We start from the raw sequence: 221,461 nt of genomic DNA on the forward strand, positions 1-221,461 counted from the left end.
ATGATGTATGATGTATGATGATATGATATGATGTATAATGATTCTAGTGTTCACATTTCATACAAGAAATACACACCTTATCTGTCCTGCCGATTCCAGACTCAAGCGGCCAGGCCCTTCGATGGTCAGCCGTTGACTGAAGATATATCCTTTACTTAACGGGTCAGCCGATAACGCTGCCGTTCTGCGACAGTTGGATGATGAAAAATTTTGCTCGTATCTTTCAAATGTGTGTTAAAATACACTCGAAGTGTTAAGAAGCTTCGTTCTTTCTCTTCCTATCACCTTTTTAGGTCTTTAAATCATTACGCAGCGTTAAATACTATCTCATATACGAAGCATCCGTTTCATCTCGTTCAAAATTAGCGCATCCGTGATGTATTACAGTTACTCTGAATTTTTTTCCATCCGAATACTTTTCGAAAAACAATTTTGCTTCTCTACCCAACGTAGATACTTCACTCTCGACTAGCTAGAACAGCGTTTTGGTTATATGCCTACGAAAATTCAAGATCGAGAGAGCAAATGAAAAGTTGTTGAAATAATTAGGAATACTAATGTTATGGAATACATCGAGCGCGCGTCGAATAGAATCATGTGATGTCCACGCTGTGTGATTGAAGGCATGCCTGCTTGCTTGAGAGGGCATGTGATCGTTTGCTTATATGCTACTCCTACTTAGAACTGAGTCAATGCTCAGATGTTCTGCTGCGTCAAGGAGAACAGTTTTCTTCTCCAATTTCTCTGATTTGTTTAATTCTGATTGGAAGCATCACGTAAGCAGGCAATCGCATGCACTCTTTCGTTAGAAGGCATGCGTTTAGACACATATTCTCGACATTGCAGCGTATGAATCAAAAGTCCGTATCGACGTCATTGCGAGCCAGAAAATAATCGTGCTGAACCTCAAGCGAATGAAAAGATGCAGAAATCAAATGTCAGAATGCTTCATATTCTGTTGTGAAGTTCCTTCAAGTGTAAGTTCCACGATGACTTAGATGTCGTATCTGAATGTCTGATGGTCGATGCGGATTGAAAATCTCCATGTAAATAAATTTCGGGACGATTGGAGAAGTAAATGTTTTTAAAGAAGATAATCCATTTTTATGTTTTGTCAAACTCATTTATTCATCTTCATGAGTACAGAAAGGTGTGCATGTGCATAATCTTATAGTGAGAAATCTATCCCAGTCAATGTACTTGTAACGATACTAGTTATTTTATCATTGGAATCTTCTTTTTTCACCACACCTCGTTGAACAGCATCTTCAAATATCAATTTCTTTAGTTATCACTCAACCTTGATCGAAGTACATCCTCCGGCATGCTTGTTAATTGTTTTATGCATCCAAAGCGCAGAACAAATAAAGTAGCTCCTGCTTCTACAAAAATCAAAAAATCTTGTAAAAGCATCATCAATTTTAGTTCAAACCCTATTCTGTAATTTGTAAATTCTAAATAAAAACATACGAAGTAAAGAGAAAGGGGAAAGCAGCCGAGAGTGAGGGAAAAAATAAATAAAAAATTAGAAAAACAAAGAAGAGGGAAAAGAAACGAGTAAAACAACGAAAGAAGAAAAATTTCTAGCAATAACTCGCGTATCGCTTAATAGCCGTCAAGGTTAACCCTGCGAAACGAAGGCCGCACGCGAAAAGCTCGACAACCTTCGTCATCGTCTACGCAATCGTTGAGCCATTCCTCAACGTCGACACAACTCGATACCGCATTGTTTTTAATTCTTACCAGACAGATCGATTCTCACCTAAAAGTATTTTGTTTGAATTGAAATCGTTTGTCGAGCCTTTCTTGATATTAAAAGTTTTCATTCAATCAATTTTCCCCAATCTTTCTATAATAGTTTGATCAATTTTTTTGTTCACAGCTGTGATCAGTGAAAAAAAGAATTTTGCGATTCTAGTACGCACGAAATATTAAAACACCTCGTAAACTCTCAGTTCTATCTAAATCTAGTAAACTGAAATGTGAAACAATTAAAAGAGGAATAAGGAGGAAGAAAAAGTTGTAAGAACAGCGTAAGCGCACTTTTTTTGTATTGCAAGAAGGAAAACGAAGAAACAAATTATTTCGTGTATACATTGACGTAGAGAGGCTGGTGATAATTGGAATGTAAATTAATGTATAAGTTCGAATGAATATCATTAAGCGGGCTTAATTCCGAGCCGACCCCTTCTTTTTCACCCCTCAGCTCCCTTCTATTCTCCTCACCTTTCCTCAACGACTGCGCAGAACTTAATAGCTGGGAGCTCGACAATTAACGGTTGGGCTAAACGGTTGAGTGTATACGTATTGCGTGTATACTCCGAGACCTGTTGTGTACAAGCGTATATATATGCGAGGCATGCTGGTGAGTAAGGGTGGATACGAGCGAGCTTTACTTCGGGCTCGTTACTAATTCCTGTGGGGGAGAAGCGGCGGTATAGCGGCGATTTAAATTAACAGAAACTGCCGGAAAGCTACACCGTTTCGTACTCTATTCGAACGTGTTATCGTAAAAAAAGTACCCAAGAATCACGTTCGGCTAATTTCACTTCAGCATCAGTATCAGTGTCGATGTTTATTAAGGCCCATGGCAATATTGGACGACTTTGAATTGTCTGTCTCGAAAAAGTTCAACAAATACGAAGACAAAAGTCTTAAACAGGAGAAATTCAATACTTATAGCAAGAGAAACAGAGAAACAATAAACGCAAGTACAGCGATAAAAAAGAATAATAATAATAATAATAAGTACGGAACAGCGACGAGGCGGAAAGCATGGTAAAAGTATGGAGACGTAGGTCAGGTTACATAAAATATTAAAACTGAAAATAAAATGAAAAGTAAAATAAATAAAACTACCTAACTAAAAATTCAAATTAAAGTCATGAATAATTTCATGACATATGTATATATTGTAAAATTAATGCTTAAAACTGCGTTCCGGTGCAAACATATTAATATTTACCGAGAGTGAGAATAAAATAACGACAAGCTTACTCCTAATCACTTCAGCCACTTTGGAAAATAGATTTTAGACACCTCGGTTCTGCAAAAATAAACATTTAATCTTCCTGAAAGGATATTTACGACTGTTTCGTTGAATCGATCTCCTCGTTTGATCCTGTTTATGATTGGCCTGCCTTTCAAACCACATTCTGCCCTCCTTCTTCACACTCAAATATTCAATTTCGATGATCACTTTTCGGTCCCAAAGCTGGCCATTTTCAAAGCCATGGCCAAACAGCTGCAATTTTAATTCCTGGTAAATCTTGAACGAAATCACGCCCCAGGTTTATCAAATTTACACAATCTAACCTCCGGTTCTCCACTGCGACTGTGCCTCGAATCCTTGAATCGCCTCTGAAATTGTGAATTCCGAAAATCATCTGATAAACTGTCATTCTACTTCCCCATCAACTCCAGACGGTTTGCCATCCAAGTTTTACAAATTTACACAGTCTAGCAAGCGGTTTTGCAACTGCAGCTCGTCACATCGCGCTTGCAGAAATGCAGCGTTAATGGATGCTCCATTAGCTGGGAATTGCAAAACAGTGACTTAAGATTAAGCTCACCATTCCCTCACTCACCTCGGCAATAACGCGCGCGGGTGTCTACCAACCAACGTTCATTTGTGCATCAATTAAACCTCGGAGAGCAAGAGGAAGAAGATCGGTGTTGTCGTTGCCGGGGCGTTTTACGCGGTGTATAATGCCTGCAGCTTGTTGTAACCCGATGTAATTATTCCATCGAAGTGGCATCCACTTGTATAAATTAACCCTGTATATATACACACAATCTCAAGAGCTAACTGATACAGATTGAGAGACTGGGAACTCCGGCGCTACTTCCGCTTCCTCTTCTGCTTCTGCTTATTCCGCTCTGCAGCAGGTTGACTTGCTAACAGTATTTGCCGTTCGCCTTATTCACATTCTCCCACCCTCCTGTCCTTCCTGTAACGCGACACTGACCCAACCAACTGCGAAAAACCCTCAACCTTTTAACCCCTCGTTCTATTTCCATTGATCGACTTCTTTTTTTACTCCGCTCGCTTCTATTTTATTCCCCGCCGCGGTTTTCACCCTCCGAAATCTGTACCTGTCTCCTCTCTCTGTTCGGACTCTTGTTATTTTTATACATTCATTCCTTTTCACTGGTTGGTGGAATTCGTTCCACGGATTGATCCGGCCAGTCCGGACGCTTTGATCCTGTGGTAAAAAATCAAAATATTCCAAGATTATTCTTACAATATTCTCGGTTCAAACGCGGAGCTTCGAGCATGACAGCCTTTTGAAATCGAGGCGAAATTACAACCTCGACTTCTTCCCTGATGCCGAAGAATAAAACATTTTCGAACGACGATATAATATCAATCTCTGCAGAGAACCTTCCGCTCGAAGAGTGAAAGAGGGAAAGAGACGCGTTGCATGTCGGGCAGGAGTCGCGAAAGGGAGGCTGATGCAAGTCAACGAAGACGGTGCAAAATTCCCTCGATTGTATGTTAATGCAACCTCCAGCTCGTTGTGCATAAATATGCAGCGGTGACTGCCGGCAGCAAGCTGAAATGGAATAAGAGAAGGGAGGATTCCCTCCATTAGAGATTCTCGGTATTATTCTTCTTTTTATTCCGCTTTCTATTCTTCTCTCGAGCAATATTCCAAATCATTATATTACGGATAATAAGCGCTGGGTAATCGAACGCCATCGAGATCTTGTGCAGCTTCTGCTGCAGACCGACGAACCACCTGCAGATCAGCTTCCGTACGGTTACGTTTCTTGTAATTATAATTGCAGGTAGATTGCTTTCGCTTTGTGCCGTTTTCACGTAACAAGAATAAGAGACTCCGTTAAAACTAAAGGATAGAAAGTAACGGTGCGATATAATTCTACCCAAGCTTGCGGCTAGTGTCAATTTATTAACGGACCATGATTCCATAATATCCTGTGAAAATTGGTTTGAGGAATTAGTTTATTTGAAGGAAAATTTTCATTCGCACTATTCCTCCTCAAGAGTAAAAATCTAAATAATATCTTCGAAATTATTAACCGAAATTTTTTATAAAAACCGCAAATTTATACAGAAATTAATTGGTGGATCTTATTCGTAAATGAATCAAGTTTTTAAAGAATATATTTAAACAAAAAGGTTGGAGTCAGATCTACATGAGTCAGACCACCCACCACATGTTTTCTATTCGTGCTAGGCGCAAAAACTGCAATCTCAGTATTTTAACTAATTCTACGATCATTTTGACAGGTCAATCTACAATTCTGTGACAGAAAACAGTATACGGCTTATCCAAATTTCTTCATAAAAAATTCCTATCTCCAGCATTTGGCTCCACTTAATTTTTGTAGAATTTGAACAGAGTTCGATCAGTGTATTAATCGAGAACAATTTTTTTTTTTCTGCTTTTTTTAAACTGCATTTGTGGATATAATTTGTTCGCTGTTTGTGAACTCGAGACAGACAGTATTCGAAATGTAGCGAGCGAATTGAAGGGTGTAAAATTCCACCACGCTATTTCGTTTCGACACTATAATTTGGGGTGTTCCCCTATCTCCCCTCACGCTTTTTACTCGCGTGGTTTTTTTGTTTCTATAATTTCTCTCGCACGCGAGACGTTTGCGGTGGATTCAACGAAGTACAATGGAAAATACTGCGGTTTGACGTACAGGTAGACGAAAGTATAAGGGGCGCGGGGATGAAGCGGTCGTACGACGGTGGCCGTTTGGGGTGCCATTTGCCCGATCATTTTCAGCTCGGAAAGCACTTTGCCCTGAACGTGACGAATGCAGATTTTACCCCTCCTCCGACCTTCGCACCAAGCCCGTCGCCGCGGGTTTGCACGAATCGTCGTAATTGCGCTTGAGAGCTCAGGCGTCATTACGATAACTCTCCATGTGTTTCCAGATTGCGGAAAGATCCAGATCGCGCTCGCAGCGTGGGCTATTCAATTTGAACGACTCGCTGCGGTCGCTTGATTCGTTGGCTGAAGAATATAACCACGGGTGTACGACTGAGAAAATTTTCCCTACGAGCCGGTATACTCGTATTCTTCAGTGAACGTGGTAAGTCAACGTTTCACGCATCGGACGACTGAAATATCGACGCAAAATATTTCCTGCACGAACTTGTTGTTGACATGAATTGAAAATTTATTTACAATTTTTTCAATACTTTTTTCATATCAACACCGGCTTGGAAATTTTTAATTTCAAGGCCAGTGGAGCCTGCGAAAGTCGTCTCATTTCCTAACAGTGCGGTAAAACGACTTTGGCGCAGGCGCGCAAATGGAATTCTTGATTTCACGCACTAGGAATTTTTTTTGCGGATGCGCACGACTCGAATGCTCGATTTCACACGCTGGGGATTTTTTTAACGCGTGCGCACGATAGAATTACTCAATTTTACCCACCGCGTTATCAAGCGGACGTTACCTAGCCTCAATTTCAGGAGCTGTCAGTGGCACGTTCCATGATTACCAAGTCAAACTTCCATTCACAGATGCGGATGGGCAACTCATGGCGCAAGCTGCACACTTATCGGAAATTGCCCACTTACCGCACTAACACTGTATACTCTTAATACCCCATTTTTACTAGAAAAACTATATTTGTAAGTACAGTAATATGAGTTTACTTGTTATTTCTTTTGAAACGCAGACGTTTTATTCACATCGACTTATTCTCTAATGCGCTTTCTGAATTTCATCAATTTCTTTACCGATTACCGAAGTTTTTTCTTTGTTCCGAACTGCAGCGTGCTTGGGTATTGATCACGCAATCAATCACAAGGCTCGTATAACTTATGTCCGTGACTGAAGTGGAGCCAGCTCAAGAACGTGACAAAAATTACCAATAACCGACGGTCTGGATATTTTTTCGGAACTAAAAACAAAACGTATTCATCTTAGAGTTTTTGTGCAAAGAATTATACGAAAACTTTCAGAAATGAAGGTAAACTAAGTTTTTATACAGATAAATTGAAAGCCCGAAGTCAATCAGGCTGAATTTCGTGTAAAGATTAATATCGGATTCTTCTAAAACTGTCAGCAACTGAACTCTTTTCATCCGAATTTGTCGTTTATAATTTGATTTTATGCCAGTCACAGTTTCTTTAAAAAACAGGCCACTCAATTGAATTTAATTTCGCTACTTAGCAGTTTTGACTAACTGATTTTTTCGTCGTGCTCGTATAATTTTTTGCACGTATAAGCGATCGTATGCGTGATTGAAAAACTGTGTTTCACCATAAGTAACATCCTCGAATCGAGCTGTGCAAATCGAATTATTTGTGCGGATGGATTCCTGCTGTAGATTGTAAACTGCACCGCGCCACAACCCGACTTGCAAATTCCTCAGAATTAGCGATACGCCTGGAGGAAGCCTGCCTCGCGGAATAATTCGTTGCCGTTCTGGGAAAATAGGATGGATAGAAACAGGAACAGGTAAAGAGACGGAGACGGAGACTCGGTTCAACGTTACCGCCAAATTTATGCAAACTTTGTAACAGCGCACCTTGCTGCCGGTGCAACTACTCTAACGAGATTTCTACCGCAACGTACGTTTCTATCTAAACACTCAAAATGTCTCGACGTTTCACGATATTGATAACTGTGGTATTTGTCGTTCGTTGTAAACTTTAGTCAATAACTTCCCTTTCTCGTTCTTAGTTTTATTTCGCATAATCTTGACAGATATTTTCCGGTTTCAACAAATTTCTCACATTTTTACAAACGACGGAAAAACGTTGAAATAAAAAAATCAAAAACGGTGAAAGAGGATCTGACGCTGGTTACGTTCGCATGGAATTCCCCATTATTTGCGTCCTGGACGACGACGAGGATCGGCGGCTGTACGTTGTTCGGCTGATCGAGGAGGTGGTTCAGGAGGCCCATCATGCACTGGGTTTCGCAACTACAGCAACGTAATAAACCGTCGGCAATAACCAGCCTGAGCTTCGAGCGAGTGCAGCGGCGTCAATCGCATGCCGACAATCGCAATCGCTGCGTTCGATATTCGGTCTGCACTAGCATTCAGGCTCTAGCTGAAACAGCTCGCGTGTAGAGCGTGCCTAATCGCTTCCTATGCAGGCCGGTCACTTCTGATACAGTAGAATTAATTAGCTGGCCCGGTAGCAACCGATATATCTCCTTTGCTCCCTACGAAAATCCCCTCCCAGTTATAACAACCCTCGTTCAGACGGATTTAGGGGATGCATATAACGGCTGCAATTAGCCGCTCTGTTATAAATTACTTATTCTTAAATACAATATATTCTACATACCTGTTATGCTCATATGCTGTTTAGCCGCGTTTTACGTGGGAGATGAAAGTTTGCCCCACATAAGCGGATAAATTGATGAACAATATATATTATATCTTATATGAATAAAATAATATGTAATAAATATATAACTAAAATTGTTCCGTGCAAAATAGTTATTCAATTTTCAAAAGATTGATTGAATTTGAAATCAAGTAACGCGTCTTATATTATTATAAAGACAAATTTGTGTTTGTATAATCTGTATCTATATTTATTCATTCATTTTGTTTATTTACAATATATAATAGTTTGTTGATTTTGTTATTTATTATTGTTATTATTATTATCATCATTATTTCTTGTATCCGTGATATTTTCCGTTTCTTCGATTTTTTCTTTTTTGTTTTTTTTTTTTTTCTTTTTTTCTTTCACTTTCGTCATTTTCGTTTCTCTTTGTACAAAAATTTCTCTCACTCGTCTATGTATAGTTGTATAATAATAACAATATATGTATCGTATGTATTACGTAAATATATAGCAATAATTGTATAAACGGTCAAGTAGTATATGGGGATTTTTTTTTAAATTCTTTATTCTTTATTCGGGCGTGTGAAAAGGAACGGAAGCAAATTCCTATTTTTCATACACATTTTTCTTCTCTAAATTATGTTTTTGATTTTTATGGATTCTGCGTTTTTAATATTTTTTTCTCTTCGCAAACCGCGTCGTCATTGAGACGAAATATTTTTGTTCTACGTTGAACGAATATTATTAATCAATTTACATAGTATACCTGTGCTTAATAAGAGTCGAATCGAATTTCGATGGTCGTACCCCTAAAATTGGTTCAAAATAATTCAATACAAATTTTTACATTTCCATCATTTTGAACCAATTTGAGGGGTGCGACCATCGAAATTCGATTTCACTCTTATCAAGGACAGGTCTAATGTACATGCGTATAGAGATACTTCCGTGCCTCCTGTAGTTCTTAACTAGGTAGGTACATACCCTTAGTATTTTACTGATAACGTTGGCAATGATGGTTAGATTAATAATAACAACAATAATATTGATAAGATTAAAAAATCGTGTGCAGCGAAATTGAGAGGGAAGAACTAAAAAACAGGTAAAAACAAATACGTCTGATAGAATGATGAATACTGACGACAACAATAATAATATTAATGTAATAATGATAATAACTTTTCAACGAACAACTTTCATTTATGATAATTTTGTATACATATATACTTATAGTGAAAAATACATGCAAACTATACTTTAATATGTATTTATGTATACGTACGGGAAGATATCATGTATTTTTAATTTTACATTTTCTTGCTCGTTACAGAGTGTCCGTATATTATGCAACACGTTCTTTTCTTTTTTTTTATTATACATAACTTTTCATTTCTATAAACAAGTTTTCAAAATTCGTTTCGAATTGCATCGATAAATCCCGAAATAAGAATAACGGCTACGTTAAGTAATTATTCATTCGCATAGTCATTTTATATAATATGAAATTTCAAACTTCAACGCGCCGCTCAAAAACTATAAATATATATATATATATATATATATATTTTTCATGTATTACATAACATATAACGGTGAAGATGGTGATGTACTGCACTTCACTGTTAAAAAATAACCGAATTATTGCATATCGTTTGTTAAAATTGAAAGAAAAAAATAAAAATGTTAACTAATTTTTTTACTTTTATTCAAAAGTCTGTCTCGTCGATTGATCGAGATATTTATTCTCACGTAGGTGACTCTCATTTTCCACCTCGTATTGATACCACTTTTCGTTGATCGTCCTTATATACAACTTTCCTGTATTCTATTCGATCTGGTAACCACTTCCGGTTGATGAAATTTCGCGTGGGCGGATATCGAGGACGACACCGGCCGTTGGGGAAGCCCCGCAACACCCTTGTTTGATCTCTGCAGGCTGTAGTATACCTGCAGCGCAAAACTAAAATATAGAAGCCAATAGCGTCGACCTCGGTTGTTATCAACAAATCCCCTGCATGCTCGAAAAGCTCCGAGAAATTGCGAGACAGAGAGAGAAAATTGCGGGGAAACAACTTCGCCGAACTCCGAAGCGACGAGCTGCCGCAAATTCTACTCCACCGAACTAGAAAGCTTCGGTGAAAATTTGAATTTCGATATTCCGATCAAGTTCGCATCGCTGTAAGATAATCTTGGTTTCTGGTTCGACGGAACACGGGATGTGTTCCTCATTTTTTTCCTTTCTCCTTTTGCTTCGTTATTACAGAGATTCGAAATTATACAACGACGAGAGAAACGGGGAAAAATATTTTTTACATTAATTAACACTGTCGCAGATTAATTACGAAAATTCGGGGCAATGATTTCGATGAAATTGAACGTAGGAAGTTTCTGACGGGCTCTACAACTTTTTTCATCAATCATACAGCTTCTTTTACACCGAAACTTATTTCTGATCAGAAATAAAACGTGTATTCGGCAATGAAATCGAACATGCGGCAAAATTTGATGTCACGATTTTCTTGATACGATGGAAAGTATTCACAAAGTTTAAAAATAAGTAACTGATTTGTTTTTTTTTTTATCCTTTATATTTTCTACTGAAGTTAATTTCGCAAGACATATTTCCGAGGTATTTCAGAGGTATAGAAATTTAGAAAAACATGAAAGAAACATCAAATTTCAGCGACGATTGTTGAAAGAAACGAAACCTGTCTCGATATCTAGTTGAACCGATTGAATAAAGTTTGAAAGATACTTACGTTTTGATTGTTTCGCTGATTGTAGGCGTCCATCGCCATCTGTTTGAAGTCAGCCATCGTCGGTGGCTGGGTGTAAGTGTTCTGATGATGAAGAGTGTGATGATGATTCTGAAGAAAATTCGAATCAATCTCGGCGAGTCGTGGATCAGGCTGAAGGTCCACCTTCCGTTGTACGGTAGGTTTTTCATCCGGCAGAACGTCACCCAAACGTAAATCCTTTCTTCTACGCTGCGGTGGAGTTTTGTAGATAGGCGTATACGTCAAGGGTCTCCTCTCTGCGAAATTGACAACAGGCAAGAAGAAGGAGAAGAAGAAGAAGAAGAAGAAGAAGAAAAGGAAAGAAAAGAATAAAAAAAGGATTGCAGGATGAATAAGCGAAATAAAAACCGCTAGATATCGAAAAAAGTGGGAATAGTAGTAGAATTTTAATTTATCACTAAATTTCAGTATTGGAAAAAAAAAAAAAAAATGTATTTCAGTTGTTTTGAAAGAGAATTGATACGGTTTTGTTCTTTCATCGTTTATGGTTTATCGCACATATAGCAAAGAAATGATCTCAAGATTTAATATTCAAGAGAAAACGTGATTTCAAAATCTATAGGAATAAAAGATAAGCGTAAAAATATCGTGCAATAATGATGTAGCATTTCGATTCCAACAAATTTTCACCGCAATCAAGCAGACATATCCAAAGAGCAAGACTTTCCCCAAATACTAATAATTGAATCTAAATACCTACGCAGAACCGAAACGAACACCAAAAACAAACCGATCGGTCGATTCTTATTACAAAAACAGTTAAAATTTGAAAAGTCAAACTATACTTCTCGAGAAAAAGTTATAATTAATCGATGAATAATCCTTTTGGCAAGTTGGAAATACGAGCATGAAAAACCGTGCGGCAAAAAAAAAAATAAAAATAAAGAAACAAAATTCGCGTATCGCGCGTGCAATAAATTGTTAAGGCAGGAAATTGGTGAAAGTCAATTGGCGCAATGCCTCGGGTAATAAATCATTCGCCGGATTCTGACTCACCGTACTCGTTGGGGATGATGTCGGGGTCCATGTCGTCCGGCGTCTGCTTGCTTCCGGGGTGCATCGGAGTCGTGACCCCGGCCTGGGTCGGCTCCCTGGCGATCGGGGCATGCTTCGGACTCTGCCCTCCGCCCCTTCCGGTTGTGTGCTTCCTGTAGAGAGCTGCCAGGACCCCCGCCACCGCCAGGGCGAGGAGCGTCGCCGTCGCCGCCAAGCCAAGGAGGACCGGACTCAGGATCGAGGCGTCCGCGTTCCCTAGGATCGGAAAGAGGGGAATCGGGGTGAAAAAAGTCGGAGGACACGCGAGGTGAAGAAACGTGAACGGTATACTATTTTCAAAAACAGAAAGGTGGACGAAAGATTTGTCATATGTTTTTTTTTTTCGACGGGATGTCATGGAAATTTTTTCCGGAAAAATAACTTGTACCCGGGATAATTGTTTTCTCAAGATACTTTTCGTCTGTCGATCTTTCCGATAAACTTCCACGATGATCTCGAAAACGGCCGAATAAAAAATTTTAAACCGGTCGGCCTTGGCAGCCAAATGAAAAAGTTTTGAAAGAAAGAAATGGGAAAAGAAATGGGAAAATACAAACGCTTACTTAGAAAAAGCAATGAAGAGAAGAAAGTAAAGGTTTGTCAATAAAATATTGAAAATCGATTGATTTCGCGATAGAACCGAAAGTTGAAATTAAACGGGACATGAAAATTTTTGAGCTTTTTCATCCAGCTGTTTCCGAGATTTTTCTAAGACCCTGTTTTCACAGATTCTAGAGGTTCGAAAGCATGAAGATTCCTTGAAATCAGAAAAAGTGATTTGCGATCGTAATCCATACTTTTTACACATCACCAAAGGTGATGAGAAGTAAAGAGTGATATACATGAATATTTTTGAATGATGAAGCAATGGACAATTTTTTGAAATGAGATCTAATTAAGGTAGAAAAAGCAGGATTCCTACACTTCAAAATCGTTACACTAATTCGACTCCGCGTATATTACGTATACCACGATTTAGCCGGCGTATAAACGATCTCCGTCGATAATGAACAATTTGGGTATATGGCAAAGAGGAGGGCGAGGATCCTGCGCGTGCTGCAGTTCAGCGCTCGGCTCTTAATTGAGCATTATTGCTTCGGGTCGGGGGTTATATTCGAGTGAATTTCGCAGTGCCGGTAATTGAATGGCTGACAAAAGAGAGAGAGAGAGAGAGAGAGAGAGAGAAATAGGATAATGACACATTTCGCAGCTGGTGCCATGCAACCATATTTATATATATTAACCCTTCTTCGTCAGCTGCAGGCGCAATTTTTTCCACCCCCGACACATCTTGCAAAAATTTTTCTAGCGTACAACGGTCAAAGTTCGAACCTAGGTGATTTCTTTTTCACAATTTAATTGTTTCTCGGGATTGAATTCTTTTGCTATCCTCCTTCTTTCTCAATAATATTCATTTTTTTTGAACTTTTGCATCGATACTTTAACTTCAAATTTGAAAACACAAACAAAGAGAAAAAAAACAGTGTTTAGAAAAGAGTTATTGAGACTTGTTAAGTTCCGTATCTACCAATTTAATCACTCATTTGAAAAGTTTGTGAATGATTATGTAATGTAATGATTCATTTCTTTATTTTTCATCCGCTTTTGCTTCACCGGTGGGTGTTTCAGCCTCTCGGAAAGTGTCCTTTTCAACCGCAGGAAGAAAAGCGATGTATACATGTATACGTATACCGTATAAACCATCAAAATGAGGAATACAGCATCAACGTAGCGCGTGCAAAAGTTACGAGTCAATTCCCGTCCCAAATTCAAGGGAATAAATTTGCAAACGCCGAGAGTTCCGCGGACCTAAAAGCCAGTCGAAACTCTCACCCCACTTTATATTTCTCTCTCTCTCTCTCTCTCTCTCTTTCTATACATATATATATATATATATACAATATGTATGTATTCTTCTTCTCTCTCTTGGCCATTATTTGCGTTGCATAAAAATGTAACGAGCTATTATCGTGCGCCTAACGTTACACGAAAGGAGAAGGAAGTCGCGGTTAAAGAGCAGAGTGCTAATGCCTGGAAAAATCAAGACGATGGTGTGGCCGTGACTCGAGTTGACTTCGAGCAAATGAGAGTAGCGAAAATAAAAAAAAAAATGCAGAAGAAATAAGAATGAATCAATTAATGAATTGTTCCTCTTTTCACGGTTTCTTCGTTCGTTTAATCTGTTTACTTTTCATTCCTTTTCTTTTTTTGTCATTTCGTATTTCATTCCTTCACCCCGCTGATCCCCCCTTTTTTTGTTTTTGCAATATTTCCACCCTTCGCCTCTCGGTGCGTGACATAATGCGAATATATACTATACATGTACAATATAAGCCGTGTCGTCGCAAGGTGCTTTGATGTTGTATTGTTCGAAAGGAATTTCATTTAAACATCTCGGCAGCAACGAACAAACGAGAACAGAGACACAAAGTATCGCGCTCGGTTCTGCATATTTATTTATATACTGTATATATACATACATGTATAAGTTGTGTAAAGTATATTTACGATACATGTACCGAAATACGAAACTCTTTTTTTCACCCCCCAATCCGTGCCGCCTACCTTCGGCACGTTGAAGTCTAAAAATTTTTCTTTTGTGTCGTTGTTGATATTTATAACAATTTTTTTGCCTTTCATCTCGAATATTTTCACCTTCACATTGCGCTGCTTTTCTTCATTGGTTTTCGTACGCATGTGAAATTTAGAAATTTTCGGGTTATATTGTAAACGTTTTTCGTCACAAAGACGAAGTAATTTTACGTTGCAACGGAGAAAAAAAAAAAAAAATTTAAATGATCGTACGCTCACCCTTTTAATTTATGGAAAATTGCATTTTCGTGATTCATTAAATTTCACGCCCGCTCAATTTTTGTTAATTAAAATACTCAATCACTGAGATATGGTGATCTTAGAATTCTGTAAATTCAATTTGCGGTTCATTGAAATATGTAAAATAACAATTCCGAATTTAAGAATGCAGTAAACAATTCATATCAGACAACGAATAAACCATTCGAGAGAAAGAAATGATCAGAATATAAAATAAAAAACGCAGTAAAAAATTTTAATCAGAATCGCCAGTCTCGATCAGCGTTTTCAGGTGAAATCTTGAAGCTCCGATATTTGAAATGGAACGAAAACATGGTTAAATGATAGGCTAAAAAAACGTAGAAAGAAAAACTTTCGCTTGACATTCGACACTCGGTATTTGCTGTTGCTGCTGTTGTTTCTGCTTCCGCTTTTTATGGGATACAGCATCGGCCTGTCCGTGCTTTTTGTTTATTCTTTTCTTTCACATTCCACTGCGCAGTATTCGCTTTTCTTCAAATATATTATCATCAAGACTCGTCAGCTGATGCGAATAATTACTTAATAAATGTGACGTGGTTGAATTAAGTAGCGAAACTTTTATACTTTCATTAGCTCGTGCATACATCGACATTGATCGTGTAAATAAAATATAAAACGACGAATTAAAGGCTCTCCGCTAATTTTCCGTTCAATACGAGAATGAATAAACACCCACGTATAATAATATTGATGTACACATGTGATATGAGAAAATTAATTCCTCCTCTAATTGGATGTATTGAATTTTTTCACGTCTTTGTTTCTCCTCACTCGTTCAGCTTTCATCTGTAATTTATAACTCCTTCCCTTTTCCTCGCTCTACAGTTTCATTCGTTTCGTTTTCATTTTCTCTTTTATTCTCTTTCTTTTCCCTCTTTCCAGATGGTCTGTGACTACAATTGCCAGTGTAATAAATAATTAGCCGGCACGCGTTCTCAGTTGGAACTAGACAACATTAGTCGATACGCATCGCGCTTTCTTCACCCGCTTGATTTGCGTCTCGTGTGTATGTGTGTAATAATAATAATTAAAAACGCTTATTTAATGATACATTAAAGTTCGCTGTGAATTGCGCTTTCCAAGAATCTACATCACTGTTATTAATATCCCGTTTATCACTAGGCTCGTCGTTGCGTCCCTCCCTTTTATAAGTATTATCCACTCGCCAGCAGGCTAATTGCACGCATTAAATCATATTAATATACGAACACGTAGCTTTCTGCTTACACGCGTAATAATTTTCCACATGCACACTCTAATGAAATAAAACGCAATTCAATTTTTCTCCCATTCGGGAAGAAAAAATTATCCAATTGGTTTTCATTCCACACAGTCATTCTGTTTCTCATTTAAATCAATTACCGTTTTTTACTCCAAGCTTATTACTTTCCTTCGTCAGCTTTATTTGTAATTTCAATATCCCACTGTTCGACTAGCTGCGAATAAATTATCACATCAGTAATAACCTTTGTTGTCGCTCTGTAGGACTTTTGCTTTTGCTTAATAGAAAAATAACTTGCCAATTAACCTGAGTAGTGCGATTCGTGTTCCGCGAAACCCGGTGGGTAATTAGCTTTATAATATAGATACGAATAAAGTATAACGCCTCTGCGATAAAAATTCAACGATCATTTTATACGCCTCGTTAGAAGAGAAAAAAGGAGAAAAAAAAAAAATGTAACATGAAAAGGAAAAGAAAAAAAAATCGCACGGCTAATGGCAGGTATTACAGTTTGATCCCTGATTTGAATCGATCAGGTCTAACGGTAACGACATATGATACAGCTGAAAATGTCTAATGATCCGTAACGAATATTCCATGATCCACGAGTGACTCATCGGGGTTGTGATATTTTTTTTTTTTTTTTTTCAGCAAACAATAAGCTCGCCTTATTTATTTGCATATGTACGGAAGTTTTATTACAATAGAAGAGAAGTAATTTTTAAATCAAGTGTTCGTTTCGAATTGATTGGTGTTCATTCGTAACCCGCATGAGAGAGTTCAGTCCCTGGAAAAACGGTGAAACAAAAATAAAAACGACAGCGCCAATTATTTGCAAAGATAGATTACCGTTGTTAAATATTTTGCACGGTTAAAGTGCGTGATTTATTTCACAACATTGAGTGATCGGTTCCTCAATTACGTGAACGAAAAACTTATATCGTCTATGAAATTGATTAATCAGATTCAATTACGCGTCATTTGTTAATTAACCGAATCGATTAAGCGTTGTATGCGTACAAGATTATAATCAACTTTGGATATAAATGAATAGAATATAATTGAGTTTTATGAGAAACATCGCTCGCCAGAAATGAAGATAGATTTTTTCTTTTAAATGTAACACTACGGTGGCGGGCGGGGGGGGGGGGGGGGAATAGAGTAAAAAATGATTGAATTCCCGAATGAATTTGGATCCCCTTTCATGAAATTTGACAAGCACATATCGTTGAGAAATATTCCACGTCAGTGACGCGGTAAATAATGTATACACACGGTTTTAATTGCGTTTGGTTCAGAGGCGTAGACGGTTTGTCAAACAATGCCCAGCGTAAATGTTACGCAGATAAATAATGATAGATATCGACAGCTGATAAGTAGAAATATTTATGAAAATAAATAAACAATGGACATGTCATCTTGTCTCCTTGTGTTTGTTTATTTCACTTCCGTTTCCTGTGTTTACACGAAAAATCACGGGAGATTTGGTTGTTTGAAAATACGCCGAGTCGTCAAATTTCATAATAGTTAGATGGTCTATACGTTTGAATAATTGAAAGAACTTTAAAAGTTTACTTTTCTTGGAGCATGGATTTTTTTTCCTTTGCTTTTTCTTCTTTAATCCGTACCAGTGTTGGGATTAAATTCATTTATCTTAATAACGAAAATTGAATTGTCACACCTGTACGTACATTATAAATATAGATATACCTACAGCGGGAATTTTAATATCCGATAAATTACTTTCGTCCAAGTGATATTTAATTAACTTTATCAAAGTTTCAGATAATTTAAATACGTACCTCCTGTAGTTTACACGTGCATCTCTACTTATTCTCAACGTGTATCGCGTGTTATATACTTATGTGCGAATCTCATCATCATTTCTAAGAAGTTGTCTAAAAATTATTGATCTGAAACTTTGCCGCGTCGAGACAACGAAAAGAGAAAGACAAAGAAAAGAAAATAAAACGAAATAAAATGAACGAAGAGTAAAGAATCGATAATCAGTCAGAAGAAGAAGCGATTCACGAGGATAAAAGAGAAGAGCATAAATCCTTTTGACTCGTGAATAAGAAAAAATCGAAACTTTTATTGAGGATAGAATATCTTCCCTGCACTTTTCACTTTTTCTTCACAATGGTCTGAGCAAACAATATCGTCCAGGGCGTCACCAATACCAATAAATTGATAGATGAACAAGTATATTATACACACACACACACCTTCGAAGCTCGGTAGCATCGCCCTTTCAGCTCGCGAAGGTAGTTAAGCTAATTAATACGCGGAAAAGCAAAATTGACGTTCAGTGTACGGGCGACAGGCGCAAAACGACACCCGATAATTAATCGTAAGGCGCGTATTATTACTTGCCGCGTCGCTTTTCCACCCCTGCTACTCGTTTCGCGCCAACCATTTTGCTTCGACGACACCACCTGGTTGACAAATTAAAACGGGCACAGCATCGAGTCGCCATACTTCGGTACCTCGGTACAAGGTGTAAGGTACCAATCCCCTCTTAAATATTAATTTCCCATCCAAAGTATTATAATGGTAATTACACACCGCATGCAATATTGTTTCCATCAAATTTATTCGTCTCAAATAAATGCCCAAGTTTTATGGATTCTTAATGCGGAAGAAGAAGAAAATTTCTCTAATCGTTAATTATAAATATCGATGTAATACCGTTGCTTTCGTAAACGGGAGAAAAAATTATTCGCGATTAAGACAATCCCAGTTTTATTCGATAAAATCCAATACCGCTCGATAAGTTCCCACCGTCGGGGCTGTAACGCAAGCCGGTCCAAAGCATCCGCTTCCAACGATATTGCAACTATTCCCGGGCTCGTGTGTGAATGGCTTTAGGATGCAATTCTCACAAAATTGACTTCTGCTTTCCAAGAAATTGAATCAATTTACAGAGGGAAATACGAAACCCGATCTAAGGATTCCGTACCAGCTGTTTTCGGAAACCTGTTTCGCGAGTCTGTGCCTTCGACGTTCGGGAAGCTTTAAAACGAATTGAAACAAGCAGGAAAAATCAACCGGCTTGAACGATTTCAATATTCGCGAAAAACTCGGAAATGTTTCGACAGATTTTTATCCAAATTTACTCAGTTTTGAGTTCGATGAAGCCTAACCAACGTGCTAAATACAAGTTGATACTTTTTTAAGTTGGTGCCGAGAGGAGGAAAAAAAAAAATGCACATTGGTGCAAATAACTCAAGAATGCCTTGACCAATGTCTCTCAAAATTTGATAAACTCTGAGTCAAGAAAGACTGTTTTGATCGACATGAAAAAAATCAGAATCTGTTGATTCGTTCTCGAGAAGTGCAGATCGCACGAAAATTGATTAACCCACTTCGACGAGGTTATATTCTCTGGAGTTCAAAGTTTTTCCTTTTTTCCTGAGTAGAATCCGAAGCACAGGAATGCACATTCTTGCGCCACAGACTGGTAAATAGTTTCGACTGAGTCAATATTGCAATTAGTCGATTAACCGCGAGACAGAGAGAGAGAGGGGGAGAGGGAGAGGGAGAGAGGAAAACGGGGGCTGAGTCAGAGTTTGTTGGTCGATACCGAAGGGTCTGCAACTCGGCAGAACCGCACCAGCTGCAGTAACAGCAGAAACCAGCTGCACCACTAACGGCACAATCAACGAAACAAATTACTGTCAATCAGCAAAAAGTTTCTCCCGTGCAGAATGTGGGTGTGGGTCGGAACTGTGCACACGGAGTCGTTACAGGAACACCGTGTTCCTAGAATTGGTTGGTAATCAACGCGCGCGTGGCGTGACTCCGAATCTCTGTGCAGCAAAATCGCCGATCAATTAACCCCTTCGCTTTAAATTATCGTGTAACTCGCTGCTACGATCGAGGGATAATATTTGCACAAAGCTTTTTCAAACGTCGAAAAACTTGTTTCGACTTCGTAGCGCTTTGGGGATCGTAAGATTATTCGTTTCACGTGTTGTAAAAAAAAAACAATTGACGTATAAGTTAAGTAACTAGATTAACACACGTCACTAAATTTTAAGTGATTTCTTCAAAAACACAGAGAAAATACTTTCAAGGACTGTACGAGACTTCGAGTCACTCAGAAGAACTTCAAGCCTGTCCGGTGAAAGAAGAAACAAACGACCCGAAGAAAGTTTGTATCACCCATCTATGTACTACTTTGCGTCAGAAGACCAAAACATTAGAATCTTTACAACTGTACAGCGAATCCGTCTATTTAAGTTTAAAATTTCCAAAAATATACAAGCAACGTGATTATTATTGACCTCGCCTTGAGAATCAAATCGTTGCCTCTACTTTTTCCTCTTTCATCCAAAGTGACAATATCGGAGCTGGCATATCGAGAAAAGCTGGGTTTACCGAGTCCAGTGGTCTTATACGAATTTGCCGGTGACTGGGAAAACGAAGAAGCGAATCAAGGGATCAAGTTCGGCAGCTTGGTCAGGATATCCGGTTCCGGATACGCGGCTAGAACGGCTGGTCAAGGGAGAAGGAAGAAGGGAGGGAGGGAGGGATTCGACGTAATGGACTCCCGCATCCCTAACTGTGTAATGGAAAGTCATTGGTAACATACGGTCGTCGGGTCAACACTGGGTTAATTCAGTTTACCCTCGATTTCGCAAGCGACGAGAGCTGCTGCCACTGCAGCCCTAGCAGGTATGGCTGCCGTCTGATGCCCACCCACCCCGAAAACAAACCGACTGCAAATATCGATTCCCGCAGTCGAACTGCATCCATATTGAAATTTAGTGGAGGCACCTCGAGCTGATTGTGAGTTAGAGATTGGCCCTCAGACTCGGGATTTCTCGGAAATATATCTGATGGTTCTTTTGCCCTTCGTTATACATCGGTGAAAAAGTAAAGGCAGCACAGTTTTTCGGCAAGATATTTGGTACATGGGCTGATTTTGATTTAAGGATGTGTATTGGCTGTACATTCTCAACCAAAAACTAGTCTCGTTGATAATATTGTATACTTTGTTAACGGATAAGAATCGAAAAAAAATTAACCTGCAATAAAGACGATGAGAAAATTAAATTTGAGTAATAACGATGCTCAAAAGTTATCAACAAATTGTTTAAATAAAACACTGTTTAACAAATTTTCAGGGAACGTTTCTTTTTTTGTTATGTGAAATGAATTTCTTGATTTTATTTTATTTGTTTAAAAAATTTATTGATGATTTTTGTAACATTATTATTATTCAAATTTAATTTTCATGTCTTCTTTATTCCGGTGGATTTTTTCCGATTTTTATCTTATCTCAAAGTATTCAATATTGTCATTGAGGCATTGTATATTTTCGTTGAGAATGTATAGCCAGTACATCCTTAAGGCAATAAGGCAGTTTCGTCCCTTTAGCCAGGTTTGTAGAATATCTTGCTTGTTTTCGGTTGTGCTATGAGTTTATTTAATCACTAAATTAGTCAGAGAGTATTAAAGTGAGTTCCCCAGCACTCAATTATTCGCAAAGCACTTTAGTACACTTTGATCACGCGGTCATTTACGTGTAACGCACGTGGCCACAAATGTCCACTACTTCAAAGTACCATTTTCATGTTCTCAGAAACATAAAACTACATTTTCCGTGACTCAATTAACTTTAAAACGACTGAAGATGGAGATTTGATACTTTAAGAATGTACTCGGTTTACGTTAAGAATAAGAACTTCTCATCCTTGGTCTGATTCAACTTCCAAGATCTCCAAAAAATCATGCCGAATATTTCTTTCGCTTAACAACCAGATGAATCAAAGTTCTAGGAAAGTATGATTACCATCTTATAGTTTTCTAACGACTTGATAACGTTACCAAATTTCAGCACCTAAACTGGTTAAGAAAATAGTAAAACTGACCAAGCTTTGATAGGAAATCCAACGCATTTTACTTACCATCATTGTTATCAAGATCGAGACGAAAACCGGATTTTTCGGTCTTACGGATCGTCGCAACAGATGCATCGATTCCCACGAATGTTTTTCATATAAAATTAAACATGACTCACCAGTGGTGTACATGGCGACCCCCTTCAATGTAACGGGTTCCAAAATCGTGGCCTCGCTTCTGCCCTTGGCGTTGACCGCGTAGAGAAAGATGCGGTAGCTTCGTCCAGCGGTGAGTCCCGCGACCTCGAAAATGGGCCCGTGGGGCCCAGCCGGCACGGTTTTGTTCCTCACTATCCACGCGTCGTCTTCTTCCCCGACAACGTCGATTTGGTACGCCTGGATGGGAAGACCTCCGTCGTAACCTTCGGTACACTTAACTGCCAGACCGGAACCCGACTTTGGTCCCAGATCCTCAAACTCCAGATGCGCTGATAATTCGTTGGCCGTGCAATTGTGCAAAGGATACGGCCGCCCTGCTGCTATCACCTGAAATATTCAGAAAAATCACTCACGTGGATGTCGCAAATCGTTTGAAAGAAACACAAGATTCGGAAAAATCGGCCAAGTGAATAAGACGTCAGACTGAAACTGAAACCTTGGTTTCCATTCTTTCAATTGATGAACAACAAAAATGATATTTCCAGAACCCGGTGCACAATGAAACTTCATTCTTTTTTCAATATCTCTATTATCACTGTAGAAAATTTTTAATAAAGCTCAAAAAGAATTATACAATAATATGACCATTACACATTTTCATGAAACATCGTCGCCTCTTGATATTCGACGTACCTGAAACCGGCAGGGAGTGCGCTGCTTTCCGACCTGATTGCTAGCCCAGCAAGCGAGCATCCCATAGTCGAGTTCGGTTGACGGAGTGTAGTTAAGACGGGGTCCGTGAAAGCGTTGATACTCCCTGAGGCTCTCAGCTATCGATGGAGTCCCCGGAGATTGGACGTTGACGTGTTTGGGCTGAGCAACCTCGACGAGTTCGCCAGAGTTATTGAAAGTCCAGTGGAAGGTCAACGGTGGCGGTCGACTCTCGACGTTGCAGACCAGCGATACTGTCTCCTGCTTCAAAGCACCCACGACGTTTTCGGCCTTACCTTCTTTGCATACGGGGGCAACTGAGAACAGACCAAATAAGAAAAAAAATGTTTGAAAATTTTTTCAGGAGATCTTTTGAGCCGGATCGAGGAGTGGATCGGTTTCAAAGAGACCTTGTGTTGTACCCTGAGTTCCAAGTATTCAAAGACGTTACGGGATCTCGGAGAGTCTTTTACAAGACTAGATTTGATACGTGTAAATCGTTCCGGGACCATGATCCTCGTGGGATTTTGCGGACAGCAATGGACTCGATACGATCTAAATGGTTTCACCTCGTCACCTGGACTCGAAGAGCGATTAACCCGAGGATTGTGAATTGTATTTCGTTAGAACATTGTTCCGTGGAACGCGAGATGCGGGGTGAACGATAAAGGAGAAACTGGTAGTCCAAGGATGTGGAAAAAGAATTCTCGTGTCTTGGGTGATATTCAAATTCTACACTCGACCGATCCGGTGTGTCGGAGAAAAGTCTTTGCAGTGTTCAGGGAGCAGGAGCGTCTCCCCCCTTTCAAGACTTGAACCAGCTCGTGGACCTCAGGCGTAGCCCATAACAGTATAAATAAGAGAAAGAACAATAAACACAAAGGGGGAAAAAGCGGAAAGAGGAGAGAGAAAAGAAGGGAGCAAGACTCAGAGGAAAAGGTATGAATATATTTTCTCTTTCTTTCAAGGAAACTGAGATGCGATTATGGTCGGTCTCCCGAGGCATTTCTATGTCTCGTTTACTCGACGGCTGTACGTCGACGGCAACGTCGGCGAAGAATTCGAGTCTCCCAGAACGACGACGACGACGACGACGAGGTTTTTTTGGATCTGTACAAAGCGTCAACAACCTCGTGGGGAAATCGAACCGACAATAAAAATGCAAAATGAATAACCGAGTGGCACGGTAGCTAGAACGCGATGGTTTTTTTTTTCACCCAGACATGCACGATTGGTAAAGTTTTCAATATTCCCAAAGTTCAAAACAGCCCATCAAAACTCTGATCGAAATAGATCCGGTCGTTCTAATGCAATCGAGAAAACAAAACGCACTGTGCATCAAATATAGCTGGAAAATGGAGATGAAACCCGGTCCAGAAAGCGAATGAATAATGATGATCAAACGGTGAAATTCGACTGCCAGAACCGCTTCCAGAATCTAATGGGATATTGTAATTAACAAGCTGCAGATCGACTAACAAACAGTTTTGGGCTCGTACCTCTGGATGATAACCATGCACACTGATTCAACGTACAACGTGTAACTACAAACTGAAAGCAAATGGTTCGGTAACGCTGTAATTCATTACTGGAAAGCAACATTGGTAGAGGAATTGCAGTAGCTTTGGCCAGCCGGTATACGGCAAAGCTTGGCTCATGATTTGCTGTACTGTCATGCAGAGAGGCGGTGGAAAATAACGAATTACGTGGGTAAATCGGAGGCTTTTGCTGCTTACGCATCATCGCAGGTTAATGCTGGGATTTGAACCAACGCTAGTGGCCGTAGGTACCCGTCGATGATTACGTATTGAATAACCGTAGAGTAGCCTCCGTTCATCCATTCGTTTGTTCGTTAAATCATTCAACAACATGTCATTCGATCTCGGAGTTTCATATTCGCAGTTTAGTAAGCGCGTACAAATTAGTGCTCAAATCAATGCTCTTAAAAAATCAGTGGAAACAGAATATCAGAAATCACCGGTGAATTTCTCTGGCCATGAGTCGAAATTTAAAATGGCCAGAGTCTGGACTTGATACTGTACCAAGTCTCAACGGCTTAAAGAGTCTTCGGACACTGTGTAGCTTAAATTATCCAATGGTCAATATTCTGGACTCCTCTTATTAGGGTGTGAAACAAGAAAATTCAATCGCGAAAACACGACGGACAATTCTGCGTTTCGACCCATGGAAACGATTGGACTCAACGAATTGTGAGTCAATTTAAATGTCTAGGGTTCGGAGCTTCAACCTTTTCCCTTTTTTCTAACTACTGCTAACTAGAATCCAGCAAATGACAACACAGGTCAGCAGTGAAAAAAAAAAAAAAATTTTCATCTAAACGGATCGTTTTTGGCAAATCTTTCATTTTCGATTGTTCTGAATCCAAAAGCGATTTCCATTTCCCTCCATCACGTACAGTATTCTTACAAAATACAAGACGTTTGCATAAAAAAAGCATATCGATAGTGATAAAACCCCCATTTTATTACACTTGAGGAAAAAAACTTGACCCGATGGAACTTTTTGAGTACTTTTCCCGATTTTAGCGAGTGAAAATCTATAAGAAATAGTATAAAAAAATTTACAGTCATTTCATTGCAGACCCGTGCAATCGTTCCCTACTTTCCGCACGGCGTTTTCCAGTCGTTGGTGAAAAATGAGGGGCAATGGATGGCACGCGTTGCCGATTTGACAGATAAACCCTGCATGGCGTCAGTTTCCACCTGCATTTCCAGGTACAATGTAGGCAGGGTTGTCTTATTCGAGGTGAGCTGACCCACCACCCTCACCTGCAAGCTCTGCGTCCTCGGGCATGAATATTCAGTCTGCGCTTTACATACGCTGAATATGTATCCTCCAGGGTCCTTCCTCCCTCCCTCTTAGGTTATTTACAAGATGCAGATATACGCCGAGCGGAGCGACGGGCACATTGCGGAACAGCCGCATCCTAAGCGACGCGCTGTGTAACGCCGTGCGTTCCCAGGTGGAACAACCCGAAGCCACAAGCCTCTCGAATTGCGTCATCTACCAAAATCCGTCGCGAGACGGTGAGACGATATTTTCCAATTTCGATCGCGTTTTTTTTACGCACAAAGTCACAGTTGTCTAAACTCCGGAGACGATGTCTTTATTTCGAGACGCTTTTTGACTAGGGTTTCAGGTCGAGACTTTTCGAAACGAGAATTCTTGGGAAATCTTGCCTTACATGAGACGAGAAAAAAGTGTCGAGAAGTCGAGAAATCGCGTCTTGATTGTACGCGACTGTAGATACTGTATCACGACCGAATAAATAATAACTGTTGATGACTATTAACAAGGTTAAATTTATTTTGCACTTTATTAACAGATTTGTGATTTTTTTTTCATAAGTTTTAGAAGTTTATCGAAAATTTGAGAATTCCCGGTAATTCCTGGTCGACAATTCTCGAGTCCCGAGAAAAAAAATGAATCGAGAAATTCGGAACCTTATCTTTGACATTGCAAACGAGTTTGAATAATTTGTGACGTATCGTCAGGAGAAAAATTCACATATTTATCAGTCGTTTTGAGTGATTTGCCAACAATGTTTAAAGTCCTTTGACAAATGATGAGTTATTTATCACAACCAGTGACAAACATGTTCGGTACACGTCTAAAGTGAATTTCAGATACGTCGAGTCACGCTTTTGACATTTGAAAGGTGCTTTTTAGCGACTTTTGAGTCGTTTCAAGAATTATTGGTTTTCTTAAGAACCATTTCGTGTCAGTTGGAGTGATTTTAAGTCACGTTTCAGCCATTCAACGCCGTCTGTAACCAGTGTAACCTTTCACCAAAAAATTGTAACCAAAAAATTCCTCTCCGCTTTTCCTCTCCTTCATTTTCTCGATACGAGTGTGAATATACCGAGTAAGCAGCTTCTGTCGCTACTCGTCACGTGGTTCGCCACCTTCGCGTTTTTCCGGGTCGAGCAGAGGATGAGTGACACGAGGGACAAGATAAAAAGTAAAACCTAGAGGGAACACTTTTCGCCCGGAGCTTTTTCGCGAAGCCTGAATCGCAACGAAGAGAGATAGCCGGGCGTAGGCGACGTGTTACAGGCACATCATTTTTTATTTACTCACACATTATCTGAAGAGGTACAGAGTTGCTCGCAGTCTTTCCCTCGCTGTTCGCTGCCAGGCAGGTGTACTCGCCTGCGGAACTCCGTGTAAGCCCTTGAAGCACCAGAGAGTAGTCGCTAAGAACTACGCCGGCCGTCGCGTTATTCTTCAGCTCCTTACCCTGCCGAGAACAGAACGAATTGCGATGAATAAATTGAAGGAAAAAGGACCAGGCCAATTATCCGCTCATGCGGTATTTCATTTTGCAATTAAATTCTACGAGGGTTTTAAACGTTCACTGACCAAAGCACCGAAAGTCGTTCGAATACGTTTAAAGTTAATTTATACGAATTGGAATTATCTTGACTCATCTGATGATTGTATGTAACTTGATTTTATTCGTCACGGTAAGCTAGTCTAAGTTGTCAGTAAAGTCAATTCGAGTGATTTCATATCTTCGAGACATTTAAAATTCATCCGGAAGTATGGATTAAGTCGGTGTTAGTGACGGTAATTCATTTGATTTTACTTCCAATTTACTGGAGTTCCTGTGAAGTCACTTGAAGTTAGTTTAAATCAAGTGGAAATACCTTTACTCACTTGATTCCTGAACTTGGTTACACAAATCAACCTAAATTCGCGAAGTTGTGAGGGAAGTCAATTCGAACGGTTTCAAGTTTTGAAGTTATTTAAATTTCCCCGAAAATCAGGTCACTCAAAATTACTTCAAATTATGTTCATTTATCTCAAGTCACTCGAGGACTGCACTTCATTATCGGACTAAACCTGAACATTGATATAAAGATACTAAAAATCAGTCTGGTCGACAATATTGGATACTTTACGATAAGATTAAAATCAGGAACAAGTCAACCAGAATAAAGGCGATAAGAAAATAGAATTTGAATAATAATAATGCCCGAACGTTGTCAGCAAATTGTTTAAATTAAACGTTGTTTAACAAATTTTCTTTTGTCATGTGAAATGTAAAAAACATTTCTCAAATTTCAATTAATGAGAAAATTCTTTAAAAATTCATGTGTATTCGTAAACATTAACGAATTCATTTCACATGAAAAAAAAAAAACACATTCCCGAAAAATTCGTTAAACTTTTGACAACTTTTGAGAATTATTATTATCAAAGTTTAACTTTGCCATCGTCTTTATTGTGGTTGATTTATTTCAAATTTTCATCTCATCACAAAATATTAGTCATTCAAAATTCCCTAAAAGTAAAGATCGAGTAGCTTGAAGTACCTAAAACTTGTACGATTTAGCTGAAAATCTAGGAAATCCGTGAAGTGATTCGAACGCATGTAAATTATTCCTCAGTTCGGGACTTGGCGCTTGATCAAGTCTTAATAAGCTCGATGATTGATACTCACGTCCTTGAACCAGGCGAGCTTGTACTCCTTCGGATTCGCCCTGACCTTGCACTCGAAGTAGACGTCGGCACCCTCCTTGATGTCGTCAGGATTCAGAGTTGATCCCATGCGCAGAGTTACTACGGGCTGATACTGAACATCGAGGCGCCATTTGTCCTCTTTCACGCTATCCGGTATCACCGGATTCTCCGCTCGACATGTCAGGTATTTACCGTCGTCGTCGATCATCGGAACGAAACTCAGTATGCTCAGACTCTGGTTATTCTCCGTCGAATACTGAGCAGAAGGAAAAGGAATCAGTCGTCCGGGTAGCGGGTTCAAATATACGAGTCAATTTTTTTTAACAACGAACGAGGGTGAAGAAAAAGTGATCGCAGCGTCGAGTCGACGTCAAATTAATTCGAGTATTCCCACCAGCGCTGCAGCGGATAAAAATTTCTACGATTGTTGTTGAAATTCTGCTGCTAAGCTACTCGAAGTAATGTGTCAGATACTCAAATTTTTTCATACATATATCGAAGTATTCCACCTCAAACAGACTTACGTCTGACGTTCACCATTTTTTAATCAGTTTTAGATTTTTTGGACAATGGGTTTGATTTTCACCGCTCCCAAAAACACAAAAATCCAATTTTCAAAATTTTTCTTTCACATATATTTCAAAAAAGAAAATCTTCGATCTTATCTTCTTTTCACTCACATTTTTCGCCTTCTTTATCTGCCTGTTTGCGATCCACCACGTGATCACAGCCATCGGTCTGGATCCAGTGCTTCTGCACTCGACGTCGTACTTCTTGTCCGCCGATAAGCGCGGCTCCTTAGTCAGTATCTGAACCACCAATGGTTTGACTGAAACAGGTTAGCAAAGAAAAGGAAAAAATAAGAAATTGATACAAAAGACAAAATACTTCTCATTCGACTCTTGTCGCAATTTATAACTATCTTATTCGAGCATTTATCCATTGAACCATACATACGATTACACTTTTATTCAAGCAAAAATTGGACTAGTGCACATATACGTACAAAAATGTAACTCAAAATTTCAATTTATAAATCAATTTCTTCTTCCCCTTCGTTTTTTTTTTTTTTTTTTTTGTTGTTTCTTCTTTTTTTAGAATTTGAAGCCTTACTGCACGTTACCTACTTCTGTGCTTATAAATCATATTGATTATTGAAAATATAAAAGCACAAAATCACCAATAATTTTAAAAAATTTTTTTTCACATTTACATTCGTCGGGTTATTTTCTTACACAAAAAAAAAAAATAAAAAAAAAAAGAAAAAAAAACAAAACACATCGTACAACGTTAAAATTTTATTTTTATTTCAAATTTTCGTCACGCACGATTGGGCAAGCTCACCTTTACGTGCACAGGGTGTTGAAAAAAGGGGTGAGAGAGAGCCGAGGGGGAGGGGGGTTTTATTCTGTGCTCTTAGTCGTAGATTCCGAGTGGCAGATATCAGCAACGCCTCTTGGGGTCCCGCAAGACGGATCAGTGGATCGCGTGGATCGCGTGTCTGGACGAAAGGCATGCGTTCGAATTCCGTGTTTCAGTCCCCACCCTTCCCTCTTTTTACTTTTCCCTTTCACCCCCTTTCCACGGCACTCCGGATCAAACGGGGCGAAACGTGGATGCTCGAGAAAACGCGGAGGTGTAAAGGTAACGTTACACATACATAATATACAAGTGTGCAAGCCGGGGTAAAAAACGAGAAAGAGGGAAGCCGAACGAACTATTCGAATCGACGATAAGACTAATGCAAACACGAGTAAGAACATTACGGGTGCGTATTATTCAGGGGTGGCTTGTAGATTTTATGATATATATGTAGCGTGATATAGACGTTTTAAGTCTACTAAAGTCTACAAGTGATAATATCCAAAATTGAACACAGATTTTTTGGTAATTTTTTGAGAATTTTCGATATGTTGGAATATGGTGTTCAAAAAGAAAGTGCAAAAACCAAAAAAAAAAAAAAAAAATGTAAGAGAAAAATTCGTGTGTCAGAATAAGAGATGAAAAATAAGATATTTGAGATTTTTAAAAAAGAGTAATTTTTAGATGGGTTTGAATAATGATAAATAATTAACGGATGGAGGGAAAAATCTGAAGTAAATTCAGTAGTGATTTTTTGAGACCCGCAAAATCGTACAAAAATGCGTGAAGCGAATGAAAACTGGTAAGGATTTTTTATTGGTCGACTTGACACGGAAATCCCCGTATGTGTGTGTACGTGTGTTTTTTTTTCTCTCTTTTTTTTCAAAGCATGCAACTACCGCTGAAAAATGGGTGAAAAAAATCTCGCTGTACACTGCTGGAAAAATTGAACTAAACATAACGTCACAGCAGGTCCACTTTGTTTGTTGCGTTATTTGTTGAATGTCGGTTAGTGAATATGACAAACAATTTTGTGATTTTAACATTTCAATTGTCGTATCAACGTTTAATTTTTAATTTTCTGGGTTTTTTTTTTCACTTAGTAATACGTTAAAAAATTATTAAATCAACCCGAAAATTTTAGCAGACCTGCTGGAATATTTCTTTTTCGAACCTTGTACGAGTATACTCGGAAAAAATGTAACTCCACTTTCAAACATTGAAATAAATTATTTATAGGCACGTGCAACGACATACGTGGAACGTTATATTTTTTTTTTTCTTCTACTCTTGTTTTTCATTTCCGAGGCAATGTTTTTTCGAGGGTGGATACAACTCAAACAGAACGCTTAACCCTGACCACCGTTACGTATGGAAACAAGTTTTTCGAGTCGTTTTGTAATCGTATATCAACTGGCGAATTGTTTTTTTTCTATGAATTTTTCGTTGAATAAACTTACTCTGGGAATTCTTCGTCAGATCATAACGATGATCTGAAACTGTTATTTCCGAAAGTTTAATAGGTGAATCTTTTTTTCTTGTAGTTTTTCGAACGATTCAGAAATCTTGATCTTCTTGTTATTATTATTATTATTATTATTATTTTTTTTTTATGAAAATAATATTCAGGCTATAAATCAGTCTGAAAATATCATTATTTTTCTCTTCTCATTTAAAATTTTTTATTCCGAATTAGAACTTGATTGTTAAATAATACAAGTTAATTAAAACACGCTTCGATTTACACAGAAACGGTTGGAAATAAAGTTCCGTTTCTGAAATTTCATTGAAAATAAATCGAACTCGACAAAATAAAATTTTGTCAAAAGTTATGTAAATCAAAATAAAAGATTGCGAAATATATAATCCATACGTTCTTTCTTCCGAGTAGAGAATACAACGACGTAAAAGAGGATGAATATTATAGATATTGGTCAGGGTTCAATGAAACTCGAGTAGGCATGGAATGCTTGAAAAATGTGAGAAAAGGTGTAAAGGAAATGAAAAACGGAGTCAGTCACGGCGTGTCTTGGGTTTTGCTTCTTTTTCCTTCCGCTTCCGTCACATTTTGTACTTATCTTTCGTTATTGTGTAATTAACTAACGGAAACCTGAATATCTTTACATCGCCTTAAAAAAATTTGATAAATTTTGTCATCCATTATTCCCACAAAAAATAAAAGGGAATAGAAGGATGTGAAAAGAAAGGAAACTAAAAGCTAAAAATTAACTCACCACTTACGAAATACGCGTAGGTATTACACGTGATTCTAATTAACCACGTAACTAATTACAGAGGCACGGAGTGGAGGAGAAGAAAGTCGTAATTACATTCTGGAATAACGGGAGGCTAACAAGCCTTGAAACTTGGTGTAAAACGGTCGGCAAATATTTCGAAACTTCTCAAAATTCTGTGCATCGATTAAAAATCACATAAAATGTTTGAAAATATGTCGCAGTTTTCCAGAAATACTCGAAATCGTGTAAATTCTGTATAGAAATTTGTATAAAAATTATTCTGAAATCAACTGAGAATTTTTGCAATTTTGTATAATCATTATCGATTTTCTCGCAACTATTTAAAATCATTAGAAATCCAAGGAATTCTTTTCTTTTCTTGTAATTTCACAGAATACATAATAATTTTATAAACATATCGTGTAAATTCATTTAAAATCTTGTAAAATTTTCGTAACTTACAACGCAATAAATATTCAACGTTATCGTGCGAAGCTTTTTAAAATCTTTTCAAGTTATTATTCTCAATTTCCGAAATGACGTAAAATTTCGATGCTCAGCAAAGCCCTTGAAATATTACAAGTTTCGTGATGTTATATAATAAAGCTCCTTTTCCATTCAGTTTCGCTGGCTTTTTTGTACGGCTTTTGGTTAATTAACTGTTGATTAATTTTTCATCGGGCCAAGGTTGGCATATTTCGTTCGAATTTTCACAGAGCTGTTAAAAGTAGCCAACAGCAAAAGGCTTCCGCGATATCGTTCACTCTAAATTGGCATAAAACGCTTGAGAAAAGATGTTAATACCGAGTGTTGCTTTTCCTTTTTCCATTTTGATGTTCTTGTTATTTTTTTTTTTTTCTCTCTAGTGATATTCCGTACTTTCCTCTCAATCACTCGCAAGGTGAAATGCAAACCAAATGTGTATAATATAAGAACAACGAATCTTCGTTGAACTCTAAAAACTTCTTTGGAGCGTGAAGCCCTTTAAGCTTTGTAGAAAGCTCAAGTTTAAATTAACTGCACTTCAAACTAGAAGAAATTCAATTCACCGAATAAATTTATCTGCGCTTATACGTGTGTGTTCAATTTAGTATGTATTTATGTATTAAGAATATAAAAAAAGGAATAATAAGTATGTATTTATACACCTACTAAATATTGGTATGAAGGTAAGTAAGGATTTTTTTTCAAAGGAATCCTAACGATATCCCGTGGCATAAAAAAAAACAAAAAAATATAAGATGAAGAAAGAATATAATTTGTTATCTGTCCCCCAATTTCTTTGCCGCAGTTTCGTTCGCGAAACGGAGGAACGAAAAACTTAATTATGCTCATAAAAATGAACTGAAAGATCTTTTCTCAATAAAATTTTCTCATTCGACTTCTTTTCTTTCTTGTCTAAGGCTTCCTTCTTATTAACTTCTTTCCAAACGTCGATATTGAATAAAATCGTACGTTTAACTCAGCCTTAATTCAATCATTCGCTTCGTTCGTTAATGCAACTGTTCCTGAAACTGTTCAATATTTCATTCGTTCACCAATTACGTAAATTCGTCCTAAATTCGTTTATTCGTTCAATTGCCGAATTTCTATACAATATTTGCAAATCTGTGTGAAAAATAACTCATCGTAGGAAAATAAATGTTCTCAAGGGACTAGAAACGATTGGAAACTCGAACTCCCAAGAAAATCGCATTTCCAAAGCGGAAACATTTCACAACTCTTTGAAGGAATGAGCAAAAGTCACAGGGTAAAAATTTTCAAACAGTTTTCTTATAAATTTCATTCTCCTCTCAGCATTATATCCGTGTTTTCTGTTTCTATTTTTGTTTTTGTAACATCATTATTCCTTACTGTAAATGTACGACTATTGTTTCAAAAGAAAACAGAGAAACGAAATTCAAACACAGAGCGAAACTCACAATGCAAGGTCGAAAAAATGTCGCAAAGTTGCGAAAATGTAAAAAAAAAAAACAAACGAAAGAGAAGAACAAGGTTGAAACCGTAACGATTATTGTAAATTACATTCTCTTCGCAGCATTATCGTTTCACTTAGCCGTCGTCCATGATTTATCGTTTAATATATTTAGGCTACTTACGGTTGACGTTGAGTATCAGAAGCTTCGACTGGGGCTGAACGAGGTTTGTGTTGCTCGCCTGGCAAATGAGCCGCGCCTTGAGGTGCTGCCTGCCAACTTTGGGGTATGACAAGTGGTTGACGGTAACCCCGGTGTCGGTTTTGTAGTGGTAAGACTCATCTATCACCGTGTTTTCGAGGAACCAAGTCAGCCTTGGCGGGGGTTTGCCGCCCCTCGTTTCGCAGATGAGGTTCACGTCGTCGCCCTCGTTGTACGGCTCCTCGATCCTCGATATATCCCTCGTTGTTCCATCGAGTATGATTGGCCTCTCCGGCGCGACTGTTGATCACCGAAATAAATCCCGTGCGGTAAAGAAGAATTTCTTCATTCATAAAAATGATAAGACGAGCTCGGATATTGAAAAATTTTTCTACTTTGTTTTTTTTTTTTTAATCGGATTACGAGCTTTTCCAATTTGCGCGACAAATTTTCGAAAATTAAATCGTCTCGTCAAGAAAATTCTTTCCCTGCCGGAGAGTTTAAAAGTTTTCGAATGAAAAATTAATTTGGGGCGGTATAAAATATCAGAAAACTCGCATCGATCGATAGAAAATTAAAACCAATCGCCCTTTTGTTAGAAGCTGTTATAAATGTTCTTTATTATCCAAAATTAGGATGCAACTTTTTTTTTATATCAAAATCGAAAAATACAATTTTGGATAAAAAATAAAGTTCAGTTTTGAAAATTCCAGTACTTCTTACAATCCTTTTCGACTTTGTCACTCGGGTAACAGTTTCTTTCAATTGTTATAATAATTTTGATGCCGATGCAACAGTAAAAAAATTGAATACCGCAGTAACTAGACAATATAGAAGTATAATCAATCCAGTTACTTGTATCACATTTTTCTACAATCTCAACAATGTTACGAAACATTTCTGTTACGCCTAAGATAACCATCTAACTGGAATTTTCTAGTAACCGTGACAAAAGAAATTATTTCCGAGTGTACCGTGAGCTTAAATTACTTGGACAATTTTTACCAGAAACAAAAAATGAATTCCTCTTACGATAATTATTTCATTAGCTTGATTTCTTTGCGAAACGTTTACGCGGAAAAAGGGGCCAGAACTTATCAAACCTATGGAATTAGTTCTCTGCAGAGCAATACCATTTACGTGATTCAAATTCGTTGTACACTTTGCTAGATTGAAATGAACTGCGTTGTTCGGTTGTTCGGAGTGTAATCAATTCATTTCCATTGATCATTCGAGTCTCGATAGGCTTTAATTAGTAATGCATTTTATTCGATTGAAGCGATACCATTAGTTGATGACTATAACGAAAACATTTAATCTCTGTTTGGACACCGATTCGATGTTAAATGGTTTAAGTAAAAGATTAAATTACTATCAGAAATCTTACTTTCGTATTTTTCTAATCGTCGTAATTAATTAGAAACTGTCCACAAAATTTTTTAGTTGAAAAACAAACACGAGAGGATGAAAATAAAGTTGGCAGAAAAAAAAAACCCTCTATAAACCGGTCGAATATTTTTTTGTCAAAGACAATCGAAAATTAATTGCTCAAACAATTCAACTAATTTCAACTGAGTTGTTTATAATCTCTAATTATCGATAGGATAATTAATAATTTTCAAGAAATCTTTTGCTTTTTAAAATTTTAAACTTTTCTATCGCCATATTTGTTGGTATGGAAATAAAAAATGCGCTCACCAATCACGGTTAAATTCATTTTCTGGTTTCTGGTCGGTGAATTTTTGAAGTCGACTCTGCACCGGTAGATTCCTTCGTCTTTAACCTCGAGCCTGTCGATGCTGAGGTGGGCCGGATTAGAAGCGGTGACAAAAAAGGCCCTGGGTCCCAAAGCGGTCGGCGAAGACCACAACGATGGGGAATAAAACTGGCGATCTCGCACATCGAAGCTAAAAAAACAAAATTCGCAATCACACAAATCGATATCGCAAATTAAGGTGACCTCAAAAATAGGTGAAAGAAGCGTCAGAAATTTCAACAAGTTTTACAGGATTCTTGAAAATCGATTTCAGAACTGGACGAATCCCGGAAATGAAATTTTTCAAATTTGTGCAGATTGTGGCGATTTTTTTTTTCTTCGTTTTCATATCATTAAAAAAAGTACACGCTGAATGAAAACTAAAAACCGCAACTTTTACAATTCCACGTTTTTACAATTTCGTCAAATCTTTCGGGAACAAATTTTGTTGAATTTTGAATTAAAATTTTCACAATTCCTGTAAGAGAAGTGTTTTTTTTCTTTTTCTTTTTTTTCTCTCACTCTTTTTCGTTATATAAGAACTGGTCAAATTATAGGGTTAAATTGAGATCTTGACACAATTACATCGCAAAGAGGCTGTGCTGAATTATAATAAATATCTGCAAATTAACATTTTGTAAAACTGAGTAATAATTTACAGTGTAACGAAAGGAGACGAAAATTGAGTTCTCGCAGCGCTGAGACGATTTATGGTATAAATTTTGGGCAATCCTTGAGGTGGGATGATTTTTGCTCGGTTTAATTCGAGCACCGGGATGGAAAGAAGAAGGGGGTCGTAGTCACCTGGGGAGTAATCCCCGTACGTGATTGCATATTAGGCATCCAGGAGTGAACTCTGGCCTCTCGACACCGACTAAAAGTTAAATTACGTTCGGCAACTGCGCGGCGAGGCGACGAGAGAAGAGGAGAGGAGAGAAGAGAACTGAGTTTCTGCGAATCTCTCTTCTGCCTGCCCTGTGACTGACTGAGATCACTCACTCACTCGCTCACTCACTCACGGAGCGGGAATAACGAGGTCGATGTATAAACAGAAAAGGAGAGAGAGAAAGAGAGGCGAGAGTTCGCGAATTTCTTTTTTTTCTCTCTCTGTCTTCCCTTTTTTCGTTTCTCTTTTGAATAGAGGATTTATTCGGCTCGTACGTATCGTTCGTACAGAAACAAGGGTTCAAAGCAGTAACTAAATTGTCAAGCCAATTGAAATTTAAATTGAAACGATTCCTTTTTGATGCGTAACACAAGCGTTTGAAATATATAAATTTAATCGAATTAATACGCTGGTTCGTTATTCGTGAAAAAATTTATTAATCACTGGTTAAAACATATTTCAGTGACGAAAAAAATTCTTATACATAGAAAAATAAAAAAAAAAAGAAGGGAATTCGCGACGACAGGCAAAATTAATTTTTTACGCTATTTAATTGATGTTTATAAAAAAAAGTTTAAGCCTCCTGATTCTATTTTTTCCTTCATTTCTTCTTCGAATGGTTATTACATCGCTTCAGAGTAAATATCTTTCAAAGATGGGAAATTAAGAATCCTTCCAGCCAAAATTCTACGGAATAAAAAGTAAATAAACTCGTTGTACCTTACTCGCGTGTAATCTCGATTTTTCCCGATGTATCTTTATGATCGTAAAACGGGGATTTTTGAGAGCAGAGACGGGTGGATGATGATGGGGATAAGATCGAGATCCGAAGAGAAAGAGAGAGACTGGAAGAAAAAAAAATAAATAAATATAAAATAAGAAAAAGCAGAAGAGTAATAACACTGCAGAAAAGAAGAAAAGAAAGACGATTTTGCGAGCGGTCGAAATAGGTATAACGTGAGAAATAAAATTGGAACATATTTTACGAGAGCTGAAGGGGAAGAAGAGCAAGAGAAACGGGGGATGGTTTCACCCTCTCGGTTCTTCAGTGCCTGTAGCCGCGAGTTTGTACGAGCTACCATTCGTATTTAAGGAGTTGGGGGTGGATGAGCAAGAAGAGGAGGAGAGAAAAAAGAGGAAGAGAAAAAGAGAGAGAGAGAGAGTGGAAAGGGAAATTCGGTGGACCATAATTTTTTTCCTTTCCTCTGAGGCGCTCCATTTTTTCCGTTTTTTTTTTTTCGCTTTTGTCCCTTGGCCCCCCTTTTTCTTCCTTCCCTCTTTACCGGGGAACCGGCGAATCAAATCTCCGAGGGATCCGCGCACCGTAAATCCGTCTCTTTCTTTCTCCCATTTCGTTTCACCCCCCATCACGGCTTGGGCTCGTTATTCTTCTTATCTAAACTCCCGGCCCATGGCTCCTACCTGTATATCGGCTCCATTCCGTCCCCCTTGAACCACAACACCATGAATATTGCGTCGTCCGGATCTGTCGGCTGCACGTCGCACGGTAACTGCACCTTGTCACCCGCGACACCAACCACGTCGATCACCGGTACTGAAAACGAAAAAGGGGGAGATGTTAGACATCGAATGATCATGATTCAGGGGTATTTGCCGCATTGCAGCATTCATTCGTTCGTTCGTTCGTTCATTCATTCATTCATTCGTCGATTCAATATTTAGTTCATCTATTCATTGGTCAATTCAATAATTAATTCATCTTTTCATTCACCTATTCATTCGTGAATTCAATAATCGAACAATTTATTTATTCATTCATCAATTTAATAATTGAATAAGTAATTCATTCGTTCACTCATTCATCCCTTCATTGATTCATTCGTTCATTCCTTCATTCCCTTCGTTCCCTTCTTGGTCTATTTACGCTCGAAGAAACATTCCTGTGCTCACATTCGTACAATTATCCACTTATTCAATCTGTCACCGAAGCGGTTTTTTTATTAATTCTCGCAATGAATTGTCCATTTTTTTTAGGCATTATTCATTACAGGTACACCTATTCATAGATTCATCATGCTATTCATTTATTAAGTCACTCGTTTTCTAACTCACTCGTCAATTCACCCACTCATCCGATCTACTCAACCGTAATTCATCAATTTTGTGTCTATTCTCGATGTAATTATTTAATTCGTTCACGCATTGATCCAACGTTCACTCGATCGTTCAAGTAATTCAATTCACTTGTTCAACAATTTTCAATATTCACGCGTTGTCTTCCATAAATTTTATAACTCAATGTATTCAATATTTCAAAACCGTATAAAAAAAAAATCGACAGCGAACCTCTGCAGCTGATTCAATCTCAAGTGCTAAAAAAAAGGATCCAAAATATGCAATTGACTTATTGATTCGCTATCTGAAAATCTCGAGTGAATAAATCAACCTTCCCTACTTCATCAACAGTCCTCACTTTACGTGCTGTAAATGCAATTATACAAGCAGAGCAAAGTGAATACAAAATATTTATCCACTTTTCCACGTAAGGTAGTTCGGCCGTTGCGCGAAGCGCAGTAATTTATTAAAAATTGACTCGACAACCGCGGTAGGTTGGTTTTACCGCCGGTAATCACTCGACGTTCGTTCGTTCTTTCATTGGCTCGTTTCGGAACTCCTTCGAGGAAACCAAGAGGATAAAACTCCCCGTAGATTTTGCGAACGTTGCCTGGGAGCACCGATGTTATATAACTACAGTCGAGCTTGCCGCCCATACAAATAGCAATAATCATCCTCATAATGGAACCCGTGTACCATGATTGGCACCGAACACGCCACGTTCTCATCACGGCCATGGGTTGTGGGTTAGTTGTTCCGTCCGCAAACGCGACGATTCTTCAAAGAAAAGTGGCCAACTTGCTTCGCTCCTTTCCACCCCAATTCACCCAACTCCCACTTTTCTCCCGACCAACCTCTCGATCGACGCACACAATTTTTTCTCCTTCCAACAGCTTTCTTGTGTACATACAGGATGTATATGTATATATTCTTGGCATGCAGATTTAACCACCGAAATAAGAACGTAGCAAATTTTTTCAAAACTATTTTTCCCCCGTATTCCGTACACGGTATAACGATATAACACGGTATAACACGAATTTCTTCAACCATGTTGTATAATTCACTGCGTTCCGAACGTTTCTACAAAACGCCGAAATAACGATAACTCCGAAACGTAATCATAGACCCCCCGTAACAATCACCCTGGACAAAGTACACGCAACTTGATCTGTGGGTAAGTTTGCAACAGTTGTTTTGCGATCGAAGGAACAAGAGAGCACGAGCGTAACTCCAAGGTTTAAGTACCCAGATGTATCCCAAACCTAATCCAGGTTGAACAGAGTATAACACGGGGAATAACGCAAAGCAACGTAACGTAACGCAACGCGGCCCAAAAGCCAAGCGACCAAAGTTGAGTTAACCCCCTGGTTAAAATTGCGGGTGATGTTTCAGGGCATGCCGCATTATCCCTAGCAGGATAGGTAAGGTGGATCAGAAGGTGGCGGAGGCGTCGAGTCACAGAGTGCCTTATCTCGGGGCGATTAGATTTACATGTAGATGGAGTTATCACAATTTAACGAACTCCGTCGCGTCGTATCCCTCCCTTCAACTCCGCGAGCGAACCAAACTCCCCTCCTTTATACGTAACTACGCAGGGGTGTAGCACCTCGTGTATATATATATATATAAATTTACACACACACACGCACACACACACACATATATGTATATAGGAAATGACACCTAAACCGTCGCCGCATAAGCCGCCTTTGTCTCAACACACCTCACTTCAGGTCTTAACTCCTTCTAAGAAGTTCCTTGCTCGTGTGTAATAGTTTATATTATGGGCATGGTAAGACGGATATTGTACAAACCGAGGAATGGGGGAAAACTGTTTAGGAATTCGTTTATAAGCAGCTGCTGCAGGTGCCGTAATACGATGTGTTGGTGTTACGATATATTCAAATGAAAGATACCAATGATGTAGATAAAAATTCGATATTCAATTTGCATTTGGACTGCGATTTCGAACATGGTTTAGATACAGTATCAGACATTTTTTCATTTCTTCGGGTTTTCAATCAGGCTCTCATTTTTTTTTTCTTTTTTGGGTGTTTTTTAGACAGCGATTAAATGCCAATTTGAATCTATTAGCTTCGAGCTTAAACTTTTGGTAATGTTCGTTTCGTTGTGTTAGATTTTTATTTTTCATCCATCACTTGAATCCAGCCATTAAAATTTTCCCCAGTAATTCATACCTTGAATCCTCAAGATCATACTTTGTTTCTTAGCGCGCAATTTGAAAAGAAGAAAAACCCATAAAAACCATTGTTCGAAGAAAGAATTCCGAGCACAGACTCGGGAGAATCATCAATTTCGTAGAACACATCATTCCAACGCCCCCTACATCAGGAAGTTAAGCAGCGTTCGATGCAAACGTGTAAATTGTAAAGCATAATTTTTCCAAGCAGTCGATTCAAAAGCATTGAGCAGGTTTCAGAAAAGGGAGCAACAATTCATCCGAGTGTACCAAAGAGCGACGTATTTCCGCTCGCGATTTTTCCATTCAAGAAAACTGTCGACGAAAGCCCGAGTCACCCGCGAGCTTTGGAAGTTGGGGCGCGATTTTTGTTGAACCGTTTGCCAGGTTGGGGGTGTAATTTATCGGATAATGTGGAACGGCGGCAGCAGCGGTAAAAGTGGAGGGGGATGCGGAAGGTTCGCCGCATCGGCTGGAATTGCCTCGCTGCGCGAATGCCGCGGTTCGTCAGGAGTGGGGGAAGATGGACGGAGGAACGGCGGAACTGTGGAACACGGGAACCGGCGTACAGCGCCCTCTTTCCCTTCCCCCCCCACCACGTCACCCGAGCGGCCGGATTATAAGTTCGCATAAAGTTCGGGCCTCGGGTAGGCGGGCTTCTCCCTCATCCTTCTCGGGGCGAGGAACCCGCGGAACAATTTCATTTATCACGAGAAAAATAGCGGTTAAACTCCGTAAGCGAGTGTACTATAAACTTTCCCTCGAGAAGCGGAGAACGCGTCGCGTCGCGACGCTACGCGACGCGGACGCCCCGAGGAAGAGGGATGAGGGGGGGGGGTAACGGGAATAATAAGGAATAAGGTGGAGGACGAGCGATGGGAATTCGGAATTCCGTGCGCGAGAACCAGTCGGTAGAAAAGGCTACTCGGAATCCCGAGGGAATTGCGTCGCGCCCTTTTCAACCAAATCGAGTAAATTAGAGCGCGTTTTGCCTGCGGGACACTTTTCGCACCTTATGCTTTATGCACAATTGAACTTAAATTGCGCCGTTTTTGGTTCAGGCAGAAGCACGAGTACTTAAAACTGTAACTTTAACTCTTTTCTATCAGAAATCGAACCGCTTGACCCTTTCATGCGTACATTATTCTTTACATGCGATTCACTTGAAATTTGGCATTCGCGGGATTTTGGGCTCACTGATTACGAATCCGAACTCGAAATTCGAAAATTCAATATGGTAGACAAATATGATCAAGAAGTAAAATTTTGAAAGAATTCTGTACAATTTTTTGGTGTGTATTAAATTTTTGTAAAAACAGGTATTCGGATTTTTATGGTTGATTAGCAGAAAAAGTACGAATTTTGACCATTTGTTTACATGTGCTATTTTTTCAATAGATAAATAAATAAATCTTACATTGTTGTTTGGACTTTCAAATATTTCAGGGGCCATGTAGAACGAAAAAACTCGGCGATTGTTATCAAAACAGTAGTTTAATAAATGAAAAGGCGGAAGGTTGAGCATCTCAGCGTGAATTAAAGGAAAAACCGATGAATTCGACAAAAATTTCGTGAATGCTCGACTCAGAATCCAATTCAATATCTTCGGTACAATTGGATTAATCGGAAAATGGTTGGCATAGTGTAAAAAAAAAAAAATATCGAGCACCAAAATTCTTTCAAAACCGTTATACCAGTATTTACAACCGGAGCAGCAGATCAATGCGGAAGTCAAGCCCAATGCGAAACAGCTTTGCAGCTTTTTGCGAAAGCGCTGGACGTTTGCGACCAGTTTTTCGTTCACTGTTTCTCCCTCGTTCAGCTTTATCCCTTTGCTCGAAAGAGGGAAAAATCGTATCGTAAAAAAGTATGTTGATGCAAGAGATGGCGATGTAAAAAAAAAAAATCCACGAGGGACGTCACTAACGGTTCGAATCGCTGAAAGAAATATACGGATTCTGAACGAATGCATGCATTGGTAAATCCACGTATACGCGAAGGTATTCAGATATAATCCATACGTGAGTTACACGTTTTATTTTTTTTTAAATACGGTGTGTCATCGTATGTCATATAACTATATTTTTCGATCGTGATAAAAAATGAAAATAGTTAAGGACTGAGCGGTAACCGGAACTAAAAATTTCTCTCAGTGTATTCAGTTATTGAAATATTTCAGGGCTTAAGACAAACTGCAAAAGTTATTAGAAGTAAGAGAATTAAATGTAACTGTCATGACAGATTAAATAATATAAGCACAATACGTACTACTTCGTAGGATTGATATTTGAAATCCGACGTATATGTATGCAAAAAAAAAAAAAAAAAATGATATCACTACTCGCACGTCGATCGATCCAAATATCGAAATAAAATTCAAGTATCGATCTCAATATCCAATGACTAAAATTGTACATTCTACGGTAAAGAACCTACAGAAGCCTCGAAGATATAAAGGCTATGGAAGACCTGTAAAGGTTTCAAAAATCTCCTACTCCGAATCAAAACGTGGAAGAAACAAAATTATCGGCCAAATTTAGATCTAGAATAGGTTCTCTTTTCGGTACAAAGATAGTCCTACCACGTCCTGCGAAACGCAGGACTTGCAGGCGTACACGAGGGTCGACGAAACTTCGACTCGGGGCTGCAGCATGAATAGCCTTTTCACTGGCCGCGCCGTATCCAGTGGACACAAATCAACACCGTCTATACAGCGAGACGTTTTTTCTTTTTTTCTTCGTTTTTTTTTTTCACCAGGCTCCATGGGGATGAAAGTTTTCTCTTTATTTCGACTTTTTTTTCGTCTTTCGCTTTTAGCGTAGCTGCTTTTTCCTCGCTTCCTACCCCCAATTCTATTTTATATCATTTCCTGCTTTTTTTTTCTTCGTATTTTATGTTTCTCTCTCTCTCTCTCTCTCCGGTTTTTTTCATCGGATGTAACGTGTATAATGTCCCTTCATTCTGGACCCGACGTTCAGACTTCGTTTTCCACCTGGCACACTCGGCCAGCAAGTCCATTCCATTCATCGTCTGCAGTGGGCGGAGAAATTTCTTTTTTTCGTATCTTTTTTTTTTCTTTTTGGGTGTTTTTTTTCTTTACCATCGGCCATTTTTCTCCGGATTTCCGTATTTTTTTTCTTTCTTTTCATCTCTTCTTCTCACTTTATTTTCTGCTTCAATGATGAATAAACAAAACTGAGATGAAAATATCAACACTCGAAGTGGTGGATTCCTATCTTCATATTCGAATATTATAAATAATGGATCCAACATAACGGACATCGGTATAAAAAATTTCGAAGATTTCGTTGTAATATGAAAATCTGTAGATACAAGGACGACGTCCAAAGTGTGAAATTGAAATTAAGATATCGATAAAAAAAAATTCAACGAAATGAAATCAAGCAATTCGTTAGTCAGAATCAAAATCTTTTGTATCGTGTAGCGTCTTGAGAGTTTTTCACTTTTACTGTAACTAATGAAACGAAATTTTCATTCAATTTTTCTATTTCGTGGGATATAACTCGTCTCGAATTTTGTTAAACTAACACCAATCCATGAGGTTTTTAACCGGAGTACGAATTACAGAGTGCGAATTACGGGTACGGTTTTATGGTTATTACAGAGAACAGCTCGGTGCAGTTTCCCTGTTAAAAAATCAGACTAAATTCCGCTTTGCAAGTAAAAGCAGTAAAGCGAGTAAGTGAGTCAGTAAGTAGGTAGCGATAATCGGGTCGCGTTACTGATTAGCTACAGAGTCGAATTGCGCCAGTAAAGTCGAGCTGTACGAGTCCATTGGTTACGAAAATTGACTGACTTCTTCATTACACTTTTTTTAAACCGACCCCTGATCGTCAGATGAGTTCATTTCGATACATGGACATGCCACGAACAGACTGGCATAAAATGTGACGCGGTGATCTGTAAATATCGGAAAAATTCCAGAATCCCTTTCAGTCAATTTTTTGTCATAGAAAAAAAAAAAAAAGCTAATAACGTTCACTGAGAATAGAGTTTATATTCAATGTTAAGAAACACGTGTATTTGGTTATGGTGAAATAAATGTTTCGTTGTTATTATCGAATTTTTGAAAAAACTATTAACACGTTTCGATCGATCATTGTTTAGTTCATCCAAAATTTGATAATAATAACGAAATATTGACATCGCCATATCCAAATATACGTTTCTTAACACTAAATGAACTCGTTTCTCAGTGTTGAAGAAAAATCTTGAGTTCTTGTGTTCATTCCGTATTTCGTTATATTTTTATGATACGTATGTAAATATTTTTTTATAACAACTTTAATCATGTAACGAAATGAATTTGTGCAATTTTAATTAACTCGTGCATGTTCGTGCGAATAAATTCATCTTGTAATTCCGTAAAAATTTAAAACAGAATTTTTAATATACAAGCCGTATGGCAAAGAAAATATTAGAAAAACAAAAAAAAAAAAAAAAAAAACAGAGTCAACCCTTGCACGATCATTAATTCTGCATGAATGTAATTACGACGCGTGTATTTTTTTTCTCCTTTTTTTCTTTTTCATTCCACCGCGTTACTGCCGTTATCGTACCGTTATTTCACACATATATATAACTATAATATACGCAGATGCTTTTGAAAGTTACACCCAGGCATATCTGTATCTGTTGGTTTGTAGGTGTAATTAATATATCAGGATCATCATTCGACGGTATAAATCGGGTTTAATTATGTATAATATATCGCGGCGTTAGATAATACAGAATTTACACGCGTGTCGGAGTGCATGTAGAGGGAATTTTCGGCCATGGAAAGGGGTCGAGTGAAATGGTGCAGGTGGATGGGAAACGAATTAATTATGGCGAAACAGCAATTATAGCTTTCTGCCCAACGGAGGCGAAAACCGAACACGCGAGAAATTTAATTCCACCAAAACTCACCTCTATAATTCCTTTATCCCTGTCATAAGTTGTTCCACTTTATCGGTTAATTCGATTCCAATTCTATTCTCACGAAAATGGGTAATAATATAAACAATTTATTGCGTAAGTGTGTCTATTTTTTTATTTGACATTAAAAAAAAAAAAAAAAAAACATAAAACGAAAGAGTAAAATACGAGTGCCAACGACAAACGAAAATTTGTAATCGGAAGACGAAGTAGCGTGAACGAGGAGATAAATTAAATGTCGCGAAAAGCTCAGACTGTAACTTCCTTTTCTCCTTCGACAAAAACTGAGGGTGAAAAAAAAAAAGAAGCCAAAACGGATGCAAAGGAAAAAAGTTTTCAACAAAACTGAATAAAACGGAGACGAAAAAAATAAAAAAAAAAAAAAAAAAAAACAAATAAAATGTATAACTGCAAATGTTATCTACGTACATCTATCTGGCGGGCAGAAGCGGCGCGCGTAGCTCTGGTTGCGTATACGAGTATACGTGAATATATATCTATATACACAGATTGAACGGGAAGGGGGAATTTGGATGGTGGTGTAGGTTTTTTTTTTTGGGTGGGGGGGGGGGGGGGGGGGGGTGAAAGATCGAGGACGATTCCGAGCCATTTTGCCGAGGAAATTTATGGCTGAAATAATGTGGAAATAGTGGAATTCTGAGAGAGTTGGCGGGGGGTGGTGTTGGAGGGTGAGGGGGGACGATATGAAAGACGAAAAGAGACGAGGAGGAGGAGGAGGAGGGTGTATTACGAGGATGCGGGCGAAGCCCGGCGCCTTTCACTATATATACCTATACATATCCATCCGCCTCGCTGTATATACAACGGGGAAAAAGATGATTCAGGCGAAACAAGGGTTTGTCTCTCTATAGGGCAGGGGAAAAGGAGGGAAAGGCTGGGAGAGTAAAGGTAAAGAAGAGGGAAGCGGCCGAGGCATCGGTTCTTATCTCTCTCGCGTCGAAGAAAGTGCGGAGAGTAATGTACAAGAGCGGCGTGAGAGCATGAGAATTACGCGAATGACGGAGATTAACCGAGAGAGTGTAAAAGGGTGAGGAGAAAAGCGGCAAACCCCGGCGAAACGTCGTCGGGTCAAACGATCCGCAGACTCGATTTCTTCTTTCTTGTATCGTCGGGGATAAAGTTGAACGTTTTTCAGCGACCCGCAGATCATACGACGAACAAACGCCGAAGATATATATCGCTTATGCGACGATCGATTCTATCTTTTCATACTTCTTACTTCGCCTCGATTTGGGAATAATGCAATTTATTCTAGGATCTGTGCTTTTTGTCGACACTGTTGAAAATTATTGTCAATTTACTCGCACGTTCATCCTGCAAAAGATTCGTCAATTTACGATATCAGATTGGAAATTTACAAAAACGTTACAGCGACGTAAATTCGTTTACTATGCATTTGTCTTAGATTTACAATTCATATTTTTAAATTTACTAAAATTGATAAGGAATAAGAAAAAAAACTCATTTGGATTCAGTTAATTGTGTGGTAAAATTTGTTGCGTTTGTTAATCGAATAAACAGTTGATTTTTTGTGTCCGTTGATATGAAGTCACACTGAAAATCGGTGCTGAATATTTAGATCAACCGTTGTTTTCGAAAGTCTATTTGTAAGTAATAACTTTGGCGACACTTTTCAGAAAACTTGTGTTCCGGAAAAAAATTGCCGTCAAATTATACGAATACGTTAGAATTCAAGGGTGGTCTGTATAAGAATACTGGTCAAATAATAATACTAGATAAAAAAATCGGTATATCTAAGTTTATAAAAATTTATATATATATATAATACACCTACTCGTGAATTCAAGAATTATGATGTTCGATGTCCAAAAATCTAAATTAAAATCGGTATCAAACTTTATCACTTATTCAAAAATCCAACAACTTCTATTCACTAACTAAAAATGAAACCAAATAACCGAATTAAAAATCGCTATCAAACTTTATTACAAATTATTTAAGAATTAAAAAATTAGTGTCCGCTAACTAAAAACCAAACCAAAAATCGGTATCAACCAATTTCCGCGTGTTAGGCGATCTGATTAAAATCAGTGACAATGAAACGAGTATCTTGACAGTCCGATTCATTGATAACCGGTCTTTGAGAGATTTACGTGTATATCGGCAGGCTCTGAAAGGGGTGTAAAAATCAATCCCTCCCCCCATTCTTCCGGCGAAAGGTGCAGAGGCAGCGGTTAGAAATTATTTAGCGTACGTGCGTGCGTGCGTGAGGTTGAAAAGAGGGGGTGTGACAAGAGGGTGGGTGGGAGTTATAACTCTCGGCGGGTACCGCACGGTAGATATATATATATATATATATATATATATGAATATATATATGTGTGTGTGTATACACGGGGCGAAAGCGATAGCCGGGGGTTTTTGCCTTGTGCAGGGAGTCGCGAGGGGAGGAGGAGAGCCGGGAATACACGGGATGAAATATCCCCCGTCGGGCAGCATCCTCGAGGATTTGTCGGCCAGGAATTGATTTAGGTATAACGGGTAGGACTTAATCCCTACGGGGTCCGCTCTCCCGGATCCGTCTCACTGTTCCCTTCTTCTTCCTTTGCGCCTCGGATCTGGCAGGAAAAAAAAAAAGGAGAGGAAACAAGAACAAAGAAAATAAAAATAAAATAATAATAATAAAACAAAGAATACCGCCGTTAACGCCCTTGGCTGTTAATATTGTATCACATAACGCAATACGCGTGTAACGTGATTCGATCCAAGCTTAAACAACATCCGGAATAATGATTTTCACGAATAAAATGCATAGTTAAAGGTGGAAATAGATTTTAGGACTACGTTTTTAGTGATTTTCATGAATTGTTTTTTTTTTTTTACAACTTTTTTTGCAATAAAAAAATACTTCAAGCAATGATATTGCTCCAAATTTAGGTTCACATAGAAGAAAGACATGTTCTTAAAGTAAATTTGAAACCCTATTGATTTCAGATGAAAATTGTGGCCTCCAGAATTTACACATTCTGACGGTGACCTCCGATGGATGGCGACTGATATCATCCATATTTTCCGAGAAAACACATAAAAAAAATCACGATATTTATTTGAATATACGTATGAAATGTTGTCAAAGTTTCAATAAATTATATACTTGCCTCTCTTGCCAAAAAATTCATGAAAATCATTTAAAAAGCATAGTCCTGAACCTATTCCTTCCCTTAAGCTAGATGATAAATTTTCACGATCAAACTTGCGAAATGTCATCAGTTAAGGAATAAATCTGAAAAAAAAAATTCTACAATCAATAGTATCTCATCGAATAGTTATATTTCACACCAATGATAATTCGTAAGAAAATTTACAGGATTTTTCATACACCTTGAAATGTTTTTCAATCGATACTTCGACAGTGAATACAAATAATTTTCGTTGCAAACACAGCAAGAAATGTAGAATATCATAATAATGATCTCGGTACGAATCAACTGGATTTTATAACGAGGAATTGAACCTGTCATTAATCGGTGTGACGAGGTCAATAATATTGATAATAACGATAATAAAAACATTGAAATCGTAATTCAAACGCGATACTCAAATATGTATAATGTAAACTGATTTTATATGCAATAACACGGAATAAAATGTCTTAAAATGTTTTATTTTTACCTGAACACGTCGAGAGAGCCGAGTTGGTGAATTTACGAGGACGTTGGTCAAGAGTCTTAATGGACCCAAAAAAAAAAAAAAAAGAAAGTAGAAGAAGAAGGAAGAGAACAAGAGGTTGTTACATACAGAGTATAAAAGGCGAGACTGTGGAAACAGGCAAAAGTTAAGAATGTTACATCCCCCTTTAAACGTGGCTTAATGGCCCGGTTTATAAGATATTGATTCAGTTCCCGTAAAGCTTTACCCTGTGACATAAATAATGCACCGCTGAGCCTATATAATTATTGGATATATATATATATATAAATATAAATCTTGTACGTGATACGCGATAATGCGTGCTCGATACACCGTGATTATTATTACCCAGTATAAGAAACATTTTTGTCCTTGATTAAATATTTATTCGAATCGACAAGTTTGCTCGTATTTTTCTCGTCGATTTTTATTTTATTTTTTATTCTTTGTAACCGAAGAATGTTTGACAAGCTGCTCGCGTATGAACGAATTGATCGACGAATTATATTAAAATATCTTATCGATCCGTTTTATGTTGAAACAAAGGATAAAAAAAAAAAAAAACAAAAAAAATTGATGGTTGAGATCATTTGGATGGGTAAAAAATTCAATTTCTTTTTCCAAGTTTTACGACGAAACTCTCCTTTCGTTGGGAGATTTCTTGTAGTTTGCGATCACCGCGTTGGTATAAACGTTGTGCTTCGTCAGTTTCTGAGACGGGTAATCTCATCATCATCCTCCCGTTAACGGGATTCATTGTTTAATATGTCCAATATTCACCTCGTTAGTGCTTCGAAAGTATGCATTACTCGGATACGTTCAGGGTGCTAATATCGCCCACCCAAATTAACCTGACCGTACAATAACTCGCGTTAGGTTGGGTCAGGATGGGCTACACTTGAAGGTAGATTCGGTGATAATGTCGAGGAATTTGGTGAAAGATTAAATATAAATTAATCGTAAGATTCATGGAATGATGATCCGAATTATCAAGTCGAGATTTTTCTTTTCTACAGAAGCATAAATGAAGTTGAAACAAGCAAATTTTTGTTTTCACACGTTTGTAAAGTGTCCAATTCGTCAGGTAAAAAATTTACGAGTATCACGTTCAATTTAAATATTAAATGGGATAAAAAATGTCATGATCAAAAACGTCTGGAGCATTGATGATAAAAATATATCTTACGCTCTGTAAAATTTTTTGCATTCAAATACCGCGATACATTGGTTAGTCAATTGCCCGAGGAAGGGATTGAAACCGGAAGCGACAGCCTCAGAATTAAATTATGATTGAAAACATGAATTATATCATCCGGTCCGTTCTCATTCCGCCAAGATATCGCATTTTCCGTATCTTGAGGAGCAAAAATCACAAAGTGTTCAAGCATAACTTGACACTACCTAGAATCAGATATTTTTTGGTAATATCACGTTTGCAAGGTACACTAATTACCATCACCGTTAAACGGTTTAAAGAAAACGGTTAGCCCGAGACAAGAATATGATAAACGTTCAGAGAGCGTACAATTATGATAAGAACTACGATAAAAACAGGAATAGAATCATTTCGGTGACACAAGAATAAATATATACTCGCAGCGAGGAACCTTAATTACTTTCCATCGCCGGCAGTCGCGAGTATATAAGAGTAGTTTTTTTCATTGTTCATCAAGCAGGTGACTGCTGGACGAATTAGTAGTGGTCTACGCGTCGAGAGTCGGACGATAAAAATGAAGGCTCGCAACGTCTTCTGGGTAATCGTATGTAAAAAAATAATTACCGAACTGTCGGATAAAAAGCGTGTAGACGAAAGAAAAAACACTTCGGTCACAGTTTTTGTGTTCAAAAGGAGAGGATAAAAACCCAATGAAACTCGAGGAGAAACCTCGGGACTGAAAGGACTTCGTTTGCCTTGGCGACTTTGAAATGATTTCACGCGTGTAACTTTCGCCCAAGATTTCGTCACTTTTACCCTCAATTACCGTTCTAATTATTTCATTCTCACCCAGTGTTCAACGTGATCGAAAACAGCGTGGAAAGCCCTTGGAACGTAATGATGGACGTTTTCATCGGCTTCGACGAGCTAAATAATACCGTTGAGTTCAATCTTTATACGACTTTGAACCCGAAGACGCCCGAGAAATTGTACTTCAACAACGATTTAGCTCTGTCAGAAAGCCATTTCGACGCCAGCAGACCGATACGATTACTGATCCGCGGGTGGCGAGACGATCGCGAATCAGAAATGTGTGTATTGATCCGAGATGGTGAGTACGCGAACGTTGAAAGAAAAGAGGTTGCGAAAATAGTGAGTGGAAAAAACAAAAAAAAAAACAAAAAACTTGAGATCCGAGATCACTTTTTTTTCTTTTTTTTTTTTTTTTAAAAAAAAAACTTAATTTTCGGATTCTAGAGTTTCGAAAACCGCAAAGGTTCGTTGAAATTCGAAAAATTGATTCCTCGTATCGCGAAGGGTGATAAAAAGTAGAATAAAAAAAGAAAAGAAAAAAAAAACACACCGATCATAACATCGCTCTCCATTATCCAAGGATTCTACACCAACGGCGTGACCTTAACGACCCCGCATCAGCGAGGCAAAGTAATCCAGGCCAACCCCCGCCCCCCGAGGTAAAACAGCATCAAGAGACAAGGGCGAGGGCCTCGGGTTGTTCTACGGACCGCAGAGCCTCCCTTAACACCCAGATGCGCTCTCCTCTCCGCCCCCTGCCTTGTAATTAAACAGCTGCGGTATCCTCCACCTTATTCTACGAACAATCGACATCAGCACGAAGAGGAAACACACGAGGGCTGCTAGCAGCAGTTCCTCTCCTTCAGCACTTGCTCGACAGCCGTGGTGCGAGCTTTTATGGTTTGCCGGACCTCCATAAAGGACACATTACCCCATTAGGCCCGCCCTCGGAGTCCCATTTATACACGTATATACATGTACATATTATATATAGGCTTGTAAGGACCGTTACTATGATCCCCGCGCCTCCCTCTCACCCTCTGCGGAACAAGAATGCTGACGCAATTTCGTCCCTTAGGTCCAGTTTCACCCGGGATGCATCGTCTCGGAATTTTTCAGCCTTTGAGATTTATTGAATAAATTTTTATTTTATTTTTTTTCTTTTTTTCCACCCCGAGCTAAAGCAGTGTTTTAAAATCTGCCGGAGAGACGACTTTGAGAAAGTTTGTTCACCGGAAATCTGTACGTTGAGTTACCTGTTGTTTAATTCTCACGATCGTTATTGGTACGAAGATATTTTTAAAAATACAATCAATGTACAAAACTGTTTGGATATCGGTATCGAATCGCTGGAAAATTGTTGAAAATTCACTTTATTACGCGATGATTCATTTTATCCAAAATACAGTTTTCTACGAATTGTCTCAGAGATTTTCATTTTTCCGTCATGTTAGCATTGTTGAATATTTGATTTAACAATATTTCACTGATGTTAACTGTGATCGACAAATGGCAATATTGAATTTACCTTTGGAAAAAAATAAATAAATAAACCTGTTCCGGTAGAATCTGTAGAAAATGATCTTCTGAATAAAATGAACCATCGTCAAAGAAAATCGAGCGAATTTTTGAGTATTTTCAAAAAAAATTTTTTAGTCAAGTAAATTTAAAAAAATACTGAAAATTGCACAAGCATCATGTACTAAAATTTTTCCACTACGATTAAACTTTTCAAAATCATACGAAATTCGCTCGGTTATCACAAAATTTGCAAACGTTTGAACGCGCGATGTTTTGTCACCAATTTACAATTGTTTAATTACGTAAACAAAGTCTCGGTCAAATTGCGAGGCAAACAACGAAATTGAAATTCTTTTCTACGAGTGTTTTTAGTCCTTCATTTTTGATATTGGTGTTTTCTTGTATTTGTTTTTTTTTCCAAGTCTTTTTTTCTTCTTATCTCGTTTCATTTCCAGAAGGAAAGAGTAGCCGCCGGTAGCAGCCTGCGGATACTCTATTAATTAATTCGAAGCGTGGCCGTTATTGGAGCACCGACCGCTCGGAAGCGGAGAGGAAAACCGATTTCAAATCGAAATGCCGCGTATCTCTAGCGTACTTTCGTTTCCCAAATTTCCGCGCGTACCGCAGGAAATCAAACTGCGATATATATTTCGGTTAGCCAGAGGTATTATTATAGATATGCGATAGATATTGTCTCTGCGAGAGACAGACGTGGACGCAGCTATCCATATGAAACATGGACAGTAGCCGAGGAATATTAATTCTGGATGAGGTTTTTTTTATACGGGAGGATTCCAATATCGTTGAATTTGTGATTCTGCGGGTGGATATTCCTGAAAAACTTTGACTCTTTAGGACTTTAACTGTGCAGATGTTTATTATTGTATGAAACTCTTTGATTCGTCAGATTTTTGATTTTTTGTAACTTTGGTTCTATAGAATTTTTATCTGATTGCACTTTTATTTTACGTAACTTGGAATTCTCCGGAACGTTCTTGAAAATTTTCATTAGCTAGAACTTTGATTTCGTATGGAACGTTACTCCATCTGTAGAATTGTTACTTTATAAAAATTGAATCGTGCGAAATTTTTATCGTTGCTTATAATATCGATTTCATTTCAGTTTTAATTTTTTAAAACCGTAATTCTAGACAATTTGTTATTGCACCGATCATTAATTCTCTGGCAAATTGAATTCCGAAGTAGTTTCATTCTTTACAACTTTCATAATGTAGAATTTAAATTCTCTGAAACTTGAATTCTGTAAAAATTTAATTAACTAAGACTAATTCTGCGAAACTTTACTTCCCTAAAAGTTAAATTCTGCAAAAGTTCTACTCTGCGAAAGTATATAATTCTGTAGAACTTTAAGACGACAGAACTTGAATTCTCGAAGCTCTCGATCATGTGGAACTTAAATTCCGTACAACTTTAATCCTACATAGATAACATCAACGAGGTTTTAACAGTTAACTGTTTGAAGGATATATTTCTCCTTGCAGTCAAATTAGTACGAGCGATTTGGCTAAATTTTTATATTTTGAGTCCAGCATATTGGATCAGTTATTTTGAATTTTCAAATTTTGTCCTTGGATCCTATTCTATTTCTATCAACCCCAAAAACCCAACATTACCGAGTACCACTTTTCTAGTCCCCATAAGCGTTTCCAAAAACAACATTTATTCCGTATAAACAGGCATTTTCAACACTTTGTTTATTTATAGCGCTCACTATATTCACGGAATCGTAACAATCGTTCCTAAAACATGAAAAATTGAAATCTTAGAATTCAAATCATGCAGAAAAAACGTGACAGCGATATTTCAAAAATTTTAAATAAATCTTGAATAACCGATTCAAATAAGGTGCCTCACATACGAAACGCTGTGTCGCAAAGGGTTAAATTCCGCAATCCTACCTCGCGTGATAATTTTGTCGCACTTGAACCGTAGTTACTGTAGAATCGATGCCCTCTGTAATAAACAGCCACAGGACGAAGGGCAGGCGCGAGGGTGTAATCGCGAATTATCGCCCGAGAGCACCGAGGAGGCAGGCAGCGGCGGCAAAAGCCTTCGGGGCAATTCATCATCCTGACGGACAGGTTTCCTCCGTAGGTTCCGCGTCTCTGTACTTTACACGGACACAAATTTCTGGGATAGATAGAGTCGCGGTTGCGCGAGTGAGAGTCTGGATCTGAACCGAAAACGTCGTCGTACATCCGTGGCTCGTTAAGGCGCAAGGAGCGAAAGGACCTTCAGGATCCCCTGCTAATATTTATCTTTCCGAAACCGGGACGTTCTGTCCGCAGGAGTCGTTGTCCCGGAATTCGGTATTCTTGCCTATTTTCGGCAAACAGGATAGATAGGATACACGTCGCGCTTCGCGGTCCCTGCCCTTGATCTTTGGGGTCAGGATCGAAAATTATCACAGCGCAATTTTCCACCGATGTATAATACATAAGACGAATTTTGGTAAAGTTTCCTGTCGGCGTTTCTGTTGAATTTGCATCGTTATGACTCGAGCTTGTTAGCGCGAGGTTTACTCGAAAGGAAAAGACAAATTTACTCAAAACTAGAGTCAAAGTTTTCGTAGTAGAAAAAAATCAAACAAATCTTTCATCTAAATTGTAAACATTAATTCGTTCTCTTACGGAAAAGCAATCAGCTGAACTTACAAAACAACTTTTTAATCAAACTATTTATTTTGATGAAAATTCAACGGAATTAAAGGATTTCGTATTTACACGTTATTAAAAGGTTTTCGTAACACTGAATAAAATTTGATAAGAAAAAAAATAGTAATAACAACAATAATTACTTTTTGATATTTCTTTGACGTAAAATTTTTCAAAATTTATATATATATGTACGTATAAATACTTGAATACAGAAATTGAAAAGAATCCTGTCTAAAATAACACGAGTTTGAGTCTCTTTCGTCGGATGTTATACGAGAGAAGAATTTTGATCCTTCAAAAAAAAAAAAAGAAAAAAAAAGTGGAACAAATTTCCCTGACAAGGAAACGAGGCGTACAGAGTATATACACAACGAATAATTGTCGAGGTGAAGTTTCGCGTTTCAAATAATTGGAAAAAGGGTGGTGAGGGGAATTTTCACGGTGATCGTTTGCCACGCCACGGGTTATGTACGTGTATATAAATATATATATACATACATATGTGTTTTGTACTGCGAATAGGATTTGACGACTGAGCCGGGGTAATCGAACTTTATTAAGCGTGTACAAAACAAAACGAGTTAGTTGAAACAATTGTTCACCCTCGCAATTCACCCTGTGTTTGTATACAGTTAGAGGGGCATCCATGCGTGTATGTATGTATGTAAATGCGTATACCTGCACGTAGGATACATACTGCAATAACCCCCGGAGTCATTCATTCCCTGATCTAATTTTATTTCACCCCTTTTGGATGGATCGGCAAGCGTTGTGTCGAGGCTTATCGACCAAAACGTCGCCATCACTTATGGTTTGTTTGTTTTCTTTTTTTGTTCACTTTTGTTTTTCGTTCCTAGTTTCACAAACTTTAATTTCGCAATTTTTTTCTAGCCCGTAGGATTGGATTTTCTATACTCGAATAATTTATTCAGGCTTAATTTTGGTTTTTGTCGTTTCAATTTAGCTGATTACCAACACGAAAGAGACTTGGTTGAAAAAACAATCAGGAAATAATGAAGAGCACGAAAGAAGGAAGTCCACGGTTACAGATCGTAAGTCATGAGGTCATCTAGTACGCCTACTTTTACCGACCTAGCAAACTCATCCTTTTCCTTCCTGTGTTAAATAAACAAACTAACTGCAAGGGTTCAAATTTTTACGGTGCATCGCCCGTTTGTAGCAGAATTCCCAAAAGTTACTCATATCCTGAAAGTCGTCAAAAAAAATGTATAGTAGAAAAAAAAAAGAGTGAGTTTGCTCGGTCGATAAGGGTAGGGGATTACTTCCTGACTATACATAATACAGAAACGTATTTCTTTCGGAGATTTTTGCGACATAAAAAATTCCCACATTTTTCGTAAACGGTAAACCACCACGGAATCAAATGAGCAACGTATACTGGAATGACATAAATTTTGATTCTCAATAAAATAATAGTTATTGGAAACGTATGACGATGTTTTCTTATTACATCTTTTTTCCGTTTCCTCTTATCCCTCGTCTTTTATCATTATTTTTTTTTTACCCTGACACGTTTCTTGGAATTTCACATTACGTTCTACGTGTCTATCTGCAATGTTATACGTTTGTTTTTCCCTTTGCTTTCCTTACATTCGCCTTCCAGTAGCAGCAGCAGCAGCTCTTTTCGCGCGGTTTTTTTCCGCCCCACGAAGCGGACATCTTGGGAAAACGTGGAGGACGATGTGTTTCCATCGCGATACACACGCGTGTGTTTTATGTGTATTTATATATGTATGTGTGTGTGCGTGTGTGTGTGTATCTTGTCGCCTCGCCAACTCGCGGTTCCCGAATGATTCACGATCCCGAAGGCGTACGTGCCCTCTGGCGTCTTTTCCGCTACCAGGTCTGGAACCTGAAAAATCTTACAGTAGCAATTTTTTACAGTTTTTTTTATTCTTTTCCCCTTCTCTCTCTCTCTCTCTTTTCCCCCACACTTCTTATCACCCGGGTCTTCACCTCTCTATCTTCGATAATGCGGCTTGTCATCACGGTCGTTAATCACGTCCCGAAGATCGTGAACCCCTTACTTCCCACACTCGCTGGGAAGCTACGATATAAAATATATCTAATTTTGATTTTCCGTTTTTGGTAAAAAAAAAAAAATTCTCCCCTCCTCACTTCGTAATTTCTAACAAGAAATCAGCAAAGAAGATAAAATTTACAAACATGAAACGAATAGTGTAATAATTCAACGAAGACCATGAATTGAGAGAAGAATTTTGGTACGCCAAGATTGTTCAAAATCGTTAAAACACGTGTCTTTTATTTTCGAGAATTTTCAAAGCTGCCTAAATGATTAACCGTATAAAGTGAGTACAGTTGTTTAAAAAAATTTCCAACGATTTCTCAGAATTGCGTTATAAATTTTATAATTGTTTCAAACAACGTTCCAAAAAATTTTCTCATTTCAGTTATATTTCGGAAAGTTTCAAACGAACAAAAAAAAAAATATGTATCAAATTTATTTTTCTCACACTTCGGTTGATCATACCAAAGGGAGGAAGAAATAATCGTCAACGACGTCACCGCGCATCGCTCGGAAAGATTGATCGATGCGTTCGGGTAAAATCGACGCTTTTGGAAAGCGTTGAACCCCCTTTTCGACACGGCGGCGTAACGGAAGGGACCTTATCTTCAACTTGCTCGTCGTTATTCCCGAGTTCCGTGTTCATCGCTCGTTAATTACCCTCAGAGCCGGTCGGGCGAACCCCGGGACGCAAGGTCCGAGTCAATTCCTGCAAACCGGAATAAGTAAACTGTCCCCAAAACCAGCCCTCAAAATCCCTTTAAGTAATTAGAGGCCTCGCGGATTACACACTCGTTCTAATGTCGCGGTCAACGGATTCATAACTGACCTTATTCAACCTTCGCAAAGGCTTTGACATGAAAAATGACACGCGATCCGGTTCATTTTCATTAAATAGAACGAAGATTCCCGAAATATCATGTTTTCATTCCGAAATATACAACGATGTAATTTTTTATTTGAAAATTTTTTCGTACCAATCAAGTATCGGTGACGATTTATAAAATCTTTGCGGAAAATCGATTTTTTACCCCGAGTTATTCGACTTTCCAATAAATATTTAACGTCATCCGTTACGTTGTTGTTGTTTTTTTTTTTTTTTTTTTGCAGATCAAATAGATTTTGAAAAAAACAAGCTTGGAAATTGATGATCCTGAATGAGACACACAGCAAAGCGTGTACAATACGCAAACAATTTTTAATTGGCAATCATTTTTTACCTCAAAACCAATATTTGTAATTGAGTAATTAATATGAAAAAGTAGGATGGAGTTTTTTTTTTTTTTTTTCTCCTCCTTCTACGTAAAATATATCGGACAGGTTTTAAAAAGCTGATTTATATTCTCTCTTTCGTTCAGCCGTGAAGAAAGTTAACCGGTCAATTCTTCGTAAATGATCAAAGAAAGAGAAGGAAAGAGAAGAAAAATAAAAAAAAAATAAAAATAAAAATTGTGGCCATCTCCGAATTTTTTTGTCATTTATCATTTCTTTTCACAGTAAGATCGTACAGATTCTTTTGCAAAAATTATTCCGACAGCTCGAGTCTAAATGAAAGGCTGCGCCGTAATAATCGTCAAAAAGTTTTCTCCCAATTCTCTCACCCTCACATTATGGGTAATAAATTATCATATGTAATATGGCGAAGGAGGAAAAAAAGAGAAATGTAAAAAAAAAAATAAATTAAATAAATAAATAAATGCATAAATCGTGCTGCGAAAAACATTAAAAAAAAAAAAAAATATGAATATCGAAGGGATGAAATTTGATTAATCGAGACGATTCGTCCGTTGCAGCTGGGGGATCGAGATTATCCGCGTTTCGGTAGAAAATTATTCCAATTGGAGGTTGCTAACGGGGGCGACGATTACACCGAGTATTCCGATCGTTTCCAGAGGGTGTTTCTCTCTCGGCCTCCTTAATTCCTCGGCAATTCAACTTTTCCCCAAAGTTGGATTTTAGCCCGACGCGACGTCGTCATTTCACACCGGGTTACCACCCTGTCGCATCGGCTCGCTCCTTCCTGTACAGCTCTTGATTAATCCCCGAAGGATTAGAAGAATATATTCCTGTCACCCCCCCCCCCCCCCCCCCCCCACCGCCCCTCCTTCAAACGATTACACGACCCCTCAACGACTTTTATACTCGTTCTACCAAGGCCATGACTAATCGGGATTCGAACCAACGATGAATCAAAATTGCGGATGACCCGATGACAAGATTACGAATTTGTAAGAATCGAAGAAAGGAAAGTTATTGCGATAAAAGATCAGTTTTCTCAGAGTTTAATTATATAATGTCAGATTTCGTGAGAGTAATTTTTACTTTTATCACAGGGTTTAATCACTGCTGTGATTTATATCATTTTTTTGATCTTTGAAATACTCCGTAATCGCTTCGTACTCGTCGTGTGTTTCTTTGTATTCACTCTTGAAATCCTTATCAACTTTGCAATCACTTGTAACATTTGTAATTACTTGGTAATCTTTTTTATCTTTTTTGCAATCTTTGCAATCCAAGCAATTTTATTTTTCCACATATTGTAATATTTTTGTAATCTTTGTAATCGTGTAACGAAAATCTCGGCAACCTTATTCTTGCAGCTCTTGCAGTCATTGTAAAATTTTTGTACTCTTTGTAATCGTGTAACCATCTCGGCAATTTAGTTTTTCAAAATTATCTTGCAATCTGGGTAACATTTTTATAATATCTTTGTACCCTCTGTAATCAAGTTTTGAATCTTCGCAATCGTCATCGTGAAATCAGTGTAGGCGATTTTTACCCAACAATTGACTCCTCACAATCACCGTTTTTTTAAGAAAATAAGAAAATCAGTTTCTTTCTTACCGCGTAAAAATGATCGTATGGATTACGCACGAAAATTATCATGATTGAGGCTACTTTTTTCAACAGCTTGTGTGAAAGACTGACAAATATGGAGGGTCCTCGGTCGACGGGGGCTGCACCCAATAAATCCAGCCCTGCGATTTGAAAGCAGCTGAGAATGAGGGCCGGAATAATTTCGCCTGACGCACCTGAGTCCGCCGCACGGTTGAGGCTCTGATTATATCGCTGGAAACTCGTCGACTACCCCGATCAATTTTTTTTTTTTTTTTTTTTCTTTCTTACAAGGGATGAGGAGGGCCGCGCCTCGCTTATCTGCAAATGGAAAATCGCTAAGAGTCGAGCCGCAGGCGTGCGGGACGCGACACGACACTGGGACGGCCTTTGTGCTCCTCCTGTTCCTCTTCCTCTTCCGCCTCGTTCTTGGTGCGATCACCAGACTGACGAGTCAGATATCCTGGTGCAGCCCCTCGCTTTAGGGGGTGTTTTCTAAGCCGCCGTTGCCTCAGGCCTGTGACTCGCTTCTTTTCCATCTTTTTATAAAGCTGATTTAATGCTCGAAGCAATGTTCGAGATTTCAATTTATATGTATGTTGATCGTGGTTTGAGTTCTACGTTAGAACCGTAATCATGTGGGCTTATTTTTTGAAAATAACTATTTTGTCAGTCACTATATTGCGAAATTCAAGAGGCGAGAATAAATATGATGACGATGATAAAGAAGCGAAATGAGTAAAAATTCGATTTTAATTACTAGTAAAAAACAATTTATGGATGCACAAAAACTGATTTCAGTCATAAAAACTACTCAAATCAGACAGTGAATTTAAGATAGACAAAGAAGCACGAACACCATGAAGAAGTAGACAGGTCTGAAAACTCCCTGAAAAACAATCGATAGTCACGACAGAACGAGTAACGATATTTCTTCAAACTGGTTCAAGTTTTTGAAAAACGGTTTCAACTTTCTTTGTGATTCGATTCTCCATCATCTTAAGATCATTGGATATCCATAAATCATCTGAATCATGTTGTCTCAATGTCAGTTCAGCTTGAAACTATTTTGACGTTACGAAGTCCGAGTAACGATACTTTCTTGAAATGGTTCAAGGTTTTGAAAAGCGGTTTCAACTTGCTGTACTTCGATTCTCTATCATTTCAAGGTCGTTAAATTTCCATAAATCATCCAAATCACATTGTCTGAACGTCAGTCAGGCTTGAAACAATTTTGAAACGTTTAAATCCTTCGACCGGACCACCACTTCCAATGCACTTAATCTTCCACTGCTACCTGGGATCGTTTCTCGCCCGTCCTAACTATCCTGTGAAAAACCAGTATTCGTCGTAAAAATAGTTGAAATTAGACCAGTTCAGGTCACCTGGTTAGCAACCAACCGTTGTGTCTGTTCAACCCGAGTGATCTGAATACGGTGTGTACCGTGTACACTAGATCCGAACACTTTTCATACCCAATTCGAACATCAGCTCTTTTCAATACCAGCAGCGGTGCCATCAGTGGACCAATTAACACACCCGGAGTTTTGAATGACGTTGCATCAGTGAAGTATGCCGTTGGGTACCCGAAGATCGGAGAGTCCCAAAGCAAACGTTACATCGGCCCGACTTCACATTTGTGCTCTCCAAACCGGGACCAACACGGTGCTGCTAACGCAATGAAGCCTCTATTCAAACATGATCTCTTCACCGCGAGAGTCTCTCTCTCTCTCTCTCTCTCTCGCTCTGCAGCTGCAGGCCACTCAAATCCACGGCAAAACTGTAGGCGCACAACTACAGAATCGCTCCCGGTTCCTGCGGGAGTTACTTGAACGGGCAAAGATTATTATACGAATCGAGCTTTACAAACTCTCTACCCACCGATTCGGTACTCACTGACTTTTACCAAGACAGACACCTGCTGCCTTCTCATTCCATCCCTGAAGCGCACCACAGCTGAATAAACTACTAATGATCATAATCCTCCTAAACTCCTCGGCAAATGTGACTTCTTTACCTTTTTTTTTTCTTTTTTATTGCCTCATTATGATTTTTCCTCGTTAATTCATTAGTGTCCTTCTTCCAGAACTTCTTCCATAACTCATAATTTTCTTTCGGTTATCAAACTTGGTCTGGTCCGAGTCACTTTAACCGTCCGCGTTCGATGCTTGATCGAAAATATTCACCGTGATAAAATTTTCAATCGTTTATACGATTGCGTTATTTTTACAGTTATAAAATTACTATTCCATTCCACCCAAATTTTTAATTACCATTTTGTAAGTCGACGCTTAATTATCTTGCAATACTTTTTCGTTCAACATTCGAATTCTACGATCTGTCGTTGACCGTACGATCGATTGAATATTATCGAGCATAGAAGATCGATAGGTCGATTCAACGGAAACCGAATTCTCGGTAACGTAACATGAATATCCGTATCAACGAGGTTCGAATCTCCCATCGGTTGAATAACCAATCAGCGTGTAACTTATTGCGTAGATTCCGGTCTATGGATCGATTTATTTGATAATAGCAAGTGTGCGGACAGCGAGATAAGAGTGTAAGAAGAGAAAAAAGAGAAGGAAAAAAAGTTGTACAAATGAAAAGGTATTGATTTTCAATTTGTGTCTTGAACTATGATGGGCCGATGATCGACGGCGCGTATCGAAGTTCATCGGCAATTCGTTCCCTGCGCACCTGTTTCCACAAAGTGTAATTAATTAAACGAATAATGAGGGTCAGCCCTGACTGTGAAAAATTTCATCATCGCTGTTCGACGAATCGGTGATGAAATTTTGACGTGAAATTACTTCCTTTAACGTCGACAGCGTTCTTTCATACATCTCTGAATCTGTGTTTGTGTGTATGAGAAGAAAATGTTCAACGAAACTCGCTGCGAGTTTCGTATTTCCATGGCACGTCGGTAGAAGCTTCGAATTCTCGTTTTTACGACCCTCACTTTATAATTTCTCTGGCACAGATCATCCCACTCCGTGCTGTATATATTAGCGGAAGACTTTTATTATTTACCGCATGGTTTATGAATACACTGAATTCCGGCCCGCTCGCAAAGCACAATTTTCGAAATTTAAGGATGCACTGGCTATAAATTTTCAACCAAAAGTGAGTCTCAACGACAATATTCAACACTTTTTAAGACGAAAATCGGAAACAAAATCAACCACAACAAAGACGATAAGAAAATTAAATTTGAATAACAATAATACCTGAAAGTTATCAATGAATTCGGTTCATTTTTCCCGATTTTCAACTCATCATAAAGTATTTAATATTATTGACGAGACCTACTTTTGGTTGAGAATGTATAGCCAGTTCATCTTTAAGTCATATTCGCCCGACTTAAGAGCGGCGGAAAAAATTTAGAGGGTTCAAAAAATAGAAGTGTAACAATGTAGAAGTTTCAGGAACGCGGAAACAAACTTCATCCTCTCTAAATTTGAATCAGTCAAAATTTATGACCACTAAAAAAAAAAAAAAAAAAAATCAATGAAATGTCAGTGTACGTGTGCAATTTTTTTCTATTGGTCACTTATGACAGTGAGTACGTTCGCTAATTTAACAAGTAAAATTACAAAATGTAGAATGTCCAAATTCAGAAAGGTCAAATATATATTACATTTCGAGATACGTGCTATCGAACGGATCGTCGCTTTCTTCGAAAATTCCTTATAACTCATCCGTTCTATCTAGCGATTTTTCTAAATTTCCCCCCTTGCAACCGGACACTTTCATACTTGAACTTTCCACATTTTCAATTTCCTACATTTTGCCTAATTTAATTTTGTGCGTTCTCATTCCACGTTGTATCGCGATAAAATTCAATATTGTGCGACCGGATTTTTCACTCCCAACCGGCGTCTGTATTTGAATTCGAAAAACAGAGTGTAAAAAAATACTGCGAATCCAAACAGCGGCGTAGAATCTAAATCGGTAAGGAAAACGTCTCCCTTTCCTCGTCTCGCGGCGTAGAAAAGAAAGGTCTGAGGATGAAATCCTTGAGGAGTGGTTTTCGACAGGCGTTCGCTTGTCCCCAGGTTCTCCCTGAATTCTTCAACGTAGTCCATCACCCGAAACTCGTCGACGACACGAGCAACGTCACGACGGTTTTCGCCGTTCCATGCAGGCGTGACGATTCTCGGCATCGGAAGCACCAGGATCATCCTCGCTCTTAGCTGAGATGTTTCTTTCCGCCGTCTCCGAGGGCCCGTAATTCATTTATCCTCAACTAAGAGGGGCGGACGACGTCGAGGTTCACGAGGGAAAACGAGTTCTTCAGGTGTTGTCGCTTAGCGGGCGTCAACAGCGCAAAGTGCATCACCTTCCTCCGATCCGTTTACTGATTTTCATGTTTCGAGGATAGGAGGAAGAGGGAGGGAGAACGGAATAAAAGCGGGGAAGAGGCTGAGGGGAATAATTCCAAAGATGACGAAGAAGAAGGAAAAGAAGAAAATGCTCGAGAAAAATTTAACTATTACAACGAAAATCGGGAGGAGGAAGAAGAAGAAGAAGAAGAAGCTGAGGAATGACGACAAAGGGTGATAAATTATGGCGATAATAATGCGAGAGAAGAATAAAATGTGGTTGAAGTGTCAAATTCAAGGAATTATGAAGTTCATAAATAATTACGCGGACTAGAAGCGTGAACAAGAATAAAATGTCGATGATCGACGAGAGTGAATATTACAAATGAACGTTCAAGAAGTGAGTGAAAAAGTGAAAGAAAACAAGATGAATCAAAAGATCTGTGATATTCAAATTCTGAATTCCCAAGGAATTTGGAAAATTTGATGAACACTCTAAGACAAACAAAACAAAAGAAACATAACGTGGACAAAAATCTATCCAAATTGCCAAGAATTTGACAGATGAATGTTTTCTCTTAGGAATAAGAAAATGACAATAAAATGCGGTGGAATACCAATTCAATCCATGCTGAACGAAACAAAAAGAAAAGGGACAAAAAAAAAACAAGCTAGGAGAAAAAAAGAAAATAACGTGCAAGCAAAGAAGAATGAAAGCCTGCCGTGGTTTTCGCGACGGGGTCTCCGGACGTATACACAGAAGAGAACCTGCATCATCATCAGGGTTTCTGAGTTGTAGTGGCGAAGCGAAGGGGCGAAAGTTGGCACGCGTCCGGCATATATTTACAATACAACCGTACTTTTCGTGTTAAAAAGCTGGGAAACGACAGCATGGCGGAAAACACAGGCAGACTCACAAAAGAGACGCCAAATGTTACCAGCTGTCGGGCTGCTTTCCTTTCCTTCGTCTTCTTCTTCTTCTTCTTGTACGCACAACGAATACGCGATAGCGTCACGTGGCTTGAGCTTCACAAGGTTTCAGACTCGGCTCGTAGTTGGATGACACGAAAAACACGAGAGTGAAAAACCTTCGATCTGAGGATAATCGAAAAATTACTTTCTTTGGAGATTTTCTAATTGACAATGAGTGCGCAAAGTAGTACATTTTTACACTAGTGCGGGAATCGAACGAAAATATTTAGTCGTATTACAGGAAAAGATATTTCGATGTGCGCGTTAAGTGCGCAAAACTCGTTTTTCCGTACCGAAATGATTGTGCAAAATAGTACATTTACGCACTGGTGCGGAAATCGAATATCTATTTACTCTACAGAAAACGATATTTCCATTCCATTCCCGCACCAATGAGTGAACGCACTATTTTTCGCACTCGGTTAAGAAAAAAAAGCACGCGCGACACGTGCCAAGCATTGAAATACGCGTATGTATCTTCATTTCCAATTATCGTTTTGCAGCCTTCGCGTCGCGATAAAGAACTGAGAAAAAAACGGAAAAAGAGTAATGAAAAAAAAAAAAGAAGAAAAAGCGAGACGAGGATACGTAGCAGAGGAGAGAACATAAAAATAAAAGAAAGAACGGAAGGAAAAGAAAAAACTGAACACTCGAGTGGCAGCAGGGGCCGTAATTACTATAAATCGTATATTTAATTGCCGGTACAATTAGCGTCGGGGAAAAATACACAAAGTAGAAGATAGGGCGAAGAAGAACGACCGCTGGGGGTGCCGGACGATCGTAAATATAAGTGTCTACTCCGAGTACCGCAGTGTGTAAAACTTGCTTCCGGTCTTACTCGTTACTTCTACATCATGCGGTATTTTGTCCCGAGCATCATTCACCGTGAATAATCCCATGCTTTTCCCGGAATCCGGTTTTCTCGCTTCGGAACGTCTCGAATCGGACAAGAAATCGACTTTCTTGTCATAAAACTTCGCGTTCTCTGACATTCACAGAAATGAATCGAAAAATATATTGACAATTCTGTATTTTTCTGCAATTACAAAAATAGTGACGCTACATTTCTTCGGCTCAATTTGAATTTCGCGTAATCAATCGATTCTAAATCGTTTCTTTTAGAAATCTATAAGTAATAATTCTCGACTGTATCGAACGATTATTGCATTTGTATTTTGGAAGTTTCTATAAAACGTTGTCGGAAAAGAAAATTTATGAAATTGGGGGTACGGAAATTATGGTTGGTAAAATAGACTGAAGCAAAAATCATTTCTCAAACTAAAGTAAGAAAATAGTAGAAAAATTATTTACTACTAATTTGTTCAAGAAATCGGTGTGAAATTTAAAAATCATCGATCCTGAATATGTGCTGAAGATTTTTTTTAACCAAAGAAAAAAAAAATAACATAAAATCGTGTGGCTATCGTGCAGATTTTTTCCACGCGATGAGGATGCGAAGGGTGGAAACGACGTGCGATAAAAATGATCGTCGAATCGTTGGTTAGGGCTTCGAGTATGAAGCAATCGAGTCGTTATCGTTGAACACGCATCCGTTATATTCGATCCCCATCACAGATACAGAGATATACGTGTTAGGCAGGTTTTCGCGCAGCCAGTTATCGTTCAATTTTATTTTTCCCACACGATTTTTGCAAAACAATGATGGGATTTTCTCCTCCTTGTATTTCACCCCCCCACCCACCCAATCCCAACGAACGACTTTCGAAAGAAAAAGAAAAGAGGTTTCTCATTCTCAACGTCTCTGAGAACTCTGAATACTGAATACCAAACGCGTGAATATCGATCTGTCTTCGCAATTATCTCGCAAATCTTCTTTTCTCTCTTTTCTTTTTCCTATTTCGTCTCGTGTATCGGTAGAGAAAAACACTATCGAGTTTTGAAGTCGAAGGAGCACGAAGAAATCAGAAGGAGAATCGCTGTTCAAAAAAAAAAAAAAAAAAAGAAAACAAAAAGAATTGAAAGAGAGAGTGAAAAGAAAGTAAAGAAAATACGGCAAGAAAAGCGAAGTTGGGACACCGAATTTCCCGCTTATTTTCTGCTCAACTTTTGTTCGTTGTATATTTTTAGAAAGTTGCCTCTCGGGTAATTTGAGGACAAGCAAACTTGCAAACGTATATAAGCAACTTTTTGAAATCGTGTTATTCTTGCTTTCTTTCTGTCTTCTTCTTTTTTTTTTTCTCATTTTTAAATCAGAATTATTCCATCCTTCGTACAGTTTTCACAATCCTTCACACTCAAAGTTCTTACTCAACATTTAACATGCTTTTCAACTATCTTATTTACCTACAATTTCAATTTTCGTTATTTTCTTTTTAGTGACTTTTTGTGTTTAATTAGTTTTTTCCGCTTAGACTTTCGTAATTCAATTTACCTCTCATGAGACTTCAAGTGGTTAATTTCCATTTTTCAATTCCCCACCGTCACTGACATCATTATTAACCCTTACGCTGAACACCACCGTCAAAATTGCTATTTCATCGTAAATTTCCTGTTAAAAATTTCCAAAATAACCAGATACGATCCAACATAAATAATGAAATATCGTAAAAATCGTTGGTTTATTTTTTTTTTTTACGAAAATTCAACATTAATCACTCAAATAAATAGCTTTTTCTCATCGTGCAGATAATCCTCGCTTTTCTTTTCTCTTGTTTTCTCAAATATCCGTGTCTTCAGAATTACTCAGTCAATTTTCACCTCAAAATATATAAAATTCAATGAATTATAATTCTTTTAATATCAATGCTCCAATTTGGGGTACTTCATTCTTTTCTGATTTATTTTTATTCGCGTTTAAAATTTAATTTTGCCAAAGATAATCAATTATCTTCAAAATATCACAGTTGAAGAGTGTTCCGGAATTTCTTTCAACTTCATGTGAATAAATTTCTCCGTTTCTACGCAAATAATTTTCGACCCCGTCTAACTTTTCGTTTTTATTTCATTATTACCGCAAGGACACGGCAAGGATTCAACGACGCCGCAACGTCTCGCGGGACCCGGCTGAATCTTTTGACGCGTAAAGTAATGAAGGCTAATGGTTAATTAGGCGCGTTGGCTAGCCGCGATAAGGTTTCACACCTTCGGTCCACCAAGACTAGTCCCTTGAACCCCGTTAAGCGACAAACTTCTCCATTAGCGGTGCAGTAATAAACAGTCAGACCACCTTGAAACTTCCCCCCCTCCCCCTACTCTGACCCGAAATTTTCCCTAATCCAAGAATCTTCAGCTGTACGTGATGCATGCTGAGAGAAATTTTTAGTTTCGGTTACCGCTCAGTCCTTAACTATTTTCATTTTTTACCACGATCGAAAAACATAGTTCCAGGTAGAAAATGAAAATTAGTTTCGTAGCTGTTACCGGAAAGTCTAGTATCCGTTGCTATTCTTTCTCATTACGATCACTGTTACTAGATTTTCTTGCAACTGTTGCGAAAATTTAATGCTTGCGCAAGAATAAATTGACGTTAAATCCTTGTTTAGCTAAAAAAGTAGAGTAAACCTCACAAACTGATTTTGCGTTGCAATAACCAAAAAAGGATCGACGATAGCGCAAAATGTTTACGCGTACCTCGTTTTTCGTAATTCCAACAATATTAAAACAGTTTTTTTTTTAACGATACCTGTTTTGCCGAATTTTTCTAGTTACAGTAACAAATGAAATTTTTCTCAGTGCAAAGTCCGGTAAAATCAGGAGATAGAAAACAAAAAATGACAAACAACAGGATCTTCTGTAAGATACGTCATTAAATTTTTGTGTATTGATGGTCAATATTAAGTTATTAATTCATTAATTATACATGCGACCGTATCAATCGCATTGATCGATTTTGTTAAAGCGAACTTGGGGATGATAAAACAAAGAGAGAAAAAAAACACAACAACATTGAAGCATCTGCGAATGAATTCGGAGACATTAAATAGAAAGGAAAAAATTTTCCCATCCATAAATCCGTAAAGTCTTTCTCTTGTCGAATAACGTCCTGATAAGGGTTGAATTTTACGTTTCAAACATGCGCCCAAGATTTTCAAACCCGATAAAGCCGAAACGAGGGAAAGAATACAAAAAAAAAAAAAAAAAATGAAGTAAAGAAGCGAACTAAACGTAGAATAATAATAATAGTAATAAAAATAATAACGAAGATATGAAATGGCGGTTGGATTTATTATTATATATAATTTACTCACTTGTTAAATAACGGTGCGAGTATACGAAACGTATGTATAGTAAAAGGGGGATAATTAGCCCGTTTTGCAGAGGGGCGTTTAACGTGTACGTAGCAGCCGGGCAGGCGGGGGTTTCGGCTGCGGTATAACGAGATTACAAACTTTAATTATAATTTATATTCATTACGATCATTAATTGGCCCCTTACACATTATTATACGTGCGAGCATAATATACACACCGCAGTTTGCGTGTAAGTCTAACAAACTGATACAACAAGTGCATTACAAAGTGAAGTATAGTCTACTCGTCTGTAATGTAAATGTATATAAACTGACTCGACTGACGAAAAATTTCAAATTTAATGTACAAGTGGATACAATGTGTAAAAATTTTTGTTATAAAAAAAATTATTCTCCTAGTAGATTCTCTTTCGGGTAAAATTTATCATCTTCTTTAATTATTTCGCCGTTTCTCGCATACTTTTCATATTAACGACTGATGAAAAATTTGATTGATATTAAACGCGATCATCACCTAAAACAATGTATTATTAATTGTATTCCTGAGACCTGTAATCGAGTCTAAAATTTGCGTTACGAAATAAAAATGCATGTTTTTTGCCGACTGAAAATATTTTCTTATTCAAATTCTGACGAATTGTTTTGCAAAATTCAACTTATTTCGCTTATTCGACCAGCCTTGTTTCTATTTTATTCCAATTACCTATTCAAATTCAGAATGGCATTTTCTTTCAGCTACTTAACTCGATATTTCTTCTCGTTGGCATTCTGACGGTGCAGCTATTTTCTGTAGTATCGAACGATACTCTCTGTCTTCCAGCGCCTCCGGCGCTTCGAGCCAGTTTTGTTGGGTTTTGGCGCAGAGAAAAAGTGAGAAAGATAGAAAAAGACGGAGATAGAAAAAGGCGGCGTGACGGGATTATTTTCTTTATTTGTATTCACGTCTCGCGTCTAGCCAAAGGCTGCGCAACGAGGGGTTGGAAAAGGGGGCGCGAATCAGGCGAGCAAATAATTGCAATACGAAAACGAGAACATCGATACTGCTTCTATGCGCACGTCTGTCTACGTATCTATATACAAATGTACGAACGGCGGTAAGAATGAAGAAACAAACGAAATTTTCCACCCCGGATTCAACGTTCGTATGAAAATAAAATAAATATGGTTATAACATGTATGCATGAAATCCGGAAATAATAATTCATTATGTGTTTACAAGAAAAAGGTAAGAAGAAACGATAAAATAAGACCCAAGTACGTGAGCTGAAGCGAGTGTTTATGAATTGAAAATCGAAGGGAAAAAGAAATTGAATCATGAAAAACTTACAAAAGTAGAGAGAAATAAAATATATATTTGGTTCAATGGGGAAGTTTCGTAGAAAAAAAAGGCCTTGACGTCAAATTTCAGAGACTTTGAGATTTTGTGTTTAGAATTAAGATAGATCGTTCGTACTTTCGAGAAAATTCTTATATTTATTTGTTTGGAACAAATTTGATGTTCCTCCTCTGTCGAATTTCGAAAACAACACAGTGTTGAAAATTTCGTTTCATTCGTACACGGAACAGTGAATTCACCATAAATTTACCGTTCCTTAAATTCACAAATACGTTAAATTTACTACGCAATTTAGTAAATTCAAATTACTTGTTTTTTTTTTTCTGTTTTCCCTAGAAATTTTAGTAAAATGAAGAATTTTGATTGTAAATTCAAGAAGATTATACACTAGTAAGTAACTGACGCCACCGCTCCTGATTTATAAATTTTCAACCCGATTTTCGTAAATGGAAAACAATATTTTATCAAATACCGAACTCGTAGTAAATTCACAATAATTTTTTGACATTGCGCGTTACGTCGAGCTTTGCGGTATCGTACAAATATTTACGAATGAAAATACGGTGGCCGTTAATATTCATCAAAGTTGAAAAAAATACGAGCGGTAGAGCCTAAGGGGAATAAATAGACACTAAAAATACTAATCCAATAACGGGGAACTCGCATAGCATGGCATGGCGGAGCAAGCAATAGCGGGTGAGCGAGTGATTGATAGAACCCACCCTCCCACCACCCCCTGCGCAATACGCGAATATACCACCCCGGGGAAAAAGTTTGACTCACTCAAACGTCGGTGGTCCAGGGGTCCGACCGCCACCTAATGGCCCTGGTACATCAATCAGGCCGATCCCACGCCCCGGCCAAACCGTAGGTATGTACCTTACACCTACCCAACCTACTGCCAATTTTTCGCCAACCCACCACGATTCTCGTTTCATTGAACATACACTGAGAGAAATTTTCAGTTCCGGTTACCGCTCGGTCCTTAAATATTATCATTTTTTACCACGATCGAAAAAGATGGTTCTAGGTAGAAAATGAAAATTAGTTTTCTAGCTGTTACCGGAAAGTCTAGTATCCGTTACTATTCTTTGTCATTACGATCACTGTTGCTAGATTTTCTTGCAACTGTTGCGAAAATTTGATGCTCGTGCAAAAATAAATTGACGTTAAAGCCTCGTTTAACTAAAAAAGTAGATTAAACCTCACAAACTGATTTTGCGTTGCAATTACCAAAAAAGAATCGAAAATAGCTCAAAATGTTTACGCGTGCCTCGTTTTTCGTCATTCCAACAATATTCGAACAGTTTTTTTAACCATACCTGTTTTACTCAATTTTTCTACTTACAGTAACAAATGAAATTTTTCTCGTTTCGTGGAATCCTGGATTCGAACTGTTTTGGAAATTTTTTTGTCACACGCATTATTACGTACAGAAATTTCAACTTTATACGTTAGAATATTATCGATTGTTTCTTTTTTTTATATCTTGCTTCTTTTTTTTTTTTGCTATCGGTGAACCAAATAAAATATAAAAAAATTATTCGATTACCTGACATGTTCCCGTTAAAATAGCAAAATCCTGGATGATTTTCAGCCGGTTAAATTCGCACCGAATTCACACCACGGTGGATTATTTCCGCCAACGGAATGACATTCGCGATTTTCTTTTTTTTTTTTTCATTTTATTTAATTTTTTTTCTATCGTCATTCTACTTTTTGTACTTCCATCTTGATTCCTCTCTATCTCTCTCTCATGTGTATATAATACATAATATATTTATATACACACACGTATACGTACGTATGTATTCTATTCGGCTATTTCGTTCGTTTATTTTTTATTCCGTTACGAATTATTTTTTTTACCTCTGGCCCCTGTGTCGAGGGTTAAATAAATTGAAATTCTTTTTGGTCCTCTCGCATTCTCTCTCTCTCTCTCTCTCTCTTTTTCCCCAACGCATCTTTTCATCCGACGTCCGCTCGTTTTCAATTGTATTTTCAATTGTTTTACGGTCGTTTGATGACGCGATGGTTATACGCGTTTCACCCGATTAAACCTACGTGTAGGTACGCGGGGAATTCGATGAAAAAAAAAGAAAAAAAAAAAAACGTTGACAAAAAAACTGTCTTGCTTTAACCTCAGCTTCCCGTTTTCACTCCGCGTCTGATACCTTGGCGGAAAATTCAGCCCTAGAAAACCAGTGTTTTTTTTTTTTTTTATCTCTTGTCTTTTTCTTTTTCTTCTTACGATTAGATATCAACGAACATACGGATCTGCACAAAAATTCGAGAACTGAATATAAATACAGAAATAACTGTGCTGAAGCTGTGTCAAAAGAATTCTGAATGGAAAATCATGAATCTTGCAGAATTCTAATGCAAGAATCGTCTTTATATCATTTTACGATCAGGTTTTTTTATCATTTGATAAAAATCGATTTTAAACAATGACGTTATTTCAGAGTTGTAATAATTCTCAGTACACTTAGTCACTGTGATTATTTTCATTTTTCGAATTCAGTTTCATTTTCAAAAAGGAAAGAGTTCGAGCGGTATGAAATTCTCGCGTATTATAAAATCGCGTCAAAAATTTCTGAAAAAATATATTTTTGACGTTCGATTCGCTAATAATATTGAAATGGAATAATACGTATTAATATACGATTCATGTACGAAAGTAAACTTCATAATCGATTCTTCAAAACGGCAAGAATTTAATTTCTGAAGAAACCTAAAAATCAACCCTGATTCAAATGACTTCCTAAAACGAAAAAAAAAAGGAAAATTATTACGAACAAACGAAAGTTTGCGAATATCTTGTAAAAGACAAAAAAAAAAAAAACTTTCCCCATTAAAGTATACACGAAGTATAATAAGAATCAGCTTACGAGTAAGAAGAAGTAAAAGAAGAGAGAGAGAAAAAAACACAGACACGCACAGACGGTGCAAAAATTCAATTTCCTCGGATTTAAAAAAATTCGATTAAACGAATCTCGAGCTTTTCGAATAACGTATGTTCAAAATTATACATCCGCACTGCAGTGTGAGTATATTATGTTCTTATAAATTGTATTCGCGAAATGCGACACGCGCGCACACACAAACGCTCACAGATAAATTCCCGTTCCTTTATCAACTTTTTTCCGCGAAACGATATCCGGGAACACAGATATACAAGGTACGTAGCACGTAACCGGATGGATGGGTGGACGGATGGATGAAGCGATCGGCTCGGATCGAATCGAATCGAATCGAATCAATGGCGGAGAAATGAACTTTCTACTCCTTATAGAAGTGTGTGTGTGTGTGTGTGTGTGTGTGGTATTTTTTTTTTCTTTTCTTTTTTTCTCTCCTTGCTTCCGTTTGTTTTTTTTTCCGCTTCCTCGTCTCGCGGAGAAACGGAAGGACGAAGGAAAAGTTTCTTCTTCTTGTTTATTTCCAGATCAAGATCGAGAGATGTACTCCCACGTCAAAGACACGTGTGTTGGTGGTACGCGACTCGATCCTCGCGAGTCCAGAAAACGCGATTTGGGACTTCGGAGAGGCTAAGCGGCTCCCACGATTTTCACTCCCATTCACAGCCGCATCCTTTTTGCACACACACACACACACGCACATCAGTTCCCCTTTCAGCTATCCTCGCATCCATCTTCTATCGGATGCCGTGTCAACCGAATTTTACCGATTAAATACGCTTCGAGAAAATTAACTGTTTTTTTTTTTTTCATCGCATTTTGTTTATTTGCTATCTTTTTTTTTTCATCCCTACCCGTGATGAAAATACAGAAAGATCAAAGCATCCAATGGTCACGGTATCGAATTTTTAACACTTTCACTCATAGCTACAAGTATTCTTACCAATTATTTTACATCCATTTTTTTGATACTCGGAGAACTTTGAAAACATATTTCTTTGGACTTTTTTTTCTTATTTCTGACAGTATACCAATAGATTTTCAATGCTCCAATGTAAATCATTGCGATGTGATGTAAATTATTATATTATAGTTATGAAAAAAAGAATTCATTTCCGAGAAATTTACCCCTCTGGACACATTCATGGTTTACATAAATTATAAATTTTTGGGGTCACCGATTTACGAATCTGAAATAGGATTTTAAAAATTGAAGATAGCGGATCCAGACCATAATTTGCATCATTTCTTCTTCATTTTTTTTTTCTCTCTTTTTCTCTTCTTCTTCTTCTCAGTAAGAATAACTTTTCAAAGAGGTAAAAACCCGTTCTGTCATAAAGATTTCTTCCGGTCAGTTTCGTTTGAAGAAAAACGACGAAGCCTTGACGAATATACGATTGACGAATTTTCCCCCCACGATCATCGCTATCACAATTTTTTCATCCTTCTCTTTCCGTATTCCCGAAGCCGCGGATCATTACGCGGCATCATTCTAATTACTTGGGTCCATTCCCAGCCCCGGTGAGGGGTGAGGGGGAGGAGTCAGTGATATACGACACTATAAATGCTATCTTCGTAAATAAAAATGAGCGAGACGGAGAGTCGAGAGAGAGAGAGAGAGAGAGAGAGAGAGGTGGGTGAAAAAAAAAGGAACGAGAACCTGCGGATGAAAAAGTGACTAAAAAATGTTGGAAATAAAATACTAGGCGATTAACGACGCTCCTTATTGGCCGTTTAATAACCGGGCAGCATGCGCGGCAGGAAGACGATCTATTCGGACATTTGTAATGGTAAAGATGGAAAAATTCCCAACGTGAAAGCAGCGCGAAGCCGGCGTGAAATAACGTAAAGAAGAGAGGGATACTCGGTGATATAAGTCGATACGAAACTACCAGACTACCTGGATAGGTGCGTTTTACCAAAGCGACATCTCGAGTGCACGTATAATGGATTTAATTTACGTCTCGGGGGCCAATTTCGACGGGTAGGTATATTTTTAAATCGTAACTCAAGCGCTCGTTTCACAATACCGAACGAGAAATGTGAAGAACGACGAGGATGAAGTTGGTCACGTTACTGTAAGCGACGCATGTTTGAGAAAAATCGCCGACATTTGACAAACCATTAATAAAGAAAAGATACTTTTATTTTTAAAAGCCAACTACTTTGATAAACATTTTTTAAATTATCCAATAATGATATATGTATATATATATATCAGCTGACGGAGTGAATGATTTTTTTCTCCTTTTTACAAATCATTTCACAATCGTCGTAAAGTTTTTCCCGAGTATCTAACTAACCTTAGAATTTGTGGTACACACGATATTCGTAATTTTTATCAAAATACCAAGTTTCCGGTTTTTGTTCTCCTTGTTCAAGCCAGAATTTTTATCAAGGATTTGCAAATTTTTTCTTCCACAAATCATCGTGATTTTTTTTTTAACACGAAGTTAAAATTTTCACACGCTATGAATTATCCATTTTTGCAAAGAAATCAAAGTTTTTGTCAAATCTCGTCTGAAAGTTTCAACAATACCGATTATCGAATAATTCTAACACTTCTGTCTACAAGTTTTTAGCAATTTGCTATCGAAAATCTGTTTTTTTTTTTTTTTTATTTTTTCCACACACCCAAACAATGTTTCAGAATTTTCTTGAATAAGTATAATTGAATCGTTCAAGAATATTGAGGTAAAAATTATCCACGATCTTCCTACAAAAAGCAATTTCTCTGTGCTACGACAATCGGTTTCAGATTATTTATTTTTTCTTCTTACGATGTAAAAATAATACACAGAGAAAAATGTTTACTCGTTTGGTAGAAAAACAAAAAGAAATTCTTGACGTAGTTTGTTAGAATCAAGTTGACTGAGTGCGAATCTGCACAAATTGTAAATACAAGTAACGTTAAACAATTTGGAGCCTAAAATTGTCAACTGGAAACCGAACAAGAACGTTGATTTAAATTTGAGAAAATCCAGAGAAATTAAAAGATCAAAACTGAATAAATTCTTCTCTTTGATAGATAGATTTTTGAATTTCACCAAAGGGTTCGATGTTCTTCCCTTATTTACTTTCTCGGTATGCATTTTTTATAATTTTATTATTCTTTTTCCGCTAATTTGTCGAGTGAGTTATTAAAAGTATAAAATCCCATCGGCGTTGATGAACTCGAGAAGTGAAGGAAGTGAGGTGAGGGGTTGAAGTATAAAGGGGAGCCGAAACATGGATCTCGAGGCTACAATTAGCAGCTACATCGTTCCCTCGTTGTTAATTCCGTAAAATGTTGATATTTTGTTTTATCTCTACTCTTTCCATCTTTCTCATACCTGCTTCAAGCCAGAAGGCCATAAGCAACAAGTATAACTGATGAATATAATTAGTCGTGGAGGAGAAAAATCACCGTATAGTGCATTTTGTGTGATATGATAAAAACAAAACAGTTAAAAAATATACCTAACAGTATGACGCATTAGAATGGAAGAAAAATATGGGGAATTCCATGGAGATTCTGACCCTCGTCATTTCTGATTTTACTTTAAAAAATTTCTGCAATTTTCCCAACTCTGAAACACAGCCTGAAACTTTTCAAATTTTCAATTCAACGGCTTAATTATTTATTCATATTCAGAGTGATTTTGAAAAGGATATTTTGTAGAATTCTCAAAAAATTCAGAAACTGTATTTTCTTGTATTTTCTATTCCAAACATCCCACGACCAGGTCATTTTTTAAAAATTTTTTTCACAGTCATTTGAATTTGCTGGTCAACTAAAACGTTGTTTGAACGATCTGAAAATTTACGAAAAATTCTCAAACCTTCTATTTTTCACTCCTTAGAATATTTCTAGATCGATTCCATTATACACCGATTTTTGTCTATTTTTAGGCACATTCGACTTTATTTTATCAACTTCGTAATGAAAAATAAAAGTTTTTAAAATGATTTGAAAGCTTTCAGACCGTTCAAACAATGTTTTAGTCGATCAAAAAAATTAGAAGCATTGTAAAGAAAAGAACGAAAAAAAAAAAAAAAATAGCAAAAATAATCGACCCATCTTGGCTCCGATCTTGAAATGTTTGTAAAAGAAAATACAGTTTTTGAGAGTTTCAAAAAAAGATCCTTTTCACAATCACTCTCAATATTTATATATATATATATATAACAATCAACCAGTTGAATAAATAAAATCTGAAAAAAATTCAGGGTACTGTTTAATAGTCGGGACAATTGCAGAAAAAATTTTCAACAATATTAAAAAAAAGGTAAGTTGAGTTTCCCACGGAATTAAAAATTGTTGCTGCTTCCGTATTCAAACAATTTTCCAAGCGTGTCATTTCTTTTCTTTTTTCTTCTCGTTCCCTCAAACCTCTAATAATTCTCCTCTTGGTTTCTGCCGGCTCGATTTCGTGTTCGGAAAAGAGCAGAGAACCAATAAAAAAAAAAAAAATTAAAGGAGAGTATAGATACAAGATACGCACACTTGCATACCTAGGCTCGATATAACGAGTATCATTGTTTTTTCGTCACGGTACGTAATCACTCGAGTGACTGGCACCTTGTCCTTCAAGTGAATGCAATGCGGCCGGATCGGTTACTGAGGTCGAGTTATATGCATATATACGTATATACGTATATAATATATATATATATATATATATATATACACATACGTATAATATACGTCCACATCTTATACGTTGTACCTACGTTACAAATCAGAATCTTATTATACACGCGAATGAATGTTGATGTGAAACGAGTGCAATGCAACGGTTGGTCGTTGTTACGGTACAAGCAATTTGTATAATATCCGGGACATTCCACGCCAATTCAGTAACGCGGTCGTCAAATCGTTTTATACAATTTGTGACACAGTTTTTTTTTTTTTTTGTTATTTTCTTACCTGTGCGAAATATAATATTATCATTATTATTATTATTATTATTATTATTATTCATAGGTACGTAACGCGTCTACGATTTAGTCACCGATTTTTTATTTTATTCAAAATTTTATCCTCCAACGCTGTTTTGAGTTATGATTTTCTTCCGCTTGAAGTGCAAAGAATGATACGAAAAATAGAAAATGAGAAAACTTCTTTCCTTTCACGTTGATAAAAATCAATTTGGATCGTGTGTTTGAGATGGGTCTTACTAACGTAGGAAAAATCCTTCAATAAAATTAAAAAATATCATAGCGAACAGTTTACTAAGTTAACTTGGAATGCCTCATACACTCGTATCTGGTAAAAGATTTTTGCAAATTGCATTTCACATGTATATATAATTACCATATATTGAAAAAAAGCACAAATTCACGTTTAACGTCTGTTTTTTTCGATAAAAAAATTCATATAATTTTATTCTCAACATTTCATCAGTACGTAGCTTTGTTTTTTTTTTTCACAAACCGTACACTCAGATCTAATCGTTTTAAAATATCACATAGATTTTCCCCGTACAATCTGTTAATCGAAGTGTGAGATTGAAGTTGCAATTAGATTTCGTTACATTGAAATAAGATACCTGAAACTTTGTGTTCGTACGTTGTAAGATGTAATACAAGTGTAATGAAAGTAGAAGAAGGAAAAAAAAACCATTAAAATCGTTTAAAATAAAAAAAAAAGTGAAACGAATACTTAGTAAGATGAAAAATAAGACGAAACGGAGGAGGGGGGAAAAAACGGTAAAAACGAGAGGAAGTTGAGTTAAGAAGAGAGAGAGAGAGAGGATTACGAAGGCACCTGCAGGGTCACTTTGTCGGCGGCGGAATTCGGTGCGCGACTTGGGATTAACGGCTAATGCAAGGTAAGTGGATTTTCGGACAGTGTGCCTGATACCTTCCGTGTCTCTGTACACAGAGAGGTAAATGTAAACGTAAACGTAAACGTAAACGTAAACGCGGAGTTTGAGTTTAAGTTTAAGGCCTTCCTGCCTCCTCCCCCTCCTCCTCATCTCACTCACCCTGCATATCATATTGCTCAAGTATTACTTATACTTTGCGGAGTTTGGCTTTCGTGTATTCGTATAACTATAATCTTATACGTATACATACGTATGAGGTATTCCGTGCCAACTGAGAGGACATTTTCCCTGACCCCCGCCAATTTGCTTCATTATTTTTTATACGATTCTAGAACCTAAAAAAAGCACTCGCCATTTTTTTCAGATTTTTCGTCCCAAACCATTATTTTTTAAAAAATGTTACAAACATAACATGTGTTTTGTATACGTACAAAATAAGAAAACTTATTCCTATAAAATAATATTTAAAAAATACAAAAAAACAATTCTCCACCCTGATCTATGGCTCAAAATGTTTGTTTCGGGACCCAGAAATTATGTGAATTTTTGGAAAAAATAAAAAATGGCGTTTTTTTTTTAGGACCGTAAAAGAAATTGTAAGATTTTTTAAAAAAGAATGGTTGGGAGGAAAAATCTAAAAAAAATGATTAGAGCTTTCTTTAGGTTGTAGAATCGTATAAAAAATAATGAAGCAAATTGGCGGTGGGACGGGAAAATGCCCTCTCAGTTGGCATGGAATACCTTATATATTGAGGCGCGGATCGTGTATTACATTAATATATGCTCACTGCATTCCTTTACGTATTAATTTGTAGATTCAGGTATTATACTTACTAGAGTAATTAGCCGTCGGGCATATGCCTCGCCTTATTATTATACATATATATTATATGTACCATCCTCTTACAGCACATAATTCCTGCGTATGACGGTATTTATTTATTCATTTATTTTATTTTTTTTTGCCATTTTTTCAATTTTATTTTTTTTTTCTTCTCGTACTTCATCTCCTAAAGTTTTTCGATGATTTTACTCGGACCCGACGTAGGAAAATTTTTTACATCGATTTACAATCGAAACGATTGAAATACGTGGAGACAGTTAGTCGGAAAATGAAAATGAAACGCGTTTACCGATTTCCAAAGACTTTGTTTTGCTTCGAACTGGAATATCGAGCTTTTCATTTCGCGTTTGAAAGTATGAAAACTCTTTCTATTCGTTGTTGAGATTCACGCTTTTGAAAAACAGGTTATAAAAAAAGTTGCTGAGAAACTGGAAAACAATTAATATCTGACGGTATCAATAAAATTGCTACAAATAATATTATACATTGATTAAAATTGGAAATAAGCTTTTTTTTTTTGTTTTTTTACCAAATTTTTCGATTTCTCTGTTATATCTTTTTTCCTTCTTCCTCTGGTTACAATTTTCTTATACAACGGCAATTTTATTCCGCACTTTGACCTCCATAATTATTATATCACGAGTCAATTAATGAACCGGGGGGCCCGATTGAAGTATGAGAAACAAATTGGACAAGAGAGAGAGAGAGAGAAAGAGAGAGAGAGAGAGAGAGAGAGAAGAGAGAGAGAGAGAGAGAGAGAGAGAGAGAGAGAGAGAGAGAGAGAGAGAGAGAAAGAGAGAGAGAGAGAGAGAGAGAGAAATATCGAAAAAATAAAATAAAATAATGAAAACGGAAGAAGGAAAGCAGCAGCGACAAGGCAAATTACGTAATTGGTTGGCGCTGCTTCAGGCTGATACTGGTTTTCATTTTCCCTTCATTTTATTATTATTATTATTATTATTTTTTATTTTTTTTGCTTTCCTTCTACCTCTCCACGCCTGACAATATACAATATTTACGTAAAATTGAAATGTATAACAAATACTGAGTTGATACGTAAGGAGAAAAAAATAAATAAATAAAAATGTAGCGAATGTAATACGTAAAAAGGAAAGGCAACAAAACTGTGAAAAAAAAAAATAAGTAGATAAATAAACGAATGAATACGTTGCCCGGTAAAACGGAGACACGGATCGTGATTCGGTGGTTTTTTTTTTCATCCTCCATTCATTTTGCACCCTATTATAAAATAACCCAACGTACGAATAAAGGTTAATACGATACTCTTTCAATATCGTGCAGTATCGTTGAAATTTATTTTCATCGTCGTCTTCTGTCTTGAACGAGTATAAAAGAAAAAACAAAAAACCCCCAGGCTACAAACTGACAATGAGTGATAAATGAAGTACATGCTTTTTTTATCGCTGAAATTTAAAATAAGTAAAATATTATGAAATATATATTGAATTTTTTTCGAAACATAGGGAAAATGTTGATTGGGAAAAGAAACGAATCGCGATTAAATTTTATACAAGCAAAGACGCGTAGATTTGTAATAATGTTTGAAATCGTCGTTCTAAATGCGAGAAAAACATCAATTTCTCGTTCTCAAACCTCGGCCTTAATCTCGCATTAAAAAATTTTTTATCGCTTATTTATATATTCTCATCTCGCGAAGATACGCGATCGCTGCTGCGATCCGGTTTCAAAGAACTCGTTCTTCGTTAATTATCCCGCCGCGACGAACGAGAATCGCAAAAATATTTAACGAGTATACGACATGATAAATAACAATGAGAAGATGGAAAAAAATATATACATATACGTATATTTGCTCAAATTAACACGAAGGTTTATAATTAGATATCGACTTAAATCGTAAAAATATATTCTCTCGTTATATAAAATTTAAAATCTAATCAAAATTTTGAACACATTTCAGTCCATAAGTTATCGATAATTTTATACTTAGATTTTTTTTTGTTTTTTCTCACCCTCAAATCAACGATCAAAATAATTTTATAAATTCCGTGGAAACGAGCAAACTTTTTTTCATCCATATGATGATAGTTCAATTATTCAACGATAAAACTACTCGCTGACCGCGCATCTTGAATGAAACAGGATTAATAAAAGAGAGAGGTATAAGAAAAAAAGAAGGGAAAGGAAAACGAATTTCTTAGCCAGAAGACGACGCGACGTCTCGGCAAACGAACAGGTGATTTTTTTCTCAGACTTTCTGCCTCCGAATTTTTCCGACCCTCGACTGCAAGTTGATTAACTTTTTGCGTGCTTTCGCATGTGTCGGATTATACAGAGGATCGGTATCACCAGCCTCGGCTTTGACTCGAATTCGACAAAAGGATCTGCTTTCGTGTATCTCGTGGATAAACGAAAATGGAGCTTTTAAATCCCCTTCTCCTTCCTCTCCGTTGTTTTCATACAATTCCGATAAAACATTGCTCCCAAATTTCAATTTATCTTACGTATTAAACAAGCGATTTGAAAATAGAAAAAAATAAATAAAATAAAAAAATCGTAATCTGCAATTTTCGAAATATTAGAACGCAACGTTTTATTACAGTTTAATAAATTTTGGACAATACTGAAATTTCGAAAAGATCATTTTTCCTGAATGTACCTTCAAACCTGTTTTCGTTTTTTTTCGCTTCTCTTATATACATATATATCTGTATACAAAAAAGTTGATTTAAATGGAACAAAAGAGATAAAAGTGAAAGGTATCAAATTTTCAGCTAGGAATGAAAACTAAATTCGTCAAGTGCGGAAAACCATTTCTTCATTTCAAAGTCATTTCTTTCGAAAATCGTATTTTTATTATACGACGATATTTGCATACATCGTGCAAAAAAAAAAAAACAAAAAAACAACTAGAAAAGAGTTCTATTACTTCTATATTTCAAAACGGTTGATAAACTCGTTTAACTAACAGATACTTCGAAATTTTTTTTAAAATCCGTCAACGTAAAAGCAAAGAATCAGGATTGACTTTGACGACATTTATTTATTTTTTTTTCCTCTCCTGACATCGACAAAATTTACAAACTGTTCACGAGAGAGAAAAAATCTTTGTCTGCTTTCTTTTGGATTTGAAACAACAACGTCGAACGGAGAGAATTGAGGGAGAGGAGATGGTAGAAACGTGTCGTAGCTTAAAGTGGGAATAACGAGATAAAAATGTACGGCGTAACGTATAAATAAATATATATATTATATATATATATATATATATATATATATATATATAAATGGAATAAAAGATAACGTTTTTTACGAAATCGAAACACGTTTCTAATAACGGTCCGCGAAAGTAAACGCGCGGCGATCACCTTTTTCCTTTTTATCCTTCTTCCCGCTTTTCATTCTCTGCATTCCGTCTTATTCTATTGTCTTTCTGATTCGTCTTCCTTTCTTTATTCTACTTTAGCCGGCGGGGTTAGAGAAAATAAACCGCGTGACAACGGGTCATGGTTCTGTCCTCTATCCAAAACCGTCTTAAGACGAAACTCACTGCCCTTTGTAAACTTGTCCGCAAAAAAGTACAAATAAAAATGAGTACAGGGAAAGTTATTTTTCCCGAAGAAAAGCATCTGAGCAGTTTAAACCTATAAGTGATTTTGGCAACGAGAAAAGCTGATGCCAAAAGATAGAGAGAGAGAGAGAGAGGGGGGGAGGGGGTTGAAACGACATGAATCAACCCTCCATCTTCATGTCAAAAATATTTCCTCAGTTCACGAGGTCGCCAGTGCTTTTACAAATGGGCGAAAAAATTTCGCTAAATTATTGGTATTATTTTTGACCGAAACAAACCAAAAAAGTAAAAAATAAGAAATCCATTGGTCATCAGAATCCCAGAGGATCAGGCTGATGATTTGAACCGTTGGTTTGACATGGAATGCCTCATATACGTATGAATATCATACACATCCTATCTGCGTACGTTTTTTTGTATGTAATATACGATTCGTTGATCGTTCGTTTCTTCAATTTGTACAATAATAATTACTCACAACTCGAGATCCTCTCGAAAACAGCTGTTCTTGATCGTTCGAGTTTTGCAATAAGAAAAGTGAAATGAAGAGTAGATAAAGAAAAATAACTAAATAAAAGAAAACATTGGAACAAATTGTTATATTACGAAACAAGAACATATATAAGTATATATGTACGGACACATGCATGATTTAAACTTCTTAGATAAATCTTGATCAGCAATACGCGCTGCGCAGCAATTAAACCGACAGTCGATGATACATCGTTCGATCTATCTATCGATCGATCGATCGTTTGCAGTTCGTATATTCATAGTTTTAATATTTTTTTGTTATAAAATCGGTTTGACATTTGAATAAAGAGAAACAAACGATTAACCACGATGAAAGTAATTCGCAAAATTTTATTTCTACAAAAATTACAACAACATTATTTGATTGTTGAAATTTTTTATACCACTGTGTACAATTTTCCATATATTTTGCTTCAAAACGCAAGGTTAAAAAATCAAGCTGCGTAATATGAATAAAAGCGCCTTCGCTTATGGTCGGATCGTTTGAAGTGCGTTAGGAGAGAAGAGTGAAGATTGGGAAAAAGAATAGAGAGTAGGGAAAAAAAAAAGAAGTATACACGTACTTACTACAACGGACCGGAAAGACAAAGAAGAACGATAAAAATCTAAAGGGTCTTTATGTAACAGCATTTAACGTTTACCCAAACTCGTTCAAACTTTCTCTGTCTCTCTCTCTCTCTCTCTCTCTCTCTCTCTCTCTCTCTCTCTCTCTCTCTCTCTCTCTCTCTCTCTCTCTCTCTCTCTCTCTCTCTCTCTCTCTCTCTCTCTCTCTCTCTCTCTCTCTCTCTCTCTCTCTTGTGAGTTCCTACTGCTGAAGTAGCAAAGGAGCCCCGAGTGTCTCCATTAAACTCCTGCCTGCATTCAAGATGGATGAATCTCGCCTTTTTCTCTTCTCTTTTCCCTTTTTTTCTTTAATCAACAAAATGAGATGGAAAATAAAAGGGCGGAAGGAGAGAAAAAAAAAATTCACAAAACTTATGATTACATACGGATGAGTAAAAATAAAAGTAAGGTAAGAAAATTACCGAGTAAAAGAAGAGGAAAAATAATAATAATAATTTCAAAATAAAACAATAAATAAATGGAAAGATGATTCAAATGAGATTGATGATATTTTCTTAACTCTTACTATTTATTTATTTGTTTCTTTCTCTCTCTCTCTCTCTCTCTCCTCTCTCTCTCTCTCTCTCTCTCTCTCTCTCTCTCTCTCTCTCTCTCTCTCTCTCTCTCTCTCTCTCTCTCTCTCTCTCTCTCTCTCTCTCTCACTCTCTCTTGCTCTTCTTACGTTATAAAAATGCCTGCCGCGATAAAAGATTCAGGATCACGTAATTTCTGATTTGTTGAAACGTTTGTACATGTACGTATAGACAATATGATATACATACATACATATATATTCTTTGCATTACGTATTTTATGAACATTAAAATATGATAACCGAACAGCTTTCATTATTCTTCGTCATTGTCGTTTTCGGGTTTTTGTAGATCGTGCTCCGAATTTATTATTTCTCAACGTTGAGGAACAAGAAGAGAAATGAAAAATAAAAAATTTCGTCACGGAATCACGTACGAGACGAATAATAACATCTCTTTCTTGTACGATACGGCTGAAGCAGTTTTGATGAAAAATTTAACGAGAATATCGAATAACCGTAAGAAAAGACAAAAAGTTGATAAATAGACTATCTGGTATATTATCTTGTTTGATTTTTCCTTACGTATTAAATTCATCAATAATTTAATTAAAATCCATGCGATTCAATTCAATGAGAAATAGAATTTGCGAATTCTGAAAAATTCGATGGCTTCTTACGTGTACAAAAAGAAAAAAAAAACAGTGTTTTGCGAATTACATGATTAAAATTTATCTAGAATCTAGAATCAATCAGTCTAATTTTCATCCTTCTTCAATTTTGAAATTCAATTATTGAGACCGATTTTCTTGGTTGCTTTGTTTACAGTTTTAAAAATTTTCAAACATGTAAACAAAGGAATGACTAAAACAGTCATTGTGTCGATTCTATGAATGTTTGTAATTTCGTATTGAGTGAGAATAAGTAGAAAATGAAGCGAAATCATACAAGGATCAAGCATTGCATGTAATTTTTGGTCCTCTCCCATCCGGCGCAGACGCGTTAACGAGCAATTAATAGTCGACTTCCTCCAACGCGTTGTCGTCTGTAAAGGGGTGGGTTTCAGGGCTGGCGAAGGTGGCTGCGAACGTGATCAATGAGGGTTGGGATCGGAGGAAAAGGTTCAAGAGTAATCGTAAATTTCTTCCGGAGGTACGCACCCGCAGCCTTTCAGCTTGTCGACGCGACATTTTGGAGCTCCTCGGTCATAATGCCGCATGAGAAAAGAGCCTCGATATTAAACTCGAAAAATGTAACACGCGTGTGCATTAAAAACCAGGTATCAGGTTGAGCCCACGCAACCGGATGATCACAATCGGGATAAAAAAAAAGTGAAGCGATGCAGTTTCTTTTTTCTTTTTTTTTTTTTGATTGTGATCATTTAGTTCTATCAGCTTAATAGACGTTTCCAAATCCTGACCAAAGAAATCGGTACATCGCGACGAGTTGTTTCAATTATTTCCCGAAAGAATCCGAGGAGTGGAAGCTTAACGAGAGAGAATAATAAAATTCGGTATGGAAAGCGAAAAATCACGCAAGGCAGAGAAATATGGAAAATTTGATGGCAGAGGTGGAAATATTCCAATGACATATGAAAAACTTGCGATATAAGGAACGAGGAAATTAATAAGCGAGAGCAGAAGTTTATCGAGAGAGTTTTGAAAACATGGAGTACGTAAGAATTGAAAGAGAGGAAGAAGAAATAAAAATAAAGAAAAATAGTGACGATCGGAGACTGGAAAATGTATTGAAAAATTCAATTTGAAAATGTCGTCCAACAACATTTTAGCTAGAGATGATATTTATCGAGAGAGTTTTGAAAACATAGAGTACGTAAGAATTGAAAGAGAGGAAGTAAAAATAAAAATAAAGAAAAATAGTGACGATCGCAAACTGGAAAAATATACTGAAAAATTCAATTTGAAAATGTCGTATTACAAGATTTTGTCACGACTTGTCAAAGATTTGAAAGCTAGGGTTAATTTCGTGGCATTACGCGTGCGAGGTTATGCACGATAACGGCGAGGCAATTAACTCGTTGTACATTAAGTTAAACGTCACGTACGTAGCGCGAAGCTAGGCAGGGGTAAGATGTATGTATTATATACATACATATATATATACATATATACATATATATATATATATATATATACAGATGTGTATTGTGAATAAATTGTTATATACCAGAGTCTGCGATAAGGGGTAAAAATTGAGTGGGTAGGTAGACTAGGTACCAACATGAGCAGCTCTGCATGCATGCGGCAACGTTCAGGGAGCAGCATGGCTTGCAAGTAGTAACGGCTCGACACAAGGAGGAGCAAAGCTTACGCTGGAGGCAATTATACCGCTGCACACTGCACCTCTTGGCGAACACGTATGTTATTATACTTCAGCGAATAAGGTGTTATACGGGGCAATTATCACCGACACGTGTGTGTGTGTGTGTGTGTGGTTGAACACAGTTGTTCATTCCTCCAGCTCTCGTGCTCGAGTCGCATTTGTGACCAGGATAGCTAGTTATCCGAGAATTATCCCGGTTCCATTACGTTTCACTAATGTGTGAAAAAAATGTCTGTTCGTATTTTCGAAAAAGTCGAAACTTGAAAAATTATTTCTAGTAAGCTGCACAGCATCTTCGAATCGATGCGGATTTCTCAACGATTTCAGTTTTCACGGTGTGATATATGTATACATATATCGGGATAAGCTAATTCACACGGGGTTTGAATAATTTTCTGGGGGATTCGAGCAATGATTCGGACAAATTCGATTAATTCAGATATATACATTCGGTGGTATTTCATCGTATTGAAGAAAATTTTCGTCGAGGCTAAGTCATATTTGAAATAAATTCGGTCAAATATTAATACGAGGTGGTCGTATTTGTTCGTATTGCGTTAAAATTCGGTCAAGGTTCGGTCGTATTTAAACAAGATTCGGTTGAATATTATCACTATGATTCGCTGTCAGGAGTATTTTAATTAAAATTCGGTCGAGGTTCGGTCGTATTTAAACAAAATTCAGTCGAATATTATTATCACGATTCATTCGTTGTCAATCGTATTTTATTATATTCGAGCGAAATTGGATCGAGGCTGCGTTGCATTCAAATGAAATTTGATAAAATGTGTTTGTAATTCAGTCAAATATCCTCCAAATATATTTAAAAAGTATAATCTGATCGAGTATCGATTGAATTCTAACGTATTAGAATATACGGTTAAACTTAATAAAGTCTCGTCGAATCCTCCGTGGAATCTCGTTTGAATACAATTTAGATTTAGTCGATATCATAAATTCTCAGTAAATATTTCTGAAAATCACGTTCAACGGCTTGAAAAGTATGACAAAAAAATCATTCAAGGTACATCAAGTTTCGAAAAAAAAAAAAAATCATTCGAATGACGAGTGAATGTGAAAACAAATCAAAAAAAATCTACTTTCCACAATGGCGGACCGTTTTTACTCCCGTTAACGTAGGTATACCGCAGACGGATGACATTCTCGAAGTTTCCATTAATCAATCTCACCTCGAGGGCATGAATCACGATTGCAATAGTCTGTAGCCGTCGTAACGACAATACGCCGTCGAATCCGAATCCAAAGATTTTCACCCAGTCACCGCAAGTGGGACGCGAATAGTTTCCTCTCGTACATTTGTAAACGAACTCGAACGAACATTCACGGACAGATCGACCCGTGCCCGCATAAGCGAGATAATAATCACCATAATATACAACTTACTCGGCTTATCCAGATCCGACAATATATCATCAAGCTGGGGGTAAACCTCGGTAGATCTTAACACCAGGATAATCGTCGTACCGATTACGCACCACCACATTTTCCCTCCTTTGTTATTAGCTGCTCCTAATTTTCGTATCCTTGTTGTTGTTTTATTGATTTATTTATTTTTTTAATTTTCAAATTTTCTCTTCACTCATTTGCTTCAATCTATTCTCGTTATTCTCGTCGAGCCCCGTTCAACACCGACCCTACGTCACTCAACCACCACCCGCACCCATCACTATTCGTTCACCTTCACCCCCTGCAGCAGCACTCGGCTAATCAGCGATCGTCATAACCGCCCGCCTTGTCTAATCAACCATTACTCCCGCAATTTCTACCCCCGCACTATCGTCGTCGTTTTTCGCTCGCGCACCTGTTGGTCGAATTCGTTCGCAATTCACCAATTGCCCATCTCTCATCCCTTGCTGCCGCCGCAGATTCGCTCCGCTCCTGCACCCCGCCACTGTACGCGATATATTCGCACATCCAACTCCCCGCAGCGCTGCTCGATGTTTCAAAACTTTCCTACCTTCCGTCCCCGGTATGCCATTTTGTTTCTGTCTGGTATTTACCCTCTTATCGGAAAAATATATACGGGCTTTTCAAGTTGCGTCTTTTCTCTCGGGTTTCCGGAGCCTTTCAAACTTCCTGACTCACAGTTTTTTTACTTCAAGGAGTATCCAAAATTCACGCCCTTGTTAATGGGTTCAATTATATTTTTTATCGTTGTTTCGTTTTCAAATATTTTTTTTTTTCGCTTCAAATATATTATGTATTTTTTACACTTGACGGTTGGTACGTTAAAAATTGTTTCGGTCAGTGAATTATTTTATCAAGTATACGAAGAATAATTATCTCGTTCACCGAATGAGATTTTTTCGAAAAAAACTGAAAACGATATTCTTTCACACATTGCGTGTAAAGTCGAAAAAAAATTACACTGCACACTGGATACCGATTATATATATTCACCCGTTTTAGTTTAAAGTCAATGAAACATTTTATAAAGATTATTTACTATATTTATATTATCTATGGAGAAACGGAGGGTCAAATCTTCTTCAATTATTGACAATTTTTAACAGGTATAAAAATATACGTTCAACACATCTTGCGTAACTTGACCGAAAATTTATTAAAATGTTCGTTCACTTGTGTAAGGTTCATGACAGTTAGTTAATTGATTGATCAATAATTAGCGTTAATTATCATTGATTAATAATACGATCGATAATTTCCACCGATTCTACGTATCTGTTGTTTATTTATTATAACAATCATTATCACACACACGGAATATTAATTTTCAACGCCAAAAGAATTGGCGAAATTTAAGAAAAAAACATTAAAATTTTTGCAGTAGAATTATATTTTTTTATTTGCTTGTATTGGTATTTGAAAAAATTCTGGTAATTTGTTAACAAACAATATTGAACGAAATGTGTACCGTCGATTTGAAAATTGCGCAATAATTTTCCGGGCAAACGTTCCGGCGCATATCACGCACGACGAGCGACGCAGCGGTTGGATGAGAGGAGGAGGAGGATATACGTCCACGTCGAGTCCTGACCCGGCACGGCTCGGTACTGAAGCCATTGAAATCCGCGGCGACGGTTCGCGCCGTGTTGCGCCTTCCGACGCCCGACGCCCGCCGTCGCGGCGGCGGCGGCGGCAGTCTCTCTAGTAAACGCCGCCGCGTCGGCCAACCTCGGCAATCATCGCACGCCCCTCGCCGATGCTGGCTGGACCCCCCCAGGGCGTATTTTCCTTACCTACGATTTACTAGCCTCTACGGTTAATCATCCGCCGCGTCCCTCCTCTCAGGTAACCGGCCAGCGTGCGATCTGCAGCCGATCGTCCTTCGATCGCCTCTTTCTTGAATACGCTTCGGTCGATCTGAAGTTTGATCGGATTCCGAGCCTGTCTGCAGTCTAACGTGTCGATTGAATACCCGCATGATAGGTAAAATATCCTGGGGATAGGTTTTTGGATCTGGTGAAATGGTTTTTGAAAACCAACATTTTGCAATTGTTGACCAAAATTTGCCCGATTCCGAGCCTACTTGCAGTTTAGCGTGTCGATTGATTACCCACATGATAGGTAAAATATCCTGAGGATAGATTTTTGGATCTGGTGAAATGGTTTTTGAAAACCAACATTTTTCAATTGTTGTCCGAAATTTACCGGATTCCGAACCTGCTTGCAGTCTAGCGTGTCGATTGAACATCCACATGATAGGTGAAATACCTTGGGAATAGATTTTTGGATCCAGTGTCACCGTTTTTGAAAAACTAAATTTTTAGATTACAGGATATATCATATTCCGTTGTCGTTGTCATCGTTATTTAAAAGTGATGTGATCGAATAGTATTGAAAAAGGAACGAACGGAAAAAGAATTGAAAAACGAGCATTTGACCCTGTTCAACCAGTGAATCCTAATAATACATTTTTTTTTTAAATTGTCCACATCGTATTACTGTATTACGTTGATAAAAATAAGCGTTACGGTTTCACAATAACCACAAACGCGCTGATAAGTACAAAAGAAAGAGAAAAAATGAAGCAAATAAGAGAGAGAGGGAACTGGACATCAGCGAGGAAACGTTGATGGGGGAAGCTTAAGGATTAAGCCAGGAAGTCAGACATCGATCCCTAAAGATCTTCAGGTTTGATAATACGCCAGGGTTCATGACTCCTGGAAGTTTCGGGTTCCGTTTAGGATAAATTTTCGGACCGTGGTTTGGCACGGTGTAACTGAAGAGAGAGAGAGAGAGAGAGAGAGAGAGAGAGCGAGGATATCGGGGAAGGAACTCGCCGCTTTGCAGCCTTGTCCGTCTTCCGGTTATCAAACCTGCGGATCTTTGCCTCGACCGAAAATTCTCAGGCATCGGAGATTATACAAGTTACAAGACGCGATCAAAATCGCGTTTCTGGAAATTCGGTAACAGGGTATCAAAAATGATTGAAAATAAAGTAGACTTTATTGTTGAAGCAAGAAGATGAGAGAAAGCAAACTGGTTCGATATACTCGGACATAGGTTTGAAATTTTAACGAATTGCACACGTTACGTTCGAATTCAATGTTTTCGATTCCAAGGAATTTTTCTAAAACGTCGCTGTTCATCATTTTACATCTCTTTCGCTTGACATGATTTCTGTGAAATTGTACGAAATAAGTGAACATAACCTAGAATTGATACGGTAGGCAAAATTCGGTATTCCGTCCAATTAGGATACAAGAAAATGAGAACATGAGTGAAGAAAAAAAGGCGAAAAAGAAAAAAATTTGAAAAACGTTTGATCCGTCATTATTTCCACCCTTTGAAGAAGGAAGGGCAACAGCGAAATGAACAGAGGGACACGTGTGTACAGTTTCAATAAAACCATTGGAATTTTCCAATTAGTCTCCACCTCTGTATTTGTGCAGACGGATGACGGAACTGAGACAAAGATTGTCAAATTGGTACTCGAAATTGAACCGTCCCCAGTGTACAGTAATAGATAGCGAGCGATTGCAATATCCTCATTTCTATTTTACCCGTTTACGCTTTGACGATTAGTAACCTGCGGTCCGTCGATCTTCAAAGCGAACGGTTTTCATCTGCAGGTAAGGTATAAATGGCAGAAACACTGCGGTGGTGGCATTACAGGCGCACTCGCAAATTGGAAGATTAAACGAGAACCCGTTATTGAAAAATAGCAACTATTATAATTATCGAGCAAATTGTTGTACGACTTGTGCAAAAGATTTCGAATAACACGTTGTATCCGTTTTTAATGAGACACGAAACGCGTTTCTCCCTGTTCTCAATTTTTTTTTTCTCAACGAATTGCGACGTACAATCTTTTAATAAACAAATTTTTATTCTTCTGTAACTGGCTCTCGCTATAAGTCCGCTCGTTGTAAGGCTGTTCAAACTATTCAGCATGAACCGCATCGTTCTTTCAGCAAATGCGAATATACGCTCTCAGGATATATGATTTTCTATTCAACCATTGTTATCTCTTGTTATAAGTCCGCTCGTTGTAAGGCCACTCAAGCTATTCGACTTTTGACGCATAATTCCTACAACTTTTTTGCTTCCTAAGCAAATAAAAGTATCGTATCCTTTCTCAATAACACGTTCGGACCGTTGACAGACGTCTCTCGATATATTGCCGCTCGTTATAAGGCCGTTCCAACCGTTCAGCACTTGATAAAAAATTCTGCATTAGAACCAAAATGTAAACCTTTTCAATAAATATATTTTCTCTGCAATTGCAGCCATCTCTCGTTATATTTCCGCTCGTTATAAGTCCGCTCGTTATTAGGCGACTCGAATTATTCGTGATCTCGTAACGAGGAAACCGTAATGGGTGTGGATGCGGAAGGAGATCCTGTAATCCTGAACCTTCCCTCTCCTCTCACCAGTTTCGTAAGCCTCTTAAGTTTTCCCGGCGGTTCTCCGCACATATCCAGAGATATTTCCGCAGGCCGCAGTGCAAGCGGGAACATCTCCCGTCCCTCCGGCACTCCCGTTTCATTTTCAATAAGGATTTTCAGGTAGCTTTCCTCCCCTCCTTCACCATCTCGACGCCGCCTTCCCCATTCGGAGATTATACGACATTCCAATCAAATTACACCGGCTTATATAACCCACCATCCACTTTTCCCTACGCGCCGAACAGCTCGGCGATGGAAGCTTTCGGACTTTTCTTTACCCCTCCGTACATGTAACCTTGCCGTTTCGCTTTTTCATTTTCTTCATCCCTTTTACGATAACGGGGTCTCATATGTTGCATGTGATAAATATTGTTTAATACAGGCTCGCATCGATCATAACCTTTGTGCTTTCATCCCCTCGCCCTTATGTCTTCAGACCTCCATTTTCTAATATCTGCATCGAATGTCTCTCGATATTTATATACGACATACACATTTTTTATCATCTAATAAATATCAAGACCTGTGTTATCTGATCATCAACTGATATCTGTAGGTATATATCTACAGATGAGGTGAACCGTAAAAGAGTTTGCCTGACCTGAGCTTACTCAGAGCTGCTCAACCTGATCACGGCCTGCTGGGTCATCAGGCTGGCCTGATAAAATTTCAGCAAGAGATGGATGCCCGGATCATGGTGGCGGAATTTCTGGGGATCAATCCGAGCAGCGTGTCTTCTTTTTTCGGAAAAAGAGAAGTCGGGAAATTTACATACAACCGCCAATCCATCCATCGTCGATACTGCATCCGTATTGTACCCGGAGTTAGTCGGCCACGCAAAAAAGCTCGGAAAGTAGAACAGAGTAAGTAAGCGCCGAAAGGGAAAAAGGGAAGAATAAGTTCGAATAAAAACGAACAACGAAGGGGGGTGAAAAAAAAAAAATAAAATGAAATAAAAATAAGCACAAACAAACTTGGAAAAGAACAGCTCTTCGAAAACAGTCGATTCTCTTTCGCTTCGGTGAACTTTATTAGGTTTTGTACATACATAAACCTCGTGCAAAGCTTTTGTACGCCACACGAACTGTTGCTGCCAACCGGCCGCACGATTCCAAACGTGGCTTTATGCCGTGTAATTCGCGTTGTATAGAGGGTGAGACGTTCTCAAATGGCTCTCATCGATTTTGACGCAATTTTTTTTTTTAATATTTCACCCTTGGAGGAGGAAAATCCGCCCTGATATTGGACTACAATTTTGTACAGGAGTGGAAATACGATATTTAATTGTTTTGATAATTAATGTTCTTCCAGTGTCACGGAATTTAAATACCTAGTAGAATCTAATCGTAAGCAAAGTTGATAAAGCGATTTCTTTTTACTATTTTTAACGTGCGCGTAAAATGTCAAAACGTGCTGCTCAATAATACGTCAATTTCTGTTTTTATTCGAAAATGTTTTTCTTTTATTCTGACCGTCTTTTTCAACATTCGACAGAGAATTAGAAGTAACAGTAAACTTAACCCCTGGACAAAAAAGAATTGACTGAAAAAAACCGTGCAGACAAAAAACAGTGATAATATACTGGATAACGAATTACGCGAAATTCAGTGCGGCATTAAAAAAGAGAAAAAAAAAAAATTGTAATAAACTAAAAAAACAGCTTCAACGTCTATCAGTGGATATAAATTGATTATATATGTATATACGCGTTTATGTATATAATACATGTGCAGAGAGAGATAGAGAGATAGAGAGAGAGAGAGAACGTTGTGCTTGCGTTGGCGTTATTTCGGTCTGATGAATTTTTGGTTAATATCCACAATTCAATCTGAAAATGGGAAAAGCCTGGAAAAACGGGGAGTTTCGAGTTTCAGGCAGCCACAGCAGCTCGATCCCTCTCCATTTTATCACCCGTGGGGGCGTTTTGCTACCCAATAGAGAAATTTATAGCTCGTACATGATTTCCTGACTTATGCCCGTGTATGTTATGTACGTATGCATATATACATGTGCCCACGTGTATGTTTATATAGATTATACCCATCTACTTTGTACGTATCGGCGAAGTCGCGTGCTGAATAAAATTACGGTCAACTTTTCGTTACAGGCTTAAATTGAAGAGGATAATTAAAAAAGGCTGTAAGTCTTCTTTTTTGTCAACGAAAATCTTATTTATTTTGTCTTTTTTCCACAAAGTATGAAGGTGCCGATAATGTTATTTGAATAAAAGAACATTTTTTTTTTTTCAACAACGGCACTTAAAGCCTTTTTTAATTCTCATTTGCAATTATGATTTTATCTATATTGAAAAAAATTTTTTGCAAATATTTCGCAAACTTATTATGCGATCTGCTGCAATGTAATCGACGAGTTACGACAAAAGTTTTTACGTGATAAATACTTTTCAAACTAAATTGTTCGTTTCTTATTTTATTTTATTTTTTATTCCTCTCTCGACTATCACGAACGGTTTTTAAAGTCATTTAATCCTGCTCCATCAGCCTCTTTGGAAGACTAAAAATTAAATATCATGTATCACAGATTGTTGCACACCTTTACATTTATTTACAAAGTACCTTTACCTTTATCACCATTTGAAAATTCGATATATTCACTTATTGGTCAATAAAGTGATTCGACAATAACGATTAATAAAAATATACATAACGAAGCTCAGTTCAGTTGATTTTTAGTTTCAATTTTCAATTTTCAAACTTCTTTTCTTTTCCAGTCTGTCAGAGATTCGGCAAATGCTCAACGTCGGCTACGTCGATGCAATGATTTATTATTATTATTGTTGTTGTTACCATTATTATCCCTGCGTTATTTCACACAGATTATACGTACGTATAGATTTATATACCTATAAATAAATATGTTTCGACCTCCCGGTTGATGCGGCATCTCCGTCACGTTTTACAATTTATCTCTCTTTACCGTCGACCCTTGACGCGTGAGCCCTTTAATTATGCATGCCTACGCGGTTTTCTGTACATGTGCGCGAGTGTGCGGTGCATTAGTATGAGGCATGTAAATTTCTAACTTATATACATACATGCCGGTTACGTATGGATAACAACATCATGCGTGATTCAGCTCACGGGATTGCTCATCAAATGTCGAATTTCTGACCCACGTTTCGATAATTTATCGATTAAATAACCGGAGAATAGTATTAGTAGTAGTAGTAGTAGTAATAATAGTGGTAAAGTGTATCAAAGTGTTACAAGATGATGTTTAATTTTTTTTTTTTCCAATCATCGAAAGAAAAAATGAAAAGAAAAACGTCTACAGACGAAAGAACGATAGATGAACGAGGAGAAATCGAACGGCGGTTACAAAAGTTGAAAAAAAAATATCGAGTAAAGCTGATTTAAATTATTAAAAAGATGGAGCAGAGAAACAAGAAAGAGGGAGGCAATAATAGCTCAATAATTTGAATAAACGAAAAATCAGAACGCTAGAATATTATATAAAACAGATAAAACCTGGTCATCTTAACGCAATCAATATATTATAACGTTTCATGGCGTACATACGTATATATATATATGTATAATATATATATATGTATATATATTTTTTCTTGGGCAATTTGGTGGGGCATCGATCGATTGATTGCTCAAAATCGTGCGTGAAAACTTAATTGCGTCTCGAGCCTGCAGCTTTGGGTGAAACTCAGTTATCGAATGTACGTAACGTATACATATACATACATGTCCGCACACTTATATATATATATATATATATATATATATATATATTGTAAACATATGTATGCAATATGTATGTATTTATATCACGAATTTCATTCACCGTGTCCAATTGCTAATATTAGTACACACGCAAGTGTATTCATATATAAATATATACATATACGTTATACTAACTCAATGTCGTGAAATTATATTTGAAAGATCTTGCATGCAATATTGGGTCATATGCCTTTACACATCGTGATTTTACGCAGCATACGTTATTATCATTATCATTGTTATCGTTATTATTATTAATATTATTGTTATTATTATTATTATTGTAGTAATAATCCGTTTGACAAGTCTCTCGCGATATTTTCTTTTGATTCGGATCTATTTTTTTTCCTTTCTTTTTCTCACTAACTGAACGTTAAAGTACGAATCTATTTGGATGATCCGCGAAAATACAACGTAGTTTCGATGTTTAATTTTTGGAGACCAAAATTTATGTAACTCAATCAACGTACAATTTTCTGTCATAAATGTTGTGCAATTAAAAATTGTTATATATATATATATATATGTATATATATATATATATATATATATATATATATATATATATATATATGTATATATATATATATATATATATATATATATATATATATATATATATATAGTAGATAACTTGATGACTCTGAATTTCATAACAATTTGTAATTGCACAACATGTATGATAGAAAATTGATCGTTGATTGAGTTACATAAATTTTGCTCTCCAAAAATTCAACATCGAAATATATATATATATATATATATATATTTCGTTGAAAAAATGTATCCGTAGAAATATTAATTTTATTATAATAATCACGATTTCGAACGTTTTTCATTTTCTAAAAATCAGAACTGATCATCCATCTTCTCACGAATGCCTGGCGGTGAAAATTACTTGTGAATTGTTGATAAATATCGAATATCGGGAAAAAGAAAAGAATATGAAAAAGATTAAAAGAATGAAATAAGGGTGGTTCGATTTACATTTGAGGCGCTTCGTCTTTCGTTTAATTACATTTTTTTTTTCTTCTTTCTTCATTCCTTCTTTCTCGAATCGAATTACTCGAGTGTCTCTACGTAGCTACTTTGCGTCGTACAGTTTCACGATCGGATCGTACTTTCTTTTATGGGTGAAATTCACCTCTCATACTTTGAAAACATCGTCCGTTGCTACTCTCGCCCCCCCCCAAAGTCCAAGTCTTTGATGACGGACGTACAGAGAGGCTGTAAATATACGCGTGTATACGTATACTGCTTTTTTATTATCCCATGTATTATACGGTGGATTTGTATAATTTAAGGAGCCCGATCTGCCTACCGACGATTATAAATTTTCTTAATACTCTGCTCGCCCCGCTCGACACAAATATAATATACACCCATCCTCGTTACATCTGGATGCACGCCTCGAGATATACAAGATCATCGGTTTCGGATTCTCACGACGTGCGGAAGACGATGGAATGTTTTATTTAATTTGCGTTTGTTACGAGAGGAAAAAAAAAATTGCACGTTTCGTGAAAATGCACTGAGGAGAATTTTATTTGTTACAGTAACTAGAAAAATTCAGTAAAACAGGTATCGTTAAAAAAAACTATTTGAATATTGTTGGGATTACGAAAAACGAGGTACGCCTAACCATTTTGCGCTATTGTCGATCCTTTTTTTGGTTATTGCAACGCAAAATCAGTTTCTGAGGTTTACTCTACTTTTTTAATTAAACAAGGTTTCAACGTCAATTTATTCTTGCACAAGCATTAAATTTTCGCAACAGTTGCAAGAAAATATAGCAACAATGATCGTAATGAGAAAGAATAGTAACGAATACTAGACTTTCCGTTAACAGCTATAAAACTAATTTTCATTTTCTACCTAAAACTTATATTTTTATATATATATTTTATATATATATATATATATATATATATATATATATATATATATATATATATATAATATTTTTCGATCGTGGTAAAAAATAAAAATAATTAAGGAGCGGTAACCGGAAATAAAAATTTTTAAAATATGATACATTTTCCTTATAAAATCTAAATTTCCAGAATACGATTAAATCCTTTACTTCGTCCTCTTCTCGGTGAGGCAAATTTACTTCCCAAATTTTTCCTGACCCCCCCCCCCCCCCCCTCCCGTTTTTTTTAAACTTCATTAAATCAACCAAATAAACTTCGCAGCAGAGCCTTTGCGACAAGTTCGTTATATATAAATTAATAATACAGTTAGAGTTGTGACATGATTTCGTTCGCGGTAATTCGATCGCCTTCGTTATATTACATCGGAGATCAAAGAGTCGAGAATTGTGGAACAGCTATATCTTGTGTTAACAGATCGCGCAATATTTCCTAGTCATTTCCCAATAATCATTCGGCGTATAATTATCACGATCCTTCGATGAAAAGTACAAGTTGCGGGCCGATAAACCGCAAAACCGCAGTTAAACTTTACGAAACTGCAGAATCATATCAAGTCTTGCGATCTCTCGAGATGCTTGCAGAAACCACCTTGTCATATTCTTTCCTCTTTTTTCCTTATCCTTATCCTTATTATTCGCAGGATTTTCCGTATCATTATCCATATGATTTGTACAATTTCCGTGTCCTTATTCGTATTATTTTTGTTCAATTTTCTTTATTCTTATCCTCATCACGCGTACGTTTTAATAGTCGAAAACTCTTACAAAATTAAAATGAGCTTACACAACGGATAACATTTTCATCAGAAATTGAAGATTTTCATAAATTTGTTTTTCATATGTGGGCCACGACAAGGCAAAAAAAAAATTTCAAGCTGGATGCATCAATTTCAAGAAAAAGAACAAAGGTTCAATGGAAAATAGAATTCATTCCAAAGTATACCTAACCGCATTTTCCGAAACTTTTTTTCTGAAATTTACTGATTTAAATTTCGTCAATTTTGTTTTTTCATCTGCTGTAAAATTAATTTCATCAAGCAAATTTCAAATTCAAATTCACAATAATCATTGAGAATCTTTTCTCTTTTTATCCTACATTTCAGATGTAAATTCAACTGTTTCTTTCACTCTTGAACCGAAATTCGAATACCAGCTCAACTATAAATACATATATATGTATACTATATACAGGTATAATAACGGAAGTCGAACAAACTTTCGTCCTTAAAATTCTACTACATCCTATTAACTATCGGGATTGTCGCTATTAACCGACCAATATATAATAAAGCTCGTTGATTAACAAGATGATAAAAAATTTATACCGGCCCAGAGCGGTTAACTCTACCGCATCCGTGTGTGCGACGATAATAATCAGATAATTAGAAAGCGGAATTAGGGTTCGAATCCTTTCGCGGTGTGCGTTCATCCATGTACATTGTACAACTACGTGTATAATATACACGAATATGTATATTTTATATACCCCTAAATTGATTGAAATGTACAAATTGACTAACCGATTGAAAATTCTCTTGATTAAAAATCGTTGTACTTCGGTGAGTTCGTTGAACTTTTTTTCTCGGGAGAGTCGAATTAGATTTTCGCTAATTGTAGAGTATTTTTTCATCAACTGGGAAGTAGACAAGAAAATACGACTTTGTTAATTTTTAAAGAATTCATTTATGATCAAAACGAGCCTTGGTTCATTAAAATCGTTTAAGCGATGCTATTTTTTCATTATATTTATGATTTGCTCCCCAGATTTCAGCAATCAACGATAATTCTGCTTTGACAGTACTTAAAATTTACGGTTTCTTGACATTTTTTCCGTTCGAAAGGAACACTGTTTAAATTAAACTCGACCCAATGAACTTCGGTTGCATTTTCGAACTTTCGTTGTATATTTTTATCTACTTAATTCTTATACTGGACTGTACGTTCGGTATATTCTTAAATTCCCTTCTGTCACCTTCCTTCTTTGACTTTCTCTCTCTTTCTCTCTTGATACCCGTTAACGCGAATGGGATGTTTATACACGTATCAGTGTTCGGCAGCTGGTTCCAACCGGCGAACGAGGCAACGCTGCGATTCTAATCTTGGATTCACGAAATAATAAGTACGAAGCATATATGTATGGGGAATTCCATGCGAACCGAACCAACGCCCGACCCTCACAATTTTTCAGTTTGTTCAAAATTGTTTCTGCAATTGTTCCAACTCCGAAACAACCCCCTGAATTTTTTCGAAAAAAAAAAAACAGCTCGTGTGAATTTAACTACACAAGTCACGTGGCACATGAGGATGAGTTTGTATTTAAAAAACGTGTCTGTCAGGCAGTTTTGTCATAGTTTTGAAAGTAGGCGTTAGGATTGATCGGTATTTATAGACGTAACAGAATAAGCGTAGCAATAAGTGCAGTGAGCAGTGGGTGGTTCACTCGGTTTTCAAACTGGTTGAAGTTTAGACAGGCTGAACGTTAATACCTCCTCTAATCTTATTGCCTTCTCTGCGTATCTCTACGGTTGCGTTGTCGCATCTGTATGTATATATATGTATATATATATATATATTGGAGGTATAAAGCAGCAGGCTGATCGTGAATATCGTTGCAGGATTTATACGTATATAATGTAGGGCTTGATATCTGATTGTTGTTATGGGCCAAGTTTGGTGAAGGAAGAAGCTGAAGGGGGGGGGGGGAGGGGGAAGAATAGTGCATCGGATTATATACATATATACATTGTATAAATGTAAATGTATACGTGTATACGAATATGAGGGGAGGGGGGCGGATTCATCGTATGATCTACAGCTATAAACGGATGATCGTAATTTTTACTTTCAACGGTGTTATAAGTTCGAAAATATACTATTCATATTTATTACCACCTTGTTTGTATAATAAATATATTATACGAAGCCTTATATGTACGTATGTATATATATATATATACGTAATTCATTAATTTTGTTGCCAGATAATAATTCTCGAGTAATAATATACAATAAAGTTTTAAGCTACGAGTATTTTTCGGACAAGAGCTGAAGCGCGGTATGGGGAAAATATTTTTAGAAATTTTGTATTGATAACACTTTCAGTTTTTTTTTTTTTTTTTTTTATCATCCTTATCGATTAAATCATTCGTCAAAATCGTCGGAAAACATCGTTTCTAAAAATTACGGCAGATTTATGGAAAAAAACTGTTCAATATTTGTTCACACTGGAAATTCAATCTGGTTAATTTATTCACGTTCTCTGCGGAAATTCGAGACAATTCACGAGCTAAGAATTCGTTCTGAGGTAAAGAAGTTTCGTACTGGAAAAAAGAGAAAAAAAAATTTAAAAAAAATTTACAGAACCAGTTGAAAATAAGAAATAAATATAAAATAATCTGCAGCTGGTTTAAACGTTTATACAATCAAGTGAGCGTGGAGTGTATTTTTTTTCTTTTTTTCTTTCAGTTAATTCAATGTCCGTACCCACGTCCTAAGCACCTTTTCTCTTCAATTCTCAACAAATCGAGGCAACGAATACCTGAAATACCTGAGCGTGCGAAGCACCGCGTTTGTCAACGAGAGTATTGAAAGAAAAAAAAAAAAAGAAAAATTTGTCACGTTTTTCGACGATAATTTTTACCCGAATGAGTAGGAAAAGAAAAATAATATACACGTAGAAATATACATATATATATATACATGTATGCATACATGTACGTAAGAAAAGGATGGGATATAATTTGGTGGTGCAAGTTGTCGCGCAGCTGCAATAATTCATCGGATCTCCGCGGTTTGTGGGTCGCATTACCAACCGTATATACCGTATATGTGTAATATATAAATTTTAAATTTGCATTAGACGTGAGAAACCTTTTTAACGCTTCGGTATATTACCGTATAACTAATACATGCAAGTGTTTGATACGGGTGTGCACATTTCTCCGATTATAGTCGTAACGCCTATACGTAGAGTTTGCCGCTGGTGAATTAATATTTTTCTAACCGATCCTAATGCCATTAACATGTTTACCTTCCTCCATTATCCCCACCGTATTTTATACACGCTGACATGCCGCAATGCTACTGCTGATCCTGCCGGCCCGAGTCGAACAAGAATAAGAAGAAGAAGAAGAAGAAGAAAGAGAAGGTTGGAGAAGAAGATGACGTCGTAAATATGATAATCACATTACGAGTTTAAGTATGTAACAAGTACATACGTACACGGGTATGTAAACAGGTATTTATTTAGTGTGTGTGTTTAATTATTTATGTATATATATAAACATATATAAACATATATATATATATATATATATATATATACATATGTGCGAGGCAGGTGTTTGACTGAAACACCTTCGTCTTCTACATCTTCCGTTTTTTTCGAAATTCTCACACTCTCTAATTCTCGTATATGTGATTCCTGATTCTCTCTAACTCCCTGCTGTGAGAACTGTGTCCGTGCAACTAGATATATTTGTCTGTAATTTATTCTAACCCAAGACCCCGAGTATAACTGTATGTTTTATTTTTATTTTTATTTTTGTAAGTTTTGAATTATTTGAGGCACGCAGAGTTGTCAATTTCTGATAAATTAATTTGTGAATAATAGGTTTTAACAACTGCGACTTTTATACGTTTTTCGATTTTTTTTTTCCCATGTCTTCTGGTTTTTTTAGTCATTCTCTTCATTGCCTAGTTTCGTTTTTACTTTTCATTATCCAAAGTTGATGTATATTTAAGGAAAATATTCGTTTCGGTAGAAGATCACTTTTTTTTAATTTTTCTAAATCTTGACGCTTTCGAATCTCTCGATTCCGAAAAATACAGGTTTTTCGAAAAATGTCGGTGTAACGGCTTGTCTAAAAAAAATTCTCGCGATGATCTCCGAAACGGCTAGATGAAAAAATTTGAAATGTACTAGATTTTACAATCGAATGACAATGGAACGTTGAATAGAAATAAAAATATGAGAAGAAATGAAAAAAACAAACAGACAAAAAACACATCTTTTCTACTGTATTTTTTATATTTTTATTTTGAGAATTCTATTCAATATTCGGATAATAATAAACGAATTTCTTCGATCTACTCAATTTCTTACATTCACGAGTTGAAATAATTAACCTTCCCGTATTAAATTGTTCAATCTTTCTTCCGGTAAATCTATTAATAATTGACCCTGAATAACAAACAGCAAATAAATAAACAGCCGTCGAAAATATGTAATCAAGCATTCTGCCGTTTCCGTTTCTCTTTCTAATCGATAAAAATATACAAACCAGAGATGCAAAAGCGAGATCAAATCAACGACTCAGTTTACACGTATTCTCCCCTATTCAAATACCTACATCCGTGGTTAAACATAAAGGCGTTCGAGATTTCTCTGAAAGATTGCTTTCCGCCACCCGGGAAGGTGATTAATTTCGTATATCTTAAGCCGTACGTATAAGCGTCAAGCAGCAGCAGCAGCAGCAGCAACAGAAGATCAATTAGTTGTGCATAGAATGGGAATTGAGTCGGCACGCTGTAAGATTAAATCACTGTATAAGGTAAATGTATAAACTCACTTTACGACAGTCGTCTTATATCCTCTCTTCGAAATCATCGTTTAATCAAGACTTTGCCGTAAGGTTGTATTATATATGGCTCATTCTACGCCAATTCGGTAAACTGTTCACCGTAAAATTTTTCAACTCTGCCAAGCATTTTTTTCTGCCTTAGTACGACTCCAGAAAAGCTTGCAAAAAAATTTCTACATTTTTTCAAACTCTCGTCTTTGTCCTATGAATTTTTAAAACCCATCTCGAAAAAAGAAACGAAACATTTTCACGCAATATTCAGAGTTCGGGGCCACGTTTTTTCTATTTTCTTTTTTTTTAACCTCTTTTTCTATTTTCATACCTGTTAGAAATCTATTACAACACATGACGCATTTCCGATTTGATGGCTGAATTTTTTTTTTTATCTCTTCTCTGGTTCTGAAATACACTCGCAATTTTTGTTCAAAATTTTATAACAAATGTTTAACAGGTATGAAAACAGAAAAAACCGATTTAAGCAATTAGATAAACATGATTTAAAAAAATAGAAAAAAACAAAAACGAGGCCCTCAGTCTTAATCTTGCGTGAAAATGTTTCGTTTCGGAAACCAAACGTTTGTGTTTCAAGTTTCATAAAAATGGATTCGGCTGTTTTTGATACGGGTGTAAAAAAAAAAAAAATCGTAGGGTAAATACGAGTGATGAAATTTTTTATTTTTTTTTGGAACCTTTTCAAAGGTCGTACCAACGTAGAAAAAATCCTTGGTGATATTAACAAATTTGAAAATTTAATTAAAAAATTATGAACATAGATTTTTTGTATAAATTTCGATTTAGTCTCCATTGATACGGCTCGTCTCATTTACGTCTGGAGATATTTGTTTACTTTTTTTTTTATTCGTTTGTTTGTTTGTTTGTTTGAAACGCAACGATGAAAAACACCAGCTCTCAGAGCGTATCGTTGCAATCACGTCGGCATACAGCGACCTTAATTATTCAGTCCCAGGAACCCGCAGCTCACGGTTCAAAACCACCTTCCCTTCCTTCCCTCGGTATTTATAATTGCCCACCTTGATTAGCCCCCATGAATTTACCTCGAGCCATTCCGTCGCGTCGCGACTTGAATTTTTTCAGGTGAACACGTATATTCTATACATATATACACGTGTGTGTGTGTATATATATGTTACAGAAAACACAAACGCGTCAACGAACTGGTTTTTTTGAGCCCGACCTTCTCCTTCTTTTTCTTCTTCCTCTTTTTTTTTTGCTTCTTCTCCTCCTCACGATTACATTACCACAATTTTTATCTTCCTTATATATATATATATATATATGATTCCTTATATATACATTGTTTTTTTTGTTATTTTTCTTCTTCTCCTCCGACATTAAAAATCTTTGAATTCCTTTATTCTTCGACAATTTAACATAATAAAAAAAAAAAAAATTAACAAGATCGTCAAGTTTTTACGGCATCAAAGTTCCCATTAATTTCTACTCGCGTAGCCCCGAAATCGGGAACTTGTGAAGCGTCTATCGTACGTCGCACGGAAGATAAACGTATCATTGTAACCGTGTAATGTGTGTGTGTGTGTGTGTGTATACCTGACGTGAGGTGTGATAATAAATGCGATACCGTGTGTAGTGTAACGAGATCGCGGTGGAATTGAACTGTTCATCTCTGTGCCGAAGTCTAACCTTAAACCCGTCACATTTACATGGAAACTGGGCTTAATCTTATTTAATTACATTCACCCATATTCTCGGCATCAACGGAAACGCCGCCACTGTGTATATATATATATATATATATACATATGCATGTATGCACGTATATAACATATGTATACGTATGTAACGAGGCAAAAAGTATACCTTGGACTTATATACACCTGATCTTGAGTATCAAACGATGGGAAGCCACGGATGATAATTTCAAACCGTGCAAGTAACGAATATTGAAACACGAGACGACGATAATAAAAAAAAAAAAAATGATAATAATAGACATTCAAACAAATAAGGTGAAGTAAGAAAAAACAAAAAAAAAAGAAAAATACACTAGTCAAATTTTATCTGAAAAAGCGATAATCTTAAGCAGAGTAGCTATCGAATTTCTTCTGTTGTTGGATAGAACGACGTGAATCGGGAACAGAGTTAAAAAAAAAAAAAACACATCATTTAATGTTTGTTCCTATTTCGGCTGTGAAAAATTTTTTATTTTGCATTTTACAGATCAATCAAGGTTACAAATGCTTGTATAAATTTGTCGAAATCAGTCTAACGGAAAAATCAAAATTCAAGATAAAAGAAAAAAACGACAAACACATCAAATGAACGGGAATTATGAATGAAAGATGAAACTACTAAAGTAATAAAATTCCGTGGTAAAAAAAAAAATAAATAAATAAATAAATAGAAAAGGATGAAGAAAACGAGAACTAAAGAAGTCTGTAAGTATTATTTTTTTTTGTATCGAAATAAAATGGCACTGTTACAGCATTTTTTCAATACTGTTCCTAAATTTTTAATATTTAATTCGTCAATCACGTGACACGATTCGTGCCTTCCGATGAAACGCGTACATGAATTCACGTCGTGATAGGAGCTGGGTTATGGCGTGTGTATTATATAGGTGGATATTTATTACACGTTCATATGGGGCTGCAAGTATCGATTGCAATCGGCGAGGTTGCCTCGCGTAATTCACACTCGGTTCTTCTCGAATATAATTACTCCGCACACCTTACTTATATGTCTGCCGGTTCACACACGATACTTTCGATTAATAAAACCCGGCTCGATTATACAGGGTGTCTCTGAAGTAAGTGACCGAATCGATGGGGGTTAATGGAAGGATGTAGCGACGGCGAGTAAGCTTGAAATGATCGATCGATCGATTATGTCATATTATTTTTAAACTCTGCATATGGAACCAAAATTTCGTAAATTGCAGTACTTAGTCTTAATGGCGGAAAAGTATTTTTGATAATTTACAGTTTCATTCAAGATATTTTTCAATTCCAGGCGAAAATATTCGTTTAACTTTCACGTGTTATATTAAATAGGTACTTACAATTAGTAAGTAAGACAATGATAATAATTGACACTCTAATCACATGAACTGATATTGCATTGCAAAAAACAAAAATCGATTGGAAGTAAAAATAATCGAGTCGTTCGATCGATCGAGTTTGAAAAATAATCGATGATTTTCGTTCATTCTTAAGAGAAGGTTGGCTGAGTAAATTAAAACTTAAAGAAGACTTGATAGCCGAAATCGCGTTCGTCAGATACGATTGGTTAAAAAAACGTTCTGTGACGACTGATTTTTTTTAATAATATTCGATATTGTAAATCATTTCTTTTGAAATTCTTAAATTTCATTTGATTCGTCTTGTTGATAAGCGCGCTCGATCGCTGATGCGAAACATAAAGCTTTAAAATTTGAGAATCGCAAATAAAAGTATTTCCAATATCAAAATTTTATTGCTCAAACCAGTCGTTACAAGACGATTTTTTAACTGGTCATATTTAAGTTAATTTACTCAGCTCAACTGCTTCTATTACCTTTCTGAATCTGGTCACTTAGTTCTGGGACACCCTGTACGTTTCAAAAACTAACGACATTATGTATATGTATATATATATATATATATATATATATATACACATATGAGATATGTGTGCAATTTATATCCACTTTCATTCCATACTGTATATACTGCCAGATGCTGCAACACTCTGTGTAACAGAAACGAGTAACAAAAAAAAGATGAAAAAATCCGGTATCCAAAGGTATGTGTAACGTATATCGCATATAAAATACACCGGGTATAACTTTATGAATATTTTCAATGAAAAACAGAGATAAATAAATAAACAAACAAGGCACACCAATTTTGAATTGCAAGAGAAACGCAACTGCCTGTGAATTGGTTTCGTTTAGTTCGATCGGTATTCAAAAATGAGAAGATTTCATTCGAGTTTCTTTCTCATACGTGTCGTTAGGAGAACGGACACCCGGTATAAAACACTTACGGTACACATCTTACCTAATAGAGAAACTATCAATGATCTATACACGTGATATTAAGGTATTTATCTAACAGCGAGGAATGCCTTCGTGATGCTGCATGGGAAAAAAATTAGACCGTCCTCTGACCTCGTGTATCACTTCGATCCCACCGCTGCCACAAAACGATATTTGTTTAACAAACATTCGCGAATATCGTTAGTTGCGCGTTAAGCTATTTCGAAAAAAAAAAAAAAATAGATAAAAAATTTGCTCCTCTTCCAAACAGGTTCAAAAGTTCAAGTACAAAAATACGCGTGTTGAAATTTGAGCTCTTAATATTAACGTGAGGAGATTGTACTTTTCTATTTCCCGTAAGATTAACACGGGAAAAATGGTTTTTGCTTCTTCTGATTTTTATAACCAGCTAACAATGCGTCGTACAGAATATTCGCAGAAATTTTTTGTTGTAGAGAATTGAACGATCTTGCGCTTATTTTTTCGACAATTGTTGGTTAAAAAAAAAAAATATAAAGATTTCAAATGAAAAAACAGTTTCCATAGCAAGATAAAGAATGTTGTGTCGAAATTTGAGACGGATAGTTTGGAAATCGTTCCTTTGAAAGAGTGTCCACCGTTTTGAAAAATCACTTACCGAGAAAACCGTTGATAAAAAATGTATAACAAATAAAAATACAACGTTTAAAAGAATCATTTTTCAGTCTTCCCGAGTGCTTCGATTCGACGTAAAAAAAATTTGACCAATCAGCGTATTTTGACCATCAGAAAAACATAGTTCGCAAAAATCAGTTATTTTTGTGATTCCTTAATATTTCACCGAACTTCGAAGGAAGAAATTCTTCGATTTTCTCCAAATCGGAGATCGAAATTTATTCGTCGACCAAATTGTCCGCCGCCATGTCTCCGCGTCCTGATATCTCGATATTCCGAACCCTTATCGGGATCTGTATCTCCGAGTACGAGGATCTAAACACCTGCCTTTACGGGCGTGGCGTCGAAGTCTCAACGCCTCTAATCGGTAGGCATTACACGTGCTTACGATTCTTGTACCTACCCGGTGAGGAAATATCTCGATGTTGTTGGTAACGCTGCCGAGGTGAGAGGATCGGTTAAATGTACCGAAGAAGTATCGAGTAAATAATTGGTAAGACGCGAAAGAGGAGAGAAGCAAAGCGTGGTTGTGAAGTGGAAGAAGAAGAAGAAGAGAAAAAAAAATAAAAAAATAAATAAGAAAATCGTAAATATTGAGGAAGAATTTCAAAAAATGATCAAATAAATGTATGAATGAACGAACGAACGAATGAATGAATGAATGAGACTCGGAGTAAGCTCTGTGACTCATTATAGAAACGCAGCTGATGGTGTTTGCTCAGCGCGAGGCTTCCTCGAGATATTATCGTTAAATCAAACATCGAACGTATGTGTGTCGAAGTGGCGAAACGAACCTAACGAGAAGAAGAGAAAAAGAGAGAGAAAGAGAGAAAAAAAAAAATGTGAATAAGAATAATAAAAAATTCATAAGCAATTTGACGGAACTCAGTTCTTGTTTTTTTTTTTTTTGTTCTTTTATTTAAAGCTATTTCCGTAAAGTTTCCGATTTGTAATTTGTAAGATCGAACAGCGTCGAAGAAAATTCTTCTGTCTTTTATTTTACTTCGAAATTGACGGAGAAGATAAATTTTTACAAGTTACACGTTTGAGATAAGGAATTAAATCTCCGATGAAATGAAGATGGTACGTAAAATGCATAATACATTCGTAGATCGTAATTGAGATGCGGGAAATATATTTATTTTTTCTTTTTCGTTCTTTCTTGTCCTGTCTTTCTTTTCTTTCCGATCATGAATAAATACATAGATACATGCATATTAATATACGTGTATATGCGTAACCTTGAATGCGATACGGGGAATAAAATTACGGAGAACTTGTGAGAGAGCGATGCACGATGTTGAAAAAAAAAAGAAAAAAAAAAAAAACAAGAAAAAACAAGAAATAGAAACAAGAATCAAAAAATAATTAATCGAGTAAGTTTCAAATTATTCCGTTGTATATATCATGGTTATGCACGCTTCTACCCTAATTCTTTATAATAACCATATACAGAGACTGCTTGCACTTGGTGCATTTCGATTCGCCGGAGGCTCACCGCAGGAGTCAACGAATTAATGATGATTACACGTTGAAACCAATTACCCAAATCGTACCCTCATCCTTTTGATCCTTTCAAAGTCTCCGATTTTATACCTAATACCGGTGTTTTTTTTTTTTTTCTAATCTCATTCTTCAATTCATGCAATTTAGTTTTTTCAAATTTTAAATTCCTACACGTCCCCCCCCCCCCTCCCCACTATACAAAAAAAAAAAAAAAAAAACCAACAAAGTAGTCAGCAAGAGTATTTCACGTACCTGATAGATAACAAGTCGGACAAAAATCAATTTTATATTCCATTTCTGTTCGAAATTAATCACACATCAATTTTCTCATTTTTCGATAATTCTTACTATCAGAAATTTTATTTCTCTTTCCGATATCACGATACGTGTCAGGAAAATTGAAAATCTCTCTAACCTCCGGCAATAATTATTGTGCGGTAAGTTTCTACATTTTATTATGTACATAAGAAAGTAAATGTCTATGCAGTGTACTGAAGAGAATTGCAAAATGGCAATAAATCTGGTACGAATGAAAAAACTAAATAGACCAAAGAAATGAAAATAAAAATAAACTAACACACGTACGACTGAACGATCGAGAGAGCATTAATCATTTTTTTTACAAGCTTCGCTTACACGAAATAGTGGTAACATTTTTTTTTTTTCTTATCGACCAATTTGCAGGCTATATTTAGTTTGGACGCCGTGTTGAATATTCGGTCAGGAAAAATTGATAATATCGCGAGTAAAAGTATTTTAAATTCCAAATTTATTCGTCTATCGTTTGATTTGTTTGTTTTCTTGTTTTTTTTTTTCTCTTCTTTCCGCAAATCGTTACAAAATTCAAAAAGATGAAAGTTTGAAAACGAATAAAACCTTATTCTGTAATCATAATAAATAATAAAAAAAAAAACAAAAAAAACTTACCGGCACCCTTTAATAATAAGACAGAGCATTGAAACTTTGAGGATCTTCTTTTTACAAGGTTAACTTGAGATTTTTCAACTTGGAGAATAAACATCTTTTTCAACGATCAGTCTAAGGTACACGCATATATATATATATATACGTAGATGTAGGCCTGCGTGTGTATACCTATACATGTATACGTATAAATTGGATACGAACACCCATCGAAACGGTGAATAAATAAACAATGGGGGATTTTATCGGGCCATTAGCCGGGCGGAGCTTCGCGTCTATTTCGAATTTCCTCGGTGGATCGATTCATGCATCTTGATGCACCAGAAGAGGAGAAAGATAAGACGCAACACGAATCGGCAATTCTGTTCGTGAGAGGAGGAATTCTCATCTCTCTTCTCGATTCTCCTTCCAGTATCTGCTACTCAACGATTCGCGGTACGGCGCCACTTTCGACTCGTTAATTATATCAAACCGTTACTCGAGGGGCGGAAGTGAAATTTCGAATTTAAAAAGTTTCGAAAGCGCCAAATTCCGATTTTTTTTTCGTGGCGAAAGTTGAAGCGAAGAAATCAAAATCTGACGAAACGTCTGAGTTTCGAATCGTTCCGAAAGTTTAAGTTACGATTGAACAAAGTTCCTAAAAACAAAATGAAAGTAATCTTCAAACTTATAATATGCGTGGGGGAATTTTACGATTTGATAAAAAGTAATCAGGTCTATCATAAATTCATCGGTCGAAACGAAAGTAAATTGATTTCGTATCGCGATTTTTACTGAACGAACGAATGTTGCAAAAATATAATGATAAATTTCTATTTTTCTTGTTGTTATTATTACATCTTCTTTTTTGGTTTTTCTATTTTCAAATTTGGGCAGCTGTATTTCGATTCGAACATAACATTGCCTGTAAAGAAGAAACGAGTTTCTTCAAATTCGATCTTTCAGAACCTCGTGCATATCTGCAAATTCAATTTTAATCACTGATTTCAGAGTAGAAATAAAATTTCAATAATTGGAAAAAAAAAAAAAACATCGCCGTATAAAATAATGCTTATAGAACAAAATTTTATACATCGAGAGGTAAAATCTTTACACCAAAAGCTTGTAAATAATGTCCCAAAATAACATTTCTCACAATTTCGGTCAAATTTTACCGGCGTTATTAAGCTTTTTCTTTATCTATTTGTTTGTCTTGTCTTGTTTTTTTTTTTTTTTTTTTGTTTCCGTGTTTATTTTTTCCATGCAAGCGAATTCGCGCACGTGGAAGCGACGATATCACGGATCGCTTGCGCTTCTCGTACCTTCCATAAAAATCCACGACCCCATATACGGCTGCACGCGTCGTTTCCGCGTCGCCTCGAGGCGCCGGTTTCACCGCAATCATGACGCCGATTATCACGCGTTCGCGCCCAAAATATTCACTCCGGAATATCTCTGGTGTTGAATCCCTATCGCGTCCGACGTCAAGGAGGAACCGGATTTTCCCGATCCCTTCTGGCTACGCGCGGTCCTCGGTAATCGCCCCTGTTTTTTTTTTTCTTATTTTTTTTTTTTTTTTGCTCTCCGCTAACTACGTCGAGCCTCGCGGTCAGTCGACGATGAAGAGACGACGACGTTCAGGTGAAGCGGTTTTGTTTTGCCTCTCGTAACGAGGATCCAGATTGTCGGGAATTCCGTTTTTTAAAATGTAGTTTTCCTTGACATTTTCCCAGTTCCATTAAGTTACTAAAACCTAGATCGTTCAGCTTGTCAACTCTATATTCGGTTCAAATTCAATTCTAATTGACGAAAAATATAACGTACAACAAAATTGAGTACAAGCCAATTTGTTTTTTTGACGAAAAAAAAGGATATTCCGTTACCTCAAATAATCACTTCTAATTCCCAAGATATAAAATTGATATTTCCAGTTGTTCCACGACCAAATTAAAAATCCCCTGACATTTCCGAGTTTTCCAATCTTTGCAGGCGTTGTAGCCTTCACCCTGTACAAAATGATGGTTGCGATACTAAGAATTCGAAAAATTTTCCAATCAAATTGTCGCAACTTTTTATTTCCTTTTCGGTCCTGGGGAGAGGGGGGGGGGGAGGGGGTTATTTCAACCAACGACGTACAGAAGCAAAGCAGAAGGTGCGAAAAACAAGAAGCAGGGCTTCCTGAATTCCCTGAAACGCGTTGAGCCGAAAAAGAGAGCGAGGATGGCTCGCTTCGCTTCCTCGCCTCACCCTTTCCTCCCTTTCCCCCTTACGCCTGTCTGCCAAGCTCCGTTCTCTCACCCATTAAATCTCAATTGATCGAATGATACGATGCCTAGCCGGCTAGCAACCCTCGCTGAACGTTCGTCGTCTGCTGGATCGGAAAATGGTAATTGTGGGGATGAGAATATGAGAATGTGAAAACTCTTCCATTCTAACCCCCCCTCCCCCCTCAGCACGATTTCGGCCACGGTGCGACGAAATTACCAACGAAATTTCAAGGGACTTTATTGCCAATTTATTGTCTTCACCCTTACCTTACATATAATTATCATCGACGAATTGAAAACCGTTTGATAAAACTATTGTCATTGTTTCTTTTTTTTTTTTCTCTTGTCTTCATTCAATCGACACAAGTCTCGAGGCTATGAAAAAGAATTTTTTCAGCAAAATATGAGGTCGGGTGGTGGTATTTTTTATTTTTTTTTCAAATCCTTTTTTTTGTGAAAATTTAAGAACTTGGGAAGAATTGGAAATCTGGGACGGAAAAAAAAATAAATAATAATCAACAGCAAATACCGGGCCAATATAATCTTAGTTACGAATTGAAATAAATGAAAATTTTCCAATGTTTGATAGATTTTTTTTCACAATGGAATAATTATAACGTTTTCGTTAAATCAAAATTAGACTAGAACAAAAACAGAGATTTGCGATGGAAATTTGAGTAAATTCTAAAGTTATCTTGATGATCAATTCTTTCACTATTTTAACTATTTTTGTTAGTAAATAAAATTTAGCTATCCTCAAATATCTGCCTGGAAATGTTTCAGTCTTCGAATTTTCTCGCTTCAAAGACTAACTAGAGAATTTGCAATACTTGGTATATGAGGCATTGCACGGCGACTGTACCAATGTTGAATATCAGACTTTTTTGTATCATGCACTACAATAAATTTGCAAGTCGTCAGTCATGCGACCGTCTACGGCTCACTTCTTCCTCAAATCAGTATATTATATCCCGAAAGAGGAATATACCTAGTCTGTCGACTTGCATCCTCCCGTTGGCAATTTTAAAAAATTTACACTCAAGAGCTGAAGTGTCTACGAAGTACGTCGAGTGTGAAAGAACAAATAGAAATAAAAAAAGAAAGTTACGGTGAAATAAATACAACAGCTAGCGGCAACAGCAGTGGAAAAACAAAACAAAAAAAAAAAATCCCCAGCACGTTATGCTAGTTGCCCCGAAGCTGTTCGAGGCTGGCTTCAGAAATGCAGGTTTACCCTTTTCTCGGACGAGTAAAGGAGGTGCAAAAATAAATATACCAAGAGAATAAAAATGCAGAGTACGAAATAGAAGGAAACAAAAAAAAAAAAAAACAAAGAATTTGCAAAAACGAAGGAGAAATGGGACAGCACGAGACAAGGGAGAGAGAGAGAGAGAGAGAGAAAGGGTGACTGCTGCACGCGTGCAGCGGCAACGCCTCGAGGTCTCCGTGTCGTTTTCTCCTTCTTTCCTTCTCTCGCATTCAAAGAACCCGAGCCGTGCTTCGAATAACGTTATGCCCCTTACTTCAGAGCGCGCATTCGCAGGTATGTATAAGGTTTATACCTAGATGCGAGAGCGACGAGACGCTTGTTCCCTGTTCTACGGTTCAATTTTTCCACCTTTTTATGTCGTAGTTTTGTTTTTTTTGTTACTATTTTCTCACTCTTGCTCTCTCTCTTTCTCTTTCAGCTCGCGGCTTTTCCATAAACAATTCCCACCGTGAATTCTCACCGGATTGCACTCTCTTATATCATATACATGTGATGTATATGTGCGGATGTACAGCATCAACGTGGCGAGTTGCATCGCATCGTCGTCAAACTTCTGGCTGTCACGATTTTGTACATACATATATGTATAAGGTGATTCGTTTCACATTTCTTATTCGCAATTATATTTACCATTCTTCTTCTTTGGCATCTTGTAGAGGGACAAAAGATACTCGGGATAAAATTGCGATATGTAGTAGTTGTTAGTTTTCACAATTTTTATCAGGTATAAAAAAGTGACGGTTGAAGTGGGAGGAAAGGGAGAAAATTATGACAGACATTCAACTGATCTATGAACGTAAAAATAAATCGAAAGTTTCCGCACGATGATCAGCGGGTGGCTGAAACGGTTATTCAGAAAGAGGCTGAATAATCAGCGACGAAAGGTTTGCTATATTCTGACAAATTTTTAAAATCAATCGATGATAAAATTGCGGACTAAATCACATAAACCAGAGTTTCGGTTCAGCGCCAATTTATACCGAGAATTCTTGTTTAGTTTGAAAGCATAGTCAACTTCGGAAAAATTTTACACGCATGGTAGGTAGAGTGACCGATGCGTAGCCGCCTACCATGCTATTAAAATTTTTACGACGTTGGCTACGCCTATAAACTAGACGAGTGGCAATTGTCGAGAGAGTCCTTGCTACAAGAATTCTCAGTACAAGCAAGCCTGCAGCAATCCGAACGAGCAAGAAACGTGCAAAATACCGTGTTGGTAAACAAATCAAAAGCAAATTAATCGTACCGATTGGCTCAACGGTGAAAATTCCCACGTTGAAATCGACACTTCGCAGCTCAGCATCCAGGGCCTCGTTTCTGCGGCGTTTGGAAACTCGGAATCTCGGAATCTCGGAACTGGTACCACAATTAATCGCTGAACGTGTCCCCTCGCTCCTGTGAAAAGCATAGAAATCGATTAGTATCGTCGTTTAATTTACAGGCCATCCGTGCATATTTAGTGAGGCAAGTAAGAAAGGCGTTTCAGTGTTTTATAACGCAGGTTTTATTACACAGAACAAAAAATCAATTTTGGACGAGGTCTATTCGTCGGTGAACTTCTGTAATATCTGACTGCAGTGAAGAGAATTTCTCGCATTTTCACAGATTCTTATCGGTGCTTTTCACGTACGAAGCAAGAACGTCGTCCCAGCAGAAGAGCGTTAGGCTCGAGCAGCTTGGATGTTCAGGGTAAACAATTGCAGGCAAAACAGCGTGAATCTCGGTGTCGATCTACTGAAGTTTGTTCGTCGCAGAGATTCTCGTATGAGAAATTTAGAGAGAAATATCGCCGTTTCATTGACCTTTTTCAGTCTGCTCCTCTCGTTTATGAGTGATAAACGACGTACAGAATATGTTATACAACGATACATGAATTTCGCAATGAAAGGTTGTCGATGTTTTGCAGAGAATGTGAAAACCATAATTCTACACATACATGGCATAATAATACAGGCGAAACATGAAATCAGGCGAAAAGACATAAACTTACACGTTATTGCGTCGTATCGCGTTCTCTTCGGTTTGGCGTCTTGTTGTGAGTGAAGTACGCCGCAGCTGCAGTCGGCCATTTTGTGTTGTCGCTGACATTCACCATCCGCAGCCCCGAATCACAGAAGATAATAACCGGCGATTGTTCTCGCACCTTCGACAATCCTCTACGACGTACGAAACGCGGTTGATCAGTCCGAAGTATTTTTCGGAACGTTGCGACTGCCAAAAGTGAAGAAACACTCCGTTTGTCCGACAGACGCGAGCATTTCCGTTAGACACACGATCAAGGGCAGCGCCACTACACGGGGCTGACAGATTGTGAAACAAGGGACGATGTTATTGTAGAGAGGATAATCTCCGAGCGTCGTTCAAGCTCGACACGTCACTCGGTTTAAATTGTACACGTAATTGTATTCGTACCTGCGATGTGTTCGACGTTATTCCATCAAATTTCTCGGAGCGATGCAACGCCTCTCGATTCCCCTCCGGCGTTCGGTGATGAGTGAAGCTCGCCGCGGCTGGCCGGCCGATCGTCAGATTTTTCTCGAGCCACATTCAGCCTCCCCGGTAACAAAACCACGGCAGATACCGACAGGTGAATTTCCCAGCTTCGAGAATCTTCTACGATGTGCCAAACGCGATTGATCAGTTCGAAGTCTCCTTCGAAACGTTGCGACAGCCGGAAGTGTAGAAACTCTCGGTTTGTCCGGGATACGCGAGCATTTCTGTTAGATACACGATCATGGGTAGCGACGCTATACGGGGTTGACAGATTCTAAGACAAGCTACGACGTTATTGTCGAGAGGATAATCGCCGAGCGTCGTTCAAGTTCGACACGTCACTCGGTTTCATTTGAACATGGAATTGTTTTCGTACCTGCGATGTGTTCGACGTTATTCTACCAAATTGTATCAGAGTGTTGCAACGCCTCTCGATTCTCGTCCGACGTTCGTCGATGAGTGAAGCTCGCCGCGGCTCGCCAGCCGATCGTTAGATTTTTCTCGAGCCACGTTCAGCCTTCACGGTAATAAAACCCTCTTCGAGAATCTTCTACGACGTGTGCTAAACGTGGTTGATTAGTCCGATTGAAAGTGAATAACATCCCCATCGTTACGCGTGATAAACAAACTCGAAAAGAACTGACGACGTTGTTATTGAATAGAAAATGGCCGTGTGTTGGTGAGACGCGACACATCATACGGCGTGACTTGTTTTGTATGTCAAGTAAGTACTTACGCACCTGTGATTCGCTAGACGTCTTGCCATTGATTGTGAATTAGGTCCCGAACGTGCTCGGAGTCTGGTGTTGAATGAAGTGCGTCGCGGCTGGTCGGCCAATCTTCACATTGTTATTCTCGTGTCACATTCAGTCGCTAGAATCACAGCGGATACGCACAGGTGAGCGTTCTCACACCCTCGATAATTTCTCACGATGTACGAAATGTAGAATTGATCATTCCCTGTGTGTTAGAGTTGGTGCGTCGCATGTACATGCATATTCACTTGAGCAAGCAGAACAAGTTACACCGTGTGATATTTCTCGTTCGACAGCATGCGACCATTTTGTTTTCAATAACAACGTTGTCATTTGCTTCCGAATTTGCTTGTCACGCTTGTCAACGACGGGGATTTTATTCACTTCCAGCATCCGGTGGACAACTTCAGATTAATCAAACGCATTTCACACGTCGTAGAAGATTCTCAAAGATGCTAAAAAACTCACCTGTCGGTATCCGGTGTGATTTCGTTACAGTAGAGGCTTAATTTGGCTCGAGAAAAATCTAACGATTAGTCAGCCAGCCGCGGCGAACTTCATTCATCGCCGAACGTCGGAGGAGAATCGAGAGGCGTTGCATCGCTCCGAGACGTGTTTGGACCCGCATTGATGGCAAAACGTCGAACTCATCGCAGGTAAGAACACATTTACTAGAATAAATTAAACAGAGTGATATATCAAGCTCGAACGACGCTCGGCGTTTATCTTCTCGACAATAACATCGACGGTTGTTTTGTCGTAACGGCGCTGCCGTCGATCGTGTATCTAACGGAAATGCTCGCATATCCCGGACAAACCGAGAGTTTCTTCATTTCCGGCTGTCGCAGCGTTCCGAAGGAGACTTCGGACTGATCAATCGCGTTTGGCACATCGTAAAAGATTCTCGAAGCTGGAAAACTCACCTGTCGGTATTTGCTATCATTTTGTTACCGGGGAGGCTGAACGTGGCTCGAGAAAAATCTGACGATCGGCCGGCCAGCCGCGGCGAGCTTCACTCATCACCGAACGCCGGACGAGAATCGAGAGGCGTTGCAACGCTCCGAGACATATTTGGCGAAAGAACGTCAAACAAATCGCAGGTAAGAACACAATTACGTGTACAGATTAAACCGAGTGACGTGTCGAGCTTGAACGATGCTCGGGGATTATCCTCTCGACAATAACATCGTTACTCGTTTCAGAATCTGTCAGTCCCGTGTATCGGCGCTGTCGCCGATTGTATCAAACGGAAATACACGCGTATCGAGGACAAACGGAGTGTTTCTTCACTTTTGGCAGTCGCAACGTTCCGAAAAATACTTCGGACTGATCAACCGCGTTTCGTACGTCGTAGAGGATTGTCGAAGGTGCGAGAACAATCGCCGGTAATTATCTTCTGTGATTCGGGGTTGGGGAGAGAGAATGTCAACGATAACACAAAGATGGCCGACTGCAGCTGCGGCGTACTTCACTCACAACAAGACGCCAAACCGAAGAGAACGCGATACGACGCAATAACGTGTAAGTTTATGTCTTTTCGTCTGATTTCAATGCCTCCTGTGTATTATTATGTCATGTATGTGTAGAATTATGGTTTTTACATTCTCCTCAAACCATCGACAACTTTCCATCCCGAAATTCATGCATCTTTGTATAATATATCCTGTACGTCGTTCATCACTTATAAATGAGAGAAGCAGACTGAAAAAGGTGAATGAAGCGGCCTCGTCCAAAATTGATGTTTTGTTCTGTGTAATAAAACCTGCGTGATAAAATACATTTTTTTCACCCCCGTCACCAAATATGCAAGGATGGCCTGTAAATTAATGCACGATACCAATCGATTTCTGTGCCTTTTACAGCAACGAGGGGACACGTTCAGCGATTGATTGTGGTACCATTTCCAAGATTTCGAGTTTCCAAACACCACAGAAACGAGGCGCTGGATGCTGAACTGCGACGTGTCGATCTCAACGTGGGAAATTTCACCGTTGAGGCAATCGGTATGATTAATTTGCTTTTTATTTTTCTGGTGATAGGGTACTTTGCACGTTTCTTGCTCGTTCGGATTGCTGCAGCCTTGTGTAAATTGGCGCTGAACCGAAATTCGGGTTATCAGTGGTTAATATGATTTAGTCTGTAAGTTTCTCATAGATTAATTCTAACAAATTTCTCACAACATCGCAAACCTTTTACCATTGATGCTTTAACCTATTTTTAAACGATCGTCTTAGCGACTTGCAGATTATCACGCACGTATTATTTATGTTTCTTCTCCCAGTCAATTGAGTATACATAATTATGTCAACCCTCGGTTCTTACTTCTTTTTTTCTGCATAGTGAAATTATGCAAAAAAAAACACAAAAAACACAACCCCTTGTTTTATTAAATTTCTGTGTCTCTTTATTTAGTTATTTGTTTCTTCAACGTGCGGCACATGAAACTAATTCCCGGAGTACTTTTCTTCTTCTTCTGCTCCCCTACTCGCAGTAGGAAATAATTTCTGCTAAAATAGCGTACACGATAAAAATTACCAAGTCTTCCATGTACATAATAGCAACGGAATTTCTTTTTTAAATTGCATCTCGATGCACTTTATTCACACATGTAAGTCAGGAAGTCCAATATTAGTGCATATCAAATTTGACTATCGACCAACCCCCTTCTCTTTTTGATTCTGTTGGTAATATTTTAATACATTCCTTAGGACAGAGTTACTACTAGGTATTTTTTTCATACCTTTATCTCGAACGTATTTTGCGATGTCAAATTTTCATTCCCTACGATTTTAGCTGCACAAAATCTTCTCAAGTGTGTATAAATAATAACTTCTGATCGTTAAATCCTATCGTCAAAGTTAAAAATTCAAAGTGTCACTATTGAAATGCACTTTTTGTATAAAATATTCGATTTACAATCTACAACGAATCTTTGCCTCAAGGGTTGAAAAAATCGAATTCTTTCATCAAAGAAAGTCAGTCATTTCGCACATATTCCTGTGAAATCTAGGCAGGTTTTTTACCATCTCGTTTCATGAAGAGAAAAAGTAAGATGCATCTATATAAAAAAAAATGAACAAAGAAACAAAATTTCTGCATCAAATTCCATAAATCAAAACGAGAACTGGTGAATTCGTTTGTTACTTCACTTCTCTCCATTATTCCTGCCTTCAAAATTTTCTTCAAAGCTTGCAAGCCAAGCACACAAAGCAGGCTGCGATGTTTCACTCAACTTCTTGTGTGTATCTTCGGCGTCCAGAAGCGCGATTCGCGATTGCTTAGCCTAAACCGAACCCTTAGCGAGGAAGTAAAACGTTTCGTTCCGGGTCGAAGAGGCGAATCGAAAACCGGGAGAGCGCGAGACGTCTGAACGTAGCTGCCGCTCCGTATAGCATTAAGCGTCTTAATCGTTCGCTAATCCTAAATACACATCGCCGTTTGCTCTGAAACTTACTGACAAGGATCCCTCGCCTCCCATCTTTCAAAGGAACAATCTTACGCTGACTAGCTGGCACGCTACTGCACACCGAATAATTGATTCAAGTCTGGCCGAGCCCGGGAGATTCCTACCCAAATACCAAATACCGAATACCGAATGCCCTATTTGCGAAAATAACCGAGGTGGTCGACATTCGGATAATTCCTAAAGGTTCACTCAGCCCTGAATATTATTTAATTACAAATTTCTCTGTTCTCATGTATAATTTAACGAGGAACGTAGAAGTTTTTTAACATCACGTTTCGATTTTTTCAAAAATAAGAAGGAAGTTATTTTGTGGTTACACCGAAAATGAGAAGTTGACAAGTTGAAAAAAAATTTTATGTTCGACGATATCTCGAAAACGAGTTAAACGGATTTAAATGAGTTTTTTTTTTTTTTTTTGTCTCAATCGACGCGAGTTTTCCAAACTTAGAACTGAATAGATTTTTGCTTTGATCGATTCAGTTTTCAATACTTGAATAACGAAATTCCTAAAAAGTGAATAAAAATGATTATATCTTGAGAATAGATAAATGGATTCGAATTAAAATTGGTCTCATATGATTTTATTGACTCACTGATCACGAGTCTTAAGTCAGATTTGCAAAATTTTAAATTTGCGTATTTCAATAGGATAAAAAAAAATTAAAAATATTTGAACTTGTTGAAAATTGATATTCGAAGGTTTGTTGGGTCGCTGATCGCGAATCTGCGGTCAGATTTGAGAAATCCAAAATGGAGAATCGAAATAAAATCCCAATTAATTTAAATCTTGATTTCGAAACGATTCGTGAAACGTTGTTCAAGTTCCCAGAATACGAGTATAATTGTCGTATTTTCCAATTTCTGAGAGTAAGGTAATTCAAAAATGCATTTGATGGTTAGATTTTCTTCTCTTTTTATTCGCCGTTCTATGCTTCAACTTTCCTTCCCCAATAAATTTTCTCACTTCAGGGGATCTGTGTTAATAAATAATTTGTCCATCCACCTCGCAAGGGATCAGATTCGAAAGATTGTGCGACGTAGCTTGTCCAGGAAGGTCTACCAACTGACCGCGGTTCAATCTTTCGTCAGCGAACTTGTGCATAATATATCCAGAAAGCGGTGAACCTTGAGCTCCTCCATTTCCTGACAGTAACCCTCAAGCCCCTCGGTTTTCCCCGTCGGCTTCTCCTGAAATTTCCTTCTAAACTATGCAGCAAGAAATTTTAGTCGCGGTACTGAAATAAACAGAAGACTGAACCTGAAAAAAAGAAAAAAGAAATGAAATTGGTGCCCGAGATCAATAGACTCATCTTTGTTTGAAATAAAACAAAAAAATAAAAAATCATCAACAGAGAAAGATTGATTATTATTTTTTGATTTTAAGTGATACGAAAAAGGATCTGCATAAATTCTTTGAAGAAAAATATTTGACACGCGTATAACCCGTGAATAAATTGAATTAGAATTATTTCAGATTTTTCAGCTTGTTTTGAAGGGGTGTCAAAATCGATTTGCAATTTGGATAAATAAAAAAAAAGAAAAAGAAAATGCAGTGCGGTAGGCTCTAAAACGCTTCTCATTTGTCAAATTGATTTCCACCTCATATTTCAAGTTCGGAATGGAAGGATTTTTTTTTCAAGTTTTTAGTAAGAATGAAAAAAAATGAATTACATTAGGAAATAGTTTTCTTCTTTCTTACTCAAAAATTGCGATTTTTCGATTATGTTCATTTTTTTCTTCGTTTACTTTCAATTTCAAATCGATTTCGGCACTTTTTCGAACCGAGCAAAAAATCTGAAATAATTCACACGCGGTTTCTTCGTAATCATCTATCGTTTCCAGAGTTGAGAAGTTTATATTGAAAATTACGATCATCCCCTTATTTTTATACATATATGTCTATAGACAATATAAATGTATGTATATCGCATGCATCATCTCAGAGGGTGAAATATCTGGGCGACGACGAGAATGGGTGAGAATTTGGGGGGTTTTTTTTCGCTTGTAAATGATACGAGACTGTTTCGAAACACCTGGGGTTCCGTTAACTGGCTGATATAAGGAGGGAGAGAGAGAGTAAGAGAGAGAGAGAGAGAGAGAGAGAGAGAGAGAGAGAGAGTTTGGAAACGAGGGAAGCAGAAACGGGGGCGCCTTAATTAAGAACCCCGACCTTGAAGCGTGTAATTTATTCAGGATCTTGTATATGGAAGGTAGAAAGGAAGGAAGGAAGGAACGAATGGGAACTCGAACTCGAACCCGGGCAGAGAGGCATCCGATATGTCTGAAGATCGGAGAGAAACTTTTCCTCCTTCTCCTCCTCCTTCTTCTTCTCTAACGAGACGGATGAAAATCAGGCATCTTCGTACGCGCGGAGCAATATTTCTGTTTTTAAATTTCGCTGATACAGTTGGGGATACATTTTGTGCCACTTGAAGATACACCGGAACTTAACTTTACCGGCTTACTACCACGTGCGATTCTTATTTCTTCTTCCTAACTTCTCTCGAGGAGGTTGGAAAACAGTCTCGTTTATCGGAATTATTCAATTCGAAGAGAATTCAAACAAAGTGAAAAATTGTGACGATGCTTGTTTGAACTTTTTCTGTTGGAAGTATTTCTCAAATTTTTACCATTCACGCTCTGAAATTTCGGAAACTGTTTCGTTCCTGATGTTTTCGACTGTTTTTTGACTTCCTTTTATGATTATTTATTTTTTTTTTTTTTTTATCCGATGAAACTTTCAATTCGCGTAACAACCAAACAAATAAATAAATAAATAAACAAATAAAAAATAGACTGAATGCATCATATATATATATATTATAAAAGGTTGATGCGACTCTGAAACAAGCGTGTGACTCTTTTTTCAATACAAGCAAGAATGTGTTACGGGGTGCATAACAGGTATAATGAGGTATGCATCAACATAAAAAAGTAGAAGCGTGTGCTGAGAATGCGAGAAAGAGAGAGAAAGAGAGAGAGAGAGATAACCGGCTGGTTTCTCCTCCGTCAAGGCGTAATAAATCCATCAATGCTTCTTTTTATTCCACTTTTTCTTTCCCCCCTGGTTTCGCGTTTTTTTGTTTTTTCTTTTTCTTTTCCTCGCTTTTTGAAGTTGCGGCAACCGCATCAGCATCAGCAGCAGCAGCAGCACCTTGCTCTCTCAGCCTTTATCACCGTAGGAATATTATTCTCTTACACGGAGGTTAAACTCAAGGCGTGCGTTAATCAGACTTGGATGAACGGCTTGTAAAACTAAGTGAGTAACAACAGGGGTTAGTCGAATAAATTAATGGATACTTGCCTGTTTTAGAGGAAAATAGAGAGGAGCGAGCGAATGCGATGTAGAAAGATAAAAACATCGTATCACGTAAACGCGAATGAAAACAAAATAAAGAGAGTGACAAAAAAAAACGGGAATGTCTAAGTTGAGTCGACGATTTTTTCTTTTTTTTTTTTTTTTTTTTCAGCACCAATTTTATTACGATGATATAATTTTACAAACCGTTGTAATCGCGAGATAGGAAAGGAGTTTTTTTTTCCGTAAAACAAAAATATTCTGTAGAATATTTGCTCTGTAGAACTGATTTCTGTATAATCGTACACCATTCTCAGTTTGTGTTCCTTTCTTATATCGTTCGATCATTGACCAAAGCATGATGAAAAATAGACGAAGAAACGTAGTTTCTACTTATCCGCCATGCGTAGTAAAGGCACGTTCAAACGATGATCAACCGTAGACTAAGAAACTCAGAACGGAAGAAACCTTTTGCGGAACAAGATACGTAATTTGAGTTATGTCCAGCCCTTTTTTTTTCTCCGAGCAACCCGAATTGATACTGATATCATATTGATACGGAAGGGCTCGCAAAATAAATCGCCACACGGATTTTCTCTATCGGATAACAAATTTTATTTATCTCCGGCCTTTGGCCCGTTTTTCATCTCTCGTCCGTTCCTCCATTTTTTTCCCAATCAATGATCTCGCCGATCAGCTTGATTTTACGAAATCATGCGAACGTCCTTTTCCGGCTCAGACATTGTGTCCGGTGATCCTGGAAATGTCCTCGATTTTGCTTGTTCTTCAAAAGTCCTGGAAACTATCCTTGAATTTTGTTTCTATCTTGGAAGTATTCTATTTTCAATCCTCTTGAATGACCTGAAGTTGTCCTTGAATTTTGCTCATCCTACAAATTATTAAAATATCAAAAACTATGTTTGAACTTTTCTTTCGTCCTTTAAATGTTCTACGTTCAATATCCTTGAATCTTGCTCGTCCTTCAAAAGTTCTGTAAACTATCCCTGAATTTTTCTCGTGTCTTGGACATATTCTATTATTAATTTCTCGAATAACCTGAGAATGTCCTTGAATTTTTCTTGTCCTTTAAAAGTCCTGAAAACTATTCTTCAATTTTTCTCGCACCGTGTATTCTCTTATTAATTTCTCAAGTAACCCGAAAATTCCCTGAAAATACCGTCGATTTTGTTATGGATTTTTTACCGGACTCCACGGCTCTTCTTTTTCACTTGACCTGCATTATGCCTACTTTCCGAACCGGGTTCAAGTCGCCCTCCGCCCTTGTCTCGTTTCCCAAACAACACTGCAGAGATCAGCTCCCATAATTCTTTGGTCGTTGGTCGAGCGGTTTGGGAAAAGGACGCGAATCCCACTCGTCGACGCCGGTTTTGAGCCGGGGTTCGGATCCTCGATGCCGGTGGCATTTGCCAGGTGATAAATCCTCAGGCTTGCGGGGTCTGTAAATACAGATATCGCCCGGACGCCGACGATTAATAACGCCCTCGTACCCATTATGTAATTTCACTGTACGCCGGCTGCCCCTCGATCCGCCCTTTCATCCTTTTTCAATTTCGTTCCATCGCCGAATTCGTCCTTTCGTGAATCGGAGCGCGAGCACGTTCCGAATCGAGAGTTGGGCGGATGGAGAAAACTGGGTGAAAAAAAAATTATCTAAAAGTATTCTTAAAACACCGTCGAAATATTTGAGTAAAATTTGGAAAATTGTAAACAATTGTAGAAGTTATGGAAAGTTTTATCGAACCGGTGCGTAAATTCATCCAATATAAATACACGCAACGCACGAAATTGGATACTGAACTGCGTTCAAAGAAGAAATATCAAATTTGATATTGGAAAAAAAATGCATCGATTGTTTTATGAAAAAAATATCGATGTTTCGGTCCATCGAAGTATCTTAACGAAGCCTGGTCGGTAATACTTGAGGCGAAATACTCTTTGTGAGAATCCTGATTCAATTCGGGAGGATCTGCTGATTAATTCAGAGTCATATATCCGTATCAATGGTTTACCCGATCGGTTGAAATTCGTTGAGCCTCTCCGCTTTCATCGAGTATGAACGAAAAATGAAGGAAGAAGCAAATTCGAGAAGGACTTTAAACGCTCTCGCTGCGGTATCAACGGGAACAATAAAACGGCGCGTATAACGAGGCTTCGGTGAAAACGTTGCTTGCCATGGCGAACAATGGGGCAACGTTATTGAATGCCGGGGTTGAACTTATGCCACCGAGTTTGCATCGCGGTGGTAGAATAAGGGCGAAGTTTGCTGCCCCGTTGGATATACTCGAAGCTCTTTGCCGCTCTCTGATCGTTATAACTGTATAACTGGGCGATTCTCCGCGGTTTCTTAACCCCGGTGAGGATAATAATATGCAAATTAATAGCTGCACCGAAGCTCGGATCGGGGCGCATCTCCCGTTCGTTTTACTATCTCGGTCTCTTTCTCTCGGACCCATTCAGCTACACACCCGGAGGGAACGAAGTCACGGCGAGACTTGGAAACCGGAAGTTGCCCGCGCTGGAAAGGGACCGGCTACCGATAACGAGAACCTTAGATTATTATAACCGTCGCGACCTTCTTACTAGGGAATATTGTTCTCGGTGTAATGATTGCCGATCGGTAAGGAGGAACTCTGCCGAAAGGTTTGTGGGCTTGGATATCGTTGCGGGGAATTTGGATGAGGCGGGTCGTTCAGGGGGGATGAAATATAAGGTGGGGGTTGAAGTGGGAAGAGATAGGGAAACGGAAGGGGCTCGATAACGATTTTGGAAGACGCGAAGATTGATTTGATACCAGTTTTTTTTTTTGTTTTGTAATATAGAGATAAGTGTTGAAACATGAAAATTTAAAAAGTAGTTATTCACCAACGTTAAAACGAATCAGAATTTTTTATTTTAATTTTTTTCTTCAACATCGAGATTTGAAATGGAGGAACATGAAAATTTAAAATGCAATTATAACAGAAACGTTAAGACGAAGACGAATTTTGACGATTTTGAATTTCGGTTTTCTTTACTTCACCTTTCTACATGTCATTGTCTTTTTTCTCTACCTCGACATTCTATATTTCTCGAACACTCTGTGAGATATATTTTTCAGTTTTTGGAAATTCGATATTGCACTTGAAAAATGATCGATTTAATTCGAAAATTGATTATTTTTGGTCATTCCTACGTTTTTATGATTATAAAATGACTACAATTAAAGATGTTATGAATTCTATTTTAGCGGCCAATCCCTTGAAAAATTGTCGTTAATTTTTTTGACCCGTATTTGAATAAGTATCGCCTCGTTTTTAAAATAAATTACTCGAACTTGTTCGAGACGATGAGAATAAAATGAGCGAAACGAAGAAAGTGTGAATGCGCTTACCAACGGGAATCGGGGAAAGCTCGGCGTGTAACCGATGATTATTTACACTGCAGTGAATATCTTGGGGTTCTGGTTGGATTTTTTTTATCTTTAAAACGTTTCCTCGCGGCGCGGCAGCGGCAGCCTTTGGTTTCCACGCACGTTTGCATTCCGGTTCGCATTTGTGATTTCTACTACCGCACGGAGTAACGAGCTGTCCAAGATTTACTCGGTTTACACATCCTGGACAGGATCGAAACGCGCGTAAAACTCACTCCGTTGGGTGAAAAATAATATACCTACCAACTACGGCTACGTAGAGAGAGAGAGAGAGAGAGAGAGAAAAGTTGGAAGAAAGAAGAAACCCCGCCAGCATCCTTATAAAAATATCCAGTAGTTATGTATCTGCTCAGCGTCCCGACGCCATGCGTTTCCAGATTATTCGTCTTCTCCCCATTTGTTCTTTATCTTGTACTTTCTTCCATCCTTCGACTCGTCGTTATATTATCATTTGACGATTTATACCAGAAATCGTTGAGAAATTCGGTCAGACTTTTTTTTTGACCAGAATTTTTATTTACCATTTGTTTTTGTTTTTTTTTTTCTTTCATTCGCCGGATTCCGAGGAAGTTTATCGAAAACCATCACAGGTACCTTACTTCTTGTGTATATATACCTTGAGGGCGATAACTCAGGAGAAACTATAACCGAGATCCAGTATTTTCCTGTACCTACGTCGTTAGAACTGATGTTTAACGGCCTGCGATGTTAAAGATACGGTCGAGTTAAAGGATAGAAAAGAAAAAAAAAAAAAAGAAAAAGAAGAAGGGGAAAAGAACAGAACGTAACCTCGGAGAATGAGACAAACGACAAACTCAAATCAATTCAAGTCACATTGCAGAATTGATCCGATCGATCGATTGATCGGTTTTTATTTCATTCACGAAATTCTCTCTGAAAGCAAAAAAAAAACAATTGATTAATTTCGACACTGTTTATTTTTTAAACATTACACCGGCTTGGAGAAACTTTTGTCGCAGAATTAGATTATAAACGAATTGTCGACGAATGATTGTATAAATTGTTAATTGTTCCAGTTTGACATGATTTGAAAATATTTGAAAATCGTTTTCTCTGTATCTTGAGGAAGAATAAAATGATAAAAAAATAAGGTAACGATATTAATATCGATGAGAGTGTTTAATTAGAGTTAGATATATCTTAAAAATTAGCAATCACTGTTTGAAAATTTTCTTTTCTCCGTCGACTTGCCAGATTTCAACATCGTTTTTTCTACACGTTACATTTTTCACGTACATTCATATTCGTTTTTTAATCGGACTGTACGTCCGACACACGGGCGTCTTTAATATCCTATATGGAATAGAGCTCTCTGCACCGGGTTTGAAGTTTCATTGGGTTTGGTTTGGTTTCGAGCAGGTATCTAAGAGGAACAAATTTAAACCGTAAACATTTACTACCAGCGAGTTAGAGACGCGCTCGTTCGGTTCTCCTCTCATTTCCTCCTCATCTCCTCCTCCTCCTCCTCCTCCTCCTCCTCCTCCTCTTCTTCCTATTTTTCTTTAACCACCTTGCGGAGAATGACGGGCGTCTCAGCTTCGCCTCCGCTATCACGGACCCATCAAAATCTCTTTCCTCCTTTGTATTACACTACACTCCAAGGCCCGGGTAATTTTCTCATTATTTATCGACGCCGTTACCATTTCTTTACTTCCTTTATGCGACTAGTCGCCCGTTTCTCCGACGTATTCCTGCCTTTATTCCTCCATAATTCTTGCCCTTCTCATTCTATCTCTTTCTTTCTATCATTGTTTCTTATATTTGTCAGCGTCTCGATCCCCTCGCGATTATATAGTTCAAAAAGGAAAAAACGCCGAGTCGTATTTTTCACGAATTTTGGAAAATTCGATCGGACGAATTGCTAGAATTTCAGTACTTTTTCACATATATTCGACGTTTCGAATTTTATTCTTTCAATTTTCAGGAAAATATGGGTCGGTAAACACGACGTCACACGCGATGCAATATGTCTAATAATCCCGATAGAACACGGCTCGATTTTATCGCAGGTATGAATTTATATAAAGAACGTGCGAATGTTGCATTCCGTTTGTAAACGCGGCTTGTCGAGCCAGGGGAAGAGCTATGAATTTCAAATACTTTTCCCGCACTTCGCCTACTTGCTCAATACGCTTTTACTGCTGAAACCGCGAACGCGGAGCTGCCCATAACCAACGGAAAACCCTTTAAAAGAGGATACGTCGCCTCGTAACTATACCTTTCTCCAGAGAAAAATGAACAGATTACTTACCTCGAGTAACCCAGTTTTACTTCTATACTTGTATATTTTGCACAATTTTCCGCAAGATTTTAGTCGCTAAATCGCTCGTTAAATATTCTACAAAAATTTTTCCTCCAGCTATTCGCTTCTCAAACTCTGCAGCGAGATGTTCGTAAAAAACAGTCGAAAAGATCCCTCGTCGTAAAGAGGATTTCGAATTCTCGAAAAAATTGGAACCACAGTTTTTTTTGGAGCGGGGTTGAAGTTCAAAAATCGTAAAGTTCCGAAAGCGACACGGTACGAATTTTTTTTGTGTCGAAACTTAAAGCGAAAAAATAAAACTTTTGACCAATTATCGGAGTTCCGAAAGGGCATAAATTCGTCAAGTCAAAATTCAGAAAGTGCGAAAATGAGTAAATTTAAAAAACTGAAACATAAAAATTCTTAACGATCGAAAATTTTCAGTTTTGTGAATTTATGGCTCCGTGAAATTTTACCTCTTTGATCTTTCTTTGTTTTGGATTTTCGATATTTTTACGTTCGAAATTTTGGTCATTCTGATTTTTTGTAGCTAGTCATCGAGTAAAATACGCCGTGCTGTTATATTTTAATTTTCGTAATTTAACTCTATCGAGAGTTCATTTTCCGTAATTTTTATCTCTCGGAACTTTACTTTTCGTAAATTGAATTTTCGGTACCTTCAAAGTTTGATTTCTCAACTTCAAGTTTTCCCCACCAAATAATTCCATTTCTGCGCGCTTTCGGAACTTTTCAAATTCGGAATTTCAATCCCGTCCCATTTTTTTCTTCCTCTTCTTTTCTACCAAACACAAAAATTTCTTGTACAGCTCGGTCTTTCAGGGAAACATTTACGCTTCGGATATGCATTTAGATTTTCGCATTTTAGGTGTGAGTTTCGGTTGCAGATGGTGCAGCAACCCGGCGTTTCCTAGCCGTCGTTTCTCTCCGACTATATCGCAGATTCGCAGCCCTATGAATAATGCATCCGCAATGCCGAGATCGCTCGATCCCACGTATTATCCCTTTATATCATGCCGATGACTACCCTTAACCTTCAATGCACGGAGTGAATCGGACTGATTGTAAGTGCAGGAAGGAGAAAATCACCGTCAAACTGTGAAAAAAAATTATCCAAAACGCGCTGTTTTAATCGGTTCATTAATTCAATTTCATTTATGTTTTTCATATTTGTAATAAACAAAAATTTGGTCATATAATTCTAAAGGAGAACGTGTAACGAAGTTTTTTTTTTGTTTTTATTCTGAAATCTTGCTATTTTCTTTGGAATTATGTAATTCATCAGTTTAAAAAAATTTCTCCGAAGAGGATCTTTTTAAAATAACAATATGAATGCTAGCGAGATTTTTATAAAAATAATTACTTTTCGATTCTTCTTCAATGATTTTGAGTTTCATTTCATACTAATGTGTTTAAATTTATTTATGTTTGTATTCTTCTCCTTGCGAAGTATGAAGTTGGGAAATTCAGGGTTGAGGGAAAAAATTTATGACGAGTTTAAAAACGAAATTTCCGATAACACAATATTTTATTGCGATATTATTATAAAATTCCAACAAACTTTGAAAAATACGTTGTACTTGTCGAGAATTCAGAGCGTTTGAAAATTTTATGCAAGGCTACTTTTTTTTTTTTTTTACGGTGTGAAAATAGAGTTGAATGATAATGAGTAAAAAAATTTTATAAAAAAAAATTGATCCCTAACGTTGATGAAAAAAATATCACTAGAACAACGTAGTAATAATTGTCTGCGATTGAAAAATAAATAAATTTATTAAAAACCAGAATTTCGACACACAAATCCGATACGTAGAATTTAATTAACAGTAGGTTGATAATTTAAACCGAGTGTATGTTTTCCAAAGCTTTTGTTACACAAAGCGCTCGAGTATTTATAACTCTTTTCATTCTCAAACGTGGAACGAAGCTTTATGAACTGCATTATCGTTATAGTTACGTAGGAAAATGCAGTGTCCCGCATATTATTATTATTGTGTCGCAAACACCGTGTAGTACATTTGCAGAAATGATATTTACTCGGGAATTGAAAATACCTTCCGTGGGTGTATATTGAACACGTAACACGTGTGACTACTGATATTGTTGCGTGTTACACACTCGCGCGTGCCGTCGTATTTAGTGTTTAGTCGCTGAATGTGGTCACTGAGAGAATTGTAAGCTCTGAGAAGCTTTGCCACGCGTTCTCACCGCCCCAACTTTTAATTGGAATTATAACAATGCGTTACCGTTTGCACGACTACCGTATTATATATGTGTGCGTATATACGGGGCGTTCCACGATATCACGATCAAAATTCTCTACGTCGATGCCTCGGATTTGTTTCACAATTTTTCGTATCAAAGTGCGTGACGAAAAACGAGATAGCACATTTTTTCACAATTTTTTTCGACCCTGCGTGTCTGAAGTATGATTTAAAAGCTTCGAAAAAAATTGTTCCCCTTTTTGATGTCTGAAAAAGATTTAGAAAAAATTTTGACACTTGTTGAAAGACGGAGATTTTATAACTTCAGAAGATAAATAAGAGAAATGGAAAAAGAAAAAAAATTGTTATTATTGGATTGTATTTTTGGACATTGAATTGCATTGTTCGCATTAAAAAGTCAAGTCCAAAAGATGTTTTACTCTAAATCATACTTTACATGAATTTTAAATATTTTTTCGTTTTTTTTTTTTTTTTCCTAGGTTAGGTTTTGCGTAGAAATTATTGACGCTGAATACAAGCAAGATTATGATTTTTCGGTGTATGCGTAAAATTATTGAATCAAGCATTTGCATCGGATTCGGTCAAGTTTTCGGAAATTTTAGTCGTGACGCCATTGCACAAAACCTTGAGGTTTGAAATCTTATACACTTTTTTTGTGGGCTCAGGTTTAACTACAAATGAATTGCATCGAATTTTTAAGCAATTTCTCACCAATCGTAAGTGAGATTCAAATTTCTCGGTGTTAATAATACGAGTCAAGGAGTTCCGTATGTTCATTCGGATAAATACTTACTGAATGAATTGAAGATAACGTTTTCTTTTTTTTTACAGCAAGTCGAGATTTATTTGTATGCAAAATACGCATGTTGACAGATTTTTTAACAATTTTTATTAGCCAAAAAAAAAAGAAAAAAACTACAATGAATATAAAAATGATGAATGTTCAGGTATAAAATAAAAAGAATTAGTTTTAAACGAGACTTAAATTCTACAAAACTCATTGCGAATAATACAAGAACGGCATGCAGCGTGTGGCCCACGAAATAACCGAGTTACTGAAATAAAAGCAGTCTGCGACAGTCATACACATTCGTGTATCAAATTTTCATTCCAACGTGCAACTTCAGGTATTGGCGAATTCGGTTCTCGACTCTCCGCGTCGGGTGTTGTTTGTTGTTGTTGGTGCGGCCGACCTTCGGAAAGTGCGTAGCTGTATCGTTGACAAGTTCAACTCACAATCAGTCCTTATCGAGCAGCCAGCTACGACGCGTCGAGTGCGAACGGGCTTTGAATCGAGTGTAACTATCACGTTGCAGATTTTTAGCTTTCCGAAGCTTGCCGAACAGGCTAGCAACATATTGAAATTCCTCTCGGGAAAACTTTTGACTCGTCACAAGCGTCTTGTGACAAGAAAACACTCCGATAATCTTCCGTTGCGGTTTTCTTTCTAATATTCTGAAAAACGGGTCTTGCGAAAGGTGATTTTCGTTTGACAACGAGTTCGTAATGCAATTGTAACGTGTTTATCAGTGAGTGGTTCATTGAGGCGTCATTCTTATTGTATGAAAATAAATTATCGGTTCGTTAACGGAATACGGAAGTGTTATTATTCACGAATGTGAAGCTGTGTCGTTACAGTGCGTTACAACAAGCGCGACGACTCGTGCGTCTTACCTCTCGAAACAAGTAACCATCCTTGGTGCGCGTTCGTCACTTCAGAGGTTTGTCTTTCGGTTGAACTTTATCGCTATTCGGTCTTTGATTATGTTTCGTAATAATGATCGCCGATTTTCAATAGAGCGTGAATTTATTTTGAACACGGAATACTAACAAAATGTTGTCTCTTGTCTGACTACAGGGAAGTACCACGTTTCACAGTGTGATTGACCTAATTTAGCAACGATCCGAAAGAGTCGGCTCGATCGATTGATCTCTGGAAATAAAGTGAAAACTGGACCATCCCTTGGAGTGGAGAAAAATGGAAGGTACGTAATAAATACGATTCTTGATCACATTGTCGCTTTTGGTCGTAAATAGTGGTAGCTATTCGGTACTTGTGCCTGTTTCATCAACTTTCTGTTATTCGTTTATGCAGTTAGTTTATTAATACAACGGAAACCGCTGAAATGTTGTGAAAAAAAACAAAAATTATTTTGAAACACACAGTTTGTAGGGACATGAAATCTCATCCAAGTACGTTCAATGAGTAATATTCCGTTACATTCTTATCGCAGTGTAAAAAGTGCGACGCTTCACCATTCGACCTGATTGTGAGATGCTACGCGACTACTACATTTCAAGTGTGGAGCAACCCAAAGGAGGTAAGAATACTCATTTTAATGGCCGTTTGATTGTTCAAAGTGGTACATTTGAAGCATAATTTTAACCCTTGCGTAATCTGTAAACAACGGTGATAATTAATTCGAGAACTGACAATGCAGCTTTGTACATGAATTAATTCGGGCCTCCTTTTTTGCTTTTCCAGATTTAAGCAGAGACATCCGAGCAACTTCTCCATTACTCGGCAACGTCGGTGAGTTTGCACGTATTTAGGTTACGGGTATTTCCCTGGTATTCCCCTGTCACGTGGCGTGGCGGTAACAATTGTTACGCAAATCTTGGATTTCTTAGCTGCATGGATAGGCTCATTAGCGATCGCAACGTGCTTGACTTTTGGTCGGATAATTTTCGTTTCGCAATTTGATTAACCGTAGCTCACTTAAAGTTAGAAATTTTACACGTTGCTAAAAGCGGAATGAGCATCGCGACAGGTAACCATCGCTTACTCGGCACTCGCGAGATCGAATTGTGTTTCGCAACTGATGTAATAATCCACGTTTGAATTTACCGACGATGTCCTTTAAGCGGTGGGTTCACCTGAGGTTTTGACGTATTCGAATATTCACATTATTGTTATATCGATAAAATTCCAAAGTCTGGCATAACGTAACGTAATCAAATTGCATCTTATATTATACGTCATTTTCAATATTTTAACATTCAACAAGTATCGATCAAATGCTTTTTTTTCTTAGCTCGCTTAGAAAAATGCTAATTGGCATACAGGATGTTTTTAATCAATTTTACAAAAGGTTGATGTACCGAAAGTCTGCCAATATTTGCTAAAACGATACGTGCGATATTAGGGTTTGCGGGAAACAACCGCGATACTGTATTCTGAGTAGGCAGACTACGATACAAAAACATTTTGCTCCCTACAGGTAAACAACGAAATGTAAGTCAGTGACCACGGCGCGAATGACGAAGAATGACGTGTGTTGGAAAGAATGGAGAATCGTTTAGATCGAATATAGGTAACCGGGCAGGTAGGCGAACGTTTTCGGATCCGTCGCGGGGTTTGTGCGTGTGTGTGTGCGTCTCTCTTTTCCGTTGGGAATCAGGCAAGGGTAGGAAGGTCGCGATGTACCACGATGTTGCTAACTTTTGTAATCCACAGCGTCGAACGATCACAGAAATTTTGTTCCCAAAAGAATCGGTATTCGAGTCTCTCGACCGTTTGTAAGCGTTTGAATAATAACGAGGTAGAATTTTCCATTTCTTGTCACTCTGCAACCATTTTTCCATTGTTGGTCAATTCAACCATTCAGTCATGACCGATCGTTATTCCATTCGATTGATTTCTGTGATCGTCCGAATGGGCAAAACGCATCTCTCGACCATCCACCGCGTTCCGTGGTACCCTGGATGGCGAGATGCTGAGCTCGAAGACTTCGCGTCGAAGAGGAACGCCGACCGTCACGCCACACAATAATGCATGCCCTCCAACCTCCCTCCCGGACTTGACCCGCATCTCGGAAGAACAATCCGCATCGCGACGCGTCGGATTCGAAAAGACGCGGATGCGGATTGGCTTTCTGCAGAATTTTGCGACAAGTCCTAGATATTTAAGGTATTTTTACAGGTAAATCGGTCGCGCCCTTTTGCGCGATTATTAATAATCAGGGTGGCGACAAACCGGGAAAACCGGGAGTAGTCGGAGAATTTTGTCCATCGGGAAAAGTCGTGGAATTATGACGAAACATTGGAAAGAACGCACTTTTCTATAAATTGTTTTCAAACTTCAGCCGTGTTTTTTAAATTCAGCCAAGCTAACTGCCGGAAATAGAATTGTACAATTTCTAATTGTTCGTGTGAGACGAAGCAATATTATTTACGTTTTTTAGATCCAAATTAATATATTCAAGATGTACATTGTACAACTTCCGGAGCTGTGAGATCGTAAAAGCTGTTCAACAATATTCAAGTTTCGTGGGAAAACGTCAGGGAGTTCTGAATTTTTTTACGGGAAAAGTCAGGGAATTTTATTTGAGCACAATCGGCGCCATCCTGCAAATGATCCAATGATCCAGTGATCGAGTGATCGAGTGGTCAAGTCCGGGAGGTAACGACAGATTTCGTTGCACAACTTTCGCGAGCTTAATTTTTTTTGTCCGAGTTATCCGTGTTACATACAACAGAGTAGCATGAACGTCTTTCAACGCGCCCCCACGACGGGGGTGGTACACGACGGTTACAATTACTGCAGAAAGTGAGGAAAAAAATGCATGGCGGAATACGCGAAACTTATCGTAGGCATTAATTGAAACGTAAGAAGCTTAGAAAATGTCATGTTTCGTCTAAATTCCACGACACAACTCGTCTTCCACCCGCATAAGTGATGGAAAAAAAATATTTAAAAAGTGTCCACCCTCAAGGATAAAATTGATTACAACGCTTCTTTTTATACTAACAAACGCAAACATAACAGTCCTAGATACAATAGGACAGTTCGGAAAAGGGTTTCTTTTAGATTTCGCTCTCTGCGAGATTCTTGCACTCTTTTACTAAAAAATAGCTCACATAAGAGGGCTGGGCTGGAAATTTTTTTTTACAACCAGCTCATGGACGTTGACATTTCGAAAAGGTCTATTTTCGGAAATTTCAAAATTGAGATGTCCTTAAATCTTTCGGTGACTATGTTTCGCATGACGAAACAACAATTTTTATAAAACCTGAGATGCGTGCGATTTTTTTTAGTACCGAAACATCTACGTTGAAATTTGTGAAAACCAATTTTTCATCATTTTCAAATATTGCAGCACATTTCAAGATAGATTTTTCGGTACAACGAAAAAAAGCCCGAATCTCAAGTTTCGTAAAAACTTTTGTTTTGTTCAACAAAACATAGCCACCGAAGGATTCGAGGATATCTCAATTTTGAAATGCCCGGAAATAGCCTTTTGCGAAATTTAAACGTGGTTCGGGCAGTAGTGACAAATTTTTTCTCAATCCATCTTTTTCACGTGAACGATTTTTTAAATGAAAAAGTGCAAGAATATCGGAGTGAAGCAAAATATACAAAAAGGCCTTTTCGAACGGTTTTATTCTATTTTATCGGTGGAAGACTGTTACTTTTTTGTTTTTTACCATAAAAAGAAGCATTGTAATCAATTTCATCCTTGCGGGCGGGAATTTTGTAATTATTTTTTTCCGCCTACATATGTGGGTAGAAGACGATATCGACGGTTGCGTAGAATGAACGGCTATCTCGAGCATCAAGCGTATGTTGAGATGAAATTAAAGATTATCATTTCGGCATAATGACGTTAAATTGATAGTGACATTAAATGTGTAAATACCTACATTCACAAAACGGAGCTTGTATTAATTTTGTGAGGCGCTGGCGAATTTCGTATTCAGCCTGACAGTGCTATCAACGTAATTTGCGGCCAAAAAATTTCAAACGCGAAACACCCGGTTTTTCAACGATCATTCGAGATAGACGGTTATTCTACGCAACCGTCGATATTCTCTAAGCTTCTTATGTTTCAATTAATGTGTACGATAAGTTTCGCGTATTCGGCAATACGTTTATTTTTTTAAATCTATTTTGCTGTAATTGTAACCCCGCCGCAACCCCCCGCCGTGAGGGTGATTTGACAGACGTTCGTATTAATATTATATGTTACACATTTAACTTAAAAAAGATGAAGCTTGCGGAAATGACCCGAAAATCTCTGACGCTGCCTCCGGGACTAATCGAGTGATCGAGTGATCGAGTGGCCCAAAAATGGATGATCCGGTGACCCGAGTGATCTGAGTTTCGATTCGAGTGAGCCAGTTGAATCGAGTGATCGAGTGATCTAGTGATCGAGCAGCGTGGTGAGAGACCTTTAAAACCGGGAAAAGTCAGGGAAATATGATCGACCAAATGGAGAAACGCACTTTTTTTTCATATAAATCGTTATCAATCTTTAACTATGCTTCGTAAATTCAGTTAAACGGACCTTCGGAAATGGAATCGTTCAATTTCTAATTATTCGTCTCAAACGAAGCAATGCTACGTGTTTTTTAGATCGAAATTAATATATTCAAGGTGCACAACCTCCCGAGCTGTGAGGTCGTAAAAGCTGCTCAACAATATCAAAGTTTCGTGGGAAAATGTCAGGGAATTCGAAATTTTTTGACTGGAAAAGTGAGGGAAAAGTCGAGGGATTATACTTGATCAAAATTGTCGCCACCCTGATAATGCGAATCCAATGATCGCGTTTTTTTCTTATCGATTTCGTAAACGGTATATGAAAAAGTAAAGAACTCTCGATGTGTTAAGCCTGCAGCTTTTCGATCAATTTTTATTTCACCAACAACTGAGTTTTCAAGCTTCAATTGACCGCGCCTGTTTCGCGTCGGCCTGATACTTTTTGGTTCCGAGAGAAAGCGCGGCGCTTTCAAGTCGGCGGCTAATTCACGGGGATAAAAATCGCGGAGTGTGTTGCGATAATGAAGAATCTTGGCGTAAGTATTCATGAAACACATCAGAGGTGTACAATATTATTTTTTTAATGACCGTCTTGTCTCGTGTTTCAGGGCACCGGAATAATCAAAAACAACTGTTGTAGAAAGTTGATTTGATTCCACTTCGAACGGCAACTTTTGCGTCAAGAGAGGTGCTGAAGAGAACACCAGAGTCATTGACCAATCAGAGCATTCAGCTATTCGCTGCAGGTGAGAAAAAAGCGTAAACGCAAATTTCATTCGGTAGAAAGTCGCCAACAAATTTTAATTGACACTGCGTGCAGCGGTAACTTTTCCAAAATGTCATCCCTTTACGTGCTACTCGTACGGTGTTTCCGAGCTCAGAGCGACGCCAATCGCTACCGAACAGTCGTAATGAAACCACGTAAGCCGTAAATCGAAAATTCAGATCGCCATGCGCAGGCTTTGTATTCGAGACATGGCAAAGCACCGATACCTTGTGGTTTGAAAAAAAAAAAAAAATGCTGTGCAACGTTATTCTATCAGTATATTAAGAGATTACATAAACTAAAAAGATTTACGATATCTTTTTTTAATGGCTCAAAAACTCCTCTTCAATTTTTTTTCCTTGTACTTAAGTGGATCTAAATATGTTTAAAATCACAATAAACAACAACAATTAGTGAGTTTGGATGAACATATATATAAACATATTTAACACAGAAATTAGAATTCAACTCTAGTAGTAAAGAGAAAACAAGAGAGAGAGAGAGAGAGAGAGAGAGAGAGGGAGAAAAAAATTCATCGAAATTTACGTGACAGAATTTCTTTTCACAAATTCGTTCCTTATACACAACGAAATTATTTACTCAATTTTCTCATGAGGGAAAACCATCGCCGGCCCGTGCAATTCATTAAATACCCAACAATCACGATTCGCTGAATAAATAAATAATTGAATAAAATAATCTCTATTTACGCTGTAGCGTTTTTTCGAATATTTCAGCCTCCGCGCGATCGCAAGACGCATGTGATAATATCGATGATCGATGATCGAACGGCGCGTCCGTTTCTCGAGCTCAAAATCTTGTACGCTTACCTTACACGTATGATACCGGGGAATTTATAGAGGAATTAGTATGTAAGACTGTATTCCGGAAGCCTGGCAAAGAACCTCTCTCGGCCCTAGCAGGCTCGTCACGTGACAAACGCCCCTTAACGTTTTTGCCATCGACGACCACGTGACCCACACCGTGCTGCACAACCGGTCGGTCGGGCTTAAACGATTAGTTGGAGGGCTCGAGTGCGCTCGTGTGATCCTGTTACTTAATTAGGGTTAAATTATGCAGGTCTGGTCTGAAGAGAAAGGGCGAGAGAGGAAGAAAAGGGGGGGGGGGGGGGGGGGAGCTAAAGAAGAAAAGACGTCCCTTCTCGTACCTTACACCCCTCGAATAAATTGTGCTCGTCTAAAATTCCGCCCCTCGTTTCACGAATCGTCTCTTTTCGACAACTCGAGCTTCATATTAATTCTCTGTCTCTTTTGTTGTACTTGAAAAACATGTCGTGTGCCGATTGGTTTGTTTGAACCAATAAAAAATAATTATCGTATTTTTGGATTTATTTTTGGAAACAATTCATTTGGAATATGTATCGGTCGATTTTTACCGTAGTAATTGAACGATAGTGGAAAATTGCGAGAACGCGATAGAAAACAAAAATTTGCTTCACCTCAGTCTTGTATCTGCTTGATGAAATTGACAAGAGAAGGAAAGGAAAAAAAAAAAACAAGAGCAAAAAATTACCGTCAATCGATTGCGTATCATTGGTAAAATGTTCTTTTTTTTGATTTCTTCATCTTCTTTTCTTTTCGATGTTTTGATAAAACGTTTGAAAATATTAATAAAAATATCTTTTTACGATCAAATGTTTTTTCACAGACGTCACTGTTGGAAAAATTCAACCCAAGCATAATATCTCGGCAGTTTCACTTTACATTTGCATCATTTCTTAACATTTTAATTGGCATATTAACATTCAATTTGTAATTGTCGGTTTGTTTATTTACTTATTTTATAAAATGATACATTAAAAAATAACTGATACATTAAAAAATCGTTAAATCAGGTAAAAAAATTTAACTCGGCACATTTTTTTTATTTCTAACCATGTACGAGAAACTCGTTTACGGATAAATTCAAAGTTGGGCCATAACAGCAACAACAAGAACAATAATAATAATCGCCACAATCGTGCAAAGAGTGTGCGCGTGTATAATATAAAGAAAGATAGAGGAAGAGACGCGTGGCACGAGTTTGAGTTTGTTGAAGATACCCGGTCACGAGGCAGTGAGTTATTTGACGATGGGTAATTATCCATTTTTAACAATTTTTCATTCTTCAGGGCGTGTGTGTTGGTATTTTTTTTCTCTCTCTCTCTCTCTCTCTTTCTTCTTTTTTCTCCTTTCTTTTTTGAATTATATAAACGTCCGCTGTAGGTAGGTACATACATATGTGCGCATTATAGATATTTTAACCTGCGGCATTCCTGTCTATGTACGTACAGGTACGTACACACATATGTGTATGCTCGAAGCTCCGATGTATCGAAAGTTCTCGTTTCAACTCGACGATTTTTTACATGTCATACCCGTCCAAGTACGTCATTTAGCGTAGGTTACTCGTGCCGAGACTAATCGTGATGAACCCGTCGGACCTTTTCGACGGTGGCCTGCTTGTATAAATTTATATGCCGTGTACCGTCGTATGTTAAATATTAAGGTTCAAGTCTGGTTCATTGAACAGAAATTGAGCTTTTTAAAAATCTCAAAAAATTCACAAAAATCTTATTTTTGAGCCGGATCATTCCGACACCCGATCCATGATGGGACGAATTTTTCATCTCTATTCTTTTTAGCACTTTTAACATTTTAAACAAACGGAACACGATGTTCAAAAGTTTCGAAAATTCTCTGTTTAATTCTGAATATTTTCACTTCTGGACTTTTGTATACTTGAAACGTCTACGATCCAATCAAATCGTATGGATATTTTTTATCCCATTTTCAATGAGTTCTCAAATGTCTTTCGTTTGAAAGACACTCACACACACACACACACATATATATATATATATATATATATATATACATATGTAACAGTTTTTACGGCTTGGCTTCTTTCATGGACATTCTTTTTATCATCGGAAACGTACAATTTTTGTATCATCTTGAAGCTAACTTTAATTTTCCTACATTTCTCAAAATTTCAGTAATCTCTGTTCTTGTATTTTCCTTCTTTTTTTTTTTCTCTCAATAAATCTTCCCGCATCACTGATGCAATAATAACGATAATTTGACGAAATCGTTTCTTTACTTCTTCTTCCGCAACGTCGCTGCTCCTCCACCGCTGCATATTATCCGTCAGTCATAAGTCTCGAGTATCAAATGCAGGCAGCCTCGTCCTCGTTCAGAGAATGGCTGGTTTGTAACATATGCGGGGCACTCGACGCTGTTATCTTTACCTCACAGCAATAATATTACTCTTGCCGCCCCGTTTGTCCCATCCTTGGGTTTCCTTGTGTTTGGACTGTCTTCGGATTCTTCTTGTTTCACCGAAATTTTGTTTCATCTTTTTCTTCTTCTTATTTTTTTTTTTTTTTTTTTTTTACATACTGTTTCATTTTCCTTGTCTTCGATTTTGTTATCTTTACAGTTCTCACCTTTATCTCCTCACTCGTACTCTTCGTACTTTCCTTTCGTTTTTTACACTTGTGCTAATTTTGCTACTGATGTTCAAATCGTGATTCACTCGATCGACGGAGAACAGGATGGATATTTTAATTGCTCGTATTATATATTATACACCTACATTCAAACCCAAGATATTATGACCAGACAATAATATAACTTGGACAGGATTTTCTAACGGCTGAAACAACCGACGATTATAATTTTTTATTTCTTTCTTCATTTATTCTTATTTATCCTTCGTTCTGTTTTTTTTTTTTTTTAATTTTGGGAGAGTGACTTTTTTCATTGCTTCTGCGAGGGCGAGGAAAAAATTTTTATTACAATTTATGTTTATGGCTGCCATGAGCTAAGCCAGAAACGCGTAAGGGCATGAATAATAAAATAGCTTGTATCTAAATGGTAAAAAGATGAACTTTGATCCTTAAGTGTGTACAAAAAATAAAAATTATAAAAATAAAACGAAACGTGTCAAATCAAGGACCGTAAAATAAAAAAAAAACAAAAAACTCAACTCCTTTGTTTGTTTTTTTTTTTTTTTTCTTTTTTTGTTTTTACACCAATTACATGATTAGATTTATCCGTTTTTTCGCCCTCTGATGAACAAACGTCTCATTTTTCATTCTCTTTTCTTCTTCCGAAAGTGAAGGACAATATTTTCACTCCAACTTTCTTTTCCTCGATAACTCTGACTCCCAATTGCAAACATCTCCATTTCTTCTTCTTCTTTCTCGCTTACGATTCTGAGTTTCAGACATTTTTTCACTCTGTTTCGCGTTTTACTTATTTTTCTCTTGCCAAAAATTTAATTTATTCAAACGTAACATTATTCCTTTGCAGAAAGTTGATCGATGCAAAATTCTGTTGACGATTAACGGTAATCGGCAAACGGTACCGGCGCAACGTTCAATTCCATATTGCGCAAAGCAACACTACGCATATGTTGTTGTTGTTGTTATTATTATTATCATTATTATTATTTTTTTTTTATTATTATTATATACCTGCAACGACGACAAAGCTCAAGCTAGACATACGTTGCGTCTCGTCGTCGCCACTTCGCGGGGGAAAAAAAGAAAGAAGATTCTTTTATACCAGCATGCTCGATCCTCCCTCCTGATCTATGTATGTAAATCTGTACAACATCTCTCCACCTACTCCTCAATTTTTTTTTCTTCTTCGTTTTACATTTCTTTGGTCTTTTTTTTTTTTTATTTTATTTTTTTTTCCGTACTCCACATTGCCTCACATTTTTCACCACCATCTCGTCATCTCGCACCCTTCAAGTTTATATGTTGTTTCTGTGCGGTCTGAGATTGAACCCATCAAAATCTGGGCAAGAAAAAAAAAAAAAAGGGTTGAGAAGACAGTGGAAGAATAATACCAAATACGTGCACCGATCATAGAAAGAGGATGAAATAAATACGTCAATTGGCGGAATCCGGTTGCAGATTATTTATTTCTTTGTTAATTTTTTTTTTTTTGTATATAAAACTTGACGAAAGGGTGAAACAAAAAAAAAGAAATTGCAACAAAAATTGAATAAAAAGTGTGAAATCTCTGGTAAGAATAATTCACTTTTTTTTCAAATCTGCAAGATCGTAATTATCAGTATCAACTTTCTTAAAAACTTTTTCTCTGCATCTCTCGTTTTTTTTTTTTCTTGTGGAAATTTGATCGTATCGTTTGACTCATTTCTTTAAAATGATCTATGTTACTGGTATTACATATGATTTTACAATTCTATGGGATAAACGCCCCCCGTGTATAATTCAGGTGTTCAACTAGCAAGTGTATAAAAACTATGCCCACCAAGTACCCGAATAACGATTATGTTTCATGACAAACTTTGTCCGCGCATGACCAAAAGTTCCGGATCTACTTGTAAGGCAAGGCGCTCAGGAGAAAAGCTGTGACGAGAAGTTCTCACGGTGTTCTGTTTTCCTGGTCGAAAGATCCGTTTTCTTGTATTTTCTTTTCTTCTTTTCCTTCTTCTTCTTTGTTCTCGGTTCTTGTACAGCTTCTTCTTTTTTTTTCTCAATTTCATCATCTTCTTCTACTTCTACTTGTTTATTATTTTAACTTCAATTCACTCATCAACTTTTACGGTTTATTGTTTTATTTTTTGTACTCTTCGACAAGAGCATCGCGTGGCGCGCAGATTACGAATAAGAAATTAGCCGAGCAATTTCGAACCCTGAAAAGAAAGCCCAGATTGCGTCAATTCTCAATCGATTTTCATCCGTTCCAACGAAATTCTAAACTATAACTGTTCGAAACTTACAATTTGTGTACAGCAGGTTGCTTCGTATTTTAACTATTCTTCTTTAAGGTGCCACTGAAAAAATTTCTGACAAATATTTAGAAAAACAAAAAAAACTGATGTAAAATCTCGAGGAAGTAAGAAAATATTTGGAGGTTGTTACCAATTATTGTAAAATTTTGTATTCATAATATATATATTTATATACATATATTAGTTTGTTTTTTTTGAGTCGTGGTCCAATTACTTATTTATTATAATTATTTTTTTTCAGTACATGTCACAAATTTTTTGAGCAGCTGCTTAAAAAAAAATAAAACAGTTCAAAAATGAACCACCCTCGTGCACAGGGATGTATAATGTATACACTTCTGTTCATTAATGGTTTAGCTCGGACGAAAGTTTGGCAATCTATATTTATACTCCCATCTTTGTTACTCAGACGATGAACGCAGAGCATACAGAAGTTTTAGAATGGCCAATTTCACTTGGGGGAAATTGACGATCAGTCTCGAACCGAAACCGTCTTGATTCCACCCCAAACACGAGGGGTTGAAATTTTTGCGTTGGGTTTAACGGATGGTGGTTCTTTTTTTTTTCTTTTTCTTCCTCCGACAAAAGAGACGTTCTTTAATTGCCTTGTTCGCGCGAAGAACGAGACCAAGAACCATCAACTTGTTATGGAAAATTGGAACACCTAAAATGGGGCTTAGCTCAGACTTCTCGATAGCTGGGCTCCTACTACGAAGTTTCGAGCCATTGTTCAAGATGGCGATAGATCGTTCATTTAGCGGAGACAAAACAAGCGACAGTAACCATGTTTGAATCGCGATTAATGTTACGCCGAATGAATTGGACTATGGTGTCTAAATTGCGAGATAGTGAATTTGGTCTATGGGTGTGAATTCAAGCTTGCCCTCATCGTCATCCATCATCCGACCGTGCATTGTATCTTTCATGCATGCGGGTTCTCCGCTGAATGGTAATAGCTCGAATTAAGCAATCAAACAACAACCGTTGATTGTAATTATGATGATAACGATAATGATGATGATGATGATGATGATGATGATGATGATGATGATGATGACGGTAATGGTTATTGTAACGACGATGAGGCCGAGGAGGAGTGCCGCTCGAATTTTCTAAACCGAAGTTTCTACGCTTGGAGCTCCAAGTTTCTTAGGAGTATCAGAGACACAGGAGTTGAAGATACATTCACTACGGTTCGGACGTTTGTTCAGACGGTTTGGGCCTTCCCAGGTTGGGTTAAGTTAGGTTGAGTTCTCCTCGATGGTTAATCGGCCACTTGGTCTCCACCTTTTTTCTATTCCTTATCCTTAATTTCATTTTTTTTAAATCTATAACGTAACGATCATTTTTCGACTTGATACGCAAGAGAGATATTTGTTTTTTTAGGTGTGTTAGCTTAGGTTCGGTTCTCCTCGATGACAAGAAAGAAATTAATGTTTAGACATGTTAATGTATAAGTAGCTAATTAACTTTCACGATGTTAGAATTGAGAATTCGAAAACAAGTTTAAGCGGGTTTCCCAAACGAAAGCAATTTAAAATTGTAATTTAATTTAATTTTTTCTTCTCGGAGCGAGAATTCTTGGGAATTCTCTGATCGTACTCGAGACGAGAAAAAAGTGTCGAGAAATCGAGAAATCGCGTCTTGATTGTATGCAATTGTAGACACTGTAAGTAGTTTTAATTTAAAGATTGTTTTTACACAGCTAGTTCGGGTACCTACGATTTGTTCAATTAAAATACCGTGTGATTAATATTTTTACTTGCCTCAGGAAGAAAGGCTAAGATACGTGATATTCAAAATACCTACTTTTTCATAAAAAAAAAAAAAACAAAGTAACAGTTTTGCAGAAAGTTACTTGGAGTTTAATTTAGCTAGTTGTGTTGAGAAAATATGCAAGTAATTAAAATTTTAATATCAACCAGACTGAATAATTAATAAATGTTGATGACGGTTAACAAGCTTAAATATATTTTGCACCTAATTAACAGTTTTACGATTTTCATACGAAACGTTTTATAATAGTCTATGATTATAAGTGAACAACGATTTCTCAAGATAAACTCGTGACGTTTTTCTGTTCTTTTTAATTTTAATTTTTTTTTTTTTTTTTTAATCCTTGGTGAAAATAAATAATACCACACGTCCGGAAGGTAGTGAAAATTTATGAAACAATTATCTCGCGATCCTTTTCGTTCGTATTTCAGGTCTGTGAAACTAGCGTGCCAATTTTACTTAAACGCGGGTGGTTTTTTAGTCGCGCGATTGTATCGGACGACTGCCGAGACGTTCCCATGGGTTATTCTTTGGGTTAGATGGATACAAAGCCCGTAGTCATTAGGATTTGATTAGCCCGATTTATCGGGACACTTTAAACCCTAACAAGACATTGTATGCATGCACGTTATAAATACGCGTCGCTTAAATATCCCCGCACGTTTCTACACGTATACGTATATCTCAAGCGGCGTTTCTCCGCATTCCTTGAACGAAGAGCCAGACAAGACTCGATGCATGGACGGCGAATCTGACACACAAACGCCTGAGAATGAAAATGACGACGCGGGGGTGAAAATCGGATATTCACCTGCGGTGGTGGTCAATGCCGGTTAGAATAGTTGGAAGAAGGTTGAATGTCGGTAAAATATATGGGATAGGCTTGGCAAGAAGTAATTGCTCAAGGGAACTTGGAGAACGGGAATGGAATGAAGACGTAGCTTGGAACACGATAAATCACACCTGCCACTTGTCAAGTTCTTTATTAATCTGGGAAATATTTTACGTCTGCACTTTTGATAGTTTTATAACTTTCGGGACAGGATAAATATGTATTAAATATTAAAAAATTTGTACGTTAGGGTAGTGTTGTTGGTTTTTTTTTTGTTTATTCATTTATTTTTTTTTTGTTTAATCCTTTTTTTTCTTCTTACGTGACCTTTGAAAAGTTATTTTTTAGCTCTCAAGCTATGCCTCGTGAAACCGGAACTCGGTGGCAAAATTTTGAAAGGTGAGTCGTCCGGTTTTAATTTTTCAAACACCGGAATCAAAGTATCTCGAAAACTGTACAAGTTGGGAAGCTGTTTTTGATTTCATTTTGCAAATAATCAAATTTTTTATAAGATATATTTCGGTTGGAGTGTTTGAGAAAATTCAAACCGGATGAGGTAGGTTTTAGAATTTTGCTACCAAGTTCCGGTTTCACGAGGCATAGTTTGAGGGCTAAAAATTAACTTTGCAAAGGGTATGTATGAAGAGAAAAAAAAAGTTTAAAAAACCAGCCAAATGTATTTATAATATAGACTTATAAAACACTAAAATATGTAGGAAAAATATGGTGTAAAAAAATAACAACTAATGAATGAAAACTGATCGTCACTTTTGAAAGTAATTTTTCGAAATTCCGTACTAAGTTTATCAGGTTCTCAAAAACGGTCTTAAACGACTTTATAGATTGAATGATGCGTTTAATTATGTTTAAAATAATATCAAGCTTGGGAAATTTTTGTCTGATAAGAGATTTTGTTTGTTTCTTTTTTTTTTTTTGGATGAAGTTTCGTATGAGATTAGGTTAAAACTTGTCAAGTTTTTGAAAAGAGTTTTATTTCATTAAAAACCATATCAAATTATCCGAACAATTTGTGCAAACTTTGGACACGCGGTCTCATCGTGATATGATTCTAACTAATTATTTTCGTAGAAGGAATGGAAAAAAATTAAAATGTATCGCGAAACATGGAAACTTGGGCGGGGTATTACAAGGGAGGAATTTTCATCGATAAAAAATCGGACCTTCGTCAAAATGATGAAGAACAACAAGAACAAGAACAAGAACAAGGACAATTCGAACCTTCGCGATAAGACCGAAGTTCAGAAGCTCCAGGGTCGACGGTGATCTCGGTCTCTGGGATATTACCTGAAACCCGATTGAGATTCAAGGCGACTAAGGGATCCGTGAGGCGAGGGTGGCGTTTCGGGATGTTATCCTCGCAGGGATTTCGAGGCGCGAGATTATTATCGATACGCGACATTCTGTGTTATAACATCGCCGGTGAAATCCCGAGATTCCCGTCCCAATCGGTGATCTTCCTTCGGGATGAATAAGCCGATAGAAATCCCTTGTCCCTTACCCATTTCCACCCTTATTCCTGCTTTCCCACAATCAATTACGACAACATTTGTAGCGTTGTGTATTGTAACAGAACGGTCGGTTTCGATCATTCTTTTGCTGCGAATATTTGGAAAATGAAATAATATGAATGAATGTTTGGTAGAATATAACTGACATTGGAATATTTTTTTATACGAACAGTTTCATTCTTCAAAAATACAACCACTAACATTTACAAATCACTCTTAATCAACTTGGAAATAATTCTCAAACTATAAACCAATAAACAAGCCTTTTAAATTCTTACACACATACTTTGCAATGATTTTCAAGAAGTCAAATCCGCACTTGTGTTAGTCCATTGACAAAATAACTTTATTCAAATAATTCATACGCACAGTTATTACTCGCGACTCATTTTTCTACACAGGTATGTTAATAATAATAATAATGATAATAACAACAACAACAACAACAACAACGGTGACCGTCCCTTCTCCCGCTTGTCACTCGCAGCATCCGCCCATCCGGCTCTCCTGGCCTTTGGGCAACCGGCTCTTTACTCCTTCGTCAGACCGCCGCTACCTCTAGTTTTTTTTTTTTTTTCTTTTCTTTTTTGCCCTTATTGAATTATTATGCAAAGTAGCAATTAACCCCCGACGTTCTCAGCGATGGAACGACTCCATTTGGCCAGGGCTTGTCGTGAAAGGTCAATCACTGGTGTTGCTTACTTTGCGCCTCTCACGAGAGTTATACGCTGCTCGGTGAAAGAAAATGAGGGGCGTCGCAACGATTGTAAAAAACGAGAAATCAAGCATCGAGGGTTGATTTTTTTTTTTTTTTTCTTTTTTTTTCCACATCAGTGACAAAAAATAAAAAAAAGAACGAACCGGAAAAACAGTTTTTTTTTTTTTTTTATTATTTCTCTTTTATATAAAATATAAAAGAGTATATATAAATATGTATAAAAAAAAAAAAAAAAAAACTCAACTCTTATCGGAAATAAAGAAACAAGTACCCACAGATTTGCAGATACTTATTCCGAAATTTGTTTCTTTCTGCAACGGATGTTCGTTGTTTGAAAATTAACGTTTACATCGATAGTTGGGAAAACCGGTATCCATGGATACCTAGGTGGATGAATTTTCGACGAACACGCCCGGATGATCCCTTATACCTGCAATTATTCGCCAAACTCTAACGCCCGTTTGCGAAACACGAAACACGAAACGCGAAACGCATTTGCGCGTCAGTTACGCTGGTAATTACCTTCCTCTGTGCTGCTGCTGCACGCGTGGATCGATCGGATCTATCTATCGATCGATGCATGCACACGCCGATGAAACTTCCGCGGCGTCAAACATTGATAAAGGCGCGAATTGAACACGCTTGTATTTTCACCTCGTACGCAACGCAGCTCACGAAAATTTAACACTCAAAAATCATCAACGAGCTTCGATCAAAATTTTGTCAAAGTTTGATGACACGCGCACGGAGAGCGCAAAACTAGCGAATTTGTTATCAATACGATTTTTTTCTTGTTGCCGATTTTTCTTTTGTCGTTATGCGCCCAATTTTGGCCCAATTCGGGATTTACACTTAACGACTGTGTTATTGTATAATCTACGTATACCTCGGTATAAAAATATATGTCAATGTTGGTAACGAAAGATTGTTCCGAAAGAAAAAATTTACGTCGCTTTTATTTTCCATGGTTATCATTGATTGAAATTGTTCTTTGTCACATCGTTGAAGAGGAGAATTAAGAAAAAGATTGCGATAGACATTTTTTCCAAAAAAAAAAAAAAAAGTTACCCAGGCTGACATTGAGACAGTCCTCGAACTTTTCGTTTTCACGCTGCAGGTTTCAAAAGTTCACCGAACAAAGAAAAAAGAAACAAAATATTGATATTCAATTTGTATTTCAAACTACAAATTTAGATTCGTTCGCGATTAACGATTTTAAACGAAAACATTACGATTTTGAAAATTTTTACTCTATTCAAAGATCTCCAAACGACATTCGTGACGTTGACTATTAGTTACCAATTCACTCCAATCATCGTCTAGCCTCTTCTTCTTCTTCTTCCCATACGGAAAATTTTATCGAATCAGATATGAATTCCCATTGGAGCAATCGGCTCCATAAGGCAATAGCTATATCAACAAGACATCGACGATATTTCTCATATCTTCTTTCTCTCCCTCTCTATCTTTTTATCTCTCTATCTCCATCTCTGTCCCCCCCAGCCGGATACATTATGACCAGCAATTGAACGCGAATAATCATCTGTAAATAAAATCCATTCTCATGCTCTACGTCATCGTGGCGATGACTTCATTCACGAACAACGATTAGAGGGAGAGAGACACAGAGAGAAAAGAATAAAAATGAAAATAAAAATAAGCATAATCTATAGCATATAAAAAAAAAAAAGAAAACCCCCGTACCGTAAGAATACCAAGCCGAGAAGAATATGTAGAAGGAGAAAAAAGTATGTCGTAAGAACAATTTTTGTATACAGTACACACCATACGTTTGTTACAGCGAGTGGTGGGCGAGAAATAGTCGAGTGCAAATAAGTTCTAAGAATATGATTGGTAGTAATGATACAAGAAAAAAAAAATAAATAAAAAGATGAGAATAATAATAATATATATATATATGTACACGTAATGGTATAAACGAGGCTTAGCGAACGTGAATTGTAGATCTGTTGGGTGAGTTTCTCTCTTTGTCACGACGACGATCAACACACGGTGTAGGTGTTGCAAAGCCAGGGGCATAAAGTCTGCTAATTTCTAAACGAAGGTCGAATCCCTTCGGTTACCAACCTGCGTACCTACAACACGTGTACAACTTACACCACGTTATTTAATACTCGAGCGTTTCTCTATTCATGTAGGTGTATCGTTATGGTACTACTGTACGTATATATAGAACAACGTAACGCGGTGAGCTTTCTAATCACGGCTCTAGCTCTCTTGCGGACATTGTATATATATATATATACAATGGGGCATTCCAAGTCGATTTTAGCAGGGTTTGATCCTCGCCGTCTTGGACTTCGTCCACCATTTTTTATGTTATTGTTACACCTTTAAAGGGCATTTGTGTTTTTTGTCGTTGTTTGTTTTTTTCAGATTTTTCTAGCCTCCACGGCGTCCTCTGAGATCCTTAAATGAGGATATTGTGGCATTCATTGCGACGTTTTTTAAAGTTGGTGAGAAAAAAATTACATAAATTGTGTGGAGAAAACGAAAAATATTGCAATCAAAATCGAAGTTGACGGGCAGGACAGTAATTTTTTTTATCAATTTTTTTTTTTTTTTTACCTATAAATCAATTTCTCTTAGTGATTTTGATTGTTTTTTTTTTTTTCTTTCTTTCTTTATTGACGATGCAGGGTTCGATATATTTTCCCTTATGCAACAACAATCTGTAAATTTCGATTGATGCGCAAAAAAAAAAGATAAGAAAAAAGAAAGGTAATTCAACTTCGAAATCATTTTTTTCATGTAATTTTGATTTTTAATTTTGAAATTTCATTACAATTTACAGATTGTTACTATTAAACCCTGTATCTTCAAAAAAGAGTCAATATTGCAAAAAAAAAAAAAAAAAACATTCCTGCCCACTTCAACTTCGACTGGAATATTTTTGGTTTCGGGCACAGAATGTATGTAATTTGTTTTTTTGTTTTCTCATAATTTTCAAAAATGTTGAAATCGTTGTCAAATTGCCGGGGATGGTAGGAGAAATGTGGGATAAAAAATCGGAATGCCATTTAGCGTTGAAGGAACAATATAAAAAATCGTGGACCAAATCCCAGAGGACGAGGGTCAGATCCTAGTCTAATTGACGTGGGTGGAATGCCTTATACGTATATATATGTATATAGATGTCTGTGTAATATGGGCAAAAGTCGTTTTAAACATTACAATATTTCGGGACTCTCTCTTTCATCGTTGTTTAAGTCGGTTGTTATTATCATCGTTCTGTAATCTCGTTAGCCGTGCCGCCGTTGCTGCTGGACGACGACAAACCGTCGAGCCACAAATACAACCCCTTTACTCCTCTCCTCTAAAGCTCGGAGAGCCGGCTTGCTCGACAGCCGAATCTAATCCCATATTCTCAGCATTAATGCTACGCCGTGACGAGACTTTTACTCTACGCACATAGTATGTCGTTCCAATAATTACAACGACAACGACAACAACAATAATAACGAGAATATTATAAATAACACTAGAAATAATTCTAACGTTGGGCCTTTTTTTCATTTCATTTCATTTCAATTACTTTTTTCTTTGTCTCTCTCTCTCTCTCTTTTTCTTTTCTATACTCTGCAGTTGTTTTTTATAAAAGAAAAGAAATAACGTCGCGACGTTGGAAAACAATTTTATTGTGTCGAATATCGTGCCTTTTAATGGTTCCCAGCACTTTTTTTTTTTTATTCCTCATTATTGCCATATAATGAGTTTGCTGCCAAGGCTTGAACGGATGTGATAAATAACCACCGTTATGATTGTTACTTCTTGGCGCATTATGTTTTGCTTTTAGTTCTATTCTACGTACTTTGCGGTTTGAGCCACTTGTTACGGTGAAACTTGATTACTTTTTTTTTTTGCACACTTTGTTCTTTCTGATAGTTTAGATATTTGAAATGATTCTTGGGACGAATCGAACGAGTTGAGAAGTTTTAAAAGTTTTTCGTATAAATCTGATGGGCATTTGAGAGATTTTAAACGGTTTTCAGTAATATTTAACGAGATTCGAGACAATTTCGAGAGATTTTTTTACGGATCGGAAACATTTAGAAGGATTTGAGAGATTGAAATAAATTTTTTGAAGACGGTGTAAATTTATGTTTAAAAATTTATGCAATTCGAAATGCTTTTTAATCTAAAGGATGTTTATTTTTTTTTTTTACGTCTCAGAGGATCTTAATAAAAAATTAGGTTAGGGCTTAAGAGTTGGGTCAATTGTAGAAATTTTTTTCCACCAAATCAAAAATGGCGAGGGTCAGACGTTGGTTGGTTTCGCATGAAATTCCTCGTATATGATAAATACACCTCGTGTTATTCCGGAAGTAAGGCTTTTCCGATATTTCGTCGTATTTAGTGCGAGATCATCAAAGCGAGGTGGAGTTTCCGAGATATTAATCGCCAAATTTATATTTCCATTCGTGTTTTCTTGGTCCATTAAAAAACGTCACACCCTGTACACCGAGTACTGTCTATCTAACACCGATAAAACCACGAAAGCGTCGGAGTCACGCGATGTGACGCAAAATGAAAAATAAAAGAGGAAAATAGAGAGAGAGAGAGAGAGAGAGAGAGAAATAACAAATCCGACAGCCCGATGCGGGGATCAAAAAGAGTCGCAGCAGAGCCGGTGATCTCCTCCTCTTTTTGCGAGGAGGCTAAAGCCGGGCATCGCGTGAGTGCATGCATGACGTGCTTTATATTTACGTAGCTAACTTTTCAGGGGCTTCGTCGTCATCCCCCGAAAAGGAGGAACGCCAACGAAAAGGCAAAAATAAAATAAAACAGGGGATGATGGAATTGGAACGGAAAACAAGATATTATTATTACCGTTGGCCGGGTAAACGAAAATTCCATCCTGTTATTCACTTCGAACAAATCAGGGCTGAAAATCCTCCGAAGATGTGTTTGTTTTTTTTTTTTTTTAGTCATTTTTCGACTATCGATGAGAAGGTTAGAATAAATATGTAATAAAAAAAAAGACGAAATAATGAACGTAAGGTTGAAGAAGCGAAGGATGAAAAGAAGAATTATGACTAATCTAAATTGGGGTTCTAAGTGAAGTGCAGTGATAAAATTATCCATCATTTTATTATCATTTTGATGATAAATTAACTTTTGATTGGTGAACAATCGGCGACTATGACGTAGAAAAATAAATAGAGATAGAATATGAGGATAGGAGTGGTTGAAATTTTATCCGGGTGTCTAAAATCTGACAGTCTTCTAATCGTGATACCGTGTTTGAGTGACACGCCTGCATGTCGAGTGAAAAATATGATAGCCATGGACGGGATAAAAAGAGAGTGGAAGAAATCTGCTCCACTGATACAGTTTAAGGCTCGGTCGATGTTTCGAGTCTTTTTCTCTCTCTGTCTCTCTCTCGCTCTCTCTCTCTCTCTCTCTGTCGATGTGATCGTCTTCACTTGCATCTCGTTCAGACGAAGATGACGCGCTTCTCTTCTCGAGCAGCTACCACTCGACGATCAGCCGTAACGATAACGTCTTAACAAGACACAGTGCTCTTACTCGATGATTTCGACGACGACGAGAAGAGAAGCTGAAGAGCACAAACTGGAAAGGAAAGGGACGAGACGAAACGAGACGAAACGAGACGAAACGAAACGGGTCCCACTTCAGATATAATTGATTCAAATATAATCTCATCTAATTTGTAGTACTCTTAGGAAATGAACGCGAATCTTCTGACCCTCGTCTTAAGCAGGAACTTTTAGAAGATGTAAATAAAAAATACATTTATACATATACGACAGATTTGTCGGGGCTGTACAGCTCGGTGAAGACAACGTAAAAGCGATTGAATCGGGGTACTAAAACTTGTCAAAGTAATTAACTATGTAACACATTTAGGCAAAAGACTGTGGAAAGATGGGAAATTTTTACACTTTAATATCGAGTTTGAAAAAATCGTTGTTCTTTTTTATTTTTTTTCGGGATAATGGGTTATTATCAAACATTCTTCTGTAAATGGAGATTTTTACTAAGCTCTGATTTAATTGACTGAAACTTGATCATGACACTGAGGCATTTGAAATAAAAATTTACGGTTCTATGTTTTTATTTTTTTTTTTTTTTTTGTTCCACAGCTTAAGCTTGTGAGAACCTAATTCGGTTACTGATTGTCGCAGATTTTATTTCTTGATTCGTCGTTTTGACACTTTTTTGAATGGACTGTACATACGCTTGAAACATCTTCAAAGGAAGATGGAGATTAAGGGAATGGAAAGTGAGGAAGCAGAACAAACAGAAGATGAGAGCCGCGTCACGACGCAAATCTAACTTCTTCACCTTCCTTTCTCTTCTTTATATTTATACTGACCGTATAGACACATCAGCTTTGTCATCTCCAGGCATAATATGACAATGAGACATAATAGGATGGAAAAAAGGAATTAAATATTTTTCATCAGCATGAAAAGGAAAGAGTCTGTCGCCATGTCGATCTGTTTGACAAAAACTTGCGCGATGATCTGGAAAACGGTCGAGTGAAAAATCTAAAACGGATGGGACTTGACAGCCAAATGTAGAAATTTTGAAAGAAAAAGTTTGGAGAAAAAAGTTGCTGGAGAACTTATACATTTTTTTTTTTTTTTTTATAAAATTGAATATGTAAATTGGGGAAAATATAATCGTTTATTTAGATAAAGTAACAAGGAGGATAATGTATATGTTTGTTGCTAATATTATACTTTGAAAATCGATTTACTTCCAGTAAAACCGGAAGTTCAAATTAAACAGGATACGGACATTTTTCATGCCCATTATTTGATTGTAAAATTCTATAAGTTTCGAATTTTTTATACAAGGATGAGGAATCGTAAAGCTAACGAAATCTAAAATTAAAAAAGAACTCTACGCACAGAGTTGAATCAGTTTTCTTCACTGTCGAAGATCCTGAAAACAACGATGAACAGGAGAAGCCGAAAAACGACAGAAGGACAAATAGATGGATAGATTTATTAATCATGTGTACAACAATATTCGACAATATCACGCGTGCATACATACGTATTATTTAGAAAAAACTTTGAAATAAGTATACTACGGTGATAAAAAGAACAGTACGGTTTGGAGAAATCAAAAAGAGAATGACAGGAAGGTTATGAAAAGAGCTAGAAAACAGACTTAAGTGACGAAATAACTAGAAATTAATAGAAAATTAGAGAATTCAAAAATAGGTAATAGTGAGAGAGAGAGAGAGATATTAGAACAAAAGTGGAAACTTTAATTTCCCATTCTCTTTGTCATTACTCACAAGACGCCATTGCATTGAGTTTAGTGTACAATAATCCACCTGTGTCAAACTACATTCACGCATCAACACGCTAAGGTCTTGATCCGTCTGACTTTCGAGTAATCTCCTCTCTCTCTCTCTCTCTCTCTCTCTCTCTCTCTCTCTCTTTTAGCCTTCCGCACGATTCACGACCCACGCGATATCCGCCCACGCGTTAAGGATCCGTCTCTATGCTCATTTTATTTTCTCAATTCAAGCAGATTTCATTGCGGCCGCCGCCATCCACCTTTACGGTCTGGTTGGATTAACGTGGCTGTTGCGATTTACTCTCTTGACGTGAAAAGGTCAGGAGATTCTCATCGACTGGAGATCAGCTTCCAGAGATGATCGTCATTCATCGATTTTAATGGATTTTTCAAGATCCGGGCTTCTGAAATCGGTGTGAAAAATAATGGATTACAATTTTTTTTTTTTTTTTTTCCTCTTTCTCGAAGGGAAAGATTTACTCTTGCACTTTTTTGGTCTCTTCATTCGTAACTCGCTAGTTAGTGAACAAACAAATTTTATTTGTCATTCGATTCGAGTGAAAATTGTTTTTACAGAGTATTTCGCGATCTTTGATATTTTTGATATAACGTCAACATTTGCAACTCTAGAATACAATTTGATATTCATTATCAAGTATCACGTCAATTCTCGTCAGGTTTGATCTATTTTTCACTCCTGATGTTGAGATTTTAAACGTGTACTTATAACGAGGTTGATAGACAATTGAAATTCCCAATGTCTGATCTGCAAGTTTTGAAATTAGCAATTGTTGAAATATAAATTTCGTTACTCTTACGGCTTCGAATATCAATCATTGCCGATCCGAAGATCCAAGTTCCGGAGATCGGATTCAAAATGATCGACTTTAAAGGTCCTTGGATATTCGCTTTTCGTCGCTCACGACCTTTTTCGAATGGTGGAATACGTGCATTTATTTCCGGACATTTTTCGGTTAAGAGGATCGACCCTCCGTGTGACCTCAGCGACCTTCTTGACCTCCGCGATGCGTTTGAAAAGAGGTTAAGGGGATGGAGACAGAGAGAGAGAGAGAGAGAGAGAGAGAGAGTGAGAAGGGAAAAGTTTTTATTGGCGGTGCTGGATGTTTTTATACCTCGCTTCGTCACTGTCAAAATTCCGGGACGCCGCTGTCCCTGCGACGTCGGAAGTAACGACTATCCTGCAGCGACGTCACGTGACCCTCCGAGCTGCCATCCTCCCGTTAACGTCGACGGGACGAAAACCACCCCCTCCCCCTCCCACCTTTCCCGGGGTTAAATTTTGCTCGCCGAAAAATTCAGTTTTTTTCATAGGTTTTTTTTTTTTTTTTTTCCTCTTCTTCCACCTTTAGTAAAATTGTGAAACTTTTTAGAAGTACGGGTTTTTATCACGTGCTCGGGACTCTTGTACAATTTTCCTTTTTTTATTTTATTTTTTTATTTTTTTTTATTTATTTATTTATTTTTTTTTTATTCCATTTTTCTTACGTTTTTTTCATTCAGATATACCGCGTTACGCGTTTCGTGCTGCAGAACAACCGTGGCTCTAGGTAATTCGGTGAGGATGAAAAAAAATTAACAAGAAACTTTTTATTTCTCATATTTTTTTCATTTATTAGGGGAGAAGACAAAGCTTTTATGATTATGAATAATATTGCGGATGGGTGGGGGGGAATGTGACGTGGAGAAGCCAGAGAAATTATTTACATCTCGAAATTTCTATGAAACCGATGCTCAATCAAAGATAATAAATGTAAATATTGTAAAAACGATTGGAATTCGTCGGTTGACGAACAGAGATCTCAGAATGGTTATTAGATTTACAAAATTCAATGCACAGGGATAGTTTTCATCCCTTCTTAGGGGTGGATATAAATAGTATTGGGGGTTGCTTATATTCTTGGCTTAAAATCTCCGAGTTCCCATTGAAATAAATAAATTTCGTTTCTATACATCGAATAACAACCAAACTAGAAAAGCAAACTACGTCGAATAAGAATGTTTTCTCTTTCATCGATCGCGTGAAAGAAGTCAAAATCTTACACGTGTAGAATCAAGAATGAAAATTCGTTTTGGTACCGATGTAAAAACGCTAAACGCTGAAACGTCGAAGCTACGCACCGTGAAAAAAAAATACCTCGAACTTGCGGATATTATCGATTCGCTATTGCATCGAGGCAATTTTTCAACCGACGCGAAAGAGCATAGCGATAAAACGAGAAGCGCGAAGAGAGTCTGGAGCCCATCTAGACGGATGTCGGAAGTGGTTAGGAAGGCGGTGGCGACACGGTCGCACCTTTCTATTCTCACCCAGCGAAAGGTTCGCCGGCTACGTGCTCAATATTCCATATTTCTTGCGACAATTCCTCTCGAATAAATTTATAGACTACCAAGCTTGTACCGCGAGTGTCGTCGTCGGTATCGTCGGTGCGGTGCGAGAATTTTGCCGAGGATTGAACGACGTGAAAAGCTTCACCTGGTAGTATAATGCATCTTATAGGAGGATGCGGAACCCGCAGCTGCATCGCGATACCGGAATGCGAAAAATACATAATACCCGCCACCGCATCCTCGATCATCCCATTATGCGATACGGAATTTTTTACCCACGCGAAAGACTCGCGGAGTGATAATCCGAGTAACGAGTGGTAAGGATCGACTTTCACACCTCGATGAGATTTTAGTCTGCGGAACGGTGAAATATTTTTAAGGGGATGCGAGAATTAACCTGGCTTCTTGGAGGAATCGAAAATTCGAGATTCGGGGGTGAAAGTGGAGAAGACTTAGAAAATCAAACTGTCACAATGAATTTAGGGTCAAGGTGAAAATGAAAAAAAAAAAACAACGTTAGAAAGCGAAATCGTCACAATTTTGATATTTCAGAGAAGCAGAAATCTATTAAAATCTTCGTTTGAATCCAAAATTTTTGGGGCGAAGGTGAAAATTTAGATAAGTTAAAAAATGGAAATGTTGTAATTTGAATATTTGAAAGACGCAAACATGTATTAATATTCTTGTTGAAATCAGGAGATTTGGGGTAAAGGTGAAAATGGAGAAAAGGAATAAAACGAAAGCGTCGCAATGTCGGGTTTTCAAAGATGCAAAAGTTTATATCATTAGGTTTGCAAATTTTAGAAAGTTTAAACATATAAAAACGAAAATGTGAAAAAGGTTTAAGTATAGAAATATTAGGTACAGAATGATCGGAATAAATAAGAATATAATAACGAAGCAAATCGTAGAATCGTTATAGAATCCAGACGTTTCTATCGTATACGTATTATTGAGCATTAATTCTTACTATCGAAGAAAAAATTTTCACATGAAATTTTCAAATCCTTCTCCCTAGTTCATTTCAGCAAATCAAGTTCAGAGACTAAATTCAAGTTTGGAAAAAAAAAACATCGTTCAAATTACTCAAAGAAAAGGTGAATTGAAATAATTTCTTATCATTTAGAAGGGGGTAAAAAAAAACAAAAAAAAAAAAACAAAACAAATAAAGAGAAATAAATAAAAAAATTTAATCAAACTTTCCATGTCATCTAAAATATTGTTCAACTCGTTGATGTCGGGCGATTATATCTTCGCGAAAATTTTTCGCGGCTCGCGAAATACGTCGAAAAGTAATTTCGCGAATATATCTGCGATGTCTGGGTCGAATATATATATATATATTTTTTTTCTGTTCTTCTCGCAGACGTTCCTAATCGCTACCATATCAACTGGGCTTTATAGCCTTGCTCTATACTTCTGTATATATAACCTCCAGACGATCGGATCTGCCAAGTTTTAAGCCTCTCCTGATATCTTCTAATCCACATCGTCACTCGAGCTCAACGCTATCACAGTGTGCGTTCCACGTTGTGTAAGATACGCAATAAAATTGTACACATCTCATGGCACGAACTCTGTTTCTCAATACATCTAATCTGTTTGAAATACGATTTAAACCGCTGATCGATCCGTATTGTGGCAACATCGATTCACCGCTGGTTTCTAAAAAGTATCGCCTCTGTTCCTTTGCCAAGGAAACTCAATCAGGGACGGGGTTGAAATTCTGAATTTGAAAAGTACGAAGGAACTGGATTCCGATTTTTTTGGGTGGCGAAAGTCGAAGTAATGAAATCAAACTTTTGATGAAATATCGAAGTTCGCTCAAAATTTTGAAAGTGCAGAGTTCCGAAAAAGCAAAAATGAGAAAATTTTAAAATCTGAAACATCGAAATTCCGAATGATCGAAGATTTTCAGTTCTGTGAATTTCTGGCTTGGTGAAATCTTCACCACTTTGATCTATCTTTGTTTTGGATTTTCGATATTTTTACGTTCGGAATCCTGATCATTCTCATTTTTTTTACACTCACCCGTTGAGTAAACTACGCTCTGTGAATATATTTTAATATTCGGAATTTTATTCTATCCTAACTTGAACTTTCGGAATCTTGCATTTCGGAACTTTGAGCCATCGGTTTGCCGATCATCCAAAATTCGGAACGCGAATCCCGTCCTCTCAATCACGATAAGCAGACATTTTGATTACTAAAATCTTTCGCAAGCATATTTCCAAAAAAAAAAAAAACAAAAACTTTCCACTCATAATTTCTTCTTTGTCTTTGATTCAATCAACTTTCAATAAATTCACCGAGGAACGATATTCAATATCTTCTTCAAAGAAAAGGAAAACTCCTTGGTTCACTTTCTGCTTGTCTTATAAATTATACACACAGCTTCAGACCCTCGAAGTTACACTGTCAATGTCTCCACGTGATTAATCACACGGTGCGCGTCTCAGCGAGATGAAACTTTTTTGTTTTTTTTTTTTTTGGTTTTTTTTTTTTTTGTTCCTTTTGTTTTTTTTTTTTTTTTTTTCTACAGTTGAAATTTTTTCACTCACCCTCGACAGTTTTTCGTCCCGATGCTTTCTCTCCTCTGTATCTCATGGCCCCCTTTTGTTTTCTCCAGCCTTTTTCACTCGTTTCTTTCGCCTCCTCGGATATCCCCGTCAAAGCTGCTGCGGCGAATATCTCTCTCTTCCCTTCGACGAAATATCGCTGATCACGTTGTGCTTGATCATTTGCCCTGTTATATTCCGCTTTGGGATGATCCTTCGTGAAAACTGGCTGGCTGACTGCACAGAGACACGGACAAATTGCAAGTGTTGAAGATTAATTAACGTTTGATAAATTAGCACTTTTCGTGATGGGTGGATTTTTTTTTTTTTCTTCTTTTTTTCTTTTTTTTTTTTTTTTATCGTCTACTCTTTTACATTTTATTATTATTATATATATATATATCCAGTCGCGATGTGTTGTTCGGCGAAACGCGTAAGGAAAAACTACCGTTATGTGTTGAACAACGAAGTGGGTGAAGAAGGAGAGAGAGAGAAAAAAAAAGTAAAAAAAAAAAAAAAACACAAAAACAAAAAGGAACACAGGCATCAGGGCAAAAACAAAATAAAGAATAAATTATACTCAAAACGATATTTCACCCGCGTCGCGTTTTCATCGCGTTTTGTGGATCTATCCGTCCGCTTTAACATTACCTGACAGTTGACAAACGGCTCCTCGAGCCTTAATGATGTTTAACTATTTGACTAAACGCCATGCAGATACTCGAGGCTGAATCCAGCTGTCACCCATGAATATATAACACTATCAACCCTTAAACTGTACATCGAGGTCAAAATGAGCTCACGGAATATTTACCGTAAATTTTGTATGAAAAATATCTGAAGTAATCTGATTTGATCCAAGATAAATAATGAAATATGGTGAAAATCGTTAATTTATTCTTTGACTAAAAATTTAAACACACTCACTTGAATAAGTACCTTTTGTTTCATCGCGCAATAAATCTCCATATTTTTCTTTTCCTTGAGAGTTTCTTTGTGAATTTTTAACTCAAACTATCGAAAATTCAGTGAGTTGTGATTTTTTGTTCTTTTACTAGAATGAACCATTGTCCAGTATTTTGTTGTGTTACAACATTTTTTTCTTTTTTCTATTTTTTTTTTTTTTTCAACAAGCAAAATATCATTTCGCCAAAGCTACAACTAATTTGCTTTGGAATATCATAGTTGAAGAGAAATGCAGAATTTTTTCAAATCAATCGACTCCGCATCTTCGTTTCTACACTTATATGTCCATAAAAACAAATGCACAATGCAGCGATCAATAATTCAAATTATTCACCCAAGTGCAGTGAAAAATCATTGATAAATTCGGCTGATTATCCGATAATTAACCAACACATTTTCGTGATTGACGTAAAAGCTGCCACGGTTTCAACAGTTTTGCCCTGTTCCATTCTGTCCCAATGACGGTGTCTCAACACGTTGCTGGTAACCAGGGTATAAATTATTAGTCGATATTTCAGGCGTGACATCACTTCCGGCAATGTGTCCTCCGGCCCCCTTTTCTTCCCCCTCATCCCTCTCTATCCAACCGGCTTCCGGATCTAATGATTGATGGGACAACTCTCAACTTGTCGCCGTTCCCTTGCCGCTCGTCACTGTCTCCGCTGAGTCTTCTTCTTCCTATTTTTCTTCTTCTTTAAAAAGACCTTCTTTCATCAGTTTCTGTTTTTTTTCTATACGCGAACTGCGGAAACTGCCGAGGCAATTTATAAGTTGAACGAATAATGAATGTATGTACGGTATAAATATGTTGGGTTCACCTACTGTCCTGGTTTTTATCGGTCGATTTTTAACGGTACCTGTTAACAAAACCGGACGAATCTTATCAGGGACTCCAAAAACCATTGAATAAAGTTTTTTTTGACCAGATTTGTTTGAATTTAAAATATTCGTCGGCCATATTGGATCCAACATCGTGAATTTTTTAAATCTGATCTCAGATCCGTAATCAGTGACCTCAAAAAATCGAAGAACACTATCTTGTTATAAAATTTGACTCGGCACATAATGTGTGACTCAAAGAGTTAAATAATTTTTAGGCATCTATAGCTACTTTATTTTTATTTCATTGAAATTACGCAAAGTCACTTGACAACATTTTTATTCACGTCAATTCTGGTCAAGTAAACTCATAAAGGACAATATTTGGATTCATTAGATAATTTATGACGTTGGTTGGTCGTGGAAAATTATTTGGTGTAAGTAATTTGGATTTACGTCAAGTACCACGAAGTCACTATTTATGTCATTCAAAGTCATGCGAAGTTACTTCAACTACTCTAAAGTCATGTTAAATCATCCAAAGCCACGTGAAACGAAATCATCAGCAGAGGGATCTAAATTCATTCAATTTCACGAAGCCATCGTTCGTCGGATTAGTTTGACTTTTGTTCAAGTTCTGCGAAGTCATTTCATGTAAAGCTACTTAATCTCGCATAAAGTCACGTTAATTCAAGCGAAGGTGTGTGAAAAATTACGTCAAGAGAGGTAACTCGAATTTGTTTGGCAAATGGTTGATTCAAGCAAAGTGGATTGACTTGAAAAAGTCGAGAATTCACGACTAATTTGCTAATGTTTCAAAAAAAAAAAATTTTTAGCGAGGAATATTCGACGCACGTCAGTTTACATGTGATTATTATATTTCTCTTCCGCTATGTAATACACGGTGTGAAAATTCAATTTAATTTCGCAATACGAACCTCCCGTATATATCAGGTATACTGACAATGAGATGAGATGAGGTATCGAGCGTAGTTGGTGTATTGAATCGGGTCCTTCGCAGAAACCCGGCTCGAAAATTGGAACGACGCACACGAGTCTTGTCGGGATCTTGATGGTAATGAAGCCGATTGTCCTGTTAACAATATTCCCGTAGTGCAGATGCACAGGAGCAGCTTAAATCCGCGAGAGGCGCTTATTCCTATTGTGTTAGTTTCTCCGAAGGAGATTAGTTTCCAACTTTCTGATTGGCTCACGGGCCACAGTTGGCACGTATGCCTCTCCGTGCACCAACGCAATCCCGCCAATTGCTCTTGCCAATATTCATTTGCATCTGATCATTAACCCTTTCAGTCACAGCGGAATAATCAGCGTTGTTTCACCTAAAAAATTTACATCTCCTAGCCTTGTCACAGTTTATTTACTGCTTGGATTTAAAATATGATCAAATTCCGACTTCAGATTCGTGATCAGCAATCCCAAAAACCCCCGACCAATAAATTTCAGGCCAAAATATTGAGTTGAAAAATGTGTGACCAAAAGGGTTTAAACTCACAATTCATCCCCAAGGCTGTAACTCAGGAATTGGTGGAGCTTGAGGCTTCGATGAGGGATGAAAATTTAGCTTCGATCTTTGGCTTCATTTTGAGCTTTGTAGAAATTTTTCATCATCTATGCTTCTCGAGTTATACCCTGTTGAATGCGAATTCAAAAACACGATTTTAATGAAAATTGAAGTCAAACATGCTGGAAAATTCACACGAACAATTGAGTTGAGATGAATTTTGACTGATACGTATAAAATTCGTCTGCATAAAATTAAAATAAAAAAAAAAAAAAAAATTACAACAAAAGAAAGAGAAGCGAAAAATTCGCGTAAACAAAACCGTGAAAATTGGACACTGAGAAAATGAAGGGAGAAAACAAATTCAATGGAAATTTTTCGGAATAATCACAACGAGGGTGGGTATATCTACATATTTTTCTTTCAGTTCAGTAAGCAACGATACCGACCGAGCAGAACAAAAGCCTCCATCCGCTGTTTCTTCGTCTCTTTTCCTCTCTCTCTCTCTCTCTCTCTCTCATTCTTTATCCGTCTCTTTCTCTATTGCACTCGAACGAAAATATCGGACTTGCAATTTTCCAAGTAGGCATCCATGCAAGCGCAGCTCGCTTAAGGTTCGAAAGTTTTAGAGCTCAATGATAGTGTTCAGCCATTGGGGAAAAGCGGCGGTACCTCGGTGCAGCTGTGAAACGCATGCGGCCATCTCGTAACGCCGCGCGATATGAGAGAAGAGAGGTGGATGAGAGAAATGGAAAAAAAAAAAAAAACGAAGGAGAAAAACTAGCGCAAGAATAGGTGTATAAAGCGGACTGTGCAATTGACCGGAACCTGAGCGCGCACTTATGGACCGTCGGAAATTGTTTCAAATGTCGCGATAAAAAGGAACGTTAAGGAAAGAAGGAGACGCGCGAATGAAGGTAAAGATAAGTAGCAGAATCGGAAGAAGTGAAAAAAAATGCCAAGATTTTTTTACGCTTTTTTATGGGGGAAAGAATCGTTGTGCATTTTTCCTTTTTTTTTTTTGGTTATTCTCTAACCGTTATTCATCAGAGGTTTACCAAATTTTGGAACCGAATTTCTAAACGTTGAAAACGTTTTTAGGTAATCTGAATTCAAATCGGACGATTTTTTTCTTTTTTTTCTTTAAATTCATTTTTACAACGAAAATAAATAAAACGAAAAACAATCGCTCGGGTTTCAAAAGTTTTGACGAATATTTTGTCGAAGATCTTGGTAAGAATTGTGTGAATTTCGAAAATTTGGAGGAATCGTTTCATAAGCGAAGAGATTTACTTACTTACTTACGTATTTACTTTTTGTCGCTTTTGGTGATACAGGAAAAGTATTGGTTTCGATCAAAAATCAGTTTTTCTAATTTCAACAAGTCTTTCACGTTTTCGGACTCTTACAATCCGAAAAATAGGTTTTCTATAAAAATATCGATTCATCGGACAAACTTCCGCGATAATTTTGAAAACGACGGGAATGAAAAAAATCGAAACTTGCAAAATTTTACAATCAAATGATGGGCAAAAAAATTATCACGTACCGTTAAATTTCGATTTCCGGTTCTACCGAAAATAAATCGATTTTCAATGTTTCATCGATAATGGATATATTTTTTTTTCCTCTACAAACGATCATGTTTTTTTTTAAAAAAAGTATAAGTTTTTTGATCCATCAGACGTGTTCCCCCCCCCCCCAATATATCTTTCAAAACTTTTTCATCTGCCCGCCAATTCCTATCAGTTTCAGATTCTTTTACTCCGTCGTTTTCGATGTCATCCGCATAAATTTGTCGAACATACCAACGAACTCCAACCTTTTTACGCCGATGAAAAGTATCACGAAAATGCCGTTTCCAAGCTTACGTTTTTCATCTGCATTTGATCTCGTTTAAAAGCGGGGCGTTTATTCCAAACGAGGATGAATCCTGGAGCAGCAACAATGGGGGTATAAAGACACTTGTACGACGTGTCGAAGGAAGGATACTACCGGGAAAAATGTAGACGTTGCGAGGGTGGGGGGAGGGAGGGGGTGAAACGGAGAACGCGGAAAACGCGGAGAACGGGTGCACGGGATCCGTTCAACGACGTCTGGCCGACGCAACGTCGCTGCACGTGGACCGGAGTCTGAGAGGTCGGGTGAGGGGGTGGAAACGGGTAGTAATACAATTTGACTAAATTTATGAGGGTGGCTGATACCCGTACCTACCTACTTTGCCGCGCCTGCACCAAAGTGAGAAAGAAAGATGCTAGACCAGAAACTGTCGGCTCGGCGTGTCCTCCGCCTTCTCACTTACAGGTCTTGCCCCTTTTCTTCCTTCCTTTACTCCTTCCTTCCTTCCTTCCTTCCTTCCTTCGTTCCCACTCGACAAGCGCCAATATCATTCGCAGACGTCTAACGTATGGGTGGGTGTACGTGTGCCTGACTCGGTGTTACTACTTGCCCCGCACATTTTTACCCCCCACCCCGCCCCTCTCGGCTATTTATTTTTTCATCTTTTTATCTTCTCTCGCTTCTACTTCCTTCGCCAATTTCACCTACCATCACTTTCTTTCCTGAAATCGTTTATTGTTAGACGAAATCGCGGTTCGGGATGTGGGGTTATGTTGATAAACAGAAGCCGGTTGGAGAAGAGAATTGAAAAAGGAGGCGTGAATGCCATCTTGAAAAAAAAAGGAAGGAAAAAGAATCCGCAGACGAATTTAAGCGATAAGAGAAGACGGTTTTCTTTCTTTTTTTTTTTAATTCCTTTTTTTCATTCTATTCTATAATTTTTACCAGCCACTGAATTATCGTATATAAAATGATCGATTTTAATCTGTGGAAATTATCGTCTAATATTCCTTGTCACGTTGTGCGGAAAATGTTGATGATTATTCGTAAGTGAACGGCTTGCGGTATTTTGACTATATATTTCACGTTAATATTCTACGATGGGTAGAAAATGAAGCGAGATTGATGGATTGATATTTGATGGAAAAGCAAAAAAATAAAATAAAATACAAGATCCGATAACACGGAAAAAAATTGTAACTCTTGACTTTAAAGTGTTCGCAAATTTGAGCGAGTACTGTCTTATTTTTCAACGATGTTTCATCCTCTCCTTCTCTCTCTCTCTCACTCTCTATCTATCTTTCTCTCTGTTGGAGATTCACGAAGTGCAGATAAACAAAAGAAATAAAAGAGGGAAAATGAAGCAAGAGTAAAAACCTCGTTGTCGAACTCATCAGTCGTCAGGTAGTGACGATAAAAATCACTTTCCAATATTAGAGTTGCGTACGTGTTCAAGCGGCTGCGAGACCTCGGGATTTTTGAGTCGGCGGATCGTTTCACAATCCAACGATAATAAGGAGATTGAAATGAAAAATTCAAACACTCCTCGACACGAATCGATGATTGGATAATGGGACGTTTAGCGTTCGACGCACGTCAAAATTCACAAGGTATAAATACACGTGTGTCATTATCTGATCCAGCGTCATCGCTGCGCAGTCTTCTATGTACCGATTTGGAATAACGCCTCTGGGCTTTTATTGTATGTATAAACGGCGCGCGTTAAGGAATTTCAATATGAATTCGAATCTACATTTATAAACGTGATTGACGAAAGTTTCATATTGAAAGGAACTAAGAATAACGTAGTAGAAATATTCAAATGTGTAGAATGAGGTGGCGGGGAGAAAGGGAGAAGGATTCAATCAACGAAACAATTTTCTCTTTAATATTAAATAGGATAAACAAGGTTGATAAATAGTTACATTACATAGAAAGAAAAAAAAAAACAAATTACGGAACGTTATGTGCAAGTTATGTTTCATTGAAATTTGAAGAATTAACGGTTAGCTTTTGGTATGTAATGAAAATATAAGAATTGACAGGAATTTAATTAACTGAAATGTCGAGGGCAGTTTGTTTTTTACGATAAATATTTTTATATCCAGTTCGAAGTGTGTCGCGCAATTCTTTTATTCACGATTAATTTACGTCGATGCAAGAATTACACACAGGTAGAATAAGGAAAGCAATCGAGGAGGTAACGGTAACCGGTATAGATCGGGTTTGTCGGAGAGCTGTAAAAATATCCGTAGGTACGGTAACCCTTATTTATCGTTCCAATCGAAGACGGGTATAAAATTGTCTGGTGTAATTTCGTTCTTTTGAGAGGAATAAAAAGAGGAAGAGGAAACCGAGCAAGTCGGAGAGGGAAAGAAACAGCGCGCGGTGCGATAAAGCTGGAGATCAAGGAAGAAGAGAGGGAGAGTTGGGAGAAAAAAAATTGCCAGAGACTGGAACGAAAGAATCGTTGAACAGTTTGTACCCAGGTTCAGGATGCAAGATGCAAGGTGGGCACCAACCAAAAGATGGAAAGTCTTAAGAGATTTGCTTGACGCGGAACGTGCCGACGAAAGAGCGAGAGAGAGAGAGAGAGGAGCGAGGGAAAGGAAGATCTCGCGTCAGGATAAGAGAGAATGAAGACGCAGTGCCTCCTTGGTGTCTGCCAATCCCCTCGTAAGGACGCTTAAGGACACTTAATCCCTCTCGGTTACTGGTATTAGCTTAAAACGCCGACAACGCCACCAACCGGCGAACGCCGCGCGCCGTGCGGACAAACTGCGAACTAAGCGTGAAGATTCTTCGTTAGGCTTCAATCAAGTATTAGCTAACGTATTTTTTGCACATTTTTTTTCATCCCACAAACCTGCCGACAACGATTGGTAAGGTTTGATTGTTTTGGTTAACTAATGTTTTCTTAAGGTTAGTTGAAGCTTTTTCATAAGTTTGTTCGAAAATCGATTCGTTGTCCGGGAATGGTAGAAATGCCGTTTATTCCTACTTTAGTAAATATTCATTATTATTTGTTATTAATAGACATTAATACGTTCAGTGGAACGTTAATTCACTTATTCATTGTGTATATTAGATACATTCGTATTGTCTTTCATCTCAAATGCATCGAATGTTTATTACATTTGATAAGATATTATTATTCAGTAATTCATGCGTTATTAACGTCTCCTTTTAAAGAAATTTTATTTAATTTTTTCACTTTCAATCAGGTGTTGCATTGGCTTTGAGCACGCATTTCGAATTTCCTACGTCAGCTAACGCTTGTCTGAAAGGCCTTCCACCATAAGGTAACCATTGATAACGTTTCTCAGAATGATCCACCCCTTTTTTATCGTTAGCTAATATTTGAATAACCCCTTGCCGATATATTTAATCTCGATCCGTAAAAGACAAGACAAAAATTGTCCATCTGTTGGAAAAGTTTTTCCTAGTTGTTTGTTTTTCTTCTTTCTGTTTTTCTATAATAATTATAATTCGTTCGGTATTCACTGAATTTATACGAAACTATGAAAATGTTTTACAGTTTTCAAACAGCTGTTGAAGACAATCTGAATTATACTCTTTACTGCAGGCGATGATAATTTATATTCTGTTTTTGATTTTTATGACGCGTACTAGTCGGTACCCGGTGTTCCGGATCTATTTGTATTATTTTGTAACCTGTAGGTACACAGAGAGGCAGCTGCAGCAACAGAAGGGATTAAATAATTATTCGCTGGCAATCACGTACAGCTGCTGCAGTAAACAACTATAGCATAGCTGATAATATATAACGTTGCGAGTTAAAAAAAAAAAAATAAATTTAAGTAAAAATGAAAAATAAAATAGGGTGAAACGAGAAATGAAAAATAACACGGAATGGGTGGGGGGCAAAATAAAAAAGAGAGCAAAGCATATTTTTTAGTAAAAACAAATACACGTATGCGTGAAAGCGCATAACTCTTTTGACAGCGAGGATTCTGCAGGGAGGAAAACAAGGGGATGATATGATATTTCCGTTCCAGGATCGCGACGGTTCGTTATTTTCATTAATAAATAAATTTACGCGTGTGCTGCACGTCGCATACGTGTGTGTGTGTGTATGTGTATAAAGGTATACACCAATTCGTACGTATCGGACTGACACTGATCGTAAATCTTGAATTGCGACGTTGAAAAATGTCTAACAGAGAAATATCACACGCGGAGAGACGATATAGATCGTGTACACATGGTAATAATTACGTTATTTGGGAGTATGTATATTTTATTTCCTACTTCATGGTCTATTTATTTACGCGGAAACGCGTTTTTTTATGTAATAATTATGCAACGTTTGAACTCGGGTGTTTATAAAGTTCATAGAACTCGCGGAAGGTTATTCAAATTATGTAGTCGTTTATAAGTAATACTTCGAGTCGGTTGAAATCAGACTTATTCACTTCAAGTTACCTGAAGTTCATATCGCAAATCTTCGGGCAAATCTTGTACACTTGGCAAACGCTTGAAGTTGCTTGAAATCGTGTTAAATCACTTCAATACTACTTGAGGAGTTACTTAAGGTTAACTTGAAGTTATCGAAAGTTGCCTGAAAACACTTATTGAGCTACCAAAAATCACTTAAAGCCCTGCTTGAAATCACTTGGAATTCTGTGAAACTTGTACATTGAGTAATGTGGAGAATTTTTCAATCGCGAATAAAATCGTTACAACCCAGTTGAGATCACTCTATAAGTGAGTTTAAATTCAGGTGAAATTGAATCGGCATCATTCAATCAACTCGTTTATCAACTTAAAATTACTCGAATCGATTTTCATAATTCGTTTGTACTGTGATTTGAATTTACTCAAAATCACGTACAGATAAGATTAACTAACTTTGAATGGAATTAAGGGGAGGAGGACCAACTTGGACGGTTTAAAATCATACCTATTTTTATGAGTTTAAAAAAAACGTTTTTTCAAGAAAATGGAAACACCAAAAACAATTTATTATTTATAGTTTCAAGAACATTTTGGTATTTTTTTTATTGAAATTAATAACAAAATGCCGGTATGACGCACATATAACAATGCTACCAAACTCAAATTGCTCTACGTGTTTTGATTTTCTTTCGAAAAAAAAAAAAAAAAAAACTAAAACTAAAACACCCTAAAAATAGATATGATTTTAAACAGTCCAAGCTCTACTTCTACCCCTCCCTTAAACCAAGGTTGAGACTTGTTTTTTCGTTCTTCTTTCCGACCAATCAGGACCGATTTTCCGAGGTTGTTTACCTCGTCACGTGTGACGCAAGCCTGCCAAACAGATTTTCCAGTGTCATTTCTCGCGATTTTTCTCCCTCCAGCCTCCCAGCTTTTTTTGTTCACCCTCGAGATGAGACGAGAGGAGAAGAGGAAGAGTTTGAAAAAAGAGCGAATGAAAGGGGCGGGATGAAATCTTGCTCAAAGATTCTCTCTGTGCCCTGACTGCAGGCATACAGACAGACGCCGCGTCGCGTGCAAAGACAATAATTCCGAGGGACGTTGGAGAATATTCGCACACCCTTTGGGGGTGTCGTCCTCCTCCTTTTAACCCGGCACGATCTTTCCGCGGACGAGTAAAACTTGATCAAAGGCCATCCACTCCCCCTTTTCTTCCCTCTCCGATTTTATTTCTTGACAAAGAGAGTCCTTCGGAGTGTTGTTTTTTCCGGATTTTTTTAAAATCTGTTCGATTCCCTCGCGATTCGTTAGTGATGAACGTGAGAAAGCAGATTCGAAGAAATTGGAATTTCGCTTATCGTGCTGATATTTTGGGAATACTTTCAACGAGTTCACTGTTCAAAATATGAGAATGTGTTGTTTATTATGGTTTTCCAAATTTTGGATCTGCGTTGTTAGGGTTGAGTTACAAACTTTAACCTCGTGGGAAAAATGTGAGTTATTGAAAATTATAGGGTTGTTTGAAATTGGAAAAGAGACTTTATTCTTGATTTCGAAAAAGAACATTTTTAAAATTCTCGCAAAATTTTTAGAAACCGCGGTTTCTATTCCAAACATTTCAAGACCGGGCCTATGATGTGCCGATTTTGTACCTCTTCATTTTTTTTCAGCTCCTTGGTTGAGTTCCCATGATATTCCCTACGTAAGGATAGTTTTTTACCTGCATGTGTCTGCGCGTTTCCAGGTAGATATATATTAGGGTGCTTCGTTTGAGACGATTATTTTTTTTTTTTTGCTTCATTCACGAAATATCACTCTAAAGATCCAAAAAAGAATTCCCACCAAAAGTGAGTTCTTAATTTTAATTCTAAGTACTCGCTAAATGAATTTGAAATTTCCTCATTTATTTAACACGTTAATTTCAATTTTCATTTTTTTTTTCAATCATGTATAGCAACGCGGCATTTCGCGATATTCAATTGGCAATAGGTGGGAATTACAGAGGAATCTTTGCTCTTTAAAAGCACCTACAGCCAATCTATGTTTTACGAACCGCTTCGGCAGTAAAAAATCTTAAATCTGATTTTTTTTCATTAATTTCATTGTTTTTTTTTCATTTTTCTCGTAAACCACTAAATATATATATCTGGCGTAGGTGCAAATCTATCCTCCAACTCCGATCCTAATTCGACTGACCAGCGTCCGGAACCTAATCGATATACATCGTAGTTTCGCAAAGGCAGTCTTAGACAAATAGAACCTCACCATCGAATATCCGGTCATTCCAACATCGGTAAATACTGGCTTCAGGGCAGTAGCCGGTAGTTAGGGATCGTGATGTGTAGTATATGATACTTTGCTACAAGGTTTATCTGTATATATATATATATGCCTATCACGGGATCAAAGCCCGATTCGTTGATGGTACCGGGTGAAAACTGTGTTCATTAAAATTCTGCCTGGTAAACAGGCACTCACGGTGGTGGGTTGATTTTTTATTTTAATTTATTTTTTTTTGGGTTTTTTTTTTCTCTTCTTTTCTCCTTCCTCTGATCTTCTTTTCACGGTAATGGAAGTAAATTATTCATAATGTTGAGAAGAAATGTTTGGAAATTGAATATTGGGGGATGAGTTTCAAGGATTTCCATAAATTAGCACGAATTCGCGCGTTGGTGGTACACATATTTTCGGGCAAAAAAAAAAAAAAAAAAAAAGAAGACCGGAGAGAATTCAGACAGGTGAAAAATTTCGTTTTATCCTGTCTTTGTTTTTTGTACGAAAACGAAAAACAAAGAAAATTTGGTATAAAAGTGTTTTTGTTTTTTTTTATCGCTCTTTTTCTCATCACGTTGGCATCGTTGGATGTATGATTTTGAAAAAAAATCTGTTTAAACGATTTAGTGGATAATGGGTGGAAAGTGAAATTTAACGGGAATTCAAAAGATTCTTTCAACAGTTTTGAAGTTTTATTGAAACGAAGCACGTAGAGAATAAAATAGCAGATTACTTACTCAAAACTTCAGAAAAAAGGGACGCGTCAGATTTCTTTGTAAAATATCATATATTTCTTAAGATGCAGAATTTACTATATCATTTGCGAAGACTACCGCCATGTTTACTGTAAATAATGTAGTTTTACGTTAGTATTCTTTTCTTTTTTTTTTTTTTTTTTTTTTTTTTTTTAACAAAACTTAACCGCGTGCATCTGATCCTGATTTTTTCCATCTTTACGCGAGTATCGAACTTTATTTATCTAAAGTAATTTTCCAAAAACACATTATTCGCAAGCCTGCTAATGCAATAACATTACCGTATCACGACGAAATTATTAAAAAAAGGGATCGAATCAGCTCCTTCTTGAAAAAGAAGGAACTCGAGTTGTGAGAGGGCAGGTTGGATGAGTCGGATGCATAAATCTCGTTTGTGCGAAGTCGTAGGTATTAAAGCCGCAGGGTTTAACAAGTCGTAAATAATAGATGATTATCGTATAATGTTACGTGGGCGGTGCGACGGCAGTCGGACGGTTGTATAACCTTATCCTTGTTGCATTATAACCACAGTCTTATAGCCTCTCCTCTCCTCTCCTCTCCTCTCCTCTTCAACTTGCCTACCTTACAGCACACCACTCGGCATGTAATATATTAATTACAAACAATTAACCATTTTCTTTGTCAGCGTTCGCCGCGCCGTCAAGTCTTGGAGTCGTCGTCCTGTCTGCATAGCTTAGGCGCGTGCGTGCTCGCGGGTGCGTGTGTGTGTGTGTGTGTTTGTAAGCAAGTAGGCAAGCAGCCACCCCGCAGCCCCTCGGGGGATGAGGAACGACTCACGACCCTCCGGCACAGCAACGATAATTCCCGGTTTTGGTTCTACTCGCGTGTCAAGGGGTAGTTTCCAGTCACGATCCTGTCCCTTCTTAGCCCCTTGCCTTATACCTAACTCCGTCTCTTATTAAGGGAATCCTACGGCGGCTCTTTACCGACCGAGTAAAATATTCAATTTTTTTTTCTTTTCTTCCACTTTTATGAAATATTACGCAATCACTGCACACCGATGGGAAAGTATCGCAGTCGGCGCGATTCTAAATTCAATCCTGATCAAAAATTTAACATCGATTGGAGAAAACCGCATTTTCTTTCTTTCTTTCTTTTTTCTTGGCATTACATTGCTGTGCGTGTTATGGGAACGAATTGCATTCGGAATTTCGCCGATTATGAAATTTTCATATTATTGATGCGTAGGTTTAATTGATGATTGTCAAAATCAGTAAAGTTTTTTTCTCAGACGATAACGATAGTGACTGTAACAGCATCTCGAATCCGAACAGAAACCGTTTCTGGCTCTCTGAGGCTAATTGACTCGGATTCTCGTCAATTTCAAATGGGGTCGATTTTTCCAATATTATTTATTTTTTCATCTAGTCTTTTATTTTCCCCGACTTTTAATTCGTACTCTGTTGTGAGATAAAAATTTATCGTAATATTGACAAAAGAACGAATTTCTTTTTCGACAAACGTTTTTTTCTCAATCTAAAAAAAAATAACATTGAAAAACAAAAAAAAATTCAAAAATACATGTCTGAGTTATTCGTTAAAATTACGGGGTTCTTACTTTGTTCTATTTTTACCCTCGACGATTACTCGAAAACGGTCGGACAAATTCATCTATGAAAAAAATGTCGTCAGTTCTTTCATTTAATCTCGTTCAACTTTAAATTTATTGTGTTTCGAGAAAAAATCCAAGTCCCGAAAAAAATCGCTTATACGAAAGGTTATATTTTGGCATTTATTCTTATACTTTTCTGAATTCAATTAAAAAATATGACAGCTCATATCTGACCAATTTCTAATTTTCTTCTCGTAAATGTAACAATATTATAGAATCGTGGAAGTCCTTACCAAGTCCATACAAAATCCACCAAATCGCTGAAACCGTCTTAAATTTTTTTGAAAAACGCGGCGCGTGATTCATTCTCTTATTTTTATTTTCATTATGTTCCTCCGTTTGCTTATTATTCGGAAACAGCAAAGCTCCAAATTTTCGAGCCCAATCAATTAAGCTTGTCTCAAGAATTTCGTTGGTTCTAGTATTGAAATTCGTTAGGTCCCACGTAGCTAATTATGACAGTATATTACGTATCGAAATTGATAGCAAACACCTTGCGGGGCGGTTAAAACACCCGCCGTGTACACACACACACACACACATATATACCTGTAGACGTATACGTACGACACATTAATTATACATACCGTACGTAATCGAGTAGTAATTAGATTGCCATACCTCAATATACCTGGCTTAATACACCTGTATATTTGTGTATAAAATATATTCACGTACACACGCGCGTCCATAAATTCCCCGAGAGAGAGAAAGAGAGAGAGAGAGAAAGCCGGCAAAGACGCGCAACGGGAACAAACAAAACATTAACGTGGAACAACACACAGAGAACGGAACAAAACTATTTATGCAAACAAAACCTTCCCGGCGTTTGGTGTTAATTAATATACCTACCTACCTATCCTACGCATCATGTGGTGTACAACGGAATACATAAGGGGTGGGCTGTAATAATCAACTGCGAAACTTCAATCAACCTCCTATTCTCGTGTGTGTGTGTGTGTGTGTGCATGTATACGTATAAGTATACGTAAATACCACGTTATATTGTTCGGGGCACGCGAATTAGTAGGAATATTCCTGCAGGCGTGGATTTTCATCCCCCTATTACATTATAGTTGGGTTCGTTGGTTTATATATATATATATATATATATATATATGTATAGATGTAAGGTATATTATACCTACAAGTGTGCGGGGCTACGTGTACGAAGCTAGGGTGTAATCGATTCTCGAATCCTACCGTTAGAATCGAGAAGTTTATTATTTTCGTTATAAGAAACAGAATTATCTATCCCCCCCTCCTCCCCCTCCCACGAATGTAAATTAACGTAGTAACGAATTGTGTGTTTTTGCTCGAAATGAAGAAAATCTAAATATAGGTATATAAAGATGATGGAAAAACATTAATAATTTACTATTTATAATTTTTGTATCGTGAAGTAGGAAAAGAGGAGACTGAAGGTGGGGGACGGGGTGGGGAATTAGTTTGTTTGCCATCAGAATTTCTCTAAACTATTGTATGTATGTGTATCGAAGAGAGCTGACCTTTGTGCCTCCCTCAACGATATTAAGGTATACCGATCGCGTGACAAGGAGAACTTATAGAAACCAGGAAAATGCCGACGCGACGAAAAGTTAACCGACTTTCGTTCTTTTTTCTCCCCCACTTCTTGTCTGTTTTTTTTTGTTTTTTTTTTTTTCTTTACTTTTTTTTATCATACTTCTTTTCGTCGTTCTAAATCTTTTTCAAGCCATTCAACGTCGCAGAAAAAGAGACAGAGAGAAATCATGAATTTTTGACTATAAACGTACAAGCGAAAGTAAACGATTAAACAAGTCTGAAATGAATTCCTCATTAAAAAACAAGAATAATATAGATACGAAGGGTTTTAACGTGCCGAATCTATGTCTCGTAACAATTATCAAAGATATATAATTCCACATTTCAACTGTGTGAATTAGTTTTTCAATTGTGCAACTTAAAGTAAAGAAGGTACAAAAAAAAAAAAAATAAAAAATGTACCAGAAAAGAAGTTCAGTAAAATTTGTGGAAAAATTCTAATGATTCATTTTAGGATGAAATTACATCTAGAACTTCATATAATATCAATGAATTAAAACAGAAATGAATTATATCATTTTGGAAAGTGTATGAAAATTGTAGAAAATTATCATCGCTCAACTAATAGTGCTTGAATTTTGCAAATTGTGCAAAGTCGACGCTGCGCACAGTCGATTTGGCGAAATCCTCACGTAAGGAGGAATAAACATGGAATGTAGTAGATGCATTATGGAAAGAGGATAAGAAGATCGGGAAAAATCTCTTGGAGGAATATTTTCTCGGGGACAACGTCTCAAGATTTCGAGACGATCGATCAATCTTGGTACACGTTGACGTAGTGTTGCTGCTTTCAGTGTTGCTACAGGACAGATTTACGCGAGTTTGAAGGATGAGGCAATGATAATGGCATACCAATTTGTTTATCGATACTATTTTGCATCCTCCTTTTCTCCGTAAATTTTGCCATAACGATGAAATTAAAGGGGAAAAAAGAAAAATTGAGAAAATAGAACAACGAATGCCATTTTTTTTTTTTATTTTTCTTACTTTGGATTATCGAGTACGAGGGTTTTAAAAATTCACGATTCTCCTCATTTTTTTTATTTTTTTTATCCGATTTCGAAAATCGCTTGCACAAATTTTAGTTTTTAACGTTTACTTTTATTTCATTATCTCTTACCTCAATTTCTCACTGCAGTTTCCAATATAATCATAAAGACAAATGAAAGATCTGAAAAAGATTGAGGTAAAGAGTTGTAGAGAAAAGACAACCCACGATAGAAACACGTGGACTTTGTGACAGTAATGCCACGAAACTTCTTCGTAATCAGATAAAAATTGCCGTCTACGTCACGTGACTGTTAAAGATTTATCGATTGTACAGTCCAGTCGAAAGATTGCTTTTAGGCTAAAACAACAAACGCAGAAACGAATGTTGAAACATAGAAAGCTAACGTCATCGAGTTGAACTTTATTTTTCCTAACCTTTGGTGGAAGAAAAAATAAAATGAAAATGCAAAATTAAAGTAAAGATATTTGAGGCTATCAAGATTTTGCGAAAACAAAATCGCATCGTTTTGTTTTGTTTTCGCAATATCAAGAATCCTGATATTTTTATATAATGCGATTTTACGAAAATTTACGAACAAAATTTATTCACGTCTTTTAGTTAAAAATTTTGCTGAACCGCCAAGAATTTCTTTATCGATTCTAATAAAGCTTCCGAGCTTCTCTTTCATAACTTTTCGTTTGTTTCAGGTATTTCAACCATGACTGTACCGAAGACGCATCCTTAAAACAACGAAAGGAAACGAAAATGTGCGGCTATCGGGATTCTTTGTCGTCGATCGGTGCTCCAGGATCCATTTGCAATTATAAGAACGGTACGTGGCATCAACTCCCAGCCGGTCTGACCTCTCGAAGCATCATGCAAGTATAATGTCTCTATTATCGCGATTTGTCATGGGAACGACGAACTGACTCGACCGTCTCCGGATTATCTCTTCTTTTATGCTCCTTTTTTTTCTCGTTCTTCCTCTTCTTTTTCTTATCATACTGTTTTTCCTCTTCAGACGGCTGTCTCTGTTTTTCTCTCTCACACACCCGTCCTTCAATCGCCTATCAGACCGTGTATTATTCATTTTATTCCTCATTGAAGCAAGGCGACGAACATTTATCGATACAAAAATTACGTTCATCGCGTCGTAATTCAAAGGTGACATTTTTATTCCATTTTTCGTACGTCACATTTCTCTTTGTTTTACCGAAGATTCTAAAATCATCGATATGTTTTATATGTACAAATTTATGTGCATGTATAATTTAGTCGTATTATAATACTTTTAATTATCTTTCATCGAATCGATGAATATATTTTTTTTTTCGCGTGCGCAAAGCGGAGGAGAAAATTTATACTGGTGATGAAAAAATTAATTAATTAATCGTCCGTCTTCTTATATCACAGAATCGGACCGACGAATTGTATTTCTCCTTTTCTCGTTCGAATTCTTCGAATAATTCACACCCGACGTTATTTTTCCACTCTCTGTGTTGATTTCCGTCCAACAAACCCCAGGAACGATAAGAAATAGAAATAAAAAAATTCGCTTGTTGTTTTTAATTACGGATTTTTCTCAATCTGTTTCGCGAAATGAAGGGAAACGTGAAAGGTTTCAGGGAATCAGGTTTTTCCTCCGTCCTAGATCCCGGAGAATAACTGGATTTCCGTGTATATCCCACGCGCCGTTTCTGACGTATTTGCAGGATAAAAACCGAGTCGCGAGAAGCCGCTCAGAGAGCTACGGGATTTTATTAAAAATGGTTATATCTCAGCTTCGTCCCCGTTTTGAGTTGATGCTCGCCTGGCTCGCTTCTAGCCACTATCCGACTGCAATAAAGCCTGTAGCTTCAACTTTTCCATGCCGCACAGAGTTGTTATATGGGTATTAAATGTTACAGGGTGCAGGTTTGCCATGCGAACTTATCAAAGAGACGATTTCATTTTATTTCTGAACACGACGAATCTAGCCAGGGAAGAATATGTTCTTTGTACTCGTAAACGAGAAATTAACTGGTTGACAAGCCTTTGATGGCTTCTCGTAATTTTTGAAAAAGAGGATTTATACCGGAGAAGTATGGAAATCTAGAATTGATTGACTGTTTTTTTTTTTCTTTTTTTCGTGTGCGTGATCAGGGATTTGAAATGCGTTGATTTTGCTACGAAAATAACGTACAAACGTTGATGAGATAAGATGCTACATTTTATTTCAGCTGCGGTGACGATTCTAAGAAGTGACTGAAAATTTTGAATTTTAGCGTCGAGTTGAACTGTTCAAAAATGCAATGACGTAAATTCGCGACTCTTTTTAATCAGGACGAGTTGGATTAAGTTACGAACAAGCCGGAAAAACAGTTTTTGCACGATACTTTTTATCGTCGCGAAAAGGGGAGACAAAAACAGATTCGTTGGAATTAGAAGAAGGGATTTTTTTGCCGAAATCAGTAATTTTCTTACATCACCAAAGCTGATGAAAAGTAATTACGATAAAAATTCGAAGAAACGTTAATTTCTGGTTTGGGAAAATTTAAAAGCTTAGAATGTTACGGTTTTTTTTTTTCCTTTTACAAACTATAAGAGAGAGAAACAACGTGGTCGCAGAATCCGTGAATTGAAAATCGAATCGACGAATGGAAGTTATCGAAATACGTTTCGATGAAAAGAGAAAATGAATAAATAAATAACGGTCTTGTAATCTCGACTTGGAGAACGTTTCTTACAGTTGTTAGACATTCCGTGAACTCGGTACGTAATATATACCAGCCGTTAGCAATTTTCTATTTGACTTTCTCGTATTAAAGTATTAAACTGGGTAAATCGCTGGAGGCGGGAAGAGGGAGATTCTGTACCTGCTCAACGAAAAGCCGAGCTTACTGCGTATCTCAAGTTAGTTTCATTTGTATACACGAATAAATCCACCTCCGCGTCTCAAAAAGCTCGATTATTCGTTAGAAAATTAACTTTCTCTTTGATTATTAAAGTCAAAAACGAAGATACTTGGTTCTCTTTTCTTTTTTTTTTTTTTTTCTCCCGCTAGCAACGATGAATTTTAAATTCCTCCGAAATTATCAAATCGATTCGGATAAAAATTCTGTACCTACAAAATTCTACAACAAGCAACGGAATTTTTGTCGATACCACGGATTTAGATCAGAATCTTGACTTCAGTAATTATTGGAATTTTTTCAAATCAATCTCTTCAAGGGTACGATGCAAGATATTTTTTATTCACTCGTTTCCAAATGTTTCAGTCACTTTTGAGATGGTAAAAACTTTCTAAATGTTTTGTTGAATCAACAAGTGATTTTTTTTCGCGGAATTTGTAATGTTTTTAATTTTTTGTTCCTGAATTCGTGACACAGCGGTGGCGGCGGCGAGATATCTTTGTATTATAGAGATAAATATACTAGAAAATGCTGTGCAAAAAATCGACGTGACAAGAGTTTTATTTTCAAAAAAAAAAAAAAAAGTTGAGAGTGTTTCTCGGGCGGATAAGTATGCGAGCTTTTTAGGAAACTCCGAGGTCCGCGAAAGCGCTGCAAGTTTTAAATCTCTGCAAGCTTTAAGCCCCGAGCGAAGTCCGCGTGCCGTCCCAGGCAGGTTCTTTGTTCGCCCTTCGTCCCCCCCTTTCCCCTTGAGGATTGGTGAAAAATGTACATTTATTTGATAAAAAAAGTCTACCGCTAAATCTTGTTTAAGCCTTGTTAACTCGAGCCGCGTGGCACGGGATTTTTCCTCCCCCTCCCTCTTCCCGCCTCTTCGTTTCTCGTCCGTGAATTTTCGCCCTTTGGTTAAGCGAGGAATCAAAGTTTTTCGCCACAAATTAAACGCCGCACGTTTCGGATTCCGCGGGGTGAAAAAAAAAAATTTGAAAAATAAAAAACAAGACAAGGAAAACCCGATTAAAAAAAAAAAAAAAGTTGCGACGGAATTCATGCTGGCATCTTATCGGAAGACGAGAGGCGAGGGCAGCTTTCAAATCGTCGAGGATACCGAGGAAGCTGCCCGAGGATCGATGCCCACGCGGTGTAATTGAATTGTTCCCACTCTGCAGTTCGAATATCCGATAATTAAAAACTTTGTATACAATATTCTACCTTTACATGTATATATATATATATATATATATATTATAGAAAGCTGTAACTAAACTCTCCGCGATATAATTATGCGGACAAAAAAATTCACCCTTTTCTTTTCACTTTTTTATTCTTTTTATTTTTAATCTCTTGCCGGTACCGGGGTATAGAAATTAAATTAAACAAAAATACATAAGGCATTCCGTGTCAACTCACTTTTTTGTTTCGGCATATCTTCTCGGAATTTCCGAAAGATGAATAATAATAGGCGATACGTATCCTCGGACAAGAATGTCAGTTTTAAAGGGTGTACAATTCGCTTAGACCGCCCGGCACGATGATGATATTAATTTTTTTTCCCAGATAGTATCACCAATAATCCAATAAAATCTTGCAATGACAAATTACTATTTTTAATTTTTTTTTTTTCAAAATTATTACGCTTACAATAAAATATACGTAATCCTCTTTCTTACAGGCAAGGGATTAGAGTTGAGATAAAAATCTGAAAAAATTATGGAATTGTTCTTTGATTACTTGGAGCCGATTTTGTGGGGCAGGGGGGATGAACTCTAAATGAGGACCAATCTCGTATATATAAACATATTATTATAGAGTTTAGGGCGTTAAATTCCGAACCGCCAAAGCCGCGCGTCGACCGTGTATTAGATTAAGTTTTAATCAGAATTTTTCCCTCGCTAGCTCGTTGGCTCGTTTCACCCCCTTCGCCATCTCGTCCTCGTCATTCTCGACCTCCTCCTCGTCCTCGTTCTCGACGTCGTCGTATCCAGTAACGAAGTTAAGGGTTTAATTCCTTAATTTCTTCCTACTCCGGCAAAAGTCCGGGGGTTAAAGAGGGTGGGGGGAGAGGGGGTTACACTGCAACGTGGCAGTCATGGGTCGAGTAATAAAGTAACCCAATTTTATTCCGACTGTCTGCTTGATTCTGCGATGAACCCCGTTTCGTGGTTATAAATATGTATATTTTATACACGTATAAATATTTTTCACTGTCTAACTTTTATATGTACGATTATAAAAATTTTACGATTATATCGGGAAGATTGACGATTTTTCTTTTTTCCGTCACGTTTGATGTGTAATTAATGTACATTACGATATTTCTCAATTTTTATTCGGTAATCAACGTGTATTTGAAAAAAAAAATTTTTATCGAATTTTTACTACGGCTGATACGGATTTTATTGTATAATAAAATTATGAGACATTTGAGACTTTCAAATCGGATGAAAAGAGAGTAAAATAAATACCAGCATGGTCGATTTTAGGTACCTAGTGGACTTTTATATTTTATCAATGGTATCATTGTTATTACTTGGAAGAAAATTTTTTAATACCTAAATGGCGATCCCTTCGAAAATCTTATATTTTATACACAATTTAACGTGCTCAGAGAAAATTGAATCTAAAGTTACGATTATTTTGAACGTGTGAAGATGAAAAGCTTGAAATCTCGAATATACATTTTTTTTTAAACTATGACGAGTAAAGAATGAAAAGATGTAATGAAAAAAGTATGAAAAAAAAAAAAAAAAATAATAACTGTACGCATTTCGATAACACGAATATTGATAATAATTATTACATAAATTCTGTATGTAACAGATGCAATTAGAAAATGAATTTTCATGAGCGTAAGGTTTCAGTTGATAAAGTAAAGTTTTCGGTATCAGTGAAAAAGCCTCTGGTTGCTGGGATGAAGAGAATAGCCTCGAGTTACAACGCTTCGTGGATAATTATTTCCAAACCCTGGTTCAAATATTTTTCTTTACCTAAATCCGACGCTGGAGGGTGATTTTGGGAGGGAATTTGTACAGCCGATAATTAACCTCGTATAAAAACGGTGATTAATCACGCCCCGATTCCCCAACACCAACGAAATTATGTCTCGAGTCAGTCGCTCTCTCTTTTTCTCTCTCTCGCTGTCTACCTTGCTCTTATCGCTGGCTTACTTTTCCAAATTTTATTTATTTTTCTTCAACAATGAAGGAGAAAAAACAAGAACAAAGCTTAAAATGAAGAGAAATTATAACAATTTCGGCTTTCCAAAATCCCCGAGCCTTTCAGCTTTTATAAAGTATTTTTATTTCTAGGTATGTTTTTTATTGTTGTTTATTTTCACGTTTCACATGACATGAAATCTCCGCAAAATCAGCCGTTTCTTTTTTTTTTTTGCCGTGGATAATTTAAATTGAAACAGAACCGGAAGAAAAAAGAGATTGGAAATAGCGGGAGTGAAAATTGAGAAAATTAATGAGGAGAGAAGAAGAAATTTTTTTTTTTACCTGGTTAGATTTTCCACTATTTGGAAGTGATATACTTCAAGTCAATTTCTCGACGTATCATTCAATTATTTAGGTGTAATAATCGGTTATGGGTATAAAATTTATAAATTGAATATTAAAATTATACCCTAATTTATACTATAAACGATTGTTGTACGGTTTCGTAAATTTTACTTTTACCCTGAACTTGACTCACCGGAATAAATTCGTAAATCGAATGAACAATGTTAACAATTTTATGTCTCTTGCATCTTATTCTTGCAATATACGTACTAGAGAAATCGATCGATCGATTTCTGCATTATATTTTTAACGAAAGGTTGTGTTTTCTCTGAACACTTGCGTCAACTCCGCTGCTATGTCGAAACGGGCGAGAAATTTCTAGATAATCGGTTTTTGTTCCAAGTCGGTACTGAACCTCCGACGTCGAAGCTTCTTCCTCGAGCGTGGGAAGTTGGGAATATTATACCTACCTGTCTGCACGCACAGACGTACGCGTGTATATGGAAGAGGCGTTATACGTGCAATATTCAGAAACTAACAGAATAGGTCAGCCACGCATAATGGGCATAGCCAGCGGCGGCTCTTCGAGCTGGGGTAAAAAATAAGCCGAAGTCGAGGAGAAAAAGAAAATTCCCCAAAATCCTGCCGTTGAAAGAATTCGAAAGTTGCCTCAGGTTTTTTCTATTATTTTGAATTATTACACACACTTTTGGCAAGTGCTGTCATTCGAGCATGAAAGAATATCCAGAGAAAGAAGAAGAACGAATGATTAATTGTTGAACAATTTTCAAGGTGTTGTAGTTTGATATTTTATTTTTTATTTTTCTTTCTTTCCCCTCTTCCGAAAATTTTTTTGAGCTCTTCTTTTTATTTTTATTTTATTTTAATATACGGATCATTCCTTATCCTGCTAAAGCTCAGCGAGAGAACTGTAATACGATTAGCATGATGTAATAAAATTGAGTAACGATAACGATGCCTGAAAGAAACTTGAATGTCGAAAAAGAGGGGGAAAAAACCGTAATGGAACTGAAAAAAATATATGATGAAAAAAAAGGATAATGAAAGGGAGAAAGAATGGCAGACAGTTCGGATATTGCAATAATATGTGAAAAGGTAAGACTGAGAGGCGTGAGTGAAAAATGCGTGAAACTTAGAGCCATTATTTCTACGTCTTGATGGGGGGCCTGGACGCGTGGTCAAAGAGACCGTCTCTATTTTTTGCGTACCTCGTAGGAAAATAAAAAGTCGAAAAGTTTACGTGACGTTGAACAGGCGAATTAACGACGAAGGTTCGCGGCGAAATGGAATTTGTTCGAAAGAGGAGGAGAGGAATGAAGTAAAGGGCCGCGGTTAGTTTCGCACAAGCAGTTCGTCCGTTGTTCTGATTTCGGAGAATATATAGCTGGAGGCATGGAAGCCTATTTTTAGGATTTTTTGTTTTTAAATAAAATGAAAGCACTTGGAGCAATTTGAGATTGATGGCTTTATTATTTATTATTTCAAGAACATTTTAGAATGTTTTTCTTTTTTTTTTTTGCATATTTTGGCGTATCAATTTTTGAAGAAATCAAAAATTATAAATTTGGCAGCTGAAAACATGAATGATTGACCGAAGGAAAAATTCATTAGGTAAATGAAGAAATAATAATAAAAATAAGAATAAAAAGAAAAACAATCAAATTTCATACGTAGGTTTCGTAAGGTTTTACGTTAGATTCATTTTCTAGTTATTCGTCGAGTTTTAACTTTGAACTCTGGCTATTTCTGGGCTTCCTTATTCCGGCATGGATTTGAATCGAGTTTCTGTATGACTGCGTCGTCATCCGCATGCCGGAAATAGAACGTACAGGATTTAATCTGACCCTCGACGTTTGTCCAGCAGTCATGTATACATATGTAAGAAATCCCGAATATATGTCCTAGAAGCGTTCTGAAATGCGGGAGAATCTTTCCCTACAGATGTTTCCATCCTTCTTACCTTTAAAAATAAGAATAAGAAGTCGGAAGATGAGTGACACTATCTCGGTTCCTTCGTGCACAGACGTCGCGACGCTTATCGCTGTCGATATTGAAGAGGAGAATTGAAAAAGCTTAAAAGTACCGTTTTCAAAAAATTCTGCCGGCGCCATTTTCAAAAAAGTGTCCGCTTTTTGAAGAAAAGACAGAATATGAGTGACATCATTTCGATTCCTTTGTGCACGGACGTCGCGACGTTTGTCACTGTCGAAATTGAAAAGGACAATTAAAAGGGCTTCAAGTACCATTTATTTTTTCGAAAAAAAAAAAAAAAAAAAAAAAATGGTCCGATTCAGCTTTGATTCAATTATTTCAATTGAATAGGAGAATTAAAATGGCTGCAAAGTACCATTTTTTCATTGAATAGAAAAAAAAAGAAAAAATGGCACCGACAGTCTTTTTGTAATTTATAATAATTCAAAAGTAGAATCAAAAAAGACTGTAAGTGCCCATTTTTCTTTTCTTTTTTTTTTTTTTCTTGTAAATGGCATGGACATAACACTTTTTTCATTTCCCTCTACAACTATCCGCCCTTTTATCCGATTTTGAGTCAACGTTGCAACAATCGTGAGTAAGATAAAAATTCAAAATAATGAAGAAAAAACGAGTAAAAAAAAAAAAAGAAAAGAAAAAAAAAATGGAAAGAAGAAATGACCGCACGCAAGAGTGAAATATTTTCTTGGTGGCCCTCGGGGCGATCCATCTTGGCCTACCCGCGAAACAGAGACTCTGCACCGGGGGAACTTTTTTCTTTTTTTTTTTTTCTTTCCTTTTTTTTCCAAATCGGTACCACACCGACGCTCCGAAGACGCCCTCCACCCCTCTTGCAGCCGACCGGCCGCCGCCGCCGCCCCCGAAACCCACATAAATCATATCCGTGGTACTTACGCCTCCCGATCTCTCTAATCTCGGATTCCAATCCCGCATCCCCGCACATTATACGGATTCGCTCCCTCTTTTCAGCTCCACCCTGACTTTCAGAGCTTGCAGGCGTCCTATCTGCACCTGCCCAGGTCGTTAAAAAAAAACTGCCCCTCGCGAGGTCTGGGCAAAGAAAAGTAAAGGTGACAAAAAAAAAAAAAAAAGTTAATATTAAAAAATTCTCAATTATTTGAATCTTTAAGTACAAAATGTGTACAGTAAAAATTATTTACAGAATTTGGAGAAGTCTGTTAGTTTTTTTTTTTTTTTATCAGTGAAATCTTGACGTTGTACGGAAAACTTGAAAGCAGCAAAAAAAGTATGAAAGTTTTGGAGAATTCTATAACACTCCGAATGTGTTTTTTTTTTTTTGGGTTTAATTTCACTTTTGACGAAGTGGTTTGGTTACTATTTCCAAAAAAAAGGCTAATTTCACAATGTGAAACTTGAAGAGCGTAGCAATAAAAATTGTTTTTTCGGCTTGTTCAACATACCTATTTCATAACTTCTGTCACTGCAGTAAAATCGCGTTTAACTCGATACTTATATCCCGAAAATCTATGACCGTAAACACTCGATGGGTACAAGTTTCCGTCTAATTTCGCTCTCCGTCTTCCTCACATTTCTTTCGACCCGTTCCATCGGGCGTTTTGTTAATTTTCATAAACAGCGCAGTCCGGCGGTGCGTCTCAACAAAAACGTCGTCATCTCTCTAAGAGGGGTTTACTTGCATACCCGGTGGACTGGTTCGTAAATCCATCATTTTATGGACTATGAACAATCGTTTGTGCCGGGGAATCGGGCGATGAAAGCCGGCCGTTTGCTCGTAACCACTGCGGGGACTCCGTGGACCAGATGAAAGAGGCCCAGTCTGTCCCCCAAGGGGAACGGTGAACGGAAATAGACGAGCCTCATCGTCGTCTTCGGAGAGTCCTCCTCGGAAATGAACCGAAACCAAAGTACGAGAAGTGGGGAAGAGAGAAGCGAAAAGAGAACAGCGGCTCTATTTTTCTCCTTCTCTCTCCTCTCTTTCCATCTCGTGTATTGTTCCTTCATCCAATTCCCTCGACTATTGTCGTACTTCGCAGTATCCCCGTGTCCTGCACCATATATATTTCACAGACACACAGACGCACATAGAATCTTGCCAACTGTAGTAATAAACTATAAACGCCGCTGTGCAGCATGCGAGCTGCATGCGAGCGGTTATACCTACGGCTATAAACGGGACTAAGGGCAAAAATTTCTGTTCCCGTTTCCTCTCACGCTATTTTTTATTGTCCGCGTTATTTTTCTCAGTTAGTGTGTACATGTGTGTGCGTGCGTTTTTTTTTTTGTTTTTTTTGTTTTTTTTCAACCATTATTCTTGGTTTTTTTTTTTACTTTGTCTCGCTTCTGCCTTCATATTTGATCTTTTATTATACTCACTCACGTATTACATATTTCGCGCGAAGTTCGCCGCTCGCTTTTTTTATCGCTGTGTGTGTTGCATTTTATAATAATAAATTTTATTTTATGTAATAAATTTTCATGAATAGAATTATAGATTTTCTTTTTTCAATCTTTTCTTCACGAATACGTATTTTACTGATTCTGCAGTTGGAAATTATTGACAAATTCATCGATAAGAATAACGCACAGTTATAATCGTTGCACCTGTGACTTCTTCTATTACCTATTTCTTCTTTTGAATTTTCCTATTTGATTCAAACAAATATATCGTTATTATCCTCATCAGTTGTGAATTGAATAACGATCCTGGTTTTTTTTTTTTTTTTTTTTTTATCTCGACCAACATCCGATCCTCACAATTTCCGATTTTTTTAAAAATATTTCACGGAATTGTCTCAACTCTAAAACACTACCCCGCATTTTTTTCAGATTTACAATTTAACTGTTCAACTGTTTATGAGTATTTAAACGGATTTTGGAAAGGACCTTTTTAACATTCTCAAAAAATTCTCAGAAACTGTATTTTTTATTTAAACCATTTCAAAACTGTGACCATGATGAGCCGTTTTTTTCCATTTTGTACTTTCACACCTTCAATTTTTTTGTTTAGCTAAAAAATTATTTAAACGGTCTGAAAATTCCTGGAAAATTCTGGAAATTTGTATTTTTCACTTAGAACATTTCTAGACCTGTTCCATTATGGCACGATTAATGTAAACCGATCTGTAAATGTTACAAGCGACAATTAGAAGCTTTGAGAATTATTTGAGAATTTTCAGACCGTTTAAGCAATGTTTGAGTTGATGAAAAAAATCGAAGGTGCTAAAAAAAAGTGAGAAAATAAATGCAGTATGCTCGAGTTCAGTTTTTCGATAGAGGGGGGGGGGGGGGGGCGGGATTTTTGAAAAAGCACCGACAGGATCCAAATTATTTATTTGACACTTCTGCTTTTCTCCAAATGTAGCATCATCATTTCCGCGGAGTTTAGCACTGTTTTCAAACCTCTGTAAAACGCCCTCGTTTCCTTCCAGTCTCATCCCCCCAGTCGCGTCGACCGGCAAGGGTTGCAAGATCGCGTTCCGAGTATCCGCATAATGTGTCTGCCTTTTCACGTGCAGTTCAGCGATAGTCGAGTGTCTCGAGGTGTAGCGAAAACGCGGACTTTACAACCCCCGTAGTAAAATGCTTATTGCCCGTGGAGCAATGGAACCTCTTTCTTATTTCAGTACGAGATACGAACGTACACGTATTATAAGCCAACCTCCCCCTCGGTCTGCCTTTGCTCGGTTAAATTCGAATTTAAGTCACCTGTGCATGCGGTAAGGGTGTTTTTTTTTTTTTTTTTTACTGTTATCTTTGTTTTTTGTTTTTTGTTTTTTCACTCTTACCGTACTTCTCAACCTCTCTTGCTCTCACTTTTGACTCTTTTGCGTTTTCTTATTGCCAGGAAATTTCTTTCGTCGTGAAACTCGGATTCTGTGAATTTGATTTCTCGCGTCAATGCTGTTTGCGAGCGAGAAATTGTTTGATTTTTTGAATTGCCGTTACAGGCTGCGTTGGGAATATTGTACTCGTGTACCTACTTTGATTTTTTATATTCTTCGGGTGCCTTGCAAATATTATATTTCTGATTATCAATCTCCGATCAATCGTTTCCTTTAAGGGGGAATTCTACTGTGAAATTATGTTCAATACCGAGTTTTTTGTTTTCGAAATCACAAAAAAAAAAAAAAGATTTAATCGTAAATTCCTGTTGCAAAAGACTTTGGATTATGGTAGTACGTGTCCTAAATAAAAAAAAAAAAAAAATCCAAAAAACGTCAAGTCAAGATATTGATAATTGAAAAGAGAAAAATAAAATTGCTCGTCAATACGATCGTTTAAGAAGATAATAAATTGTAGTGCTTTTCGGCCAATTCATTTTTCTCGTGGATCAGATTTCCACAAATTTCGTAAAAACATTCAAGTAATTTAACACTGTGGTACGAGTAATGAGAATCATTCGATTTAATTAGCTGAAAAATATTCGCGAGTAAATTATTTTTCGTTTATACGTACGTGTTTCACTTTTTTCTTTTTTTTTGTTTTCACATAAAACTTCTTCCGTTTTCCGATTTCTTACTAATAATTCTTGTTGCTTGTTTTATTACTTTTTGTTTCTTGTTCGATTTTCTGCTCCCATCATCCCCGTCCCTTGTTTCCTTCATCTTCGGCTCCCCCCCCTTTAGAGCCGAGGACATTACAGGGGATGTGAAAAATCGCGAACTAAGACAAATTGCCAACAGAGAAGCGGGATACTTGAACTACCTACCTACCCCGCATTCTGCCATAACTCCCATCCAGCCGACGCGACGTACATCCCCACCCTTCGTCTTCTTCATCTTCTTCTTCTTCTTCTTCTTCTACTTTCTCTTCCCCGACATTACCCACCTATTTCTCGTCCCGGCAAAGGCGAGAGGGTGCATTATGCAACGGCAGATGGTATAAAACTGGGCATATAAGCCACACACCACTCGTAAGCCCCGCGTTCTCTCTTCTTCGCAATCTCATATAACACACACACATATATATATATATATGTACACCTATACCGGCCGCATATAAAAGGTCTCAGTACTAAAGTTTTCTCGAGATCTCGCACACGTATGTCGGGTGCAAAGAGGCGCTGAAGATGCACCACGTAACACGCGGAGAAGGCGTCGCTGCACTCGTAACTTCGCCCCCCTTCCTTCAAACCACTCACTTCATCTCGCCGTTTACCCGATTTCGGATCTCCTTACTCTCTTTCTCTCTCTTTTCTTTTTTATTTTTTGTTTACTTTACTTTTTACTCTTACATGTGTATACGAGTCAATATTTTCAATACGAATTTTTATTAAAAAGTTCACCATGTCTTTGAGCTTTCAGTTCAAAATACACTCAAATCACTGAAATATCCGCTATATGTAATTTTGTAAAATTTTTAAACTCAGTTTTTTAGTTGTGCCGTTCTTTGGTTGTTTTATTTTTATTAAGGGTTTCGAAATTATTTTTGAAAATTGTGTCGTTCTTGTAAACTGGGATTAGAGGAAGATTGTTCATTTAAAAATACGTGTTCTTTTCCTTTGAACACAAATCTTAGCCTTACATTTACAATATCGACAACGATTCGTTGAATATAATGCTAGAAAGGTTACCCGTTGAAAGAACGAAATAGTATCCGAAAATCCATTTCTTTTTTCGCATATAATGCAGATACAACACGCTGATATTAAAGTCGACATTCTTCCCGGATTAGTCAACATTTTATAAGCATCGAATGAAACTTTTCACACGCTTCAAAATTGAACGAATTGAATTATTCTACTGATCATTATTATGATTGTTATTATAAAAAGTATCAGGATTAGAAAATTAATTTCGAGAACGCAATCATAATACTTGTTTGGATTGGTTAATCAGAATTTGATGGTATATTCCACCCTTGTTACTTCCATCGTTATGGGAACGACGTGAATCTCTTCAATATTTCATCCCTCTGGAATGATTTTTTTTTTTTCTCTTACGCTAATAGGGCGAGACAGAGAGATGGTATAAAATGGGTAAGGGAGAGAAAGAAAATTGGGTATAAGATACTTAAACAAGAAGCGTGGGGCCCCAGGGATCGTTCTGAAGGGGGTGGTCAGGGGGGGGGGGGGGGGTTCGAAAGCGTTTAATCGGCAAACCGAGCGACTTCTTCTTTGCCCTTCTTTTAAGGGACGAGAAGCTGGAGGCAAAGAGGAAAAGAAAACGAAAAAGGCAGGAAAAAGAAGAAACTCGGTTAAACAGAGGCTGCGGGAAATCCGGATCTGCGAAAAAAAGAGACAGATTACTTTCGGTGAGGCAACGGTCACGGGGTTGCAAACAGAGACGCAAACGTCCCCCTCTCACCCCCTGATATTTTTTCGAGAAGCCAAATCTTCTCTCTGTCAGGCCGCGAGTTGAGAGCTTGAAACTTGTCGACCTTCGGCGAACGAACGTTTTATTTTTGTGAGAATTTCAACCCCTAAAAACCGGTTTTTCAACCCTGACTTTACTATTAATTTTCCTCACTGTTCCGGGCGATGAAATAAAGATCGTTGCGATTTCATTTTTGCTTTTTTTTTCATTTACTTATTTCTACTTTTACAACAATTTTCGGTAGTTACTTTATTATTCGATTGAAAGAACCGAGTGAAATATTTATCGCTACAATATTATAACGGTTTGAATATTGTTGAGATTGTTGACAAAAGTTACGGTAGAATTAGTAAAAGTTTTCAGTATATTGTACAGTTTCTAATTGTTGAAACATTGATTTCGTTCAGAGATCACCGGGTTTCTTCAGTTTTAAATAAGGTCTCGATATCGATTTAATATTTACGAGTGATTATAATTGACAAAAAAAAAAAAAATAAAAAATAGTCACACGTTATAGATTTTATAATTACAGTTACAGCACTGATTTTGATTTTCTACATAATTTCACTTTTCACCCTAACCGAAAACCGCAGTTCCGAATACAAAATGAAAATTAGTTTTGTATCCGTTACCGTTATTGTTTTCGATGACGCTCGCTCCTGCTATATTTTCTCGTAAAAATGAGGATAATTTAATGTTGGTAGAAGAATAAATCAATGTCAAGACTTTACTTGGCGAGAAAAAATAAAAAGTACATCGTAAACCGAAATGAAATGATTTTATTTCCGGAAGATTAACTATACATTTTCGAGTATAATGGTAAAAAATAGTTACCTGTGCCTCTAGTTTTCTTGTTACACCGTTAAACAAATCGTCGTAACGATGCCCAATTTAATAAAAATTTTCCGGTATCAGTAAAGAGTGAAGTTCTCTTCCCGGTTTTAATTTTATGCAGCGTACGGTGAACGATGCACAGAGTGTATGGGTGTTCGGGTTTAAAAGCGGTGCAAATCAACAAACACGTGAATCATATTGTATATAGTGGGCTGGCTGCTGCTGCTGTTGATGCACCATGCAGCGGTTGAGAAGGAGGCTGTGTAAACGCTCGTAGAGGCGAGATCAAGGAGAGTGCATGGAGAGAGAGAGAGAGAGGGGGGGGGGGGGGGGTGGGGGTCTCTCCCAGTCCCCCGGCGTCATTTTTTCCCCCGTGTTCTTCTACGCGTGCATCTGATTTCGAAGAATCAGCTGCGCCTTCGTGACGCGGAAGGGTTTACAGAACGTAATGCGCTGCGTTTCGTTTCGTTTCGTTTCGTTTCGTTTCGTTTTGTTGCGTTTCGACGAGGGTGGGCCTTTTCACGTCCCGCGGCGACCGACCCCGAGGTTAATATATGTTATTTCGGCGTTTCACCGAAAAGAGAGATGTAAACCGTTTTTTCATGTAAACCAGAGTGTCACTTAGCCGCGAGCCTCGTGTAAATATTTATATTCATCCTTTCCCCCAACCCTCCGCCCCGCCCTCCCACGGGAGGAGGGAGGGACGAGACAGAAGCAGAGAAGAAAAGAAAATTAAAACAATAATAGAAGCCGAGTAAGAAAATGAAATTAAAAATTTGAAGAAAAAATTTGTACGAAATAGGAACCAAGAAGATGATAAGAAAAAAAAAAAAAAACAAACAGAAAACTCGTTAAACAGGCGTAACTTTCTCACGTGTGATACCTTCTCAATTCTCTTTCAGCTTCCTTTTCAACTTTTTTTCTCCTCTTTTTTTTTCCGAAATTCGGTCTTATTTAATTCGAAATAATATCACGCAGAGAAAGAGAGAGAAGGAGAGATGCGATGAGGACCAAAAAAAAAACAAAAAAGTAGTGAGGAATTATAACCGATTGAACGTTTTATGCACTTTTTTTTTTTTTCTTTGTCATCCTTTCGCAAATAAAGGAGACGGAGGAAAAAAAACAAACGATGTAGAAAAAATTTTGAATCAATCGGGGAGACAAAATTCATACAGGAATGAATTTTCGAACTGCGTTGGTCACGTCCGAATTTTTTTTTTTTTTTTGTCGCTTCTGTCCCTGTTATTTTTTTATTCATGTACACCGAACGTGACATATAACGATAATGATGATAATAATGATATTCTGTCGGGAAGTCGGTAAATTGTGGACTCGGTTCGGTATCAGGATTAAAAAAGTGTATTTTTCGATCTCCTTTTTCTTTCATCTTCCGCTTCGATACGGTATCAAATTAGGTGAAATATTGTACACAGAACGTGGATAATGATGTTATATCAAGCGATATTCGTCGAGCCGAAGCTAATATTCCAATTACCAAGAGCTGCGTATTATGGTCGCTGTGAAGAGGAGAGAGGAGAGGAGGGGAGAGAAACAGCGGGTGGAATATAGCTTGGGAGCATTAGGCCATCGAGATTAAGAAGAGAGTGGGTAGCCGGATAGCGAGGAGAAGGACGAGGCGAAGCGAGAGGGAAAAATGGGACACGTTGGACCTTCTCAGAGCCCTAATTTCATTAGAATTTCCCTTGTCGTCTTAAACCGTACCCTCGGAGGGTTAATATCGCAACCGGATGAAAAATGAAGGAGTTATGTGGGGAGGAGGAAGAAGAGGAAGAGGATAAATACGAGAAAAGGCTATAAAGTCAGGATTCAGGATACAAGGTACAGGAAAATGTCACGGCATTGTCGAACGATCTTTTTAGAAAATTTTTGTTCAAGTTGTAGCGTTTGTTTTTTTTTTTTTGTTTGTTATTTTGACAAACTTGATCGTCACACTTTTTTCGACTATCGATCAATTTGCTCGGAAAGAGAATTCAGATGTTATTCTCTCGATTCTAGAATATTCGGAATACCTTGACACTATTTTTAATTCACTTCGCGATGTTTTTTACGATTTTCACATCTCAAAAAAGCACTCTTGAATCTTATCAGATTTTTTCCTCGAACCGTTAATTTCGTATGATTATTGAGACTCATCTCAAAATTGGCCTTTTTTTAAAGATTTCAACAAAATTCTCGAAAATTTTATGTTTCATTTTACACAATTTTAACACCCTCTCTCATGATGAGACGATTTCTTTTTTCTACTTCGTTTCAGCACTTGGTAAATTTTGAACAAACAAAACACTGTGCTTCAATGTTTCAAAAATTCTCATAGTATCAACGACAATTCTATCTTATCGCGTCAAAAGGTTCAGAATTAGACTGCTTCTGTGTGATCAGAGAATCGAACAAAGGATCGATTTCCGTCTCCCAGCGACTTTTCAAAAGCCGATTATTAAGAGTGTGTATTTTAGCAGGGAATAAAGATTTTTCAGATTTTCAATGACTAGAAAAAAAATAAATAAAAAATTAATAATACTGGCTTGCATTTTTAACATATGATTATAATAAAGGCCGAAAAGTATCTATTCAAAGAGATATTGCAACGAGACTTTTTATGTTCATTCTTATGTCAAAAATGCAATCCAATAATAACAATAATAATTTTTTTTTCTACATTTTTCTTATTCATCTTTTGGAGTTATGAGATCTCCATCTTTTAATACGTGTCAAAAATTTTATTACACTTTATAAGATTTTTTAAATTCTTTTCAGATCTTAGGAAGTGCGGTTTTTTTTCAAGTTTTTAAATCATACTTCAGATACTTTGTGTCGAAAAATTGTGAAAAAAAAATTCCGGTCGCGTTTCTCGTCATGCGCTTTCACAGAAAAAATTATATTTTTTCTTCACTTTATAAAGCCAACTTGAGACATCGACGTGTAAAGTCTCGATCGAGATGTCACGGAATGCCCGATATATGTGTTCTTACTTTCTATTCTCAGGTTAGAAATTTCGAGCCGATCTTCAGAGGGAAGTCTCGACGACTTCCGGTTCCGGATTCGCAACCCTGAAAACTTAGCAGATAAATTGCGGCTTCCACTTTTGCTCGTTGTTCTTCGTCTTCTTCTTCCTCTTTTCCTCATTCTCACGCTTCTTCTTCTTCTTCTTCTTCGCCTAGTACGGTTTCACTTCTCGCTCTCAGTATCCCCTCTTATCTCCACACTCCATGTATCCATGTACATATTCACACACGTATGCACAGGTATTTCCATTCCCTCCGGACCATTTGATACGCCTGAATTGGCCGAGAGACAGCGGCGCGAAGATTTGCCAACTCTGTATAACGCGTGCGACGGGATTAATCGAGCGTGGATCCCCTTTTCGCGCACTTCTACAGTGCCCTTCTCCTTTCGTTAAACTTCCCCTCATCCCGGTCTAGCTTCTCTCGAAAATTTTCTCGCTATCGACTCGGAATTTTGGCGTCAAAGAGCCAAACGATAGTCAAAGTTAAAATTTTCATTCAAATAGCCAAATGTTAATAATTTCTGGCTCGAAGTTTCTTGCGAATGAAATCGATCGAATATAATGGATTTTTTTTTCATTTGGATGAACGTTGAAATGAAAAAATTATGTCCAAGTTATTGTTTACAATTTTTATCAAATATCGTTAATAGCCAATATGCGGCTATTGCGTGTGGAATTAATTTAAAAAAAGGAAAATTAGATACTCTTTCAAATACATGGACTACAAGTTTTCTTTTTCATAATGTTAACGGAATATTTCTTGTCTTAGACAGCAACCGTAACGTTACACAAGTCGACAAAAAAAAATTTCTCATATAAATTTCTTTAGTTTCTATTCAAGCAAATAAATTTCGATTCTATGCATCAAATAATAACCAAAAACTTTATTTGTTACTTGTAAAGTTTGCTTTTGTCTTTTGTACGTTGGTAAATAAGTCTTGAAGTTTTTGGTTGATGTCTAGTATGGGTGCCTGTTCGGAAGAAAACGATAAACGCTTTCACCAATATGTGATAGACTTTATCGTTGTTAACGTTATCAGGGTTAATGTAATGACGGCATGACGGGAGATTAAGTTTCGGATTTGATACGATCAAGTCCGTACGAAAATCGAAGAAGTACGAAAGAAATTAATTTTTGAACTTTGTTTATCAATTCTTTTACGTTTCTAGTTTATTATTAATTATTATTTTTGAATGCAAGTGATTTAGATGCAGAAGTTTTTTTAATTGTTACTTACAATAAATGTTTGAGTGAATAGATGATTTTTCTTGAAATTCGCAGCATCGTTCTTTGTTTCTACAAATGCAAACTTCGTCCTATGAAATTAAATATTCTTTCATTAGTCACGTGGAAGAAATGAAAATTTAACATCTAGAATTCAGACTCAAAATTCGTATTTATCAGGTATTATTTGTTTCCCCTTATGATTCTAATGACGATACTTTTTTTTTTTTTTTTCTCATCACGTCTGTTTCGACTAACACTTCGATGCCGTTCAGTTTTGCAAATTGAATGCGTTGCCTCGTTACAACACGTGGACACACGTACAAGCATTTCAGGTACACACATGATGCGTGTGTCGCGTGTGACGCAAACTAGGTAATGGTACTCTAATTAGCCGTGTATTCTCCGCTGCATCAACCCTTCCCCCCCCCCCCCCCCGCCCCTCTCTTTATCTCTCTCTTTATCCACCCCTCGTTGCCCCAGATGCTGCTGTTCATCAACTCTATATTCTGCGGTATTATAATACCGTACCGGCAGCTATTCTATTAATCTACCCACTGTAAAATACTCCACCGCACGATGCACTCTCTCTCTCTCTCTCTCTTTAACTCCACCCTTATTCAAACCTGCATAGGGCGTATAATCTGCAACCGGGTAACACCCGGATGAAAATGTAAAATGTACGACGGTAGCAAACGAGCGAGCGAAATCAGACGATGATTATTGTGAATGGGGAAGAAGATATGTAGAGTAAAAAAAAAAAAAAAAATTGACAGGGGGGGGGGGAAACAAACCAGACGGATGAAATAGGAAAATAATTATAATTATAGTCGCTGTGCGAATGCGGTTGCAATTATTTTATTTTTTATTTTTTTCAATGAATTTCTTTATGACGGCAGACATTTTTTTTTTTTTTTTTTTCTCTTCATTGCCGGTGTCTGTAGGTTCTGTCTAACGGGCGAATTAAAATCGAATTATCCTTTGGTAAAAAAAAAAAAAAAAAAAAAAAAAAACGAAAAACTCGGAAAGATTGGTAACCTTTTTTATTCTACTATCGGGTTTCCTGTAAAGTTATTATATAGAACTTTTGTCACAAAGTGGATGAAAATTAAAATTTTTTGTACATTCGTTAAATAATACGTATGATAAAAGTCTGCGACTTTCTTATTATAGAAAATGTTGAAACTAGCGAATTCGAAAACTCATCGGGCAATGTAAATTTCGAAAATTTCATTTGTACTTTTAATATTTCCACAATATTTCCAAAGGTATAAAAAATATTCCAATATACGTAAATTGCATAGATTCTAAAAAAGAAGAAAAAATATAATCCAACACTTCAATCCCCGTGTAGATATGAAAGAGTGTTGAAAAAAGAACAAAAAAAAAAAAACTGTTATTACTTTGTCAATCTCCCTGAATTTTCATACATCCACACACAAGGTCTTGTAATATCGATTGAGGAAAGAAAAAAAAATTGTTTTTTTTTTCTCTACCCCAATCTTCTCCAATACTCGGTTTTTTTTTTCATTTCATCAAATTTGTTTACCCTCAATTTTTACCTCCAGACCCGGCGCGTCTTTTTTGCTCCCGCGGACCGAACGACAAATGCGGCTCAGTTTTTGACTGACGTCGTCTCTTCGTGTCGACGGTGTCGTTTTCCATGAGGCAGGATGATCTTGTCAACGACGACATAATCGGGGGGGGGGGGGGGGAGGCTGTCTGCCTGATAAAACAACCGTGCAACAACACTCCGCTCCTCTCCGACGGATACACGATATTTTTCTGTTACCCTTTGAACGCCACGCACCCGGTTTATAACCCTCACACACACACACACACACACACACACACATATATATATATATATATATATATAATATTATACCTACATATGTGAAAGAATATCAGGCAAAGGGCACATAAAATTTTTTCATGCATATCATCCGCGTAAGAAGGTAAATAATAAGCGCTTTAGAGGGGGACGACAATTCAAACGGTATCTTTCTCCCCTCCCCTCTCACCCCCCCCCCCCCCCCCCTCCTTTTTCGAAAATACACCGTTCCCTTCGACGTTGAAGAAATTAGAAATGGTGCAAGAAAGATGAAAGAAATTAAAATATTTAACATTTTATAATATGAATTTTCCATCATGGGAATTTAGAAATCATTTTTTGAGGTAACAAGTTAACTGTTTTTCGTCGTGAAAACGAAATGGCCTAAACTGACTTTTGTTGTACATCATATTTTTCTTATATTTGAATTGAATTTCAACCGAATATAGAATTAATTAGCTGAACGAAGAAAATATTTGGAAAAAAGTAGATTTCAGGTCGTGGAATTTATTTCTTAAAACTTTATGGCCACCCTGATACGTTTTCAAAAATATAGGAGATGAAAGAGACTGGTTTTTCTTCATCGAAAAAAAGGTTGGTTAAAAAAGAAAAAGAAAAAAAAAAAAAAACAACATGTCGGAAGTGGGCGAGCACTAAAGCGTGCAGAATGACGAATTTTCCGTGCGATATTAGTTTCAGGAGTGAGGTAATGTAATGTAATGTAATACGATGCGATGCGATGCGATGTAAGGTGAGGCAAGCAAGGCGGATGGGGCAAAGTGGTGTGTAAGAATGGATGGAGGGGGCTGGTGGAGAGGCTTCTTGGCTGAATATTACACCAAGACGAATGCCGGGTAATAAAATAAACTACACAATAGGTGGCGGTAACTCAGTCGAGAAAGAGAAAGAGAGCAAAAGGGCATTGAAGGGAAAGGAAAAGGCGGTGGGGTTGAAAGAATGGGTCTCCTCTGTTTTATGAGGAGGAGAAGGGGGTTGAAAGAAGGAACCGGAAGAGAAAAACGGAAACAGGCTGCAACCAGTCAAGATGCAGCGGTTGGATATACAGAAACGGAAAGAGAAACTGCGACGAAAAAAAAAAAGAGAAAAAAAAAAAACAATCCGACGTTATATAAAATCAAAATGAATCTTTCGATTTTTTTTCAATTTTACATTTTTTGAATCACAATTTTTTTTAGATACTAATTTATTGTTGTTGCATTATGTTGAAATCTCACTTTTTTCAAATTGCTATCTACACAAAATTCTTTTTTTTTTTCTTTTTTAATTCTCAACTTGTTAATTTCTTATGCTTTAATTAGGCTTTACTGTTTTTATTAATTGAAATTCGTTCAGAGACACTTGACCAATTTTTAACAGAGAATTAAAACCGATGTTCTGAAGAGCAAAAAGATAAAAACGCGAATAATTTAAAAAGCTTGAGGAACGACGTAAGTGAATTGAACTAACGCGTTTGTTACGACTTTCCCTTTTACGTGGCTCACTTTGTTTTTCCCCGTACGAAAGTTGGAAAGATAAATCACGAAAGACCAGAGATAAAAGAGTTGAAAGAAAATGAGAGAGCCTCGGTTTTCCGTTTATTAAAAAGCCCGAAAACCCCGACGTTGTCCCTTTTTAATTCTTCTTCTTATCCTTCCTGTAATTTGACTGTTATTTATTACTTTTTTCTTCGTCTTAATTTTACCACTTAACAATTCTTTCGCCGAGTTTTAATTCCCTAATTTACGAAATCCAGAAGCAATTGTCTAATTGTTGGTGCTGGGCTGCTTTTGCTGCTTTTGCTTCCGGTGCTGCTGTTTCTACCGTTTTAACAAACACACGCCACCTGTTTATATCCTAAACAAATTACAGCCAAGCCAACCGCGAATATCTTGCAGAGTTATGCAGCATCACGAGGTAAACGTGTTCGCGTCTTACGTTAATTAGAATAACATCCGCAGTTATACTAGTTAATTGTCAATCATCGAATAATCTCACTGAGATAATCGCGTCAGCTGGAAAACTAGAATTTATCGTAATCGTTATATTGTCTTATTTGTAACGCATATTTTTTTCCCCCCAAATCACCGATAACGGGATGTGAATTTCTAATTTTTACATTTTTCTAATTCCTCTTTTACCATATGGGTGAACAAAATAAATGAAAAATTTGAAATCACAATTTCATTCTAGGAATAAATTCATTTTTCTCGAAGGAATCAAACTTAATAGTGATTTAGTGAATGGTGAAATATTTTCAACGCGCAATTCTTTATTAATTTTCTTTCTTCTTTACGTCAGTCTGTCGGGAATGGACTATAGATGGTTTTTATCCATTCGCAGGTCGTAGCTTGACTTGAGAACCGTCAGGCATCCAGCGTTAATTACCGTCTCGTAACTTTCTAGGTGTTTGCTTACACGTGTATAATATCTACACAGGCGCACATATTTATACATATAGAACATATGTTATATGTTATATGTATATGTGTATATGTGTACAACAGGCTGCTTTCGTACTCTCTTGCCTTTCCGTGTTTACAGTAATGAGGTAATTACAAACAAGACCGCCGTACGAGATAATAACGGATGTAGGAACGTCAACGACGGTTGTATTATACGATTGTCTGAATGCGATAATTATTACAGTCACCGTACGTAATAATTCAAATTTTGATTACACTATAACAATTTGTAATGTGTCGCAATATCGAATTCCACGTGGGAAGCAAAACCGAATTAAGGTGAAATAAAAATTCCCTATGCTCTTTGTTTTTTTTTTTGTTTTTTGTTTTTTGTGTTCTGGTCTTTGTTTTTTTATATAGGGACGGTTAAGGGTTCGAGAAAATTTCCAATCATTTCCAATTTCGCCTTGGGTTGTTTTTATTTCGCAATATCCCGAAACAAGGCCGAGGAGGTCAGGAATACGGAGCCGACAGTTTTGCTTTTTAAATTTTACATAATCACGGAAAAATGTTAATTCGTTCCACTTTCCGCGGCAACGCGGGCGGCATACCAGTAATTCAATGAGCAAGAGAAAGAGAGAAGAAAAAAGCTGAGGTCTTGCGGGGGCGGTGGAAGGGAAAGGAAGGGAGGAAAAATTGAAAGCAGCAAAGCTGGAGAAGGAAAAGAAGAGACACGTTCGGTACCATTGAGTTGGCACTTGCGGAGGAGAGAAAGAGAGGGACCTGGAGATGAGGCGGGAAATTCTCATCCCTTGGCCCGTTTTTCGTCGTCGTTCCCGTTGCTGAGGGAACGAAAGGAGAGAGGTGAATTGAATTAATGCGCGAAAGAAAAACATTAAGGTTAAGATATGGCTCAAAAGAGGCATTCCGTGAAACGTGCGGAGGCAGAGAAGCCAGCAGCAGGCTTCGGAGTATTCGCACGCCTGCATCGTTCGCCTGCCTCTCTCTCTCTCTCTCTATCTCTACCTTTTTCACCCTATTTCCACCACCGGTCGTTACAACTTGCACAGAATAGGTGTACGTGTGCACGAGCTTATACAAGTTTTTACCTGCACGTGAACTCGGACACACGGAAAGGTCTCCTTTTCAATTTCTACACTCGCTTTTTCCGTCCCTTCGCGCCAACGTTGCGTGTATATGCTATATGTGAAGCTAAATACAGCTAACCGTCCCGGAACCAATTTTACCTTGAGTAAAAAGTACAAGTAAAAGATAAGAGAGAGGTAAATAAACGAATAAACAACGGTGGAGGAAATCGGTAAGGGAGAGGAAATTAGGGGGTGCTCGGAGGGAATTGGGAAAAATGAATTGAACGGAGATCGGACGAAGAAAGCTTTAGGAGGATACAATGAATTGTGTTAGGTGTACAAAAATGTTGAAAACAAAGATAAAAAAAAAAAAATCTTTCCGCGTTTCTTGTTTAACTGATTTTTCAAACACGTTTATTAATTATATTTTAAGATCTACGGTATAAATCAGACATTGTATGGTGATCGATCAAGAGAATAGAAACAAAACGACATTGCAGATATTCGGTAAACAGAAAACAGGCTACACGATAATAAAGCCTTGCAAAATTACAGCTTTTTCACGTTATCTATTTCGCATCGTTTTTTTTTTTTATACATCCAAACTGCAGTATTATATTATTATTGGAAATAATATCTGCGAAAGAAAAGAGCGATTGGGAGAGATAACGGATTTCGTAATCCATACTTATGATTAGTTTAACAGGGGATTCCCAACTTCCGGGTCATCGATTCAAGTTTCGCGATCACGATGTAAGCACGCGTGTCGGTGTAGCTGGGGTGGCTATGGAAATGGAAATACATAATGCTAATCCAATTTCTCCTGCACAGGCACCGTTCAGGTTTACGAGATGACCAGACGCCCCCGCGAAGTGTAAAACAGATCTTAGCTCCGCATTAGAAGCTCATCGAGCTATTTGCCCAACATTTGAAATTTTTTAGTTATTTATTGAAGTTCCGAAGGTGAGAAAATGAAAAAATTTAAAAACCTGAAACATCGAAACCCTGAATGATCGAAGATTTTCAGTTGTTTGATTTTCTGGCTTGGTGAAATTTCACCACTTTGATCTGACGTTGTTTTCGGTTGTCTTATTTTTTAAACTCACTCGTCGAGTAAACTAACTACACTCTGTGAGAATATTTTAAATTTCGGAATTTTACTCTATCGAAACTTTATTTTTCGGACTTCTGCTCTATCGCATTTTGAATCGTCGAATTCTTGCATTTTAGAACTTTGAGCCGTCGGTTTTCTGACCATTCGAAACTTTGTTGTTTCGTAGAAGTTTGATTTCTTCACTTCAAATTTCGCCAATAAATAATTCAAAATTAGGCGCTTTCGGAACTTCAACCTCACCCCGATTCTTTTTATAACTTTTTTCATTTGCAATTACAGTTCGAGAAGTTGATTAAAGACTTTTTTAAATGATGTGTAGTAGCCAATTCGTGTCGAATAATTTGATATCGTTTTTATCCACGTTTTTTTTTTTTTTTTTTTGTTTGCGTTTCAGAAAAAGGAGAAAAATAAAATTCAGGTATACACGAGCGGAATTGATATTGAAATTTCAGTTACTGTTTCGTACATTAGGAGATACTGTCGCCGGTATGAAATTAAGCGTCCAGGCTGCAACTAGCTAATGAAACCATTGTTTCATGCACCAGGTGCAAACGCATCGCGTTTTGCAATTACACACACACATATTAAAAAAATATATATATATATATATACTGTACGTATCAACCTTTCAACTCGATGCTCAAATTCAATTCAATTCAACTTATTGAAACCCAATGTGTCTGAAGTTAATTATATCGTTTTCCACACTTAACACGTTGGTCGAGCGAGGGGTTCGAGTTTTTACGATTCGCAGAAGGAGATTGAGGATCTAAAAATGAAAGGAATCTTCTTTTTTCAACACCGTCAAGTGTGCACAGAAGTATAAATTGGTAAAACCGTTAAAAACGACTGGAGGAGGAAAAAAAGAAGAAGATAATATATTTTACGATCGCCAAGGGGAAGAGAGAGGATGATAAAAAAAAAGAAATACAGAACGTCGAAAAAAAATCGCGACTCATTGCATATCCGTTTATTGAGTGTAGCTGGTCGGATATAAATCCGCAAGCTTCTCGATTCGATTTGAATTTATATTTTAGTTGGCATAATAAAGTGGCGAATACGCGGAGCTGATAGTTTTTGCGTTCGTTCATTATTAATTTTTTTACGATCCTCACGTTCTGCCACATTAAAGTATAATAAAACACGGTCGATAACATGAATTTTGTAGCCCGATACTGCATTTTTCAGACTTTGAAGTCGATACATTCGATACATCTTCTTCTATGGAGATCCAATTTATTATGCTTAAAAATGTCATCTTGATTTTATTATTTTTTTCGTAAGTTTCTAATTTTTCTGTGTTGGAATTGGAGTTTTTTGTTTCTTTTTCCCAATCTAAATAGAGCACGGAATCATGAAAATAATGTGGTTGAGCAAACTATTTAGATCAAGGCATATAAAAAATAAAAAGGCAAAAACAATTACGATATGGAAACACTGAAAAGTTGTGAAAGAAATGTTCAATATTCAGATCCCATTATCGCGTGTTGCTCAGAAATTACATTTTGAATCATAGAATGAGTATCAGTTTTTAAAGGTATTTGAAAAAATGGCATTTTTCGTAATTGATTTTTCGATTTTGTATAAATTTTACCAGTGGCTGACGAAAATCTGAAGAAATTGGTAAGAACATGATATTAAAAAATGATCAGAATCGAAGGGGGTGAGGTGAGGTACACGGGCTGATAATTTGACGTGGAATGCTCCATACGTATCTGCGTATAGGCATACAATTAGAGAAAGGGACGCGAACGGCGCCGTGACTGGAATTTTGTTGACGAAGATCAAAGGGCTGAGGGCGACTCATCGCGTCGCGTCAGTTCGGCTCTAGCTAGCGATTTCTCTCCTTTCTCTGTGACCCTTGGGCAGGAAACATACCCGATACGTTCATTTGGCAAGGGACAAAGGGGGCTTAATCCGACGGTGGAGAATCCCTCCGGGAAACCGGAAGAGCTCAATGCGAACGAGCTGTGGTAACAGGGTCTCGGTATTGGCACAGGCGGGAAATAAACATCGGACATCCGGACGCGGTCGGAAGGCATCCTCGTTTCACAGAATTCAGATGTCTTGAACATATGAATTAGCTTCTGCTCTACCCTTTCCGACGAAGCTCTTATCATGCGGGAGTTTTTATCAAAATACCGCAACGTCGTTGAAGTCTCGATGAACTCGATTCAAACAACCGTTTGGAACTTGTTCGACTAGATTCTTCGATCAAGGTTGCGTGTGCAATTAAGGGAAGCGAGGTCGATGACCACAGCTTTGGTATGTTACAGATTAAGAAATGTCACTTTGTACAGATTTCCATTATTCGTCGTTATTTTTACTGTTCAAATACACTCGGTTATTATCGTTGGAGTAGTGACACTATTGGGTTATCAGTTGATTGATTTGGGGCCGATATCAGTTTGTAGGAATTTCACTTCGGTCTAGCTTGATTATTTAGTACATGAAAACGTTAACTTCTCTTTTTCTTTTGCTTATCAACTGGTCTGTGATTAAACATTTTGATACCGCGAATCGCGCACTTGTACAATATCAAAATTGCCAAGATCGAAATAGAGACAAATCCTGCGGTTATAAACGCTATTATGTCCATGTCTTGACGTTGGTACCACGGGCTGTCAGCGGTTGTCGAATGCAGGTACGGAGCGCCTTTGTGACGTATCACATGCTCTGTCCACCAAATCGCGTTCTGGAGGGTATTTTGTGGCTTGTCTTTTAACAGCGAGCCCAAATTCAGCATCCTCTGTTTGTAGCTGCAATAGAAACATGCGGATAAACTCGTCTTCAATGTCCCAAGAATATTATTCAAAAGCTGACACATGATTTGACCTCAAGAGTCTTACTTATTGTCAAGTGTAACGGTGCGTATTGCTTCGAGCAAGTCATTCACATTTATATTGAGGATGTCTAGTTTCACGGCAACGCCTAGAGACACCATTTTTTTCACGTTCATGTCTTGGTCACCCATTACCGGTATCCCAACCAGAGGCACACCGTGCGATATGGCTTCCTCGGTACTCTGGAGTCCACCTTGGTAGATGAAGAGTTTGATGTTCGGATGAGCTAGACAGACGTGATTGAGAATTAAAATCATGGCGAGATCTATCAATCTTACATTGCGCCTGTTACAGAAGGCGTTCATTCGTCCAATCCGCAGTGAATTTCAGTACCCAGAATTGCCTGTTGCGGCGCCCACTTCAGGATAATCACGTTGTCCGGTTTGCCTTTGAGCTGGTCATCCTCAAACTTCCATATCACCTTGTAAGAAAGCTTTGAAAATGCGGTTATGAAAGCGTCTCGTGATTTCTCCGACAACATGTTGCTCTTGACGTTCGATCCGAGACTCATGTAAATGAAACCCTGGGTAGCTTCGTCCAGAGTCTTCTGAAGATCCTGTAACAGGAAATGAAAACACCGTATCGTTAGCGATAATCGTTGGTTGAAGCACATCATTATGAAAAATATTGCACGATACCTTGGGCAGAGGTTTGATTTTATCAGACACGTGAAATCCACCGATTTCAATAATGTTCGGAACATTTGGCCTGGCGAAGGAAATCGGACCTTGCTGATTGACGAATATCAAGCTGATGTTTTTCTCCAAATCATGAAGATCCGAAACCTCAATTCCCAGATATTGTTCCGCGATCTCTTTTTGTTTCGGTAGGGAGACAGTCCTATAGTAGTAAATCATTCTCCAGCACTGGTAGAACTCTTCCAGCCGTTGCCATGGTGTCCATGAATTACGAAATTTGACATCCTGTTCCCAACTCGATGGATGAGAAGGCAGAATGGGATTGCCGATTCCGTATTGCAAACTCAGCTGCAAACTCGCACTTGCAATACCTGACCAACGATAATATTGCAGAGTTATTGATAGTTCTTAGATAGGTATATCGAAACGCAGTCGAGCTACCGAATAGCTTGAAAAGTTTTGAGATGAGAAACTGGATTACTCACCAATTATTGGAGCGTTAAATCGTTCAGCCAGAGCCATGAAACCAGGTGTAAAAAAAATTTCCATCAGTATAAGGTCGAACTTTTCTCCACTGTTGGGTTCGTACACTTTCTTAAACTCCGGATGCCTGAATATCCGACCCATTTGTTCCCACACCATTGATTCAAACATTGTGAACTGCACATACCAATTCATGTTACCGCGAAAATTTATGATATTTATGACCTCCTTTGCAATATCATCGTATAAAAAGCTGATATCAATTTCTTTGTAGTTTTTTATGCTCGTATCCTTGACCGGGTCTGTCGTAACAATAACGAATTCGTGACCTCGTTTATTCAGCTCTAAAGTCAGCGTCCGGAATACGACTTGATGACTTATTGAAGCGGTGGGAAATATGCCCAAGATTCTCGCGCCATCGCCGCAGTTCAACCAAATAACAATTAACGCCAATACGGCGATATTAAGACACCGTGACATTTTCCTCGTGCAATTGGAGTCACGCACTGCACTGACTTGTTTTTCTTCTATCAACTCGTCAGGCCATGCGCACCAGCAGACTGACTAGAAACTTCCCAATACGCTCTACTATTACGTCACGCGACCCACTATAAGCTGTTCATTATCATAACAAATCGTGTCGATGTGTCGTTTAAATCTTGGAACTGTCGGACGGGTGGAAGCAGTAACGACGTGAGACAGCGTTTTTCACCGACGAATCAGGGATAAGATTGTAGATTAGCGTAAGAAAAACGTGATACCCGTTTGTCTGAGATTATTATTATACTATTAGTGCGTCGGTGATTCACGGAACACAACCTGAGGTAGTGACCATCGATGTTGAGCACAGTACGGCTTAAGTGCTGCTCAAGGAAGGTTAAAAATTGACTAGAAACACACCTGAACCTTTACTTTTGACGTTCGATCCCAGACTCATGAATATAAAATCTTACGTAACTTCATCCAAAGTCTTTTGAAAATCCTCTAGGAGGGAAGAAAATGTCACGTTATGCATGAAAAGCGTTAATTGAATTAAATTTTGATACGAATAACTGTACTCTTATAGATATGAAGGCGGATGCCATAAGCATCTCTATTATCGAGAAATTAAACTTAACTTTTGTCCACTGTTCGGTTCGTGGTTTTTTTTTTGTTAAACTCCGGATGGCTGTGTATACAAGCAATTCGACAAACTGAGCTGTGTTTGTTTCGGCAGTTGGCCTCTTGGTCTACGATTTGGTTAATGACGGTGACTTGCAGCCAAGTATAGCTTACAAATGTGTAAACAAGGTCTAGCATAATCGATATACTTACCGTCCAAATAGTGATATTGTAAAGCACGATACTCTTGAGTAGTCTGTGAAACATATCTGAAAAGAGAAAAGACAGGATGGCATTTCTCGTTTCAGTGGTCACAGATAAGAATTTCATTTGGCATACCGAAAGCATGAAGAGAAGTTGTGATCGCATTAAAGTATGATGAGTCTAAGAAAACTAATGGATAAAGATAATGCCGTATCACGTTTGATAAGTCAACGCACGGTTCTTAGCCACGAGCAGTTACTGGCAACGCTGGGACAATAAAAAGATTATTCACTGGTTGAATCTAGTAAATTGAATGGTTAAGTGTTGAATTACTGATTGATTAAAAAATCGTTGCGATCACAACCATGTTTCACAATGATTTATCTTATGTTCATTTCGAGCTGATTTACTGAATCAAGTGCCTCGTCATAATTAGAATCAACTTTTGAAGGACTGGATGAGGATACCGAAATAAAATTCGACCAAGAAATGGGTATTGCAAGTTTATTTCTCAAAAGACTTCAGTACAGTAAAGTAAAATGAAAATATGAGTCGATGACGTGAAAGTTTTCGATATTATGATGGGTAGGTTTAATTATTTGTATCGCGGCCTGGCGAGAAATTCTAGAGACATGTTAGAATTTCATTCGTGCCATTCCAACTTTGACTGATATTTCAAGAGTTGATAATATCAAAAAAATATCATTGCGATAGAACATAGCTAATTGAAACCACAGCAACGTCTGGGAGGTTAACTTCGTTTCTTCTTTTTATCAACCGAATGAACGGCGAACGCTCTGATACTGTAGATTACGCACTTGTATAATATGAGATTAGTCAGGATCAAAGTGATAACGAACGCAGCGGAAAGAAAGGCGATTATGTCCATGTCCTGACGTTGGTACCACGGCTCCTCAGCGGTAGTCGAATGCAGGTGTGGAGCACCTCCGTGTCGTATAACGTGTTCCGTCCACCAGACCGCACTTTTAAGTGAATCTTGCGGTTTGTCCTTCAGCAACGAGCGCAAATTCATCATCTTCTGTTTGTAGCTAAAGCATGGATAGATAAGCATGAGGTATTACTTGTCAGTTGATACCAGAATTCAGAGAGAAATGTCATACCAACGAATTGAAAATTGAGAATCTTACCTCGCATTACGTGCAACGGTATTTATCGCATCCAGTAGATCATCCTTGGTGATGTCGGTGATCTCCAACTTCTTGGCTACGCCAAGAGACACCATTTTATTCACGTTCACATCTTGGTCCCCCATTACCGGCAACCCAACCAGAGGCACACCGTGCGATACGGCTTCTTCCGTACTCTGGAGTCCACCCTGATACACGAAGAGCTTGATGTTGGGATGAGCTGTGCCAACGAAATTGAGGCTTCAAATGACGACGCACATCACACCTATCATTGCTTGCGTACAATCGTTTTTGCCGTAAGAATTACACAGGTCTGCAACCAAGAAACTGCACAGGTTTTTTTATACTGTTTTTTAAATAGATTTTTGCTCACTGGAGCCGGAAAAAATAATCTAAAAATTCCATCACGTCACGTTGTTTGTTCAATTCGTGTTTGTAGTTTCATTCAGAGTGAAACTCCGGTTTAATTCGAAATCAGATATCCTGTTCTTGATTTTAAAAACCCTAAGCAAAAGTGATTTCTTACTTCCATTTGATATGGATAAGAATGAGGTTCGAGAATATATACAAACAGAGAAATAGAAAATGGAAAGCTGATGCGTGTTATGAAGAAATTTTTTGTTTGATTTTACAAGAAACATTGTTTAGTTCGTTGTAATAAAATGGTGATTTTTGTCATTAATGTTATGGTTTTTGTTATGCAAATACCTTGTATTTTGCAAGAACACTGTACGTATTGGAGGGAAATGGAAGTCATTTTTGAATTCAGCACAATCGAAAACATAACATTTCTCAAAAACATCCTGTGCAGCTGAAAAAAATATTGTTTTGCAGACTTGTGTTGTCAGTACCTAAAATAGCCTGTTGCGGTGCCCACTTGAGGATGATCACGTTGTCCGGTTTGCCTTCGAGCTCATCGTTCTCAAACTTCCAAATCACTTTGTATGAGAGCTCTGAAAACGCGGTTATGAAAGCGTCCCGTGTTTTCTTCGACAACGTGTTGCTCTTGATGTTCGATCCAAGACTCATGTAGATAAAACCCTGCGTAGCTTCATCCAAAGTTTTCTGAAGATCCTGTCAAAGGGATTGAAAAATCTTATTTGTTACCAGATTATGATACCATAAAATGAACGTTACCTTAGGTAGAGGCTTGCTTTTGTCAGACACGTGAAAGCCACCGATTTCAATGACCTTTGGAACGTTCGGCCTAACGAAGGAAATCGGTTTCTGCTGATTAACGAAAATTAAACTAATGTTTTTCTCCATTTCGTGAAGATCTTTAATCTCAATGCCGAGATACTTTTCGGCAAGTTCCTTGTGTTTCGGTAAAGTGACAGTTCTGTAATAATGAATTATCCTCCAACTGTAAATGAAGTTTTGAAGCCGCTGCCACGGTATCCATGAATCACCCCCTTTCACGTTCATTTCCAAAATCGATGGGTGAGACGGTAATATAGGGTCGCCTATTCCGTATTGCACACCTAGCTGCAGATTCGCACTGGCGATACCTCGAATAGATGAAAAAAATTTATATGTCAAAAAAAAAAATTAACGCACAGGTTGACAGAGAATATTCTAGATGAATATACATCGCTCACCAATTAACGGAGCCTTGAATCGTTCGGCTAAGGCCATAAAAGCAGGCGAAAAGAATATCTCCATCAATACCAAGTCAAACTTTTCACCGCTGCCTGGTTCGTACAATTTCTTGAACTCCGGAAAACTGAATATCTGGGTAACCTGCGAGCTCATAATCGTTTCAAGCATCGACAACCTTGAATACCAGTCTATTTTTCCTCGAAAATCCACAACACTACCGATGTAGTTTTTCTCCTTGTAGAGGAAGCTGATATCGATTTCTTTGTAATTTTTCAAAGTCGAGTCTTTAATCGGGTCTGTCGTCACAACAACGAGTTCGTGGCCTCGTTTATTCAGTTCCAAGGTCAGCTTCCGAAATACCGATTGGTGGCTTATCGATGGTGCTGGGAATATGCTCAATATTCTCGCTCCATCACCGCAATCTAATCCACACCCAAGTAACATCAACGCCGTGAAAAAAGTCCACCGTGGCATGTTGCTACTGATCTTACACACTTCCATACTTCACACTCTGTACTTCGTTCGTCTTAGCAGTTTAACTTTTGTACCCAGGCTGCCAGGCTGAAGTTGATTACTGCTCTCAACTGACAATTATGCGTAAATACACTTGCTTAGATAACTGAACTCTTCACATTCTGGAGTTTTTATACGGACAGAAGACAAATCCAGAAACCGACTGAAAGTAAAAACAGTAATCGTTGCCTATTAAAATATTTACCCCAGCTGCCGATGTTGATTACGGCTTCCAACAATCATACGTAAATACATTTGCTTAGATAACTGAACTGAAAAAGATAAGTGTAGTGAAGACGCTAATCAGTCAAGCATCGATAACAAAAGATCAAGCATTGGTTATGTATAATATGACCTTGAGTAGCTTAACTCCAGGATTGATTAAATAAATTGGATCACTTAATTAGTATTCCATTTTTCGGGCATGCCCTATTTTTCACAGCCACCAAATTTTGCAAATATTGTTTTGGTTTATGATTAGTTAATCATGAAAATCTGGAAATAATTTTTTGACAAATCAGTACAAATCTGTGACAAAAAGTTATCAAACTTCGTAATTTTCAAGCTTACGAGTTCATTATCAATTCATAATCATTTACATTTCAGTTCTATTCGTAATATTTCACTACTTTCACACATACATGTTACATGAACGGGAATATAACAACAAGCGCTTAGATTAGACAATATTGAGTTGACTCAAAGAAGTCTGTTGTTAGACTGAGGCTCGCTAGTACGTCACTGTTAATGACCAACATGACGTGTGTATACATTCGTGTGAATACGACAATATCTTTCCATGAGTAGATTCATTTTCGACGTACCGCTTATTTATACACGCTCTGTTATTTATATATGTGTGGGACATTAGATGACATCACCATCAAGATTTCACATCGATGTCTCAGATTGGCTTTAAAATTTGCTGTATGAAAATACATGACAAAAAACGTAACCGCAATTTTTTCAGAATTTTCTGACCCAGCATATCTGAAGTATGATTTAAAAACTTGGAAAACAACCCACTTTCTAAAATTTACGAAAGCCCGGGAAATGCTTATGAATTTTTTTTTTTAAATTTGACACGTATTTGAAGTGGGAGATTTCATAACTTTAGAAGATAAGCAAGAAAAATGATGAAAAAAAGATTATCAATATTATTAGATTGGATTTTTGACATGAGAAGAAACGTAGAAGCTCATTTGGGACGTTGATGCATGGTGTTTTGTTTCTTCAAAATCTTCCATCTTCTGATAGGTGTTAAAACTTTTTTTTACATGTAAGCCGAAAAATTCCTATTCATCGATATTATGATGTGATTTTCTGTTCATACTTGTGTCAGAAATGCTATCCAATAATAAGAAATAATTGTTTTTTTAGCATTTTTCTTACTTATCTTCTTAAGTTATGAAATGTTTATCTTCTAACAGGTGTCAAAATTTTTTTTTATACTCGATAAGATTTTCATGAATTTTTTTACAAAGTGGGGTGTTTTTCAAGTTTTTAAATCAGACTTCAAATAAGCTGGGACTGAAAAATTCTGAAAAAACTTGGCATTCTCATTTTTCAACACGTACTTTCATCTGAAAAATTTCAAATCCTATTTCAGATATCGACATAGAATCTTGATGGAAACATCATGAAATGCCCCGTATATATAATTTTGATGAGATTTAGTAATCCAGGCTACAAAAATCGCCAACAATTGAACGCAGGTTATCCGTCTTTCTTCGTGGATGAGGTGTGATGACGTTTGCACAACGAGCATCGAGATCAGCCTCGGTTAGTGTAAGCAGAATTTCGTTAATAGCTTTGACTAAAAAGTGGACTCCCTGTTACATATTCGCGTCAAATCGGAATACTTATCAAACTACCGACTTGCGTCAGCAAATGAAAATGCATTATGTAAACTGTAGTGATTAATCTAATTACGCTTTTTACTCTTCTCGACTGTCGGGTGACTGGCTAATCTAATACTTAAAATTACACACTTGTAAAAAATGAATACCGACAGAATTGATAAAATGACAAACATGGCGGAAAGAAACGCTATAATGTCCATATCCTGACGTTGGTACCATGGTTCGTCAGCGGTTGTGGAGTGCAGGTGTGGAGCACCTCTGTGTCTTATCACGTGTTCCGTCCACCAAACCGCGTTCTCAAGCATATCGTAAGGTTTGTCCTTAAGCAGGGAACGCAAGTTCAGCATCCTCTGCTTGTATCTTTAAAATAACAAAGGGTTCGTACATAAAAATCATGGAGAAAAATGGAAACATGGATAGGGAACTCGTGAAGTTTCAAGAATCTCACCCGTCGTCACCTGCGACAGTGCGTACCGCCTCAAAGAAATCTTTCTCGTTTATGTTCGTAATTTCCAGCATCTTGGCAACACCAACAGACACCATTTTCCTGACATTCATGTCCTGGTCACTCATAACCGGCAATCCGATCAAAGGAACACCGTTTGAAACGGCTTCTTCTGTACTCTGAAGTCCACCCTGGTATATAAATACCTTGATGTTTGGGTGAGCTATTGGAAATTATTGTGAATATTAATTTAGTAGTCTTATCCAACGGGGTTCGGTATATTTTTCTTACCGAGAACAGCCTGCTGTGGTGTCCACTTCAGGATAATCACGTTTTCCGGTAGATTTTTAAGCGTATCGTCTTCAAACTTCCAAATCACTGTGTAGGGAAGCTTCGAGAACGCGGTAACGATATCTTTCCGTGCTTTTTCGGGCAACATGTTACTCTGGATGTTGGATCCAAGACTCATGTACACGAAACCTTGCGTGGCTTCATCCAAGACCTTCTTGAGATCCTGTCAAAATAATGAGAACAGTTTCATGAAACTATTCAAGAGTCTACCTGCTCAAAATAATTTTGATAAATGGAATTCTAAGATTATACCTTTGGCAATGGCTTTATCTTATCTGCGACGTGAAAGCCACCGATTTCAATAACCTTGGGCACGTTCGGCTTGGCAAAAGAAATCGGCCCCTGCTGATTGACGAATATCAAGCTGACATTCTTCTCCAAGTCGTGGAGGTCCGGAATATCGATTCCTAGATATTTCTCAGCGATTTTCTGGTATTTTGGCAAAATCACGGTCCTGTGGTAGTGGATGAATCTCCAACTTTGGATGAAGTTGTCCAATCTTCTCCACGGTATCCATGATGACCCGGGAGACTTCATATCCAGCTGCCAGTTCGACGGATCGGAATGCAATATTGGATTGCCGATCGCGTACTGCACGCTTGTTTGCAAACTTGCACTGACGATACCTTCGTTCAGAATTACAGAAATTTCGAGTTACGATTTTGTAACGGCTACAAAATAATTTTCATAAATCTGACTCACTCACCAATCATCGGGGCCTTGAATCGTGCGGCGAATGACATAAAAGCGGGAGTGATAAACATTTGCATCAATATTAAATCAAACTCCTCACCGCTGTTAGGATCGTACAGTTTCTTGAGCTCTGGGTGCTCGAATATCTGAACTGCATGCTTGCTCAGCATCGGTTCAAATACCTTTAGGAGCCCAAACCAGTCGACGTTTCCCCGCAGGTTTATGATATTTGGCAAAGTATCTTTGTCACTGTACTGAAAACTGATATCAATTTCCGTGTAGTTTTTCAGAGTTGGATCGTTGACTGGATTCGGTGTAACGACGACAAGTTCATGACCTCGTTTGTTCAGTTCCAACATCAACTTCTGAAATACGACCTGATGACTTACAGAGGCTGTAGGAAGCACAGCCAATATTCTTGCCGCATCGCCGAAGTGCCAATCACTCGCTAATAGCGTAAACACGATGAAATTAACACGCCACGACATCTTCGCACTGACGACTTCACAGACTGAATCGCGTTCCTACCAAGATCTCGATCTGCCGATGCCTGCAGTTATTATTATCACTTCCTAACATTGAATTGCTGGTAACAAGAGTTAGCCTTGGTTTTAATAACCGTGAGATTATCTATCAGCGAGATATTGCGAATAGGTTCAACCATCGTATCTGATCGGTCAAATAGAGGATTCAGTGTGAGACGGCATATATTCAGTATATGACGTGTAAGTACGGAGGCGTTATGCGTAGGGTCACTCTGTCGATAAAGAAACGCTCACTCATGACAACTTCGCGTTTCCCGAACTGGGAATATTTGTACAAACATTGACAGTATTCAATTATTTGGTGTGTGAACGTCAGATTTTTGAATTGAATGTTCCAGTGTGACGTGGTTGCTTCGATGCACTTTTCGAAGTAGAATAAAATGGTGTTAATCCGTTCGTTTTCCGGACCATTAGCTTGTATTACTCAACGACAATAAGTTGCCGTGAGAGGAAAAGGACGGTGTCATTGAGGAACGTGAAGATGCACGTTATATGGGGTTTAAATTCGTCAATAATCAGGGATTTAACTGGGCTACATTGAAGGATTCGAGACCCAGATAGAGAGAGAAAGGGAAAGGAATAAGCAGAGAAAATCCGAAGATAAACGCTCATAAAAATATCTTTTTCGCCCTGTCCCCTGCGATCCAATTTTTTCACCCCTTGTCTCAGTCTTTCTTCATCGTCATATATTCTCTCTCTCTCTCTCTCTCTCTCTCTGTTTGTCTCTTAGCTTTTCTATACACCATTTTCTCAGCCTGTTTTACCACGGTAAAAATTCTCGCTCGTATCCCGGCTGATCTTGCGATGATGGTAAGGCTGAATTTATGTGTGTGAGTGGGCTGGTATACCGTTGAAAGGGATGATTAATGAGTGGAATATTGAATCGAGGGAGGCCCGACTTCCAATGGTGACTTTGTACACCATTATATACTCCTCCTGCCTTTTCGAATTTTCGTACAAGCATAAAAAGAAACCGACGTGCTGTACGATCGGCTTAACACGAATTTCATTCAGAGCTGATCCATGGTTCGGTTTGACTCAGTCTTTCAACCTCTCGCTAACTGATCCTTTGGCATAATTGCGAAAATGCAAGTCACAGTTTCATTAATTACACTTTGCTCCACCGTGTCCAGTCCAATTAAAAACATCACAATTCCATTCGTGTAACCTGGTAACTATTGATTTTCCCATCATCTGTTGAAGACTTCGGTGATTAAAGGATCCGGAGCAGAAGATTCAGAGCAAAAATTGCAAAACGAACAAACGTTGTCATGAACGGGTCTAATTAATGTTGACTCGTTGCGCAACGGCGAAATACCTCGGGACTGGTAACATTCCGCTCGCGAATAAATCCCGATGCTTTGATTGTTCTGACGACGCCTATTTGTGAAAAAGTCACTGACAATAATAATAAAGAATATTTAAAAATTTCGGTATATATTACAGCGCAGTAAAGTCTGTCGTTACACAATCTGAGTGAAAAAAAAATCTGCCACTGTGTTCAAAGCTTTCGATAAAGTTAATACAACGCCCCAGTATCCATGATCTATGATATTTTTCGCTTCTTTCTCGATACTAGCAAACTTGTAGCATTAAACAGTGTCTAATTTTTACAGAACTCAAGAACTCGGATAAATTATAAAGGTCTTCGATGTGGGAACACCTAACACACTGATGACCCGAGCCAACAACATTTGGGTAAGTGACAAACCTCTTTCAATACCAAGTCAAACTTTTTCCGCTGGCCAGTCTGCTATATCAACGAATTGAAAATTA

The 221,461-nt window shown here is 37.4% G+C and overlaps 3 protein-coding genes and 1 long non-coding RNA gene across 6 annotated transcripts; 1 reads left to right on the plus strand and 3 right to left on the minus strand.

Annotated features, from left to right (window-relative positions):
• Positions 1–1,131: 1,131 nt before the first annotated feature.
• On the minus strand, positions 1,132–118,895 carry LOC107223199 (hemicentin-1). Of its 3 annotated transcripts, none has more exons than XM_046745073.1 (14): positions 118,837–118,895; positions 118,415–118,724; positions 117,671–117,819; positions 38,188–38,320; positions 35,822–36,030; positions 34,106–34,423; positions 29,088–29,236; positions 28,388–28,663; positions 27,022–27,181; positions 22,903–23,237; positions 22,230–22,596; positions 12,091–12,345; positions 11,056–11,330; positions 1,132–1,382 (listed from the first exon to the last, which is right to left on the minus strand). In XM_046745073.1, exons 2-14 carry the CDS (start codon positions 118,510–118,512, stop codon positions 1,341–1,343), a joined length of 2,766 nt encoding a protein of 921 aa, XP_046601029.1. In that variant the 5' UTR covers positions 118,513–118,724; positions 118,837–118,895; the 3' UTR covers positions 1,132–1,340. The 3 variants fall into 3 exon arrangements, with proteins under 3 accessions (XP_046601029.1, XP_046601028.1, XP_015518297.1); XM_046745072.1 differs by lacking the exon at positions 1,132–1,382 and adding an exon at positions 8,763–10,243 and having other exon boundaries at positions 118,837–118,891; XM_015662811.2 differs by lacking the exons at positions 1,132–1,382; positions 117,671–117,819; positions 118,415–118,724; positions 118,837–118,895 and adding exons at positions 8,763–10,243; positions 90,089–91,727.
• A 1,776-nt stretch (positions 118,896–120,671) lies between these two features.
• LOC124295380 lies at positions 120,672–121,659 on the plus strand. Its single transcript, XR_006905326.1, has 3 exons — positions 120,672–120,772; positions 120,875–121,193; positions 121,535–121,659. It is a non-coding gene; the product is annotated as an uncharacterized LOC124295380 (long non-coding RNA).
• Positions 121,660–208,551: 86,892 nt separating this feature from the next.
• LOC107222355 (UDP-glycosyltransferase UGT5) lies at positions 208,552–211,841 on the minus strand. The gene is made up of 5 exons (XM_015661686.2): positions 211,227–211,841; positions 210,742–211,112; positions 210,437–210,659; positions 210,110–210,329; positions 208,552–210,019 (listed from the first exon to the last, which is right to left on the minus strand). The coding sequence occupies exons 1-5, from the start codon at positions 211,702–211,704 to the stop codon at positions 209,719–209,721; spliced, it is 1,593 nt and encodes a 530-aa protein (XP_015517172.1). The 5' UTR covers positions 211,705–211,841; the 3' UTR covers positions 208,552–209,718.
• A 1,175-nt stretch (positions 211,842–213,016) lies between these two features.
• LOC107222351 lies at positions 213,017–219,786 on the minus strand. Its single transcript, XM_046745348.1, has 10 exons — positions 219,154–219,786; positions 218,700–219,073; positions 218,388–218,610; positions 218,100–218,319; positions 217,717–218,011; positions 215,276–215,780; positions 214,815–215,185; positions 214,529–214,751; positions 213,678–213,897; positions 213,017–213,578 (listed from the first exon to the last, which is right to left on the minus strand). Exons 1-10 carry the CDS (start codon positions 219,626–219,628, stop codon positions 213,281–213,283), a joined length of 3,204 nt encoding a protein of 1,067 aa, XP_046601304.1. The 5' UTR covers positions 219,629–219,786; the 3' UTR covers positions 213,017–213,280.
• Positions 219,787–221,461: the final 1,675 nt, after the last annotated feature.

Source organism: Neodiprion lecontei, chromosome 7 (assembly GCF_021901455.1).
Source record: "Neodiprion lecontei isolate iyNeoLeco1 chromosome 7, iyNeoLeco1.1, whole genome shotgun sequence".
Classification (NCBI taxonomy): Eukaryota; Metazoa; Arthropoda; class Insecta; order Hymenoptera; family Diprionidae; genus Neodiprion; species Neodiprion lecontei.

Bases quoted from the DNA above. Each gene is read 5' to 3' on its own strand.
- LOC107223199 (XM_046745072.1), bottom strand. From the start codon at position 118,512: ATGTCAGCGACAACACAAAATGGCCGACTGCAGCTGCGGCGTACTTCA. The intron at 36,031-38,187 runs GTAGGAGCCATG...TTGTTTTTTTAG, and splicing joins GGAATGGAGCCGATATACAG to CTTCGATGTGCGAGATCGCC. The intron at 29,237-34,105 runs GTAAGTAGCCTA...AACCTGTTTCAG, and splicing joins TCTGATACTCAACGTCAACC to TCAAACCATTGGTGGTTCAG.
- LOC107222355 (XM_015661686.2), bottom strand. From the start codon at position 211,704: ATGTCACGGTGTCTTAATATCGCCGTATTGGCGTTAATTGTTATTTGG. The intron at 210,660-210,741 runs GTATCGTGCAAT...TTCCTGTTACAG, and splicing joins AAATCAAACCTCTGCCCAAG to GATCTTCAGAAGACTCTGGA. The intron at 210,020-210,109 runs GTAAGACTCTTG...TTTCTATTGCAG, and splicing joins ACCGTTACACTTGACAATAA to CTACAAACAGAGGATGCTGA.
- LOC107222351 (XM_046745348.1), bottom strand. From the start codon at position 219,628: ATGTCGTGGCGTGTTAATTTCATCGTGTTTACGCTATTAGCGAGTGAT. The intron at 218,320-218,387 runs GTAAGAAAAATA...AATTTCCAATAG, and splicing joins ACCACAGCAGGCTGTTCTCG to CTCACCCAAACATCAAGGTA. The intron at 213,579-213,677 runs GTAAGATTCTCA...TCCATGCTTTAG, and splicing joins ACCGTTGCACGTAATGCGAG to CTACAAACAGAAGATGATGA.